Below are 243,793 nucleotides of genomic sequence, written 5' to 3'. Positions count from 1 at the left end.
GGACACAGAGAGCAGACAACTGGGGGTGGGGGAGGAGAGAAATTAAAAAAAAAAAAAAAAAAAAGAAGAGCCAGGATTCAACTCAGCTCCATCTGGTTACAAAGTCCTTGCTATTTCCAGCACAGTCCATTGCCTTCTGTGTGAGACTGTTTCAGAATTGTTTTTAAATGGTTAAGAAATATTACTGCCAAAGCAAAAATGGTTAATAAATCCAGAAACCTATGATTTCTTCTTTCATATCAGAACTATTTCAATTTTAAAGTGCATGCTTAGTAAAGGATGAGAAAAGAGAACACAGAATTTTCAAGGGCTTTAAAAATTATTTAACATACATAGTACATGAAAATAAGATAAATCCAAATACATACATAAAATTTGTTTAGAACATTTTATTAGCTAATACACCTCTTTGCCTTTTTGTTGAATTCTGCTCACTTCTTTGAAATATTTTCTACAAAAACATCTTCCAAAGCACATTGCTTTAATTTTTATGAATATTTGGTGTTATAACTTTTTGCTCCATACTTACACTAAAACAAATTATTTTAAACTGGTAAAATAAAATGTGACATTCTTTCTTAGCAGTTTTGTATCTGGTTTTGTATCTGGTATTAAAAAGAAAAGTGGAAAACAATATTACTGGTTTTCCTGTAATATAAACAATTTTATGGAAGAGCTGGATACAGCTCTTCTCTTTACTCCTTTAAAATATTTCCTATGAAAATGCCATCTAAAATGTGTTATTTTAAGTTTTATGAACGTGAGATGTTATATTTCTTTTCCCATACTTAAACTAAAACTAATTATTTGAAAATGATAATGTAAATTAAATATGGCAACTTTCTTAGCTGTTATGTATCCTGTAATAAAATATTTTATAACTATAAAAGTTAAAAAGTAATTGTATTAGCTTTCCTGTTTATAATCTTCTACCTATGAGAAGTGAGCTAATCTATGGAATTAAGTCATTTGTCACCTTAAATGTTCCAAGAATATAAGGAAATTATAAAATCCCTGAGATGATTAAAGTAACTGCACATTAAAATACTATAAATATGGCATATTTAATATTTATCAAGCAGAGAGTAAGAGTTAAGAGTTTATCTTGGCATTTGGCAACAATATCTTTTAGGTAATACCAGCTTATAGAGTATTATTGTTGGGTAGGTTTTATTGGGGAGAGGATTTATAAAGTATGGTGTCCCTCATCCAAAACCAAAAAAATAATTGAGGATTTAAAAGGATGTTATTACAAAAGATAGTGGCTGGAAAGAACATGTGCAATGGACTATAGGACTATCAAAATGAAAATGCCTTTGCTTCATTGGCGATCTAGAATCTTGAACACAGTCTCATTTGATGATTTCAACTGGATTTTCTGATTATTTTTAACTCCCTAAGTTGGTTGTGTACCTTAGTCATTTTTATTTCATTTGGGTATAAAAGGAAAACCACCAGATTGTAAAGACAGACTAATAACCTGTTGCATTTTGGTTTCAAACTAATCAGTGGGATATATTTATATGGTAGGGAAAATATATTTCAAGAGATTCAACGTATGAAATAAATTGTTGTGAAACATGCTTTAACTTGAAATAATAAAGTTATTATGCGCTATTAAAGATCTTTCTAGGGGGCTTGTAAAAGGAAAAGTAACCTTAGATGAAACGTGGTTAAAAGTATTAATTTTCTCACAGACGTAAAGAAGTTGCAATCTGTATCTTAAGAAGTGCCATTTCACCTATTTTAGGTGGTTTAAAGACTTTGAGCTAGTGCACACTGGTACTAGAGAAATCTGAAGCAATTTGCCTAGATAGATACAGAAGGATTTAACATCCTTGATATATCAAAATTTCATTGTTCTTTCACATGTGTTTAAAAGAAAAAAACTTTAAGATGAACATTTGTCTAAGCAGTATGAAATCATTTAATCATTTATATGACAAGCTTAATAAGGCTGACATTCAATGGAAAACAATGAAATAATTTACCTTTTAGAAATCAGAAAAAAACTTTAAATGATTTTTATTATCTTCTTGGTAAGCATCCCTTATTAAAGTTTGTGATTTTTATTGTAAATAAGCCAGAAAGTGATGTTTCTAACATATTTCTTGGCACCGCAGTGCAATAGGTAGTCTTATTTTCAGTTAACTTTCAATACACTGTACATAGTATTCTGAAATACTGTGGTAAAGTAAGGTCTTGGATCCTTAAGCAAGATGCTACATAAGGGAGGATTAGCTGCATTGGAAGGATCTTCCACATCCCAAATTTCAAGCATACTGCAACCAGGCCTTAAAAAAAATACACACACATATATATATATTAAAAATGCATGCAAATCTATAGGAAATATGTATATTATAAATTATTTCCTCAATTTTCAATTAATAAAATTAAGATTTTACAGTATCACTAACAAATTCAACATTTAGAAACAATAAAAATGAAATTAAGGATGCTGCATTTTCATGTCCCACTTAGCCAAATAATCAGACCTGTCCTACTAATAAAGGTTCAGTAAACATTCAGAAATACAATATTGAAAAAATCACGTTCAAAAGGAAATGTTTGTTTGATTTTCTAAGAGCCATCATCACCCAAACATAAGGCCCAATAGCAGTAGTAGATTGGATCAAATGAAAGGAAAGCTAAACTAAGCCCTGAATTTCATATTTTCAAGCACAAATTAAGTAGGATTAGCACAAAAACATGTAGTCCAAAACAGGAAAGAGAGGCTCTTATGTCCAGTTTGGTCACAGGCCCTTCCCTTTGGCATAGCTCTAAGAGTGATTCTGAAGGAGACAGTATTTCTCATTAGAGAATAACCTTGCATGAGAGCCACTGAAGGGAAGGTTTAGGCAAAATGGGTTTCTATTTTTTTTAACAGCTATGAGGTATAATAGCAGTTTACAATAAAAGTCATTCATTTTATGTCAAAAGTTGATTAAGTATGGCCAAATGTGTATGATTGTATAAGAACCAGCACAATCATAATACAAAACATTTTAATCAGCCCAGGAAGTTCCTGCAGACCCTTCTGCTGTCAATCCCGGCCCAGGCAACCACTGGTCTCCTTCCTGTCACTCAAGTTTTGACTTTCCAGACTTTCATATAGTCATACCACAAGGAGGCTTTTATTTTTGGCTTTTTTTACCTTAGCACGTTTGGGATGCGTACTTTATATGTTGTAGTTCCTACAGCTACTTTTGTACTACAGTAGTTTCTTAATTTTTATTGCTGAATTGTATTCCAGTATATGCAGATACAACAATGTGTTTATCCTTTCACAAGTTGAAGAACATTGGAGATATTTTCAGTTTAGGGCTATTATAAGCAATGCTTCTATTAATATCCATAGACAACACTTTATGGGACAAAAATTATTGTTTCTCTTAGGGAAATTCCTAGGAGTGGAATTGCTCAGTTGTATGATTAAGTGTATATTGAATTTTATAAGAAACTTCAAAACTTTTCCAAAGTGGTTGTACCATTTTCCATTCCCCATCAAAAATGTATGGGAGTTCAAATTGTTCTACATCCTCACAAATATGTGGTACTACTGGCCTTTTAATTTTAGTTATTCTGGTGTGGTTGGTGAAATTTCTATTCAAATACTTTGCCAAATTTTAATTGCGCTGCTTGTCTTACTATTGATTTTGGGAGGTTCTTTATATATTTTGGATAAAAGTCTTGGCCAGATTTTTAAGCAGATTTATTGGGACATAATTGCTCAATAACTGCTCAATAAACTGTGTATATTTAGAGGGTACAGTTTGATAAGTTTTGATATATGTATACAACCATGAAAACACTGCCACAATAAAAATGATGAACATATCCATCACTCCAAAGTTTACTAATTCCTTTTTTGTAATTCTACCCTCTTGCCCCTGCCAACTCCCTCCCTCCTCAGGCAACCATTGCTCTGTTTTCTGTCACTATACACTAATGTACATTTTCTATATTGTAGCCTTTCTTTTGTCTGGCTTCTTTTACTCAATATAATTATTTTGAAATTCATCCCCATTGTATCAATAGTTCATTTCTTTTTATTGCAGAGCAGTATTCAATTGTATAGATATCCAATAATATGTTCCAATAATATATATATATATCCATTCATACTACATAGATGGACATTTGGGTTGTTTCTAGTTCTAGGTTATTACAAAAATAAACTGCTCTGAACATTTATGTACAAGCATTGGTATGGACATATGCTTTCTTTTATTTTAAGTCAATACATAAGTAGGTATAGGTTACGATTTTATGAAACTGTCAAACTGCTTCATAAAGTGGTTTTATCATTACATTTTTGTAAGTCTTACACCTTTTTGACCCTCAATTCTTCCATTACAGCCTACTTTTGAATTTCACTGATTTTTCTGTAGCAATCCTTTTGGAACCCCTTCTCATTTCCTTCTGTGCATAGTTTCCAATATTTTCTTTGTGGTTCCCATGGGCCTAAGTTTAATATTCAAGTTCTAGAACAATCTTATTGCATCTGATACTAAATTCCAATAGCATATACAAACTCCATTCCTACATACCTCTTTCCCACCTTTATGCAGTTCTTGTCATAAGCTACATATTCATTCATTAGAAGTCCAAAACCATTGATTTATCATTACATTTTAGGTATATGGCTTTTAGAGCCTTTACCAGAGATCTTGATTTCTTCATGTGGCTTTGATCTATTGTCTAGCATTCTTTTATTTCAATGCAGCATTCCCTCTAGCATTTCTTGTAGGATCAGTCTGATGAACTCCTTCAGTTTTTGTTTATCTGGGTGTTTTAATTTCCTAGGCTGGGAATTTATTCACTCAGTTTTGAGGCCTGAAAAATATACAAATCAAGGTATTACTGAGGTGATGCTTTCTTGCCAAAAACTGTGGCATTCTGGGGCTGGCTGCTGGTGCTCTTCTGTCACATGCAAGGCACACGGTGGCGTCTCCTGGTCCTTCCCTTTTCTTCCAGGTTCTGTTGATGCCCTGCCTCTTTGCTTCCTGTGGCTTTTTCTCTGTTTCAATTTCATTCTTTTATAAAGGATTCCAGTAATAGGATTAAGACCCATCCTGATTGAAGTGGGAAAAATCTTATCAAAAGGTCCTATTTGCAATGGGTTCACATCCACAGGAATGAATTAAATTTAATAACTTGATTTTATGGGGTACATACAGCTTCAGACCACCACACTGGGTATGTCTTTATCTTTTCCTCATTTTTGAAAGATAGTTTTGCTGGATATAAAATTTTGCTTGCAATTTTTTGTTTCCAGCACTTAAATATCATCCCACTACCTTCTTCCCTCAATGGTTTCTAGTGAAAGAATGGCACTTAATCTAAGACTCCCTTACACATAACACTATTTCCCTCTTGTGGCTTGCCGAATTCTCTCTGGCATCTGAAAGTAGATTATATTATGTCGCTGTTTGGACCTACTTGAGTTTATCCTGTTTGGAGTTCATTGACCTTTTTGGATGTGTATATTCAAGTTTTTTCATTAACTTTGGGAAGTTTTTAGCCATTTTTCTTTGTATATTCTCTCTGCCACTTTCTCTCTTTCTTCTCCCTCTGGAAATCACATGATGTATGTATCAGTATGCTTGAGGGTATCCCATAGGTCTCTCAGGTTCTGTTCACTTTTCTTTATACTTTTTTTCTTTCTATTCCTCAGACTGGATCATTTTAATTGCCTTACCTTAAAGTTATCTGATTCTTCTGCTATCTCCAACCTGCTGTTGAACCTGTCTAAAGAATTTTAAAGTTCTGGTACTATGGTTTTCAGTTCTGTTTGGTTCCTTTTCATAATTTTAACCCTATATTGATACTCTGTGTTCATATGTTGTTTTCCTGATTTCCTTCAGTTCTTTGTCCATGTTTGCCTTCAGCTTTTTTAAGATTTTATTTATTTATTTTCCCTACCCTCTCATTGCCAGGGTTGCTGTCTGTTCATATTCCTGTTTTAGGAAGCACCAGGAACCATACCCAGGACCTCCCACAGGGGAGGGAGATGCCTAATTGCTTGAGCCACCTCCACGCCCTGCTTTGTCAAGTCTCTCATTATGTTTTCAGCCTTGTGTCTCTTGTTGCATCACCTTATTGGTGTTACCTTGTTGAGTCATCTTGTATCATCTCACCACACTAGCTCATCATGTCAGCTCATTGTCTTGCTTGTCTTCTTTAGGAGACACTGGGGACTGAACCTGGGACCTCCCATGTGGTAGGTAGGAGCTCAATCTCTTGAGCCATATTTACTTCCCTGCCTTTAGCTTTTGAGCAATATAAGATTTTTTTTTCCAAAAAGTCTTTGGATTCCCCAGGTCTGTTCCTCCTTGTTGATGGTTTCTGATGCTTTATCATGCTCCTTTGCATAGGCCACTGCTTCCTATTTCTTTGGACATTTTGAAATCTTACCTTAAAACCTGGATGTTTGGTTATTTTAATATTTTATCAATAGAATTTAGCCCCCAAGGCATCTGTTTCTTAGGTTGTATCCAGCTAGTGTTATGACATAGATTCCTTGACTATCAGAATCTGCCTCACAACCTTAACTTCCTTAGTCTCCCAAGGTTCTGAGCTCTATCTCTTCGACTTGGCAATCTGCTGGGTTCCACAGTGATTCCTCTCTGCCATGGTCTGGAAACTCTCTCAAGGCAGTAAGCTGGAGGAGTTGTACAGCTCACCTTGTTTGTTTCCTATACTTCAAGGATCACTGACCTTTATCACCTCATGCCCAGTGTTTTGAAAATTGATTTTTCATGAATTTTGTCTGCTTTGTTTCATGGTTGTTGTTGTTATTCCAGGAAGGCAGATAAATTTGATCCCCTGATACTCAAACTTGCCTAAAAGTAGAAGTCTTCAGATAAAAGATTTACAGTTATTTTCTCTCAGCCTGTGGCTTGAATATTATTTTCATTAATGGTGTCTTTCTACAGGAAAAATTTTTAATTTTTAAGATGCCCAAATGACCAATTATTTCTTTTATGATTCATTCATTTGCATCTGTCATGGAAATATTTGCCTAATCCAGGGTCACAAATATTTACTTCTATGTTTTCTTCCGGATATTTTATGGCTATAGCTTCTCTGTTTATGTCGATGATCCTCTTAAAAATATTTTTAAAGATGTGAGGTGAAGGTTATTTTGTGTGTGTGTGTGCATATGAAAGTCTGTGCTAAGCCAATTGGTTGAAAAAATTCTTCTCTTCCCTATAATTACCTTGATGTCTTTGCTGAAAATCAACTGAGTTTATAAATGTGAGCCTATTTCTGAAGTGTCTTTTATGTTTCATTTACCTATCTTTAGGACAATGTCACAGTGTCTTGATTTTTGTAGCTTTATCACAAGTCTTAAAATGCTCCATCATTGTTTTTTTAAAAATTTTTGCCTATTCTAGATCCTTTGTTGTTCCATATAAATTTTAGAATCAAATTATCATTTTCCACAAAAATCCTCTTGTAATACTGATCAGAATTGCATTGTATCCACAGATCAGTCTGGGGAGATTTGCCATATTTACAATATTGAGCCTTTCAATTCATGAATTAAATTTTTCTCTGCAATGTTCTGTAGCTTTTGTGCAGGTCTTGCTCAGCTTCCACTAAATATATTCCTAAAATTTTAAATGATATTATAAATATAATGGATTTTAATTACATTTCTATTTGTTCATTGCTGGTATATAGAAACAGAATTGGTTTTTGAATACTGATCTTATATCCTATGACATTAAGTTAGCTCTAAGCTGCATAAAGAAAAAAATCTATGGTAAAGACAACCATATGGATAATCATAAATGCCAGTGTAATTTTATGGTACTTTTGGTATGTAACTACACTTTTTACTTCTTACAGGTTCTAAAATGCAAATGCATTAAAAGTCATGATAAATCTATGGTTTTGGACATACAATGTGTAAAGATATAATTTGTAAAAAGTACAACAAAAAGGTGGGGAAATGAAGAGGTATGGGAATAGTGTTAGGTGTATGCTAGAAGTCAAGTTAGTGTTAAATCAAACATGTTTACCATAGATTTAGGTAACACCATGGTAACCACAAAGAAAATATCTGAAAAATATATACAGAAGGATTTGAGAAGGGAAGCAAAATGGTACACTACAAAAAAAAAAAACCCACAAATAAATATGAATATAGGCATTAATGAAAGAATTGAGGGGCAAAAGAAGGTATAACACAAAGACCAGCAGCAAGATAGCAGAAGAAACCTGTGTATTATGAGTAGTTACTTTACATGTAAATGGACTAAACTCTCCAGTCAAAGGGCAGAGATGGGCAGAATGGATTGAAAAATGCATGACCCAACTACGTGCTGTTGACAGAGTTGAAAAGAAAGGATAGAAAAACACACTATGCATATAGTAACCAAAAGAGTGTTAAAGTAGCTCTATTGATATCAGACAAAATAGGCTTTACAATATAAGCTACAAAGAAAGTCACAATAAATTTAAATCTTTAATATTTGATACAAGGGTAGAATCAACAAGAAGACATGACTATTATAAATATACATTCACCTAATGGCAGAGCCCCAAAATATATGAAACTAATATTGACAGATTTGAAGGTAGAAATAAATGGGTTTACATTAACAGTAGGAGACTTCAATATATCACTTTTAGTAATAGGGAATATATCTAGAAATAATATTAATAAGGAAAGCGAAGACTTGAATGAAATTCTAAACCAACTAGACCTAACAAATATAAATAGAACACTTCATCCAAAAGAAAAAATATATACATTATTCTCTATTGCACACGAACCATTCTCCAGGAAAACCATATGTTAGGTCACAAAAAAATGCTTCATTAAATTAAAATATATTGAAATCATACAATTTATCTTCTGCAACTACAATGGAATAAAGCTAGAAATCAATAAGAAGGGAGAACTAGAAAATGCACACATATATGAAAATTAAACAACATACTCTAACCTAACCTCACAACTGAAGGATTTAGAAAAAGAAGCACAAACTAAACGCAAAGCAGGGAAGTGGATGTAGCTCAAGCGATTGGGCTCCTGTCTACCATATGGGAAGCCCCAGGTTCAACTCACCTCCTGGTGAAGGCAAGCTGGGCAGTGCCATAAGGAGTAGACAGATTGTGCTGCAGAGAGCTGAACTGGCCCAGGAAGAAGACACAACAAAGGAGACACAGAGAAGAGACAGAGTCACAGCAGACCAGGGAGATGAGGTGGCTCAAACAATTGAGTGCCTCTTTCCCACACTGAAGGTCCCAGGATTCAGTTCCCTGTGTCTTCTAAAGAGAAAGATGAGAGGAAAAGACAAACAGAATGGAAAGAACACACAGCAAATGGATACAGAGAGCAGACAGTGAGCACAAACAACAAAAAGGGGGGAGGATAAATAAATAAATGCAAAGCAAACAGAAGGGAGAACATAACAAAGTTTAAAGTAGATACAAATGAAAGAGAAAATAAAAAATAAAGAATCAATGGAAACAAAAGTTGGTTCTGTGAAAAGATCAATGAAATTTACAAACTTTCAGCTAGACTAACAAAAAGAGAAATGATGCAAATAATTAAAATCAGATATGAAATGGGGGAAACATTACCATTGATTCGCAAAAATAAAAAAGATTATAAGAAGCTAGCTATGAACAACTGTGCATCAACAAATTAGACAACCTAGATGAAATGGACAAATCCCTAGAAATATACAAACTACCTATACTGACTTAAGATGAAATAGAAGTTCTCAATAGACCAAGAACAGGTAAAAAGAGTCAGTCATCAAAAACTTCTAATCAGTGAAAAGTCTAGGACCACATGGCTTGACAAATGAATTTTATCAAACATTCCAAGAAGATTTAATACCAATCCTGCTCAAACTCTTCCAAAAAATTGAAAAGAAGAAAACACTTCCTAACTCATTCTATGAAGCCAAAATCACCCTAATATGAAAGCCAGATAAAGACACCACAAGAAAAGAAAATTACAGTCCAATATCCCTTTTGAATATAGATGCAAAAATTCTGAACAAAATACTATCACACTAAATACAAGAACACATAAAAGAATTATAGTCATGATCAAATGGGATTTATTTTCAGGTTTGCAAGGGTGGTTCAACATAAGAAAACCAATTAATGTAATACACCACATTAACAGAATGAAGGGGAAAACCACATGATCATTTCAATTGATGCAGAAAAGGCATTGGACACAATACATCACCCTCCCTTGATAAAAACACTTAGAAAAACTAAGAATAGAAGGAAACTTCCTCAACAAGATAAAAGCATATATGAAAAACTCATAGCTAACATCCTACTCAATGGTGAAAGCCTGACAGTGTTTCTTCTAAGATCGGGAATAACACAAGAAAGGCTGCTGTCATCATTGTTATTCAACATTGTACTGGAAGTTCTAGCTAGAACTATTAGGCAAGTAAAATAAATAAAAAGCATCCAGATTGGAAAGAACTAAAACTTTCCCTATTTGCATCTAACATGATCTTATATATAGAAAACCCAGAAAAATCCATAAGAAAGCTACTAGAGCTAACAAATTAATTCAGCAAAGTGGTAGGGTACAAGATCAGCACACAAAAATGAGTAATGTTTCTATACACTAGAAATGAACAATTCAAATTAGAAATTAAAAATAAAATTCCACTCAGAATAGCAAATAAAAGAATCAAATATCTAGGAATAAATCTAACCAAGGATGTAAAGGACTTGTATATGGAAAACTACAAAACATTTTGCTAAAGGAAATTTAAAAAGGCCTAAATGGAAGGACACTGTGTTCATGGATTGGAAGACTATGTATCATCAGGACGTTCATTCTACCCACAGCAATTTACAAATTCAACACAATCCCAATTAAAATTCTAAAAGCCTTTTTTCAGAAATCATGAAGCCCGTCATTAATAATTTTGTGTGGAAGGGTAAGGGGCCTCAAATCGCCAAAGCCTCATCTTGAAAAATAAAAATGAAGTTGGAGGACTTACATTTTTTATTTTAAAAATTATTACAAAGCTACAGTAATCAGAACCTCATGGAACTGGCACAGGGACAGGCATACAAACCAATGGAATAGAACTGAGGATTCTCTCACATCTATTGCCAAATGATTTTTGACAAGGGTGCTGTGTCTGCTCAATGGGGAAAAAATAGTCTCCTCAACAAACAGTGCAGGGAACGCTGGATCTTCATAGGCAAAAGAATGAAGTAGACCCCTGTCTCACACCACGGATCAAAAATTAACACAAAATTGATTTCTAATAAAGTTAAGAATTTTCATATGAAAATCCTTCTTCTAGGTATATACCTCCAAAAGTTGAAAACAGGAACCCAAAAAGACATTTGCATGCCAATGTTTGTAGCATTATTCACAACTGTCAAAAGATGGATATAACCCAAGTATTCAACAATAGATGACTAGATAAACAAAATGTGATATATCTGTATAATGGAATATTATTGAGTCATGAAAAGTAACGAAGTTTGATACATGTGACAACATCGATGAACCTTGGAACATCCTGTTGAGTGAAACAAGCCAGACACAATAGAACAGATATTGTATGATCTCACTGATATTAAATTATTAGAATAGATTCAGAAAATAGAATACAGGTTACCAGAGGCTGGGTGGATATAAGGAATGGGGAATTAATGCTTAATTAGTACAGAGTTTCTGTTTAGGTGATGGAACAGTTTTGGTGGTGATGGTAGCACAACATTGCAAATGTCGTTAATAGCACTGACATATATTTTAATGTGGTTAAAAGAGGAAGTTTTAGGTTGTATATATGCTACTAGAATAGAAATTTTTAAAAACCAAACAAACCATAATATCATACAACATGGTGAGCCCTAACGTAAATTGTGGAATACAGTTAATAAAAATTATAGTAGTACTGTTTCATTAATTGTAATAAAGTGACTACATTAATGCAAATGTTAATAATAGGGGTGGTAAATAGGAACTCTATTTTCTGGATGATTTTTCTGTAAACCTACAATTTCTCTATTTAAAAATTACATTAAAAAATATATATATATATAACATATAGCATAGTGTTAATACTCACTTAGTTCTCACAACACACCATGCCTCTTCTAAAATGTAATAATTCACGTGTAACTCCAACAACTTATCTCTCACTTCTTTCATATCTTTCCGACTATATGCAGAATAAACTATTTTTGTCCGGGCCCTTGAAATTCAAACAATATGTTAAGAGATTTTAAAATAAATGATACCCAAATGGACCAAAGAAATTATGATAGCAAATTAAAATCCCAACACTCACTGGCTGTGATACATAGCACCAAAAACATTACAAAATATTCTAGGGATAGCAGTTTCCACATTCCTATTTATTTTTTATATAAGCTAAAACTCGCAGCACTTTGAATTTAGTGTATTCTGCTGGTTAATGTATAAACTGGTCTACAGTTGTACTGGGTGGCAAGATAATTCAGGTAACAAAATACGCTTCGCATAGTTCGCAAAATAATCTGCTTGTGGAATATACTCAGAGGCTGTAGGTTGTGAAAATATAGATTTCAGTAGATACTTTCATCTACAGAAGTTATTTTTTAAAAAGTGAGTTAAGGCTGAATGTAGTAAATAAAACATTTAAACAGTGGGTACCTATGGTATTAGAGCAGGTAGAAAATGCACCTTAACAGAAGCTTGAGAACCAGGGATATACACCATATATGGCACAACAGATCATATGTCACTAAATGGGAGTTCTCATGAAATCCTGGACACATTACCAATTAGGCATTAGATGCTGCTTAGGATTTTAAGTGTATGGGATAACCACTATTAACAACCAGACATAAAACTTGAAATAATTAAAAATTTTACTTTGAATAATAGAACAAAAACCCACTAAAAGGGAAAGATTACCGTGACAACTACCAGAATTCAGCATATTTTTGAAAAATACCAATCATTTAAGGGAAACAAAAAATTCCAGACCTCAATGGAAGCAAGAATACTCACAAAAGAATACCCTAAATTTTCATAAAAGAAGGTGGTATAGTAAATTTCATGTATGCTCTCTACCTATCAAAAAAGGGTAGTCATATGGCCACCAGTAAGATCCAGAATGGTGTGAGATCTTCAGATCCAGAATAATTTAAGACCTAGAATAGTGTAAAGTCTAGAATGGTGGCTTAAATCAGGTGGAGGGCTCGTGGAGTCTAAAACAGGCAACACTATTGCCTCAGGCTAAATCCGGCCCACCACCTATTACTACTACTATTGAGCACCTTTATTGGAACACACACACATACACATCAACACTAGTCATAAAGATGTGACACATTTTTCACTTTGAGAAAAATGGACTCTTGCTTTTAAGTTTTCAGAAAAAAAAGATACAAATTCTGGATAATCATCAATTTTCTTAACTTCCAGCATGGCAGATGAGGATGACAGCATATACGTTGTGTGTGTGTGCATACACATAAAAATTTTCCCAATTCCTAAGAATCAATAGTAAGTGAGGCTACTTGAAATATTCAATTGGTTGCCAACCTCAAGTCTGCATCCTCATAATGCGGGTGATTTACAATGGGATGAAGTGTAGACAGCTTGATACTTGCCATTGTAGGCATGGCACCTGCAAAAACAGCATCTGAAAAACAAGATCATATTACTTAACAAAATGGTTTTCTTTATTGACAAACTGCTGCAGACATTTTGACGTAAGTTTAAGCTACCTATTTAGGCAGACGTATACACGTAGCATTTAATCTTTGAAAACAAACTGGGAGGACGGTACAAATCCAATTATGACTTTAACCTATGTACAGAGTGGATTATTGATTCCTTTTTCATTCTGCTGCAGTGTCCCTTTTTATATCATGCTAATGTTGGGACATACTTGACTAACTTGGGAACAGTTCAATATTGACAACCGTCAACTTATGAAAATCATCAGCTTTTGGCTCCAATGTCCAAGTAAGCTTTTCATACAGTGCAGAACCTCATATGGGCACAATACTTTGCTTTGTCTTTTTAAATACTGTAATTTTAGTTATTGGTACTATTACTCAAAAATTGTTCTTGGCTATAAAGCTCTGCATTTAAATTCAGTTCAGGTGGCCAGTCCCTCTCTCCCTTATCCTTATGATGTAGATGAGGAAGCTGAGACATGGCAAAGTTAAGTGACTGTCCAAGACTGCACAGGGAGGAAGTGTCTGAGCCCACCTCTTACTCATTTCCCTACAGCTTCCTGCATGTCTAAGCACTATGCAAAGAGCCAGTACCACAGAGCCATACAGGACTAGAAAATACAGGAAGATTTCATGTTTTGTTCTAATAATTTAAAATATTAGAAAGTACAAGGTATTTTCCTATTAATACACTGAAGCCTTCACTTAGCCTACTGTATGCATTAGAAAAGCTATCCCCTCTGACTCCATTCAACCCCACTGGGACATGGCCAGGTAAATGGGCCATGGCTAGATTTCAGCTCCCACTTGTCCTCTCAGCTGGGCACCTCTGTGTGGTATTCAAATTATGCAAGCTTACCTGAGGACCTGAATATGAGCACTAGATCCACCTACACTACAGAACTTTAGGCATCTTTTAATATGTGGTAACCACGAGAAAGCTCTTATTCAGGGAGGTAAAGATCTATAAGAGATTGAAGAAGAGGTGGCTGAAAATAAGGTTGGGGTTTGAGGGGGTAGTTATCTCAGACGGATAAGTTGCCAAATGTAGGCTGTCTCTGCCACAAACCCCCAAACAATCACTAAAACAAAGAAAGGCACAAGAAAAGATTTAAGAACAAGTAGCTTTTAAAGCTTGGGAAAAATAGCTGTAACTGGGAAGGGACAAAGGAGAGGAAAGGGAGTGACCACCTTCTCTTAAAGGGCAAAAGTCAGCTGGAGGCTAATTAAAAAGTTCTAATTAAACTGGTAGCTCTAAGTGAGGAGTGTCACTCACACCCTTTGAAAGCTATAAACCAAATATGTGAGTTGAAGCTTATAAAGATTTACCTTAATTAATGAAGGCTATTAGTAAAATGTTAGCTATCAAATAAGAGATGAGAAAACTGACTTAAGAAGTCACAGGATGAATTTAAATAAACCATAATGAAGAATTTCTGTCAGAGAAAATTACTAAACAAAAATAGTCTTGGACTAGACTGCAGATTTATATATAAAAAATATTGTAGAATATCCTTACTTTCTACCTACTTGAGGTGTTTCAAATAAAGATAGGAAGAAAAGAAAGATTAAAAAAAGGTTTTGAAGTATTTAAAAGGATATATACTCACCTCTTTGAGATGAGTTAGGGAAGAAAGCAGAATGTCCAAGGTTTTAAGCTCTCTGCACATGACTGGCTTTTACATAGAGTTAGAGCACACGGTTACCATAGATTGAAGTGGTAGAGGGTCCCACTAAACTCCCCGCAACCCAAAGTAACTCCTCCAATGGGCTGTCACAAGGTCCGAAATTTTGTCATTAAAGATTTCTTTGATTTGTCATTTGTTATGTTAGAATACCATAAAGATCTATGAAAGTGAAAAATCACTAATTGCTTGGTGTTAATTATAAGTCTTTTTGAGAGTTATCTAGCAGGAATTTAAAGAGGGCACAATTGGCTTTTGAAAGGGTTTGATTGGATGAACACTGCAAGAAGCTCGAATCTATGAGGCTATGACTGTGTGTGTGTTTAAATTATATAAAATAACATAACTATATAACATATAAATGTGTGAGTATATATTTATGTGCATTTGTAAAACTACATGTAAAACTAAATAGCTATATACCTGGTCTGGTATTGTACTTGATCCACTGTATAAGTTCTTCCTGAGGCAAATTATTAAATTCTCCTATTATGCTCCATTGATTATGGAGATTTGCACAACCTTGAAGTGACATCACTGTCAGAATGCCAAAGATAACATTCTCAAAACGAACTCTGCAAAAAAGCCAGCCAAAGAGCTGAAATGAAAAAAACCATTTATTTATAATTCTTATGTGAAGATTGCTATAAGAATCAAAAATAAATTCTCACCTTGCTACTTAAATCAAGTAGATTACCATTTGATATTGTTACACATAACATATGGAATTACCATCCATATTAAAACTTAATATTGCTTAAAAACAATAAATATTTTGGAATTAAAGGATCCAATTAAAAATGGAGTTTTCTCCCTTCTCAAAAGAATTAAGGAATAACTGGATCTCTCTAGTATTGATTTACTCCCAGGGATTAAGATTAGTGAAGTACAATTTTGAAACACCCTAGAATTAAATGCTTTAATGTTTTGACTACCTTCTATGAACACCTTGTATAATCAGGGAAAACCCACTAGTATTGTCACGTATATCCCTCTCATCAAAATAGGTATCATGATATTCTAAGACAACTAACTCATAATAAAAATAAATAAGGTATTTTGAGGAATAACTTGGTCCCAAGATTCCAGCTACTTGGAAACTTAGTGTTAGATACACTAAATGAACCCAAGATTGACAATTTCTACAAGGTATTCTCTGAGCCAAACAGGACCATATTAGAATAATTATACTGCATCTACTCTAGTATTGGAAGAGGACATTAGGAGAATTTTGATGGGTTGGGAAATTCTTGCTTAACTCTAAAAGACCATGTTTATGGATAGGATAACAACAGTGGAGAAAGTGTGCCTCATCACCTGTCATAGAAATATCAGTTAAAATCAATTAAAATCAGTTAATTTCCAGAGCTACTTATAGTAGCTTTTCTTACTTTACATTGACTCATGAACTAACACTTTATATCACTTGTTATTTAAGTTAAAAACATTTAGTGGAGTGCTCAGAAAAGCCATGGTAACTCCTCTCTAGTGTAGTATGGACAAACAAATGCCTTACCCTGCGAGAGCATATCAAGGAAGCCATGATACACATGTGAGGTGTCAAAAACAGCTTCAGCCTCATAATTAAAACAGCAAGGGAAGTAAATGCTAACAACTGCAATGCATGAAAAACCAGCTATAAAAACACAAAACAAAAGGACATTTTCACTCTATATATTTTAGAATAAATATGAAATAAAGTAAAACCATTAGGACAAGAATCTTTTAACTTAGTACTAAGTATTTCATATTAATTCACTCATTCATGAAAAATTTAATGCTTATTATATGCCCAGTACTGTTTAGAGTGCTTCAGATAAACAGAGAACAGAACAACAGGGGACAATTTCTCCCTTGTGAGACTTACATTCTAGTATATGTAGAAAGGAGAGACAGATAATAAGTATAATAAAGAAGTCCACATATAATCTGTTAGAAAGTGAAATGCATGACAGCAAAGAACATGGAGCCAGGAAAGCAGCCAGGCATGCAAGGTGCGGTGTGGAATCAAAGTTGCAATTTTAAGGAGGGTCATCAGGGTGGGCCTCAGTGAAAAGGTGACCTGTGAATAATGGCCTGAAGGAAGTGAGAAAGTGAACCACAGAGATGTAAAAATAGCACCTGTACCTGAAACTAGTTGAAATGTATAAACTTTCATTCTCATATCACATCTGAAAAATAACACCATCTTACTTCCCCCAGGTTTCATGCCCTCTACATCCTATTATGCCTAAAGTGAAAATAGTTCCTGTCTTCCAAACCATGTAAGAAGAGAGATTTATCATTTGTGAGTCCAAGTGGGACTTGGGTAAATGGTCAGCCTCTAATTCGGCAGATTCAATACTTTACATTTGCACTACACTGAAATTTATCATTCCCTTCCATATATAAGAGCTACTGTTTTTAGAAATGTAAATCTCCAATCTGCCCATACACCAGGAGGTGAGCATATTCTCTTCAGTCTAAAGAGATTAAGAGACTTGATAGATCTGTCCCTGTTAATCTCCTTGACTTCTGCTCTACCTTTTAAAAAACTCTGTGCTTCACTGCCACCAGACCTGAAATAGCTAAACCTCAGATCTAACCATATCACCCCTTCTAAATAATAAGGTCCAGAATGAAGTCTAAATTCTTCGCATACATAGCTTTCACAGTGTGAACCCTGTCTATTTTTCCAGCCCGTGTTCTGCTATTTCTTTTTATTTATATATCAGCAAAACAGATTTGCCTTTAGTTCTACCTTTGCCTTTAGTTACTACCTTGGACCTTCTTTGCACCTCTGAACATGGAAAACTCCTATTCCTCCTTTTAAGGTCATTTAAAAAAATAATTTTCCTACTTCCTCACCCCCTCCATACAGACTTAGCCATTCTTCCTTCTAAGTACCTTTATGTTTTTGGTGCACTTTTACCATTGTGCAAATAATTATTCTTTTTTATTGTCACACCACCCCCACTATACTGTAAATTCTTTAAAGCAAGGGCTTGGTATGTGGTAGGTATATAATAAAGAACTGAATTGTTAGCTCTGTAGTATTATTTTTAAAAAAAGAAAATGGACAAAATAAGAATGGAAAAATGAATGACAATGAGAAAGTAGAAAAAATATGTGAGAAAGGCAGAAAATTAAGGAGTAGATTTCTTTAAAAAGTGGGTTTATTTTAGATAAATATATTAAAATATAGAGTATAAAATATTAAAATATAAAGTATATAATTTGGGTAATGCTGCAATTGTTACAATGTTACAATCATGGTTGATGTACATGGGAGTAGTTTACATTAAAAACTAGTTGAGTGAGGTAGCACTGCAAAATTGAGTGAATGGTTAAAAGCTTGGATTCTGCAGTTAGACTGCCTGAGATCAAATTCATCGGTTCCAAAGAACTAAAGTCACTTCAGCTTTGTGACCTTGGACAAGTTCCTTAGCCTCTCTGTGCAATAGTTTCTTCATCTTTAAAATTCAGATGATAATAATCATCACCAGTAAAACAGATAATAATACAGGTACCTCCTACCTCAAGGGTATTATGAGGATGAAAGTACTGATATATATATAAATCACTTAGGAAAAAAATGCCCTGCACATACAGTAAGCAATGAGTGCTGACCTTACCACTTTGAAAGCTATGAATTAACTGTGAGACCTCAGGCAAGTTACTATTTCCTCTACATCTCTATTTCTTGGCAAAGGCCCCTTTGTTCTTCTTTCTGGATACACAGCTAGACTTCATTATCTGGAAGTTAAGTGTAGGCTCCTTGGAAGTGGGGTGTGGCCGTGTGGCTGAGTTCTGGCTGTGGCAGGAAGTGGTGTACACCTGTCTTCTAGGACCAGCCCTTACTAACCTCCCAGGAATGATCCCCCAGGTTTTTTCTCCTTTCTGACATGATACAGATGGGCACATTCTTTCAGTTTCCTGGCTGCCAAAACAAATATCATACAATGGGTTGGCTTAAACAATGGAAGTTTATTGGCTCACAGTGCTGAGGCTAGGAGAAGTCCACACCATAGTGCCATCAAGGAAATGTTTTCCCCCAGATGTCAGAGGAATTCTGGGGCTGGCTGCCCTCGATCCTTGCTCCTTGGGTTTTCTGTCACATGACAAGGCACACGTGGCCACTCCTAGCTTCCTTCTCTCCCTGTTTCCCCTGACTTTCAGCTTCTGGCTTCTCCCTCCGACTTTTCCCTTTTAGGCCTTCCCTATAAGGCCTTCAGTAATAGGATTAAGACTCATCATATTCAGCTGGGCCACACCTTAACTGAAGTAACCTCATCAAAAGGTCCTATTTACTGGGTCCTCACATACTGAAAGGGATTAAGTTCAAGAGCATGTTTTTCTGGGGCACGGAGGTGAAGCCACCACACGTCAACCTTGGAAGTCACATGTTAGAGATGGCAGGGCCACACATGGAAGGAGTCTGGGTCCCTCGGGCACTGCATGTTGTAGAGCCAACTTCTAGTCAGGAACTCCTCGTTTGAACTTTATATGAGCCAAGAAATAAACTACTGTGTTAAGTCACTGAGATGTCGGTGTGTCTTTGTAACAGCTAGCATCACTTAATAAATGTAATTTCCTTATTTGCAAAATGGTAATATAATTATGATTATTCAATGACATAGGACATGGCACATAATAACTTCAAAAATCATTATTTATTATCATACTACTCCTATTATGCTCAAATACAGTTGTCCTCACTTATAAATTTTAACCTTTCCTTAAAGTTCTACTTATTATGAAATCATATTTCCAGTAGACACTGATCTTTCCCTTTCTTCTTGTATGCCCAAGTAATTCAGCACCACATTGAATGCTGTCTTATTTGTTTCATGTCTCCATCATAAAATTATATATACTTGAAGAGAGGAACAATGCTATACCATCTTTTGTATCCTATAATGAGCTGGAGACTGACAGTCAGTGAGTGTGGTGGCAGCAGCACACATGTCACAAGACCACAGTGCCATCGTGATGGGCTACAGCTGATTAGCTCAGTGGACTGGAACACTGTGACACCAAATGCCTGTCCTAGATAAGTACATGAATGAAGGCAATTTAATTTTTTGATATTCCACAGTTATATATCAGGTTTCTGCCTTTCAAATGCTTATACTGTTCTAAACTGAGAGCAGATTAAAGAGTGAAAAGAATTGGCAGAAATGTATTTCCAAGGCTCAAGTCAAACACTACTGATGGTACATTAGTAGCATGGTTATACCTTTGTGAATTATCCTTGAACTAGAATTTAATGCATAAATCTATCAGAGATTAAAATGAAAGCTTTACCTCACCATTTTCAAGGAGACGTTTTCTGTAATAAAATAAAAATATACTCTATTTATTGTCTATTAAAGTGTGATTATATTAAAGTAATTCCTTTATCATTCGTTCTTAGATTTTAAAAATTTGATTCTAAGCTACATAGAAACATAAATAAAAATTAAAAACAATGATATAATACTACTGAAAATTATAGCAAATTAAAAGGTATAATTTAAAGTCATCCTATTAAGATATGTTTAAAAAAAACAAAAAATATTTCGTTAAGATAAAACAGGTTTGCCAATGCCTGAAGATTGTAACTTTGGAAGAATAAAAGAATAGAAATAATTTCTATGAAATATTCCATCTATATATTCAATATATAATACTTTAGATAATAACTGTTGGACTTTTGAGTTGTTTCCATTTTCATAATTATAAATAGCATAACATTGTGGAACAAAAACTTGATAAGCATTTCTAAATATTTTCCTTAGGATAACTTCCTAGAAGATAAATTACTAGGTCAAACTATATTAATATTTTAATTCTCCAGAAAATCCCAATTTACTAAATATTTACAGCACACCCACTGTGTTCTAGGTATTGTCAGTGACTACAGCAGAGCATAGTGTAGACATAGGTCTTATCTTCATGGAACTTGTATTAGATTAATGCAAGAGGCATAAGACTGCCCATTTTACTATTCCCATTGACAAGCTTGGGTAGTTTTTTAAAAAGCTCTCATAGATGCAGTAGCCTTCTAACATGGATTTTGGAGCTGGAGAGTAAAGTAAGACAGTGTCCAGAGAAAGTTCAGGGACACACACACACCTGGGAATTTGAAAAAAAGAGAAGGTGGGGGGAGGCACCTCAGGACAAAAGTGAAATCTCAAAAGTGCTCTGTCTCCATGGTAGCTCCTCTCCTACTTCTGCAGCCAAGGGGAGGGGCAGGTGGGTTTCCACTTGTCCTGAAATCTGCCAGTCAGCGCTTTCCTACCCAAATTCCCACACAACCCTGTAGTAAGCTACTCATCCTGACATTGGCTAATTGAAAATAAGACTATACAATTGAATCACAAGACACAAATATCATGAATGGGAGACACCATGATGAGTGAGCAAATGAACTGATCTCTCAGGAAACAGTTGTTTCAAGAAAGAGAAGAAAATATTAAATAAAAATTCAAATTATCATCAAAGAAGTTTGAGAAAATATTACATCCATACTATTTGAACAGCTGAGATGAAAAAGGGCCTTTCAAAAACTCTGAGAAGAAACATATTTGCCTAATTTTAAACCTTAATAAAGGTTGAATAGAAGAACATACAGGGCTGACACTCTTACAGAGTAAGACCAAGTATGGAATTATCTTTGAAAATAGAGAAAAAAAGGTAATATGAGAGAAACAATAATAAAAGTTTAAAAGAAAGAGGCTAAAGAGAAAAAATAACAAAACAGCAATTCCTTGAGCTGAAGGAAGATTTGAGTGTTCAGAATAAAGTGTCCCAAGAATTAATATAAAATATGCACACACGCACTCACACCATCTCAAAACCCTCTAAATATCCAAGGAGAAAAACTATATAGAATTTTTCATTTGCACTGCTCAACGCTAGAAAACAATGAAGTAATGTCTACAAAAGTCCAAATAAAAACTAGAAATCTCTATTGAACAATAATCATTCAAATATGAGGGCAAAATAAAGGCCTTTTTTTCACACAGGAAAACACTCAGGAAGTATGCCATCTCTACGTCCTTTCTGAAAAACATTATTTGAGTGCGTACTCTATAGACATAAGAAGGGGAAAGCATGTGATGCAAGAAACAATGAGGAACAAAAAAAATTTAATGTCAAGTACAAAATTTGCTTGTGTTTAAAACCTAAATGTTCAGAGAGCCCTCTTAAAATAGAAGAGATATAACAATCTAGAACTAAAATTTCAGATTGTTTTCCATCATGTGGGAGGTGAAAGTATGGAGAAAGGGAGACATAACTGTGTTATAGTGGCAGTGGTGAAGCTCTGTTTCTAAAGCCAAAGTACCTGAGTCTGAATCCCAATTCCACTACACTCTAGCCATGTGCCTTTAGGAAAATAACTTACCTTTATCAGTTTCCTCATCTGTAAAGGAGGAAGATAATAATGGAACTATTCTCTCTCAGGATAGTGGTAAGGAATTATTTAAATTTATAAAGTTAGAAATTTAAAAATACTGCCAGGCACATAGTTAAGTGACCAATAAATGTTAGCTTTTATTATTGTCAGGGATAATACTTTTAGATGCTGATTAATATTTGACATCAATAAAAATATGCTGGTTAATAATTTAAAGGAAACCCATAATAAAACATAAATGATATGTAGAAAACAAACAATTTAGAAAATGTCGAGCCAAGAATTTCTTTTAAGCATGATGAGTAGAAGTTACACAATAAGATGACAGGAATAAGTCCAAATATAACAGCTATCATAATGAATATGAACATGGGTTAAATTCCTCAACAGAAAAATGAAGATTCTTAGAGAGAAGGGAAAGAATTAAATCCTGTAATGAGAAATGACCTAAACCAAAATGTTACAAAAATATTGAAAATTAAAGTATATATAAAGATATACCAGGAAAATAATATGAAACAGTACAAAAAGGAATTCAAAGCAAAAAACTTTAAAGAAGACATAGCAATACTTTATAATAAAGTACAACTCTGCAATAATTACGCAACAAACAATAGCATTGTCTATAAAAAAGTAAAAACTGTTAATTCAAGACAATTTTGAAAGAAAATACACATTCTAGCTGTGAGATTGAAGATGGCATTCTAAGAAAATAAATAATCAGAAAAATGAATTGGTATATGAGAGAATTTAGAACAGCACTATTTGTTATGTGAAGATTTACTGAACCTCAATAAACAGCAAATAAATAATACAAGCAAACTACAAAAAAAAGAAAAGAAAAGAAAAGAGAAATTAACTACTTGGAAATTTTAAGACATTCTTATAAACAATTTGTATTAAATAATCAAAACTCAAATTACAGACTAAATAGAAATGAATATCAATGGTAATTCTACTTATACCTATAGGATATGGTCTAAGTGGTATTAGGGGCAAAGTTGTACGTTTAAATGCATTTATTACAATAAGGATTGATAATAGAAGACCTGGAGAAAAAGAAACATACCAACATAAAAAGGTTTAAAAAAAAAGATAAAAAAGCAAAAGTCCACCAAAAGAGAGAAAAAAGAATGTAAAAACAGAAGCAGAAATTAATAAATTGGAGAACTCACATAGACATGATAAATAAAAGCAAAAGTTGAAAAAATCCACAAGAGAAAAGGCTTTAAAAAATGTGACCAATAAAAAAGATAGAAAAAGCAAATATACAGAGTTAAAATAGAGAAATATAACTACATACACAGATGAAAATGTTTTAAGAGTAGTCTTTGTACTATTTATGGATCTATATGAAATAGCTCCTTTTCTATAAAAGTATAATTTACCAAACATGATACAAGAAGAATGCTCATATAAATCGCCATACAAGAGGTGGAAAAACCAGTCAGTAAACTGATCTTCCATCCTTAAAAAAAAAGAAAAAGGCTGAGATATTTTTATGGGTGCGTTCTGTCAAATCTGCAAGGAACAGATAATCTTCATATTAATTAAACTATCTTCAGAGAACAGAGAAAGACAGAAAGCAAGTAATTCTATCGTACAACTATAACTTTGATTATAAAACCAAGTAGGGAAAGCCCACAAAACCTCTATACCAATCCCACTTATAAATAGATACACAAAAATCCTGAATAAAATATGAGCAAATAAAGTACAGCATATTATTAAAACAATAATGTACCAGGACCATGTAGGTTTCATTCTAGATGTACTGGAACAGTTCAACATTAAGAAACCTATTAGTATGTAGTTATCGATAAAGTAAATGAAAAAATATATATAATGATCACCAAAATATTTTAAAGCCATTTTCTAAAATTCAATATCCATTTTATAGCTTGAGATACTGAAATACAATTCATACACCACACACTTTCAATATTCGTTTTTAATTTAAAATTATTTTTATTTATATAGGCTAGAATGAAACTTCCTTATCTAAATAAGGCTATTTATTAAATATCAGTAGCCAACAGAACAATGAATCACTAAAGACATTCTTCTTAGAGTCAGAAATAAAACAAGAGCAAAGCAGAAAACATATTATCACTGCCATTATTCAGTTTTGCTCTGGAATTCCTAGTCAATAAAATAAGAGAAGAAAAAAATTTTCAATAAATATTGAAAATTGTTGCAGATTATATGATTACCTGCCTAGAAAGTCCAAAAAACTAACTGAGAATCAAAAAGAAAGTTTGGTAAGTGTGGTAAAAATAGACACAAAATTGATGTATAAAAATCAATAGTTTTCCTGTAAACTTGTAATGACAAATTAGCAAACATAATGTAAAAATTTACCATGCTCAATAGCAAAAATAAAAAAGGGAAAAACTTATAAAGTTCACAAGAAAAAAATCTAAAATTCATGGAGAAAAACTATAAAACTCTACTAAAGTATAATAATTATAAAAACAATAACAATAATAGCTAACACTAGAGTGTTTGTTCTGTCAACGTTTTTCTATATGTTACATATATGGACTCTTTTAATACATACAGCAACTCTGTAAGGTAGATATTTTCCCCATTTTATAGATGATGGAACCGGGGCACAGGTTTCAGTGACTTCCCCACAGTGAATAAACAGAGATAAACCATATTCCTGAATGGAATAATGTTACAAAGATTAATACCCTTTGAATTAATCTGAAACAATTCCAATAAAGTAACTATGGCAGGGGCCAGGGGCATGGAAGGATTCCAAACACATTTATTCTAAAATTTACATGGAAAAGTAAATATAAAAATATGTGCAAATAATAATAGTGAGTGAATTGAAATAGTGTGGTTCTGGCTCAGAGACAAATCAATATAAGAGAATCTAAGAATAGTCTTAAATACATATGAGAATTTATTAGTATGTGATAAAAGTTGACATTTCAAGTGACTGGGATAAAAGATAAATTGTACAATACTGTGTTGGAATAATATGTAATTTGGGGGGAAAAGATATACTCCTATACCTCTCCATACTAGAAAGTTAATTCAAGATTGATTAATGATCTATATTTAAAATGAAAAATTCTTAAAGAAAACAGGAAATATTTTAATAACTTTGATGTGGTGAAGTGTTTCTAAGCAAAAAAATTAACTCAAAAAGCAGAAAGTTGACTGATGTGAGTATATAGGGAACTTGAAATTCTATAAAGCAAAGATCACAAATAAATTTAAACTATGAATTGACATCCTGGAAGAAACTATGTCCCAAACATAATAGACGAAAGAATAATGTCTATAATATACAAAGACACCTACAAATCTATTTTTAAAGGCCAAGAAGAAATATCAATAGCCAAAAGACATAAAAATAGATGCGAGACTGTACTGATAGGAAAAGAATTATAAAATATAATGAGGTACTTTCTTTTACCAGTCAAATGGAAAATATTTAAAAGTTTGATAACAGGTGTCCATGGGGATGCAGGGAAATTAGCAGTCCTATCACTGAAATCTTTCAGTATGTATCAACTTGTAAAATATTTATAGCTGATGATCAGGAGTCCCATTTCAAGTATTCTATGCTATAAACTACAGGTGTCCAAAGATATATGTGCAAGGATGCTCATTACACAGTGTACTGGTTGTTATGACAAAAGTTAACTGTAATCTGAATATCAATGATACAAAAATGATTAAATACATGGTGGCCAATCTTGATGATAAATAATGGAATGTCAAGTCTACTACAAAGTATAAGGAAAATCTATACAGATGTCTGAGACACACTATTAAATAAAAATAGCACATTTCAGAAAAACAAGAATACTCTGATTTCAATTTTTATTTGAAAGATTGTGTTTGACAACAACCTTCCTGGCAGAAATATGAAAACTAATCATCATCTTATAAATGAAAGGGACTCCAAAAGGCCAAAGTCAACTTGAAACAGAAGTAAGTTAGAGGACTTACATTTCCCAATCTTAAAACTTATTCCAAAGCCACAGTAATCAAAATAATATATACAGGCCCAAGGACAGACACATAAACCAATGGAGTTGAACTAAGAACTGATTTTTGACAAGGGGTCAAAGATCACTCAGCTGGGAAAGAAGAATCCTTTCAATAAATGGTGCTGGGAAAACTGGATCTCCATTTGCAGAAGAATGAAGAGGGGCCCCTCTCTCACATCATAAACAAAAATCAATCCCAAAATGGATCAAAGACCAAAATATAAGAGGTGGAACAATCAAATTCCTAGAAGACAACATACAGGAGCATCTTCAGGACCTTGTAATAGGCAATGATTTCTTAGACTTTATACCCAGAGCACAAGCAACTAAAGAAAGAAAAAAGAGATAAATGGGACCTTATCAAAGTTTAAAACTTTGGTGCATCAAAGAACTTTATCATGAAAGTAAAATGGCAACTTACACAATGGGAGAAAATATTTGGAAACTACATATCTGATAAGGGTTTAGTATCCAGAATACATAAAGAAATTCTTTAATAACAAAAAGACATCCCAATTAAAAAATGGGTTAAAGACTTGAATAGACATCTCTCCAAAGAAGATATACAAATGGCCAGAAAGCACATGAAAGATGCTCAGCATCATTAGCCATCAGGGAAATGCAACTCAAAACCACAATGAAATACGATTCCATGCCCACTAGAATGGCTCCTAGTTAAAAAATGGAAAATTACAAGTGTTAGAGAGGATGTGGAGAAATAGGGGCACTCATTTGTTGCTGGTAGGAATGTAAAATTGTGCAGTTGCTGTGGAAGACAATTTGGCAGTTGCTTAGAAAGTTAACTATAGAATTACCATATGACCCACTAATCCCACTAACCAAAATAATTGAAAGCAAAGACTCAAACAGATAGTTTCTCACCAATGTTCATAGTAGCAATATTAAAAATTGCCACTAAAGATGGAAGCAATCCAAGTGTCCATTAACTGATGAATGGATAAATAAAATGTGGTATATACATATAACAGTATATTATACAGACATAAAAAGGAATGAAGTCCTGATACATCTGACAAATGGATGAACTTTTGAAGACATCATGCTGAGTGATAGAAGCCAGGCATAAAGGGACAAATATTGTATGATCTCACTGATATGAAATAATTAGAATAAGCAAACTCATAGAGTCAGAATCTAGAATATAGGTTACCATAGGACAGGGAGGGGATGAGGAATAGGAAGTCATGGCTTCACATGTACAGAGTTTCTCTTTGGGACAATAGGAAAGTTTTGGTAATGGATTCACAACATTATGGTAGCACAACATTATGGTGATGGTAGCACAACATTATGAACATAATTAACAGCACTAGAATTATATATTTTAATATTAGGAGGGGAAATGTTAGGTTATATATTTACTAGAATAAATTTTTTTAAAAGTCCACAGTCCATGAAATGGTACAACATAGTGAGCCCTAAATTAAGCCATAGGTAACAGTACAAATTACTAAAATGTACTTGCATCAGTTGTAACAAATGTACCGCACCAGTGTAAGGTGTTAATAACAGGGAAACCTTGTATTTTATGCAGGATTTTTCTGTAAACCCATATTTCTAATTACAAACATTTTACATGCAAAAAATTGCATTTATATATGAGTTTTCTAGGATGATACATGCAAAGCTGTTCACAATCAGTATCTCTGAGGAGATCCAAGGGAGGGGAACTTCCCCTCCATTTTACATACTTCTCTTGAGGGGAAATTTCTCTCTTTTACATGCTGTTTTGTCTGAACATATTACTGTAAACATGCATCATTTTGGGGGTTTAAAGCACCCTTTTGTCCAGATATACACACAAGGCTATCACTTTCAGGTTTGTTATCATTAAGAAAGTCTTTCTTTTGAGGTAAGTTTCTTCCACCCACTGGCCCTAAAGTCTGTCCTCTTCCACATTACAGCCTCTCAAATATTTGATGACAGCTGCAGTGTACCTCAGCCTTCTATTAACCAATTAAATAACCCAAGTCCTCCACGCATTCCTTATGTGAATGGTTTTCAGTGCTCTGAACACACTTCTTCCGAGTGTCAGGATGCATTCCCCTGGGCTCCATATGACCAGAACAAAGCAGAGTGGGTCTAAGGCTCAAACAAATGCTCCATTTAAAACTTACTCGCTCTTCTGGCAATAATACAATACTATCTATTAAAATTACAAGCCTGGGGTGCAGGGTTCACAGAAACTCTCTGTCATATCTTCATAATTTTTCTGGAAATCTAAGTGTTCTAATAAATAAAGGTTATTAAATAAAATAAAATGACATAGAAATTTGAGATTATTTTATAAATCCCAAAAAGATAAAGATTATATTTGCAAACTAATCTACTCCTCTGGGTATGATAACCCTTAGACTGTAATAAATTCAGTTGAGGGGACTTTGATTAGATTACTGTTAAGACTGCCTTAGGGCTTTGCATGGTGGGTTACTGAAGTTGAGTGCCTGGTCCCTTGCTGGGATTGATATAAATGGACTCACTCAGACAGACAGAAGAAAAAGGGATCTACCAAGTGAGAGAAATGACTCCAGTTTTGCCCACAGCTGAGCTGCAAGGACAGAAGCCCTAAAAGACAAGCCCTATGCTGGGACAGAGTTCTACAGAATCGCTTAAGCACGGAGTCACAAGAGGCTGGACACATGGAGCTCAAGAGGAAAGGGTGAGCTTGGAGGGGAAGGCTGAAACCTGAGCAGAGAACAGTGGCCATCTTGCTTCACCATGTGGCCCCACACCAAGATCAACAGCAGCTGATTTTGGTGAGAAAGGAAATCTGATCATACCTTGGATTGGACTTTTCATGGCCATAGAACTGTAAGCTTTTACCCCAAGTAAATACCCTTTTTAAAAGCCAACAGATTTCTGGTACTTTGCATCGACAGCCCTTTGGCAAACCAAGAGACATATCTATAAATATTAAATGTAAATTTATATAAGATTTCCATCAGAAAGAAATTTCTTTCACAATTTACTTCTCATTTCCTGTAGCAATGTGATATTGAGTTATGCTGGCATCTGTTTAGGCCTTTGTGCTAGTGACTTTACAAAAACCACAAAAAATGTGACACAACAAATGGTTTTAACAATTAATATAGAAAAAACTATTTCATGAATACTCAGAAAAATAAGGATGCTTTTTCTAAAAGTAAAAATACCAAAAAAACAAAACCAGCATGGCCAAAATAAATCCTTCCTTGCTTCTGTTTGCTGACTTTAAATCTAGTCATATGTTAAAATTAACCTGAATCAATTTACACATTAAATCAATTCAAAGACACAAATATTTCCTAAAAGGTTCACATACATAAACAAAATCCATAAAAATAATATATATTTTTCAGAAAACATCTAGGTTTGGTTCACATCTCTTTTCCTGATCATTATACTGGAGGTTAATGTACAGTCATTTGAAAAATTAATATTACATTAAGTTATTTAATAATTGAGTATAGTGTGCTTTAAAAATAACTATAATATAATTACCTTACATAAGTGTTCGAAGATACGACACATAAAACATCACAAAAGGTCTGTGAATAGAATCAAATCAGTGAAATTTTTCTAAGGAATTACACAACATTTTAAAATGCTCTGATTCATTAGTATAAAACACACTGAACTAGAAAGAAGTATGTTTTTAATGTTAAAGTGAGTTCTTGCAGGCACTTGAAACAGTCTAGTCCCAGTTCTGCCATAGATAACTTCTTTAAGGGATTACTCCCTCTTCTATAAAATAAATCCATTTTGGCTCTAAAATTGTAAGCTTTATATGTGGCTAATTCCTTACTAGTGTTGCAAGTTTATATTTTTACCAAACAGGGGTGGGAGGGGTTGGTTTCCATAAAGAAGGCAGCTTCCTCCATGTACTTTCAGAGACTATTTTATCTTAGTCTCCCAAGCAAAATAGGAACATCTATCTGTTCTATCTCTTTATCTCTCTATCTATCTTTCTACCTACCTACCTACCTATTACCATCTATCCATCTACAAACTGTACTCAAAATGTACTCCCACTTAGCTCAAAATCCCTGATTATTCTAAAATTAACTATGGGAATATCTGCTTCCCTGATTTCTACCTCAGCCTAAAGTTTCTGTTACAGAAGGCTCAAGAGCACTCATCTAAGTGTACCAGATGATGGTATGGAGTATAAGAGAGGGAGGAGTGGAAAGGAGAATGTGGAAGTTAAATTTGGCCAAAGACGCTTTAGCAGTAATCATATGCAACTCAAACAGTAAAATTTTTAAAAATGTAAAGGTAAATTAAAATGTTGTACTCCAAAGGATATGCTTTATAATTCAAAGATATTAAAAAGATATATAGTTGAATTTGGACTTTGCTAAAGTGTTTTAAATTCCATAAAAGCTGTTATATAAATTCAATGTTAATATCTTAAATTTTATGCATCAAGTGACATAACTGAGATTCCAGTTGCATATATAAGCAAGTGCCAATTGGAGAGTATTTTTAACTAAACATTTTCAATTATAGGAGTTTTAAGGTTCAATGCTATCCAGGAAAATCAAAGATCCTGCACAGGTCTACTCTAAATGAACCAGTATTTTTTGAACATCCTTTACATTTGAAAGACAGCAAAGTTATCCTTGTACTATTTTTTCATTGCACATATAACAACTTTAATTCTTTAGTCGGTCATGTGATTTTTTCCTTAATGTTTGTCCCTCTACGAGGCTGTACATTCTAAGACAGGAGTGGTCATCTGACCACTTTGTTTGCCCTAGTGAACTTACATTGTGAGTGTAGTACTTGGCATATAACAGGTATTTGATAAAAATCTTTTGAAAGAATAAAAATCCTTTTTCTAATGTTGTTTTTTAAAAACCCATATAATACTATAGAAAGAATAAAGAGGAGAAGGGTTTATTTTAAAAATGAGATGGAATTCTGAGCTATTAGCATTACTCTATTGTAATCATTATCTTAAACCTGAAAACAAGTGATAAAATTTTTTAAAATACCTTTTTAAAGATTGTATAAGTAATCACCATAACAACTGGAAGCAATAATGTCTTTATGTATCTCACTGGAGTCTGAAATACAGCAAATTATCCAAATAGTTATTCATTTAATTTAATTTTACTTTTTTTCCTATCTAGTTGCTTCTTTTTAGTGTGCCTCTCCACACTGCAAAGATCTGAGATGTCTTTTTTCCTTTTTTTACCAGGAGGTCCCAGGGATCGAACCCAGATCCTCCATATGGTAAACAGGAGCTCAACTGCTTGAGCCACAGCCATTTCCCATTCAATTGTACTTTAAATGAGTAAAATAGCTATGTTAAACTGAGTGCCACAATGCAATTTCTTAAAGGTAAAAATGTCTTTGTAATTAGCAGAATATAAATTTATCACCTCTAAGTTCTAATACAAGAATCATAAAATTATAAAGGCTTACATAAAATTATAAAAGAATTTAATGATAAAAACAATACTATGAAACCTAGAATTAGATCTATCTATTAATTTTTTCTCTTCTGGTTTTAACTCCCTGGACCCTACATTATTATTTCCTGTGTTCCATGTTCCATGTTTAATTGGAATTAACCAGGAAGAAAGCTAGCCTCAATAATTACTATAAGTATGAATAACTATAGAAATAACATCAGCAAAATAACTCTGATGAGATTTTATTGTGATAGGGAGTGGCTTACCATATAATTAAAGTATAAATTCTTAAGGGAAGGAAGTGGGTCATATTCCTCTTTGTAGCCCTATAGAAACTACCTCACAGATGACTGGTGATCACTAATAGTTTTCAAGTGAATAAATGACTAGTTAGATGGATAAGAGATAAAATATGAAAAATGGCATTATTATAGTTACCAATAATTCAGAATTCATAATTATTAAACCAGGGCTGAACCAGTGACAACCTTTTCAGAGCAGTGGATGGAAGTCAGTAGCCAAGTTCTAATCTTAACTCCACTGTCTACTTTTGGCAAATCATTTTTGTTTTCTTTGTTTGTAAATGAAAGACTTATACAACATGGTCTCTAAGGTCCCTTCTGCTCATGTGTTCCATGATCCTACAAAGAGAAAAACTTAATAATGTGAATTATTCTTTAAGGATAATACCATGTATATCCATTACAGAAAATGAATTTATATATTCATTAAAACTACACCTTTCTGGGCAACACCTTAGAAAGAGCTGTAATATTGGAGGCATTAAATGTAATACAACTGAATTTCTTAAAAACAGAAATGAAAACAAGAATTTGTTTTTCTATTCCTGAGTGGTCCCATACTCAAAACTGGCTTATATTATTAAAATTGAAAAGTAACAATAATAATTTACATACATACAGTATGTTAAGCACTCTATATGTATTATCTCATTTAATTGTCATCAATACCTCTTTCAATAGGGGGCTATTATTTATCGATTTTACAGATGAGAAAATTACCAGGTAAGAAAGCCATACAACTAGCAAAAGTTATAGCAAAAAAATGACAGAATAATTAGGTTGGGTGTTACTGAGTAAAATATTTTGAGTTTCAGATTAAAAGGAAAACTTAAGCATTAAAAAATCATCACACATATGGAGAAAGGAAAAATAGAAAAACATTCATACTGCTTTTTCCATGAAGTCAAATTCAGGAGCACAGGTGTACATCAAAGTATCAAAATCTGTATACCCTAAGATTCTGCCAGTTATTAGGTCACTCAGGCGAATCTGGAATAAAATAAAGTAGATTAAATTATATAAATAATTATAGTTAGTAATAACTGATTTTGAAGTAATAGTAATAAAGTCTACATAGCAAATAAATACAAGATACATGAAGGACCCTCAAATAAAACAACAAAAAAATTACAGTGACCCAAATATGCTGTGTGTTGAACTGTAAAGATAAATGAAAAACAAATATAAAGTTAAGAGAAATGAATAGTAGAAAGAAGTCAGAAACAAAAAAGCAGGGAAGATGATAATATAATTAGTGAGCTAAAATCAACATTTGCTGGGGAACTACAATGTAGTTTATCAGAAGATTTAATAATCAGATCATTTATCAAGTTAAAACAATTTCATTTAGCCCATTTCACCATGCATTATAAATTATGAACCCACTTTCTATGCACAGGCATTTTCACAAAGTTTCATATAATTATTAAAAATTTTGGTGCTTTCTGAAATTTTGAAGACAAATATTCAAGCCATTATGCTATACTGCATAAAAATCACAACAATTTTACATATTATTTTGACTCACTTAAATCTCAAAGGCCTTAAAAATCACCACCACCAACCAAACTAAACTTGCAGAATCTATGCTTTCTATTGATTACTACCTGCTGTTGGTGAGACAATTGTTTTTTCACTAAATTCTCAGAAATCCAGTAAAAGGAAAACTTTTTAAATGTAAAACCTTAATCTAAATTATTTTACAGGACCAGAAATCATTTTATACCAAGTTTGAAGATTAGTGGTTTTCATTTACTCATGGTTCTCCTTATCTACCAGTATAAAAGACAATTTAGAGTTGACTTTATTTTTTTAACTTAGAGTAGTCCAGGTGACTAAGAATAATTAACCAAACCACTATAATTTCAAGACTTTCTCATAGTTGTCACATCTAGAGGAAGTTAGAGTGTCAAGGCTGTGTGTGTATGTGTGTGTGTATTTTAAGATTTGTAAAGAGCTGACTGACAATATGGAAGGAGACAAGAATCAAAAGCAGAGGTCATTAATATATAAACTCAGAAGACGTACATATAGTTTATCATAAAATACATATACTCCACAGAATGAAAAGAACAATAAAATGAAAAAAGGGACTGTGCCAAGACAAACCAGGGAACAACAGCAACAAATAAACTTAGTACATCATCATGCAAATCCAGCACAAATGGCAAATAAATGCTTACATTTGAAATTATATTAAACATGAACATGTGTGTAAGCTTAATTTTATTGGATAGTGATAGCATAGGTCTTTTAGAGAATATGGACTATAAATACCCTGCTAAAGTTGAAATAATTATATCATTAGAAAGGGGATCTAAAACTGGATAGAATTACATAGGTAAATTTCATAGTATATTATTGTCTGACACACTCAAGTATTCTTACATCCAAACTCAATGTGATAATCACCAAAAGTTAGTAATTTCATGTTTTGTTTTCTATTTCTGAACCTATTCCAAGTTTTGACTGGAAGAGGGACATTGTTTAAGGCATCCTTAAAAGAAACAGAAATATAACACCTGAGAGATAAGTGGTCTACATATATTTTCTAGAAGATGAAAAGTTAGAAAACTTTTTTTTTTCTTTTGAAGTACCAGAGCCAGGCATTGAACGCAGGACCTCATATGTGGAAAGCCAGTATTCAACCACTGTGTCATATCGGTTCCCTAGGAAACTTTTAACAATCCTTTTTCATATAACAAGAAAGTATTTTAAATATCATAATATCTTTAGTCTACAATTATAAATAACTAAAACTAAAATACATTGAAATTTCAGGAGTTTTATATTTCAAAGCTGAATACGGGTTACTCATAGGCTAACATCTGCAACCAATGAATAATTTATTGAATAATCAATGAATAATTTATTTAAAAAATTATTTGTATTTTTAATGGGTTGTATAAACAAATTAGTACTTAACAAATTTTTTTTTCCTAGAAGACTAGGTCAGCATTTACTATTTCGTTGGTTCTGCCAATACCTAGAATGGGGACCTGGAAGGAGGCATTTAACCTCTGTAAATAAATATATCAGAATAAATAATTTCAAAGTTATTATCCAGCTATATACCTATTGAAACTTTTATTTGTTAAACAGAAAATACTCACGTGGTCAGAAACGCCCAAGACTTTAGATGACAGATATTTCAAAATGATTGTTCCAGACCACCAAGAACCACCTTGAATTAGCTAGAAAACAAATAAAATAGATGAGAAATCAGGTACTAATAATTACAAATTCCCCAGTTAGAATATTCAATTTATATCTCTCAATGATATAAAAAATTTTTAATTTTGAGAGGTATATTTGTTGTGAGGTCTAAAAAGGGGGACATTTCTTTAGGAAAGTTTGTTTGAGGACAAGAACTGGAAATAAATGATAACTACTATAAAATATATAGCAACATTGGAGTTCTACATATCCTAAAGCAAAAAGAATTTTCAAAAAGTGATTTCTTCTCAATTTCTGTTAAGATATGACAGAGACTATATGTTTGTTTATAAATGTTTTTTCTCAGCTTAAAATCCTTTTATAAAAGCACTATATTAATATTCTCATTCTACATAAGCCTCTTTTCAAGAAAGGGAAATTTAAAATTTGAAAACCTAAGACTTCCATTTAAAAAGAGGACTATGGTCTAAAACTTACAGGGTGATTTTTTAAAAAATTATTGGCTAGCCTAGATTAAAAGGGAAACAAATGTGGATTTCGGAGTAGCCTGAGCAAAATTACAGCAGGCTAAGTCTAAATCTTTCCATACATGCTACAAAAATCTATGCAGATCAACAAGCAGACCAATACATCCAGAAACAGAAAAGATAAATGTATAAATGTCACATTAGTTGTAAGTAGAAAAAGACTCACAAAATATAGCAGAGGTATATGAAAAGTTTGACTTAAACCTTGGCAGATAAAAACAGAAACTCATTAGAGTTATGTAGACGATAGAAGAGGACATGAAGGGGCCATAATTAAACTAAAATAACCACAGAGTGAAAGTCACCTTAAGTGGGAAAAGAGTCCTATAAGAAAGGGCAGAGGAAGAACTGAACATTTCATAAATACATGAAATTAAACAACATATTCTTAAAAAAAAAAAATGGGCTGAAGAAGAATTCATAAAGAAAATCAGAAAATATCTTGAACTGAACGAAAATGAAAACACAACCTATCAAACCTTATGAGATATAGCAAAGTCGGTGCTAAGAAATTTTTATTGCTAAATGCTTACATTAAAAAAGATCTCAAATGAGAAACCTAACCTCACAACTGGAGGTACTATAAAAAGAAGAGCAAACTAAATGTAAAGTGAGCAGAAGGAAGAAAATAACAAAGATTAAGGCAGAGATACATGAAATGGAGATTTTAAAAATACAGAAAATCAAAGAAACCAAAAGTTGGATCTTTAAAAAGATAAAATCGACAAACCTTTGGGTAGGCTGACAGAAAAAAAGAGAGGACACAAATAACTAAAATCTAAAATAAAAGAAGGGACATTATTACTGACCCCAAAGAAATAAAAAAGATCATAAGATACTATGAACAACTGTATGCTGACAAACTGGATAACTTAGATGAAATGGATAATTTCCAGGAAACACAAACAGCCTACACTGACTCAAGAAGAAATAGAAGACCTTAACAAATGAATCACAGATAAGGAGATTGAATCAATCTTCAAAAACCTTCCAACAAAGAAAAGCCCAGGACCAGATGGCTTAATAAGTGAATTTTACCAAACATTCCAAGAAGAATGAATACCAGTACTGCTTAAATTCTTCCAAAAACTGGGAAACAGACTTGGCCCAGAGGTTACGGCGTCTGTCTACCACATGGGAGGTCCGCGGTTCAAACCCCGGGCCTCCTTGACCCGTGTGCAGCTGGCCCATGCGCAGGGCTGATGCACGCAAGGAGTGCCCTGCCACGCAGGGGTGTCCCCCGCGTAGGGGAGCCCCACGCGCAAGGAGTGCGCCCCTAAGGAGAGCCGCCCAGTGCGAAAGAAAGTGCAGCCTGCCCAGGAATAGCGCCGCCCACACTTCCGCTGACGACAACAGAAGCGGACAGCAAATAGACACAGAGAACAGACAACCGGGGAGGGGGGGAATTAAATAAATAAATAAATCTATTAAAAAAAAAAAATTCTTCCAAAAACTGAAGAGGAAGGAATGCTACCTACCTCATTACATGAGCTAACATCGCCCTAATACCAAAGCCAAATAACAGATACAAGAAATGAAAATTACAGACTAATCTCCCTGATGAATACAGATACAAAGATCCTCAAAAAAATACTTGCAAATCAAATCCAACAGCACAAGAAAAGAATCATACACCATGATCAACTGAGTTTTATCCCAGGTATGCAAGAATGGCTCAGCACAAGAAAATCAATGTAATATACCACATTAGTAAATTGAAGGAGAAAAATCACATGATCATCTCAATTGATGCAGAAAAAGCATTTGACAAAATCTAGCATCCTTTCTTGATTTAAAAAAAAAACAAAAACAGAACTCCAAAAGACAGGAATAGAAAGAAATTTTCTCAACTTGATAAACGTATATAAGAAAAACCCACAACCAACAGTGGACTCAATGAGGAAAGGTTGAAAGCTTTCCTGCTGGGATCAAGGACAAGTCAAGAATGCCCACTGTCACCACTGCTATTCAATATTGTGCTAGAAGTTCTAGACAGAGCAACTAGGCAAGAAAAAGGAGTAAAAGGCATCCAAATCTGAAAGGAAGAAGTAAAACTTTCCCTATTTGCAGATGACTTGATCCTGTATATAGAAAGTCCCAAAAAATCTACAACAAAGCTACTAGAGCTAATAAACAACTTCAGCCAAGAGGAGGGATACAAGATTAACATGCAAAAATCAGTAGTGTTTCTATACATTAATAATGAGCAATCTGAGAAGGAAATCAGGGGGAAATTCCATTCACAATAGCAACTAATAGAATCAATATTTAGGAATAAACTTAATGAAGAATGTAAAGGATATGTGTTCATAAATCTACAAAACATTGCTAAAAGAAATCAAATGAGAACCAAATAATTGGAAGGACATTTTATATTCAAGATTGGAAGGCTAAATATTATTAAGATGTCAATTTTACCAAAACTGATTTATAGGCGGTGGACTTGGCCCAGTGGTTAGGGCATCCGTCTACCACATGGGAGGTCTGCAGTTCAAATCCCTGGCCTGCTTGACCCGTGTGGAGCTGGTCCATGTGCAGTGCTGATGCACTAAAGGAGTGCCGTAGGGGAGCCCCACGCACAAGGAGTGCACCCTGTAAGGAGAGCCGCCCAGCGTGAAAGAAAGTGCAGCCTATCCAAGAATGGTGCCGCACACACGGAGAGCTGACACAACAAGATGACACAACAAAAAGAAACACAGATTCCTGTGCCGCTGACAACAACAGAAGTGGACAAAGAAGACGCAGCAAATAGACACAGAGAACAGACAACTGGGGTTTGGAGGGGAAGGGGAGAGAAATAAATAAATAAATAAATAAATGAATAAATAAATAAAATTGATTTACAGGGTCAATGTTACCCAATCAAAATTCCAACAGCCTACTTGATAGAAATGGAAAAGCCAATGATCAAATTTATTTGGAAGGTAAAGGACCCCAAGTAGCCAAAAATATACAAAAAAAGAAGAAAGTTGGAGGACTCGCACTTCCTGACTTTGAAGCATATTACAAAGTTACAGAGTTTTGTAAAAACAGCACAGTACTGGCATACAGACAGACATATCAATCAATGGAATCGAATTCAGAGTTCAGAAATAGACCCTCACATCTATGGTCAATTGATAATTGACAAGGCAGTCGAGCCCACCCAGCTGGGACAGTATTGTCTCTTGTATCAAATGGTGCTGGGAGAACTGAATATCCATATCCAAAAGAAAGAGGACTCCTTTCTCACACCATATACAAAAATTAACTCACAATGCATCAAAGACCTAAATATAAAAGCTAGAAACATAAAACTCCTGTAAGAAAAAATAGGGAAACATCTTCAAGATCTTGTGGTAGGAGGTAGTTTTTTCAACCTTACACACAAAGCATATGCACTGAAAGAAAAAAATAAATGAGGCCTCCTCAAAATTAAATATTTTTGTGCTTCAAATTACTGTTTCAAAAGTTGAAAAGGATGCCTACTCACACAGGAGAAAATATTTGGAAACCACATATCTGATAAAGATTTAATTTCTAGGACATATAAAGAGATCATACAACTCAATTATAAAAAGAAAAGCAATCCAATTTAAAAATGGGCAAATGACTTGAATAGACATTTTTCCAAAGAGGAAAGACAAATGGTTAAAAAGCACATGAATAGCTCAGGAATTTGGCCCCTTACCAGTAGGCCCTAATCTGATATTTATGCTCCCCAATGTGTCTTAGTTAGACTCAGCAGTGGTTTCCCTATGCATGACTCTTCTTTCCTTATATTTGAACCTATAATTAGTACTACAGTTGGTAGGTGTATATCCAAGAGACTTAACTCTTTGGGCTATCCATGTGTCAGCTGAGCCCTGAATTTCAACGGAATTGCAACACCTACTCTACAGTTCATTGGAATCACCCAGGACAACTAGTGGGAAGGAGATAATGGACAAACATACCAAAGAATAGAGAGTGCCTACAACTGCAAGCAAGACAGTCCTATCAGTTGGATGTATGGGATTGAAGCCCCCCTCAAATAATGGTGGAGTGGGCATCACTATCTCAGAGTCCTCAGGATTGGGAAACAAACTATGGACTAAAATAAACTTCCTAGTATTCTACTATAGCCTTATTGTGATTCTAGCAATGGAAGAAATACCATTGTTGTGGAGGCAATGACCCATGGATGTTCTGGGGTTAGGGAGAGGGAAAAACAGGTGTAATTGGGGGCATTTTGGGGACTTGGGAATTGTCCTGAATGACATTACAATGACAGATACAGGTCTTTATATATATGGCCATAACTTACAGAGTCAAATGGGAGAGAGTATAAACTACAATGTAAATTATAATCCATGCTTAGTGGCAATGCTCGAAAACGTGTTTATCAATTGCAATGAATGTGCCACACGGAAGAAAGGTGTTGCTAATGCGGGAAAATGTGGAAAGTGTGGGGAGTGGGGCATATGGGAATCCCCTATATATTCTATGTAACATTTATGTAATCGAAGTATCTTTTAAAAAATAAAAAAAAAGTGAAAAAAAAAAAACCACATGAAAAGGTGTTCAACAACACCAGCTATTAGGGAAATATAGATCAAAACTACAATGAGATATCTTTTCACATCTATTAGAATAGCCATTATATATTTAAAAAACAAACAAACAGGAAACTACAAGTGTTTGAGAGGATGTTGAGAAATAAGAATGTTCCTTCACTGTTGGTGGGAATGTAGAATGGTACAGCTTCTGTAGAAAACAGTTTGGCAGTTCAGAAAGCTAAATATAAACTGTCATATTATCTGCCAATCTCATTACCAGGCATATATTCAGAAGAACTGAAAGCAGGAATGCGAACACGCATTTGCACACTCATGTTCATAGTGGCATTATTCACAATTTCCAAAATATGGAAACAACCCAAGTGTCCATCAACCAATGAAAAGATAAACAAAATGGGGTATATACATATGATGGAATACCATGTATACTTCATCTGTAAGAAGAAATGAATTTGGGATACATATGATGACACAGATGAACCTTGAAGCCCTTATGTTGAGTGACATAAGCCAGACACAAAAGGACAAATATTGCATGCTCTAATATGAACTAAATGCAATATGTAAACTCCTGGAGTTAAAACCTAGAGTACTGGCTGCTAGGAGATAGAATGAAGGTTGAGAAGGTAGTCAATGTGTAATATCTGTAGAATTTTTAATAAAACTAATTGTAAATGTTTGGAAATGGATAGAGATGATAGTAGCACATTATTTTGAGAATAATTAACAGCACCAATTTATAGGCATGATTGTGGCTGCAAGGGGAAGTCTAGAGTCGTCAATGCCAATAAAAGGAAAACTACAGGATAAATAAACGTGGGACTAACTCATATAGTGAACCTGGAGACCGATGTGGTTAATAGTACAAATACAAAGTGTTCTTCGACGAACTTGAACAAATGTATGTCACTATTACAAGGTGTTAATAATATGGTGATATACGGAGAAAATACAACTAATGTAAACTATGGACTATAGTTAACAGTAAGATTGTAATATTTCTTCATCAGTTGCAACAAAAGTACTATATCAATGCTAAGGGTCAACAGTAGAGGGATATAAAGGGGAATGGGATTTTTCTTTTGGTGATGAGTGTACAACTCTGTGATTATAGTGAGAACTGCTGAGTGTACACTTCAGATGAATTGTATGATGTGTGAAAAAGTAGTTAAAAAAAGTAGAGAATTAGGTCTGAAGGCAAGGGAATATTTACAAAAATGATCATATATTAGGTCACAGAGTAACATCCATAAGTTGCATAAAATAAAAATAATACAAAGAACACCCTCTAATCACAGTGTAATAAATAACAAAAATCAAAAAATCCAAAGGTCCTGGAAATTAACTAACCTTCTATTGATCAAGTCTTGAGTGAAAGGGAAATACAAAGGAGGATTTATTTTTTAAATAATGATAATGAAAACACTACACATTAGAAACTATGGGAAACATTTAAAGCAAGGGTCAGAAGAAATTTTATAGCCTTGTAACTCATATCAATACAAAATAAATGAATGAAAATAAACAAATTCCTGAATCAAAAAGCTAGAAAAAGGACAATAAAACAAACCAAAAGAAAGCACATGGAAGGAAACAATAATTACTAGTGAGAGGAAAAGTAATCTATTATATTTATCCCTCTTTTTACCCATTTTATTGTCCTTTATTTCTTCCTGATATTCTAAGATTACTTCTTCTATCATTTCTTTTCTGTTTTATATTTTTAATATACTATTTAAAAGATATTTAATTACATAAATGTTACATAAAAAATATGGGGGATCCCTATATGCACCGCTCTCAACCCCTTGCAGATTTTCCCACATTAACAACATCCTTCATTAGTGTGGTACATTTGTTAGAATTGATGAACACATTTTGGAGCATAGCCACTAAGCTTGCATTATAGTTTACACTGTAGTTCATACTCTTGCCCTTACAATTTTGTAAGTTATGACAAGATATATAAAGGCCTGTATCTGTCATTGCAATGTCATTCAGGACAATTCCCAAGTCCCAAAAATGCCCTTCTACTATACCTACTTTTCTCTCTTGCTCCTCTCAGAACCTCCAGTGGCCACTGACTCCACATCAATGATAACAGTTCTTCCATTGCTAGAATCACAGTAAGTCTATAGTAGAATAGCAGAATTCCTTTCTGTTTTAAGCCATTATTTTAAGGGTAGTCTGCCAGAACAAATTCTTTTAGTTTTCTATCACCTGAGAATATCTTTATTTCCCCTTTATGCCTAAAGGATGCTTTCACTGGATATATAGTTTGTGTTAGCTGTTCCTTTTTTTCAGAACTTGGTTAAAATTGTGCCACATCCTCTGGCCTCCACTGTTGCCACTGAGAATTCTGCTATAATTCAAATAAGTTTTGCTCTAAAGGTAATGTATTGTTTCTCTCAGCTGGTTTCAAGATTTCTTGTCTTTAGTTTTCATTAGTTTAATTATGATATGTCTTGGCATGGACTTTGTTGGGTTTATCCTATTTGAGATTCACTCAGTTTCTTGACTCTGTAGGTTTGGACCTTTTGTCAAATTTGGAAAGTTTTAAGCATTTTTCTTTGAATATTTTGTTAAGTCCCATTCTCTTTTTCTTCATTTAATAATTTTCAAAGTTTTGCACAATATTTCTGAAGTAAAAAAAAATCTTATTTGGAAGGGTCATGTCATCAACACCTTAGCACACACATCTTTCTATATTTTCTTTACAGGGAATGGAGAATGCCTACAGAAGAGTGAAACTGGCAGCCCATTCCATTTTGTTCTTTTGTATTCTGAGTAGAAAATCTACCTCATCATCTTATCTTAACTTTTTCCAATTTAACCCTCTCAATATATAATATGAACCCACATATTATATAAAATCTGCAGCATGGCAGATTTTTAAAATAGGAAAACATGAAAAAATTCAGAGAAAAATAATGACTCTCACCTGTCTGATATTAAGAGATTTAAGTATTTGTAGTGCCTACATAATAATAGTATTTGAAACAAAAAGAACAAGCAGCCATTTGGATAGTTGGGAAGAAGTCTGATAAAGATAAACTTGCAAATGAGTTTAAATAAGAAGGGTCTGGGAGATTGAAAGGAAAATATTATAAGGACAAAAATAATAGACTCCAAAGTTGGGGGAAAAAAGGAAAGAGACAGTGGACAGATGCAGAGGGAAAAAAACAAAGTTGAGAAAGAATTACAGAGCTATTTTGAAGAGAAGGTTAAGAAAGCTAAAGATAAAAACTCAAGTTGAGTAGAAAGAAATTAAAAAGCAAGGTAATATAGGTATGTGCAGAATGAAAAGTAATGGAAGGAAGGCCTGAGAGTAGTGTTGAAAAGAACTAATTTTTTGAAAATTGTTTTATAGTCTTTGCTAAGGTTTATTTCCTGTCTTAGACAAGTAGTTATTTATAAGATTTATTAAATATAAATAATTCTAATTTAAGCATATTATCTCTATTCAGTTTATAGAAATAAAGAGTGGAGTTTAAACAAATCGTGTTTAAAATGCAGAACCTTACCCAAAAGTTGAGTTCAGACACTCCCAATCTTAGGATTTTACTTCTCTTTAGAATTATAGCCTAAAATTCATATAATAGAAAATAAAACAATTAAATGAAATTAACACATATTTCATATGACTAGTACATTTCAAAAATTACATAGCCATCCCCTTCCATATTGGGTAACATCAACCATTTTCATCCTTAATTGTTGATTTTTCAAATTTTGTACATGGCAAATTACCTTGGGGTGAAACCTTTTTGTATCCAAATGTTGCCTCTTGAATCAAGTTAACTCCTCACTGACTTATTTTGGACATTTTCTGCAGGATGACTAAAGAGGTAGAATGTATGTGGTTGGTACAACTGTGCAAGTGTATGTTCAGGTTGTCCAGCAAAATAGTGGACTAAATTAACTTAAAAATCCTTCGTCTGCAACTTTCAAATAAAGCATTAAAAAATGTTTGTAAAGGGCATAACTTATAAGAAAGAAAAGAAACTTCCCAGGGGTTATAAACAAGGAAGTTAAGGAAAACAAAAATAAAACATTAATCGTGGAAGAAATCACCTGTGGCAGTGTTTAAGGAAGACTGTAGTACTAGATTAGAACTATAGAATAGTTCTATCAGAGGAGGGAAGCAGAGGAGGCTCTGGATCTATACAAAGTAAGAAGTTGAAACTGAGACTCACACATAAAACCAAGGTCCCCAAAAACTGTATCTTAAAAAAAAACCAACACAAAAAAACTACATCCTCCATGACTAGAAATATTTCACCTACCATCTCTAGAAGTTGATAAGGCATTTGTTTATTCCCATGTTTGAGGGAAAATTAAGTTTCCCATGAGAAATTGAATCTTGGTGCTTCATTCAGATTTGGAGTAGAGTTTTGCATAATCCAGTCACTGCAGGAATTCTCAAGGTGAACAAGGATTACTGAATCTCCAACAATGGGAACATACAAATGTACCAGAGTATTCATTGTACTACCATTTGTAAGTACAAAGTATTGGAAATAACTTAAATGTCCAGACTTAGGAAATTGGTTGAATTACTTAGAGTATATCCACAGTGGAAATCTATGAAGCTATAAAAAAGAATGAGGAATTTCTTTATGAATTGTGAGATACCTAGGATAGGTCATTAAGTGAAAAAAATCAAAGTGAAAAAAATCTCTCTATTGTATGTTACATTTTATGTAAGAAAGAGAGGAAATAAGAAAATACACATGTAACACTTACTTGTATAAAAAATACAAAAGGAGAAATCAGTAACCAGAGATAGCTTACCTATAAGGAGTAGACAGGAAAAGTGTAGAATGAAAGGAAGAAAGATTGAGACAGAAGGGATGAGGGGGTGTGACACTTCTCTGGGTATAAATTTTTGTACGTTTCTTACTCTTAGAAGAATGGTAAATGTTTCACAAACCCCAAAATAAATTATGTAACTAAAATCAACCAAGATCGAACTTCTGCTTCTGACCAAGCTGTAGAAACAGAAACCAGATTAATTCACCCACAACTAAAAATTAAGCAAAATACATGAAGAAAAAAATTTTCAAGTCATTGGATGTCAGGCAACAAAGGACACTGCACCCTGAGACAGAAAACAAATGAGGCAAGCTGTAAGATCACACCAGCTTACTGCCTTGAGGAGGGTCCAGGCTGCGACACAAGAAGGGACAGAGAGACCCAAGGACAGTCTCTCTATTTTGAAGAGATGAAGGTAGGATCCCAGGAAGATCAAAGAGACCAGCATTTTCAGGCCAGAGTACTTGAGAGGCAAGAGAAGCATAGCAACAGGGCTCCAGGGATCTGTACAGGGTTCCTTCAAGTCTCCAGTTGACTACTGACCAGCACATGCATATAAGAAAACCTCCTGAAGCCAGGGATATAACTGCCTGAAAACAAATAGAAAAATAATTCCAGAGTCTAGACAAACAAGGAATAATACCTGTTCCTGACCAAATGGAAAATCTTATAAATCCTGGCAAGGGTTTGTCTCTGTAGTGGAGTGACATTAGCCATAATCTAAACACCACTTTGTCTCACTTAACAGCAAGATCCAAAAGGGATCAAACTGTGTCCAAGTAACTTCCAAGCTCGGGAATATTTATAGGACTGAAAGTTATCCAGAACCCAACAAAGTAAAATTCACAAATACTGCCATCCAAGCAAACATCTACCAAGTATGAAAAGACACAGAAAATTATAACCCATAAGGAGAAGAAAAAACTGGCCCAGAAATGATACAGATGATGGAATTAGTAGTTGGAAACACTAAAGCAGTTATTTTAAATGTACTATACATGCTGAAGAGTGACTGTGGCAGGCATAAAAAAGGATGCTAATTGAACTTTTAGATATGAAAACTGTAATGTCTGAGATGAAAAATAAGGATGTCAGATTTTTCATCAAAAAAAAAAATTCAAACAAGCAAAACAGTAGACCAACATTTTTTTTTTTTTTTAAGAGGCACTGGGGATTGAACCCGGGACCTCGTACATTAGAAGCAGGCACTCAACTGTTGAGCTACTATACCTGCTTGCCGTCTTTTTTTAATATTGAAAGAAAAATACTGTCGATATAGAATTATATACCCAAAAACCATATATTTCAAAAGTAAAGGCAAAATAAAGACACTATGATCAGCAGATAGGCATTCCTTCAGACAGAAGGAAAAAAGATGTCACTTTGGATATATACATATGAAGGGCACTGGAAAAGGTAACAACAGGAAAAATACATAAGAATAGTTTGGTTATTATTTAAATCTTCTTAAAAGACACTTGATTGTTTAAACAAAAATAATAAGTTATTGAGGGATTTATTATCTGTATATAAATTAAAAGTATGGCAATAACACAAATAAATAAAAAGGAAGATATTCCCTATCAAAATATGTGGGATGCTGATAAAACAATACTTTCAGCACCAATAAATGATAAACCTCTAGCCAAACTGATCAGGAAGAAAGAAAACAAATTTCTGATATCAAGAATAAGAAAAGTGACATCACTACAGATTCTATAGATGATTAAATTATAAGTGAATATTGTGAAAAATTTTCTCACTAAATTAGGCATTTTAAATGAAATAAATTCCTTCAAAGGTACAAACTACCAAAGCTCACTCATGAAGAAATCAATAATCCCAGTAGCCTTATATCTATTAAATAAATTTAATTTGTAGATAAAAATCTTACCACGAAAAGCCCAGATAGGTTCACTGGTAAATTCTATCAAACATTTAATGGATCAATTATAGTAATTCTACAAAAAATAGTCCAAAAAATGAAAAACAGTGACGACTTCATAACTCATTCTCTAAGGCCAGTGTTATCCTAATACCAAAACAAGACAATGGTATCATGAGGAAAGAAAACTATGAGTCAATATTCCTCATTAACATTTATGTAAACATTATAAACAAAATTGTAGAAAATTGTGTCTAAGAAATAAATAGCATATAACTCATCATATTAACAAACTAGAAAGGAGAAGTCACATGATCATATCAAATCATCTCTAAAATTCATTTTTGGAAAACATTCTCAGAAACTAGGGATAGAAGGAAATTTACTCAACCAGGTGGATATCTCTGAATAACCTACAGTTAACATCATACTCAATGATGAAAGGCTGGATACCTTCTTCCTAAGATCATACACAAGACAAGTCACATCCAGTCTCACCACTTTTATTCAACACTCTACTGGATGATCTGGCCATTTCAATAAGGCAAGAGAAAAAAAGAAAAAGAAATAAAAGGAATTTAGATTAGAAAGACAGAAATCTTTATTTGCAGACAGCATGGTCATCTAGGTATAAAATTAGATGAAACCTATAAAAAAATCAAGTAGAGAATTCTCTCCCAGAAAAATATTTAGAGGACAGGCAGAAACTGCCTAGAAAACTGTTATAGGACTTAGGACACCAGAGAAAGGCTGGACACCACTCAGAAGAAAGAGGGGCAAAGAAAAGGAGACTCAATTGAAAAAATCTGTGAATAAAAGCTGCAGCTGCAGCTGCAGGCACTAATCCTCCTTTTCTGGGAGCAGATAGCATTGAGTTATCTGGCTCCTGGCCAGGAGCTAAGAACAGAAGGTATCACAGGGGTCCACATTCCCAGGAAAGGGGAGAGAGAGGGACACAGCCTATAGTAGATCCAGGTTTGGCCAACAAACCTGGTCTGCTGTGTCCCATGAGTCATGCCCTACCAAGCTGGGTGGGGTCCTGTCATGATTTTCCCTGGGGGCTGGTAGGGGGCTAAAGAGAGCCTACCTTCCTAAAACACCCTTCCTACTGATCTAGGCAGTTGCTGATGACACAGAGGGGAGGGGATTTATTTCCTCTGCAGGAAAAGGGAGGGGGTGGCCAGCCAAGAGAAGAGAACAGCTTCTGAGAAGCTTTGATTTGTGAGACTTGGCTCTGAACTGCCCGCCCTGAGGAGGGAATTCTGTGTCACGCTGTTTCCACAAAGCCTGCCAGGTTGGTTGGGGTCATGGTGAATACATTCCAACCAGCAGAGAGGTCTTCCAAAGAACAACATCTGTTGGGATGCTAAAAGTAAATAAATAAAAGAGAGTTTTTTCAGCCTCCCTCTCCAAAATCCTTGGAAACCGGTCTGCAACCCAGTACAGGGTCATTGCCCTGATTTGAGCAACTAAACAGAGATAATCCTTAAGACCTAGAACAAACTGAGTCATGAATCAAAGAAGAACAGTAACACCCAGCCACCCATCACTATATCCCTACACAAGAAAGAGAAACTGAGCATCAGAGTAAGTGCACCGTCATAATCATATGCCTAGACATCACCAAAAAATTAAAAACCATACTAAGAAAAAGGAAGATGGCTCAGGCAAAGGAAGAAATCAAAGCCCCAGATAAGACACAGAATTTGAAACTACTAATCAATGATTTACATACAAATCTCCCAAATCAAATCAAGGAGTTTAAGGACAATATGGCTAAAGAGGTAAAGGACATCCAGATGACACTGGACAAGCACAAAGAAGAATTTAAATACTTGAATAGAAAAATAACAGAGCTTATAAGAATGAAAGACACAGATGGTGAGATTAAAAATACATTAAAGGCACACAACAGCAAGATTTGAAATCATGAAAGAAAGAATCAGTGATGTAGAAGATAGAATAGTTTAAATTGAACAAAAAGAAGATCACAGAGAGAAAAGAATGTAAAAAATCGAGCATTCTCAGGGAGTTGAATGATAGAATGAAGCACAACGACATTTGTGCTATGGGAGTTCCAGGAGAAGATTAGGGAAAAGAGGAAGAAAGAGTATCTGAGGAAATAATACCCCAAAATTTCCCAACTCTCATGGAAGACATGAATTTACATGTCTAAGAAGTTCAGCATAAACCAATAAGAATAAATCTAAATAGACTTACTCCAAGACACACAGTACTCAGAATGTCAAATGCCAAAGATAAAGAAAAAATTCTAAAAGCAGCAAGGAAGAAGCAAACCATCACATGCAAGGGAGGCCTACTAAGACTTAGTACAGATTTATCAACAGAAACCATGGAGGCAAGAAGCTAGTGTTATGATACAATTAGGATACTGAAAGGGAAACACTGCCAGCCAAGAATTCTTTATCCAGCAAAACGGTCCTTCAAATATGAAGGTGAGTTTAAAATATTCACAAATAAACAGACACTAAGAGAGTTTGTAAATAAGAATCTAGCTCTGCAAGAAGCACTAAAGGGAGTTCTGCAGTCTGAAAGGAAAAAAAAAGGGGAGAGAGACTTAGAGGAGAGTATAGAAGTGAAGATTATCAGAAAGGATGACCAAAAGGGTAAAAGGACAGACAAAAATAAGATATGACCTATAAAAGTCAAAGGATAAAATAGTGGAAGTAAATATTGCATTTAGTGTAATAACATTGAATGTGAATGGATTAAATGCCCCAATCAAAAGATATAGGCTGACAGAATGGAAAGGAAAAAAAAAGCTATATGTTGCCTACAAAAGACTCACCTTTGAAGCAGGGATACAAATAGGCTGAAAGTGAAAGGTTGGAAAAAGATTTCACACAAACAGTAACCAAACCACATTAGGGGTAGCTATACTAATATCAGACAAAATAGACTTTAAATGTAAAAAAAGTAATAAGAGATAGAGATACAGAAGCCATTTTCAATTAATAAGAGGCACAATCCACCAGGAAGAAATAACAGTCATAAACATCTATACACCTAACCAGGGTGCTGCAAAATACATGAGGTAACTTTGGCAAAACTGAAATGAGAAATAAACATCTCTACAATAATAGTTGGAGGCTTCAACATATCACTCACATCAATAGAAAGAACAACGAGACAGAAGATCAACAAGGAGACAGAGACCTTGAACAATATGTTAAATGAGCTAGACCTAACAGACATATATAGAATGTTGTACTCCAAATCAACAGGCTATACATTTTTCTCAAGTTCTCATGGATCTTTCTCCAGGAAAGACCACATGTTGGGTCTCAAAGCAGGTGTCAATCAATATGAAAAGACTGAAATTAAATAAAGTACTTTTTCAAATCATAATGGAACAAAGCTGGAAATAAATAATAGGCAGGAAAGTGGAAATTCCACAAATGTGTGGAGGCTAAACAACACACTCCTAAACAATCAGTGGGTCAAAGAAGATACTGTAAGAGAAATTAGTAAATATCTTGAGATGAATGAAAATGAGAGCACAATTTATTAAAACTTATGGGATACAGTAAAGGCAGTGGTAAGAGGGAAATGTCTAGACCTAAACTCTTATATTAAAAAAGAAGAAAGAGCTAAAAGAGGTTCCTGAAGAGAGAAGATGCAAATAAATAAAATCAGAAATGAAAGGGGGACATTACAAATGAACCCATACAAATAAAAAAAATCATAAGAAGATATAATAAGAAGCTGTATGATAACCTAGATGAAATGGACAATTTCCTAAAAACTCACAACCTATGTTGATTCTACAAGAAATACAAAAACTCAGCAAACCAATCATTGATTTAAAGACATTGAATCAGTTTTCAAATATCTCCGAAAAAAGAAAAGCCCAGGACCAGATAGCCTCACAGCTGAATTCTACCAAGCATTTTGAGAAGAATTAATACCAATTCTGTTTAAACTCTTCCAAAACACTGAAGAGGAGAGAAAATTACCCAAAACATGTTATATAGCCAACATCACCCTAATACCAAATCCAATAAAGATACTACCAAAAAAGAAAACTACAGGCCAATTTCCCTAATGGACATAGACACAAAAATTCTCAACAAAATATTTGCAAATTGCAGTAGCATACCAAAGATTTATACACCACAACCAAGTGGTATTTATTTCTGTTATGCAAGGATGGTTTAACACAAGAAAGCCAATTAACATAATACAGCACATTAATAAACTGAAGGAAAAAAATCACATGATCATCTCAATCAATGCAGAAAAGGTATTTGGTAAAACATAGCATCCTTTCCTGATAAAAACACACCAAAAGATAGGAATAGAAGGAAACTTTCTCAGCATGGTACAGGCATATATGAAAAACCCATAGTCAACACTGTACCGTGAGGGAAAGTTGAAAGCTTTCCCACTGAGACAGAGACCAAGACAAGGATGCCCCTGTTAACACTGCTATTCAACATTATGCTAGAAGTTTTAGCTAGAGCTATTGGGAAAGAAAAAGAATAAAAGGCATCCAAATCATTGAGGAAGAAGTAAACCTTTCACTATTCACAGATGACATGATCCTATATCTAGAAAATAACTGTGACAAAGCGACTAAAGCTAATAAACAAGTCAGCAAGGTGGCAGGATACAAGATCAATAGGCAAAAGTCAGTAAGGTTCTATATATTAGTAATGAACAATCTGAGGAGGAAATCAGGAAAAAATTCCATTTACAATAATAATAAAAGACTCAAATACCTAGGAATTAATTTAATCAGAGACGTAAAGGACCTGTATTCAGAAAATTACAAAACATTGTAAAAGAAATTTTTTAAAAACCTGAACAAATACAAAGACATTGCATGTCAAGGCTATCCAAATGGATTTATAAACTCAATGCAATCTCAATCAAAATTCCAACAGTTTGGGAAGTGGATGTAGCTCAAGCGACTGGACTTTTGTCTACCATATAGGAAGTCCAGGGTTCAATTCCAGGGGCCTCCAGGTGAAGGCAAGCTGGCCCACACAGTGAGCTGGCCCGAGTCTAGTGCTGGCCCATGCAGGAGTGCTGGCCTGTGCAGAGACCTGGTGCAGCAAGATGATGCAACAAAAAGAGACACAGAGAAGAGATAATAAAAGATAGAGCAGACCAGGGAGCTGAGGTGGCACAAGAGATTGAGTGCCTCTCTCCCACTCCAGAAGGTCCTAGGATCAGTTCCCAGTGTCACCTAAAGAGAAAACAAGCAGACACAGAAAAATACACAATGGATTGACACAGAAAGCACACAGTGAGTGCAAAACTTTGAGGGGTGTAGGAGAAATAAATAAATAAATCTTTAAAAAAAATTTCAACAGCTTACTTTACAGAAATAGAAAAGTAAATTACCAAATTTATTTGGAAGGGAAGGTGCCCCAAATAGCCAGAAACATCCTGAAAAAGAAGAACAAAGTAGGAGGACTCACTTTCTAAACTTGAAACATAAAACAAAGAGACAGTGGTCAAAACAGCATGGTATTGGCATAATGACAGACACATTGATCAATGGAATAGAACTGAGAGTTCAGAAATAGACCCTCACCTCTATGGGAAACTGAGTTTTTATAGCCTACCAAGTCCACTTTTCTGGGACAGAACAGTATCTTTAACACACCTCTTATTCTTTCAGTTAAAATTCTTGGAAAAATACAAAGAAAACTATTTGGACAGTTAATATATAGTAATATATTAATAATCTATCAATGGTAAAAAAGTAAATATGCTAAATTAAAGAAATTAGACAAAATGCACTACATATTGTTTCACTCCATCTACACAAGCTATAAATACAAATAAATTAGAGAGATGGAAATAGAATAGCAGTTATATATGGCAGAGGAAGGATAGAGAGATCGAGTAACTAAGGGGTAGAATTTTTTCTCTGTTTTTTGTTTTGTTAATATCATTATTATTTTTGGAGTAATGAAAACTAATATTGATTGAAGTGATGAATGCACAATTCTGTGATTATGCTGTATGAATGCATTTCAATAAAATTGATTTTTAAAAAAGTAGTAGAACCTAATACATGAGTTTAAAAGTTTTCAGACTGCTCCCATGGACAGAGAACATGTGTAGTATTGTAGGAGTTTAGATCTATTAATTGCAGCTCAAAAGGAACTTGTGCATTGATTAGTATTAAGTGCTGTATCTATATCTCTCCTATTCTAGATATATGCCTGATTATGAAGATCATATGCAGAGGGATACTGAACATGTTAAAAGTCCTGGTAAACTTAATTCATTTTCTAAGTAGTTAATGAACATGCCAAAAAGATAAAGGAATGACTCTCTTAAGGACTGTCCTTATTTTGTTTGCCATAAGCTTGTCTTGTTGTTGCCTATACTGTCTTTGTGGGTTTATATCTAAAGCATTGCCTCTCTTCACACCTCTCATAGCTGTCCTAAGTATAATCACTGCTATGGGTACTGGGGTTGGCAGTTTATACCCAAACCCAGCAGGTCTACCACAAGCTCTCCCTAGAGTTAACCAACAGCATAAAAGAACTCAAGGAAGAATTCTGTTTCCCTTTAACTTTGGGAGGATGCAGCCTCTAAAGGCACCTGGCCTTTCTCACCCTTGTGGTCCAGTATGTCCTGGCTGGCCCCCTTTTGGGGCCTACTTACCACCATCCTCTTTATCATTTTAGTGGGGCCATGTATCTTCAAAATTCTAATTAAATTTATTTTTACAGAATCAATGCCTTGTTAGTCATGCAGGGATTTCATCCAGTTCTAACCAGTGTCAGATCTGTCTTTCCTTGACCCCAAAAGAATGGCCAGAGAACGTTTATACCCTATCAGACAGGGATTACTGCCCTAAGCAGCAGGAAATAACTACAGAAGAATCTGCCCTCAGCACCCACTGAAGAATAAGGGCATGAACTCTCTGAGGGAGGAGTTGAGGCAGGTTAGTACAGGGAAACGAGGAAAGATAAGCCACAACATGACCAACAGACAACATGGCTGTAAGACCCCGCTGAGACCTTAATCCTGACCTTGAGGTCCCAGTTAACTCTTTCTAGGACCTCCCCTTAGTCCTGGATATTCCAAACAATCCTTATCATTGGCGGGGTAGCCAATAACTGCTGAGACCCTTCCTTTAGCATTAGCAAGGGGAGGAGTAATTAAATTTAAAAGGTAACCACACAAGCCAGAGCTCTCTCTCTGCCTAGAGAAGCCTGCGTCAAATCTCGGTGCGTATTTCTGTCTTTATCATGTCTCAGCAAACTCTGTTCTTATCCCCCATTTCCCAACAAATTCTTCTTACTGGCTGTACCAGTTTGGCATTATTTATAAATTCCAAAAACAGTTATTGGATTATGTTTATAAACTAGTCTGTCAGAGGTATCACTTTTAATTGATTAATTAATGATTAGGACTTTGATTGGGCCACATCAGTAGGGCATTGAGTCCCCGCCCCTTGGTGGGTGGGGACAAAAGACATGGCAAAGGACAGAGTTGGGAGTTTTGAGCTGGAAACTGGGAAGTGAACACACAGGAGAAGAACACAGAGGAACAGAGACACCTCCTTAGACATGGCAGAAGCCCCAGGGAGGGAGAGAGAGAGAGAGAGAGAGAGAGAGAGAGAGAGAGAGAGAGAGAGAGAGAGAAAGAGAGCTGTTCACCTGATAGGCTACAGCTGGCTTTGTGGAGAGCACAGCAGCTGAGCCTGGAGAAAAATGAAGCCCTGGGAAGAGAGGAACTCAAGGACCTGAATCCCAGCAGACAAAGGCAGACATCTTGCCCCAACATGTGGCAATAGACTTTGGTAAGGGAAGTAACTTATGTTTTATGGCCTGGTAACTGTAAGCTTCTACCCCAAATAAATATCCTTTATAAAAGCCAACAGATTTCTGGTATTTTGCATCAGTACCCCTTTGGCTGACTAATACACTGGCCTAAAACAAAAAAAAAAGCTTTCAGAACACAAGATTAACATGCGAAAATCAATTATATTTCCATATACCATCAAATATTAACTGTGTGCTAATAATAAATTAAAATATGAATTCATTGGAATAAATCTGACAAAAGATGCAAAAGATCTATACAAAATATTGGTGACATAAACAAAAGGATATGTAAATAAATGGAGAGATACAATCTGCTCTTGGATTAAAAGACTCAAAGTTGTTAAGATGTCAATTTTCTCCCGGCTGATCTACATATATAAAGGAATCCCAACTAAATTCCAGAAGACTTTTAAAAATAGGTTATTGGAAAAATGATTTTAAAAATCCACCTTGGAAATTCAAATGATCAACAGCCAAAATAAGAAAAAGATGGATGAAACTACCTAATTTCAAGACTTAATTATATAGCCATAGTGATCAAGACATAGTAATCAAGGTACTGACCTCAAGAGAAATAGGCAGATCAAAGAAAGAGAATAGAGATTCCAGAAACAGAAGGCATAGATATGGACAATTGATTTTGGATAGAGATGCAAAGCCTATTCAGTAGAGAATCAATAGTCTTATCAACAAAAAGTACCAGAACAGGGCAATGGATGTGGCTCAAGTGGCTGAGTGCCTGCTTCTGACCTGGGAGGTCCTGGGTTCAGTCCCTGATGCCTCCTAAAAACAAAAAGAAACAAACAAGCAAACAAATGGAAAAAAACAAAAACAAAACTCAGGGGAGCTGATGTGGCTCAGTGGCTGAGTGTCAACTTCCTGCGTATGAGGCCCCAGGTTCAATCCCTGGCTCTGGTATCTCAAAAATAAATAAATAAATAAATAAATAAATAAATAAATAAATAAATAAATAAATAAATAAATAAAAGTACCAGAACAACTGGATAACTACATGACCAAAGAAATAAAAGAACTTTGATACATACCTCATACTAGGAACATAAATTAACTCAAAATAAAATGCAAACCTAAGGGTAAACCTAAAACTACAGCACAAAACGTAAGGGGAAATTTGTGGTTCTGTGTTAAGCAAAGATTTCTTAGCTACAACACTGAAAAGTAGATAAAATAATACAAGAATAAGCCACACATTGGAAAAATTATTTTCAAATCATGCATCCTATAAAGGAATTATATACAACAAACTCCCAAAATTCAAAAATAAGACAACCCAACTTAAAAAATTGGCAAAAAATTTTAAAAGATAGTTCACCAAAGAAGATAAGCAATGGCCAAAAAGCACAGGAAGTGGTACTTAACATCACTAGTCATTATGGAAATGAAAATTAAAACCTCGACAAGATACTACCACATACTAATTAGAATAGATAAAAATTTCTAAATGGGTTATATCAAGTGTTGGTGAGGACATGTAGGAGCTAGAAGTCTCATAACTGTTCTTGGGAATGTAAAATGGTACATTCACCTTGGAACACAGTTTCACAGTTCCTTAAAAAGTACACTTACACATGATCTAGCCATTCCACATCTAGATATTTTTCCTAGAAGAAAATATTTTTCTACACAAATATCTGTATATGAGAATTCACAGCATAATCAAGAACTGTAAATAATCCAAATGTTCATCAACATGTGAATGAATAAACAAATTGTGGTATATACAGGCAATGGAATAATACTCAGTAATGAAAAGGAATGAGCTATTTATATATCCAACAATATGGAAGACCTCAGTCTAATTTTGATGAAAGAAGCCAGACAAAAAGACTACAAACCACATGATTCTACTTATATAAAATTTTAGAAAATGCAAGCTAATTTCTAGGGACAATATGTCAAAGAGTAGTTGTTTAGATAGAGGGAAGTCAGGAAGGTATTATTAAGGGGCACAAAGAAACTTTGGGGGTTATTTATATTTTCACTATCTTGTTTGTGGTGAATGATTTCATGTGTATATATGTATGCCAAAATTTATCAAACTATATACTATAATATGTGTAATTTATTGTATGTCAATTATACCTCAATTAAAAAAACCAGAACCTGGTATTCCAGGATGAATGAAAAGATATTTTAAAATGATAAAAAATAAAAGTATGACATAAATCAAACTAAGGAAAACTCAAGAATGAGTTGGTAGAACTTATGAAGAATTCAAAATAAAAGAAAAATATGTTCTGATATGTAAATAAAAATAGAAGGAATATAAGAATAAATAAACACAATATTTACTGCCTTAGGAGAAATAAAAGGTAGAGATTATGAAACTTTTTAAAATTGAAAAAAGAAATAAGGGACAAAACACATTAAAGAGAAAGTAACAAATTTAAAAGATAAACAAAGCTGATCTAACCTACATTTATTGAGTCCCCGAAAAAGAAAACCAAGGCAAGGAAATTAAATACAAAAATCACACTAAAATTTACTACAAAATTTACAATTTAAGAAAGTTTTGTGAGGTGAAAACAAAAGTATTTCAAAATGCATATTGAAAGGGCACATTGTGTAAATGAGAAAATCAAGTGAAAATCACAATGATGCATTCTTATAAATTTGCTAAATTTTAAAGCATAGGAAAAAGCTTTTGAGATCCAATCAAAAAGACTAAGACTTTCATAAGACGTTTAACAGCAATGCTTTCAGACAAAAGAAAATGAAGTAACATTAATTACGCCACTCTTTAAAAAATATTAGCCAAGGATTTTATATATAGCCACACTTACTTTCTAGTATAAAGTCTACATGACAAACTATGATAAACATGCAAGAATTCAAGGAACAGAGTTCCCATGGAAAACAAGCATAGAAGTAGCAAAATAACTAAAAGACAGTGGCAGAAGGACTGGTGGTAAACAAAATATATTTATTTATACAAATAATATTAAATGAGAGTTATAAGGCAGAGAACCTAGTATGGAATGCCTATATGTCCTGACAATATAGATACAGGACAATTAGTGAAAAAGAGATGAAGAGAATGGAGAAAGCAAATGCAAAAAGATTCCTGAACTATTTTCAGTAATCCTGTTAGTGGTGGTAGTATATCAATTCTTATGTCTGCACTTTGAGATAAAGAAATGTATATGTGATACTCTAATTCTACCTGTCCCCTTGGTTCTTGAGAATAAAATGACACGAATATAGGACAGAAGGATTTAAGTAAACCCTATTGTCCTATAGAGATGAATTATATATGGAAATATCCTTCATAAGCTATTTTACCTCCAATATACATACATGCATTTATATATACCTAGGATACACATACATATATTCAGACATATACATATGTATATAAATACATATACATACACACACACAGACACACATATAACATTTCTTAAGTTTGTTCACCAAAAAGACCCAGAAACAATGACCATCCAGGAGCAATGAGCACACCTGGTGCCTAATTAAAGTCTTCAAATAAAATTTCCCCACTAAAGGAAAACAGGATAAAATTTAGATACTCATTACTCTTCTAGGGAAGTGCAAGGGAGTTATAAGTGGAATAGATCACATGGAGGAGCTTCTAGAGTGAACAGAAAACTTCTAATTTTGACTTGGTGGTAGTGTAAGGATGGTTGTCAAATAATTCATTAGTTGAGACATTTTTAAATGTAGTTCAACCTATCTGTGCTATATTTCAAAATAAAAATTCTTCCTAAAACGAGGTGGATGAGCACACTATTAGGAGTCCTCTACTTTGTAATGCAGGGTAATTCTGAGAAAATGTTGATAAAGAGCCTACATTTTTTTTTGGTGGGGGGTGGGGATTGGAGAGAGAGAAGATTAATGATTGTGAGCAAAATAGGCATGGTAAGCAAAAAAGTCAAAACGTAAGGGCAATTCCCAAAGATTTGATCAGTGCTTGATTCCTGGAAAAGTGTCATATTTTGTTGTTACTGTGGTTGGTATCAATTCTGGTCAATGTGGAACAGGCAGTGGGGAGAACACTCCAGGCTCTGGTGTATGAATATCAGAAGTGTGACTATAAAGTAATGAAACTGATTTACTGAATCTCCATTCCAAATATATATCCAAATCAGAGTCATTACATGAAAGTCATGTGGGGAGACTATACCTTTATTCTAATTACGTTGTCATTGCTCAAAACAATTTTGGAACTCTTCTTTCTAAACTGTCTTCAGAGATAATTTAGTTATAGGTGTAAGACAATCAGTCTTATTACTTTATTGTCACTCCACATTTTGAACAAGATCAAAATCAAAATCAAATCACCCACCTTATTCACAAGACTTGTCTCCAAATAACCTTTAGTTGTTTCCAAAACTCAAATCCACCCTTGAAAGATGAAGATTTGCCACCATTGAGGATATTCAAAAGAATGTGGGAGCGGATGTGGCTCAAGCAGTTGATTATCTGCTTCCCACATGGGAGGTCCCGGGTTTGATTCCCAGTGCCTCCTATAAAAAAACAAAAACAAACAACAAGCAAAACAAATGAAAAAAACAACTCAGGTGAGCTAATGTGGCTCAGCGGTTCAGTGCCAGCTTCCCAATTATGAGGTTCAATCCCCAGACCCCAGTACATTAAAAAAAAAAAAAAGGAATGTGCCATAGTCTGTGAAGGCAATTCCAAGGAGTTCCAAAAAAGCTTTGTGCAATGGTAGTGTCACTGCAATAAGTATTTAGACTACTGACATGACTTAGCTGGAAATGTCATTTTATCATAAATTAAGGTACTTTTTAAGTAAATCTTATTATCTTATGATCATTTTTTAAATATTTACTTGGGAAATGCCTTAATAAGGAAGATGTCATATTATTTTTCAAGGATTATGATTTGAATGATAATCAGTAAAGGGTTACAAACACTTACCCATGTCACTAACAAAGCTGAAGAATAATAAGAAGATAAGTACAATGGATTTCCAAACATCAAAATGAAACAAAGGAGAACTGAAATCTGCAAAATGAAGAAAATAAACACATTTTATATTTACTAGATATGTAGCAAAATGCATAATTTGGAGGCATGTAACCATTTCTAGTACAAACTTTATTGGCATAAAGAAGATTAATGGATCTTGGCCAAACTTGATAGGTTCTAAGTATTAAAATTCAGAACCATAAATTCCATCTGCTACTTGCTACAAGGAAAACAGATGAAATAATTTTTTTATCATTTCAATAATGGAGTAATATAACAAGGAAGGCTTAGTTATAAGAATTAGTTTTCTAATCTTATTTTTATGAGATAACTTGAAGTTTTCCATTCACTTTGTTGTTAATAAAGATGTGTATGGGAATTAAGATTTTAAAAAATGCAACAACGTAAAAATTTCAGTTGCAGAGGTCAGGCTCAAAAATGTGTTAATAATCTCAGGTCTGAGGGCGAAATAGCAATTTCAAAAGGATAATAAAAACAATAAGAAAAAATGTATAAAATAAAAGAATAACTTTTAGAGAGTAAACACATTTATATTTTATTTGAAACTATAATTTTCTGCTATAATATGGTATTTATAATGTGCATTTTTTGTCTTCATTCTGGATATCATCAGTATCATTTGCATTGAATACACCAAACAGGAGACACCCACAAAATATAATCAGTTCTGTTCTATAAATGTTCAGATTTTAGTATTTGACTCATAAATATTAAAAACATTACCATGTTAATATAAATGATCTTCTGAAATTTGCATGGTTCGATATACCCCACAACATACATAGGAAATAATGAAGCTACCTGAAATAAAAATATGAAAAAGTAGAAGTGAAAAAAATTGTACAAAACAAACACTTCACTATTCATAAGCAAAGTGTATATGAAAGGTAAGTTATATTTCCAGTAATGGTGGACAAAGTAATTTGAACCAACCTTCTCACTGATAACTAAAATAGGAAAAAATTTTAATCTGCATGAAAGTCACAGTTTTCTAACAAGGCAATAAAAATTATAAATCTAAGACAAAGGAAAAGGTGGAAATTCAAGTGATGAGCATGCCATTTTGGGTTACTTTCTCCCAGACATATCTGTTAATTCTAGTAGAGGCAGATGTTCGCCAGTTTTATTAGAGGCAGTTGAGGGACTCATAAATTGAACAGAGATTTCAACAGCCTCAACAGTCAAGGCATGTGAAGAAGGATATCTATGGTAAATTCCCAGGCTTTGGTTTCGTGTCTCAAAGGGCTACACTGTAGGAATAAGACAACCCAAAACTGAAGAGCCCTCAAAAGACTAAAGCCCTCCTTTGAATCATCTCAATCCTTGACTGGATGAAGGTGAATCCAAATTTTTCATGGCCTTAGTGGCCAGCCAGAAGCAAATTTAATCCTCCCTGGAGAGGTTTATTTAATTTAGGTCTCATATTTACTCCTGTTTTTCATATACAATGTCCAGAACCCCATCAAAAATAACCAAGAATAGGAGGAGGTAAGACATCATCCATCACCAAAAGAATAGAAACAGGTCCACAAGGAATCTAGACCAGAATTGGCAAACTTTTTCTGTAAAGGCCAGAATGTAAATATGTTAGACTTTGTGAGCCACATAGAATCTCCACTGCATATTCTTCCTCTTTTTTTTTTTTACAACTCTTTAAAAATACCAAAACATTCTTTTTTCAAAATTAAAATTTTATTTCAAATTCACAAAAATAAAATAACAGAAAAAGGCCACTCAACAAGTTATGGAAACATTACTCTTATAAAGTTCCTTTTCAGGCACTTTTATCTTGTCTAATTCCAACTGCTAACTCGGTTGTTCCTCTAGTGTTCAGAAAGATACACAGATGAACAGAGATTAGTTAAATGGCATAGTCAAGATCTCCTTATTAAAGAAAAAAAATTAAGAGAAAAATGCTTGTGTATTCAATCTCACAAAACCAAACCCATATTCTTTTTTCACCTTTAGAATTAACAATAGTATCAATTTTGCTTTTGTTACAAAAAGAATACAATGTTGTTGTTAAATATAGTCCATAAATTACATATTTTCCCCATGTATCACCATATTCTTAACACCCTGTAGAACATTCTTGTATTTATATTAATCACAATCCTCATCTACTTCTAAAGTCATTGTTATACATTTCTAATATTATTCTCCAACTGTCTGTCCTCCAACAACATTAATCTTCCTAGACTACTTGTCACAACTACTATCATATTCATAAATCAACAGTTTGTTACATTATGATGTGTTACCATCAAGTTTAACTATTACCAAATATTTACATTTGACTTTATTAAACATTCTACTTCTTCTCCCACTTCTCATCCCACATTCCATCTCCCATCAACCTACACTTCAAAGTTCAACTCCATAAATCAACTAATTGTATTTAGTTCATATCAGTGAGACCATACAATATTTGTCCTTTTGTGTCTGGCTTATTTCACTCAACATAATATTCTCGAGGATCCTCCAGGTTGTCATATACTTCCCCAACTGATTTCTTCTTACAGCTGAGTAATATTACATCGTGTGAATACACCACGTCTTGTTTATCCATTCATCAGTCAACTGACACTTAGGATGTTTCCATCTTTTAGCAATTGTGAACAATACTGTTATAAACATTGGTGTGCAAATATCTGTTTGCACCCTTGCTTTCACTTCTACTGAATATATTTTTAGCAGTGGGATTGCTGGATCCTACAGCAGTTCTATACTTAGTCTCCTGAGGAACTATCAGATGGTCTTCCACAGAGGTTGCACCACTTTATAGTCCCACTAACAGTGAAGGAGTGTTCCTATTTCTCCACATCCTCTCCAGTTTTCTGTTCTTTTAATAACGCCATTCTGTATGGTATGAGATATCTCACGGTAGTTTTGATCTGCATTTCCCTAATAACTAGTGATGTTGAACATCTTTTCATGTCTTTTGGCCATCTGTATTTCTAATTAGGAAAAATGTCAATCCTTTTGCCCATTTTTTAATGGAGTTGCTTGTCAGCTTGTCATTAAGTTGTGTGACCTCTTTATATAAGAGACCAATCCCTTATCAGATCTATGGATTCTCAAGATTTTTTCCCATTGAGTAGGCTGACTTTTTACCTTAACAAATTATTTTGAAGAATAAAAGTATTTAATTTTCAGGCAGTCCCATTTATCTATTTTTCTCTTGTTATTTGTAGATATATGGTCCAAGAAACCACCACAAATGTAACATCTTGAAGATGTTTCCCTACATTTTCTTCTAAGAGTTTTATGGTTCTAGCTTTTATATTTAGGCCCATTTTGAATTAATTTTCCTATAAAGTGTGAGATAGGGGTCTTCTTTCTTTCTTTTGGATATGGATATCCACTTCTCCCAGAATCATTTGTTGAATAGACTGTTTTGGCCTAACCAAGTATGGTTGATTGCCTTGTCAAAACACACTTGGCCATAGCTATGAAGGTCTATTTTGGAGTTCTCAATTAGGTTCCATTGGTCAATATGTCTATCTTTATGCCAGTACCATGCTGTTTTTACCACTACAGCAAGATAATATACTTTAAAATCTGTGAGTCTTCAAATGTCATTATTCTTTTATAAGATATTTTTGGCTATTTGAGGGCCCTTACCATTCCAAATAAATTTGATAATTGGCTTTTCCAATTCTACAAAGAAGGATATTTGAATTCTTATTGAGATTATGTTAAATCTGTAGGTATGTTTGGGTAAAACTGACATGTTCCAACTCATGAACATAGAATATCCTTCCATTTAGTTAGGTCATCATTGATTTCTTTTAGAAATGCTTTACAGTTTTCTGAATACAGGTCCTTTATGTTCATGGTTAAATGTATTCCTAAATATTTGATTCTTTTAGTTGCTTTTGTAAATGGAATTGTTTTTCTGAATTCCTCCTCAGATTGCTCATTAGTAGTATATAGAAATGGTACTGACTTTTGCATATTAATCTTGTATCCCACAACATTGCTGAAATTGACTATAAGATCTAATAGTTTCATTGTGGATTTTTCAGGATTTTCTAAGTATAAGGTTATATCAGCAAATAATGAAAGTTTTACCTCTTCCTTTCTAAAAACCCTTCTTTCATTCTTCCAGACCATATAAAAACAGATTACAAGACAGATTTGGCCCATGGGCTCTAGTTGGATGACCCCTAATGTAGATGATGGCATCATCATATCCTAATAATAGATAAAATTGAAAAAACCAAGGACAACTCTGGAAACCATAAAAAAGAACCAAATGGAATTTTTTTAGTGTTATAAATTCCATAATAAATATTAAGAAGTCAACAGTTAAGTTTAAAACAGTTTAAACACAGCCAAAATGAGAAGTCATGAATTGGAAGATAGGTGAGAACAACACATCTTGAAGGAAGCATAAAATGACAAAACATATAAGAAAGAACATAACAGATGTAGATGATAAAGTGAAAAGATCTAATATATTATTTTTACATCCCAGAAAAGGGAGAGAATTAGATAGAAGTAATATTTAAAGAGATTATAGCTGAGAATTTCCAAAAACTTACGGAAGAAATCAAGCAGTGATTCATGAGAGAATGAATTAAAACAAAACAAAATCTAACCACACTTACACATATCACTGTAAATATTTCCCAAAAGCAAAGGGAAAATTTAGCTAGAGTCTACACAACCTTAAGACTTGCTGTAAAGCCACAGTAATCAAAACAGCATCATACAAGAGAAATAACAGACAAATAGATCAATGGAAAAGAATTGGGAGCCCAGAAATAGGCCAACAAAAATATAGTCAACTGACCTTTGATAAAGCAGCTAAGGTAATTCAATGGAGAAGAGAGAGGCTTTTCAACAAATGGCAGAGAAACAACTGGACATCCACATCCAAAAAATGTGAATCTAGACACAGGCCTTATACCTTTCACAAAAATTAACTCAAAATGGGATCACTGACATCAATGTAAAATGCAAAGCAATAAAAGTACTAGAAGATAACACAGGATAAAATCTAGGTGACCTTGGGTTGGGCAATGACTTTTAGATATAACACCAAAAACATGATCCAAGAAAGAAAAAACTGATAACTTCATAAAACTAAAAAAGCTTCCCTTTGTAAAAGACACTGCTAACAGGGTGACATGTAAGACATCTGCTGGAAAAATCTCCCCTCAGAATCAGCTAATACATGGACAAATCCCACTTGCTTGGAACTCTGGAGGATGATAGAGACTGGAGAAGGACTCCACAAAAGCTGAAATGAAGAAAAAGAAAAATAATCTCCAAGATCAGGTAGGAAATTTCTATCCCAGACCTGCCCTGCCAGTCTAGACCCAGGGCAGCATGGGAGTCATGCAGAGGCAGCATGGCCTAGGTCCTTCTTGGCATTGATGTAGACCATATCTTTAAAAAAAAAAAAATTTTATATAGACTATAGAGCCACTCACTGCAGTGAGTTAGAACCCCACATATATCCAGGCACAAGGACCCAAGTCTACAGAGACCCAATGTAGTACACAAGGTGTTGAGTCATGCTGCATACAAAAGGTCCCCTCAGGGTTAATAAAAAAGAGACATCAGAAGAACTGTTGGTAAGAGATGCACACACTCAATCTAACTTCTGTTGGCTGAACTACCTAAATGTAAAATGGACTTTTCTGGAGTGACCCACCTTTCTGAATTGACTCCATCTAGTTCACCAGGGTGGGATACCATAATAGGAAAGAAACCGGAGACAGAAAATCCTCACAGTAAAAAAGGCTGGGGAGACTAAATTAAATAGAGACAGAGATAAGATGGGAACCAGAACTTAAAAGTGTAAGGATAAGGCAGCACTGAGTAAGGGATATAATTTTAAAAATCAATTTGGAGTTGTTCTAGGTGTTGCTGCAGGGATGGATGCTGGACGTTGTGTGTCCTATCATGGCCCACTGGTTGGACTGGGGGAGAGTGTGGACTACAATGTGGAACACTGTCCATGTGGTGCAGCAGTGCTCCAGAATGTATTTGCCAGGTCCAGTGGATGTGCCACAATGATGGAAGAGGTTGTTGATGTGGGAGGGGTGGAATGGGTGGGGTGAGGGTTTATGGGGAACTCATATTTTTTAAATGTAACATTTAAAAGAAAACAAAGAAGAAAAAAAAATCATATGAGCTGGGGAGAAAATTCTGTATAAAAACAAACAGAACAGCTCAAGATTCCCAGAGAAATAAGAGAGGGAATGAAGATTTCTCCTGGAGGTGAAACAATTGCACAAAAGTAAAATTTTAAAAATTGTACAAGTATATCCAGGGCAAGAATCAGAAGAAGAACTACTTTGAAAGTTCAGAATGAGTTAAGAGTTACCACAAAGCCAATCAAAAATAAAACCATAGACAAGAGAGAGAGACTGACCTTTGGAGTTAACTCATCAAGATAATCAGATGCCTAGACATCATCCCAAAAGAAACAGGAAGATATGCCTCAGTCAAGGGAACAAAATAAAACTTCAGAGGAAAACCAGAATTTGGAACAATTAATCAAAGAAGTTCAAACAAATCTAAACCAATTTAAGGAAATAAAGGAAAATATAGAGCTAAAGGATGTTAAGAAGACAATGTGGGTGGAAGCATAAAGAAGAATTTAAAAGTATATAAAGAGGGAAGCAGACTTGGCCCAATGGATAGGGTGTCTGCCTACCATATGGGAGGTCCGCGGTTCAAACCCCGGGCCTCCTTGACCCATGTGGACCTAGCCCATGCACACTGCCAATGCACACAAGGAGTGCCATGCCACGCAGGGGTGTCCCCCACACGCAGGAAGTGCGCCCTGTAAGGAGAGCCACCCAGTGCGAAAGAAAGTGCAGCCTGCCCAAGAATGGCACTGCACAAACAGAGAGCTGACACAACAAGATGAGGCAACAAAAAGAAACACAGATTCCCAGTGCCACTGATAAGGATAGAAGTGGTCACAGAAGAACACACAGCAAATGGACACAGAGAGTAGACAACTGGGGTGAGGGGGAAGGGAAGAGAAATAAATAAAAAGATAAATCTTTTTTAAAAAGTATATAAAGAAACATAAAAGAAATTATGGGGATAAGAGCACAATAATGGAGATTTTAAAAATTCTAAAGGTATACAGCAGCAGATTTGAACAGGAAGAAAGGATCAGTGAACTAGAAGACAGGACAATTTAAATCATATAGTCAGAAAAACAGATAGAGAAAAGAATAAAAAACTGGAGCAGTATCTTAGGGATTTCAGAAACAGCAAGCAGCATACAAATATATATGTTATGGATGACCCAGAAGGAGAAGGGAAAAGGGGTAGAATTTTTGAGGAAATAATGGCCAAAAACTTCCCAACTGCTAAGAGAGACATAAATATACATGTCCAAAGCTCAACATACTCCAAACACACTAAACCGTAATAGTCCTACTCCAAGACACACACTAATCAGAATGTCAAATGCCAAAGATGGAGAATTCTGAAAACAGCAAGAGAAAAGCAATTCATCATATATAAGGGAAACTTGGTAAGACTAAATGCCAATTTCTCATCAGAAACCATGGAGGTGAGAAGGCAGTTGTATTGTACATTGAAGGTATTGAAAGAGGAAAACAGCCAGCCAAAAAATTCTTTATCTGGCAAAAGTTTCCTTCAAAAATGAGGGAAAGTTTAAAATAGTCACAAATAAATAGAAACTGAGAGAGTATGTCAACAAAAGACCTGTCCTACAAGAATAAAAGGAGTTCTGCAGGTTGAAAGGAAAAGACAGGAGAAAGTGGCTTGAAGTAGAGTAAAAAATGAGTTTCTTTGGTAAGGGTAACTAAAAAGGTGAATGCAAAACACAATAGCACTGTACCCTCAATATACCACTCTACTCATTAGTTCCTTTAAAACTCAGAATATAAAGGAACAAGAAAAAGTTATGATTCCTAATAATGGAAATACAAATATAAAGAGGTAAAGTGGGGCAAAAACAACATAGGCATGTGAAGGATATAGGAGCAGATAACATGTATGCTATTGAAACTAAGTTGGTATCTTTTCAAGTTAGTATATTATAGATATAATATAACCCCAAAGGTAACCACAAAGAAAGTATTTTAAAAATATACAGAAACTGAAATGAGAAAGGGATCAGTCAGGTACATCACAAAACAGAAAAGGAGGTTGCAGTAAAGGAAGAGAGGACAAAAAAGATATGACATATAAAAACTCAAAGGATAAAATGGCTAAAGTAAGTAATCCCTTTACAGTAATAACACTAAATGTTAATGGATTAAATTTCCTAATCGAAAGATACAAATCATCAGAAAGGATTAAAATTACATGATCCAACAACACGTTGTTTACAAGAAACTCACCTGAGACCCAAAGACACAAAGGGGTAGAAAGAGACAGGATGGGAAAAGATAAGCCATGCAAACAGTAACCAAAAGAGCTGGAGGAGCAACTACAATAATATCAGACAAAATAGAATTTAAGTCAAAAGCTGTTATAGCAGCAGTTATAAGGGGTTATCAGAGACAAATAAGGACATTATATATTAATAAAAGGGGCAAGCCACAAGAAAAAAATAATCATAAACATTTTTGCACCTAACCATCATTTAGCATCCCAAAACACACGAGGCAAACTGTGGCAAACTGGAAGAGAGAAATGACACCTCTGGAATAATAGCTGGAGACTTCAACACTAACTACTGTTATACATAGTATATCTAGACAGAAGATCAATAAGGAAACAGATAACTTGAATAATATGATAAATGGACTAGACCTAACAAATATACACAGAACACTGCACCCCAAAAGAACAGGATATATATTCTTTTCAAGTTCTCATGGATCATTCTCCAGGATAGACCCCATGCTGGATCACAAAACAGGTCTCAATAAATTTAAAAAGACTGAATCTTCTCTGACCAAAATGGAATAAAGTTAGAAATCAGTAACAGGCAGAGAATGGGAATATTAACAAATACATAGAAGCTACATAAGGTTCTCTTAATCAGTGAGTCAAAGAAGAAATTGCAAAGGAAATCAGTAAATATCTTGAGATGAATGAAAACAGAATCACAATGTATTAAAACTTATGAGAGGGGAAGCAGATGTGGCTCAAGTGATTGGGTTTCTGCCTCCCATGGGAGGACCTGGGCTCGATCCCTGGGGCCTCCTGGTGAAAAAAAGAAAAGCATGCCTGCACAGCAAGCCAGTGCCTGTGTGGCAAGCTGAGTGCTTGCGCAAGTGCCCATGCAGTGAGCCACTGCCCATGCAGCAAGCTGAGTGCCTGCACGGTGAGCCCAGAGCCCACACAGCAAGCCAGTGCCCACACAAGTGAGTCACAGAGCAAGATAATGACACAATAAAAGAGAGACAAAGGGGAGAGTCAAGGCGAGGCTCAACAAAAGCCAGGAACTGAGGTGGCACAGCTGATGGGGAACCTCTCACCACATCAGATGTCCCCAGGATCGAATCCTGGTGAATACTAGAGGAGAAAAATGAGAAGGGAAGACAAAAAGAGAAATAGATACAGAAGATCACACAGCAAATGGACACAGACAGCAAAAAACAGCAGGGCGGGGGAGGGGAGGGGAAAAATAAATCTCTAAAAAAAGAAACCTTATGGGAAGATGGCAACCAACTAACAGGCAGAGCTGAATGCTCTGAATGAATAAAGAGTCAAAAGCTTTCGAAGGGATCTGCTTTGGGGGTCAGCAGACAAGGACAGTGCTACACAACACCAAGGATGGTGAGGGTCAGAGACACAAAGAAGCTGAAATGACTATGACTCCAAAATGACAAATATGAGTTCCCAAGCCCCCAAGGGTTCCACTTTCACCCCACAAGATATTAAGCAGGAGTGAAACCCCTGGCTCACTGCTGCTGACTGAGTGGGGAGCAGACTTTCTCCCAGTCAGGTGTTCCAAGGGAAAAGGGAGGGGATGTCAGGGTGCTTTTCTTCAGTGAAGTCGGCCAGCAGAGCTCACTTTGAATCTCCAATCTGGAGATTCAATGCAGGAACATGGGAAAGGTAAAACTGAAACACCTCCATGGAAAGGTGCACTCACTATTGCCATCTGCTGGCCAGTCTGGAGATTACATGGACAAAAAACTGCATTCTCAATATTAACGCCTGGGAGAAAATCTGAGCCCATTAATGAGTTCCTAGACCAATTTTGAAAATTTAAGCTGGGCAATTTTAAAGACTAAGAATAAGTTGAACCAAATATCAAAGAAGAGCTGAGGGGAGAAAACAGGCAAGAGAGAGAAATTGGCCATTAGAGTAATTCATCAACATATTCAGATGCCTAAACATCAGCAAAAAATCATAAGTCATACTAGGAAACAGGAACAGATGGCCCAGCCAAAAGAACCAAATATCCTGAAGATATACAGATTTAAGACAGTGAAAATCACACAACTCTCCTAAATCACATAAAAGAATTTAAAGAAAATATGACTAAAGAAATAAAGAATATTAAGAAGACACTGGAGAGCACAAAGAACAATTTGAAAGTCTGCAAAGAAAAGTAATAGGCCTTATGGGAATGAATGACATGATGGGTAGATTAAAAATACATTAGAGGCACATAATTACAGACTTGAATTGTCTGAAGACAGAATTAGTGATTTTGAAGACAGAACATCTGAACTGGAAAAGAAAGGATAACACAAAGAGAATGGAAAAAATGGAACAGAGTCTCAGGGAATTGAATGACAATGCAAAATACACAAACATTCACATTATTGGTGTACCAGAAGAAGAGAATGGAAAAGTGCAGAAAGAACATTTGAGAAAATAATGACTGAAAACTTCCTAACCCTTATGAAAGACATAAATATCAATACCCAAGAAGGACATCACACCCCAAACAGAACAAATCCAAATAGACCTACCCTGAGACACACTATTCAGAATAACAAATACCAGAGATAGAAGATTCCGAAAGCATCAAGAGAAAACCAAAGCATCACATACAAGGGAAATTCAGTAAGATTAAGTGTCAACCTCTCATCAGAAACCATGAGTGTAAAGTACAATGTAAACTATAATCATCATTTAGTGGCAATGCTCCAAGATGTGTTCAACAGTTGTGGCAAATGTACCACGCTAAAGAAGGATGTTGCTGATGTGGGAAAATGTGGGAGGTCTAGGGAGTGGGCCATATAGGAATTTCACTATGTTTTTGTGTAACATTTATATAATTTAAGTTCCTTTAAAAAAAAAGGGGGGGGGGGGAGAAACTGTGGAGGAGAGAAGAAAGTGGTATGATGTATTTAAGGTACTGAAAGAAAAACTCCTGGTCAAGAATTCTGTATCCAGAAAATCTCTTCTTCAAAAATGAGGGTGAGTTCAAAGTCTTCTCAGACAAACAAAAACTGATAGAATGTGTTACCACAAGATCAGATTTAAAAGAGATACTAAAGGGGGTGCTGCAGCCTGAAAGGAAAGAACAAGGGCAAGAGATTTGGAGATGAGTTTAGAAGAGAAGATTATTAGGAAGAGTAAACTAAAGATAAGAAGACAGTCAATAGAACAATAGGACAACAGGGAGCTGAAGGACAAAATGGATGAAGTAGGTAATGCCTTTACAGTAATAACACTGAATGTTAATAGAGTGAACTGCCCAATCGAAAAACATAGACAGATAGAATGGATTAAAAAAAACATAAGCTATCTATATGTTGTTTACAAGAGACCCACCTCAGATGTAAGGACACAGTGAAAGGTTGGAAAAGGGTATTCCATGCAAATAGTAACCAAAAAAGAGCTGGACTAGATCAGATATATGTAAAATAACAACATTATATTATATGAACAATAATTACTCAGTTCAACTAGAAAACTGTTCCTGTGCTCAGTATTCTATAGTTTTTTCATGCAAAATAAACACTTGAATTTAATTGAAAAAAAACTTCAAAGGAACCATATTAAGGAAGATGGAACTTAAAAGGAGAACCAAGTCAGTAAGATATGCATTAGGGAAGGATAGGCCTTTGAAGACCTTTCTGGGTCTTCAAAACAGAGACAACCCAGAAAGTAGACCCATAATTTGATTTGCAGTGGAAACTCATACAATTAAAAAGAAGCACACTCTAGCAGTAAGGACTATCTACAGAGTATGATATATTGTATGATTCCGTTTATAAAAATGTAAATATAAATCAATTTATAAAGATGAAATTAGCAGTTATGTAGGGCTGGGGAAGGAATGTTAAGGGGTGTCGAGTCTTTCTTTTTGGAGTAATGAAATTATTCTTAAAATTTTGAGATGATGAATATACATTATACTGAGAGCCATTGATGATCTACTTTGGATAGATGATATGGTATGTGAATTTATCTCAATAAAACTGCTTTAAAAAACTTAAGAGATTCAGTAAAGGCAGTTCTAAGAGAGGAATTTATAGTTCTACATGCTTACATTAAAGAATAAGGAAGAACTAAAATCAAAGGCTTAACTGTACACCTGGAGGAACCAGAAAAAGGACAGCAAACTAAACCCAAACAAAACAGAAAGAAACAACAAAAACCGAAACAGAAATAAATACAACTGAGTAAAAAATACAATAGAGAAAAAAATTTTTTAAGTTGGCTCTTTGAGATTTACAAAATTGACAAACCCTTAGCTAGACCGTCAAAGTAAAAACAAAGATGAAAATAAATAAAATCAGTAATGAGAGGGGGACATTACTACTAAACCCAAAGAAATAAAAAGGATTATAAGAGGATTCTAAGAACCACATGCCAAAAAAATTATACAACTAAGATTAAATGAACCAATTCCTAGAAACACACAAACTACCTATACTGACTCTAGAAGAACCAGAAGATCTCAATAGAACAATTACAAGTAAAGAGATTGAACCAGTCATCACAAACCTTTCAAAAAAGATAACCCAGCATCAGATGTCTTCCCAAGTGAAGTCTACCAATCATTCCAAGAAGAATTAATACCAATCCTGCTCAAACTCTTCCAAAAAATTGAAAGGGAGGGAACACTACCTAATTCATTCCATAAGGCCAACATCATTCTAATGCAAAAGCCAGATAAAGAAACCATGAGAAAAGAAAATTACAAGCCAAATTCTCTTATGAATACAGAGCAAAAATCCTCAAGGAAATACTAGCAAATTGAATCCAACAGCACAATAAAAGAATTATATACATAATCAGGTGAGATTTATCCCAGGTATGCAAGGGTGGTTCAACACAAGAAAATCAATTAATGTAATACTCAACATTAACAAAATGAAGGGGGAAAAATGAATGATCATCTTGAATAACAAAGAAAATACATTTGACAAAATCCAGCATCCTTTACTGAAAAAAGCATTTTTGAAAAATAGGACTAGAAGGAGACTTCCTCAACATGATAAAGGGCATATAAGAAAAACCTACAGCTAACATCATACTCATTGGTAAAAGACTGAAAGTTTTCCCTCTAAGATCTGGAACAAGATAAGGATGCCCACTGTCACCACTGTTATTCAACATTGGACAGCAAGTTTTAGCCAGAACAGTTAGGCAAGAAAAGGAAATAAAGGTATCCAGATTTGAAAGGAACAAGTAAAACTTTCACTTTGTGCAGATGACATGATCCTAAATGCAGAAGTCCTGAAAAATTTACAACAAAGCTACTAGTATCAATATACAAATTCAGCAAAGTGGCAGGATACAAGATCAGTACACGAAAATCAGTAGTGTTTCTATACACTAATAATGAGCAATCTGAAGAGGAAATCAAGAAAAAAATTCCATGTACAATAGCAACTAAAAAAATCAAATATCTAGGAATAAATTTAACCAAGGATATAAAGAACTTATACATGGAAAACTACAAAACTTTGCTATGAAGAAAACCAAAAAAAATGGAAAGACATTCCTTGTTCATGGATTGGAAGGCTAAATATCATTAAGATGTCAATTCTATCCAAATTGATTTACAAATTCAACATAATCCCAATCAAAATTCCAGCAGCCTTTTTTGCAGAAATGAAAAGACAAGTATCAAATTTATTTGGCCTGGAATAGCTAACTAAAACCATCTTGAGAAAGAAAAAAGAAGTTGGAGGACTGACACTTCCGGACTTTAAAGCATATTACAGGGAAGCAGATATGGCTCAAGTAAGTAGACTTCCATCTACCATATGAGAGTACCCGGATTCAATCTCCAGGGTCTCCTGGTGAAAGTGTGCCAGGCCTGTGCGGAGATGATGCAATAAAAGAGATGCAAGGGAGAGTCAAGGTGAGATGCAACAGAATCCAGGACCTGAGGTGGCACAAGTGACAGGGACTCTCTCTCACACTGTGGAGGTCCTCAGGATCAAATCCCAATGAAGCCTAGAGGAGGAAAAAAAAAAAGGGAAACACATGCAGAGGATCACACAGCCAATAGTGTGTGTGGGGGAGAGGGGGATAAATAAATCTTAAAGAAACAAAAGCATATTACAAAGGTACAGTGGTCAAAACATCATAGTACTGGCACAAGGATAGATATATAGATCAGTGGAATCGAATTGAGAGTTTAGAAATACACCCTCACATTTATAGCCAGTTGATTTCTGACAAGGCTGCCAAGTCCACTTAATTGGAAAAGAACAGTCTCCAACAAATGGTGTTGGGATAACAGGATATCCATATGTGAATGAATTAAAGAGGACCCCTTTCTCACACCATACACAAAATTTAATTCAAAATAGAACAAAGACCTAAATATAAGAGCTAGGACTACAAAACTCTTAGAAGAAATTGTAGGGAAGCATCTTCAAGATCCTGTGATAGGCAATAGTTTCTTAGACTTAACACCCAAAGCATGAGGAACAGAAAGAAAAAACGGATAAATAGGACCTCATCAACATTAAAAATATTTTTGCATCAAAGGACTTATCAGCAAAGTGAAAAGACAATCTAATCAATGAGGGAAATAACATAAACCATATATCCAATAAGGGTTTAATATCCAGAATATATAAAGAAATCCCACAATTCAATAATAAAATGACAAACAATCCAATTTAAAAATGGACAACAGACATTTCTCCCAAAAAGCATATACAAATGGTTAAAAAGCACATGAAATGATGCTCAACATCACATCACATCTAGTAGGGAAATGTTAATCAAAACCACAATGAGATACCATTTTACACCCACTAGAAATAGCTACTATTAAAAAGTCAGAAAATTACAAGTTTTGGAGTGGATATGGAGAAATAGGTACGTTCATTCCCATTACATTTACACACTGCACAAAGTAAAATGGTACAGTACCCGTGAAAGACATTTGGCAGTTCCTCAGGAAGCTAAGTATAGAATCACCATATGATCCAGCAATCCGGCTACTAGGTATATGTGTAGATGAACTGAAAGCAGGGTTTCAAACAGATACTTTCACACTGATGTTCACATTGACATTATTCACAATTGCCAAAAGATGGAAGCAACCCAAATGTACACCAACTGATGAATGGATAAACAAAATGCTGTGAATACATACAATGGAATATTTTTCAGCCATAAAAAGGAATGAAGTCCTGATACATGTGTCGACATTAATGAACCTTGAAGAAATCATGTTGAGTGAAATAAGCCAGACACAAAAGGACAAATATTATATGATCTCACTGATTCGAAATAATTAAAATAAGCAAACTCATAGCCAGCATATAAGAATATAAGACTATCAGAGTCTGAGTTGGGGGTAGAGAATTGGGAGTTAATACTTAATTTGTACAGAATTCAGGTTGATATTATAGTTTTGAAAATGAATGGTGGTGATGGTAGCACAGTATTGTGAGTATAATTAACATCACTGAATTATACAGGCAAATGTGGTGAAAAGGAGAAATTTTACATCTATTACTAGAATAAAAATTAAAAGAAAAATAGGGCTGTACAACACAGTGAATGCTATTACAAATAATGGGTATAGTTAACAATACAAATATTAAAATAGTTTCATGAATTATTAAAAATGTGCCACACTAATGCAAGGTGTTAATAATTCAGTGGTATATGGGGGAAAATGGACCTAATGTAAACTATGTACTACAGTTAATAGTACAATTTTAAAATTATTTTATTAACTGTAATAAAGGTACCACACTAATGCAAAGTATCACTAATAGGTGGGTATAAATGAATGCTGAATTTTTTACAAGATTTTTCAGTAAACCTACATCTTTTCCAATTAAAAATTTAAAAAATATACTAAAAAATAAAAACAAGACACTTAACAGAATGAAGAGGTAAGTGGCAGACAGAAGAAAATATTTGCAAAACATATAAGTGATAAAGGACTGTGTCCAAAATACATAAAGAACTCTTACAACTCAACAACAAAAAGATGACCCAATTAAAAATAGGGCAAAAGAGCAGTGGTAACACACAGCCTTCTGCCACTAAATCCCCACAAAAAAGAAAGATACTGAGCATCTGAGTAAACTACATCCTAATCAGATACCTAGATATAAGCAAAAAATTATGAGCCATTCTAAGAAAATAGAAGACATGGCCCAAGAAAAGAAATATATCAAAGTCCCAGAAGAGATGCAGAATTTGAGAGAACTAACCAGCAAGACACATACAAATTTCCAAAATCAAAGTAATGAGTTGAAAGACAATATGGTTTAAAGAGATTAATGACATCGATAAGACATTGAGCAAGCACAAAGAAGAATTTGAAATTCTGAACAGAAAAGTAACAGAGCTCATGGGAATGAAAGACCCAATAGGTGAGATCAAAAACACATTTGAGGCATACAAGAACAGACTCAAAATGATAGAAGAAAGAATAAGTGCTACCAAAGACAGAACAGCTAAAATTGAAAAAAGATAAGAACAGAGAGAGAAAAGGATGGAAAATAATTGAGCATGGGCTCAGGGAGTTGAATGACAACACAAAATGCAACAACATACATGTCATGGGAGTTTCAGAAGGAGAAGAGAAGGGAAAAGGGGCAGAAAGAGTATTTGAGGAAATAACAGCTAAAAATTTCCCAACTCTCACAAAAGAAATGAACTTACATGTCCAAGAAGCACATTGTACCCCAATCAGAATAAATCCGAATAGACCTACTTTAAGACACATACTACTCAGAATGTCAAATGTCAAAGATAAGGAGAAAATTCTCAGAGCAGCAAGGGAGAAGCAAACCATCATGTACAAGGGACATCCAATAAGACTTAGAGCAGGTTTCTCTCCAGAGACCATGGAGGCAAGAAGACAGTGGTAAGATACAATTAGGATACTGAAAGAGAAAAACTGCCAGTCGAGAATTCTTTATCCAGCAAAATTGTTCTTCAAATATGAAGGTGAGTATAAATATTCACAAACAGAAACTAAAAGAGTTTACAAAAAAGAATCCACCTTTGCAGGAAATATTAAAGGAAGCCTTAGAACCTGAAAGAAAAAGACAGGAGATACAGGTTTGGAGGAGAGTATAAAAGAAAGAATAGCAGAAAGGGTAAACAAAAGAGTAAAAAAACAGACAAAAATAAGATATGACAAATGAAAACCAAATGATAAAATGAAGGAAATAGTACATTTACAGCTATATCATTGAAAGTGAATGGCTTAAACTCCCCAATAAAAATATACAAGCTGACAAAATGGATAAAAAAACATGAGCCATCCATATGTTGCTTACAAGAAACTAACCTTAGACCCAGGGATACAAACTGAGTGAAAGTAAAAGGTTGAAAAATGATACTCAACGCAAATAGTAACCAGAAAAGAGCTGGGGTAGCTATACTAATATCAGACAAAACAGACTTTAAATGCAAAAAAGTTATGAGATACAGAAGGCCATTATATATTAATAAAAGGCACAATCCACCAGGAACATATAACAGTCATAAATATCTATGCACCTAACCAGGGTGCCTCAAAATACATGAGACAAACTCTGGGAAAACTGAAGGGAGAAATAGACATCTCTACAATAATCACTGGAGACTTCAACACCCCACTCACATCATTAGACAGAACTAGACAGAAGATCAACAAGGTAACAGAGAATGTGAACAATTTGATAAATGATTAGACCTAACAGACATACACAGAACACTGCATCCAAACTCAGTGGGTCATGAATTCTTCTCAAGTGCCCATGGATCTTCCTCTAGGATAGATCACATGTTAGGGCACAATGCAGCTTTCTATAAATATAAAGATTGAAATTGTACAAAGTACCTTCTCTGATCACAATGGAATGAAACTGGAAATCAATAATAGGAAAAAAGTAAATTTGCAAATGTACGAGAACACAATGTATCAAAACTTATGGGATACAGTGAAGGCAGTCTTTAGAGTGAAATTTATAGTCCTAAATGCCTTATTTAACTGAACAAGAGAAACTAGAAAAAAACAGCAAACCAATTCCAAAGCAAGCAGAAGGAAAGAAATAATAAAGATTAGAGTAGAAATAAATGAAATAGAGAACATGCGCAAGGAGTGTGCCCCATAAGGTGAGACGCCCCGTGCAAAAAAAGTGCAGCCACCCAGGAGCGGTGCTGCGCACACAGAGAGCTGATGCAGCAAGATGACACAACAAAAAAAGCGAGTTTCCCAGTATCCCATGACAAGAATACAAGAGGACACAGAAGAACACACAGTGAATGGACACAGAGAGCAGACAACAGGAGGGAAAGGGAGAGAAATAAATAAAATAAATCTTAAAAAAAAAAAAATAGAGAAAATCAACAAAACCAAAAGCTGGTCTTTGAAAAGATTAGTAAAATTGACAAATCCTTTGCTAGATTAACAAAGAAAAAAAAGAGAGAAGATGTAAATAAATACATTCAAAAACGAAAGGGGGGAAGCTACAACTGACCCCACAGAAAAAAAAGAATCATAATAGGATATTAAGAGAAACTGTATGCCAACAAACTAAACAACCTAGATGAAATGGACAAATTCCTAAAAATGCACAATCAACTTATACTGACTATACAAGAAATACAAGAACTTAACCAATCACATTTAAGGAGACTGAATCTGTCATTAAAAAATCTCCCAGCAAAGAAAAGCCCAGGACCAGAAGGCTTCACAGGTGAATTCCACCAAGCATTTTGTAAAGAATTAACAGCAATCCTGTTTAAACTCTTCCAAAATAATTGAAGAGGAGGGAAAATTACCCAACACATTTTATGAAGTCAGCATCACCCTAATACCAAAGCCAGATAAAGATACTACAAGAAAAGAAAGTTACACACCAATCTCTCTGAGAAACATAGATGCAAAAACTCTCAACAAAATACTTGAAAGTCAAATCCAACAGCATATCAAAAGACTTATACATCATGACCAAGTGGGATTTATTGCTGGTATGCAAGGCTAGTTCAACATAAGAAAATCAATCAACATAATACACCATATTAAAAAATTGAAGGGAAAAAAAATACATGATAATCTCAATCAATGCAGAAAAGGCATTCAACCAAAGTCAGCATCGGTTTTTGATAAAAGCACTTCAAAAGATAGGAATAGAAGGAAAATTCCTCAATATGATAAAAGATATGTATGAAAAACCCACAGCCAATATCACACTCAATGGGGAAAATTTGAAAGCTTTCCCACTAAGATTGGCAACAAGACAAGGATGTCCAATGTCACCACTGTTATTCAATATTGTACTAGAAGTTCTAGCTAGGGCAATTAGACACACACACACACAAAACTTAAAGACATCCAAACAGGAAAAGAAGTAAAACTCTCACTGTTTGTGGATGACATGAACCTGTAGTTAGAAAATCCTGAAGTATCCACAACAAAGCTACTTGAGATAATAAATGAGTTCAGAAAAGTGGTAGGATACAAGATCAACATGCAAAACTCAGTAATGTTTTTGTACACTAGTACTGAATAATCTGAGGAGGAAATCAGGGAAAATTCCAATTTCAATAGCAACAAAAAGACTCAATTCCTAGGAATTAATTTAATCAAAGAAGAATAGGACCCATACGCAGAAAACTACAAAACACTGCTAAAAGAAATTTTAAAAGACCTAAACAAATGAAAAGGCATTCCATATTCATGGACTGGAAGAATAAATATCATGAAGATGTAAATCTTACCCAAACTGATTTATAGATTCAATGCAATACCAATCAAAATCCTAATATCTTAGCTTAAAGAATTAGAAAAGGCAATTACCAAATTCACTTGGATGGGAAAGTACAGTCAAATAGCCAAAAGCATTCTAAAAAAGAAGAGCAACGTGGGAGGAATTTCACTGCCTGACCTTGAAACATATTACAAAGCCTCAGTGGTCAAAACAGCACGGTATTAGCTTAAAGAGAGAAACACTGATCAGTGGAGCAGAATTGAGAACCCAGAAATAAACCCTCACCTATACAGTCAACTGTTTTTTGACAAACCTACCAAGTCATGTTAATGAACAAACATTTATAGAACTTCTCAAGAGCTAATGGATCCTTCTCTAGGATAGACCATATGTTGAGTCACAAGAAAGGTTCCAATAAATTTTAAAAGACTGAAATTATACAAAGCACTTTCTCTGATCATAATGGAATAAAGGTAGAAATCAATAATAACTGTAAAAAGGGAAAATTCACAAGTATTTAGAGATTAAACAATCTACTCTTCATCAGTGGGTCAAAGAAGAAATTACAAAAGAAATCAGTACATATCTTAATAGAATTAAAACAAGAATACAACATATCAAAACCTACAGGATACAGCAAAGGCAGTGCTGAGAGGAAAATTTATAACCGTCAGTGCTTATATTAAAAAAGAAGAGTGAGCCAAAATTGAAGACCTAACTGCCTACCTGGAGGTACTAGAAAAAGAACAACAAATTCATCCCAAACCAAGCAGAAGGTAAGAAATAACAAAGATCAGAGCAGAAAAAAAAAAGATGAAATTGAGAAAAGAAAAAAAAAAAGAGACAATCAACAAAACCTACAAACCCTTAGCTAGACTATAAAGAAAAAGGAAAGAAAAGATGCAAATAAAATCAGAAATGGGAGGAGTATCACTGCTGACCTTGCAGATATAAGACAGATCATAAGAGGATACTGTGAACAACTGTACACCAACAAATGAGACAATATAGACAAAATGGACAAATTCCTAGAAACACATGAACAACCTACACTGACCATGGAAGAAAGAGAAGACCTCAACAAACCAATCACAAATAAAGAGATTGTAACAGTCATTAAAAACCTCCACAAAATGAAAAGTCCAAGACCAGAGAGCTTCACAGGTAAATTCTAAGAATCATTCAAAGGTGATCTAATATCAAACTTGCTCAAGCTCTTCCAAAAAATTGAACAGGAATGGGAAGCAGCTGTGGCTCAATCAGTTGGGCTCCCATCTACCACATGGGAGGACCTGGGTTCACATCCTGGGGTCTCCTTGTGAAGGCAGGCTCCCCCACATGCTGCGGAGTGCCACGCAGCCCACAAGCACCACGGAGCACCAACTCAGCACAGTGACGCAAAAAAAAAGGGAGACAAGTAAAAAAAAAAAACAGAAGAGCACACAGCGAATGGACACAGAGAACAAAACAACAAGCAAGCTGTGGGGGAGGATAAAAAAAAATTGAACAGGAAGGAATACTACCAAACTCATTCTATGAAGCCAACATCACCCTAATATCAAAAACATATGAAGGTACTATGAAAAAAGAAAACTACACACCAATTTTTCTAATGAATATTGACGCAAAAATCCTCAACAAAATATTTGCAAACCAAATCCAAAAGCACATTAAAAGAATTATTTACTACAATAAGTGGGTTTTATCCCAGGTATGCAAGAGTGATTCAATAAAGGAAAATCAATTAGTGTAATAAACCATATTAATAAATCGAAGAAGAAAGATCACATGATCATCTTGATTGATACAGAAGAGGCATTTGATAAAATATGACCTACTTCTTGATAAAAACACTCCAAAGGATAGGAATTGAAAGACACTTTCTCAACATCATAAAGGGCATATATGAAAAACCCACAGCTAACATTGTACTCAATGGTAAGAAATGTCTTTTAAAAAGAAGAATGAATTTGGAGTATTCTTATTTCATCACTTTAAAGCATATTACTTAGCTACAGTGGTAAACACAGATGGTATGGACATAAAGATGGACATACTGACCAATGGAATTGAATTGAGAATTTGGAAAAAGACACTTCATATATACAATCAAGTGATTTTGACAAAACTTGCAATTCCACCCCAGCTGAGTCAAAACAGTCTATTCAACAAATGATGCTGGAAGAACTGGATATCTATAGCCAAAAGAAAGAAAGAGGACCCCTATCTCATACCTCATACAAAATTTAACTCAAAATGGATCAAGTACCTAGATATAAAAGAATGATAAAACTCCTAGAAGAAAATGTAGGAAAACATCCTCGAGATATTGTGGAAGGTGGTAGCTTCTTAAACCTTATACCCAAAGCACAAGCAATGAAAGAAAAAATACATAAATGGGACCTCCCAAAAATTAAACACATTTGTGCTTCAAATGACTTCGTTAAGAAAGTGAAAAGGTAGCCTCTACAATGGGAGTAAATTTTCAGAAATATCTGATAAGGGTTTGATTTCCATATTATATAAAGAGATCGTACAACTCAATGATATAAAGACAAGCATCCCAATTAAAAATGGGCAAAAACTTGCACACACATTTTTTCCAAAGAGGGAATACCAATGGTCAAAAAGCACATGAAAAGATGCTCAACATCACTACATATTAGGGAAATGCAGATCAAAACTACAATGAGATATCATTTCACGCCTTATAGAATGGCCATTATTAAGAAAACAGAAAACTACAAGTGCTGTAGAGTATATGGAGAAATAGGAACACTCCTTCACTGTTGGTGAGAATGTAAAATGGTGCATTCTCTGTGGAAGATAGTTTGGCAGTTCCTCAGGAAGCTAAATATAGAATTACCATATGATCTAACAACCCCACTCCTAGAAATATATGCAGAAGAAGTGAAAGCAAGGACACAAACAGACATTTGCACACCAATGTTCATAATGGCATTACTTGCAATTGCCAAAAGATGGAAACAACCCAAGTGTCCATCAACCAATGAATAGATAAACAAAATGTGGTATATACATATATTGGAATATTATTCAGCTGTAAGAAGAAATGAAGTTGAGATACATATAACAATATAGATGAAACTTGAAGACATTAAATTGAGTGAAATAACCATACACAAAAGGACAAATATTGTATGGTCTCACTAATATGAACTAAATACTATGAGTAAATTCATGGAGTTAAACTCTAGAGTATAGGTTACTAGAAGATAGAATGTTGATTCAGAAGGGGAAGCAGAAGCTGAATGTATGTAGAATGTTTAATAAGGTAGATTGTAAATGTGAGGAAAAGAATAGAGGTGACGGTAACATGTTATAGTGAGAATAAGGCAGGAGTCTAGGGAGGTTAATGTCAGTTGAAGGAAAGCTGGAGGATCATCTAGGGACTGTATGTATAGTGATTTTGATGGTAGATGATGATTGTAGTTAACAGTACAAACACAAGAATGTTCCTCTATTACAAGGTATTAAGAATAGGTAGAAAAAGAAAAAAGAATAGGTAAATACATGGAAAAATAAAACTAATGTAATATATATAGTTAACAGTAGTATTATAATATTTTTACAGCAAAGACAAAGAATGTACTATATCAGTGCTAACAGTCAACAATGGGAGTGTTTAAGGGTATATAGGTTTTTTCCTTTTAGGGTAATGAAAACTTTCTGAAATGGACTGAGCTGATGACAGCACAACTATGAGGTGAAACTGAGAGCCAGTGAGGGTTCGCTTTGGGTGGATTGGACAAGGCAGGGAACCATATAACACAGTGAACCCCATGGTGATTGATGGACTATGGTAAACAGTATAAATATGAGAACCTTTTCTCCTGAACTATAATAAATATATATAAATACATGGTGTTAATAATTGGCTGGTTTGTAGAAAAATATACCAAATATAAGCTATGAACTATAGTAGAAATATTACAATGACATTCTTTCATCAATTGTAACACATTTTTCACAACAATGTAAAGAGTTGGTGGTAGGGTAATGTATGGGAAACCTGTACGGTATGCACAATTATTTTGTAAACTCACAACTTCTCAAATATAAAAAAAAAAAAAAAAAAATTGACCCCTTACTCCCACTTCCCAGGCTCAGTTTCTTGTTATTAGCTACCTAGTTGTTTTGAGAATCGGACGTGGCCTCAGTTTACTTAAGCAATATGATCATTAAAGCTCTGAGAAATACCCAACATGATTCTGCTCTTCAGACAAAATGGCCAGCCAATGGCTAGCCAGGTTGATGAAGAGGGCCCTTAGCTTGCTGTGTGATTACTAAGGAAAAAGGAAAATCAATAGATAGATGTACAGATATTATCTCAAATAGCAACAAGAATAAATTGAGTAAAAATTATAGAAAAAATATTTTACAAGTTAATCATTAACATACAGGTATAATTAACCAATACACTAATAGACTATGGAACTATACATTTTTTCAGTCAAAATTGATGTGAACTTTTTTTTTAAAGATTTATTTTTTATTTATTTCTCTCCCCTTCCCTCCACCCCAGTTGTCTGCTCTCTGTGTCCATTCACTGTGTGTTCTTCTGTGACCGCTTCTATCCTTATCAGTGGCACCAGGAATCTGTGTTTCTTTTTTGTTGTGTCATCTTTGCTGTGTCAGCGCGCCGTGTGTGTGGCACCATTCTAGGGCAGGCTGCACTTTCTTTCATGCTGGGCGGCTCTCCTTACAGGGCACACTCCTTGCACATGGGGCTCCCCTGCGCAGGGGACACCCCTGCATGGCACGGCACTCCTTGCGCACATCAGCACTGTGCATGGGCCAGCTCCACATGGGTCAAGGAGGCCTGGGGTTTGAACCGCAGACCTCCCATGTGGTAGGTGGATGCCCTATCCTTTGGGTCAAGTCCGCTTCCCTGAACTTTATAATTATTCCATATTTTGAAATTATTTAAGGGCACAAATGCAACTTATTTTTAAAAACTTCTATAGAAACAACAACATATATCTCACATTCTACTAAAATAAGCTTAAAATCATCTTACCTGTGTAAAAAGTATAAACTGAGCAAACTGCCAAGGAAGCATAAAAGCAACATTGGAAGCACAGAGTGCAATATAATGCTTTCTACAAAGGTTCGATGTCCTTAATAGAGAGAATTAGTAACAGTAAGTTTTACCATAAAATAGCTGATCACAGAACAGAAAAATGAAATGCAAATGCTAAAATTTAAATGATTGCCTTAACCTTAATATAACAAAGTATAGTTAAACTTTAAAAGATCATTAAAAAGAACTTAAAATACTTGGATTATAAAAGTGCCTCATGCATCTAGTTTAGCAGTAAATTAAATATTTTAAATAGAGATGTCTATTTTCCCCTAAGTACACTTGACATTAGAAATTGCATATTCCAGCAAGAAAGTCAGAAAATAAATTTCCATAAGCCTTTGCAGGTGGACACTTTAGAGAGTTGCATGTACTGAAGAGTGTATAAGCAACTGGTTCTAGGTGCAGGCACTGATAGAATATGAAGCTGACCCTGCCTTCCTCATATGATCAGTAGTAACTTTTATTTGTCAGCAATTTTATGTTTCAAAAAGCAATGGAGAAAAGTATACCGGTGAAGTAAATTAACACCTATGGAAAAAATTTAAGGAATTGTTTAAAAAAAACAAATTAAGGAATAATTGTGGAATAAAGTTGAATTGCATATTGAAATTTAAAATGTCCATTCCCCAGTCCTGAGATATATCAGTAACCAATACCTTTTATCCCAGAAGACTTTAGGATCTTTTAGAATTTGAAAAAAGAAATGCAAACATTTTGAGTAAATAATAAAACCGCAACTGTTCTTTTTATAAAGTCTGTATTGGATTTTGATCTGTATTGGATTTTGGTCTAATAGTACAAACATTTCAAAAAGAAAATTTTCATATATTATTTAGTAATATTATCACAAAATGAATTCATTAAGCACTCAGTTACCTTGTATTTTATCAAGCAAAAAATATTTTTGACTAAAGTACAGAGTATTATGCATGCCCTCAAAGAGACTACCCTAAGTGTTCTAATTAACACATTTCATTCCATGAAATTCCTGACTGGCCAGACTAATGGATAATTTTCCCCATCATAATCTTTGAGAGAGGTAATGTGCAGAGAAAAGATACAGAAATCTGGACACAGAGCACATTCTCAAATCCAAATTCAACCCAAAAATATATGGTAACAAGTCAGGGTAAGTCTGCTCATTTTTTGCTTTTGTAGCTACCCCGGTATGGTACTAATTACCTTCATTCAATCAGTAAACATATGCAGCCCTTAAATGAAAGCATGGCAGTATGCTAGGTACTCTGTGGTTAAAGACATAAAAATGACATGCTCTCTGTTTCCAATGGTACTTTTAAGTATATATAAGTGTATATGTAGACATGTATATGTATGTGAGTGATTAACAAATTTGCACTCAAGAAAGAAAGAAAATATATACACAATCATAATATAAGGAAGAAGCTGATATGCACTGGTAAGTGAAGCATGAGTTTCCCTGGAAGTCTGAAGGAGATAGCCATCATTATTTTATTCAATAAGAGATCACTCTAACATTTGCTGGAACTTATTTCTATGGTAAAGTTATTTAAAGTATTCTAATATGTGTGTGTATGTGTTCTAATATGTGTGTGTATGTGTATATAAATTTCTACAATGCTGACAAAAACTGAATACCAACAAAGAATGTGTCCAAGAAAAAAGCTGAGAAGTAATTCCGGTTCAATTGGTGGAAACATCAGAAATGTTTCAAAAACACACCATACTTACTTATCTATATAATCCAGCATTTCCTAAATTCATTTAAGCATAAACGCTTTTTTCATGGCACATGCATTAATGATCCATAAAAATAACAGGTTGATAAACAAAGAGTCAGAGTATACTTCTTGAGGAAAAAAATTAAGTTTCTCAAAAATGTGAATCTTTACAAAATATATATGAACATATAAATTCTGACTTATTAAAACACAATGCAGATACCTAAAACCTATAACCTAGACTCTTGAGTGGAAAGGAATTTTTACATAGTAAATTTTAATCATTTTTAAGATGACATCATTTTTCTTAACAAGGTACTCAATTTATTTTGAAAATAATTCAAAAACATAAAGGAAGCTAAATTTGGTGATTATAATTTAAGAAATTGAAACATATTTTAAGAAAATTAACTTAAAATTTATTTAACTTTGTTTTAGAAATCAAATTTACCTGAGAATATAAGTTAAAATGTACATCTGTAGAACGAGAAATGGATATGAAAAACTTTCCCGGAGAGGTGGCGTCCACATCACACGTGTAGCCTAAAACCAATAATATGCTTACATCACTGCATGTTACATTACAATAAACATTATTAATTTAAAAATAATGGGGGGGCAGGTTTCAATAATTTTAATACTAGGCTCATTATATCCTATTTCTGAATGCCCTGGAATAGCTTCTCAGCTTCTGGATATCTCTTAACGGGCAAACAACCATTAAGTAGAGAGCCATTAACTAGAAAGTCCAGGAACAAGTGAAAGCTCTATCAAAGCAAAAGGAAATCCAAGGGACAAACAAGATGATAGGTATAGGAGCCGTGACGATTTGGGGACTGAAAAACCAGATCTACATTTCCAGCCCTGCAGATCTAACCCTGGCACCCCAGGACTTTGGGACACATATATGCCCAGAAAAATACCTAAACAAATGTCACTTGTAACTTTTGCAGCAGGAGTATTTACACATAAGTTCAAAAGAGTACAGATGTACATTACAAGTAATTAAGTGTATCTCTTAATTTGTGAAATAACCTTTAAAAGAATTAACTAAATTTTTAAAAGAAGTATTGGAGAATCACTGAAATGATGCATGTAATGAAAATCCCAATTAAATTTCATACAGACTTTAAAATAATTGTTTCTAACAGTTATAAGCATTATAAAAATTTTATATCAAAAATTCTAAAATTCTAGAAAGAATCTGAACTCGTTACTTTGCAAGTATCTTAAAAGTTATTACTCCTAAGAAATTCTAAACCTTGCAAGACTAATTATTGTATGTATAAGAAAGCCAACTCACAGTACCAGTTGCCTGGTGTACTCAAAATAAAGACTTAGTCTTTACATCAACACATTGGTGAGTGTCTATGCATTGTTTGCTTTGAGTTAAAATAACATGTTTAAGATAGCTTATCTATCATTTTTATGATTCTCTTCTCTGATTTTTAAAATTTGACCAAGTATCTACCTCTCCCAATAGTAATGGATTAAAAAACCCTCTACCCAATATAACTTGTGCCAACATACTACATGTTTTGCTTTCAAGAGGCAACAGAGTCTCTCTCTCTTGTTGATGCCTTATGCCCAGCATTTAAAAGAGGATGGCCCATATAGTATACATTAATAATTTGGGGAGTGAATCCATTTTAATAAATTTCCATGAGCTCTTTTAGGGTGAACCATTGTCCCATTAGGCTTAATCGGTAAATTAATTTCTATTTTAATTCAGCATTTTGTGTTATTGAAAAGGCATGATGTATTGCAAAGAAGCAGGTTTTACAGCCAGAAAGATGTAGATGTGAAAACCAGCTTCACTGTGCAGTGAATGTAGAATCCTGAATAAGTAATGTCACTTCTCTAAATTTCAATTTCCTAATTAGTACAGTGAAGATAACAAAAATCCCCAAAAAATGTTTGGTAGGAGTAAATGAGATAATGCATGTGAAGTGCCTGAACTCAACAAATACAATATTTCCTTTTTCTATAGAATACATGCATGCATATATATTTACTAAAAAAAGGCAAGATATTTTGCTTTATAAACTCTCGTCATGACATAGGTCTAGATCAACATGATTAATATCAACTTACAACATAAAATGATTAAAAATATTGTATAGTCATAAGAAATATGCAATCATATATTGTTTTTATGACTATATTTCCTTATTCCTATGCTCTTTCCTATCACTTAATTATTTGCTAGAAAACACACCTCTCCATGGTTGAAAAAGAAGCACAGCACTGTAATTAGACCTCCTAGTTGAGTCCCACTGTGAAAAAAAATTGTATATAATCATAATTCACATAAAATATGGTGAGTTTTTCAAAAAATTATTTCTTAGAATTTAAAAACCATAGATTTCCATATTTAAAATGTCACTGTAGTAATAAGAAACCATAGAAAATACCAATAAAATTTTCAAAAAAACCCATGTACTCGTTTTAAGCTTGAACGTGAGAGCATAAAGGGTACATATAAAGTAATTTCTATATTTTTATTTAAAATATTGCCTAAATAAAATATATAAGGTATAAACATAAAATATATTTTTTTAAAAATAGGCCAGCTTTTCAAAGTCTACATATCTTTGAATATTCTCAATGGAAGTAAATTATTGTCTTTTGAAATTGGATTTAAAGATCTAAGAGATGTACAGTCTCAGTTTCATTTAGCAACAACTTAAAACTGTCTAAACTACTACAACTATTCTTCTGTTAAGTTCAAAAGAAACAACATAGAAGAAAAAAATGACTAAGGATGACTGGTAATCATCAAAGAGTAAAAAAACATTTCTTAAAGCTGCTTTTTCTGTGTGCTGTGTGAAATGTCTGTGTCTGTGAACACAGATGCTCAGACCCACATTTATACCATGTTTTAATGTATCCCTACACACCACCTTCCATGCCCCACTTCTCTAGTCTACTACATTGAAAGTAACATGGAAATAGGTTCTTTACCTGTCTTGATCCTCCTTGCATCCCCACCTTCCTACATGGAAGATAATACTTACTTAAAAAAAAACACACACAAAAAAAACCCACAAGCAGAGGCAAGGTTGATATAAAATAAGTAATTTACTATTTACAAACTTTCCTTAAAGGAAATTCAAAGGATGCACTTCAAAAAGGAAGAAATTGAAATATGGGAGGTGGGAGAAGCAACAAATGGTGAATAGAGAAACAGGGAACAAGTGGATAAATCTAAACAGGAACAATAATATTTATTAGTGGAGGGATAAAAGGAGTACTAAACTAAAATAGGTACCAACATATAAAATAAAGGGGATGTTTTGAATTAAAGTGTTATAAAATTCCTTGTACTGTTCAGAAGGAGGAGAAATTTTCTCAAGTTAGACATGCATGTTAACATTTTATGGGTAACCACTGAAAGAAGAGAAACAGAATATCTACCTTCGAAGTTAGTACCAGTGGGGAAGGGTGGCCAGGGTGCTTCTTTTGTTTCTCATATGCCATAGTTTCCATTACCCTCACAGTTTTGATGACACTTTTATAGCCAATATTGGTTATAACACCTATGCTCCTCCCAGCACAATTTAGCGCCATTTATTGGAAAGCCTATCCTTGCCCACCGACCTGTGAGATCTGCCATCATGCATCAAATGTCTTTAAATGTACGTATCTTCTTTTGACATTTAGTCAATTCCATTGATCCTTTTGTTTACCATGTGCCAATATCACAATCTCTTAATTACATTAGCTCTAGAGTACGGATATAACTGATAAAGCAAGTTCTCCTGCCTTCTGTCCACATTAGCCTTTTGCATTTCTGAATAATTTTTAAATCACTTTATCAAAGCCCACAAAAAAATATATTGGAATTTTGATTGGTATTACATTAAATCTATAAATCAATTTGGAGATAACTGTCATCTTTTAATATTGAGTCTTCCAATACATGAGTATGGTGTCTCTCTGCACTTACTTAAATTTTCCTAAATGTCTCTCCATAAAGTGTACAATTTTTCCATAGAAGTCATTTATATCTTTTATTAGATATATTCCAAGGAACTTCATTTTTTTAAATGCTATTATAATTAGTACCCTTTTAAGTTTCCATTTTCTGTTTGATGTTAAAAGATAGAAATAAAATTTACAATTTCTGTATACTGATTTTTATATCCAGAAACATTGTAAAGTTTCTTATTAATTCTAACATTTTATCTTTTTTTAAATTTTCTACATATACAAAATGAGTCCAGCTGTAGGAAACAGAAACCTGATAAAAGTGGCTTAAACCATATAATGTTTATTCTATCATTCAACAATAAAATGAAAGAAAAATGGCTGTTGGCATTGGTACAGCAGCACAATGACTTAGGGCAGACATATCTGCTATTTTTTATGGCAGTTCCAGACATCACATTCAATTCAAAGCAGGAAAAAGAGGGAAGAGCACTTAAATCTATCCTTTTATGAAAAAAAAACAAATGTTTTCCTACGTATAACCTTGCAGACCTCCCCCATGTTTTTCATTGGCTAAACCTAGCTGTCCATGTGGTGTAGCAGTGCTCTAAAATGTATTCACCAGGTGCAGCGAATGTGCCAGGATGATGGAAGAGGTTGTTGACGCGGGAGGAGTGGGGGGGGCGGGCATATGGGGACCTCATATTTCTTTAATGTAACATTTAAAAGAAAATAAAGAAGAAGAAGAAAACTAGCTTTTATCACTACCCAAGGTACAATGAAGATGCAGAAAGTAGAATACATGATTCTCATAATTAACCTGGACCTATTGCTTGAGACTGGACACACTGACCTTCCAAACAGAATCGTGGTACTGTTACCAAGAAAGATAGGCTGGACTCAATAAAGATGGGGACATTAGAGTCCAGGGTACCACTTCCCCACAGAATCTTTGAACAACTAGCAAAAACTAGCAGAGACATCTTCCTCAAAACTGCAAAAATCAGTTAAAGGGCTTCAGTAACTGGGCAAGTGCTGAATAAAGGAAACACTGCTTTAAAAATGATAGAAGCTTGTCCTAGTTGGACTCTTCTCCAAACAGTCCACAGAGTGGAGTGGAGTCAGTCTGTACTTCCACTCTGGGGTGCTGGCCCTATTCTGGAGGAAGCAGAGTAACTCCTACGTGCACACTGGCCTGACTGTATGGCAGTTCCAACCTACTGGGTGGCAGCTAAAAGACTGAACCAACTCCTCTCATGCTCATCCTCACAGAACTTGTCCTGCAGACAGAAACAGCCTGTGACAGCTAAAGCAGTGTAAGAAACAATTAAGTCAAAGGGGCCTGGAGCAAAAGAGTATCATCTTTAAATCATACAATAGGACAACTGGAGAGGGACAAAGTCTTTTTCATAGGGAGTAAAGTGGGCGTTTGAATTCCTATCATTGGGGGAATTCCTAAGGCTAAGAGCAAGCACAAGACCCAGGGCAAGACAAGGGCTCAGAAAAAAGAGAGAGGATCTTTCACTGCAAATTTGCCTCAGAAAGATCTTCTCAACAGGAAGGCTAAACTCTGAAGGAGGGCACAAGACAATGTGAAAATAGTGAAAGGTGCATTGTTTGTTTGTTTTGTTAGCTAAAGATAGTCAAGGAAATCTCGGTTTTATCACTAGCTGGACTCAAACTTAAGAGACACACAGCACAGGAAATAAATCCCAGAGTTAATACTTTAAAATATTAAAATGTACACTGTGCACCAAAAAATTAGAAAGTAAACAAAGAGGAAATTATGCCCCATATAAAGAAACTAGAAAAAAACAGAAACCATCAGTTAAGATCAGATTTGGACATACCAGACACAGACTTTTAAAAAATTATTCTCGATTTGCTCAAGGAAATAAATAAAAACATTGGGAGACAACCAGCAAGATGACAGCAGAGTAAAGAGCTCCTAGAGTCAGCTCCTGCTACAGGGCAGTTAGCAAACACCCAGAGTTCTCCAGAGCTGGATGAAGCACCTGTTTGGGGGCTCCAGGAGACCAGAAGAGCATCCTGCAATGTCTTTGAAGGAATGGGAGGAGGAGACTGCCCATCTGCAGAGAAGACTTGTAAGTAGAACGCTCCACACGGCGGAGGCTGGTGCACATCCTCCACTGGAGGTACAAGCCGCCTCGGGAGCTGTTCCATGGCTGGAATTGAAATCCCCACTTCCCCAAAACAGGAAAGGAAGAGATGGATGGGCATCAATTTCAGCTACTGATGAGTAAATTCAGTGGGCTACAGCATAAGCCTGAGAACAGCTAAAGTTTGAGCCTGTCCAAGTCAGAAAGAGACTGGGAGCCGCCATCTTAACTCCGCGCCTCGCACGAGGGAAGTGGGGCAGACTGAAAATTCCAGTGCTGGTGGGGACTGGCTTCTTTCCATCCAGGTAATATTGCAGCTCTAGCCTAGGCCCCAGTGCCACCTCCAGCAGGGAGGAAGCTGCGGTGACCTGCATCAGTCTCTCCATTACCGGCCAAGCCTCAGAGGCCCGTGACTATCCTACTCTCGCAGCACGAGCCATCCCAGGAGCTGTTCTGTGATGGGAATTGGAAGCTTCGTTTCCCAGAAACAGGGGAGGGGGAGACAGTTGGCTGCCGATTTTGGCTACTGATTGGTAGACTTGTCTGGCTAAGAGATAACCCTGGAAACACAGGGGTGTGAACTAGCCCAAGTCAGAAAGAGGCCAGTAGCCACCATTCTGACTCCACCCCCAGCCTGAGGGGAAGCCAGGCTGAATGAAATGCTCAGTGTCAGCAGGAACCAGTTTCCTTCACTCAGATCAGCCTGAAACCCGCCTAGGCTTCAGCCCCACCTCTGACACAGAGGAGAGTGAGGAGCCCTGCACCGTCCTATATAGGTAACTGCAGGTAACTTTGACTGCCATAGACTGAAAATCAGAAGTCTACCAGGGCAACTGTGGTCATCTTAGACCCACACTGCATAGATTGCTGCCCACACCTGCAGCTCCATCCCTGTCCCAGGCAGGGGAGAAAGGGATGTGAAGCTTCATCAGTCTCTCTGGGCAACTAGTCTAGGCCTGCACGTGGATTATTCCACATCGCTGTGACTCTGTCCCTACCCCTGGCAAAGGAGAAAGTTGGAAGAAGTTTCATTGGTCCCTGGTACAATGAGGGCAGCTTGAGCCTCCACAGCTTACAGCATCAACTACATGCTTGGCTCCTACTGCAAAACCAACAAGGGAGAAACAATAGGAAGCCCTAAACTAAAGAGAAAAACTGCACCCAGAATAAATACTCTAGTAAGCGAGATGTCAAGACACCAACAAAAAATAACAATCTACACCAAGAAATAGGAAGCTATGACCCAGGTAAAGGAACAAGATAAGCCTCCAGATGACATAAAGGAGTTGAGAGAACTAATCATTGATGTTCAAAAAAATCTCCTTAATAAATACAATGAGATGGCTAAAGAGATTAAGGATATTAAGAAGACATTGGATGAGCACAAAGAAGAATTTGAAAGTATACATAGAAAAATAGCAGATCTTATGGGAATGAAAGTTGCAATAAATGAAATTTTAAAAAAAATTGGAATCATATAATAGCAGATTTAAGGAGGCAGAAGAAAGGATTGGTGAGCTTGAAGAAATGGCCTATGAAAGTGAACATACAAAAGAACAGATGAAGAATGGAAAAAATTGAACAAGGTCTTAGGGAAATAAATGACAGCAAAAGACATGCAAACATACATGTCATGGGTGTCCCAGAAGGAGAAGGGAAAAGGGGTGGAAGGAATATTTAAAGAAATAATGGTAGAAAATTTCCCAACCCTATTGAAGGACATAGATATCCCTGTCCAAGAAGCACAATGTACTCCCATCCAAAAAAATCCAAATAGACAAACTCCAAGACACACACTCATCAGAATGTCAAAAGCCAAAGACAGAGAGAATTCTGAGAGCAGCAAGAGAAAAGCAATGCGTAACATATAAGAGGTATCCAATAAGATTAAGTGCTGATTTCTCACCAGAAACCATGTAGGCAAGAAGATAGTGGTCTGATATATTTAAGATACTACAAGAGAAAAACTTCCAGGCAAGAATCTTATATCCAGCAAGACTGTCTTTCAAAAATGAGGGTAAAATTAGAATATGAACAGATAAATAGAAACTGAGAGAATTTCTAACCAAGAGACCAGAATTTCAGGAAATACTAAAGGGTATGCTAGAGCCTGAAAAAGAAAAGATAGGAGAGAGAGGCCTGGAAGAGAGTCTACAAATGAAGATTATATCAATAAAAGTAACTAAAAGTGTCAAAAGAGTGGTGAAAATAAAATATGACAGATAAAACTCAAATAGTCAGGAATAAACTTAACCAATGATGTAAAGCACTTGTATTCAGAAAACTGCAACTCAATGTTAAAAAATATTTTAAAACTCTGACACCCTAAATAACTGGAAGAATGCAATCCCGATAAAAATAATATCAGCATTAAAGGAAAAATTGAAAACACGATCATTAAATTTATTTGGAAGGGTAAGGAGTCCTGAATAGCCAGAAACAACATAAAAAGGAAAAGTGAACCCTCATCTCCAGACTTTAAATCATAATACTTACCTATAGTGGTAAAAACAACATGGTACTGGCCTAAAGACAGACACAAAAGACCAATGGAACCAAATTTGGTTCAGAAACAGACCCTCACAGGTATGGTCACGTGATTGTTGACTAGCTTGTCAAACTCACACAGCTCAGGCAGAACAATCCATTCAACAAATGGTGCTGAAAAAATTGGACATCCATAGCTGAAAGAAGGAAAGAGGACCCCTATCTCACACCTTATCCAAAAATTAACTCAAAATGGATCAAAAAATTCAAAATAAAAGCAAGAACTATAAAACTTCTAGAAGAAATTATTGGAAAATATCTTCAAGACCTGGTCGTAGGTCGTGGATTCTTAAAAGAGATAAGAGAAGGACTGAGTGGACTACTGATGTTTAATGTATGTAGAAGTTTTAATTAGCTTTACTGTAAAATTGTGGAAATTTATAGAGTGGATTATAACACACAGTGAGTAGCAGCTAGTTTATAAATGGGGATGTGACTGAAAATGGTAGTCTAGTTATGTAAATGCCAACTGACAGAATGCTTCAGAATAATCTAGGAACTGGATAGCACAGTAAACCAAGAGGTGGCTGAGATGCACAGATTGATGGTACAGATGCAAGTGTCCTTTGTGAGCTAGAACAAATGTACATCACTACTGCAGGGTGATGGGAATATGGAGAAGCACGGGAAAAATACAGCTGGAGTGACCTATCGACTGTGGTTAGTAGTAATAATATAATATTCTTGCATCTATGCAAATAATGTACTGTGTTGACACTGAGGCAGTATGGAAAATGTGAGCTAAATGTTTACTATGGACACGGTAACAATCAGAAGATATTATTTTATCTGTAGTAAATGACACACCACGTTGTGGCATGTTGATGGAGGGATGTTGTTTGGGAATTTTGCACATGTGCATGATTGTTTTATAAGTTTACAACTTCTGTCATAAAAAAATATATTTAAAAAATAATAATAGGGTGGGTTAGGAGAAAAACACACCAAATGTAAGATAGGAACTTACACTGTGTCAGTGTTCTTTCACAGTTTGTAACAAATGTCTCATGACAATGCAAGGTGTTGGTGGAGGGTTGATGTATGGGACCACTGTATGATGTTATGCATGTTTGTAAGTTCACAACTTTTACTATACACTAATTGTTTATGTATGTTCATATATAAATGATATAAAGATAATAGGATTGGTTAGGGGAAAACTACTTTGTTTAGTAGTAATATTTTGACAATGCTCTTTAATCATTAGTTTAAAAAGTTTAAAAACAATGCACGTTATTGGTGGTAGAGTGAGATGTTATTTATGTTTGTTTTGTAAGTTCACAACTATTATACACTTATTGTTTACGTATGTTTATGTATGAGTGATATATTTCAATAAATTTAAAAAAACATTGGGAAAGAACTACAGGATATCAGGGGGAAAGTTATTAAACAATATTGATGTAGGCTATGGGTGGGGAGGTGGGCTGTTCATCTTTTCATACCTGAGCTGTATGTGTCCTGAGCTGTGTGTGTGGGACAGTGAGAATTGTAGCCCTGCCCTTGGTAACCAAGACAACAACTCCAGTCCCAGAAAAATAGTTTAGCAATGCAAACTCTATAAACATTAAGTATTCAGGGAACATGCAAACCAAATGTGCTAAAAGCTTATCTAGAATGTATGAAGCCCATGCTAAAAGCTTACCTAGGATGTGGAAAATATATGTTAATTCAAGCTTATTGAGCACTGAAACAAAGAACCATTTGGCCCTTCCCTGTATAAAAATAACTCAAAAATCTTTTTGGGGGCTCAGATTTTGATGAGAAGGTCCAAGCCCAGCCAGTCATAAATAAATCCTTTTTCCTTCCCAAAATTATTCCTGAGTCCTGGGCTTTCGATACACAAATAATTAAACCTCTAGACTTCTACAACAATATGAGGACCTCAATAAAGTGAAAGAAGTTTTACAAATGAACTAAGAAGAAATACTGAATCAGTGATCTCTAATATAAGACAATTAAAATGATTAATGCTGAGGAGCAGAAAGAAAAAATAAACATAACCAAACAGACCTGAAGGACACCATCAAGGATACCAACATATGCATTATGGGAATTCCAAAAAGAGAAGAACAAGAGAAAGAACAGAAGGAGTATTCATAGTCAATGAAATAATAGCAGAAAACATCCTAATTTAACAAAAGACATGAATATGCACATTCAAGAAACTGAACTAAAACTAACGGGATGAACTTGAAGACAACCATGCTCAGACATAGGGAAGTCAAACTGTTGAATGAAAAGGTGAAACAGAGAGTTCTGAAAGCTGCAAAAGAAAAAGCAACATGCTAGTACAATGAAGTCCTAAAAATATTAAGTGTCAATTTCTCATCAGAAGACAAGAAGGCAATGGGACAAAATATTTAAAGTGCTTGAAAAAAAACAAAACAAAAAAAACAATTGCAAAACAAGAATTTTATATCCAGTGAGCTGTCTCTCAAAAGGGGTGAGATTATGACATTCTCATAAAAGCAGAAGGTCAGGGAGTTCATTACCTGTAGACTGACCTATAAGCAATTCTAAAGGGAGCTCTTCAGACTGAAAGGAAAGGACATTAGACAGTGACTCAAAGTGACATACAGAAATAAAGACTACTGGTAAAGGAACCACTTAGGTAAGTATAAATGCTGGTATTATTGTATAGTATTATTTGAACTTTATTTCTTAAAAGTTCCAAACATCAAATGATAAAATGTGATGACAAATCTATGGTTTTGGACATAAAATATATAAAGATATAATTTGTAACAAGTCCAAAAAAAGGTGGGGGAATGGAAGGGTATAGGAATGGTGTATGTGTAAGCTATTAAAGTTAAGTTGGCATCAAATCAAATGTATTTGTTTTAAGATTTAAGATGTTAAATTTAAGTCCCATGGTAACTACAAATATGAATATATGAAAAATATATACAGAGAGAAATGAGAAGGGACTCAAATGGTACAAGAGAAAAAATCAAATAAATATGAAAGTAGGCATTGATGGAAGAATTGGACAAATTAGGTATAAAACTTACAAAAACCAATAGCAAAAAGTTCTGCAAGATCAAGACATATATTAAATACAAATGGATTAAACTCTCCAGTCAAAAGGCAGAGATTGGCCGAATGGATAAAAACATGACCCAACTATATGCTGTTTATAAGAGACTCACTCTAAATTTAAAAACACAAGTAGGTTGAAAGTATAAGGATAGAAAAAAATTCATCATGCAAATACTAACCAAAAGAGAGCTGGGTACCTGTCTAATATCCAATAGAATAGACTTCTGGTCACAAAATGTTATGAGGGACAAAGAAGGTCACTGTATACTGATAAAGGGGTTAATTCAACAAGAAGACCTAATTATGATAAATATACAAGAGAATAAGATGGTTTTATAGTAATGTAAGAAAATTTCAATACACCACTTTCAGTAATTAATAAAACAGCCAGACATAGGAGCAACAAGAAAAGAGAAACTTGAATGATATCAGAAACCAATGAGCCCTAGCAGACATATACAGAACACTTCACCTAATAGCAGAAGAATATGCATTTTAACATATATCACGGTCCAGGATAGAACACACTTTGGGTCACAAAACAAGTCTCAATTAATTAAAATATTAAAATAATATATCTTCTCTGATCACAATGAACTGAAGACAGAGCTGGAAAATTAATAAATGTGTGGAAATTAAACACCACACTTTTTTTTTAGAGAAGTTGTGGGATTACAAAACAATCATGCATAAAACACAGAATTCCTACATACCACCCTATCATTAACACTTTGCATTGGTGTGGTTCATTTGTTACAATTTATGAAAACACATTTCTATACTTGTACTATTAACTATAGGACATGGCTTTAATATAGGGTTCACTTTTTGTGTTATATAGTTCCATGGATTTTTAAATTTTTATCCTAGTACCATGCATACAACCTAAAATTTCTTTCAACCCCATTCAAATATATATTTCAGTGCTGTTACCTTCATAATGTTGTGCTACCATCACCACCATCCATTATGAAAATGCTTTCATTGTCCCAAATAGAAACTGTACATTTTAAGCTATAACTTCCTATAGCCTGTCCCCATTCATTCCCCTGGTAACCCATACTTTAGATTCTGTCTCTATTAGTTTGCTTATTCTAATTATTTCATATATGTTACATCATACAATATTTGCCCTGTCTGGCTTATTTCATTCAACATGAGGTGTTAATCCATATTGTCACATGTATCAGAACTTTATTCCTTTTTTTTTAATATTTTTATTTATATTCTCTCCCCTTCCCCCTACCCGGCCCTATTTGTCTGCTCTGTGTCCAATCACTGTGTGTTCTTCTGCATCTGCTTCTATTCTTGTCAGGGGCACCAGGAATCTGTGCCTCTTTTTATTGCGTCATCTTGCTGCATCAGCTCTCCATGTGTGCAGCGCCACTCCTGAGCAGGTTGAATTTTCTTTCATGCTGGGCGGCTCTCCTTATGGGGTGCACTCCTTGCGTGTGGAGCTCCCCTACATGGGGGACACCCCTGCGTGGCACGGCACTCCTTGTGCGCATCAGCATCACACATGGGCGAGCTCCACATGGGTAAAGGAGGCCCTGGGTTTGAACCGTGGACCTTCCATGTGGTAGGCGGATGCTCTAGTCGTTGAGCCAAGTCCATGTCCCTTCATTCCTTTTAAGAGTTGAATAACATCCTATTTTGTGTATATACCACATTTTGTTTATCCATTCATCAGTTGATGGACATTTGAGTTGCTTCCATCTTTTGGCAATTGTGAACTATACCAACAAGTTCCTACTTTCAATTCTTGTGGGTATATACCTAAAAGTAGAATTGCCATCTGTCCCATAGTGGCTGCATCTTCTTACATTACTACCAGCAATAAATGATTGTTCCTATTTACAGACATCCTCTCCAATAATTGTAATTTTGATTTTTTTTAAAAGTCATTCTAGTGGGTGTGAAATGTGAAAAATCATTGTGGTTTTGATTTGCATTTCACTAGTGGCTAACAATGTTGAGCATCTTTCTGTGCATTTTTTGGCCATTTTTAAAAATCTTCTTTGTAAGCAATGCACTCTTAAACAACCAATGCCAAAGAAGAAATCTGAAAGACAATTAGAAGATACCTAGAGATAAATAAAAATGAAATCACAACATTCCAAAATGTATGTGATATTGAGAGGGAACTGATAGATCTAAATGCTTATATTAAAAATGAAGAAAGAGCTCAAATCAGATACCTAACCTCAAAACTGGAGGATATAGAAAAGAATAGAAAACTAAACCACAGCAAGCAGAGGAAAGAAATAACAAAGACTAGAACAGAGATAAATGAAATAGGGTTTTAAAAAGAATTAGAAAATCAATGAAACCAAAAGCTAGTTCATCAAAAAGATCAATAAAACTGACAATTAGCTAGATTGAGGGAAAAAAAGAGAGTGGGGAAATAAAAAATGAAAGGTAGACTATACTACTGATCCCACAGGGATAAAAAGAATAAGAGGATACTATGAACAAAAGTACACGAGCAAATTAGATAACTTAGATTAAATGGATAAATTCATAGAAACACAAAAACTACCTTCACTGATTCGAAGAATGAGGATCTTAACAGACCAATAACGAGATTGAATCAGTCATCAATCACCTAGCAACAAAGAAAAACCCAGGATCAGATGGCTTCACTGGTAAATTTTACCACATTTCAAGAGAACTGACAGCAATCCTGCTCAAATTCTTCCAAAAAAACTGAAGAGAAGGAAAAACTCTCTTACTCATTCTATAAGGCCAACAATTATCCTAATACCAAAGAAAGAAAAAGACACATGAGAAAAGAATATTAGAGACCAATATATCTTATAGATGAAAAAGTCCTCAACAAAATACTAGCAAACCAAATCTAGCAGCACATTAAAAGAATTATATACCATAATCAAGTGGGATTTATCCCAGGTATACAAATGTGGTTCAACATAAGAAAATCAATTTATCTAATATACTACATTGCTAGAACAGAGGGAGAAAACCTACATGATGATCTCGATGTAGAAAAGGCATCTTGATAAAAAACACTTTTACATACAGGAATAAAAGGAAACTTCCTCAACATGATAAGGGACATATATAAAAACCCATAGCTAACAACACACTCACTGGTGAAAGACTGAAGTTTTCCTTTCTAAATTCAAGAACAAGACAAGGATGCCTAATGTCACCACCATTATTCAATATTATGCTGTAAGTTCTGACAAGAGCAATTTTGGAGGGGAGGGGAGAAGAGTGGAGAGGAGAAGCATCCAAATAGGAAATGAAGAAGTAAAACTCTCCCTATTTACAGATGACATGATCCTATACATAGAGAATCCTGAAAAATCTATAATAAAGCTATTAGAGATAATAAAGGAATTCAGCAAAGTGGAAGGTTACAAGATCAACACACAAAAATTAGTAGAGTTTCTACATACTAGCAATGAACAATACAAAAGAAAGTCAAGAAAGAAATTTCATTTACAATAGCAACTAAAAGAATCAAATTCCTAGGAATAAATTTTTAATTAAAAATTTATTTTTATATCATTGTTACAAGTTACTCAGTTAACACAAAATAATAACTACAATAACAATAAATCTGCCATATCAGTGGTTACACCCCATTCCTTTATTTTTATTCATTCCTCAATCTTGAGGGATTTGGAACAATGTCCACTGACTGCTTCAGGCTAAGGAGGGATGTGGATATCATAGGGCAGAGGAAAGGAATTGTTTGCTTGCAGTCTAAGTCATTCCTTTCTTTTGGGATGGGGCTGGTCTACCTTGTTTTGCTAGTTGTTCAAGGTATGCCCAAAAACTTGACAGTAGGAGTTGGCCACATATCTGCTGGGTTTCAGGGCTCAACTAGCAGAAGAACAACCCAAAGGCTTTGAGTTTCTGAGAAATATACTTAACAAGTATATTGAAAATTACAGTTTCAAATAAAAGAAGTAGAAGAATCATGATTAGGGGATTCATAAAAGAATTATACACCATAGGAATATATTTTTATTGATAATAATTTTTACTGATAATAAAAAAACTATGTTATATTGGATAAATAGTTTTTCATATATTCCCAGATAGAGCTCACTAAGGGAGTGTTCATTTCACATGGTCATGTTGCTTACACTATGGTATCCAGATGTTCCTAGGTCCCCCAGGAGCACTTTTGCTTGAGGCTTGTTTTTCTTTGGCAGTTTGTGAAATCTGCATAAACATAACCTCTGGAATGACCTTCCAACTCACTTTGAAATCTCTTAAACATAAAAATTATGTTTTGTATTGTATTTCCCCCCTTTGATCAAGATCTTTCTCCAAATACATTGCTTATGAACACTTGGTAATAATCCCTCAGTGCCAGGGAGGTTCATCCCTGGGAATCATGTCCCACATCAGGGGGGAAGATTATTTGCAGTGTTTGGCTTAGAGAGATGCTACGCTTGAGTATCATGGAGGTTTTCAAGAGGTAACTCTTAATTAGTAACTATAATTAGGCTTAGTTTCATTATTACAGGAAAAAGGTTTATATGTGCAAGCATTAAGATCAAGGGCTTGGCTGATTAGTCTGTTCTCCTTTATTAGGCAAGGCTTACATATTCCAGAGCTTTTGGTCATCTTATTTGAAAAAGTAGCAGGACATCCCCAGGAGGGAAGTTTAATATTCTGTAGCTATTGTGAGGATCTCTATCAATCCAGAAAACATATCTATGGCAACAAGGACACCTTTATATCCCATAGAAGTATGTAGCTATATAATGTTCAAGACGTTTGAAAGGCCCTGTCTGTCGAGACAGCTGTGTCCCACCTCTACCTTCTTACCAGGGTTATGTTAATTGACAAGTAGAACATGATTTATATACTTGCCTTGGTTCTCATGTAAAGTTCTTGTTTTTTTTTTCTGAAGATGAAGCTTTGACCTGAAGCTGGCTGCAAGTACTTTCAGAAAAGCCTCAGAGTAAAACAATATAACTTACAAGGATGTTTAGTTGTTTCTGTTTTTCTAAGAATAAAAAATGCAACATCCTCATAGCCCCCCTACTGTTGACACTTAACACTGATGTGGTACATTTTTACAACTGACGCAAGAATGTTAAAATGTTACTGTTAACTAAAGTCCATATTTTGCTTTAGGTGCACTTTTCCCCATATACCACCCTGTTATTAACACCTTCTACTAGTGACATACTTTTGTTTTACATCCTTAAAGAATATTCTTATATTTGTATTATTAACCACAGTCCTTGTCCACCACTAGGTTCACTGAGTTATACATTCCCACACTTTATCCACTAGCTTTCCTTCTAGTAACATATACGACCCAAAACTTCCCCTTTCAACCATGTTCATGCATATACTTCAGCACTGTTAATTACACTCACAATATTGTGCTACCATCACTTCTACTCATTTCCAAACCACTGCAATCAACCTAATTATAAATTCCACACAGTTCCCATTCTCTATCCCCTTTCTAAATTTATTCTAGGAGATAAGAATTTAACCAAGGATATAAAGAACTTTTATTCAGAAAACCATAAAGCATTGCTAAAAAATCAAAGAAGATTAAGGAAAGGGAAGGAATTCCATGTTCATGGATTGGAAAACTAAATATTGTTAAGATGTCAATTCTAGCCAAAGTTATATATATATTCAACATAATTCCAATTAAAATTCCAAAAGACTTCTTCACAGAAATGGAAAATTCAATCAGAAAATTCATTTGGAAGGGTAAGCAGTCCTGAATAGTCAAAACTATTTTGAAAAATAGTTTATCAAAGTTGGATGACTCACACTTCCTTATTTTAAAAATCACAAAGTACAGTAATCAAGAACAGTGTGGTTCTAGCACAAGAACAGACATGTAGACCAAAGAAATTGTATTGAGAGTTCAGAAATAAACCCTCACATTTAAGGCCAATTGATTTCTGACAAGGACGTCAAGTCCACTCAATGGGGAAAAAATAGTCCCTTCAACAAATGGTGCTGGGAAAACTGGATTTCCATTTGCAAAAGAATAAAGGTGGAACACACCTTACACAAATAATGACTCAAAAAGGATCAAATACCTAAATAAAAGAGTCAAAACTATAAAGCTCCAAGAAGAAAAACAGGGATGCATCTTCAGTACCACAGGTTTCAACTTCACATCGAAGAGCAACAACAACGAAAAAAAAGAGAATGGGACTTCATCAAAATTAAAAACTTTCATATATCAAAGGACTTCATGAAAGTAAAAAGACCACCTATAGAATAAAGATTTAGAAACTACATATCTAATAAGGATTTTATATCAAGAAAATATAAAGAAATCATATAATTCAACCAAAAAAGACAACAACCCAGTTTTAAAAATGGTCAAAAGCCATTTTTGGCAAATAGGCATTTCTCCAAAAAAGATATACAAATGGCCAATGAGCGCCTGCAATGATGCTCAACATCATCAGCCATTAGGGAAATGCAAATCAAAACCACAATGAGATACCATTTCACACTCACTAGAATGGCGACTATTAAAAAATCGGAAAGTAACAAGAGTTGGAGAAGCTGTGGAGAAATAGGGACACTCGCTCCTTGTTGGTGGTAAAAATGTCTTACTGCTAAATGCTGCAGCTGCTGTGGAAAATGATTTGGCTGTTCCTCATAAAACTAATTACAGAATTATCATATGATCTGGTAATCCAACTTGTAGGTATATGCCCCAAAGAATTGAAAGCAGAAATTAGAACAGATATTTGCACACCAATGTTCATAGCAGCATTATTCATAATTGCCAAAAGATGGGACCAACCCAAATGTCCATCAACTGAAAAATGGATTAACAAAATGTAGTATATACATACAATGGAATATTTTCCATCTGTAAAAAGGAATGATGGCTTGATACATGCAATAACATAGATGAACTTTGAAGACATCAGGTGAATGAATAAAGCCAAACACAAAAGGATAAAAACTATGATCTCATGGATATGAAATAATTAGAATATGCAAATTTATAGCATCAGAAATTAGAATACAGGTTACTAGGGCATGGGGTGAGGATAGGGAATGGAGAATTAATGCTTCATTGGTACAGAGTTTCTGTTAGGGGTGATGAAAAAGTTTTGGTAATAGATGGTGTTGATGGTAACACAATATTGTGAATAATTAACACCACTGAATGTATATTTGAACGTGGTTAAAGGGGAACTTTTAGGTTATTTATACATTACTAGAATAAAATTGCTTATAAAAACATAAAAAAGAAAGGCTGGAAAATACAAGAAGTCTATCACAACTGATATACATTTTCTTTTACTATTTTGTTAATTAATTTCACATTTACAGAGACTAAAATTAGAAATAATCTTCTACTAATGCCAAGCAAAGGTCTCCTCTAATGTCTCTATAATTTTACATATGAACCAGAGATAATTGCATTAAAATGTTGTTAAGGAATCTTAATGAGTTTAAAAAAACAAAAACAGGGAAACGGACTTTGGCCCAGTGGTTAGGGCGTCCGTCTACCACATGGGAGGTCCGCGGTTCAAGCCCCAGGCCTCCTTGACCCGTGTGGAGCTGGCCCATGCGCAGTGCTGATGTCTGCAAGGAGTGCCATGGCACGCAGGGGTGTCCCCCGCGTAGGGGAGCCCCACACGTAAGGAGAGCCGCCCAGCGTGAAGGAGGGAGCTGCCTGCCAAGGAATGGTGCCGCCCACACTTCCCATGCCGCTGACGACAACAGAAGCGGACAAAGAAACAAGACGCAGCAAAAAGACACAGAAAACAGACAACCGGGGGAGGGAGGGGAATTAAATAAATAAAAATAAATCTTTAAAAAAAAAAAAAAACAGTCTCACAAGGATAAAAGGTAGGCCTTCAAGATACTATTTTAGGGACATCTCCAGACTCTGGTCACATAATGTTGGTTAAACGTCTGAAAAATCAAATACATCTATAAACTCTATGACTATAAATCAACTAATCTCATTAGTTGTCATTTTCATCTAACAGCAAATGTGAGCCAGGCCTTAGAAGCCCACCAAAGATCTTTTAATACAGTAGTCTTACCTCAGGTATGCACCATATAGGTAGAACAATCCCATCATTAGTCCATTTAAAACAAAAATAACACCAACATAAAAGCAAGCAGGGTCTCCCAATCCTTAGAAAAGATAGAGATTATTTGGTAATTAGTGAATAAATAACCATAAAGCATTTAGGTGAAATTATCTCAGTGCTTCATAATCAAAAGCCCATGAATTTCCTGAAAGCATTTGCTTTTCAGATTGCTGCTCTATGTAATATTTCCACCCATATAGATATTTATATTGCAATGATTTTGGGGGGCTTCACATTTATTTAGTATCTGGAACTGTCTGTTAAATTTATGACTTAACAAGAAAAAAATCCAATTCATTATTTTTATCTTTTGCTAGGCTCTAGGATGAGTAAAATATGATGCCTGACCTCAAGGAGCAGCATTAGTCTGTATGAGATGATCTAGTTATTTGACTATTATTATGTTTAGCTAGAACTTTAATATATCACATATATAAGATAGTGTATGTGTGTGTGTATATGAGTATGTACATGTAGCACTTCCTAGATGATTTTCAATCATCTGCTCACATAATTCTCAGAACAAATCTTTGAGATTACATGGCATAAAAATATTTTTTATTAATGGCTGAAAAACCTGAACACAGAAAGGTTAAGTAGCTTGCCAAAAGTTATCTAGCTATAACTGATAGAGCCATGATCTGTAGCCTGTCCTGAAGTCTGTCCACTTCTGACCATTCCTTTTCAGTCTGTTCCAGTAACTTTTCTTCCTTTATGTACCCCTTCATTTTGGAGTGCCTTAGACTGTCACATGCCCTCTTCTTTTCTCTCTGCACATACTCCTTAACCAATGCTACCTCTTCCATGGCTCTAGTTATTATTCATATACATATCATTCCAGTCAAACTTCAGAGCAAATCTTTCTTCTGATCTTTCCAGGTATCCACTTGACATCTCCATATTGAGGACTCATAGGCAACTCAAAGAAAATCAAACAGCAATTTGAACCTGCTGTTCTTCATATGTTTCTTACCACTGAAAGGTACACAATTATTGAAGCCAGAAACTTCACTCTCCCTCACCTCTCCTATCAATTCTACTTTGCTCAAATCCATGTACTTCCCTGTTACCCTTCCTGTAATGGCTACTGAGTGTACAACAGCCTTCCACTGGGCTGCCCCGATGCATTTTTATGCTCTACCAATATTTTCCCTACACAATTGCCAAAATAATGTTTATAAAATGTAAATCTATTAAAATTCCTCTAGGAATAAACAATCTTTAACCAGTGTATGGCCCTATGTGATCACCCTTGCTTACATTTCCAGCATCATTACATGCCATTTTTCTCTATTTCTCTGTTTCAGGAATTCTAGCCTTCTTTCAGTTCCCTTTTACCTTAGGACCTTTGAATATGCTAGTCCCTAGTCTCAAAACATTTATCCTCCCTTACCCCTACCTTCGGCAACCTGTATCTTATTTATCTTATCCATCATAGTCCTAACTGTCAATACCCCTCTGAGAGCATAAACTCTATGAGGGTAAGGCCCTGGCTACGAAGTTCAAGTCTGTTCCCCAAGGGCCAAACACTAACCTGTCACTTAGTAGGAACTTAAAACATACCACATATGCCCCTATATTAGGCTATTTTATCCCTCAGAAGAGGTTTCTCTTCTGTATAATTGCCTCTCAAACAACCTCTGTCAATATTATTTCACGTGTTATAGAGATTATGAGATTATCTGAGGTAATCAGTAAAAAATGAAATACAAAATCATTATATATTCCAAGAATTGAATGTCATTGTAAAAAGTCTGTAAAAATACATTTGTGAAAAAAATAGTAAGTAACAATGTTGTGGAAAACATGAAGAGATAAAGAAACAATGATCATGAAAATGTTATACAAATACACATTTGTGCTTGGCGTAAGAGTTTCAAGGGATCAATCACATCATACCTGAATTCAAAAAGTACTGAACTGCAAGTATCTTAAATAAAAGTAACTATTACATATCCTGGAAAACTGTTAAATGATTCCAAAATTGATCCTTCAACAAAGATATCAATGTAGAATATGGCATATAGAGTTTAATTAAAACTGTTCATAGACTGAGGGTATAAAAATTCAATATTTTTAAATCAATCTATTTTATATCTGAATTTTAAAATATGATTACATTGCCAAATTAATACAATAAATATTGAAAATAGATATTTGATTGTTTAATCTACATCTGAAAATTTATATATTCAAGCTAGCTCCAGAACTTTTTTTATCTTATCATTCTGACAATGAAAGAATGAATGACATATATATATAGGGTTGCCTCACACTGAGGTATTAATATATTTGAGTATTAATATGCTCAAATTAAATTCCAAATCATTACCCAAATATTTAAGTATGGAGCCTTCTCAGAAAACCATCTTAAATGGTTCAATATTTGTTTAGGTGAATAAGTTCTAGGATGTTTCAAAGAAAAAAATTATAGTAGTTTACAGATAATTCTAAAATTGAGACTAAACATTATAAAATGTTTATGAAAACATTAATGAAAATACAGCAGCATTTTTGGAAGAAACATGCCTTCACAGCTTTGAATTTCATTAAGTGGTTCTATTCTGGTGACGTTCCAGCAGGTCTTAGTTTCTAAACCAAATAAATTCATTATTCCCGTGTACATGCGATACCAGAAGGATATGAATACCTATAAAAGATAAAAAGAAAAAGATAATGAAGTAAAACCCAGTCTCTTCATAATAATTTTTCCAGAATAACATTTTATTAGGACTGCTTTCACATAACTTCTGACAAATTTATTTAAATCATTTTGCTTAGGATATAGTCATTTTAAAATACCATTTATAGAGTTGCAACACTTACTCTCCAGTTCATTGGACTTACCCAGGGCAACTAACGAGGAGATGATGAGGGACAATGCCCATCCCAAAGAACAGAGAGTGTCTGCATCTGCAAGCAAGATAGTTCCATCCATCTGCCCCATGAGATCTGAGACCCCTCTCAATTAGAGGTGGAGTGGGCATCACCATCCCAGAATCCTCAGGACTGGGGAATGAATGATGGACTAGAGTAGACTTATTGGTATTCTACTAAAGATTTATTGTTACTCTAGCAATGGAAGAATTTTTATCATTCATGTGGAGGCAGTGGCCACCAGAGGTTCTGAGGGGAGGGTGAGGGAAGAGCAGATGTTTAATATGGGGGCATTTTTGGGACACTGGAATTGTCCTGAATGATGTTGCGATGATGGATACAGGCCATTATATATTTTGTCATAACTTACAAAATTGTGCAGGGACAGAGTGTAAACTATAATGTAACAATAATCTATACTTAGTGGCAATGCTCCAATATGTGTTCATCAATTTTAACAAATGTACCAAACTAATCAAGGATGTTAATGTGGGAAAGTATGGGAGGGTTAGGGAGTGGGGCATATGGGAATCCCCTATATTTTTTATGTAACATTTATGTAATGTAAAGTATTTTTTAAAAGTATTAAAAAATAATGATTGAAGTGATGAACACACAACTGTGATTATACCAAATATCATTGATTGTACACTTTGGATCAATTGTATGTTTTATTAACATGTATCAATAAAATTGATTTGTAAAAAACTGCCATTATACATATACATTATAAACTGAAGCAGGGTATTGAGTAATTCACATCTACAAAAATAGATGTTGGGAAACGGACTTTGGCCCAGTGGTTAGGGCGTCCGTCTACCATATGGGAGGTCCGCGGTTCAAACCCCAGGGCCTCCTTGACCCGTGTGGAGCTGGCCATGCGCAGTGCTGATGCGCGCAAGGAGTGCCGTGCCATGCAAGGGTGTCCCCCACGTGGGGGAGCCCCACGCGCAAGGAGTGCGCCTGTGAGGAAAGCCACCCAGCGTGAAAAGAAAGAGCAGCCTGCCCAGGAATGGCGCCGCCCACACTTCCCGTGCCGCTGACGACAACAGAAGCGGACAAAGAAACAAAAAAGCAGACAAAGAAACAAGACGCAGCAAATAGACACCAAGAACAGACAACCAGGGGAGGGGGGGGAAATTAAATAAATAAATAAATCTTAAAAAAAAAAAAAATAGATGTTGTGATCAACCTCTGTATATAGTCTTGTAATCAACTTTGCAATATAACAGTAGCCATAAAATCAGCTAAAAAAGTATATAATTAAAATATGATGATGAATAGCAAAATACAAAGATTTACAGAATTATTTCATGACTACTCAGTTTCTTGAATTTTTAAGTCTGAAAAATATTTTTTAAAATTGCATATGAAATAGCACTTGTGCCCATTAAACGATGACCAAGCAGAATATTTAACTAACCATTTCTTCCCATTCCACAATCCACTTTTCAAATCTTTAAGAGAAAACTAACAGAAAATTATAAATAAAAAAACTCATACCTACAAGATTAAAAAAAAAAACGGTATAGCTTTTGTAAAAACAATTCAAGATCAAACAGTCAAAAATAGAGTTCAAATGAGAAAGTCAGAATCACCTAGAGCAAACCACATTGGTGATCATCCTTCTGGTCCTTTCCCTAGGCATATAAAAAAGCATGTAGATAGAGTTACTCACTATTACAGAGCAAAACCATTTTAGAGATGTAGTATTATATCACTAAACAACATTATAAATATCTTTCCATGTCCAGTAAGTATGGATTTATTTACCACTTTATCACTTTATTTTTAAAGAAACTGACATCCTGCTGAAATTTATAATTCCAAATCTTGAGTATTTATCACACATATACAAAAATCACTGCACTTAAGTTACATGGTAAATCTAGGACTAGATTCCTTTCTGGAATTCAGCTTGATATGGTAAGGAAAGCACAGATTTGCAGTGAGAATTAATCTCAAATTCTGAGTCTGCCAAGTTATGGTTTTTATAGCCTTAAGTAATCACTTACATCTGAACCTCAATCAGCCCATCTGTAAAGGAGGTTTATAACCATATTGCAAGAGTATGACGAAACTAGAGCATATTTATAAAGTGCTGGCATACAGTAAGCCTTAAAAGCTTTTGCCTTCTCAAGACATATTATTCCAAACTTATATTTTTAGCTTTGGATAAGGAATCAGTCTCCTCATGAATATAAAGCATGTATGGACATTCACTTCAGCATAGGGTTGTAGGTGAACCTAGATCTTCCCTATATTATATATATGTGCCTTAATTTGCCAAAGGGCAGCCAATGCAAAGTAACAGAAATGGGTTGACTTTTATAATGGAAATTTTATTTGGGGTAACAGCTTACAGTTCTGAGGCCAAGGAATGTCCAAATAAAGGCATCATTAGAGATGCTTCCTCACCAAATACAGCTACTAGTTATCCTGGCGTCCTGCCACATAATGATCAGGCATATGGCAAGGTTTGTCTCCTCAGCCTTGAGCTGCTCATTGGGCCCAACCTCTGGGGAGCCTCTTTCCATGCCTCTGTGCTCTGCTGATTCCAGGCTCTGGGACCTCTCTCAGCCTCTCAGGGCTTCTCTGTCTTTCTGCAGCTGTAAGCAAACTGGGGTCCTCTCTCTCACATGGCCAGGTCAAAATGACAGAGCCTCCTTTTCCTATGTGTCTTTTCCTCTGTGTCTCTATTTATACTAAGCCCAGAAAGAGGGCAGAAACCCAACCTGTGTCATGCCTTGCTGACAAAGTCCAATTAAAAGGGCTCCACATCCACAGGAATGGATTAGTTCAAAAACATAATCTTTTTCTTTTGGGAATTCACAAAAGAATTTCAAACTGTCACAATATACAATATGAAAATAAGACTGAGATCAAATCCTTGTTGAATTTTATAGTTTTTAAAAACAAATGAATTACCAGAATTACTTTTCCATAAGTTATGGAAACTGAAGGTTGTACCTATTAATAACTCAATAAATATTGTTGAAAAAGTAAAAAGAAAAATAAATGAGGCTAAAGTCTTCAAGACCAAACTGTTAGAAATTAATGGAATCAGGAAAAGAGATTCTACAATATAATTTAATGTTTCAAAAGTAACAAAAAGAACTAAAAATTATAATAATCAATCACTGGTAGAAACGAGGGTAGTGTAATAAGCTAAATCCTAATCTTATATACAAAGAATAACTCAACTCCAGTTTTGTTCCTTTGTGTTTTGCATTTATACCAGGGTTATGGAAATAACCATAAGAAGAAATAAGAACAGAAACAGAAGACTGCTACTGTGGTATAAACTGGGTTATAGGGAAAATTAGTACAGAAAACTGCTTCTTCATTGGAGTCAATTTGTTACTTTCATACAATTGTTACTATTATAAATTGCATTTTAAAAACATGCAGAAATCAAAAACAGCAACACATCTTGGAAAGCTCCCAATACTTGGAAATAGCACAATTTTAAATAACCAATGGGTCAAAGAAAAAAAATCACATAGGAAATTAGAAAATAACCTGAATTGGATGAAAATGAAAAAAATAATATATAAATATTAAAGAAATATAAGCTTCTCCTACTTGGAATATGGAATAGATCTACTTTTCCTTATTCCTTCTGCTAAGTACAACAACTAAAAACCTCGGACATTATGTATATATCAAACAAAAGAAGACTCAAAAGTGAAGAGAAGAAGCCTGACTACCTAGGGTTCCTTGGGACCAATGGAACAACAGGGTAGTGAGTATGCTGGGTTTTCATTTTGCCTTCTACATCTCAGAATTGGAACTAAATATACTGGCAACTCAGAAATGCCAGGGGGTACAGGCACAAAAAGTACTGATAAAAACCTGCTCTCTCTAGCCAAAAGACTAGGAAGGGGCAACCTAGCAGCAATAAAACTTAGTCAATAATCACATTACTCCAAACAAGCACCATAGAAAAAAATGGTGGCCTCAAACCTTCCCATGCAAACAAAGGTCAGAAGGATTGCCTAAACTTTCACCCTTCCCAGGCTTTAATGGGATACCCCAGAACCCCAGACGACACAGCTGAATGTGTCACAGAAGACCAAGTAGGAAGCTACTACCTCCCACAGTATCACTGGAGACCATGTAGGGAACTTGGACTTCCAGTCCCACTCAGCAATAAGAAGAGACCCCTTTATTTCCCCACTGGGATGATGACAAAGGAGGCCTACTGGAAAGTCAAAACTTTCACTGGTGCCCAGTGGTAAGGAGGTCATTGGCACCACAGTGTCAGCGGAGACTACAGAGTTCATTGTAATTCCCATCCCGCCAGCAATAATGAAGAACCCCCTTGTTTATCAAAGGCGGCTGAGGAGGAACCTGTGCTTCCACCCCACCTGGCAGTTACAAGATTGGGCCACTCCTCTTCCTTTGCTGGTGTGGTATCAAAGGAAGCCAATAATATAAAAGACTTAAATAAGATCCAGAGTCTTTTATAACACAATATTCTAAATGTCCGGTTTCATTTAAAAATCACTCATGATACCAATAATCAGAAAGATCTCAAACTGAGTAAGAAAAAAAAAAAGATTCCAATGCTGAGATGCCATAAACATTAGAATTACCTTACAAAGATTTAAAAGCAACAAGCATGAAAATACTTCAATAAGCATTTATGGAACATATTTGAAACAAATGAAAAGCAGAAAATCTGAGAAAAGAAATTAAAGTCTCAGCAAAGAAGTAGAAGATATAAAGAAGACCCAAATGGAAATTTCAGAGCTGAAAAAGTCAATAACTCAAAAAAACACAATACAATATTTTTAAAACTCAAGGGAATGGGTTCAAAAGCAGAAGCAGAATGGAAGGGACAGAGGAAAGATTCAGTGAACAGGAAGATAAAAAACAGAAATTACCACTTTTAAGAGAAAGAAACAGACTGATAAAAAATGAACAGAGCCTCAGGGCTGTGAGACTATAACAAAAGACCTAACATTCATGTCATTTGACTTCTGGAAGGAAAAAAGAAAGAGAGCAGGCTAAAAAATTATTCAAGAAATAATGGCTGACATTTTCAAAGATACACACCTACAGATTCAACATGCTGCATGAAACACAAACAAGATAAATCCAAAGAAATCCATACCAACACACATCATAGGCAAAGTATAAAAGAAAAAATATTGAAAACAGCATGCCAAAAACAACTCAACTGACAGTTAAGGCCAGGATGACATTTGTCAATTGTTGAAAGAAAAGAACTGTCAACTTCCTTTGTTTGCCTTATTGCATTTACTAGAACCTTCAGCACTAGGTTTAACAGGAGTGGTAAATCTGGGAAGCGGATGTGGCTCAAGTGATAGAGCTTCTGCCTATCCCTGGGACCTCCTGGTGACAAAGAAGAAAAAGTATGCCTCTGTGGTGAGCCAGTGCCCATGGCAAGCTGAGTGCCCTCTCGGCAAGCCAAGTACCCATGTGGTAGCTGAGGGCCTGTGCAGTAAGCCAAGTGCCTCCGTGAGTGCCCACACAGTGAGCCGGTGCCCATGCGAGTGCCCACGTGGAGAGCCAGTGCCCACGTGGTGAGCCAATGCCTGTGCAAGTGAGTCATGCAGCAAGATGATGACACAACAAAAAAAAAGAGAGACAAAGGGGAGAATCAAGGTGAAGCACAGCAGAAACCAGGAACTGAGGTGGCACAGCTGACGGGGAACCTCTCTCCACACCAGAGGTCCCTAGGATTGAATCCTGGTGAATTCTAGAGGAGAAAGATGAGAAGAGAAGACAAAAAGAAAAACAGATAGAGAAGATCACACAGCGAATGAACACAGACAGCAAAAACAGCAGGGTGGGGAAAGGGGGAGGGGAAGGGGGTAAATAATTTTTTTTAAGTGTGGTAAATCTCTCATTACCATAGATACTAAAAATTCCTTAACAAAATAATAGCAAACCAAAACCAGTAACATAGAGAAAGTATTACACAGCGTGGCCTAGGAACACTATGCTAGCTTAATATATAAAAACCAATTAATGTAATATGACTACCAATTGAATAATGACAGAAACCACATGATTATTTCAAAAAAATGCTGAAAGTCATTTTTAAAAATCAGATACCCATTCACGGTTTTTAAAACTCCAACAATTTAATAGAAGGAACTTCTAGAACCAAATGTAGAACATCACTGAAATACCCAAAGCCAACATCATAATTTGTGATAAAAGACTGAAGGCCTTCTTGCTAAGGTTGGGGAAAAGACCAGGACATCTGCTCTTATCACTTCTATTCAACTTTGGTCTGGAGGTTCTAGAGAATTACAGGTTAAAAAGAAAAAAATAAATAAAATTGTCTTTATAGGCAGATAGCATGATCTTTTAAATAGACAATTAAGATCAATACACAGAAGTCAATTTGTTTCTATATACTAGCAAAAGATTATCCAAAATACCTTCATTTAGAGATCACCAGGTGATGGGGACAGGAATGGGGGGTGACCGCTAATAGATATGGGTTTTTTTGGGGGGGTTATGAAAATGTTCTAGAATTAGTGGTGGTAGTTGTACAATCTTATGAATATACTAAAAACTACTAAATAAATATACTTTTTAAAAGGGAATTTTATGGTATATGGATTATACTCAATAAAAATAATTTTAAAATATTTAACATTTAGAAATAAATACAATCACAGATTTTTTAAAATTCAGAGATACATACAATAAAATTTTCAACTACCCACTTAATTACCAATACTCCACCATCCTACCATCCCATGTCTCCACAGTAATGCACTAATACCAATTTGATGTGTATCCTTCCAGTCTTTAAATTCTATGTACATAAGTACTCTTTTCAGTATAACAGATTTATATTTGTCTGCAACTTTATGTCAATAAACATGAATCCATTTCATTCTTTTCAATGACTTCCTTGTATGAATGTGTCATAATTTAACACCCAATGCAATTAAAACCTTTTTACATTCTTGTACATATGTCTTTGTAAGATAGATTCCTATAGCTGAATTTCCTGTGTGAAACTGTGAGGGAGTGGACTGTAGTAATCCAGAGCACATACTCTGAAGCCACATTATCTAGTTTCAAAATTCTAGTTCTATCATACCCGACCTATGTGACTTGAGCAAACTATTTAACCTCTTTGTATTCCAATATTCTCATGTGTACAATGCAAATAATAATAGTACCTACATCATAGAACTGTTTTGAAAATTAAATGTAAAGTAAAAAACATACTCTAAAGTTGTAACAATTTAGTATCATTGAATGAGTAGAAAAATAGATTAATGAAATAGAATTTGAGAGTCCAAAATGAGACATACATACATGATAGTGTTTTTTTATGATAAAGGTAGCATAGTACAACTCAACTTAGAAAGGATGGATTATTCAAATAAGTGGAGGATAAGCACCTGTTTGGAAACATATTAGTTTTCCTACTTCACACAATATACTGAAATATATTCTAGGCAGATCAATGAGTTAAACAAAAATATTTTAAAAGGTAGAATAATTTTATAATCTTGAGGTGGGGAAAGCTTTCTAAGCAAGACAAAAAACGCCAATTCTATAAAGAAAATGACTAGCAAATGTGATTAGTAAAAATGTATAAATTTCCAGACAATGAGCAAAAATGAGAAAAAAACAGTGAGCAGACAACAAGCAAAACAAATGAGCAGGAGCAGATGCAGCTCAAAGAGTTAAGTGCCCACCTCTAGAAGTCCCACGTTTGGTTCCCGGTGTCTCTTAGAGAAAACAAAACAAAACAGACAACAAGTAGACAACAAACAAAAACAACAAGCTAACAGATGAGGGAGCCATCTCAAGGGGGGAAATGTATAAATTTCCATATGGCTACAAATTACAGTTAAGTGAATAACTTAAAGAAAACTGAAAGATCGTAATATTTTGTAACACATTTTATATGTAGACTATATTAAAACCCTCAAAACTATAAAATATGAATTTGTACAAAAAGACAATAAATATTTAATTCAGTAGTAAATCAGGAAAAAGCTAATTAAGCCTTCAATGTGATCTATTTTACTAGGTAGATTGTGTTGGAACATAGTCCTCAATGGATCTCATCTGTCCACACGTTTTGAGAATGAGAACTGACCACCCTTTATTCTGGACCATCATTCTGAAGATGTTTTAGAGTGAGCAGCTTTGGAAGAAAGAATGCTGCCCCACAGCAAAGTATAGTTTTGCTTACAGCCTTAGAAAATAGAGACAGTGTTTCATTTGGAGCAAAGGGCATTGTACTCACTGGCCATTAAAAAAGATCTAGAGTCCTTTCCTACAACGCAATCAAATATGTATGCAGGTGTAGCAGTTTGGTATTATTTATGAATTCCAAAAATAGATATTTGATTGTGTTTGTAAACTGGTACCTCTGGGCCTATTAGATTGTATGAAAATCAGAGGTTTCACTTTTACTTGATTAAATTATAATTAGAGCTTTGATTGAGCCACATCAGTAGGACTCACAGAGAAAACAACCTGGCAGAGGAGAAAGTTGGGTTTTTGAAGCTGGAGCCCTGGGAGGTGAATACAGAAGAGAAGAACACAGAGGAATAGAGACAGCTCCATAGACACGGCAGAGGCCCTGGAAAGAGAGAGAGCCTGAGAACCTACAACTGCAGCTGAGCCTGGAGAGGAGCAAACCCTGGGAGAGCAACAAGACTTATCCCAGCCTACAGCCAAGATAGAAAGAAGCTGGACTGCAGATCCAGGAAGAGGAAGCCTGAACTCCTGCAGAGACTGGCAGCCATCTTGTTCCAACACGTGCCAACAGACTTTGGTGAGGGAAGTAATTTACTCTTTATGGCCTTGTGACTGCAAGCTTCTACCCCAAATAAATACCCTTTTTGTAAAAACACCCCCTTTCTGGTATTTTGTATCAGCACCCTTTTGGCTGACTACTACAGCAAGGTATTATTAGTTCCTCTTCACAACACCCTGTTGAAATTAGGACTCAGAGAACTGGCATAAAAAATCTAATACTCCGGGTTCTGATAATGCTGTGAATAATAAACTTTATTTTCTGACCCAGAATCTTAATTCTTCCACCATTATCCACAAAACTATGGCAAGCTAATTTGTCCGATATCTCATAGATCTTTAAAATTTGCTGAAATGTAAATAAATTGAGAAGTGTTAGAGAAGCTATAGAGAAAGTGTTTTCATTTGCTAATGTAAGTTTTTTAAAAATCCTGTTTTACTCAATATTAAGTTTTTAAGATTCACCCATGTTGCTGTTGATAACTGGAAAATGTGCTTGCTGAAATTTCTTCAGTTAAGCAGCTTTGAAAATTCTAAAACTAATTGAGCTCATTTTCTATCAATTTTAGAAATTTACTCTTTGCACATAGTTCCGAGGGATATTAACCAGACCTTCTCAGTTTTGCTTACAGCAATAAGATAATGTCTCAAAGCAAAATCAGAGGAAGGAACCACGAAAGGCTTGCACCTCCATAAATATATCTAAACTGTGGTTTATTAGCCACTGAAATCAAGGACAAGTTGAATATACGTGAGACAACACAGGACTGAGAAATTGCATGTACCCTCCCCACACATTAGTTTTTGTTGTTTTAACTTGTTTTCCTTCTCATCTACACAGTCTCTTTTTTTTTCCCCCTTTAAAAACCCTTTTTCCCGTTTTCATTTTCAACTGGTTTTGGGAAGATTCCCCCAGTTCCTTGCTTGAGTACTCGCAATAAATCACCTTCTCACTAAAAGACTTGTTTGTCCTTTGTAGGGTGGGAACAGGCAGGCCTGTCTATTGGAAATAGCCATCCTTATGTTAACACCGTGTATAATTGTAATTCATTCATATTTGCTGCTGAATAATATTCCATTGTAAAATATATGCTTCAGTCTCCTTTGAATGAATGCTAGAATGTTGCCCAGTAGTGTAAAATAAACTTATTTTTAACTCTATGCTTATCTCCAGGGACAGCTAGAGTCTGGTTCTGATCCTTGGCCAAGATAAGGTTAAGATGGGTTGGTTGTGAGTTACAGTGTGCTAATTAAAGTTTGAAACTCACCTGGAGCACCCAGGGCCACCAGTTTACATTGTATAGAGACATGCAGATTGATGGTTTATACCTGGCTTAACCATCTACATGGCCTGCCCTGGAAATATCTGTCTGAGCTCCCCTGACCAAGATTCTTCTCACTTATCTTAGGGGTTAGGACAGTTTGGGATTGTTTATGATTTGCAAAAAGAAATACAGATGATATCTGTAAACTGGGCGGTTGCTCTGGCATGATAATCCTTTGATTGTTATTAGATTCAGCTGAGATGTCAGGTTAAATTATGTAAAGACAATCCTCCCAGGGCCCACTGGATGGAATGTGGGAGAGTATGGGCCATGATGTGGACCATTGACCATGAGGTGCAGAGATGCCCAGAGATGTACTTGCCGGGTACAATGGATGTGTCATGATGAGGGGAGTGAGTGTTGCTGGGGGGAGTGGTGGGGTGGGGGTGGTGGGGCTGAATGGGACCTCATATATATATATATATTTTTTTTTAATGTAACATTTTTACAAAATCAATTAAAAAAATAATAATAAAAAGACTAGGCTCTGATCCAACCACATCATTAGAGTGCAAGTCCCAGCCCCTTTGGGATGATACAACAGACTCTCACACAGAAGTAGACACACAGAAGCAGATACGCAGGGAAAGTGCTCCATAAACACAGTCCTGGGAAGAGAGATGAGCCTGATAGTCTATAGCTGACCTGTGGAGAGACCACAGCAGCTGAGCCAGAAAGAAATGAGCCCTGGTGAGAGTGACAAGCCTTATGCCAGCCTACAACTGAGACTGGAAGAACCTGGGACCACAGAGCCTTAAGAAGGAGGAAGGCTGAACCCTCGCAGGGACTCACAATCATCTTACCCCAACATGGGGCAACAGACTTTAGCGAGGGAAGTAACTTATGCTTTATGACCTTATGACCGTAAGCTTCTACCCCAAATAAATATCCTTCATAAATGCCAACAAATTTCTAGTACTTTGCAGTAGCACTCCTTTAGCTGACTAATACAGGCATGATATGTGAATGATGTTGATGTGTAGAGTTCTGCTTTTGCACTGTTTTTAATCAGATTTAGGTATTGTGGAAGGCAGCCTACAAGATGGCCTCCAGTGGTACCACCCACTGCTATTCACATCATCATGTAAAACCTTCCCCCCTTCAGTGTAGGTTGGGCTCACTTCTAACAAACAGAATACAGCAGAAGTGATTATACAACCAAGTTAGGTTTAGTCTTGGGTGCTCTCTCTTGTGAGCTCTTTCCCTCTCTTGTCCTCACTCTGGGGGATACTAGCAGCTAAGTTGTACGGCAGCCCTGAGGTGACCTTGGAAGCAGATCACCCTCTACTTGAGACTTGAACTGATTACAGCATTAGGAGAGAACCTGAGCCAGAACTATGCAGTTAAGCCATGCCCAGATATCTGGCCCTGGGAGATAATGTTTGTTGTTATTAGCTGCTAAATTTTAGAGTTACTTGTTGTGCAGCTATAAATACCCAATATAGGTATCAATATTATACTTGCTTTACAAAAAGAATTAGGATGTTTTCCTTCATTTCTCAGTGCTCTGAAACAATTTAAGTGTGGTAGAATTCCCCCTCTGAAACTGCCTGAGCCTGGTGCTTAATAACTTTCTTTGTATTTTCTGAGGAAAATTTTTAAGCTTTCCAACTGAAATGAGCTCAGTTTCTGTAATCTGTATATCCTCAGAAATGATCAAGTTTTATTTGCGTAGAGATCTTCAATATAGTCTCATGATGTTTCTAAATGGTTTCAAAGTTTATTTCCCTTTTGTCATTCTTTATTGTGTATATTTGTACTTTCTCCCTTTTGTCTTGACCAAGTTAGCTATTTGTCTATTTTTCACGAAAAGGGATTTTATTAATTAGTCTGTTTTCTCTATTCACCAGCTCATCAATTCTACTTTTATCTTCCTGATTTTTCATTGGGCTTTCCCATGGTCAACTTTCTTTTTTTAAATTTTCTCAGCTGTGGTTTTAAATTATTGATTTTTATCCTTTCACTGTTACTGATACAAGTGTTATGAATTTTCCTCTGGTTCCATAAATTCTGTTATGCAATGTTTTCAGTGTCATTGCTTTTTTTAATTAAGTAATTTTGGTTTGTATTTCCCCTTTCACACAAGTTGTTTGATAATTAGAAGGTTTTTTGTTTTTTTAAAATTTCCATAGGGGAATGACCTTTCTGTTTTGCTGTTATTATTTGCAATTTCTAGGGTTTTTGCAATGTTATCAGAAAGTGTTATTTGTAATATTTCTATTTTATGTAAATAATGTTTCCTTTGTGCTCTAACATATCAATTTTTGTGACTGTGTGGTGGGCACTTGAGAAGATGCACATCCTTTACGTTCAGGGTGGATGTGCCATATATATCCATCAGATCCACAAAGTGATTGCAGTCCATTTTGCCGTATATTTATATCCTCGCATTGCAATCTCCTGAGCAGACTCAGTGTATATGAAAGGGACATAAAAAGAAAGAAGTAGCTGGATAGAGCTGGAAGGCTGAGTGGTCAATACCTGTTTATACATATGATGAGGTGAGATGGAATAAAACTGTCAATGGAAAATTTCCAAATTTATGGTAATAAAGATACATTACAGGAGAAATTTTTAAATAATGAGAATGAATTATAATGAAAACTAAATATATCTAAATGTGTGGGATACAAAAAAGCAGTGCCTAGTGGGGCACTTATAATATGAAATTCCTTAAAAAGAAAAAAGGTTTTTAAACAAGGATATAAACATCCACCTTAAAAAGCAAGAGAAGAGCAAAGTAAACTCGAAGTAAGTTGAAGGAAGGAAATAAAAGAGGAGAAATCAATAGAATAAACAGAGAAAGATCAATGAAGCCAAAAGCTAGATTTCTGTAAATAGCAATAAAATGAATATCAAATTGCATGCTTCATATATGACCAGTTATGTATGTCAATTATACCTCAAACTGTTGTAAAAACTTTTTATAAAGGCATAAGTATTGGAAGATAAAAAGTAAAACTGCCTGTATTCAAACATCAGCATGTGCTTGGAAATTCCAAAGGAATCTACAGAAAAGCTACAAGAACCATTAAGTAAATTCATCAAGATGGAAGTACAAGGTCAGTTTTCAAAATCAAGTGTAATTCTCTACAACCAGCAACAGCAACAACAAAAAAAGGGAAAATTAACATTTTAAGTAATACCACTTACAATAGCAAAAAGAATGAAATAGTTAGGGAAGAAGTGTATACTGAAATACAGAAAACATTGGTGAGACAAATTTTTTAAATGATTAACAAATAGTAGACCTATATCATGATCAAGGAACTATATAATTTGTAGAGTAATGTTTAGTAATATGTGTTGAACATATCTTCTCTTACTCTGGCTTCTTCCTCTTTACTGAATAAGCTTTGTAGAGATGTAACCACCATGTAACAAAATGCACCTATTTTAAGCATATATTTCTTTGAGTTTTGACCAACGTATAACCTGTATAACCACCAACACAATCTAATTATAAAATATTTCATAGTGCCAAGGAGTTATCACCTGCTCCTTTGCATTAATACCCTTTCCCCATTAAATTGTCTTGGCACATTTGTTGAAAATTGGCTGATCATATCATGTGTAGATCTATTTCTGGACTCTACTGTTTTGTTCATCCATATGTCTGTACTTAACAACAATACCACACTGTCTTGATTACTGTAGCTTTGCAGAATCTCTTGAAATAAGTAGTCCTCCAACTTTGCTTTTCCTTTTCAAAATTACATTTCCCAATTAATGTTAGCATCAGCTTGTCAACATCTCCAAAAAATCTTACTGAAATTTTTCTTGGGATTGCATTGGATTTATAAATATATTTGGGAAAAACTGACAACAGTGAAAATATTGAGTCTTCCAATCCATGATCAACAGCCTGGGAAGCAGAATAAAGATGACTTCTACCATATTTAAAATCTTTTAATTGTTTTAAAATATCTGTAGTGAAAATTACAGAAGGGAAATAAATACTTATTCTAGGAGGTTGATCATACGTATCTGCATATTATTCTCCAACAATGTATTTTTTAACATTTCAAAATCAAAATGATACTAATTTTTAATAGCTATGGAGAAATAACTAAAAACAATTTTTAACTAACCATAGATTATAAGATACCTTTAATCGCAAAAGTAGAGCTGATAATGTCAAATCTAGCATTTAGCTTAGGTACTCACGAATTGATTTTATTGTTTTTTCAATTTCTAGAATTTGCAGACTACCATAAAATCTACCCTTTGGGCTGCACATTGGAAGGTGTCACAGATTTTTCGCTATGTGGCTAAATCAATCTTATTTTATTCATGTGACTCTAGTATCCTGCTCATCGCTCTCAGCCCCTTCCTGTGGTCATCTGTCCAACTCCTTTGGTCTCCAAAGTCAACAGGCCTTCCCCTTACAAAACCTTCCTTGGTTCCCACCACTCTCCTTTCCATGTGGGCTGTCTCCTGCCCTGCTCGTTACTTCCATAATAAGGTTCTATTCTTTGAGTTCATGTGTTCAGTTTCTGGAGTCCATAAAGTTTAGGAGAGGAAATTCTGATACTCTGTTCAATTCTAAGGACACATACAACTAATAAATCTAAAAGTCCTCTCCCATCATTAGGCTCATTTAATATTTTTCTCTAATGATAAAAAGGATCACTGTACACATAGAATTTCTCTCAAAATATTACTCACCTCTGGATAAAGATGGAAGCGCTTCACTGTATTAATTACAAGGGGATATTCAGTAAGCCTGTCATTCATAATCATCCACAGCCCTTCCAAAAATGAAGGTGCTTCGATAATGGTCTTGAAGTAGGAATAATAAAGTCCCTAAAAAAGGGCACATGTTGATGTAAGTAAAACTTGAAAATATTTTTTTTTAACTCTTCTTAGAACAATTTCTTCAGAAGAAAAAGGAAAAGTCAGCATAAGACTTCCTAATTACTCCTTGCATTCTTGGATTCAAAAAAGCAAGTACTTTCAGGTTTTTGCTGCACTATTCCTTCAACTTTTCTGTAGGTTTGAGAAGTTTCAGACTAAAGAGTTAGAGGAGAGGTCAAATATTTTAAGGAGCTTTTTCAATCTTGCTTTAAAATATACATATACAATATATTCTTAATTCTACCAATCCTGATTTTACTCCCACACTATGAGATGCTTGAAGATTGAAATCTGATGAATTCTATTACCAACAAATGCTTTCATGTCCCTGTACAGTTTTGCATATAGAAAAATAATTTTTCCCACATTCTTGAGAAATTTTATATAATGATCATTAGCCTATGAGATGGAGTGTGCAACCTACTTCATAGCTCCATCTAATGCCTCTCCACAAAGGGAAAGCTAAATAAATGTCAACTGACTACTGTTGCGCACAAATGCTGAGTACTGAAAAGGGGAAATTTTAACATATTATTCCATATGAAATAATGGCTTTATTGGCTAGTAAAAGTTAAAGGGATTAACAAAATCACGTTGTTTTTAGATTAATTACTTCCCTTATTGAGTTCCTGCTTTTCCTCCCGAAATTCATAGGCAATAAAGGGCCACATTGTCTGTAATACACTCCCCCCAAAAAAACAATCAAAAAATCATCAACTCTACACTCATTCCTGCCTCATCCACCTGCTTAATTTTTGACAGATTCGGTGTCAACAGGGGCTACTAAATTGAACTTTGTTTTAGCATATGTGAAAGGCCAATGCCCGACAGTTTTGATTGATAAAAGAGTTAATATAAGGATTTTCTTTTCTGCTTAGGAGGGCTAAACAAGCCAGTACTACACAGGATCGCTAACATGCGTAGGTCTATGTTGAGAGAGAGAATAAATTTATTAAGTGTGTTTAGTAATAATGGCTATGGTTTTTGAGTCAGGTACTGTGCTGTATGCTTCCATTCATTATCTCACTGCATTCTCACAAAAACCCTTAAGGTTGGCATTATTTCTAACTAAGAGCTGAGGTTACCTGAGACTCAGAGGCTAACCAGCCATCACACAGCTATGTCCAGAACTGCTTTGTGAATCCAGTGATCTGTCACCAAAGCCCAGACTCAGCTACATCTTTCTTTAATAATATTTTATGTCCTCTCTTTGGAAATATTTTAAAATATTTAAATGCCAAAGAAATGTTAACAAATCTAACTCCTCAAAGCATTAAGAAAGCTCTAGGAGTGCAGTTTAAAAGGCAGTGTCTGGAGAGCCAGGAGATCCAGCTGCCATTCTTCGCTTGACCCCTCACTAGCTAGGAGCAGACCTGGAGGACTTCCATGGTCACCCCTCAATGTAAACTGCAATTCTGACATGTGTCACCTCATTTAATCTTCACAATAAGTAGGACAGCTCTGTATGGTGGATAACATTATCTCCTTTTCATAGATAAACAATCAAAAGACCTGGGATAGTCTTAAAGACATTATATTAAAAATTCTCTCTTAAAAGAGATTATCTTGAAATCAAAAGAAAGCTAAAAAAATATTAAAGGGCCAGATGAAACATGGAATCTCTATCATCTGACTCTCACCCAAAAGAAAGTAATTTCTGATAACATTTGACACCCCTATATCACTTCTTAAATATCATCTTTCTTTGCTCTCCTTCTCCCTCAGCTATTATAATTGATCTTTATTAAAGAGAAGTCTGCATTAGAAAAGAGAGAGATGAGATAAGCAAAAGGAACCCCAAACACTTTTCTATTTAAATAATAAACCTGGGTTATTGAGAAACACTGCAATTCATCAAAAGATCATTTTTCAGTTCCTAATAAATTTCCACTTTATCCTACTAGTCTTATATTACAAATTAATTCATTAGAAGAAAGGACCTAACCATTTCAGTGCGAAAGGTCATCTCCCGTTCCAAAGATGAGAGGTGAGAAAAATGACGATCATTTTCAAAAAGTGTTACTAAATGTATCCTAGAAAAAAAAAAAAAATGAAGCACCATATTATAAGAAAAATAACAGGTTTCAAAACCAGTATTAAATAATTAAGTTACAGATAAGCAATGTAAAGAAGCTATAAAAAGGAAAAATACAGTTTTATAACAAATATTGGGATAATTTTATAACTTGCTTACTAACTACATTTTTAGGCACCCAGTGAAACACACACATGAAATTCTTTAACTCATTGGTTCTTAATCTTAACTGTATCCCTAAAAGTCCCATGGCTCTCTCCAGCCCTCCGTAGACCCTAGGCCTCTAAATCAGAACAGAAGCTGGGTTTTTCGTTGGTTTGTTTTTTGTTTTTAATTTCACAAGTGATTCTAATGTCCCAAGTTTGGGAAATACCACTGTAACTGGTTAAAAGTACCCAGAATATAATTTTAAATAAAATTACTCCTGATAAAGGCAATTTCAAAATATGTATAATACCATATAAAGGATCAACTTTCAGGTGTAAAAGAACACAAGACTGTCTAAAATAATTTATTAGTGCAAGTCAAGAAAATAGCTGTAGGCAGTTTAAAATGTAATAAGCAAAGTTATAGTTGTCAGAGTACCGACAGTTTTAAGAAATGCTTCCAATCATTATAGCCTTGATTGTAACATCAAATCTCCCAACCAGAGAAACACTGTCACCACAGAACATGGGGCAGATCCCATTCCTTGCCACAAGCAGAGATCCTAGAGCTCAGTTAGATATGAATACATGGCAGAGAGAAAATATTACTAACATGTTATTTATACAGAAGATTCTTGTGTAAAATTAGGTGTATATGTATGCACACTGAAAGACTTCAAGTCATTAACTCTATGTTACCATCTCAGGGTCCTCATCTTTATTTCTACAAGACTTCCAATTGATAGGTGGTACTAAAACTTTATCTCTAAATATATGTCACTAACAACACACAATCTAAAATAAGAGAGGTTTTTTGATGAAAATAAACATGCAAAATACACTTGTCTAAAGTTGGATATTTAAATAAATACAGTGGTGAATTCTTAGTAAAGCAGAAATATTTTAATGCATAAATTATTATTCTCTTAATGTATGTATTTTGTAAATGCCACTTCACATGAGGTTTATGAAAATTGTATGCTTGTTAAATTGGTGGACAAGTAGTCATTGCTTTATTGTATGCAAAGAGTGATGGCAAAGTTTAATGCAAATCTTATTTATTTCAAACTGAAACTAAATCTTACCAATGCAAAATTCCCACAAAGGCAGCTGCAAAGAGAAAGAAAGAAGAAAGTCACTACAAACTGCTTTATTACAAAATACCTTTAAAACAAGCATTCCAAATACATTACTCAACTTGGCTAACAAAATAAATACAAACTGATTCAATAAAGAAATTAATTAAAAACAAATCACTGCAATGACCTGAAAATTCCCAGTCATGCTTCTCCCTCTTTTCCCATATTCCTAACACCCTCCTATACTTCTCAGAAGATTTACTTGTTTTATACTATTATGAGAAATTTACAGTTTTTGTACTGGCCACAAGCAAAGAATGGTTTTCACATTTTAAAAGGGTTGTAAAAATCAGGAAGATGAAGCAACAGAAACCACCTTCAAAAGTGGTATTTACTATGTGGCTCTTTACGACAAACATTGATGATCTTTGTTTTATAATATAGTCACTACATATACTAACTCTTTCTAATATAAACTGAAACACCTTAAAATTCAAACTTATATTCTTCTCTCTCAAATTAAGCAGATGCCCCTCTGATGATACTTCATGGATTTTGAGAGATACAGAGACTGCCCTTTCCAACTATATTTGTATGCTCTTTCTTACTCTCCTGACAATTACTGCCATTCTATCCAAAAGTCATACTTATTATATATGCTGGCAGAAACCCTTCAAAATAATATTTAAGGAAAATGAGGAGATCATACATCCTCTTCAAATCCATCTGGCTTTTCAAAGATATTCAAAATCCTCTTGTCTCTACCACGTCCCTCCCCTGGCCCTACATTCCGTTCTTACCCACTTCCACCAAAAAAAAGTGACACCATGGCATAAGGCTGTCAATATTCTAAATGCATAAAATGCTCATCACTACACCTTTTTTTGTGAGAAAAACTATGTCTCTTGAATCCCTTCATCCTATCTCTACCAAACTCAAGTCTGAAGAGGACCCAGCCTTACTCTTTATTGAAATGAGGACTATTTGACGCAAGGACTATCTGACGCAAGCACTCCCATCTTCTCTTATCTCCACTTCAACATTTCTCTAAATCCTCGCTTTCCTATTCTCTACCATCTGAGAAGTATCTCTCCTCTGTTATACAGTTAGCATTTCATCTCTATTCTTTTAATTCCATCCCTCCCAGATATAAGACTTTGCCTCATCAGTTATTCCCTCTGTTAAAACCTCTCCTTCAACCTTTAAACTTTAATTTTCCCAGGCCTTAAAACACTGCTCTTGATCTAATACCTCTTCAGACTGTGAGACATTCTTCCTTGAGCTCCCTCCTTCTCTCCTCCCACTCCTACCCTCTCTCTTTCTCACTGTCGCTTTCCATTTACTATAAAATTATTGGCCAATCTTTTTCTCCTAATTCCCTATTACTCTTTTAAACGACCTGTTAGTCTTCTAATTCAATGGTCTCTGTCAATCCTCATGTTTTTCCACCTCTCTATAGCATATGATTAGGTTTCTTAGGTTTCTTCCTCTCATCTTTCATCACACAGAACTCTCCCAGTTCTATTTCTCTGACAACTCCATTTTTATATGCTTAATTGGTTTCTCCTTTTCATCTATTAAACTTAAGTTTAAAAGTTTTCTCCAAGTGCCTTTCCTTTACCCACTTTTCTCTCTCCACATTGGTATCCTTGGCAACCTCACTTAATCTTAGTTTCAACTATCGCATCTACATGGGTAATTCCCATGGATAGCTCTGAACCTACTCTTCTTCCTTCTCTTTTTCTGTGTCTCTCTCTTTCTTCAAACGGTGGTCACACACATCTACGAGACTACTGGAAATCTTTACCTCTGTGTCTCAGAGATGCCTCAAAATCATACATCCAAAAATAATTCTTAGCCTTCCTCTAAAAACATACTTATTGTTCTGTACACCACCATGACTTCTTCCCATGACTACGGTTGGAGGTTTTGGCTCTTCTGTCTCTCCTGCTTCCCTTCTACCCCACTACCCACCCAGTTCTGTCAATCTCTCCATCAACTCTTATCAGTCCTTTCCATCACCACCACCACCACCACTACTACTTCCAAGATCATTGTTACTATTGCCTGGATTCTTATAATAGTTTTCTAACTATTCTTTCTGCTTCCTTTCTCACTCCATTTCAGTCCATCTTACAAAATGCTGCCATGTTAATCTTTCCGAAGCACACATCTGATCACATCACTCTTCATTTAAAATCATCCAGAGCCTTCCCATCACCTACAGATGTTCCATTGCCTTAAACCTAGCCTTGAGTCAGACTCTCCATGACTGATCCCAACCGACCTTTTCAATTCACTTCCTACTTCCTTTTCTTTTTGTACTCTTCATTTTAGCCTAACTTTGCTACCATATTTTCTTACTTCCATGACTTTGATGATGCTGTTCTAACAATCTCTAAAATGTGTTCTTCACAGCTCCATACATCCAAATCATAGCATTTTAGTCACAATTCAAATCCCACCTTTTCCTAAAGTTTTTCCTGGTTTCCCACTTCCTAAAGAATAAGTTTCTTCTTCCAAACTACCAAAACACTTAGTATAGTCATTCACTATTTTATACAACATTCATTGAGCACCTTCATACATGCCTTCTAATACATGCCAGACATGCATGTATTAGAGCATGTGTTTGGGATGGCAAAGCAGGTTGCTTTCCAAAGCCTTACTGATTCTAGATGTGGAGTGTAACTGTTAGCATAATTAGACATGGGATAATATCAAGTATTCTATTTTTTTTCATTTTTTATAATTAGAGCTTTCAGGCATTTTATTTTTTAAAAGTTGGTAATCCTATACATAAACTTATTGAACTTAAAATTCATCATACATTTACTTCCTTTTTCAGGTTGACCTAGTAAATCTTTAGCGTCATTGATTTTGACTGCTAAATAAGGAAATCGTCCCTTGTCTGGGTGATTTGAGAGCATAATTCGTCTATGAGCATCTCTTATTTTTATTTTATAGGCAGTAGGACTTACGCTCAGTATTACTGTTGCTTCCGATTTTGCCATCTTGGGCTCAAACCCACCTCTGTAATAGCCACCGCTGAAGGCAGTTTTTTTGAAGACTTTGAACAACTTGTTTTACTTAAGACTCCATATGCGTCATGGCTTGCAAAACGTTACGAACAGCAAATCCTGCAGCAACAATAGTCGGTACTGGCCAGCGCTCGGGCTCGGCGGCCCTGCTGTGAGCGTGAGCGCAGCTCATTCCAGCCCAGAGGCCGCGGCCAACACCCCCCACGCCCACCTCCCCACCTCCCCACCCCGCTCCACTCCCGCCTCTACCCGAAAGAGGCGCCAACACCTTCCAAGTATTGACATCAACGGTTAGGTTACGGTGGAAAAGAAATTGCAATCACTTAGGTTGGGAGGCATGTTAATTTATGCCAGAGGACTAGACCCAAATTGATTTTACTGAAACAGCAACAAAGTTTAAGGTACTTCTCCGGTTACAGAAAATAAGGTACGTAAATGGAGGAAGAAAAATCTTTCAAGTGCTTAAAGGAGGAAGAAAATTCCCCAATTTTAGGCACTGAAGCTGCAGAGCAAGATGGAAGTAAATGGATACCTACATGGGCAACACATTATCTATTTTTACCTCATTTTCACTATCAATGATCTCAACTAACTGAAAACAAACAAAAAACTTTCCTTTATCTAAGGTTCAGAGGAACTCGTCTCCCCTCACCAAGAGCTAGCCTATCATTTTCACAAACTGTAATAATTGGCTGACCTGATTAAGATGACCTTTTATTGATGCCCAAATAACTACCTTGCCCAAAACCCTGGCCAAAACGTTGAAAATAAGGACTAAGGGGCTGGGGATTCTTGCCAGCGATTCTCAGGAGCTCGGACCTTCTCATTATTGCTGCCAGGTGGCCACAAACGCTTGCTCGTTGCCCTCATCTCCTTCCAGACACACTTCGCGCAGTGAGGCTTAGAGGGAAGGGCCTACGGCGCCCCCACCCCCGGCCGGGTGCCCAGCACTGCGCGGCTCGCACGAGGGCGTCCCCTCTGCTCTGCTCACCGATGCCGAGGTGGGTCCTGCCCGAGAACTGGTATGTCTTCAATGTCGAGAACTGGTATGTCTTCAATGTGGCCATCTTTTCGCGGAGTTGCTCCATGACACAGTGGAGGAATTGTAAACGCCCGAGAAGAAGGTGCTTTGCGACCACTTTCAGTGGCGGGGACCTTTTGGGGCTCAGGTTTCGGTTCCTCCGCGACGTACATTCCCGGGCGCCCCGTGGCAGGTTCCTGCCGCCTAGGTACGAAGCCTGCAGAAACAGCTCCTCCTTTTCCACCTGCTCCTGCGGCTCCGCCTCCATCTCCGGCTCCCCTGCGCCCGTAGCCCGGCGTCGCCGCTTAGGCGGCATGGCGCGGGAAGACTGCGTTGGCCTTGGAGATGCTTCTCTGTGCTTATTCCTCGTTTGCCCCACCATTTTCTCATAGTCCCTCTTCGGTTCGGATGGAGCTGGGTCACTCTCCGGCGCAGGCCCAGCCGAGTCAGGGCGAGGTCCCAAGGGACCTGGCTCCGCTCGCAGCCTCAACGACTCATCCTAGCCGCCGTTGCGGACCCCGCGTCGTCAAGGCGACCGCGAAACGCAGGGCGGGAGCGAGAAGCCCAGGCTGCCGGGCGCGCGGCGCCCCTCACTGCCCACCCCGCCGCGCGCGGCGCCCCTCACTGCCCCGCCCCCCCCGCGCACCGCCCCTCACTGCCCCGCCCCCCCCGCGCACCGCCCCTCACTGCCCCGCCCCCCGCGCGTGCCGCCCCTGCCCCGCCCCCCGCGCACACGGACCCCGGCGCGCCCCTCCTCCTTGCTCCGCCCCCTGCGCGCAGCCCCCACCCCGCGTGCCCAGCGCACTGCTCCTCACTGCACCGCTCGGCGCGCACCGCGTTCTTTCCACGAGCTAGCCCTAGCGCGTCGCTTTGGCTGTGCTGGTACTGGTGACCCGGTTAGGTGAAGTCTCCATAATTTACTCCTTTCTTAGAGATCAAACTTAACTTTGGCGTTTTTACCAAAAAGTGCATGTTTTGAGGTAATTAAATGGGGAGGACATCTTCGTGAAATGAAGTAACCATAGAAAGAGAGCCAGGGAGGCCAGCAAACCCTACTGGAAGCCTGTGCAGCGTCTACGCACATGGCGGACATCTCTCCTCACCTCCTACAAGCACGATGAATTGAGCATTCAGTGACCCATTTTATAGGCTCAGCTCCATGAAGGAATGGCCTGAGGCCACGCGGGAATAGGTGACAAGGTCCAAGTGGAGCCCGGTGGGTCTGACCCCAGAGGCTCAGGTTGATGCTCGTGAGATGATATCGTGATTTCCGCTTGGAAGATAGCGCCTGCCAATCTATTCTTGAAATGAAACTAACTTCCAACAAGGTTCCTCAGAATTCCTCAGCCCTAGAAGCATGGTGTTCCGGGCTCTCATCTTCCTAAACCAAACAGACCCCCCAGCAGCTGCAGGGGGGGAGTTCTTAGCCTCAGTCACTACAAGCCCATACATATAGCGGCAGCAGCTGACACGCAGGTCCAGGGGCCATTAACATTTTCCATGTCTTCTGTCACAGGTCATGCCTCTGGAGTTCACACCAATTCACCTCACATCTGTTTTATTATGGATGAGATCGAACTCCTGAGGATCCCCGTGGCCCCCATCTGATCTATAGCTTATTTTGGGCAGATTCATCTCCCCAGTAGGACACTGCTCAGAAATATTCTTGGCTCTCCCATAGCCCACAGATAAAATGTAATCTCCTTGGCTGCAAATCAATGCCTTCAATAATCTACCCCAATCTTCCCTTTCAATTTAAATTTCTCACTTCGCAGGACACAAACACTCCATTCAGATCTTTCCAAGGGAAAGTCCACAGCATGAAACCCTATAACTGTCCCTTACTCATCATGAAAGGTCTTCATATGGAGAGCCTCCTTTTCTCCCTGCCCATCAGAATTCTCTCACCTTCCAAACTCCAGTCCATCTCTCCAATACACATTAATTCCCCTCTTCTCTGAAAGTCTAAAGCACTTACTGACAGTACTTGTCACTTACTTAAATTCAGTATGCTGGTAATACTAATTGGGTTTTTTGTAATCTTTTTGCAAGGAACTCTTACCACCTTGAGCATTGCATCTTGGTGCTCAAAATGTTTTCCCATGTAATTCACACAATAATTATTAGGAATCCAAAGATCACAGGGATAGTAACTTGCCAAAGTTTTAAACAGCCAATGAATTCTGTCTATTCAATACTGAGTTTAAAATACACTAAGAAAACCAAGCTATGTATAGGTTGACAAAAGAAAAATATTCTAGAATGAATATGCAAACTCAAAACACATTCTTACCCTTGAAAGTACAATCTGATCAGTTTTGCCATTTATTTTTATTTTTTTCTAAGATTTTATTTATTTATTTAATCCCACCCCCCTCCCCCGGTTGTCTGTTCTCTGTGTCTATTTGCTGCGTCTTGTTTCTTTGTCCACTTCTGCTGTTGTCAGCGGCCCGGGAAGTGTGGGCGGCGCCACTCCTGGGCAGGCTGCACTTTCTTTTGTGCTGGGCGGCTCTCCTTACGGGCGAACTCCTTGTGCGTGGGGCTCCCCTACGCGGGGGACACTCCTGCGTGGCAGGGCACTCGTGCGCATCAGCACTGCGCATGGGCCAGCTCCACATGGGTCAAGGAGGCCCGGGGTTTGAACCGCGGACCTCCCATGTGGTAGACGGATGCCCTAACCATTGGGCCAAGTCCGTTTTCCCAGTTTTGCCTTTTAAAAATTAATCTTTTCATAAGGATAGCCACTATTCTATTTTTCATATCAGTGAAAATTTAGGAATAACCCCACTGCCAAACAAAGTATGGAACACTCATAATATGGAGCATTGTGGACACTAAAGTTATATTTTTAATAAATATTTTAAGATAGGGGTAAATTCTCATGATATAGTGTTAAGGAAAAATTAAGATATATTGTATGATTCAGAAATATAGTAAATGCAAAGGAATAACTATGTGCAGGGGACATTCTAAACCCTTACATAGAGGACTCACCTAGGAAGATTGCCAGTGCAATGACCCTAAGCCAGTTATTTGGCTACTCTAGAAAAAAATTTTTTATCCAAAAGATAAGGGAAGTTATATCTACCTTATAGCCATAATTAAATGAGATAATGTTTGTAAAGCACCTAAAACATAGTAGGTGCTCAATAAATAAGTGTTCCTTTATCTTGTTCTAGATATATCTTTTTTTCAGGGTTAACTGGTATTACTTCCAATTATATTTTTGCTCACCTGAATTCTTTGTCATCAAGTTATATTTCTGTTATTTATTAGTAATACGAATTCTAGATTCATTAGGTAACTGAGAAAACTGAGAGATTGTTACCTAAATAAATATGCATTCCATTACTAAGGAGAGAAATAGCTTTGCATATGAGAGGATACATGGTATTTAGTTTTAATCACAGTTGAATAGACTTATGGTATGTTTCCATTTTTAAACTATAACTTCTCCAGCAAGGATTATTTATTTTGATCAGTCATTTGGGTCACATTTTGGTTATATGCTTATTGATGACAGTAGCTTGAACCAGTAAACCAAATACTTCTTCTATGATGAATTGACAATTGAAATAGCACCTTATAATTCAATATACTCCCCAGTTATCTCATCCTGTTTGAAATGGAAAGACCTCATGATTGAAAAATTATTCTTCTTGTGTAAAAATGCTAATCTAATCCTGTACAGAACAGTTAAGACTCTGCTTATGTTCTGTTTTAGTAAAGCAATCAAAATTTTTTTTGCAAAAAATGCAATAAACTACATAACCAGCAGATGGCAATAATGACCCATAAATCAGAACTTTAAAAAGTTTTGGCTACAGTATTTTTAAATTTACTTTTAAAGAGAAAAAAATCACTGATCTTATAATAAATCAGTTTACTTTAATAAATATGACATGTCGGAATATTCCAAATGTAACCCCACATGGAAATAATTACATTGTATATAATTTCATATGTCAAAATAAGCAAAATCATCATAGTCAGGGTTTGGTTTTCCAAGTAATAATGACTTTAATTGAATTGATTCAGATAATTTCCTACCAAACTTAAATGTTTTAACTTTCAGTAATAGATACATAGATGTTTAAGTGAATAGCTAAGTTATATCTATATCTATCTTGGTTCAGTGGGACAGTATAAATAGAATTAGTTTAGTAAATACCACTTTGAAAATGTTATATAATCATTTAAACTACTAATTACACTTTAATTGATAATCCTCAGCATAAAAATGTGTTTTTATTTCGGCAGTTTCACAGTTTTTTATGCAATTAAGGTACTTCTTTCCCATTTATGGTGTAAGGAGTTGGAACTGGCATTAATTATTAGTTATTCCCAAAGAGTGATGGTAAAACTCTTGGAATTTCACAATTGTTATAATTTGATCACATTTCCAGGATTCTTTTAGAGCAATTTATTTAGTGGTTTTTTTTCTCATTTTGATTAAGAAGTTTTAAAGAGACAAGCTAAATGAATGAGATTCCATTTTCATACCTCTAAGACTTTTCCTAGAGTCACAAAGATGAAAATAATTTTATTTAATCACATGTCCCTATTTTTGTCTCCAAAAATAGGATAACCATAGGTATGTTCTTCCTGGAGGCTATTTATGTTGTAGGTAATTTTAAACTGGTCTGTTTTTATAAGTTAAAGGAAACATTAAATATCTGCTTCAGTAAATTCCCTCCCATGAAAAATAAGTGCCTTTGTCCATGTTTATTTTATAAAACAGTCGCTTCAGTCTAAAGCCATTACATATCTTGGATTGATTCTTTTTTAAATAGGAAATTTGCTTCTATTGAATTACTTGAGGCTTTTTTAAAAATTCGAGTTCAATGCCAAATGCATCTTCAAATGAAAATATGGAAATTCACTAAGTGGCAGTGAAGCATACAGCAAGCTTGAGCATAAATGCATCTGCATGTGAGGCTTTGTACAATGCTGCCTTTTGTAACACTGGAGCACTTTATCAATGATAATGAGTTGGGATTTCTAGGAGTTCTAGTCTACTTTCTGAGTCCGTGAGAGAGCTAGTCTTCTTTAAAAACAAACAATACAATACAAAACTGGAGTTCTGTAAGCCATCTATGGTCTGGTAAGAATTGTTCCACTGGCCTATATAAAATTAAATGAAGGCTTCCTTGAACAGCCTTAGGAAGGTGTGCTTCATTCAAAGGGAGGGAGTTCATCCATTGGGCAGATTCCTTCATCCCCAAAGTGGAGAGACTGCTTGCATAGAGTACTCAGTAATCTTTGTTAAATGACTAAACTAATATATACACAACCACATGCATACATAGACACTCCCCAAAATCAAGTTTTCCTTGATCCCAATGATGATAGTCCCAAGTACAAACTTCATCATATTGAAATTATTTTATTTCCCACTGGAGTAACTGATATAAGAATTACTTCATTCAATACAAATTAGCAAAAGTCTTCTAAAATATTAAAGAGTGTATTATAGAATTTATATATGTGTAGGTTAAATGCAAAACACAGCAAAGATACATAATGTATCTATGTGCTATTTATATAACATAATTTTTAAAATTTAATATTTAACTTTAAATATGACATAATGGTCTAGAAACATCATTAGACTGAGCCTACATGTACTTCTACTAAATTGAACACCATCTGCTTTGGGTAATTTACTTCTCTAGATTTGGTTTCCCCGCCCATGACATAAAGATTTTGGATTACATGGCCTTACTAAGATCTCTTAAACTTATTTGATTCTAGGAAGTATCCCACACGTTTGGGTAGCAAGGAAGATTATGAGCCGTGTCTCATATGGACCAAACTCCCTCCTTACCGGTGCTTCCCTGCGCTCCTTCTCTGGCTCCAGCTCTTTGCTGTGACTCTACCCTGAGGGTCTGACTCTCTGCAGTCCATCCCATGGCTTGCATCTGGTCCTGCCCCCTAGGTGCCAAACCTTTCACTGCCAACGCAGTTGAGTAAGCCTCTCTCTCACCTGTTGAGCTCAGCTCCAACCTGACCTGCTCCTTCTCCCTGCTCTCTGCTTCTCTGGTTCCTTCCTGTGTCCACTTGCTGTCCAGTCTCTAAGTACAGTTCATTGTTCCTATTTTCTAATTATTTCTATCCTCTAGGAACCTAACTGGCAACTAAAGTAGGAGGGAGGAGGAGGGGAAGTCCTGAAAGAAATACGAAGTGTTTACGTCAAAATCACCAGACACTTGCTTTGGATAACAGAGTCCTGCTTCCACAGAGACACTGACACATTCCCAAAAGAAGAATGGGGAACTTTAAGATGTTCTGATCTTTGCTACGTGCTGTTGAAGCCTTTCTTTACCAGCAACCAGCAACGATTTATGATGGACCAGGAGAAAAATTGTCATTATGCTGCTTTTATATTTCCTCATTAAAGCTGTCAGGCTTAAGAAAAGGTAAGGTAGAGTTTTAAAAAAATAATTTTTAAAATACAAAAATATTTGAGGAGTTAGTACAGTGTAGTAGGTAAGAGTACAGACTGGATTTGAATCCTGACTCTATTTCTTAGATATGTCTTTGAGCACTTTATCTCTCTAAGCCTTGGTTTTCTCAAACTTAAAATTAAGAAATAACTGTGACACCTGCCTCATAGAGTTGTTGCAAAGTTAAATAAGATAATGTATGTTAAGTGCATAGACCCAATAAATATTTAATAAAAGGGAGATATTATCATTACTTTTTTCTAGGCTAAGGATGGAGAAGGGGTTATTTACATTATATTTTTCTTTTCCAGAGAATCTAAAGGATCAGCTATGATTTTTCCTGTTTAAAAAAAAAAAGAGGAAGAGGATAAAACTAATATAAATTAAGGTCCTAATGTCCACACAATGCTATGAAATAGGCAATATTGTCTTCTTTTTACAAAAAAAGAAATTGAGGCAGGGAGATCTTAGGAAGCCCACACTTAACTCTAACTATTCAAGATTTAACCCCCTGGAAGTCTTCAGATTTGACAAATTGGGTCTACAGAATGGAAATAAAAGACTTGCTGGATAGTTTTTCCAGTATCTAGATGACAGAAAAAGTTCTTATGGCATGGAGGCTGAGATACAAAAGGAAGAAGAAGGGATATCTGTAGTAAAATTATATGGATTCAGAAAAAAATTAACAATTTTTTTAAAAAACAAGAAAAAATAAATACAATTGTTTAAAAAAATGAAAGAAAAAAGAAGCCAAAAATATTATATGGATTCATATAAAATTGTATTCCCAATATTTGCTAGATGGCTAAACAATAACAGAGGAATCTAAATTCCTGTATCTTATTATTAATAATTTAGATAACACTCAGGAATTCTTGTTTATTATGTTTATATGTGACAACAAAATGGGAAGTATGGAAAATTTTTGGATAAGTGAATTAGGATTCAAAAAGCTTTTGATAGGCTCTATAGATAGACTCTAACAAAATGTGGTTTAACAAAAATTAATGTAAACTTGGATTCAAATAATTTCCTCCACAATTATAAGACATTTCAAATAAGCCTTAAAAACAGCAAAAAGAAAGCTGAATAGATGCCATGGTATGACACAATGTCCAAATTAAAAACTAATGTGTTAAGAAGACTTTAGTGAGGGTTGTGCAAAGATGGCAAAGGAAGAAGCTCCAGGAAGTAGTCCCTCCACCAAAACAACTAAACAGGTGAGAAATGTCTGAATCAACTATTGTAAAATACTGTCATCCAGTAGAACACTATACAGCTACCAGGGAAGAGTAGGAGGGAGGGGCTGGTAACTTTTGGTAAATACCACTAAACTGCTCTTTCGGTGCCCTGGTTACTGGCACCCATCCCCCATTCTTGCAGCAGGCAGCAGTGGGGTCTGACCCCTGAAGTAGCTTGCTGGTGCAAGAAGGGGCCATAAAAACCCACTTCCTCAAGATCTGGGGTGGGCATGAGCCTATTGCTGATCATGTCTTTTGATTAGCAGCTGCAGCTCTCTTGGAGACTGGCTCTGAAGGGCAGCCATTTTTCCAACTGCCCTGTACAAAGGCAGCAGAGGAGACATAAAGAGAGCACACTTCCTCTGGTTGCAGAAGACAGGTGAAGAGCTGCATGTCCTTGGCAGGCCAAGAACGCACAGCTTTGGGGAGCCATGGAAAAGTGCCTAGCACCCTTCCTGATGCTCCCTTCATCCCCTCTTCAGATAGTTTGGAGCCTTGTTCTGGCTAGGACTGACCTGGGAAATTCCTCTCTGGATAATTAGAATAAGCAAATTCAAGAGTTAGAAACTAGAATAAAGATTACCAGGGGCCAGGGTGGGGGAAGGGAATAGGGAGTTAATTTTGATTGGTACAGTTCCTGTTTGAGGTGATGGAAAAATTTTGATAATGGGTCATGGTGATGGTAGTACAACATTGTGAATATAATTACCACCACTGAATTAAATATTTCAATATGGTTAAAAGGGAAAATTTTAGGTTACATATATGCTAATAGAGTAAAATTTTAAAAAATAACCATAGGACTGTACAATACTAACAATGAACCATAAAGTAAACTATGCACTATAGCTATAGTATACTTATATAAATATTGTTTCATTAATTGTATAAGGTATCACACTAATATAAAATGTTAACAGTCAGGAAAACTATGTGTATGGTTGAGGGTATATGGGAACACTGTATTATCTGCATGATTTTCTGTAAACCTACACTTCTCTAAATAAGTACAAAATAATAAGTACGAAAGAAAAAGGACACAGGAGACTTCTGGTTTTCAGTCAGGCCTGTAAAGAGCTTTGAAGTTGTCACTCCTGTCTTCACACAAGAAAAAAACCCAGCCATAGGGAGACCTTCACCCTTTCATGAGTTTTACCTCCAAGAACCCACCACGCTCCCACCTATGAAGGTCAAAGGAAAATCTCTTCTCGTTTATGATAGGGGTAGGGAAAAAGTACTCATTTTGAAACATGACCAGAAGATTCCATTCTACTTAACAAATACCTCCTCTTAAGAAAAACTATCTTACCCTCACCTAACCAACATGTTTTATGACGGCTTAACCTAAGAGGTGAAGAAGCTCAGAAGCACTTGTGAAGGTCAGAGCCCAGTGAACCTGGCTTCCTAAAACACTGAGACCTAAAGATAGGATTATAAAATGTTTCCCTTCCTTTCCCCCACATCTTACCACCAAAACAATAGAGTTCCTGTATAATAACATGAGATTATAGCTGAAAAGAATTTCAAGGGACAGACCCCTATTTAAGAAGGTACCTCTAGAGAAACACCAAGACAACAAAGAAGACAATACCAAGGACACCAGAGGAAATTTTCACCTCTGACACATACAGCTACAGCAAACTATAAACATAGCTAACTCCTAGCAATATAAACATAAAATCTTAAAGTCCTATTTATCTTAGTTCCTTTTACCCTCAGTTCCTTTTCCATCATGTCTGGCTTTCAACAAAAAAATTGCAAGGCATGCTAAAAGTGAGAAAACACAATCAGAAGAGAAAGGGAAAGCTTCAGAATTAGACTCATATATCAGAGATTTTGGAAAAATCAGACTGGCAATTTAAAATAACTATGTTTAATATACTAAGGATTCTAGAGGGAAAAGTTGAAAACATGCAAGAATCAATGAGTAACATAAGCAGAGAGATGGAAACACTGAAAAAGAATAAAAAACAAATGTTAGAAATAAAATGTACTGTAAAAGAAATGAATATTGCTTTTGATGGGCTCATTAGTAAACTGGACACAGCTGAGGAAAGAATCAGTGCTACTGAAGATATGGCAATAGAAACTTCCACAACTGAAATGCACCAAGGAAAAAAACGAATAAAAATTATGGAACAGAATATCCAAGAACAGTGGGACAATAACAAAGGTGCAAAATACATATATAGTGTGAATACCAGGGAAATAAAGAAAGAAGAAGAAGAAATATTTGAGATAATAAGAGCTAAAATTTTTCCAAAATTAATGATAGATACAAACCACAGGTCTGGCAAGCTCAGAGTACAACAAGCAGTATAAACACCAAAACATCTATACTTAGTCACATCATATTCATATTACAGAAAATTAAAAAGAAAGAAAATCTTAAAAGAAGTCAGAGGGGGAAAACACTATCTATGGAGGAACAAGGATAAGAATTACATAGGAATTCTGTTCAGAAATAATGCAAACAAGAAGAGAGAACAATTAAGTATATTAAAGTGTTGAAAGGGGGGGGGAAGCCCACTAACCTAGAATTCTGTATCCAATTAAATCATTCTTCAAAAGGAAAAAGAAATAATGGCTTTCTCAGACAAATAAAAATTGAGGGAATTTGATACTAATTGCAAGAAATGTAAAAAGAAGTTCTAAAGAGAGAAGGAGGGAAACGGACTTTGGCCCAGTGGTTAGGGCGTCCGTCTACCATATGGGAGGTCCGCGGTTCAAACCCCGGGCCTCCTTGACCCGTGTGGAGCTGGCCATGCGCAGCGCTGATGCGCGCAAGGAGTGCTGTGCCACGCAGGGGTGTCCCCCGCGTGGGGGAGTCCCACGCACAAGGAGTGCGCCCGTGAGGAAAGCCGCCCAGCGTGAAAAGAAAGAGCAGCCTGCCCAGGAGTGGCGCCGCCCACACTTCCCGTGCCGCTGACGGCAACAGAAGCGGACAAAGAAACAAAACGCAGCAAATAGACACCAAGAACAGACAACCAGGGGAGGGGGGGGGGAATTAAATAAATAAATAAATCTTTAAAAAAAAAAAAGAGAGCTTTCAGAGTGGGTCACGTGCTACCAGGCATGTTTAACAAGGCAAGAAAAACACTGTCCCTCGTACCAAGGACCTGAAGGTCATTTTAGGACAAGGTCAGACAATCTTTAGGAAATGTTTATCTCATCCCTGCTATGTGCCACAAACTGTGTTATGAGCTCAAAAGAAAGAGCAGCCTGCCCAGGAGTGGCGCCGCCCACACTTCCCGTGCCGCTAACGACAACAGAAGCGGACAAAGAAACAAGACGCAGCAAATAGACACCAAGAACAGACAACCAGAGGAGGGGGGGAAATTAAATAAATAAATAAAATCTTAAAAAAAAAAAAAAAAGAGAGAAGGAAAATGATATAGGACAGAAACCTAGATTTACATAAATAAAGGCAGAACATTCAAGAAGGTAAAATAAAATCTTATTTTTTTATTACTAACTTATCTGACAAATAATAGTTTGTTCAAAATAATAGCAATACTATATTGGATATTATAGCTTATGAATAAATGAATAAATGAATGACAGCAATGTTACAATGAAAAATGGGAGAAATTGGGAATACTCTGCTAAAAGGTACATGAATTATCTGTGAAATGGTATAATGTTATTTGAAAGTGGACTTAGATTAGTTGAAATGTATGCTGCAATCTATAGGGAAGTCACTAAAATAATTTTTTAAAAATTATAATTGATTTGCTAAGAGAACAGAAAATGGAATCATAAAATACAGTTAAAACCAAAAAAAGGCATAAAAAAGAGTGGAAGACCAAAACAAAAACAAAAACAAACAAAGAACAAGGGCAACAAATGGAAAAAACTAAAAAGTTACAAATATGGTAGATATTACTCCAACTCTATCAATAATCGCTTTAAGTGTGAGTGGTATAAATACATCTTAAGAAAACAGAGACTATCAGAGTGAATAAGAAAACAAGACCCAACTGTATGTTGTCTACAAAAATCCCACTTTAAATATAAAGACACAGAATGATTAGAAGTAAAGAGGTAGAAAAAGATATATAATACTAACAGTAATGAAAGAAAGCTGGATTAGTTTTGTTAATTTCAAACAAAGTAGATTTCAGAGCAAGGAAAATTATTAGGGATAAAGAGAGGAATTATATAATGATAAGATAAGGGGTTAATTCTCCAAGAAGATAAAACATGTGTATATGCCTAAGAACAGAGCATCAAAATACATGAGACAAAAACTGATAGAACTGCAACATGAAGTACACAAATCCACAATTGCAGTTAAAGACTTTAACACCCCTCTTTCAACAATTGACTGATCCAACAGGCAAGAAATCAGTAAGGATATAGGTGAATTGAATCAACTGGATCTAATTGACATTTATAGAATACTTCATCCAGCAACAGAAGAATATACTTTTTTCTCCTCACATGGAACATGTACCAAGACAGACCACATCCAAGGCTATAAAGCACACCTTAACAAATTTTAAAGAATATGAATTTTGTAAAATCTACTCTCAGACCACAATGGAATTGAACTAGAAATCAATAACAGAAAAATAGAAAATCCCCAACTTTCTGGAGCTTAAACAACACAGTTCCAAATAATTCTTTAGACAAAGAAGTCTCAAGAGAAATTTTAAAAATATTTTCAACTAAATGAAAATGAAAATACAATTTATCAATATTTGTTGGGTGCAGCAAAAGCACTTCTTAAAGGGAAATTTATAGTATTGAATACAAATATCCACAAAGAAGAAAGATCTGAAGTCAATCTAAGCTACCATCTTAGGAAACCAGAAAAAGAAAAAATTAAATCCTCAGCAGAAAAGAAGAAATAATAATAATTGAATGGAGGGAAGTGGGTGTAGCTCAAGCAATTGGGCTTCTGTCTACCATATGGGAGGACCCAGTTTTGATCCCCAGGGCTTTCTAGTAAAGGCATGCCCACATAGTGAGCCAGGCCTGTGCAGTGAGCCAGCCCCACACAGCAAGCGATGCAGCAAGAAGATGACACAACGAAAGAGAGACACAGGGGTGAGGCAAGGCGAGAAGCAGCAGAAACCAGGAACTGAGGTGGCACAAGCGACAGGGAACCTTTCTCCCACATCAGAGGTCCCTGGGATCAAATCCTGGTGAAGCCTAGAGGAGAAAAAAGAGAGAACACAAAAGAAACAGACACAGAAGATCATGCAGTGAATGGACACAGACCACAGACAGCAAAAGCAGTGGGGTGAGGGTGGGGGGGAAATAATATTTAAAAATTTTGAATGGAAATCAATGAAATTTAAAACAGGACACTAATAGAGAAATCAATGAAACCAAAAGCTGGTTAATTTTTTTTTTTTTCCGGGTGAATTAGGCCAGTAATTTATTCAGGCAGGGAGGGACAAGAAATGGGAAAAGATAACAGATCAGGGGGCCCAGGTAGAGAAGAAGGGGTTTAAAAGTGATAAAGCAGGCTGATTTACAAACTATAATTTCTCCCGATAGATTATAAATGCCCAGGTTTACTTGTGTACTGATCCAAATGGGGGAGAAGGGGGAAACGGACTTGGCCCAGTGGTTAGGGCGTCCGTCTACCACATGGGAGGTCCGCAGTTCAAACCCCAGGCCTCCTTGACCTGTGTGGAGCTGGCCCACGCGCAGTGCTGATGCGCGCAGGGTGAGCCGTGCCACACAGGGGTGTCCCCTGCGTGGGGGAGCCCCACGCGCAAGGAGTGCACCCCGTAAGGAGAGCCGCCCAGCGCGAGAGAAAGTGCAGCCTGCCCAGGAATGGCGCCGCCCACACTTCCTGTGCCTCTGACGACAACAGAAGGGGACAAAGAAACAAGACACAGCAAATAGACACCAAGAACAGACACGGGGGGGCGGAGGAATTAAATAAATAAATAAATCTTTAAAAAAAAAAAAAAAACAAATCGGGGAGAAGGCAGCCAGAGTCGGGGTCCAGAGGTGAGAGAAAGCAACAGTGCTCTTTCAGGCCTCCTGCCTGGCTTTTTGAACTATTATTCCATCTGTTTGCTAATGGCAGGAGAGGAGTTCCAGCTGCGTGCTATTTTGATTAATTACCCCACCCATCAGTTTCCCATGAGGGCCCAATGATAAAAGTCCTTGGGGAATATCTGAAGCTTCTCCTGGCTTCCAGAGGAAGTTTTTGTTGTGGATGGCAGGATCTTGTATTGGGAGTCTTCCAGCAGTCACCTTGGGGTTACTGATGTCACGTGGACTTTCTGCCAGGTTCTAGATCCATCTATTGATTCCCTATCTTACTAGTCTGCTTCAGAAGGAAGAAAGGAGGGTTAATTTTCTTATCTTATATGATGGAGATAAAAGATATTATCTATGATTAATTGCAATAGGACAGATTTGAATATGGATTAGATTATTAGATATATCATTCATTTTCTTAAATGTAAAAATACTATTACAGTTTGCAAAAAAGTCTCTGTTTTAAGAAAAACATATAAATATATAAAGGTGAAATATAATGATATATAAAAGTTAAAATAATACAGTAAAAATAAATACATAATTTAACATGTATTATATTTGATAAAGCTGCATGATAGATAAATAGCTGGGTGGACATTATGCTCTGGTTTTTTTATTTTTTATTTTGAAATGTTTTTTTTTTCCAAATTCTACTCAATTTATTCATTTTTTAAAAGATATTACATTCAAAAAATATGAGGTCCCCATACACCCCCACCGCCCCCACCCCACCACTCCCCCCACTGTAACACTCTCCCCCATCATCATGACACATCCATTGTGTCTGGTAAGTACATCTCCGGGCATCGCTGCACCCCATGCCCCATGTTCCACACCATAGCCCCCACTCTCCCATGTTCCATCCAGTGGGCCATGGGGGGACATACAACGTCCAGCAATTGTCCCTGGAGCACCACCCAGGACAACTCCAAGTCCCGAGAATGCCTCCACATCTCATCTCTTCCTCCCATTCCCCACACCCAGCAGCCACCATGGCCACTTTTTCCACACCAGTGCCACATTTCTTGATTATTAACCACAATAGTTCATGAATAGGATATCATTAAGTCCACTCTAATCCTTACTGTATTCCTCCTTCCTGTGGACCTTGGCTTGGTTGTGTCCATTCCACATCTATGTCAAGAGGGGGTTTAGATTCCACATGGATATTGGATGCAATCCTCCTGCTTTCAGTTGTAGGTACTCTAGGCTCCATGGTGTGGTGGTTGACATTCTTCAACTCCATGTTAGTTGAGTGGGGTAAGTCCAATAAATCAGAGTGTAGGAGCTGAAGTCTGTTGAGGCTCAGGGCCTGGCTATCATATTGTCAGTCCAGAGATTCAAATCCCCTAGATATATCTTAAGCCCCAGCACCAACTACAATTTCAGTAAAGTAGCATGAAAGGCTTGTGAAAAGAGATCCCATCTGAGTCCAGCTCCATCACACAGAAACACCAGCTCCAAAGAAGGGCCAACTGGCATGGCAGTGAACCCCATCTGCCATGACCATAGAACCTGTGGGTCTCTTTAGCCCTCAAAAGGACCAATACCTGGGGTTGTATCTACTTTATCTGTCTCTGAGACTCTTCTCAGGTGTGCATAAGGGCAATCCTTCTGACAACCTCCAGACTCTTTTTTAGAGACTCATAGCCATATGAACTCATTTGTCTTTTCCATTTTCCCCTTACTTTAGGTCAAACAGCATTTTTAACTCCTGTATGTAGACAGGGATATTCTGCTGGTCCACGTTGAACCTTTAAGTCAAGGTCATTTTCTAGTTACGTCATCAGCTGGTACTTGGTAGTGATCCCTCGGTGCCAGGGAGGCTCATCCCCGGATGTCATGTCCCACACTGGGGGGAAGGCATTGCATTTACATGCTGAGTTTAGCTTCAAGACTGGCCACATTTGAGTAACACGGAGGCTGTCAGGAGGGAACTCTTAGGCACAGTGCTGCTCTAGGCCTTGTTCTTATTTCAGGTGTATAGGCTCACAAGCATAGTCATTAGTATCAGGGGCACACTTTTGGACCCTCTTTCCTTCCTGGTCCTTACCGTTGCACCTGGGTGACTGCTGCTGCTCCCCTAGGGACCACAACAGAGCCCCCCCCTCCCCGGCCAGGAACCCAGTACCCCCCCAGCTGTTGTTTTTAATTGTTTCCACTATGAGTATATCCAAACATTTCCATGCACCCTGGACACATGCCCTGTATAACTCCCTGTCAACCATATATCGCCTGTCAATAACATCCCATACCAGTATTCCTCTGCTGCCACTGTTGAACCACTCTGTGATCCGAAACTTCCTGAAAAGTGAAGCCCAATATAATGTCAGGTTCCCTTACTAGTAAAATGGAATATAGCGATGAGTATAAAGGTTAGATATAGAATACATATTGATTTGGAAAAATTCTATCCTATCGTTTTCTTTTCTTTTTTCCTAATTATTGAGCTTCTCTTCACAGGAGCCTTAGATCACAGTGATTCATTTATACAATATACAGTACTCCCACATATCCATTATAAAACCTTTTCCCTTCCACAGCGATAATCTTTTTTTTTTTTTTTTTTTAAAGATTTATTTATTTATTTTAATTTCCCCCCCTCCCCTGGTTGTCTGTTCTTGGTGTCCATTTGCTGCGTCTTGTTTCTTGTCTGCTTCTGTTGTCGTCAGCGGCACGGGAAGTGTGGGCGGCGCCATTCCTGGGCAGGCTGCACTTTCTTTTCACGCTGGGCGGCTTTCCTCACGGGCGCACTCCTTGCGCGTGGGGCTCCCCCACGCGGGGGACACCCCTGCGTGGCACGGCACTCCCTGCGCGCATCAGCACTGTGCATGGCCAGCTCCACACGGGTCGAGGAGGCCCGGGGTCCGAACCGCGGACCTCCCATATGGTAGACGGACGCCCTAACCACTGGGCCAAAGTCCGTTTCCCTACAGCGATAATCTTTTAACTTATTCATATCATATTTACTGAAACTGATGTACAGATATTGAGACAATAGCTTTCAAACGACGTGACATTTGTGTTTACATTATGGTTTATACTTTAGGCTATACAGTTTTCTAAATTTTTTAGTTATCCTATGTTTTACATTTTTTTTTTTAAAGATTTATTTATTTTTATTTATTTAATTCCCCTCCCCTCCCCCGGTTGTCTGTTTTCTGTGTCTTTTTGCTGCGTCTTGTTTCTTGTTTCTTTGTCCGCTTCTGTTGTCGTCAGCCGCACTGGAAGTGTGGGCGGCACCATTCCTCGGCAGGCTGCTCCCTCCTTCGCGCTGGGCGGCTCTCCTTATGGGTGCACTCCTTGCGCATGGGGCTCCCCTACGCGGGGGACACCCTGCATGGCGCGGCACTCCTTGCGCGCATCAGCACTGCGCATGGGCCAGCTCCACACGGGTCAAGGAGGCCCGGGGCTTGAACCACGGGCCTCCCATGTGGTAGACGGACGCCCTAACCACTGGGCCAAAGTCCGTTTCCCTGTTTTACATTATTGTTTACATTATTAGTCTGTCGTCCCCTATATGTTTTTGGTGTAATATTACATGTTTTATATCCATCTTTGTGTACTCTTGTGAAACACTTCTTTTGCCCTCACATTTACTTTGGTTCCATCTATTCAATATCTATTTCCCCCTCCCCTTGGGGCCCACAGTGACAGTCAATCTTCATTTCTTGAGGAGCCATATTCAGAGAAACCTGCAACAGTGTTGAGGGCTTGACTTGCTCAATTGCCCTAATGTCCTGGGAGCCACCCTTTCTCTTGAGAGATACAGTTCCCTCTATTTGATGGCATTAGTCCTCCCCAGGATGTGGGTCTACCTTCACTCTCATTATATGGGTCTCTACCCAATGGTATAACCCACTCTGGCAAAATGAGCATTCAGATATTCCCTAGGAGTCTGTCCTGTGTCAGATTATCCCCTTTGAGTATCTTAAACAGGTAACTTTTCTAATTATATTTTGAAAAGGTTTTCTCAGCATTTTACTTTCAACCAACACCTGAGAATCTCCCATGTTCGTATGTTGCCCCTCTCTCCCCCCAATTTTTTGGGCAATATTACCCATCCGCCCATCCCTAGCCCCTCTCAAACCCACAAAGCCCCACCCAAAGGTAACCCTATGCCCCCATTTTATCTCTTCCTTGTGCACATACTTACCGCCAGCTTATCATAGATTTCACCCACGTAGATGTCAGCTTACATCCTTCCTCTACCCCCCAATTTCCTGTAAGCCTATCTTCCAGTCTCTAGCTCTCTGAGGCGCTTGCTTATTTCATATCATTGAGGTCATGTAGTATTTGTCCTTCAATGCCTGGGTTGCTTCACTCAACATAAGGTTCTCAAGATTCATCCATGTTATCACGTGTGTTTGTAGTGTATTTGTTCTTAAAGCCGAGTAGTGTTCCATTGTGTGTATATACCACATTTTACTGATCCACTCATCTGTTGATGGGCATTTGGGTTGATTCCAACTTTTGGCGATAGTGAACAATGCTGCTATGAACATTGGTGTGCATATATCAGTTTGTGTCCTTGTTTTCAGTTCTGCTGGCTATATACCCAGCAGTGGTATTGCTGGGTCATATGGCAAATCTATGGTTAGTTTTTTGAGAAACCGCCAAACTGTCCTCCAGAATGGTTGGATCCTTCTGCATTCCCACCAGCAGTGGATGAGTGTTCCCATTTCTTCACATCCTCTCCAGCATTTGTATTTTTTCTGTTTTTTTCATAGCCACCAATCTTATGGGAGTAAGATGGTATCTCATTGTAGTTTTGATTTGCATTTTCCTGATAGCTAAAGATTTGGAGGATTTTTTCATGTGCTTCTTAGCCATTTGTATTTCTTCTTTGGAGAAGTGTCTGTTTAAATCTTTTTCCCATTTTTTATTTTTTATTTTATTTTAAAGATATATTTATTTATTTAATTCCCCCCCTCCCCCGGTTGTCTGTTCTCTGTGTCTGTTTGCTGCGTCTTGTTTCTTTGTCCGCTTCTGTTGTCGTCAGCGGCACAGGAAGTGTGGGCGGCGCCATTCCCGGGCAGGCTCCACTTTCTTTCGCGCTGGGCGGCTCTCCTTACAGGGCGCACTCCTTGCACGTGGGGCTCCCTTACGCGGGGGACAACCCTGCATGGCTCGGCACTCCTTGTGTGCATCAGCACTGCGCATGGGCCAGCTCCACACGGGTCAAGGAGGCCCGGGGTTTGAACCGCGGACCTCCCATGTGGTAGACGGACGCCCTAACCACTGGGCCAAGTCCGTTTCTCTTTTTCCCATTTTTTAAATGGGTTGTTTATCTTTTTATTTTCAAGATATAGGAGTTCTTTATTAATGCAAGTTATAAGTCTCTTATCGGATATATGGTTGCCAAATATTTTCTCCCATTGTGTAGGTTCCCTTTTTACTTTCTTGACAAAGTCCTTTGAGGTGCAGAAGGCTTTAATTTTGAGGAAGTCCCATTTATCTATTTGTTCTTTTGCTGCTCGTGCAAAAGCTGGTTCTTGAAAAGATCAATAAAATTGACAAACCTCTAGCATGTCTAACTAAAAAAAAGCAGAGAGAAAATAAAAATTCCTAATATCATAAATGAAAGAGGGGCCATCACAACTGATCACATGAGTGGTAAAAGTATAACAAAGAAATATTATGAACAACTCTATGCCCATAAATTTGATAACTTAGATGAAATGGATCAAATTCCTTGAAAAACACAATCTAACAAAACTTGCACAGGGGGAAATAAATAATATGAATAGGCCTAAAACTATTAAAGAAATTGAATCAACAATTAAAAACCTTCCAACGCAGAAAGCACCAGGCCCGAATAGCTGCAGTGGTGAATTCTGCCAAACTTTTAATGATAAAATTATACCAATTGCCTAAAATATTTTGCAGAAAATCTAAGTTGAGCAAGCCCTTCCAAACTCATCTTATGAGGTGAACATTAGCCTAATAGTGAACCCAGAAAAGACATTACTAGGGAGGAAAATTAGAGACCAATAGCTCTCATTAACATAGATCGAAAAATCCTCAACAAAATATTAGCAAATTGAATCCAACAATGTATACAAAGAATTACACACCACCACCAAATGGTACTTATTCCAGTTATACAATGCTTGTTCAACATTTGAAATCAATTAACAAAATCCATCACATCACAGGCTAAAGAAAAAAAATCGTATGTTCAGATCAAGAAGTACAGGAAAAACATTTGACAAAATCTAACACTCCATCATGACAAAAAAAATCTCTCGGCAAACTGAGAATAGAGAACTTTCTCAACTAGATAAAGAATATCTGCAAAAACCCTACTACTAACATCATACTAAATGGTGAGAAAGTAGATGCTTTCTCCAAGACAAGGATGTCCTCTCTCACTACTCCTATTCAACATTGTACTAGAAATCCTTCTTAATGTAATAAAACAAGAAAAGGAAATTAAAAGATATAAAGACTGGTAAGGAAAACATAGAACTGTCTTTGTTGACAGATGCTGATTGTCTAGGTAGAAAATCCCAAACAATTAACAACAGCAAACAAACAAGGATACAGAGCTAATATGCAAAAGCCAATTGCTTTCCTATATACCAGCAATGAACTTGGAATTGGAACTTGACATTAAAACACACCACCATTTACAGTGGCAACAAAAAATAAAACAAAACAAAACAAAAACAAAAGTAATCCTTAGGTATAAATCTAACAAAATATATACAAGATCTATAGGAAGAAAATTACCAACTGATGAAAGAAATAAGAAAGTCTAAATAATTGGAGAGATATTCAATGTTCATGGATAGGAAGACTTAATATTATTAAGAAACCAACTTAATATGACCTTATCCATGTAAAATAGCTATTTATTGAATTTCCTTTTAAAAGCTGGATTTACTTGTTTTCCTGTTTAAGCATCTTAAAAGAGAATTTGTTACTGTTTATTAAAACTGCATTTTGGGAGCATAACAATAACCAATTTGCAATAATATGAAGAAACAATTATGCCTTTATTATCAAGTGTTAAGCACAATTCTTATAACAAACCATGATGAATTCTTTCTGCTTTCTTTTCCTTTTGCCACAATATTTTCATATGAATAAGCCAAAAATCCATGATGACCAATTGCTGTGTTAGCTGATGTATCATTTATGTACAGAGAAGTTGAAGAAGACAGTGGATTCATTTAGAAGTGTAACTGGTGCTGTGATTATAGCAATGTTTTACTTTTATTAGTCATACTTCACCTTGTTCATGCTAGCTTTTTAAACGTTTGATTTTCCTCTTGTCATGGTCAACTGCTGAATTTATTTGAAAGATGTAGAGTACTGTTTAAAAATTACTACAGTTGGGAAGCGGATGTGACTCAACTGATAGAGCATCTGCCTACCATATAGGAGGTCCAGGGTTTGAACCCAGGGCCTCCTGGCCTGTATGGTGAGCTTACCCATGCGCAGTGCTGCCACGCACAAGGAGTGCTATGCCATACAGGGTTGTGCCCCACATAGGGGAGCCCCACACGCAAGGAGTGTGCACCACAAGGACAGCTGCCCCGTGTGAAAAAAGTGCAGCCTACCCAGGAGTGGCACCGCACACACGGAGCACTGATGCAGCAAGATGATGCAACAAAAAAGAGACACAGTTACTCAGTGCCACCAAGAATGCAAACAGACACAAGAGAGCAGAAAACGGGGGTGGGTGGTAGGGGGTGGGGAAGGGGAGAGAATAAAAATCTTAAAAAAATAAAAATAAAAAAATACTAAAGTGTGTATAATTAGGTCAAAGAATTGTGCAATTGTTTCCTTTTTACTTTTTAAAATTAAGGGGCATATATACCTGAGAACATCAGATGTAATAGAGCATAGTAATACTATTTAATTTAATCACAGTCTCTAATGAATATTTCAATTTTGAGTTTTGAAAATAAACTAATGAATAAACCTGACTACAAAGGAAAAAAAAGAAAACATCTTCCCAAATTGATCTATAGGTTTAACACAATACCAATCAAATTCCCAGCAAGATATTTTGTTGATATTAACAAACTCATTCAAAAGGTTATAAGGAAAGACAGAAGACCCAGAACGGCCAACATAAGACTGAAGAACAACATTAGAGAACCTGACACTACCTGACTTCAAGACTTACTATAAATTTACAATGATCAAGACAGTGTGATATTCATAAAGGAATGGACAAATAGATCAAGGGAACATCAGTGAGAGCCCATAAATTGACCAACACAAATACAGTTAACTGATCTGTGATAAAGGGGCAAAGGAAATTCAATGGAGAAAGGATAGTGTTTTCAATCAATGGTGCTGAACAAATGGACGTCCATATGCAAAAAAAAGTAAAATTAGAAATTCTCCATGCTTTCTGTACAATTTTTCTGCAAATCAAAGACTGCTAAATAGTCTTTTTTTTTTTTTTTTTTTAAAAAAAAGGACACCTGAGCTGTCTTAACAAGGGTCCCCCAGTGACCAAATCTGGGACAATTTTAAGTATAAATCACTGAAAACTGGGAATCCTTTTGTCCTGAAAGTTAAAGAAAGGCTGAGCAATTGTACCAGATTAAAGGAAACTAAAGAAACATGATAGCTAAATGCAGGATGATTGTGAACTGAATCTGTACTGAAAGAAAAACAATGCTACAAAGAACATTACTCAGTCAGTAGACAAAATTAGAATACAAATGATTGATCACAGTATTGTATCATTGCTAAACCTTTCTAAAATTCCTGACTACTGCAACATTTAATAGAATCTTCACGTTTTTAGTAAATACACTTTGAAGCTATTTAGGGTTAATGAGACATGAAATATGCAACATACTCTCAAATGGTTTAGAAAAAAATTTTTTATGTATTATGTAGGTATGTGTAAATATATATGTGTATATACACATGCACCACACAGTGTGAATGCAGATAATAAAGCAAATGGGGCAAAAAAATTAACGATTGGTAAATCTGGGCAAAGAGTATAAAAGGTTTCTTTATATTATCCTTAAACTTTCCTGTACTCTTGGAATTATTCTAAATAAAAGGTTTTAAAGGTTCCCCCCTAAAATTTAAAATTATGGGTGTCTGGCATACACAAAAAATTAAGGGTAATAAAGAAGACTTTGGAAAGCAGTAGGTATGATAAATTTAAATATTTTGAAGGACTGTCATGGAAGAAGGATGAAGACTTTGAATGTGGCCAATCTTATTCTATGTCGGAATACTTTGTGTAATATCATAACAGTGCATTCAAGTGCTCATGACTTTATTGAGAGGAGTTTTTTAAGCTCTATGGAGTCTTCAATATCTTTCAATACAGACAGGTGCAAAGAAAGTCATGTGATTCTAAGGATATGCAGGTAGAGTAAAAGTTCAAAGCAAACAGTGTAACATAACGAAAGATGTAAATGTGTGTGCATATCTATATAAAAACACACCATTTTTAATGAAAGAAATTCATATCCACACATCTGTACTTCTGTACAATTTTGGGTAATATATAATTTTAAGCTGTTTACAAATAACGCATAATGCTTCAAATATTACACAGTATTGATAATACATTTCTAGCAGAAATAAATATATTGCACTTAAAAAGAAACTTCATTGGATGTTACTTCATAGGACTAGGATTATAACTTCTTTTTTCATAAAACATTTCCCAGGCCCTCCCCACCCCAAGCCCTAAACACACACACACTCATTACAGTGACTGTTCTCACACAGTTTGTTAAACAAATGAACACAGCAAACAATGGAACTGTGGTAAAGTCTACTAAAGAGGCTATGTCCAATTTTTCCCTTAGGAATAAAAGAATTTTTTAAATTTCTGAAAATAAGATAGAAACAACTAAATACAATATTTAAATGTACCAAAAGTAAAATACAACAAATTGTATTTTTTGTCCAGATGAATTAGAGGTATATTATTCCAAAATGTTTTTATTTTCTTATTATCAGGACACTGTTAAAAAGAGAGCAGATTGAAATTATTTGGGGGAGGGACAGAGAAAGAAGGACCAGAAAATACTTAAGGATTATTTGCCTATCAAAAATTTATACATGAACCATTGTATGTTTAAAGTCTGCTGAAGAAAGACTATTGGGAGATTTTATAATTAGCATGGAATAGCAGTGATAGAAGGATTCTTCTTGTAGTTTTCTAAAAATTTAAGAGATTGTAACTGTCCCTTTGATCATTTACAAAAAAATCTTTACATTCTAAAATAACACATAAAAGTGTATCCTCCACCTAGGCCAGGCTCTCCAATGCAGAAAGTATAAAATCTTTTCGATCCAATTTTCTTTCTAGATTTAGGATATAGTATTGCTTTGTTTTTAATAATGTTTATTTCTTACATGTCAAATAGTGAAGTTTTCCTTGTTTAGTCAATGGAAGATTGAGTAAAAATGTTTTTCTTGCAATATGTGACCCTACACTTTATATAACTGAATTTTTTTAACTTCAGTTACTGAGTCATGGCTAAGCTTGACTGCATATTTAATGGGTCCATCCACTTTATTTGAAGCCAATTTTTGTGCATATAATTCAGCTTAAATATAAGCAGTTCAGTCTGAAAAGCTAATGTGGAAATGACAAATTCATAGGCAGTATGGGATAAGTATGCTTTACTTCTGGGAATGTTTATTTCTTGGCTTTTGGTGGGTTCTCTCTCTCTCTCTGTCATTGTGGATGGAGATGTACAGTGGCAGGGATAAGGATGAGGGGAAGGGGAGGTTTTGGAATACCCCAGAAGTCAATGTAACTTCTATAATACAGCCCCACACAGAGCTTTTGCTGGATCATAAATTAATGCCAGGAAGCTTCTTAATACCTCCTACTTGATGCACACCTACTAGAAACAGTGGTAGGCCTTTTAGACAAAATACCTTTGTTATAAACTCAGAAGGACCAGTAATGCGATCCTAAATTCATTAATCTAGACCTTGTTACCTAATAATTTGTGATATAGTAGACACAAACTGGATACAATTTACCTTTGTCCTGTTAAGAGTGGACAGAGGAGGGGAGAAGATTTAAGTAAGAGAAATGATTCAATGTAGAATTATTGATAAATACGCAGAACCCACTAAATTATGAATTGCTTCCTTAGGGTTTGACAAAGCAGGTCTGGCAGGCCCTCTTTTTAGCAGTACTGCACATCAGCCATTACTTTTTGATTCCCTAATATCCTCAGGAGGAAACCCTGAATTTATTCCAAATATACTATAACTGATGCTTTTTATTATTTAATTGCCTTTACCATTAACTAGTTAGCTCTTGCAGTTACTTTCTATAAAAAAGTCTTTGCAGTTTTCAATCTCAAATTCCCAGGGGGTTCAGTAAGAATTAACAAACAGAATAGTGCAGAAAGGTGGAATTAGGTAAATTTCTGTGGCTAGAGTAACTCTGATCAGGCTAAGATCCATTCCATTTGTGCTTCTTCTCTCTAATTTGAATACCAAATACTTAAAAAATATATCCAGTTTAGAATTTTAGGTATGTTTTCTCTAATCACTGTACTTATTTTTAGTCTTCTATTGCTTAATTACAAAACAAAGTTTTCAAGTCAGAAAATGCTGATGCAAAACTGTATTAACAAGAACACACAAACCTACTTTGAGGCACACAGATTGGGAGAAATGCCAAAAGAGTACTAGGATAATTCTTTCATCCTCTTTGAAAAGGTAATTCAGACACAGATTCACTTCAGGAAGTCAGTAATTGATCAGGGTATTGAGCAGCATAATGTAAAGGAGCATCTTTCTTTTTTTTTAAGCGGCACTTTAAGCGGCAGTGCTCTGTTGTAAAAGGAGCCCTGGCAACAGCCCAACTACTAAATATCTAACTTATATCCTAGTCTATGGGTATTTACTTTACACTTCACTTATAACTGCTTCATTGTTGTTGTTAAGAAATGCACATCTGTGCTTTGTTTGAAAACAAACTACCAGAGGATACTAAAGCATAATAAGCAAGGTGTTAGAAATTAGGCTATAGTGTCTGCCACAAGGCTTCGACAGGCTTTGTTAACACAGTCCATGCTTCTCCATAAGTAAACCTTGAGATACAATAGAGAAAGGCAAGTGCAAAATGCAACAGTGGCATCACACAGACAGGCCCTGGCACTGTGCCTTGTTTCTTAGACTGGAAATGTTCAAGAAAGGTGTTTGATACAGAAAAGCCTAACATTAAAAGAAACCACAGAAAATCCTGCTAGGGTCTAATGTGATAGTATACTGCATTTATCACCAGGTACACTTTGACTGTCAACAGCAGTATTTCCCCATCTCTTTTAACAGATTTAGTACTTTTTCGGTCAGAATAGAGTAAAATGAATATTACATACAAAAATTTAAATTAAATTAAAGAGAGTTTTAGGGATCCTTGCTAAGAAGTCAAGTTACATCCTGTAGCTGGAATGCATTATATCTAAAGTTGAAAGATTAGTGACTTCATTGAGTAGTAGTATGGAAACAAACTGTTGCAAAATGCCAAATGTATTACCCTGACTGTAAATGCTTAGATACATGTTGCTCAAAAAGAATATACCGATAATATATACCTAAAATATAATTAAGTACTATTACAAGCATTAAAGGAAGGTTTAGGAAAACAGCAAGAGTTGAAAATAAAGTAGATGAATGTTTAGGTTTGCTTAAAAGGACTGTCAATGTTTCAGACAGGGAATTAACATGCAATTACACGTTATAGACCTAAAAAAATGTTACGGGAGTCACTGAATGGAACATAGTAAGGAGGAAAAAAGGACAAATCAGATATATGGACACATGAGCATAGATTCAATTGTGGCTATATGGGTCATCTAGAATTGTCATTCAAAAATAGTTGTCAATCAATGGCAACTGTTAACCTAACAACAAAGCAGGTTTACCAAGAAAGAGAATTTAGCCCAGTGCATGGTATAATCCATAAGCTCTCCCAAAGGTAAAGTGGAAAGTAAGAGGATTTTCACACATTTGCAGAGAAATATCTTCCAGAACACGGCAACAATCTTTTTTGTTTTTCAGCTGTAAGTGAAAGAAAGTTTTACATAACATCATGCATTATAGGCTTTAGAGTATTCTTCAAACACTCTATATACATTTAGAGTGTATTTAGAATGCCAGCCTGGAAAAATAAAACTTCAGTTTTGCAATGTAATACATATAGGCTCTTCCTTCAAGATTGTATATGGAAAGTTTTTCCTTCATAAATGTTAAGTACTTATAAGAAAGAGAATTAGGAAGAAGAAAGACAGAACTTTGAGAACTGAGCTTGTCTGGTACTGACAATTTTACAAAAGAATTTTGTGACATAATTACAACCGAATCACATCCACAAAACAGGATGCATTGGCATTATCTCAGCTCTCGTCCCAACAAACTATTAATAACACAAAGGAAAACTGACATGCTTAAGCTACAGCACTACAAATATTTCTCTATTGACTCCCATTATCTACAGGGAGAAATTGATGTAAGTTAGTCAGATAGTCAGTATTGCCTCTTTGAAAATTCTCTTAACCTGTGCAAAACTGAAAGAAACCCTATACACATTGATTTTATACATTACTGCATCAACACAGCATTTTTTTTAACCACCAGGAATAATGCACTGTAAGATTCTGTATTATTAAACTTTCTGGGTAGGCTGACATACTATTAAGTTGCAGGAATTAGATTGGCCAAGGAGTTGACACTGACTCTCCTGAAAGAATGAACTCCACAGCTGTCCTCCGACTGTGGATGGAGTCTGGTCCATGGTGCGTTCCATAAGTGGTAAGTTTTATTGCGAGTCCAGCTCTCCTGTTTAACAGGTCCCATGTTGCCTGGAGAGACCCTGCTCCAAATCCCCACACATCCCAACTCCCCAACCCTGTCCTTTATTTCCATACCCAAATGGCACATTTTGGATCTGGATTCGCCGATATTTAGAGTCATACAAATGGAGTCATCACAGCCGAGGAATGGCGCAGTCCTTGGATAGCGGCGTAGGGCCCCTGCTGAAAGTAGTGATGGTATCGGGGCATGTGGAAAGAAGGGAACGTGGGGCCGCTCCCTTGCATGGAGCTGGCAATGGCCGATGGGGTCAGAGGCATCCCCAGCCGGCTGTATGGCGGCAGGGAGCCCTGTATGGGGTGAGGAATGGGTGTTGCTATGGAGGCTGTGCTGGTGCCAAGAGCTGTCAGGGACTGTGGGTGCTGAAATCCAGGAAAACTGGAAGAAGACGACACCCAGGAGCTGAGAGACAAATTATCAGATGTTGTAAAGGCTGACCCTGTAAGGAAAAACACCTCATTAGACTGGAAACTCAAGCTCAACGCACAAAGCAAGAAGTAAATTATCTGTAAAGGCAGATTTTTTTTTTTTAAAGATTTATTTATTTATTTAATTCCCCCCCCCCCCGGTTGTCTGTTCTCTGTGTCTATTTGCTGCGTCTTGTTTCTTTGTCCGCTTCTGTTGTCGTCAGCGGCACGGGAAGTGTGGGCGGCGCCATTCCTGGGCAGGCTGCTCTTTCTTTTCACGCTGGGCGGCTCTCCCTATGGGTGCACTCCTTGCGCGTGGGGCTACCCCATGCGGGGGACACCCTTGCGTGGCACGGCACTCCTTGCGCGCATCAGCACTGCACATGGCCAGCTCCACACGGGTCAAGGAGGCCCGGGGTTTGAACCGCGGACCTCCCATGTGGTAGACGGAGGCCCTAACCACTGGGCCAAGTCCGTTTCCCAAGGCAGATTTATTTTCAGAAGTATTTACTAGATCTGCAATTTCAAAAGACAAACTTGCCAACACAAATCTATGTGTCTGATGAGAAGGTATCATTGACATCCTGGGTGGAAGAATTTACTGGATGGAAAAAGATGTTACTCATTAGATGACCTGCCTACTCCCAGAGAGAGACAAACGCTGCAATGCCCTCTGCCCGCCAGCGATGATCGAACTCCCTTGAAAGGAGCTCAAAAGGTCCGCATCCGTCCTGACCTCTGCAGCATCTCCACAGGAAGGCTGGACCCTGGAGCCTCAACAAGGCCACCTGGTTTCCAAAGCCAGTACCAGAACCCACAAGAATACGTTTTTCTTGCCTTGCGGCAGCTGCAAGTTTAGGCAAGCATTGACATTGACGCTGAATTTTCCAATTGCATAATTGCTAGTGATGATTTAGTCAGGAAGTAACTGATTAGGTTATTTCATGTAACGGGCATTAAAAGTGACAAAGGGTTCTCTCCCCCTACAAACATCCCTGTTCCCAGGGTGAGGTGCCCGTCTGGCCTCTTCTCTCTGGACTCTCTTCCCAGGCACCGAGGCCCCCTCCCTGAGCCTTTCTGACACAGCGACTTGTAGCACCCCCTGCTCTCACCATGGGGGCCCTCCGTTCCTTTGTAACGCCCTTCACTAGGAAAATCCTCTTTTAAAAAGTGTTTTCCATTTTAGTCTTTGATCCTAATAAGATACTCCTGGCGTAGAAGGAATAGGTATATTCCCTGATTTCCAAATTACAAAATTAAGATATAGAAAGACTAAGAGACCACCCCCAAATCCAAGAGCTCTTTTACAGTAAATTGCGGACAAGAAACTGCTGACCTGTGGCTCAAAGGCTCAATCTCCTTTTCCAAGAAAATTATCCCACAGGTAACCCTCAGGCAGCAGAATTACTTAAGATTCATAGGTAAAATAAAAAATCTGTGAAAATTAGCACCAGAGGCTGTTGCTTCTTGGAAAGGCTCCTGAAACGCTTTCTGGGCCGTGGCAGTGTGTCTATGTGGTCAGAAGACTCATCGACGACCTGCCTTTATTCTCCTTTAGGTGCCGCTGCCCCCAGCAGTCCCCCAACCTCGGGGCTGTCTTACCTCGATTCTGTGTTGTCTGACTCTCATCCCCCAGGACATCCTCTTCTCCTCCGTAGGTGCGGATGGGTGAGCGGGCATAGGAATGCTTTTGAATCAGGCTCTCCACACTTTCCCTAGGTTAGAGAGTAAACTGAAACTTAAGAACTCAGGGATGGGCAAGGGTTTATTAAAGAGGATTTGCTAGTCAATAAAAACATTTTCTCAGACACGAGGCAACCACTTCAGGGAAAGATGACATGCAAAACAACTGCATTTATCCTATTGTAGACGCCTCAAACACATGACCTCAGGGCCAAACACAAGCAAACAAGTGGAGAGGATAGGACAGAACAAGCTCCTGAAATCCCACATAAATGTCACAGGGCAAGGTGAACAAGGAGCGGTGAAATCCGACCTCAGGAACCTGTATTTCATGATGTGAAAGCATAACGAGCAAATGCATTTACTACTAGGAGCTGCAATAAATCTTCTCACTGACTTCATTAGCCAATAAATTCAAAACAAACATTCAACTGATATAAACTGTCCAATTCAACATCTGATTATATGCTGCAAATTGTTCAAAATATTATTAGTCATAAAGAGACTGAACGTTCACTAACAAACCTAGCAAATACATGGAGAATATAACGATATGGATAGTTTGGATGATGTACAATTTGATGCTTTAAGACTGAAAATTTCCTAGAAAACCTGTGAAGGAACCATAAATGGTCATTAAGGAATACAGGCCTCTAAATAAATTGGTACCTTGTCTTTGTACATGGTCTTCCCCTTGCAACACTGTCTATAAACCAAAACCTGAGGTTAACTTTACGGGGAAAAAAGTCATCACTTCACACACACACGCACACACACAAAGATTTACCAAAATAATTTCTTTGCCAAAAGTGCAAGCTTGTAACAGATTCCTATATAGTACACATCTCCTTAAGAGTTATGGACTAAAGAACATCAAATTAACTAGTAAAGGACAAAAAGGATTTTAAAAACTGTTGAATAAGGAAGAACAAATTAAACATCAAATTTCATATTGGGGTGGCAAGAAAAGCAACTAGAATATCATAAGAACTTCTCAAAAAATAAAAAAATTCTGAATATTTCACATAGATATACTCAGTTTACCTGTTTAAACCCCCCCCACACACACACAACTATCTAACTCATACTGAACATGGTGTTCTAGAAAGCTTGTATGTCCACATAGATGAAAGCATTTAATCATATTATGTAGCAGGAGGATGAGGACTTAAGGGCATGCCTGAAAAAACATTTTAGCATTTATTCTCTTTACATGTTTGCTCCTAAGAGGTTTTAAAATAAGCCTATAGTACCACCTTATATAATCAAAACAACAGGCTTTGGCAGAATCCAGATTCAACATTAGTGTGTAGAGTGAAGGTATTGCATATTTATTGATATGGAATGATCTCCAAGTTATAGTAAGTGAAAAACTGAAGTACAGAAGAGTATACAAAGTATGCTACCATTTGTGAATTCAAAGAAAGAATATGTTTCTTCATGTATAACTGTATATGTATAATATTTCCAGAATGATACCCAAGAAACTGCTTAGAATGGGTTGCCTCCCGGAGTGAAACCAGGGACCTGAGAGAGTGGAGCAGTGGTTCTCAAACTCATCAGTTTCTTGAACCACATGGGAATCATTAAAAAAAAAAAAAAAAAAAAAAACACGAAAAACTATATTGAGGTATAATTAACATAAATTACATATTGCATATTTAAAACATGCAATTTGATAAGTATGAAACATATATACCCCAGAGAAACCATCTCTACAAGAGTAAGATACTAAACATATTTTATCTGGCTCCTTTCACTTGACATAATTATTTTGACATTCATCCATGGTGTAGCATGTATCAACACTTGATCCTTTTTATTTTGAGAAGCAGTCCCCTGTATGGATATACAACAGTTTGTTTATCCTGTCACCTGTTGATGGATATTTGGGTTGTTTCCAGTTTCTTGGCTGTTAAAATTGAAGCCCACTACAAATATTCATAAATACATTTCTTTTTTTTTTAATGGAAATATGCTTTCATTTCTCTTGGGCAAAACCTATGAGCTGAATGATTGGATTGGATTGGATTGGACTATACATTTTTGCTTAATTTTTTAAGAAACTGCCAATCTATTTTCCAAAGTGGTTGTGCCCTGTTGCATTCCCACCAGCAGTGTATGAGAGGTTCAGTTCTACACACTCTTGACAATAGTTGATATGATCAATCTCTTTAATTTCAGCTATTCTAAAATATGTGTAGTGGCATCTCATGTAGGGTTTTTATTTATTTACTCACTTTTTTTTTTAGGAGGTATCAGGGATTGAACCCAGAACCTCGTGCAGGTGCTCACCCACTCAGTTACACCCTCTTCCCTCATTGTATTTTAATTTGCATTTCCCAGCTGAATAAGACCTAGGCATCTTTTTATGTGCTTAAATCTGCATATATACTTGGGCAAAGTGTTCTAATCTGCTCATAACATTCTTACTACTGTTTTAAAATTTTGTTTTCTAATTATTGTTTTGAAATTTCTTTATATTTTCTGGTCACATAGGACTTATGAGTTGCAAATATTTTCTACCATTCTGCCTTTTCATTTTCTTGGTGTCTGTCAAAGAGCAGAAGTTTTATATTTTGATGAAGCACAATTGATAAATTTGTAATTTTATGGATCATGATTTTGTTATCATCCCTAAAAATATTTATCCAATTCAAAGCCACAAAGTTTTTCTCCCATGTTTTCTACCAGAAGTCTTATAGTTTAGGTTTCACATTCAGATCTATGATTCATCTTGAGTTAACTTTTGTATATGATTTGAGGTATTGATTGATGGTCATTTTTGCTTATTGTTCCAGTACCATTTGTTAAAAAGACTACCCTTTCTCCACCTTTGCATCTTTGTCAATGTCAGTTGTCCACTGGGCCTATTTCTCGGCTCTGTATTCTGTTCCATTGGTCTATTTGTTGATCTTAACACCAATACCATACTGTCTTGCTTACTGCAGCTATATAAAAGTCTTGAAATTAGGTAGTATTGGTACTTCCATCTTATTTCTTCTTTTTCAAGGTTGTTTTGGCTATTCTAGGTTCTCTGTCTTTTCAAATGAAATTTAGCCTTAGTTTATCAATTTCTACAAAATGAGCCTGTTGGAATTTTGAATGAGATTGTGGTGAATTTTCAGACCAATCTGGGGGAAATTTGGCATCTTTACAATAGTGGGTCTTTCGACCCATGAACCCAATATATCCCTCCTTTCACTTGGGTCTTCTTTAATTTCTCCCAGCAATGTTTTATAGTTTTAAGTATACAGGTCTTTCACATCTTTTGCTAGATTTTATCCCTAATCATTTCATGCTAGGGTAAATATTGTGTTTTAATTTAAATTTCTGATTTTATATTGAAACCCAATTTATTATTTTTAGAATATAATATGTATATATTAGGATTTAGAAAAGCAATTTATTATAGAATATAATAAACCTTGCTAACTACATTTATTTGTTCCAGTAAGGGTTTTGTGTGTGTGTGTGTGTGGTAAATATGTATTTTCTACATAGATGGTACAGTGAGTAGAAATAATTTTACTTCTTTCTTTCCAGGTAGCATGATTTTTTATTTCTTTTTCATCCCTACTGCAATGGTTAGAACTAGCAGTACAATGTTGAATAGCAATGGTAAGAATAATCACCCCTGAGTTATTCTCAATCTTAGAGAAAGCATGCGATATTTCACAATTAATTGTAATATTGACTGTACATTTTTTGTATATGCTCTTTGTCAGACTGAAGAAGTTCCTTTCTATTCCTAGTTCGCTGAGACTTTTTTCAGAAATGGATGTTTGATTTTGTTAAATGCTTTTGGTGCATCTATTGAGCTAATGTACAGTTTTTCTTTTTTCAGTTTGTTAAATTTGGTGAATTATATTGATTTAAATCCAAATGTTAGAACAACCTTACATTAACATGCTACACCCCATCTAGTCAGGATATATTATCCTTTTTCATGATTAAATATCCTAAAATTTTGCTTAGAATTTTTGTATCTATTTTCATGAGGGATGAGAGTTTGTTGTTTACTCTTCAGAAAATGTCTTTGTCTAGTTTTAGTATCTGAGTAATTCTGGTCTCATAGAATTAATTGTGAAGTATTTACTCCTCTTCAATTTTCTAGAAGAGTTTGGGTAGAATTGTTTTTATTTATTCCTTAAATGTTTGGTAGAATACACCAGTGAAGTCATCTGGGCCTGGAATTTTCTTTGTGGAAAGGTTTTTAACTACAAATTCAAAGCTATTCAGATTTCTATTTCTTTTTGAATGAGCTGTAGTAGTTTATGTTTCATGGAATTTGTCCATTTTCTCTAAATTGCTGAATTAATTAACATACAGTTTATAATACTCCTTTATTATCCTTTCAATGTCTTTAAAATCTATAATGAAGTTACTCCTCTCATTTCTGAAATTGACAATTTGATTTTCTCTCCTTTTTCTTCAAATATATTCCCTTCCCCAGCCCCAACCTCCTTTCAGAGACTCCAGTTACACATTTTTAGGTTGCTTAAAGTTTTCCCAAGCTCACTGATCTGCTCATTTTTAAAAAACCTCTTTTCTCTGTGTTTCATTTTGAATAGTGTCTATCAATATGTCTTCAAATTCACTATTTTTTTTCATCTGCAATGTCTAATCTATCATTAATCCCTGTCAGTATATTTTCATCTCGTACACTGTAGTTTTCACTTCTAGAAGTTTGATTTATATCTTTTGTATATCTTCCATGACTCTACTTAAATTTTTGAACATATGGTATACAGTCATAATAACTGTTTAAATGTATTTTTCTGCTAATTCTAACATCTGTGTCAGTCAATTCTGGGCTATATTCATTGATTGATTTATCTCCATATTATGGGTCATGTTTTTCTGCTTCTTTGTATAACTGGTAATCTGTAATTGCATGCCAGACATGAATTTTATCTTGTTTGATGATGGATAATTTTGTATGCCTATAAATATTCTTGAACTTTGCTCTGGGATACAATTAAGATACTTGAAAATAAGTAGATCCTTTTGGGTCTTGCTTTTAAGACTGACAGGCAGTGTTCAGACTAGGGCTAAATTTTTCACACTTTTGAGGCAAAACTCTTGAGTACTCTCTCAAATGCCCTGTAAATCATGAGGCTTTCCAGTCTGGCTGGTTGGAACAGATACTAATTCCTATTGAGCATAAAGCACTGTTTCTTTTAATCTTTTCAGATATTTCTCCCCCCACAGGCTCCAGAGGATTCCTCGGATGCAGAGGCTAATCAATACTCAACCGAATACTCCACGGGATCATCTAGATCTCCAGAGTTCTTTCTCTGCGTAGGTCCCTCCTCTGCTGGAATCTGGCCTATGAACTCTTCCCCCTGTGGTCTCCCCACACTTTCAGCTCTGCCTCATCAACCGTCTGTCAAACTCTGCCTGGATTCCTGTCTCCTGTACTACCGCCTAGACACCCTCTCAAAGCAATAAGCTGAGGCCACGCAGGGCTCACCTTATTCATCTCCTGTCCGTCAGGTGTTATTGCCCTTTGTCTGTTTCCTAGTTGTTTCACACATGATGGTATATTTGGTCTCTATTGCTTTACCTTTACCAGAAGCAGAGGGCCCTCTGGGGATCTTTAAATTATTCAAAGCCCAGACTACACAGGCCACAGCAATTAAATGACAGTCTGTAGGCGTAGGGCACAAGCCCCAATAATTGTTACAGCTCCCAGCTAATTCTGATGGGCAGGGACATTTAAGAACCACTGGACTGAAACACAGGTGTTGAGGAGGACTAACTTTTCACCATATTCTCCCCTGTATTTTTAAAATTTTGGATGTATTATAAAATTATAATTTTATATAAATTTATATAAATTTATAATTTATAAAATTATAATTAATTATAAAATTATGAAATATTATGAGATTATAATAACCTACCAATAGGGAAAAAAAAAGAATTGCTGATATAACCCTGGCAGTTTGGCAACCTATTATAATGAAGATAAAAGTTGAAAATATCATGTCCATTTTTATATCAAAAAAGTATATACATGGAAATAATGTCATGAGCTTGAAAGTTACTCATTAAATGGATGACTAGATGATACCTAGAGACATTTTCATGTCCTGGCTCTGTTACTTTCTTAACCTCTCTTTATCTGTAAATTGGGGAATACAGTATTACCTCACAGGAACATTCATTCATTCAAAAAAATATTTATTGAGTATATACTATGAACCAATCACATTCTGGGAATTGTGAAGATAGCAATAAACACACCATATAAAAGTTCCTGCCTAATGAGGGAGGGAGGTGAAGGGAAAAAAAGAGAAAGAGACAATAAGAAAAACATACAGTACATTAAAAGATGATGGATAAATGCCATGGAAAAATAAAAATAAAGCAGAAAATAGTGATAAGAAATGTTTCTATGAGGATTAAATGAGATTATGTATATCAATTGCCTAAAATAGTATCTGGCACATAGGAGAAACTCAGTAAATATTAATGTCCTATAATGAAATATCCAAAGTAGGTAAAATTGTTTGTTCTTTTAGATTATAACTTTCTCCAATTCTATCCATCTGAATTATCCCAATTCAAAATAATGCAGTCCAAATATAAGGACTTTCCTCAGTGACTGAAGCTAAAATCAGTAGAGAACTTGACAAGAATGGAATTGCAGGTCTATTATAAAAGTATATCCACCAAAAAGGATAAAATGTTAAGCTTTGGTGAGTCCTTATCACTTGTTTAAATGTATAAACCATTTGAAAAAAATTCCTTGAGCAGACTTGTTGAATCTCTTGAGTTAGACTTGTTGAAATGAAAACACTTTATCATTCACTCACAGATAACACTGAATATGTTAAATGTGAAAATTAATGTGAAAAGATAATTTGGCTTGACATGGACCCTAATTAATCAATTTGCCAACTGTTCTATATTCTAATCTTTATACACTCACCGTCTGGTAATGCTGAACCCTAGCAGCTGATGTCAAGGTCTTTATTCACTATAATATTAGACACTGACTTTGTCTATTTTTGGGTAATCTAGGTTATTAAGAAGAAAGTTAAATGAACTAAGAAACCCCTAATAAAATGTCTATTATAATATACATTTAAACTGATGTCCTTTAAGTACTTTAAGTCTGAACCATGGGTCATATTGTTAAGATATAAAATGAGCTGAGAAAAGAATCAGATAGTTGTTTTCACAGGAGTTCCAAATTTGGATAGTGGATTTCTAAAGGATCTCGCTCTTCCCATACTTACAGAAATAAGCTGCTAAATTCAAGCACTTAGGTTCGAAAGGAGAGTGTAGTATTTGCATATCTAAAAGTGCCCCTACGTAAGATCATTTAAATATCTTCCACATATATGCACAAGAAAAACAATTTCCAAGTAGCACAATGAATCACTGCTTTGGGAAACATTTTGCTTTTCTATAAGAAGTCCATAATACTCATTTTGTCCTTGGTAGATTGCTGGTGTCATTGCTTATGCTAGTCTCTAGAAGTGGGGGGAAAATGGGATTTTATTGAAGTGATTTACTTGTGTCAAGCCTAGAAAGGAACTGAAAGCAATGGCAGTTCTTACATAAAGGATGGCATAATTGAATTATTGCCTTTTAAGTGATTGAAAACAGTGCATATCAGGGCCATCTCCTCAAGATGTTACAAAGAGTAGACAGCCCATGTTGTTTACTTTATGTCTAATCGCTATTTCCAGCAGAATAAAAAGTGCAAAGAATTTGTTTAGCCTGGAAGTCTGTTGGTGAGGATTTCTGAAATACCGTAGCCTGAAAAATGATGGATAACTCAATGGGTTAAGTATTTAGATATTTCAAGCTATGACAGTACCTTGTAATGTTTCATGCTGTTATATCCCAAAGCAAGAGACTGCAGTTACAGTGGACTTACCTTTGGAGTTAGGAGATCATTAAAATGGATACTATCGTTGAAGTTTGGCCTTTCTAACATCTAACACAGATTTATATAAATATTAAAAATATAGAAGTCATTTGGACTATCTGTTCACACTTAAGACAAGCAAAACCAAAACACTCTACCTGTATTTAGAACTGGCTACCCTTCCTCTATCCTGGAAACAAAAGTGCCATTTTCTCACTGCTCAAAAACCAAAACCCTTCCTCTTTCCTCACATTCTCCTTTGCACCACCACTGTACCCAATACATTTCTCTTTTACTGCACATCCTAGATTGATGGGAATTACGTTTCATGACTCTAATGCGAGACTGTGGGCTCTTGAACAGCACAAAAACAAATCTTTCTTTGGGCAGTGGTTCTCAGACTTTAGCACACATCTGGATCACCTGGAGGGCTTGTCAAAACACAGATTGTTGGGCCCCACCCCAGAGTTTCTGACTCAGTCTTCTGGGGTGTGGCCTGAGACTGTGATTTCCATTGTGTTCCCAGGTGCTGTGCGTGCCTGGAGATCACACTTGAGAGCCACTGTCCTAGTGCAGTAGGTTGGAACTTGGGGGCCTGGAGCCTGTCCACTTGAGCTTGAATCCTGGCTCTGCCATTTGCCAGCCGCCTGTTCTCTGGCAAATTACTTCACTTCTCCATGTTTCCATTTTCTCATCTCTAAAATGGGGGTAATAATACAATCTAGCTCTTGCGGCTATTATTAAGATTAAACGAATCAATATATATAAAGCTATTAGATTAGTGCCTGGCAAATAATAAGTGTTCAATAAATGCTAACAGAAATAATAAAATTAAATTATCATTTTTATTACTGAGGGTCAAGTGTTAATAACAAAGGCTAGTTACATAATTATAATTTAGATGAAATTGAAACTTCTAGTCACTACAATTTTCGAAGCTTCATTTAAATGTTCCTACAATATATACATCAGACAGAAAATTAAGTAAATATTAAACACTGTTTCAATTTACATTCTAACATTCTCTCCTGAACATAGACCTGGCATAAACTGTGTTCAGGAAGAAAATACAATCCATTAAAGCCAAATCTAATTTATAAGAAACACAATATTTAAGGTTGTTCTTGCTCCTCAATTTGTTCATGTTTACATCATATCCTACTGGGGCTCTGTAAATAACTCCTTGTCACAATATTTTTCTAAAGATTTATTCAGATAATGTTATAAATTACTGGAAGGCAATAAATCGATAGTTGTAGCATCCACAAAATACTTAATAAATGAAAACTTTAGATAATATAATTTGATATGTATTATAAATCATTAATTTTAATTTGAGAATGGGACTGTATTGTGCAATCCACTTTGAAAAAAACAAAATAACTCTAAATTAATCTTTTAAAAAGCTTTAGGCTTTAGTTTAACTTTATTTATATGACTTAATCTTACTGATTTTTCTTTTTTTAGTAGTAATGTATATTTCTGGTTTTATATTATCATTTGCAACTTAAATAAATAAACTGTCTCATTGGGGGGGGGGGAACCAAAACCATTATGTTTAGTTACCTAAGTCTTATGGCTGTGACAACCAGAAGAAAGGTCTCATGCCAAGGACAAGTTTCCCAGCCTCTAAGTGAATTTGAGCAGGGAACAAATGTCCTTCATACTGCAGATAGAAAGATACAAGCAAAAGATGAAGATAATTTACAACTTTAACTCAGTTGTGGATAACTTTCTACTCTAGCACACTCACTATTTTTTCACATTTCCCCTTAATAATACTGTTTTGCAAAATAAAGGCTTCATCTTTTAAATTGTGGATAAATGTGTAACATATTAAATGCATAAACACAGTTTGCTAGTTAAAGGAATTGGGATTCCTATAATCTGAAAATAACCTTTAGTTGTGTCAAAAGCTATCTTTTCCTTTTTGTTGTTGTAAAACAGATTTTTTTTTAAACTTTGGAGTCTATTAAAAATCAGATTTTAATCTGGTTAAAAAACAAAATTACTTTCATTTTATGCCTGCAGGGTTTTAAATTAAGCAGTACTTCTTTGAAGATAAACATATGTGTTTAAATATATACAGAGAAATATATATGTATATGGTTTCTTTCCCAAGAAGTTGTGCTATCAGGTTCTTTATCAGTAAATATCTGGGCCTCACTTTCTTCTATAAAATGAGAGTGTCATGGGGGTGGATTAGATGATCTCCAAGGTAATGGCTCTAACAGTTTATGAAGCTATAAATACATAAATGAAAGTAAAATTTTAAAAGCCCATTTGGAAAGCCCATTTTGAAAAAGCCCATAACTAGCTACAAGGAACCGAGTTCTAGGCCCAAATCTTCTGCTAACTAACTGTGTGACCCTGGGTAAATTAATTGAGTGCTCTGGGCCCTAGCGGGATGAAAGGAATAAACTTAGTCACTCCTAAATTTCATTCCAGTCTCAAAATAAATATTTCCTAGAGAACTAGGTTTAAATTTCTTCTGGGCATTTAAAAGCAGAATGCCAGGGCACACTGTAGCATGCATAATATAACTGTATTTTTCTTACTTTTTAATGTGCCTTTGAGAAAGAATAAATTACATACCCCTAATTAGAAATGAAGTTAGTTTCATTTCAACATTGGAATATTATAATATGTTGCTCAGTACTCCTAGATATAAAATCCAATTTAAAACACCTTGAGTTGTAACTTTTTGTTCTAATAGTCAAGCAAAATTGCACTTCTGGGTCCTGTCCCTCCAAGCAAAGGTGATGCCGATGTCCTCTGTCCTCCCCTATCTCAGAAGTCTTGGCCTGCTTTGTGCTTCCCGCTACAGAACATAAGGCTCAGGGGAATCGTGTGGGTCAGTGGGAGCAAGAGGCAAATCCAAGGGCCAGAGACAATTATGATTACCTTTGCCATTTTCTGTCCAGTAATTTTATTTTCAAGTAACTTGCTTCCTATGTCCTGGTTGCTTTGTTAAGGCATGTCCAGGCTTTTTTTTTTTTCAGACATCACTGAAATTATCTTTCACTACTACTTTATTGCCGGTAGCCCAAAATCTACTAGTAAGAGACTCCATAATACTCAAACATAGTTGTATTTATGAAAGATTTAAGGGAATTAGTATCACGAGCTGTAACGATTTTGCCATTCACTAGGTTGAAGTTTAATCTATTTATTTTCTCAGCCAGTAAAGTGTCCCCCAGCAAAAATTATAATACAAACAACCTTCTCCTTCTCCCAGATATATTCTACTGGTTTTCTTCCAAAGATATAAGAATGACATGAGAATTTATGTTGTTGGCTATTCTGGTAACAACTGTTAGGTTGGACTGATCAGTTCACACCATGCATGACTTCTTCAGAAGTCCTGAAGGTCAGAGACTGCTTAAGCTAGAATGCTTGGATGAAAGCCCAGGTAAGAGCAGACATCCTGAGCTTGGAAAGGTGAAGACAGATTGGATAGATGAACTGAGTGCACAAAAATACACCGTAGATTGAAAGTCTCATTCTGGACCAACCCTTTAAAAAATGACTAATATGTCCAAAATTCAAAGATAAAGGAGGATCTTAAAAGAAACGCCTCTACTGTAAGACAGACAGAGGCAGTGCAGAGCATGGTATTCATTCAGCTCTCTCACTCAGTCCACACAAATGGTGCCATGAGAACTGTCCAGAACCACAATGTGGGAAAGTAGAAGCCACAGAATTCTCCAATTTCATTTCACTCATCAATTTCCTTCTCCTTGCCTCTAAAGTTATCAGCAGAGCTCTTATCAATTTGATTATCAAGATGCCAGAAATTACTGTCAGGAGTGTTGGATTATACTGAAAGCAATCTTCGTTATGAGGTGTAAGAGGAGTGAAGCAGGACTGTTTCTGAGAATTGGTTCCACTTTCTTTCCATCCCTTCATAGTGCCCATGAGCAAAAGAAACAGGGGCCAACAAGTCCATATGATGCTCCTTTGGAAAATTTACTCTTTGATCAGGGATAATAGGGGCAAATAAAAACAAAGAAATATTTTGGGCATCCCAGCAAAAAGACTGAGTCACTCTTAAGGAAAAGAATATTGGACTATCATCAGACTTTGAGAGCGACACTTTATTCCAGGAGACAATGAAGATATGGAAGGAAAGAAAAGCTGAGTCAAGGCTTGTATTAATATATCGAGGTAAGCTGACTTTCAAGAACAGGGCCACAGACAAACTGTCATGAATGTGCAAAAAGTCAAGGAACTTTTTTCCCAAGAGACTTTCCTAAGGAATCTACTAGAGCTTCGGACAACGGAAGTGACTGGACAGACATTGATGTGTGATGTGTGGAGTGCACTGAACATGTATTTACTTGTAGAACTGAGTTTAAACCATGGATAAAAAAAAGAATACAGTGTGTAAAAGGACTACATACCCTGAGGAGGCTGATGAAGTACAAGGCTCAGAAACAAGGGGAGAGGGAAGCAGATGTGCTCACACAATTGAGCTCCTGCCTAGCACATGGGAGGTCCCTGGTTTGGTTCCCAATGCCCCCTTTTAAAGAAGACAGCAAGCTGGCGTGGCAGGCAAGCTGAAACAAGATGATGCAACAAGAGACACAAGAAGAAAAACACAATGAGAGACAGAACAAAGCAGGGAACAGAGGTGGCGCAAGTGATCAGGTGCCTCCCTCCCATATTGGAGGTCCTGGGTTTGGTTCCCGGTGCCTCCTAAAGAAACAAGGAAGATGAACAGACATTGCAAGTGCAAACAACAAGGGGGCTGGAGAGAAACAAATAAAATAAATCTTTTTTAAAAAATAAGGGGAGAACTGGGAAAGAAAATGATACGTAGAATAATACTGGTGATTGCCTATATATATTACCTGGGAATAAAGGGCTATTACCTCAAATCAGATATTTGAAAGAGAAAAGAAAAAAGAAGTTACTAGTTTAATATTGATCATAGAAGGAAACCAACAAAAAAATTTTTTTTAGGGGGATAAGACTTTTTAAAAGATATTAGTATAAAGGTAAACCAGAAGAAAAGGAACCTTTCTAATTACAAAAAAAAAGGTAGAAAATAAAAAGGATACCCATAAAATAGACTAAGTAGTAAAAGATCATTTATATAAAATACTTGCATATCTATTTAAATATAACAAAAGAAATTATAATAGAAATGAGGCCAAATTTATTCATGTCTACAATATGCATATATTATATACTCATATTACACATGTACATACACATAATAGAATATTAATGTACAAGGTGAAAAACATGTAGAGTATGCTAAATTTTATCTAAGAAAAAAGGGAAAAAGAATATATACACATGTATCTGCTTCTATTTTAAAAACAATGAAAGAATACAAAAATAATTCTTTTTTTTTCTTTTTTTTTTTTTTTTTGAGGTACCAGGGGCCAGGGATTGAATGTGGGACTTCAAATATGGGAAGCCAAAGCTCAACCACTGAGCCACATCAGCTTCCCTGAGTTGGGGTTTAAACAAAACAAACAGTTTTGCTTGTTTGGTTTTGTCTGTTTTTTTGTTTTGTTTTGTTTTTTTATGAGGCACCAGGAACCGAACCCAGGATGTCCCATGTGGGAAGCAGGCTCCCAACCACTTCCACATCTGCTCCCCAACAATGCTTTTTAAAACATGGTTACTTATAGGGGAGCGAGGAAATAGGGTGAGGGGGAGAATCTTGACATTTTGAATAAGCTATATTTCATAGATTTGTCTAAAAACCATGTATACTTTTATAAATTATATAAGAAAGTTAAAAAAAAAGAAAACAAAACCAATATGAGTGATGTCATCAACACGGTGACATAAGACATCCCCTGGAAGAGTCTCCCCTCAGAATTAACTAATAAAATGACAAATCCCACGTGCCTGGAACTCTGGATTCTGATAGAGACTGGAGAAGGACCCCACAGCATGGCCAATAAAAAGAAACACCAAAATCAGGTAGGAGATTTACCCCCGACACATGCAGCTTAAGAGTGACGCAGAGGCAGCAGCCCTGGTCCCTCCAGCCACAGATGAAGACTACAGAGCCACTCACAGCAGCGAGTTAAAAGCCCACAAATATGCATGCCCAGGGACCCAAGTTGGAACACAAGAGGCTGAGGAGCCACGCACAAAAGTGCCTCCAGGGAAAAGGAGACCACGGCAGGACTACTGGCAAGAGGGGCACCCACGCAATCCAGTCTGTGTGCTGGACCACCAACACGCAAAACAGACCTTTCTGGATTGACCCCTTCTTGCTCCCCAGAGCAGGATACTCTAATGGGGAAGAAACCAGAAGCAGAAAATCTTCACCAAGAGGAAAAATAAAAGGGGAGGGGGGGAGTGAGGGAATTTAAACCAATCATAGGAACTGAGGAGAAAATTCTGCATGAAAACAAACAGAACAACACATCAAGATTCCTGGGGAAAGAACAGAAGAAAGGAAGCTTTCTCCTGGAGGTGAAATAACTGCACACCAAAAGGCAATCTTAAAAATTTTACTGCATATCCAAGGCAAGAGTCAGGTGCAGAAGAGCTGAGAAAACCTGAACAAATAGATAAACACAGGAGCGGAAAAAACAAACAGACAAACAAAAAAATATAAAGAGGGGAAATGGAGGGATATGGGAGCAGAGAATATGAATGCTATTGAAGCTAAGTTGGTATCTTTTCAAATTAGTAGGTTATAGACATAGGTTGCATAATACAAACCCCAGAGTAATCACAAAAATATATTTTAAAAATATAGAGAAACAGATATGAGAAAGAGATCAGTCTGGTACATCACAAAAGATCAACTATAGAGAAAATGAGTCTGTGATAAAGGGAGAGACCCAAAAAAGATATGACATACAAAACCAAAGGACAAAATGGCTAAAGTAAATATGGTTATAAAACTGAATGTTAATGTGTTAAACTCTCCAGTCAAAAGACAGAGATTGGCAGAATGAACAAAAATCACAATCTAACCATATGTTGTTTACAAGAGACTTACCTTAGACCCAAAGTCACAAACAGGTTGAAAGTGAAAGAATGGAAAAAGATAATCCATGCAAACAGTAACCAAAAAAGAGCTGGGGGTAGCTATACTAATATCAGACAAAACAGACTTTATTAAACCGATAAGAACAGATACTAGAGAGTGGGTATTACCATCCCCAAATCCTCAAGACTGAGGAATGAGCAATGTAGACTTATTATTTTTCCATTATAGACTTATTATTATTCTGGCAATGGAAGAACTTTTATCACTGATATAAAGTCTATAAAGGTGAGGGGAGGGAGAGGGAAGAATAGGTATAACACAGGGGCATTTTCAGGACATTGGAATTGTCCTCCATGTTTTTGCAATGATGTATACAGACCATTATACATTTTTGTCATACCCTATAAAATTGTGCAGGGCAGAGTCTAAATTATAATGTAAACTATAGTCAACATGTGGTCATCACATCACGAAAGATATAGTTAGTGTGGGAAAGTATGACAGGGGCAGGGGGTGGGACATATCAGAATCCCCTATATTTTTATATAACATTTATGTAATCATGTATTCTAAAACTTCTTTAAAAATTAAAAATTAAAAAATTGAAACAATTGAAAAAATATACTTCTGTTACAAGAGACAAAGAAGGACCCTATATAGTAATGAAAGAGTCAAGCCACAAGAAGAAATAACAATTATAAGTATTTTTGCACCTAACCATGGTGCTCCAAAATACATGAGACAAAAACTAGCAAAACTGAAGGGAAAAACAGACATTTCTACAATAATTGTTGGAGACTTCAGTACACCACTCTTATCAATACATGGGACATCTAGAGACAAGATTAACAGGGAAACATTGCACCCCAGGACAGCAGGATATACATTCTTCTCAAGTGCACACGGACAATATGCTGAGTCACAAAATAAGTTTCAGTAAAATTTAAAAGATTGAAATTATACAAAGCATATTCTCTGAACATAATGGAATGAAGTAGGAAAATAATAACAGGCAGAGAACTGGAAAATACACAAATATATAGAAGTTAAATAACATGCTCTGAAACAATCAATGGGTCAAAGAAGAAACTACAAGGGGCATGAGTGAATATCTAGAAATGAATGAAAACAAGAAGACAATATGTCAAAACTTATGAGATGCAATGAAGGCAGTGCTGAGAGGGAAATTTATAGTTGTAAATGCTTACTTTAAAAAAGAAGAAAGAACTAAATCAAAGATCTAGCTGCACACATGCAGTGACTAGAAAAAGAACATCAAACTAACCTCAAAGCAAACAGAAAGAAAATAATAAATATTAGAGAAGAAATAAATAAAAGTGTGAATAAAATAGCAATAAAAAACCAAAACTTAGTTCTTTGAAATGATCAATAAAATTGACAAACCTTTAGCTAAACTGACAAAGAAAAAAGAGAGAAAAAAATGCAAGTGATAAAATCTGCAATGAGAGGGGAACATTACTACTGACCCTGCAGAAGTAGAAATGATCACATGAGGATATTAGGAACAATTGTACACCAAAAAATTACACAACCAGATGAAACAGATAAATTCCTAGAAATACAAGAACAACCTACACTGATTCTAGAAGAAATAAAAGATCTCAACAGACCAAGTATAAGTAAAGAGATTGAATCAATCATCAAAAACTTCTTAATAAATACAAGCTCAGGACCAGGTGGTTTCACAGGAGAATCCTACCAGACAGTGCAAGAATTAATAACAATCTTGCTCAAACTCTTCCAAAAATTGAAGAGGAGGCAACACTACCTAACTCATTTGATAAGGCCAACATCACCCTAATAGAAAAGCCAGCTAAAGAAACTACAAGAAAATTAATTTACAGACTGAATTCTCTTATGAATATAGAGCAAAATCCTCGAGAAAATACTAGCAAATCAAATCCAACAGCACATTAAAAGAATTAAGCACCATAATCAGGTGAAATTTATCCTGGGTATGCAAGTGTGGTTCAACATAAGAAAACCAATTAATCTAAATTTAACAAAAAGAAGGGGAGAAAAACTACATGATCATCTCAATTGATGTAAAAAATGCATTTGATAGAACCTAGCATCCTTTCTTGATAAAAAAACACTTTGAAAAATAGGAATAGAAGGAAACTTCCTCAACATAATAAAGGCCATATTTGATAAACCCACAACTAACATCATACTCAACTGTGAAAGACTAAAAGCTTTCCCTCTGAGATCTAGAACAAGACAAGGATACCCACTATCACCACTCTTATTCAACACTGTACTGGAAGTTCTAGACAGAGCAATTAGACAAGAAAAAGAAATAAAAGGCATCCAAATTGGAAAGAAAGAAATAAAACTTTCACTGTTTGCAGATGGCATGATCCTGTGTGTGTGTGTATATTTTTTTCCTGAAAAACTTATTACAAAACTAGAGTGAATAAAAAAAATTCAGAAAAGTGACAGGGTACAAGATCAACATGCAAAAATCAGTAGTGGTTCTATACACTAGTAATGAGCAATTTGAGGAGGAAATCAAGAAAAAAAATTCCATTTATAATAGCAACTGAAAGTGTCAAATATCTAATGAATAAATTTACCCAAGGGTGTAAAGGACTTAAACATGGAAAACTACAAATTTTGCTAAAAATAATCAAAGAAGATCTAAATAAGTGGAAAGGCACTCCATGCTCATGGATGAAAGACTAAATATTTTTAGGATGTCAATTCTACCCAAAATGATTTACACATTCAATATAAATTCCAACAGCCTACTTTGGAGAAATAGAAGAGCCAATCACCAAGTTTATCTGGAAGGGTAACAGGCTCTAAATAGCCAAAAACATCTTGAAAAAGAAGAATGAAACTGTAGGATTCATATTTCCTGACTTTAAAATATATAACAAAGCTACAATGGGCAAAACACCCTGGTGCCATCACAAGGAAAGATATATAGGCTAATGGAATTTAATTGTGAGTACAGAAACCCAGACCCTCACATCCATGACCAATTTATTTTTTGACAAGGCTACCAAGTTCACTCAATTGGGAAAGAATAATCTCTTCAACAAGTGGGAGAACTGGATATCCATATGCAAAAAAATGGAGGACACTTATCTCATGCACTAAACAAAAATTAACTCAAAATGGATCAAAGAACTAAATATAAGAATCAGGACCATAAAACTCCTAGAAGAAAATGTAGGGAAGAATCTTGAGGCTCTTGTTTTAAGCAACAGTTTCTTAGATTTTACACCCAAAGCACAAACAACAAAAGAAAAATAGATAAATGGGACCTCATTAAATATAAAAACTTTTGTGCACCAAAGGACATTATCATGAAAGTGAAAAAATAACCTACTCAGTCAGAGAAAATATTTGGAAACCATATATTTAATAAGGTTTAATATTCAGAATACATTTTTTAAAATCCTTTATCTCAACAATAAGAAAACAATCAGGCTCTGGGCTGTGGGACCCTGGTTGGCTAGCTATGTCTGCAAATTGCCACAGCCACCCTAGACTTCAGCAACCATCACCCTGATCAATCAGCAGCCATCAACATCGAGGCAAGATTTTCCAGCAGCAAAAAGATCACGTCTCAGTGAAGGCTCCGATGATGGTCAGCATCTTCAGCAATAAAGTATTCTTAAATTAAGGTTGAGGTGAAAAGTTTGGCTTTGAAATCTTCATCAGGGACTACATCCTTTTAATCCTGAATCTAGTGTAATGTTTTCACTGACTTATGAATGTATTAAAAATGCTTTAAGTAGCAAAAAAAAAAAAAAAGGGGGGGTGAAAAACCTGAATAGACATTTCTCCAAAGAGGATATACAAAAGGCTAACAAGCACATGAAAAGATGCTCAACATCACTAGCTACTAGGGAAATGCAAATCAAAACCATAATGAGATATCATGTCATACCCACTAGAATGTTTACTATTAAAAAGAGATATTACAAGTGTTGTGGATGTAGAGAAATAGGAACGCTCATTCATTCTTTGTGGGAATGTAAAATGGTGCAGTCCCTGTGGAAGACGTTTGGCAGAAAGCTAAGTATAGAATTACCATAAGACCTAGCAATACCACTACTAAGTATATACCAAAAAAAACTGAAAGAAGGGACTTAAACAGATATTTGCACACTGATGTTCACAGTAGCATTATTCACAGTTGCCAAAAGATGGAAGCAACTCAAGTGTTCATCAACCAATGAATGAATAAAGAAATAAGGCATATACATACAATGGAATATTACTTAGCTATAAAAAGGAATGAAGTCCAGACTCATGAAACAATATGGTTGAGCCTTGAATACATCATGCTGAGTGAAATCAACATGTTCAGTGAAGTCAGACACAAAAGAACCAATATTATATCATATTCACTGATATGAATAATTAGAATAAGCAATCTTATAGAGTCAGAATCGACAATACAGGTTATCAGGGGCTCAGTTGGAAGTAGGGAATGGGGAGATAATGCTTAAATTGTACAAAATTTCTTACAGATTGTAAAGTTTTGGAAAGGGACAGCAGTGATATTAGTAAAACATTGTGAATGTATTAACACCACTGAATTATATATATGAAAGTGGTTAAAAGGGGAAATTTTAGGTGATACATGTTTCTAGAATAAAAATTAAAAGGGGGAACCGATGTGGCTCTAATAGTTGGGTGCCCACCTCCCACATGGGAGGTCCTGGGTTCAGTTCCTGGTGCCTCCTAAAGAAGATGAGCAGACATCGAGCAGATAATGAGCAGAGACAGTGAGCAGACAATGAGCAGACAGATGACAGAGCCATCTTGGGGTGGGGAGGGAATTAAAAGAAAAAACATAGGACTGTAGAAAACAGTGAGTCCTATTGTAAACTATGGACTATAGTTAAAAGTATAATTATAAAAATAAAATGTTCTTTCATGAATCATAACCAATATACCTCTTTAAAGCAAGATGCTAATAATAAAATGGAAAGTGGAAAAAATACACTCTAATGTAAATGATAGACTAGAGTTAACAATACAATTATATTCTTTTATCAAGTATAACAAAGGTACCACACTAATGCAAAGTGTTAATAATGGGGGGGGAGTATATGAGAATTTTGTATTTTCTGCATACTTATCACTTTCCTAATAAAAAAATAAAACAAAAGCATAAAAACAAAACAAATGAACTTGAAGGTGAGTCACTGAGTTAGAGATACACCTACATAGGAAGGAAAGCTTACAAGTGACTTTAAAACAGAATAATTTACTTAATTATATACCTTAGTGTGGTTAAAGGGAGAGATTGTATGTTGTATATGTTACTAAAATAAAAATTAAAAAAATAAATGACAGTAATGGATTATAATCCCTTAAGTAAAATAAGCACCCATGAATCTATAGATAGAAATGAATAAGTGAATGAGGAAGAGAAAGTTCTTTCTAATAGAAAAACAATTAATAGCTTCAGAAGGAACAAAGATGTTAGAAAATCAATCTGCTAAACATCATATTAATAATTCAGGCAAGAAACATCACAACCAGTTGGTGAAAGGTTGCTGAGGAAAGGGATATTTACACAGTCTCAAAGTATTGCCGCACAAAAAATGTGTGACCCTGGATCTCATGCTTTGCCACCAAGAGTGTTACTGGAAGGCGCAGTTAGCAAAACTTTAACAGGATCTCTAGATGAAGGAGATGCAGGACTTCTGTGTACTGTTCTTGCACTAGTATTTGGGTTTGAAACTGTTTCCAAACACAATAAAAAAAAAAAAACAGGTAATTTATATATCCCTAGTAGGACATACTGTCACGACAAAAAGAACCGTAAAATACTTTAATACTTTTAGCTATTTTTAGTTACCATATTGTTGGGGGTCTGTTGATTTGCATATGCTGAGTTTATTGTGTGTATACAGCAAATGAGTGATGATGGGATATTCTAGTTCTGTCATTCCCAGCTTTACTGAAAACCATATTCTCCACGAGAGAGGCAAGAGACACAGATGTAAGGTCCAAAAGGTTAAGTAAAAATCCTATAGTCTTGAATTGAAATAGAGAGCATCAGTATGAACTCAAGTTGGATTTTATCTTTAGCTTACACATGTCCTTCAAACAAAACAGTCACTGCCTCTGGAGGGGGGATGTTAAAGGATGGAGATTCACATTTTATTTATTTGAAATTTGAATATTCTTATATATGTTAAATATATTAGTTTGCACTTTTAAAATGCAAACCTGGGAAAAAGAAATATATGTAAGTACTTAGAATTATTTTCTAATTTCTTAACAATAAGCTGTTAATCATTTTAATGCTTCTTTCCCCCAAATTCTATTTACATTATTGTCTAAAGGCATAGCAAATTTCTAGCAGTCTCATGGAGAAAAAAAATCACAGCCTATTTTCGATTATTCATAATAAATGAGCACAAGATTAAAGAAATGGACAAAAATAGCACAGATAATTGAAATCTATAAGGAACCCTTAAAAAGTATGCACCTGCAGGTTGTCACCTTTCCCTGTCATTGTTCTTCTGGCTTGAATGACTCTGGCTCAAATTTTATTGGGCTACAAGTGCAAAATGACCCTCAGAGCATGCTTCAACCCCCCATTGTCAAGATAGTAAAAATAAAATGTTGACAGAGATCAGATCTCCTCAGCTTTGTCAACCAGCATCACCAACACTGAAGTCCAGAGTTTTATTTTAACTCAGAAAGGGGGAAAAATCATCCTAAGGAGATAATATTTCTGGGTAGGCAATTTCCTTGAAGTTAATATTTCTGCAGATGCAGGTTGTAGTTGCCAACCCCGGCTCCAAACTACTTAACAAATTAGAGGAGGGCACCAATGACCCTACAAAACTCTAAATGAACACGTTACTGCTTCAGAAACTCTCCACACCAGCCTAGAGCTGAGTTACAACGAAACATTACTTTCTTTCCAGCACCATAAATCATTATGAAAGACCTAGAAATTATCCACAAACTGTGAACCGCTTTGGCAAATCTACGAAAATGCCCACTGCTTCATTGCTAGAGGTAGACAACCCTTCTTCAAATTGCCAGGATATTAGATTTGCAACTTGCTTTTCCTGAAGTCTCCTTCCTCATCTAAACTAATAGAGTGTGCCTTTGATCTCTGAGCAGAAAAGCTTGGATCCTACTGGGCTTGTATCCAAATTTCAGGAGTCTGAAGGTTTTCTTCAGTGCAAGGGAGTTTCAAACCACTTTTGGTATGAATTCCAAACCAATATGGTGATATAAGCCTATGTATGTAATTCCTGCCCAACTGACATGACCAAGAGAAAAGGAAAACTCAGGAAATCAGGGAGGCTGCCAACTACATACAAGATATTTCAACCACAAACAGGACAAGAGAGAGAGAAGCACCAGGAAGGAAAACTACCTGATGAAGAGGTAAACAAAGAGGCCTCTGTCAGAGCTTCACCTAAACCCCAACTTGGAGTAGAGGGGCTAAAGATGAAGGCAGACCTTTGAGCAGCTGATGGGAAGCCTACTGTCACACTGCGGAAGTCTGGGAGAAGTGACGCCCACCGCAGCACTCCCAGCTAGCACACGGGGTTTTTGGTAGACTGAAGTGGGGAGCGGGGCAGGCAGTGAGGCTGGTTTGTCAGGGGCAGAGAGAAAGGTCATTGCCTCGAGGAATTTTTCTAGTTGCCAAGGCAGAGGAAGGAGCGTAATAAACACAAAGTTAAAACTCCTTTTACAAAGGTTTTCTCCATTCACCTGCAACAACTCGATAACCCAACCAAAATAATTTACTCTCCATGCTAGCAAAATTATAATAAATAGAAATTATTTGCCCTTCTTCAGTATGTACCTGAAAGTAACACTAGACAAAAAGACATGCATTCTGCAGACAAACTTGAGAAAACTAATTGGGCATTACAAAAAAATCAGCGATTCAAAAGAAGAAAACTAATTAAACAGAACAAATGATCTTTTTGAAACAGGTTTTTCTAAGAAGCAAGAAGAAAGATTTTTAATTCTCTAATTTTTGTATTTTTAACTTTTCATAAGACGTTTAAAAATCTCTGTATTAATCAAATAGGAGCTACTAGCCATGAAAAAAAATCTGAAAATATGAAAATGTTTCTGGAAATGACAACATTTTCAAATAACTCAATAGAGACAGTAAGCAGTATTGGGTGCTACAGAAAATGTAATCAACAAGTTAGAAAACCCATGTAAGCAATTTTTCCAAAATTTACCCACAGAGTAAAAAGTTAAAGAGATGAAAATTATCAAACAATAGATAAGAGACATAGGAGACAGATTCAGGAGATGCTACATATGTATAATAGGAGTTTAAGAAGGGCTGAATACAGCAGACCAATTAGAAACGAAAAATAAATAAATAAATAAGTAGGGAAAGGAAAGGGGAGGGGGGAGAGGGAGAAGGAATAAGCAGTAAACAAAGAAGTAAGTGCAACTGGAGTTAAATTTAAGTGATTGCAGTTAATGTGTCTGTGATCCTTACATTAACATTAGGAAACAATTTTGAAAAAAAGATAAACATGAATAATCATCTGGATTTTAAATTCCAGATTATTTCAAGCAAAATTATGGAGTGAAGAAGGAACAGGGGAAGGATCATAGATGAAAAATTTCACATTTTACAGGTCAAGAAAATGTGTAATTTTTCATTCCTGACAGTAACATAAAAATACCAATTTTACTATGAGATTATTTTAGCATTTAAAGAAAATAATTATTTTAAAAAATACAACAGTGCTGCAACAGGGATGAAACTTGAATTCATCATGTTGAGTGAAAAAAGCCAGAAACAAAAAGACAAATACTGTATGATCTCGCTTACACGAAATACCTAGAATAAGTCAATGAGGAATAGGGGTGAGGGCAGAGGAAGAGTTACTGCTTCATGGGTGCAGAGTTTCTGTTGGAGGTGATTTTAAAAAAGTTGGAGTAATGAATGCTGGTGATGGTAGCAAAATATTACAAACATAATCAATACCGCTGAAAGGTACACTTGAATATGGTTAAAATAGGAAAATTTTGAGTCATACAGATGTTACTACAATACAAAGTTTTTTTAAAAATACAAGGACATTAGAGAAAGGATGTTGGTTTCAAGCAAACTAAACTGGGTTTTGAGGCTCAGCTCTGTCACAAAATGTGAATATGGAATAAGGATGAATCTCTTTAAGCTTCAGTTATGTCATCTATAAAATTGGGGTGGCAGTAATTTCTTTATCACAGGACTGTTTGGAAGAGTAGCTGATATAAAGTGCGTAAAGCGCATAGCACACAGCTTGACACACAGTAGAAGTGGAGTGTTAGCCACAATTATCATTAATAAAAGGGAAAAAACTTGAATACCATGACAAAAGACAGGGAAAAAAAGGTAAAGCAAGTAGCTGTAACAAACAGAAAGCAGAAACACAACCAGAGGTATCAGTTATTACACTTGGCTTACTATGTCCAGGCACTGTTCTAGGTCCTGGGGATATAAGAGAAAGAAAAAGCAAATGACAAATGCTTGGAACATGCAGTTATCCAGGGCAACACATTCCAGGCAGAAGGCAAGTCACTAAAAAGTTACAGGATGGACTTGGCTTGTTCAAGGAGAAACAAGGAGGCCAGTGAGGCTGAAGCAGGGAGCAAAAGGGAAAACAGAAGAGGAGTTCAGAGAAATAATGGGGGTCGCAGGTGTGTGGTGGCAGTGGTGGAATCAGGTCCTACAGATCCTTTCACACCTTGTCAGGACTTTGAATTTTCCTCTGAATGAGATGAGTCATTGGAAAGTTCTAAGCAAGAGTGATGTGATCTGACTTCCTTTTTTGACAAGATAATTCTGGTTGCTGTATTGAAAATGGGATTAAGGGCAAATAAGAGGTAGAGAGGGCAATTAGGAAATTAATGTGGTCATCTAGGAAAGATATGATAATGGCCTAGTTCCCGGTGATGGCAGTGGAGATGCTAAGAAGACTTCCTGGATGTATTTTGAAGGCCGTTAACAGGATTTGTTGGCTCTTTGGAGGTGGAAAGTGAGAGAAAAAAGAGTCAAGGATGACTCCAGGATTTTTGGCCAGAGCACTGGGAAAGAGCCTTTGTCAGCAGCTGAGATGGGAACACCAAGGGATAAGCAGTTGTGGAAGAATGTGGGTAGGTGGTCAGTTTTATATACATTAAATCTGGGATGTTCTCAAGGGGAATGGAAAAAGTAAAAGTAATAGCCAGGAGGCCATTTGAATCTGGAGAGGCCAGGCCCAGGGATGTGGATTTCCTAGTAATAAGGATACATAATGGTTCTAACAGGCATGAAACTGGGTCAGCTCATCCAGGAAACAGATGCAGACTGAGAAGAGAAGAGGTCCAAGGACAAAGGCCGGGAACCCATCCCTGTTCACAGATGGAGGAAATGAGGAGGGGCCAACCAGGGAGACAGAGAAAGGATGGCCAATGAAGTATAAGAAAACCCAGAAGAGTGAGAGAGCTTGGAACCAAGTAAGGAAAGAGGGAGGGAAAGCGCAGCTTTGTCAAATGCTGTTGATGGGTCAAGCTAGATGAGGACTGAGATTGACCATGGGGCTTAGCAATGAGGAGGACACTGGGCAAAAGGGCAGTTTGATAGAGTTGGAGAGAGAGACAAGAGACCAATAGGATCAAGAGAGAGCTGGTTTTTTTATAATGAAAGAAATATCAGGAGATGTCTATGATGATGCAAGCGGGAGTACAGAATATTGCTGGAGTAACAAAGATTTTTTTGTTTTTTTAATTTGAAGGGTAAAGAAAAGAGGGAAGCGGACTTGGCCCAATGGATAGGGCATCCGCCTACCACATGGGAGGTCTGCGGTTCAAACTCCAGGTCTCCTCGACCTGTATGGAGCTGGCCCATGCGCAGTGCTGATGCAAGCAAGGAGTGCCGTGCCACACAGGGGTGTCCCCCACGTAGGGGAGCCCCATGCGCAAGGAGTGTGCCCCGTAAGGAGAGCCGCCCAGCACGAAAGAAAGTCCAGTCTGCCCAGGAGTGGAGCCGCACACACGAAGAGCTGATGCAGCAAGATGACGCAACAAAAGAAGAAACACAGATTTCTGGGCCGCTGACAAGAATAGAAGCGGACACAGAAGAACACACGGCAAATGGACACAGAGAGCAAAACAACTGGGGGAGGGAAGAGAAATAAATAAATAAATAAATCTTTAAAAAATGTATATAGATGAGTAGATAAATCCAGCATATTATAAGAAAAACAGATGGCACCCAGGCAGAATTCATCCCAGGATTACAAGAATTATTCAACAGAGACAATAAGACTGCAATTACTCATATCGCTAGTTAAAAGTGGAAAGCAATTTAAATTTCCTCAATAGGTGTTAAAAAGCATTTACAACAAACCCAAAAGTCATTCATGATTTTAAAAATCTTAATCTAGGCCTAACAGGATATTACTTTAATATGATAAAGAATATCTATCTGAAACCAACAGTCAACAAAAATCTTACATAATGATAAAACACTAGAGGCATTCCTAGTTAAGCCAAAAACAAGAGAAAAAGTCTATCATCACTATTTTTCAATAGTGTCCTAGAAAGTTTAGTCAGTGTAACAAAACAAGAAAAAGACATTTTAAAAAATATAACTATTAGCAAGAAAGAAACAAAATATTCATTTTTGCAAATGATATACCATCTAACAGGAAAACTGAAAATACAAAATGAAAAATTACTAGAACTCATTTTTTTTAAGTTCAGTAAAACGACAGGATGCCAAAAACAGAATTAAAATCATAGTCTTTTACAAACTCAACTAGGCAGATGTGAATTTAAACTATTTACAAAAGCAAACCCCCAAACCCTCCAACACTGTTCTGACCAATAGAAAGGTAATGGGAACCATACATGTCCCTTCAAAGTCTATAAGCCACATACAAAAATAAAAGAAACACATGAAATTAATTTTTTGTATATTTTATTTAACCCAATATGTCCAAAATATTACTTCAACCTATAATCTGGTTTTTAAACTACTGATGAGATCTTTTACATTGTTTTTATACTAAGTCTTAAAAATCCAGTGAGATGGATTTTTTGTTTTGTTTTGTTTTTGTTTTTGTTTTTCCATTTATAGCACCTCTCAATTTGGAAGAGCTACATTTCAAGTCTTTGCTCCTGTGGCCAGTGGCTATTGTTCTGGCGAGTAGGTCTAGGTATATGCCTACTAAGACATACATAGGATTTACAACCTTGAGAACCCTAAAACTTCTAAGTAAGTCAAAGGAGATTTCAGTGGAAAGACGAACATGATATATTCTTAGAAGGGGAGTCTCACCATTTTAGAGATACGGATTTTCTTTCCCAAATTACTGTATAAATTCAATAAATTCAATACATGTCCAAAGAAAATGCCAATGCTGTTTTTTTTTTCAGAGAACTTGACAAAATTTCTCCAAAGTCTTCAAGTATAAATGACAAAGTTTATCGAACAACGACAAATAAAAAGAGTTGGGTTTTGCCATTAAATATTTACGTATGTTATCAATTTACAAAAATTATAATGCAGTACTGGCATATAATGAAGAGACTGTAAGAATTAGCATACCTAAGAATTTAGTATCTGACAAAGATAGTGTTATAAATCAACGGAAAAGGAATATATTATAAAAAATATATAATTGGGACCACTATTAAAAAATATAGATACTTATCTATTTTAAAGGTATACCAAAATAAGTACCACTTGAGTTAAAGATTTAAATGCAATATTAGAAAGCAGCAAAGTGAAAGGAAATCATAGTTGAATATTTATATAATTTTGGAGGGGGAGAAAGTGTTTCTAAAATAGAAATCATAAAGAGAACAATAGATTAGGTGATAACTTCTATTTGTCAAAAACTACATAAATTAAAAGCTTATTTTCAAATTGGTAAAATGATTTTTCCAACATCTGTGAACAATAAGACACTAATTATCTTAATATATAAATTGCATCTATAAATCAATCAGAAAAAGAGATGAACAATCCAAAAGGAAAGAAATATGGACTAAGGACAAACAGTTCAATTCATAAAAGAATATGTAAGTTTTAACCTATCAAATTGGCAAAAATGAAAAGATGATGATCATGCTGACAAGGATACAGAAAAAGGGCCATGATGTGGACAATCCCTCTTGAGGGAAATTTGGCAATATGTATGAAAACGTCTTAAAAATATGTATATCCTTTGACCCCACATTTTCATGTGTAGAAATAATTAAGACTACGTGTGAAGAGATGGCTACAAATCTTTTCCTCCTGGTACCGTATGTAATAGCAAAAAGTAGAAGACCTAAATGACTAATATGTAGGATTGGCCGAATAAATTTATGCTACATAAAGGAAAATGCAGCCGTTAAAAAGTGTACTATAATCAAATGTGCTCTGTATTTTGGGAACTCTATATTTTCTGCATAATACTTTGGTAAACTTACAACTTCTCTAATAGAAAAAATATACTGTGGAATATCTACTGACATTAAAGAAAATTTATTTAAAATAGTATTGTGATACGATAAACTTAAAAGGAAGAAAATGTCCACGCATGCACAGAGAAGTATCTGGGAGAATATTTAACAAGGTTTTGCCAGTGGTTATCTCTGACTGAATGAGATTTCATTTCATTTTTGTGCTCTTTTTCTTGCTAGTCAGTATTTTCCGATTTTTCTGCAATAAGCATGAACTATTTTTTGTAAAGATAAAAAAATTAATTTAAAAAAACCTTAATTTTGAAGAAAACACAGAAAATCCCTCCTAGTTATTTTCCCTTTCTCGGAAGAAATGCTGCTGTTGTGGGCCAGAATGTACAAAATGAAAAATAAGGCCAACTGACAGACTGTCTGTAGCTTATTTATTACATGGAACTAGCAGATAATTCTTTCCCTGATCTAAATAACTACAAATTAGATTCTCTTAAGAAATCCCTTTGGGCTTTTGGTTTATTCTTAGCTGTCCAGACTAGGCATGTGTGCCAAGCATCTAACAAAAATACTTTCTACTTTTTCTAATGAGATGGGTTTCCCTTTACAAATGAGGGAGATGTTACCTCTGAAGAGTAATCTATACACAAAGTATGTGAGACATTCAAGTATCAGAACAAAGCCTAGTAAAATTAGAGCAGAAAAACCATAATATATTTTATAGTATTCCAAAAACTTGTGCAATTACAGCAGGAATGTTTAGGGGCATAAGGCTAACAGAGCCAATCCCAAAGGCAGTTTTTGTTTGGGGGTCCCACACAGTAGTTGTAAATCTGAAACAGGAAACTAGAAATCATTAAGGTCACATATTTATAACATCATATTCAATTAGGTTACAAAAGTGCAATTTCTGTCATCATGTCATAAAAAGATGTGTTTTTCTCTCAGATCTCTCATAAAGAAAAGCTCCCTGTATTGTTACAGATTGGGGCTGTTTTCAATCAGTCACAGGGAGCAATTCAATTACTAAATGGTTTAGTGCAGTAACTGACTCCAGACTAATTTAATTTCTTTAGGTCTCTAAAGATCAATTGATCTGATTTGTTCCATCCCCAAAGGCTGTTTAGGAAAAATTCAGACTTAAATACCTGGAAATGAAATCTGAAACCTGGGCCAATTTCACACTACTTAAGTCGTCTGGCAAACTTTTAGCTAGTCACATAAGAGTGTTCTCGTGGCCCTCAGACCATTGAAAGCTACTTAGCTTCTTGTGCATGTGAGTTTCCCCTCACCAGGCTGCTTATTCAGTAAGTGGAAAAAGTGGCTGCGTGCATTATCAAATCTGTCGTTCTAAAGGGCAGTCAGAACCTACTTGGAGCTCATGAGCACACGTGCACATGTGTAACTGAAGCGTTATTTTTACTCTAGAGCTGGTTCATTAAGAGTAGACTTAGAGGACATTAAAAAAGCTGTAAGATCAAATGGTCATCTAATGAGATGAGGAACTTATGATTTTACACTTTTAGATGTATAAAGAGTTCTCATAAAACTCATCTTACTCAGGTCTCATAATAAACCTCTGAAGTGAACAAGGTTATTTTCTCCATCTTCTAGAAGAGGAAACAGGCTCAGAGGTTAGGGGACTTCTCCAGGGTCACTTGGCCTGGTAGGTTGAATCATGTGTCCCAAACAAATGCATGTTCTTCATCTTAATCTGCCCCCAGTTGGTGAGAACCCAATGTAAATAGGACCTTGGGCAGATGAAATTTTTTATTATTGTGTCTCAGCTGAATGAGGGTGGGTCTTAACCTGGATTCAAGAGGACCCAGAATGCACAGAAGCAAGAGGGGAGGACATCACTATGTGACTGGAAAGCAGAGGGGCCCCAAGGATTGCCAGAGGTCAACACCAGAACCCCACAGTCTTTGGGGACAAAGCAAGCCTTATTGATACCTTAATTTTGGACTTCTTGCCTCAAAACCATGAATCAATAAATTACTGTTATTTAAACCAACTCATTGTGTGGCATTTGTCAGAACAGCCTGGCCAGCAAAGACACGGCTAATTAAAGGCCAAGCTGGAACTCTAGCTCATGACTTCTGTCTCCCACTATATCATCCTCATCTTCCAAAATGAGAGGGAAGCTGTGACATGCACTATAAAACACATCCCTACTGTCCCCACTGAGTCACTGTCTTCATTCTTATTTGACATCTGACTAAAACTGAGGAAAAGTTCACTTACAATCCTAACTGCATACACCCAGTCTGAGTCAGTGCCTCTGGTGCTCCATAAATAGGAAATGAAAAAGGTCACTCATCAATGAGAGCAGGCTTTTGCAAATGGACTCATTTGTTACCCACATTCTCACCTAATCGTGTCTGTTTACCCTACCACATTCCACCTAAGGGGAAAGTTAGCCACTTGCCTTCTCTCTGCATTTTGCGAGAGATTTCTAACCACAAGCTAAAGTTTTCGTTCCCTGATCTCAACACCCTCAACCACTGGTCTAGCTCTCTAATGATCTTTCTTTTCCTCTCAAATCCCACTGTTCAGTCCAGCACTCGGCCTCTGTTCCTGCTTCTCTACCAGGCCCCTATCTTCTGTGGTTTGGGTTAGGGAACGATCAGACATGTTGCTAACATAAGTAATTACTCCTGAATTTGAGTTGTCAGAAGAGGTTGGGCAGAGGTGCTGCAGTCAGGACATGGGACCGTGTGGTCAGTAACAAAAGAGTGTAGAAGAACTGTGTGGCAGTTGATAGGGAAATCATACAAAGAGGTGAAGATAAAATAAAACAGAGAGCTGGTGGCTAAGGATTCCCAACCTGTCAGTAAGGATGGAAAGTTACCCAGCATGTTTCAGAAGTACAAACCAGTCAGTTTGGTTGAAAGATCCTCTCTTTGAAAAACACCTTTTTTGACATTTATACTGGGCAAACTGTGGATCTCAATATAGTTATTAACCGTCACATAGATGGTCCCACATTGTGTGAACCACTCTGAGTAAAAAGGTGAGAGTTATAGGAAGCTGAATGTCACCTGTCTCCTTAAAAGCCCTGAGACCTGATGTCTCTTCTATTGAAAACAAGAAGCTTACCCTATGGACAAAATTACATGCTCTTGAATTAAATTATATTTCCTTGTTTCAAAATTCCAAACTACCCTTGTATTCTTCATGTTAGCAAATATGTCCACTTCAGAAGACATGAGGCTATCAAGAGGTCATTTCTCTGCAGGTTAACACTCTTCCAGAGATGAAGCTTAATATCATCAAGAGGATTAAGATTTGATAACGAGGAAGCCCTATTTTTTATGACTGAATAAATGTCTTGAGCAAAGAAACTCTTTCTCGAACCACCTCAGAACTCGAGCACGTAATAGATGGGATTGCAGCAGCTGTCAGGCCTTAGGGAGGGTGGAGGCAGACAATCAAGAGAGGATGCAGTAAAGCTAGGGTTCTTCGGAGTGGAGTGGAGAGCAGAGGGTCCTTACAAACTCTCTCTTTATCTTATCTGGACAAAGAAGTAAACAGAAAATTCTCTTTACCTCTCAATGTCAGTGAGCCTGGAGGAGTCCCGGAATCCTTTGGCAAAAGGGTTGCTATCTATTTTCAGCTTGGTTATCTGGAAAGCAAAGAATGGGAACAAAACCATATTATTTCTGAGGTCAAGGAAGTAAAATCAGAAATAGAGGTTTGGTTTTTTTTTTTTCATTTTCCAAAGTACCCCAAGACTATCTGAAGATCTCTCAGTGAGCTGAGAAGCTTCCGGGGTCCTAGAGGAGTTGGTAGGAGGGATGGATCGCTGTTGGGGGATGGTGAGTTGTGGGGGGTGGGGGTAGTCAGGAAAGAGCTCAGAGAGAAGGAGGCCTTTGAGGACAGGCTGGAGGTCAGTGGAGAGAAACAAATCAGGACCCGGCCTTTCAGACAAGGGTAGACAGAGCCATTTGGCTGGGGTGCGGCAAACATTGAAGAGAGTAATGAAAGGTTAGGGCTAGGCTGGGGGGAGAGTAGGGGGCCCAGCCTAGATGGGATCTCCACCTAGAATTCCAGAGATTGGTGGGCCACGGGAATGAAAACAAGAATGCTGCCTCCTCCTGCCTCGGCTAATACTGTGGGACATACACATACCACAGTAGATAAAGTTAAAATGGCTGATAATGGCTGCAGTCAGTAACTCAGTATTGTAATAGGCATGCTATCAAGGCATGATAGAGTGTTCAGTATATTAATGTACCCCTGTTCCCATTTCCATTCAGCTAAATTAGAATGGAATTATTCCATCTTTTACTATCCTTCCATACAACGATAGTTCTAGAACACTATGCTTATATGGAAAAATACTTTCTAATAAGAACTGAATCACAACCGTATTAAATGCCTATGCTCTCATATTAATAATTTATAGTGTATTAACATTAAGGTGGAAAGACCCATCAAAAGCTATGCATTGTGCCTCCAAAGAAAAATGCATTTGGTTACAAAGCAAAAAATAAAAATAAAACAGGAAACACTGATTCAAACATACTTGACCATAAAATCCCTGAATGTTAGCACTGAACTGAAATTTAGAAACCATCTGAGCCACATAAATAGCTTCTTTGGAGCTTGTACATGCTAAGAAAACTTGAAAAAAGAAAAATCTGACTTTATTTTGTAATAAAAAGGCAGTTAACTGGGTATTAAATTAAACTGTGGATGCCCTCTGGTCAGAGGAAAAGTTGCTTTTTGACAAAATAATATTTCAAACACCTGATTCTGGACTCACAACCTCCAGAACTGTAAGAAAATAAAGCCATGTTCTTTTTAGCCACCTAGACTGTGACACTTGGTTATAGCAGTCCTAGGAAACCAATAGTTAAAGATTTTAAGGGTGAATCAAATCCAGAGGAAAATTCAAACTGAGAATGTGCGGTAGAGTTATAAAATCCAGGCTTACTTCCTATAGCACAATTGAAAAATGGATGGGATTTGCCAATGGATAACATTTTTCTAGTGACAAATGGCAGATAATTTATCTGAGGGAAAAAAAAGTCTTGAAAGAAATTCTTTTGCAGCCATTCCTTTAAAATGTGAACAATATCAAGTTTTGTTTGAGTCATTACCAAAAAAAGGGGTGGATGGGAGGGATAGAGAAAGTGTTATCTATTTGTTGTAATAGCTAAAGAAGGACTTCTGATCCACTTTATCCCTGAAAAGGATTTTGAAATTTTTGTTAGTCCTCATATTTCCAAACACAAAGACTATATGGGCTTGGAAATGTGATGGCTATAGTGTCATCTTAAATCCTACAGTGCCCTGATACCACGTAGAGAAGATGTACTCTCAAAACACAAATAGATGTGTTGCTACATCTAATTTTACTGCTTAGAAGAAGAATGCTAATTACATTCCATGTGAGTTTTCAGATTTCTTTGGAACTTTCTTTTATTATTAGAACGGTCTTATTCCAATATCATTTTAGTCCAACATAATTCCCAGGAGTTTTCATTTTGATATTGCCAGTCTACAGAACAGTCACTAGAATAGCCCAAGGGGCTGTCCTATACCCAGATTCACCAATGGGTTACAGCAAGGCTCTAATTTCAGGGCACTCATTAGAAAAAGAGCTCAAGAAAATAACCAGGTAATTACTTTATCTATGGACCCTTTTACCTAATCCCAGGGGATTAGCAAAAGAATAAGAATAATTGCTTTTGGAAGTTAGCATTTAAATCTGAGTAGATTTATTATCACTAACCCTGTATTGAGCTCTGAACAGGTTTTGTGGAATATTAAAGAGAAGCACAGAAACCACGGGTTAAACTTCTTAGGGAGCCCACAACGCTACTGTCCTATCACTAGCCTCTAGTTTTTTTTCACAGTAAGCACTCCAACATTTACCGAGCTTTAATTTAAGAATAAGCAGTCAGAAATATTATTTGACCTTTTTTTTACAGAAAAAGTATTTTATCTTGTTTTCTAAATTTAAGGTGATATAATTTTTAAAAAGCAAAATTTTAACATTCCAGATAAATAAATATTTTAAAACGTCAGTCATGGATTTATTGCATGAATACTTAAAGAAAAACCAGTAGTAATGTGGAGAGCAACTCGTATCTGAAGACAGTTTTGCATCCCTTTAAGAAATTTGGGGGAAGTAGCTGAGTTATAGACAAGTGATTCCAGTTGGACACTCATTTCATTTATTCCCTAATATAGGACGCCTGCAGCTTCTAACATTGCTTGAACAATATCGCCTGTGTCAAAAGTAATCCTAAAGATCTTGAAAAATAGTCAACTACCAAATATCGCATGTAGAGAAACCCATTTGAAACCAGAGGATTGGCTTCCTTATAGTTCAAAAGCAAATTTCAAAAGCAACAATGTTTTGTTAACTTCCTGAAGTGAAAGCTTTAACAGGTCAGAATAGCAGAATATGCTTAGGATATCCTGAGGTTTAGTGTGCATCAACATTTAGGCTAAAATGCATCTCTGTTTTTTTCATAAATTATCTCATTTATATAGGACATAATGTATTTCCTAACTGGAAAATTACTCACTCTTTCAACATTTCCATTATCTATAAATAAATGTATGCATAACTGAAGGTAGATTTTGACACTGCCAGCTGTGCCAAAGAAAAGGGGACCTTTTCCAGGGACCATCACTCATTGTGATATCGCTGGACTCTGAAGCTTTCTGGGTTCCCAGCCACAAGGTGAAATTGGCCCTCAGAGACCATTTCTCCAATTATCAGAAAAAGAGCTGTCCAAAGTCATTTAAAAATGAAACCTGACCTACACTTCAACTCTACGGCAATGGTTTGCCTGTTCAAAAACAACGCATGACCTTTAAATCTTAAATTATGAAATAGTTTGTTGAAAGTGTAATGTATTTAGCTTTTATCTAATAACATAAAGAAATGCAATCATTCCCTCACAAAAAAGCAGAGAAATAGCAGAAGAGGTTCCATTTTCATTACTCATATATAAAATTCACAGCCACAATAAATGAGAGGCTTTTCCAGAAATTCTACTGGAAACTTTAATGTGACTCATAATAGACATAAAAATAACAGTTCTACCCTAAATTTAAGAGACATGAAAGTGGTGCTGAAAGAGAGCCCTTATATCTTTCTCTCTTCTCTCTTCCCTCTTTATTTTATTATATGAAAAAAACCTCTAATATTTATATTATATTTAGTATGTATTTAATTTATTTACTACATATATTTATTTTATTATACACTTACTATAGGATACTTAGTGCACAAACATGGTGTAGTGGTGAAGAAAGAGTAGATATGGGAGGCTTAGAAATAATCAGGGGCAGTTTTGGAAAATGGTACAGGACTAATGAAAATGCCAACCCCCAAATTGATTTATTCATTCAATATATGTTTATTGAGCACCTGCTAAATGAATTTTGATTAGTCTTATGAGGTTTATAAACCATTTATAAAATGGGTCTATTAGTATACCAAATCAAATCTTTGGCCATTAATTGAATTTCCAATATATATGGCATTTGCTAGGGACTGTGGTTTTAAAGGTGGATGTATAGAAATAAAGTAGGATCTATTCAGAAAATTAATTCTGAGTTTAGTTGCTTCCATTGTGGATAATTTAGCAATGAAATGACATATTAATCCTTTTACTTAATGATTCAGCAAAGGACGAATGAACACTGAGGGCAGGGTTCTGAGACCATTTCTATTCTCAGTTAGAAATAAACAGTTGCAGGATTAGCAACTGGTGTTGAAATATATGTTTATTAGTGTATTATCCTATTCTAGTTTAGCAATGTTTTCAAATTCAGTTCTCAAACCTTTTGATAATTGTCAGTGGTCACTCCCTTGGCCTTGCAATCTATCCTGGTGCCACCAAAAAGGTGGAATTAAGAGCCAGAAGATCAGAAGATCAGAATATCATAATGGGTCTGTCACTATGTAGATTTGTGACCTTGGTTGATTGTCTTAACCACTCTGAGCTTCAGTTTCGTCATCTACAAACATAGCTCATGGGGCCTTCCTCAGAGGATTAATGTCAGAATTAAATATATTTATATTGATGGGGTAAAAGTAGAGGAATTTTTAAAATCTAAAACAGTTTAAAAGAATGAACTTTAATTGGATCCTAGTTCAAAGAGGAAAAAATTATAAAAGACATTGTTGTCCCAAACTAGAAAATTTCAGTCTAATCTGAATATTAGATAATTTTAGGGAATAATTGGTACTGATTTTCTTTGCTGTGATAATGGTATTATGGTTACAAAAAATAATGTCATTATTCTTAGGATATACTTGCGTAAGTATTTTGAGGCAAAGTTTCATGATGCATGCAGGTTAGTTGCAAATGTTTCAGAGGAACAGTCTGTTTACACAGGGAGAAAGAAACAGGCCAAGCAGATATGGCATAATATTAACTTGAATCTGGGCGGAGGGTGCATGGGGGTTTGTTTTACTATTTGTTTCATTTTTTTAATATTCTTGGAATTTTTCTAAATAAAAAGCTGAGTGGTGAAAAAAATAATTACGAGATAATATCATTAGAGTGTGCGGTTCCTATTAGACGCGGGTGGCTTGGTATACTCTGACCTCCATATCTTAGGATGATTGTCATGGTGCTACACTCACTGCTGTGCAGTGTGAACAGTGCCCTGTGCATAGCGGGGAAGCAATGAGTAGTTGCTGGGCGAAGAAAAAAGATTATGAAGAATTGGAGCTCTCTAAGAAGAATGTCATGGAGTCCACCAGGGTCAAAGGCTGAGAGGACGTGATGCTCTGCTTTCCTGGGGACAGCAGGCAGCACAGCAGAGAGGTTAAGAACACTGACTCTGAGTGCAATCACCTGGGCTCAGGTCTATGATGGAAGCTGCAAGGTCACCTTGGATGAGTTATTTATCGCCATGTCTCAGTCTTCCCAATGGTAAAATGCAGAATAACCATGCTGCTGTTCCTACCACAGAACATCACTGTGAAGATTAAATACGATAATGCACTTCAAATGGGCATTGGTAAGCACCCAAATGGTAACCATTATTATTATGTAAGTAATAACCTCCTATTCCAGTATACTGTGTGTGATATGAGAACACTGACAACACTTATTTAGAATTACTCTTCCACTCATGAAACCAAAACCAAATCGAAGGCTTTATACTTAGAAACTTCCTGTAATTTTGTTCTATGTAAATTTTCACTAAAAACAAATTTTTGACCTGTTCTTGCCTTTGGTTCTCTTTATAGAAAATTCTGGTAAAAGCAATGAAGCTTCCCTATGACGAGTTTTTATTTCATCTCCAAACATCAACAGGGTATCTTGAATTAGTATAAATCTAATGTTTTATAGTATAAAAGCTCTAAATTCAATTAGTATAAAATAAACTGAATTTTATCATAGGCTTTTCTGAGCCTATGATATCTGCATTCCATGTGCCCTCAAATAAATTAAAAATGGGATTTTTGGTTTTAGTGGTTCCGGCATCCCAGAGAAACAGCATTAGTATTTTAGGACTTTGTGGGATGCAATCTAGACACAAAGGTTTAGACTGGGCATTCTCTCAGGGTTTCTACTCTTGAGTTGTTATCCTGAAGATAATTCAAAAGTCATAACACTCTGCTTTTTCCTCTAAGACTTCTAGCAATTATGCATTCATTTATTTCATTTTAAAAACATCCCTAAAAGTTGAACGTCCAAATGGTTACAAGTCCTCCTTTGTCATTCCCAAGACAGCACAAAGTGACCACACGCCCTTCTGACTGAGCACCTCACAGGTGACAAAGGTGTCATTGCACACATGACCTCGCTGGATTCCCTAACGTGGTCTAGCCAGTTATTAGCCCCCATTTACAAGTGAGAGATATCCTGCCACTGTGGTGAAATGAAAACTGCTCTGAAGTCACAGGCCCCTAAGCCTTATGGACAGCATCTGCTCCGGCCATCGCCCGCACTCCTTCTCTGCGCTTCCTCCGCCTCATCTGCATAGGGCACCTGGGCTTCCAAGTTCACCTGCCTGCTTTGCCTGAGAGACTTTGCACCTCATCTCCTCTGGCTGACCAGCCCACTCTCAACTCTGAGCTGTCTATCAGACAGCACCTAGTAGTCACTCACTCAGAACCCGAAACATAGCCACATCGAGAGCACCAGGGTCCCGGAGACCCATAAGCAACAAAGCAAAAGCAAGACACAAAGACCTCGAGAGGCTACGAACTACTGAATTTTTCCAAAAAAGCTGAGAACATGAGTCCCTCTTTACTGAAGTATATTTAGAAAAGAGAGAGAGAGAATTCTAGTTCTGGTCCTTGTATGACTGTGGGAAAGTTACTTACCCTGCCTTGGCCTCAGCTTTCTCACCTATACAGTGTGAACAACATAACCCAGTCTTCAGGGTTACGTTGACCGTGAAAGAAGAACAAGTATGAGAGAGTGTCCAACAGCACCTGTATTTCTTGAGTTGGACTAAATATTTATTGAGTTGGACTAACCCTTACAGATGAAGAAATATATACGTTTTAAAGGTGATACACAACAGAGAGCAGAAAATATGTAACTCAATATTATAAAATTGCATAGTTGATGTTAAATATCCAACTACTTACATACTATAGTTTATTTTCCTAAAGAGAGAGTAACATTACTTAAAATCACTTTACTAGAATAATCTCACCCTTCGTAACAGCTGAAAAAGCCTCACAAAACAAACTATCAGTCTGGGCAGTTGGCTAGAACACATGAATGTTTAATTTAGCAAGAAAAATCAAACTTCTTAATTTTATGACGTTACCAGTCTACAGTTATATATGTTACAAGGCTCCACCAGGAGGAGGAAAAGAAGGCAGCTAATTTTCTGGAGAAGACAACTGAGAAGGTAGTTTGGGGCAGGGTGGGGTGGGGTAGTGGGCAGTGACCAACTCGCTGGGAGTACAAAGATTCCAGAAAAGCTGGTGTAATAGACCTTCATAAGTCACATTCACGCAACATCCTCTTAGAAGTCTGGGGCTGCTACTGGAGAGGGTTCTACAAAGTGAACCTCTGTTTTGAGTGTCGGAACCTCTCTTCTCTTTAAGAAAATAAAAGAACCTCCTACACTCTTACCTTCTGCAGAAACTAAATTGTGATCTGTACACTCACCAGCTGATTCTGGTAGGCAGTGACAGCTGTAAAAACAGTCTCTGGGAAGATGAATGTTCTGAATTCTTCAGACTTGAGATTGAGCAGTGAGGCAGTGTGGTCTTTCTTCTTAATGATATGTACTCGTGGCTGGTACTTATGCATCGAGTTCAAAATTATCTACAACGAAGAGATGGGAAGTATTGAACTTTAAAAAATATATATATATATATATAACTTTATATACATATATATAATTGCTGAAAAAGCCAAAAAACCAGAAAGACTGTAGTTTCAAATTCCTAAGGCAAATAATTTTCACAAGATACTGCAGTCATTACTGTGAATCACATTTTACCAAAACAACTGCAAATAATACAGGTTGTTTCAACAATCCATTTTTAAATGATAAGGCACACAAAAAATTATCTGGAGGATACACTTTCTTTTTTAATCAAGTCTTGAAAAGATTTGTTTGTCTGGGATGCATGCCTAAATATTCTGAAATAAGAAATTATATTTTGAGGAGGCCAGAATGTTAGATTGTTTTTGTGGGGGAAAAAATAACCTATTTTCAAAGGGTCTGGTTTAGAATCCTGAAATTTCCCCTTTTGAGTATTTTCACGTTGGGCCAAAGGATCTCACCTTGTCCAACCTCCAGTTTTCTCAAATGCAAAACTTCTGAGGGCTGCAATGAAGATTAGATGATGCAACCTTTGTAGAGCACATAGCAAATAGTAAGTGAACCTTATTATTTCTAATATTATTTCTGATAGCTTCATTGATTTCCTAACCTCCAACTGTAAAACTAAACCTGAAAACTAGCGATGGCCATTTTCCATGGCATTGCTAATGAAAGTTGCCAAATACTTAGAAATCATACCTGGTTTACAAGGTAGCCAAGAATGAGTGTTTTTTCTGTATTGTTTAAATAAAGTAGAGTTTGTCATTATGAAATCTGAGCAACAAAATTCACTTCCAGATGGAAAAGACTTTCTACGTCTTCCACCCTGGCACCCAGACAGCTATGTAAATCTGCAGAATTAGGTACCATCTTTCCTGACATTACAGGGCTCCTACTTTATGTCCTTCGCCCTCTGAGGAACGAGCAGAAGCCCTCGGAGGGGACATTCAATAAACACGTGGCAGGAATGACTGCACTGAGTGTTTGCTTGCTGCTACTAACATTACAACTGAACTCTCCCTTGCTTGTCGGCTAACATGGGTGTTCGTGAGTGTTCCTGTTGACTGACAATAGCGCAGTTAAATACTCGGTACTGTGGAATAATTGATGTATCTTCAGCCTCTCTCTGTGCTGCGATGTGAGCCAACTTAAAGTGATAGGGCAGTAACTGGGATTAAATTTTAAACAAGCCTCCTTTTTATGACCCGAAAATGAATAGGAATAACTGAAATAAATGAGAGATTCATATGATTCAAAATAAACCTAAAAAAAAACCCCATCTCTTTGTATAACGTCTTTATTCCAAGGAATTCAGGACAGCCGTGCTTCATCATAGATCTGGAATAAACCTGACGTGGCAAAAGCAAACATTTGTCTCCTAACACCAATATAAGAAAAAATGTGATTGATTGTTCATTAGACTTTCTACAGAGGAAAGAGATTTTCAAATCACCCGCCACGCAAAAACGGGAAAACCTCAAAGCTTTAAATAAGCTCCTCCCCCTCCCCCAAGGTCAGTTTGCTGTGGGAAAGGGCACTGGGCAGACCAGGACCCCCAGAATGAGTTTCGAACCCCAGGGCTCACCAGCGCTCTGCTAGAGTCTCACGGGGCTACAGAACACTATTAGAACGTGGACTCTGCTTCACAAAGAAATTAATTGCTGGAAATAAGAAACTTTCCTGTCACAAAACTAAAAATGCACCCATAAGAGGGGCTTCTTCAGGACTGATTCAAAGAAACTAGCTAAGCAACATAAGATTTTAAAGATCTTTCCTCATAGTTTTCAGAAAACTAATTCTGGTGGCAAAGGGTTATAATAAATCATAAAACTTTTAAGGCCAAAAGGGATCTTAGTGACTAGACTAGTCTAGTCTTGGCACAGTCAGTCTAGAAACAGGGTCCCCAGAACCCAGGCTAGTGCAAGTCCTACCTGTGAAGCTGACTCTAGAAGGAAAACATTTCAATTCAGGGCAATTGATCTTAAAATTAACTCTCAGGTCTTTCTGGAAAGTCGCAAACAATTCTTTCAAAAGCTTCACATATGTTAAACACCAGAATCACAAAAGAATTTCATTTTCCCTGCAAAGATTTCACTGGAGCCCAAGAAATTTTAGTATGAAAGGCATTAAGAATGACCACTGACTTACAGAAAATATTGCTCAGATACTACATTAAAACAAATATCTCAATGGGGACAGCTTTAAAAACAACAACAGCAATTATGACAATACCCTTAGAGATAAAGGTCAATTATTTTTCCCAAGACATAAAATAACAGAAGCCTGTTAACCTACTACCAAGGTCCCAACACTGTCACCAGCAGAGTCATGAGTTATAACCTGATTACCCAGTCCTGGGCATGATAAATAAGGTCTCCTGTGGGCAAGTGGATGGTAGCAACGCCTAAAGTGATTCATTTATTCCAGGTCCAATTCAACCATTTGAAATTATATCTAGAGCTCTCTAATTTATTTTATTTTATTTTTTTAAAGATTTATTTTTTTATTTATTTAATTCCCCTACCCTCCCCCGGTTGTCTGTTTTTTGTGTCTTTTTGCTGCGTCTTGTTTCTTTGTCCGCTTCTGTTGTCGTCAGCGGCACGGGAAGTGTGGGCGGCGCCATTCCTCGGCAGGCTGCTCCCTCCTTCGCGCTGGGCGGCTCTCCTTATGGGTGCACTCCTTGCGCGTGGGGCTCCCCTACGCGGGGGACACCCCTGCGTGGCACGGCACTCCTTGCGCTCATCAGCACTGCGCATGGGCCAGCTCCACACGGGTCAAGGAGGCCCGGGGGCTTGAACCGCGGGCCTCCCATGTGGTAGATGGACGCCCTAACCACTGGGCCAAAGTCCGTTTCCCTCTCTAATTTATTATCTACTTATTCCCATCCTCTTTGAGAAAGGTTTCAAAACACTTCCTATGAATTGCACAGATCCAATAAAAACTAAGACCTAAGTAACACGAGACTTAATAAAGAGGGTAAGAAAGAATAATTATATCAGAATATCTAAGCCAAGGAAAGCAACTATGAAAATGGCCACGTGCTTTTTGGCAATAGAGGCAAAGAAGCAAGCCTTTCTCTTCTCAAAGAGAAGTATGCATGTTTGTCTGGAGAGGCTAAAGTTTTCTTAGCATGAACAGAACATTTAAACACAGAATTCTTAGATGAATCTTTGTTTAAAGACATGGAATAACATCACAGGCAGAGCCTTACAAAGAAATCTTAAATATAGAAAGGTCTGTGTCAGTGGCTATGTTCTATTAACTATTGATAAGACCTCTGAGTTCTAATTTCTCTTTCTCCACAATTTAAGGAGCTCCTTACTGACACAAAATCATATTGTTTCGTTTTTAATTTCAGGATTTCTTGAGACTCTCCACAAAGAAGTTAGAAAACGAGTAAACAGAACTTTCCCAAATGTATTTGGACATAAAAAACCTCTGATCTTTTGGGTCTGGTATGAACGTGTTCTCTAGAGCACGCTTCGGGAACACCGGTCTAGAGGTGTGAGCCCCATTCCCTTCCTGCTGTGTTAACTGATACTCCACTGCCAGAGATGGGATGTTTAACCCAAGAACAGGCCGCAGTAGCCTCCAAAGTGCGTGTTCCCTTTGTTCAGCTGGTGCAGGTGTGAGGCCGTGGCCAAACTCAGGAAACCCACCGCAATGAAGTCCCCTAACCCTCTGACAGCGTGATGGCCCAGGCACCCCTGTAAGTCACCTCCTGGCAACAGTCAAGACCCGCTCGGGAACCTATGCAAGTGTTCTCATAGGATGACACAGGAACGGAGGGGGGAGGGGGAGAGGGAGGGGGAGAGGGGGAGGAGAGGAATCTCTAGGAGGAAGTTCTGCACCACCTGTCCCTTCCGTCCAGGGGAACCTGCACAGTCAAAGGCTCTGTACTTACATGGCCATGTTGATCCAGCTCATTGTTGGTGAGTTTCACTTTTTCAAAAGACACCATCTGCTTGAGTAACTGCTCACCAGTGAAAGGAGAATCGGGGTGCACATATAGCCTAAGAAAATTATTGAGACACATTTTTTTAAAAAATCTCTTCTCTGTGGGTTATCGAATGTTCTGATTCTACCGCATATAAATGGTGAATTTTATTTGCCCCATATATCTCAAATTTATTAACACTGTAATGTCAAAAGAGCTCTAAAACATCTAACAGTATTTATTCATGTGCCAATGATCTAAAAGGGTAATATTGACTAAGTTTTCTATCATATGTTGAGCAAGCCATTTTTAAAGTTTTCCCCCCACCTATCTAGTAAGCTGTTGTTTCATTTCTGTCAAATATAAATCTTATTGTTGCAGGTATTTCCAAAAGAAAGACTAGGTTATAATAACTACCCAATAAGTCCCTAATAATAAGTCTTACTAAAAAGCAATGAAGACACAACAAATTTAAAATAAGAAACAATTTTAGAGAATCCATTTATTTAAACTTAAAGGTGTCTCAGTTTAATGTCTGTTTTCCTTATAATACCAGACAGAGTAATTGAAATAGAGTGACAGGGAATTTTTAACAGATGAGAAATCAGATAAGCTCTTCTTGCTACCTTAACCACACCTGCTTTCATCACCACCTTCTTATTAAGTGCTCACTAAATGAAAGTGAAAACAAGCAGGACAAGCTTCAAATTAATTTATTTATTTGTAAAAAAATTAACAAAAATTTTATAAAAGCTTTAGTGGGAAAAGTATCTATTCATTTATAGAGCAGCAAGGCAATCTTTCACTCACAGTGTTCCCTGCAGGCCATTTATTTCACCTGCAGCCATCACACTAAGGACACCTCTTTCTGAATCTCAATCCTGGTATCCCTTCTACCAAAACCTTTCTGAACTCAGAGAAAGATTACAGACTAAGTGAAGTGGGAGATGAAATCCTTGATTTAATTGGACGAATTCCTTTGTAATTGGTTATTCATATTTAAATTCTGTATAGGAGCCTCAGAACTACAATTAAACATAAAGCATTTTGGTTAGGGTTGCAAGGAACAGGGAACGCGAGGGAGGGGAGTCTCAAAAACGTCCTTGCTAACAGTCATGTAAAGGACAAGAAATCTGTCTGTGCTGTGGTTTGCCACACAGAAGACGATGTGGTAGTACAAATGCTGAGCCTCACAAAGCCCACCAGAAGCAAAGCACAAGTCAGGCTGACAGCCCCAAGGATTCTCACCAGACCTGAAGAAAAAAAACGTAAACGCTGGAGGTGTTTGTTTAATTGTTTTAGGAGGAATGCTCCGAATTTTATTATTTGATAACACAACTACACCTTTTCAAGTGTCTTCCCTCAAGGTTGCAACTGTTAGGGTACAGCTGTATGGCTGCAGCTGTTTTACTGATTAGCACCCCCAACCCCCAAAAAACAGTCCAAACATTTCAAGTCCTAGAAATTCGTGAAATGTTCCCCATGTAAGCCTCACAGTCATCACAGGTAATCACATTAGAGGTTAACTTATTTAAATTATCAATTACTTTAAAGAAAAGCAAATATTTCATGTAAATAAGGAGCATTATGTTAAATAATGTATAATGTCTGACCTATTTTTATGATCAAATGATACCATCAAGCATTATTTCTTCTGAACTGTACCGACTGACCAATGAATTTTATTTTGAAATAAGATGCTTCAAACACCTAAAATCCCAAGGATTTTCTACCATCAGCACAAAAATTCTCACCTCCTATATTCACCTTTCTTTCAAGGAACTATAAAACATAGCAAATTATTTCTTTTAATAAGAAGAATAAAAGAAAATGTGCTTAAATTATCTAGACTATATCCATCCCACAATACCCTAAACATTTTAATCTAATATCCATATAAATATGCTGACATAGGAGGGATGAAAAAACATACAGGAAGCCCTCTTCTCTCAAGTCCCCAGAGACTTAAAATTCCAGCAATAGCTTAAATGTGCTTCATTTGAGATAGTGTATTGGTGTGTCATTTCTTCCCCCAACCAGAACAGATTAGTAATATAAACAGGACATGTCATATTTTCAAAGTCCTGCTGGTTTATACCAGCTCTCCATACCTTCAGATAGGAAGAAAATGTATGTTAAATAAGTGAGAGTGATTAACTTCTCAGAGGAAAGGGGAAAAAGAAAAGAACTTGCTTGTAAAAACAGTAAGAACCTACTAGAAATACTTTCTCTCTTTTTCTATTCCTATTTCTAGTTTACAAAAATATTGCAAATACCCACTTAGCCAAGGAAGCTCAAGAGTAAGAGTAAATTACCTACTTAGTAGTCAATAGTAGAGAAGACGAATTCTTTTCATTTTAATACCCATTATAATTGGGTGACTCTTACTTAAATTTTTAAAATTGACTAATACTGTTTTTCTGTTTTGTTTTTTTTGTTTTTTTATTTCTTAGCCCTGACTTTATTTAACGTACTCACTTGGAAGAATCACTAAGATGCTCTTCCTAGTCTCTTGTAAGAATGGAAAACGCTGAGAGTCTGCTTTTAATCTCTTCTTCACAATTAGCATACTGTAAGCTCCATAATATGATCAGCTACTAATTAAGCTTAATATTCCCTCTGAACTATATTTGTAAATGTCTAATTTGATTCTGTGCCTTGACAAGATTCCAAGCTAGACACAAAGAACCAGCCATAACTTCAAAGTTCCTAAATCTGTATACTTAAGTAAGTTCTCAGCTCTGATATGAATTCACTTCCACAATCAATTCCAAAAATGTAGTCATCGAACAACTTAAATGCTGGGAGACTTGGTTTTAGAACCCTAAATATAAAGTCAGTTAATAGTCTTTGTTTGGTACTAAAGAATGCATGTTAGATTTCTGTAACCGACAGCTATTACTTTCACATAAGGAAATACATGCTCTTCCCCCTCATCCCAAGAATGTTCACTTAGGGAAAGCACAGACAATAAAGGAATTGCATATGGTATTTCTAAAGTGTCCTTCTGGAAAAACATTATTAGGAATGATATGATAATGATGAAACATATATGATCCCTGATATAGTAAAGAGTGATGTTTCACAAAAAAGAAATATGTTGTACTATTGATATTACAGTATTGGATATAATACTGAATGTAACATTGAATTACATTCATCCTCTCAGTTTCGTATAGAGGGGGAAAAAGAATTTGCTTTCATTACTTAAAAATCTCAGAACCCTTTACTGGTCAAAAACAACCAAATTTTACCCAAAATAATGTTTCTTATGTATAGAAATAGCCATATTTTAAACAACTATTTACGATAAGCAACCACTTTACTATATAATCACCCTTCCAAAAAGAATTTGAAGGCAACCACTTCCTCAGTAGGTTTACTCAGTCCCATTTTAAATGGACGATTAGAAACGATGGGTGCCATTAAAAATAGGTCCAGATTTCCAACGAATATTTCAATAAAATTTAAAGCAAACAGAAATAAATTACGATGAAAGTTAAGAATAAAGACAGTGTTTTATCTATGCATAAACTCTGTGTTTCTCAGAGACTAACCCATATTTTGTATTAACCCTGCGATGTCCAGCTCGGAATGCTCTCTTACCAGAATTAAGAACAGACCTGCTAAGAATTCAAACCGCGGGGGCCAGAGACAGTCAGCCTGCATGATTAACACACAGTTTGCTCCTGAGAAAACTGGAAGCCACCCACCTGGCAGGCAGCGGCGGGTCGGCCTTGCCGGCCACCAGCCAGGAGGACCGGTGGTAGGCATAGCGGTACCTCTTGTTGTCCACGGGGACGATGTCCATCAGGACTATGTACTTGGCCTCTGGATCCACACCCGAAAACGACACCCGGATGGTTGGAAACATCCTCCTGACACAGGGAGACAAAGAGATTTGACCAAAGCTCCCTCTGCCTAAAGAGCTGACAAGGCCAATTAGGCAGGGAGGAAAAGGGTCCCAATCCCCTCGCGACCCGGGCACCCCAGCCCCCTTTTATTTCTTGTAAAGCCGTAAAGCAGTGAATGTGGAGAGGTCCCACCTTCTCCCAAGGGTCACCTTGACCGAGTCCTCACTGCTAGGTGATAAGTGATTTTTAAACACGAGGTCTGTGATGCGGGAAAAGCCTACGGTTTTACTGATCCAGCTCATTAGGCTCCAAGAGCAGAAGTCTCCGGGGTCCCGAAACCCACCGGCATCCCCGAGACTCCGCTCCCGCCAAAGGAACAGAGGCAAAGTGGGTCTCGGCGGGCCCCCGAGCCCCCGAGCCTTGGGAGAGGCCGGTGCAGCCGCCGGCCCCCACGCGGCTCGCTGCGCCCCGCCGGGGCCGCCTGCCCAAGTCCTGGGAAAGGTTTGTCGTTTCAAATTTCATTCTCCCGCCCAGTCCTCATTTTGCATTTTAGCAGGAGCTAGCGGCTTCTGCAAATTGAGGCGCAGGAACCCGGAAGCTGCAATCCCTGGAGGCCAGGGGCCGGGGCTGGCTCCTTCTAAGGCAAATGCCCTGCGGCGGGGGCGCAGCCTGGCGCCTCGCCTCCCCTGCCCCAACCCTTCTCCGGGCCAGGGTGGGACGGACTCCCCACCAGTGAGGTCCCGAGAACGCAAGCCCGTGGACGCTACCCAGCAGCTCTTTCCAGAGGCAAGTGGACTGGAAAGAAGCCGTTCTGGGAGCGAAGCTTCCTCCCCGGGCTCCAGGATTCCAGCCGGCCTCCCCGCGCCCGATCTGCCCGCAGAGGCCCAGCTACCTGCCCGACTTGGTGATGATCATCTCCGTGCCCAGCTCGTGGAATTTGTCCCAGAGCTCCTTAGTCTCCAGGCTGCAGGCGATTTTGGCCATTTCCTCGCTTGGGATGATGGGGGTGGTGGGGATCAGCGGCTCGGTGCAGAGCGAGGAGGACGGGCCGCCGCCGCCGCCGCCGCCGAACTCGGCGTGAGCGTCCAGGCCGGCCAGCTCGCCCAGGGGCTGCGCGCAGGACGACTTCTCCACGAATTGCTCTGAAGGCAAAGGGAGCGGAGATTGACAGCTGACACCGGCACGCCAGGAAGGAGTCGGGGAGAGAGAACCACACAACTAAAACAAGCACCTGGACTGGACTTTGGAAAAGTTAGCTCAGAAACTCCACAACAGCAGCGATGACTCGTTGCTTGACAGAACATGCGTGCAGTTCCCATGTAGTGACATGCCCAGCGCTTGCTTGCTGAACCAACCCGGTGAGTTCCAGAACCAGGGCTTTTTACCATTACTGAAACCCACTCTGGGGAATAAAAATGTGAGGGACAGAGGAAGGGAAAGGTGGTGATCATGAAGGATAAAAATGCAATCTTTTCCCTTCTAAATTCTAGACTTTGCAGATCGTGGTGTCTACCGCAAGTCCTCCTCCTTTGATAACTGGACTAGACTCCAACCCTCCCTCCCCCCCAGGCACCAAGGGAATGGAGAGATTACTACCTTTCTCACATTGAGAGAAACTTTCCCTTCCCTCCTGGAATTCACTCTCCATAAAAGAAAATGGAAGGTGTACACGGGAACGGGAGAAAAGTGTGGATGTGGTAAATAATATAAAATAAGTCCTTTCATATCTCTGGCGGCCACTCAAAAGTTTCCTAGACTTTAAGATGGGAGACAATTTTTACAGTACCCCTCCCAGCCCGAGATCTTAGGAAAGAAAAAATGTCACCACCCAGCTTGCTAAATCATGGGAACAGGCTCTCTGAGGTCATTTTTTTCATACAGGCTTGGAACAATTGCTTGAGGAGTGATGTGTGTATTTTTTCCCAGGAAAGATCCTGGAAGCAAGGAAAAACACCCCAAACCCAGGCTAGCAGGGTATTAAAATAGGAAGATCGCTTTACCATCCACCAGCAAGTTGGAATACCAGTCACTGCCTCTGAACTAAACATTCTCCTTCACAGCTGATAAGGGCCTCAGACTACACCAGTCACTTTGATGGAATACAGGGAGACTTTTGTAATTGTCCCAATTACCTTCCACCCCTTAAAAAAGAAAAAACTTGAATCTGCAATGTGAAACTGATCTCCAAATGTTTCTAAATGCCTTCAAGGAATCAATTCACGTTCCAAATGTATGGATATATATACATATGATGTGTACAGACACATATGACAGGTATACATCATATAAAATGTTTTTTCCCATGCTTCTCCCTGACATAGGAGAGGCAAGCAGGAAATAAAGAAACCAACAAACCTACTGAACAGTTACCTTTCCTTCTCTTACAATAATAATGTAAGATAAGAATAATAACTCATGGAAATTTTTTAAATTAAGAAAAAAATCAATCTAATTTTAATTATTTTTAATTATTTTTAATTCAAAGGGTGCCAGGCCATGACAACCTGTTATTTTCTACTAATATTTTCAGAAACAACTTGCATTATGTCTTTATAGGAAATAACAAATGGCTGAGAAAGTTTCTTATTTTCTGACAATTGAAAAAGGCAAGCTCCCTAACTAAGCCCACAACAGATCAGTGTGTCAGGGATGGGAAGTTGAGGGTAAAGAAAACCATATAGAAATGCCCCAATGGTCTGAAGCATCTCTTTGAAACAGAATTAATACATTTAAACAGGCACTCTTGGGGCATGGTCGACCCACATCCTACAGTTTGCATCAACATCGTACCAAGTGTTTCAAGATACTACAGTCTCTTAACGTTTCTCTCACTGGTGTCTTTGGCTTCCAGTTACTAACTGTGCTCTGTTGATCTGGCCAGTGTAAGGGAAAAGAATGCCTGCCAATTCTTTCAGAGCCCCTCTCAAAAGCCCAGGGGAGAGCTTTTACAGACTGTGTGCAGGGGAGTGTGCTGGGAGCTGAGAACAGCTTTATGGTTTAGAATTTAGATAGAAAGTGTGGTTTTTTTTCCCCCAGGAAAATAAATAGAGATGGAAGCGATGTGGAAATGACAGTGGAGCTAGCATGTATCCCAGTTTGCTTGTATGTACTTCCGCTTGGAACTTTCAAAAACCCTGGGCCCTCATTCTCTGCTAGTTCCCAAATTAAGATGGGGGTGTTTGTAAAGAATTCAGGAGTCCCCGGAAAAGGAATAGGTAACGTTGGGAAGTCCCGCAAACAGAGTTTTGAAACTGGTAGTAAACTTGTTTCTAAACAATTGCGGTTTTGTTTGACCGCTTCAATGCCCTTGTTAGGTTTAGATTTACACGGGGGAAGATGAGATGAACCAGGAAAAGGGAGTGAAAACTTGGCAAAGTTGGGGGAGAGACTTTTTGGCATTATGCTTTCTGTAGATATTCTGGTTTCCTTTCCTTGATTCTAAATTGCTTCAGGGATTTTAGTTCTCACTTCTGCCCAGACCCCTTATTTTCTTCTCTCCTTCTCTTTCCTTCTCTTCTTCCTGTTTTGTATGTGAGATGTTAAAGTGTTGGTAAGAATGGAAGAAAGAAGGGAAAAAATCAAGGGTTTAAAAAGAAAAATTACCTTGAATTTACTATCTGCTCTTTTTCACTATTCTAGGTCCACCAGCTGATCAGATGTATAATAATTATTTCCTGGGCACTCAGAAGTGATGATAAAAAACCCTTCTTTCTATACGATATTTCTTTCTCCTTCGATTGTAAAGAGATTCTAAACACTTATCTTGGGCAGTTCCTTTCCCACACAATTCCCTTGTAGTGAGGGGAGCATAATCTCTGCTCTCCCTTTACTCTGAGCCTGGTATATTCTATAAATGGTAATGGTTGTTAAATAAACAGTGTAACTAAAAGTTGGAGAATTTGCGAAATAGTTACAGGTTAATGTTTTTTGCCAGCCTCAACTAAAAATAATGGCAGTTATAAATTGATGTCTTACTGACAACCCTGGAGCTTCTGTGAGGAAAATGGTTCATGGGGGTGAGGGAAATGGCTTTTTCTACATCAGTTTGCAGTGGTTTGAAGGGACTGACAATAATTAAATTAAATAAGAATTAAACTGTGTTCTTATGAAGTTATGAGGATCTCCTAGTTTCAAATGCACAAGCGGCTGTTACACGCAGAGTAAATTCTGTTGTCGTCAAAGGAGTTTTATTATTTATTCCTGGATTAAATAAATAACTTCTCAGGCAAAGTTACACACCCACTGAGAAACAAAGCCCAATATCCGACTTGAGACCGGGATTGTGGGCAAATAAGTAGGGACAGCCCCAAATATGAGTTTCGATACCGCTAGTATTTAACAAACTGAGAAACCAGAAGCCCCCGAAGACAACGAGTGCAAAAAGAGAAAAATCTCCTATCGCCCCGACGAGTGACCTTCCGCCCAAGGGTCGGCGGCTGCCAGGAAAGTTGGCCACCCGAGCCATCACCTTCTGTAGCCCCCCTTAGCCAGGGGACAGAGGGACAGACGGACCCGCGGCATACCCGGCTTCCGCTCGCGAGACAGCGGGGCACGCTGCGTCTAACTCGCGGACAGCTAGACGGACCGACTTACCCAGGGGTTTGATGGTGTTCTCCGCGGCCTCCTTCTCCTTGGAGCCGCCGCTGGACATGAGCGCGGCGATCGAGAAGGCGTTGGCCCGGGAGGAGAGCTGGGGCTTGGGCGACGACGTGAACTCCATGGTCCCCAGCGAGCGGTCCTGGCCAGGGACGGGGCCTGCCGAGCTGCCGTCCAGCTTATCCAAGGGAGATAAAGACACGAAACGCAGAGCAAAGTTTCCGCGTGCCGTCACAGAGGAGCCGGGGACTCCGGACGAGTCGGCCCCAGCAACCCCCCCCTGCCCGCGCCCCAAGCCCTCTACACCGGCCTATTCGCTCCCCGACCGCACAGCCCCCAGAGCCGCAGGGACTTCCAACTAGGCGGACTGGCAGGAAGAAAACCAACCGCGGGCTCGAGGGGGTGCACCAGCGCAGGGCGCGCTCGGCAGGACCAGAGGCTGCGCCGCCCACAGCCGCAGCATCAGCCGCGCCCGGCCCGGGGCTCTCGGGGCGCCCCCTGCCCGCGTCCGTCCTCCCTCCACCCGCTGGGGGTGGCAGAAGGGGCCCGGGCTGCAGGGAGGCAGCGTCCGGCCGAGAGCCGCTGCCGGAGGGAAGCGGCCGGCGCGAGCACCCGGCGAGCGGAGCACCGCGCGGGGCCAAGGACACTGCGCCCGGCGCTCGCAGCTCGGCGCCTTAATTTGCTGGCGGCGGCGGTCCCCGCGGCCCGCAGCCAGTCAGCGACGCCGCACGTCACCGCTTCCTGATTCCGCTCCCGGGGGCGGGGCCGGCGGCGGGCAGGACGCCCCCCGGACGCGGAGCCCGCGTGGCTTCGCGCGGGGGCAGTCCGCGGGTCCCCCCACCCCTTTGGCGACGAAGGTGCCGCTCTCCAGGGAGGCGCGGCCGCTGCGGGCGCCCCCGCCCAGCCTCGCAGTTTGGCCTCGGGAGGGCGGTGCGCGCTGTCGAGCGAGGGCACCTTGGGGGCGGCCTCAGACTCGGGACCCCGAGCGTGGGCCCAGTGCGGGAACCTCAAGCAGAGGAAGCCGCAGGGAGCTCTTGCCGCCTCCATTCTTTTCTCTCCCGGCGCACAAAGTACCGCAAGAAAGTTGGGGAGCGCCAAGCAGAGCGGAAACCCGCGCGGCGGAGCCGGCGCCGGCGTGGCAGAGGCTAAACTGCCGCCTTCGCCCCATCCTCCGGGCGGCCCCCAGGAATCGGTCCCCGCACTCGTGGGGCCCCAAAGGCTGTCTGCCTTTATAACCAAGAGACGCAGCCCTGCAAAAGCTGAGCTAGGAGAGAGGCGCGAGCCTTTGCCAAAGGTGCCCTATCCCCCGCACCACGGGGGTGCTGCCCACCCTTGCGCCTCTTGTCTAGGGTTCCTATTCCCGAGAGGGTTCTGGAAGATGAGGCCGCCGCCAGAGGGAAGGCGAGGTCGGGGCGCGTTGCCGGGAGCGCGGCACCCTGCGGCGACCACGCCACGTGCAGGGGGCGAGTGAGCGACTCGCCGCGCCCGGGCTCCTCGGACGCGCCGTCCTCTGCCTTAGCAAACTGGGCTGCGAGCAGGTCTTCCCACGGCCTTGCTGAGCCTGAATAACTCAAATTCTCCGAATTCGCAGGGTAATCCGCTTCTCTTGGAGCCGTGTAAACTCAAGTTAACACACACTCAAGTTGTACATGTAAATATTTGCACTCCTTTCCAGCCAGTCGGTCTGGCGATTAGGAGTCTCTCGGTGGGTCTTAAAAAAAAAAAAGGGGGGGGGGGAGAAGGAAAAAAAAACAGCCCTCATTTCCCACTGGTCTTTCTCTTTCCCTTACTTTCCCCCACCCTCCAGCTCCTGAAATAAACGTATGGGAAAGAAAAGTCAAAATAGCTTCTGAGAAGGTTTGTGTAAGCAAAATGACATCTGGGAAAGCCGTGAGTTGTCTTGTCAATAGGTGTTGCATGAACATAACTAAGAGATGTATTCTGCTATCAGTCTGAGGTACAAAGTATATATGTGCAAATGTTTTGTGAAATTCGTAAAGCCGTAGATTTTTGGTGCTCGGAGTTTACGCCGCCGTTTAGTCCAACTCCATTTGCTTTATAAAGAGAGAAAACCAAGTTCAGCGTGGCTGAGCGGCACATCCTGCCCTCTCAGGCGTCTCCACCGGCTAGAGGCAGAGAGCACAGTGGGACCCGCACCCCAGGCCATGTCCGTGGTCAGACCTTGGCCCTGCAGCTGTGATCAGGCTGTTCACGTGAGGTCAGTAGTAGAGCTAACGCCGGCTGCGAGCAGAAGGCTTTCAGACTAAACCTGGGAAACACAGAGGCTTCAGCCACCGGATGTTTTTGAGGATCAGTTTCCAATCTCGAATCCTCGGTCCTTTGCTGTTTTTTGGACAACGCAGACAATTCGGTTATTAATACCCTCTACCCCAACACACATACACACATAAACACACCTTCTCAATGTAACTGACATTTCCTTCTTTCCTGTGTCAAATCCTTAGGGTTTGTTCAGGAAGGAAGATTTCCACCATGAGTTTTTTGTTTTTTGTTTATTTGCTTTTGTGGTGGGGGGGTGGGGGTGGTACTCATCGTTTGTCTCGACCTTGATTTCTGCTTCAGCAAAGTGTCACTGGTCTTGTTCTCCCAATTTAGTTTTCAAAACTTGCCATGGAATTATACCTCAAATATAAAATAAAACTCGCCGTGGCATTTCCACACTGAGGAAACGACATGGCTTTTCTTAATTATCTTAATGGTTTAGACTGGAATACGAATAATAGGGACATTTTCAGAAAGAGTGAAGGGGCAAGAGGAAACTTGAATTGCTCCAAATGAAAATCCGTTTCCTCCCTCTTTCCCAAGTGCGGATGCGGCCTTAGCCCAGTTTGGGGACTTCTGTGCGCAGGCAGACAGCCTTTTCAGCCTATTACGGGTAAAACGAAAGGCAGGAAAAGCAGAGCGAGCGCGCAGACAGGCGGCGGTCCAGAGGTCTTGAAAAGGCCCTTTAAACAGATCCGGGCGCAGAGGTGAGCCGGTCCGGGATCCCTAGCAAGCTATGCATCTTGTTGGTGTTGAAACCGCGGCAGTAAAACGTATGCTACAACATAATTATCAGGTACACCGTCTTTCCTTTTAGATTTATTGCCTTTGCAAATCAATAAGGTGCTATAAAAACGGGGAACTGGTGCATCGCAGAGAGGTACTGTCAAGGGGCGATTCACAGTTGTCCTGTAGCGGAGAAAGTCAATTTCTGAGGCCCCTTCAAACCCCAAGGTTAGGGCGGGTTAACAGGTAAAGTGCCCGGGAGGGCTGGAACAAGCAACGTTAACTCGTCTTCAGAGGCCCTTCTCTGGTTGACGACTGGCGGGCGGGGGCAGCTTTCGGGTACTGGGAAGTGCACTGGACTTGGGAGAAGGGTTTGAATCCTGACTTTAGCACGCATTAGCCGTGAGACTCTCTGTAGGTTAATTAAACCTCTCGAAGCCTCAGTTTCGTCCTGTACTAAAATGAAGCCAATATTAATTCCGTCTTGGACGACGGCGTAGTTGATTAATGGATAATATGTGTGTAAAATGCCTGACACATAGCTATTACCCCAATATTAATACAGAAATTCATTATATTTCATCCTGCACTGCAATTTCGAGATTGCAGAGACGTATCTCAGGCACTCCTGTAGAGCAGTGTAGATAGTTTTGGAAGGTATGCAGAGGATCATTATTTACACCCTGTTAAAATTTGGAGCTTGGTTCTACATCCGAGTTTGATTTCCACGGAGGATTGGAAGATGTCTCTTTATACAACCACCCTTCCAAATTTCCATTTGTAGTTCCTAAGGCAGAAAAGTTAGTGGACCCGGGAAATGGCCAGGAAGTAATCGGTTTCCCCCTGTAGGCCAAAGGTCCCTCGACTAACGCCTCAAGAACGCTAACTCAAAACCCTTGCCTGGAGGCGCGGACTTGGTTCCCCACCCGCCTCGCCAAACGGCCGCAGGCGCCGGGTGGAAGAACTGCGCCGGGGTCCTCCGGGCCGGGGTGTCAGGCCCAAGGCGCCGGGTGTCTAGCCCCCTACCCCCGCCAGGGGAGAAAAGGAGAAAGGAGACCCGCTTTTCGGGACACCCACCCGGAGCTGCCCACACTTCCTGCGCCTACTCTCGAACGTGGCCCGAAATCCCCATCCTCTCTGCCGCTCTTTGAAAGCACAGCAGCAGGCCTCGGTGCCTTTGGATTCCTAAATTCGATTTCCGGCGCAAGAAACGGGCCCCAAGCAACGTGGAGAGCGCGGCCTCAGCGCTCTCGGGGCCCGAGCGGTGCGGCCCCAGGCGCGCCCAGAGCAGCGCGCGGCCCCGCGCCGTGTCGGGAGCGCGCGGCGCGGCCTCGCCTCTCATCGAGCGGCGAGAAGGCGGGTCCTAGCCTCTGCTCCCAGGGATTCCCTGGCGGGGTTAGGTTTTCTCGAACCCAGGTGGTCCCGGAGAAAAGACCCCTCCCCTCCCAGGCGTCGAGAACGGGCCCGGGATGGGTAGACCCCGCGCCGACCCCCGAGGCCCCCGGGCCGGGCTGCTGGCGGCGCCCTCGCCGGGTTCCCGCTCTTGGGCAAAGCGAAGGTCCCGCGTCTTGAGGGGCGCGGCCCGCGCTTTTCACCTGAAGGTCCCGGGCGGCTGCGGGGTTTGCGTTCGGCCCGGGATTTCGCACTCGCGCCTAGCTGCGGGACAGGGGAGCGGGATGCCGCGTGGGCTCAGGGCAGGCCGCGCTCCTCTCCCGGCAGCGTGCGCTCGGGAGGTGAAGGGCACCCGCCGGGCCGCGCGCAGGCCTCTCCCGGGCCTCTTCGCGCGACCTCGGGACCGCAGGGACCGGCTCTCGGCGCCCGGGGGAAACCCGTGCGCCAGAGTTTGGTGACAAACTCACAGCTCGATCCTGAGAAACACAAAGATTTCTTCTGCCGCTGTGGGCATGGAACCCGGACCTACTCTTCCCTCCGTCTCCGTCCTCTTTCTCCTCCTCCACGCGTGCTCCCGCCTTCCTGGAGCGCCAACCCTTCTCCTGGGCCGCCGCTGCCTTTCCCACCGTCCTGTCCCAACCGCCCACCGCTGTCAGAGCCCGGCTTTATTTAGAATGTAGGTATTTGGTACATCACAGATTTTTTGCATGCACTTTTTTTTTTATATTGCTGCACTATTATTTCTTGATTATTGGTTTTTTTTTGGCACTTCCTTTAATTTGGGGCTCTCTCCCTAGTGCCATTTCTGTCAGGAAGGATAAAGTATTTGCTTGAAATCACGCTGATAATAAACTGCGGAGTGGGGATTTCAATGCAAGTCTCTGGTTTCGAAAGCATCCCTTCTGCCATCAAGAAGCAGAAACCCCACCAAGGGGAGGAAAGCGGGCAGAGGACGCGTCCCCTGCTTCGCGATGAAGGTCTTGCAGGCCGGGCGTCCTGGACTGCCCCGGCAGAGGCGTGGAGGCTGCGTGGATTGTGCACGCCGCTCCCAGAAACCCCGCCGGGTGAGCTGCCGGAGTTGTGGCTTCTTAGGTGTTTAAAACAAACACAAAACTAATTAGACGATTTCTGTAGTAGAGCAACCACAGCTGTCTTGCTACCGTCCTTTCTTTCACAATGTAGTGTCAGTTTTGGAGATGCCACCCAATTAACTGAATAGTAATTTCCGCATTTTGAAAGATGATCCAGGCTCTCACCAACCAACTATGCACTGTTCTCTCTGCTGATTGTTGGAGCGTCTCCATACATCCTGCAGTCACTCCCCACCTTTGCTCTTGGAGACCCGGAGCCAGCAGTTCTTGTTGACAGTCTATCCACGTCCTTGTCAGGGGGTTTGGCAGATAGGTGGAAGTGACCCAAGCAGGAAGCGCCCTCCAGGTCTCTGACACCAGCTCTCATTGCAAGTCACCCCGGAAGGTGTTGACTGAAGCTCATATTAGTCCCAGCCTTAGGCAAAATACACCCTCCTAAGGGCTTGGGTCCTGTTTCCAAATGCAAGGGGGTTCGGGACGGCTTGAAGCATTATGTAAGCCAACAAAAATGTATGCATCTCAGAAAAGATAATGCCGAATATTTGTTTATTCATTCACTATTACCAAATGCCTACTCTGGACTGGGTGAGTACTGTGCTACTTCAGGAATACAACAGTGATCAGGACCCTAAAATTCCTGCAGCATGCAACTCACAGTCTGGTGGGGGACACAGATAATAAACACACAAACACACATACACAAGCAGAAATTGTGATAGAGACTTGAGGAAACAAGATGCACAGCCAGAGAACTCAACTATGGAGGAGTTCAATCGAGCCAGGCAAGGCTTGTGTGGGGAGGGTGAGGTGGACTATTTGCTTATGGTCCCTGCCCTTCAAGAATTCAAAACCCACCTGGGGAGATATAGTAAAAACATTCATATGGAAAACACACATTTGTCATGCATGTTACATACCCTTCAATATTTGGCTAGAATAATTCCTAGAATGTAAGGACTTGGTGGGTTAATGTTACTACAAATAAGACAGAGTAAGCAACTTTAATAAAGAAAGTGTTGGTACCTGACTCCAACACCTGTTTGGGGCCCGGCTGTGTTGCCTCAGTTTCCTCATCTGTGATTATTAATTATAATACCTTTATCAACGCGATCGTAGAGACGATTAAATAAAGCAATGTCTCCGTGAAGGCAAAAGACTTCATATGAACTTGGCCAATTCTGGTACTTGGAAAAAAGGCTCCTTTTCGATTTAGGGATGCTATAAATTAGATCTGACCAAGGAGGTGTGTCCAAGACTCCCAATTCCAACCCTACTCTCAAGAAGTTTGCAAAACAGCCTTCCCTTTGAGGTGTGTGAGGGGTTCTGGGTCCCGCTGCAGGGTGCTGTAGTTTGATAGAAACCTAAGTGTCGGCCAAGTGGAACAGGGCGGCTCCCTGTGATCCCTCACTAGAATGGCTATAGGCCCTGAATCTATTTCATCGCTGATTTTCTTCCATTAACTCACATATTTTGGGGGTATTTGCGTATACTGCAAATCCCGATTGCTAACTTTTCAAGGTATTACAGATAGCATCTGTTGTGCACTTAATATGTGCCAGACGCTGTATTAGGGGCTTTCCGTAAAATATTTAATGTTGATAACAATAAAAGATAGGTGGCATTGTGATACGCATTCTAAGGTTGCAAACAATGAGGCTCAGGAGGCTAAATGACTCACTTACTCATGGGCACACGGATGGTTTCAGAACAGAGCAAGATGAAACCCTCGCCGTGTGACCCAAATTTGTTGGCGCTGCACTTTTTTAACTTCCACCCCACGTCGATTTCGGTTCCTAACGTAATCGGTTTACTGCTCGGGAAGAAGAGGCGGTTCAGGAGAAAGCGCTGAATTTTCCCAGTCGGTTTGCCAATAGCGGTCCCAGAGCCTGGAAACACGTGTGTGCCTTTGCTGTCTGCCCACAGCGACCGCAGGTTTTGTTCTGCCGAGCGTGGGCAGATGTGACTTTCACGTACAGCGCCCCGGCGCGCAGAGCCACTACCCTAAGAGCGGCAGCGCCGAAGCCTGGCCAAATAAAGACCTTTTGCTGCTGCACGTGGACGGCGGGCCCAGGCGGCCTTTGTAATTGTTTTCTTTTCTGGGGTAATTACCGAGTAATCTGCAGGCTCCGCGGGGCTCAGGGTTTCAGCCGCAGGGGAGGCGTGGCGGGGGGTGGGGTTGGTAGGAGGAGGACCCGGGCAGGCCGCCGGGATCGCCCAACGCCGGGCTGGGGTCTAAGTGAGCACAGCGCCCACCGTGTGCGCTTTCTCGTTTCGTTGCCTGAGTGCAGGCCGGGGCGCCCCTCTCCACAGCACCCACAATCTCAGCGTACCCCTAAGATTCGGAGGAGACTGTCAGAGTTCGAGGCCACCTTTGTCCTTCCCTGGCCGGGTGATCCTGGGCTCTCTGGACCGCTCTTGGCCTTAGTCTCCCTAACTGCGAAGGCAGGGGTTCGGCGGGGTGCGGAAAGGCGGTGTGGATTGTGTGGAAATAATGCAGAAGGCGTCTCTGCAGTGGCTGAGCGCTCAAGGGGTGGCGACCCCGGTCAGAGCGCCGCGATCGCGGGAGGCGGCTGCGCAGAGACGCGGATGCACAGAGCCCAGGGATGGGCCGGCGCGCGCTCGCTCCTGGGGTCTGGATCCCACTAGTTCTCTTCCCGCTTTCCTCGCCTTCCCCTCCCTATCGCCAGCGGCTGCCTCGGTCCCAGGCCTCCACCTGCGAGACCCGCCCAGAGCTGCTGCGGACCGCGCTTCCCGCCCTGCTCCACTCAGTCCCGCCACCCAGTGACCCTAGAGGTGGTCTCTGCCTGCGAAAGATCTCTCCCACCGAAGCTGACGGGGTCCCTGGCGAGTGACTGAATGGTGGAGGGCCAGCCTCAACCCGCTTCTTTGCTGGCGGCGCTCGAGCCTCCCCCGGACGCGTGTGGCCTCTCACCCAGAAATGGAGGCCCGGGGACGGTGACCCCGGCACAGGCCGCCGCCGCCCAGGGACTGGGACGCAGACGCGAGAGTTAGCGCACCCGCCTCTGCGGGTCCCCGCTTGGTCGGCGCGGGCACCGCGGCGCTGGCGGCGGCGGGAGCCTGCGCTCGGCTTCCCGGCCATTTAATCAGGGCTATTATCAGACTCGTCTTGCAGGATGGCGCCGGACGAGCTTTACCCCCATTAGCGCAGGGCAGGGCTGGGGGCTGGGCCGGAGACCGCCGCCTTTCCCCGCGTCAGCTGCTGCGCTGCTGGGGACGCTTTGAGAAAGGCCGACGAGCGGGATCTGGCGGCGGCGTGGGCTGCCTCCACCCTTCTCAGGCTGACATTTTATTTGACCTTTATTTCCTCTCCCTCGACTTTTACTAGCTCTGTGGCATTGGGCAAATCACAGAACATCTCTGAGCCTCAGTCCCTCATCTGTAAAATGGGTCTGGATCAATACCTAACTCAGGGTTGTCTTAAAGATTCGAGTGTGCGGAGAGCCTGGCGTAAACGATGTGTTACTATTATTATCACATTGCAATTATATCTTTTTAAAAACACCCCTCCCTTTTTTTAATTAAAAAGAAAAGGGGCAAGAGGATTAGCTCAGTCGTTGAGTGTCTGCTTCCCATTTATGAGGTCCTGGGTTCAATCCCAAGTAACTCCTGGGGAAAAAAAAAAAAGGAGGGGTGGGGGGTGGAGAGCAATCCGATGGCGAATATTTTAGGGAAGTCCATTGTTTAAGGACAGCTAGTAATTTGCTGGTTTTATTTCTGACAGGCTGGATTCAAGTCATAACTGTAAATAGGGTGGTATACTGGTACCTCCATCATCGGACTATTGTGCACATTAAATAAGATGGCATATGCAGAATTTGAAGCACAGAATAGGCTCTCCTTGAGCGTAGATTATTTGTTATTAGCAAAATGCTTTTACAAACCACAGACTTTAGACATTTTTAAGCTCCCTACAAACAGGCAGCTATCCCCTGATCCAAACGGATGGCTGGGGGTTCAGGATTTGGGGTAGCTTGTCAGACCTGGAGCTACTAGGAAGAGGATGTGAAGCACCCAAGAGTGTCTTCTGGCATCCACAGTTTCCTTTTGCATGCTCTACTGAGGTTCCATTTAAAAGATAAAAGTCCGTCATTGAAATCAGTCACTTCTCTTTTTCACAAGGCAGCTAAAAAATTACCACCTACAGCAGCCTTAGCATTGCCAGCATAGGTTCTAATCATTAGCTAATCATTCAGCATAGGTTCTAATCATTTGCTAATCATTAGCAAAGTGGGACCAGTTATTAACATGACCTTCTCAGTAGAAAGTCTGTGAATGGCATTTTTAGAAGGCTGTGCTGGGCACAGAGACAGACCCTTATGGATTGCCTGGGGGGGTCTTTTTTCTGTGCTCAGCTTCAGGTAGGACGGATCCCAGCTCTCCAGCTTCTCTAAGAGCCTAGGGAGTCCTGATTTTGGGCTGACTCTGTCCCTCTGGCATGTAAAGCAAATGACTCATAAATAATAGTTAAATGTATATCAAGTGCTTATGCTGTGCCAGGCAATATGCTAAGCACCTTACCTGCATCATCTCATTTAATCACCCCCCAAAATTTTACACATGATGAAACTAAGGCACAGAAAGGTAATGTAACTTGTTAGAAATCACGGGGTTACTAGGTGGTGGAGCATGGATTTGTAGCCATGTCTGCCTGTCTCCAAGGTCCCATGCTTCCAGGCCCCAGCTACTTTTAACCCCTGCTCTTCTACATCTCTGGAAACACTGATACCTTGACAACTCAGTCAGGAATGAAGACAAACGAATTTCAGAAAGTTCCTCTGCTTCCAGGGAAGCTCCTAGGGTTTGTCGCTATAATAACGGGCAGGGTCTGGAAAGCCTTTACCAGTCAGGATGACTTTTTGTCAGTCATTTCACTTTTGCACCTCAGTTTACTCTTTGGTAAAATGATTGTGAATTTCTTGTATCATCTAACTCTTAGATATACTGTATAACTAATATTTATTGAGACCGGATATATGCCAGTTTCCATGGTAAGTGCTTTTGCACACATCATTTCATTTTTTTAAAAATTTCATTTTACTATTTAATAATAAATACTGTCTACTTCACAGGGTTTTGATGATCCAATGAGTCAAACTAGAAGCATTAAGAAAGCAATATTTTACTAGAAAAAAGAAATAACTTTTTTTTAATGGCACCAGGGCCAGGGAATGAGCTCAGGACCTTGTATGAGGGAAGCCGGAGCTCATTACTGAGTCACAATGGCTCCCCTGACTTGGTTTTTTCATGTGTTTGCTTGTTGTCTTTGTTTCTAGGAGGCACTGGGGGCTGAACCCCGGACCACCCATGTGGGAAGCAGGCGCTCAACCACTTGAGCCACATCTGCTCCCCAGAAATAGCTTTATAATTGTTTAAAGTTTTAAAATTCAAATTTTGAAAAACTACATTTCTTAGAATGATGATTTTCAATATTTGGTTCAAGGGCGCCTGAATCCAAAGCACCTCAAACATTTTGGGTATCTCTTGGTGCCACTCAGGGCCCTGGGCAGCTGGCTGGGGGAAGGGGAAGAACCCAGGGCAGGACGGGGAATCTGCCTTTGAACCAAGCACCTCAAGCACTTTTGAATTTGAGAAGCACTCAAGTGCCTCCAGAACTCCTAATGCTTCTCCTGGTACTGTAATCTTCCCTCTGAGTCCCATTTAGCTTTGGATTTGACCAGAGAGAAAGAGAAATAAGAACTTTCCTCCTCTTCTGAGGAGCCTTCTATGATGAACAGAGGAGTGTCACATTGAATCCTGTTACTCTCATAACTGACCCACATCCTTAACCCAAAAGGGTACCTTCTGACTCTGATATGTCCATAGTTTCTCTCCAGGGCGAATACTGAACAAGCACGGCTGATTATGTGCACGTGCAGGGCACTGTGGGTGGTGAGCGTCCTTGGCTTGGATCACTACAGAGCAGGGACCAAGACATTTCAGAATGTTTGAGCGGACCAGAAGGGTGACTAGCGTCCCTCCACCCCATCTCATGGATGGGGAACCTGAAGCCTGAGTTAGGAAGTGACGTGCCAAAAGTCACACTGCTAGTCAGGTCTTTGAAGCATTTGTCTGACTCCATATTAATGCTTGACCCTTTCAGTGCGAGATCTCCTCGGGAGTAGTAAGAAGCCTTCTCATATCTCATTATCTCAATATGTTTCATAATTTGTGCACTAAATTTTCAAGATGGTCCACACTCATTGGGCTTCTAAGTGATGATCATGAAATACACACAAATGCTCTAAGGATCGAAATTATATCTGTGCCAGGGTCTCTTTTGGTCTTGAGCAGGGAAGAAGGCTGGAGTCTTACCCTTGTCTTCAAGGATTCTTTCACTTTCAAAAGAGCTCCATGCCCTCTGGGCTGTACAACATTCATCTTTGAATTTTAAGGTTGATGGACCTGCAGGATTGATTAGCTTTTTTTATGGGTGGGGGCACAGGACACAAATTTGTGTATGACCAGAAAAAATTACAAGTGTTTGGAAAACAACAGTAAGGGAGACAATGTGTGCATCAGTTAGGATTTTATGTTGTAAATAATGAGAAATTCTATTCTATCTGGTTAAATGATAAAAGGAATTTGTTGACTCACCCATTTAAATAGTTCAGGGATAGCTTCAGGAAGAGTAAGCCAAGGCTCAAGAGAAATCCATTTCTCCTGGCTGCCTCCCTCGGGTGCTATTCTTAGGCAGGCTTCTTGTGGTCACGAGATGACTGTCTGCAGGTCTCCTGGCCACATTCCTCCTTGCTTGGACTCATTCATTAGGAAATAGTTTCTTTCCTTAAGTAGCACCTTCAGAGAAAGGAGCTCAGGAAATGTCTCTTTATGTCTCATTGACTTTGCTTTCAGATCATGTGCCTTGAACCAAGCACCAGGACTACAGGATTGGGGTACGCTGATTGGCTTCATCAAATCAGGGCCCATCCCAGGGATTTAAGGGTAGAGGAAGTCCCCTTCCCCAAACCCTGTTGGAGGACAGTAGACAAGGGGTGAATGTAGTTAAGTTCTAGATTTTGAAGAGGCTGGAGTAGCAGAGTCAATGCTTATTTTTTCAAAAATTTCTGTAGGACCATAGGTGGCAGGCAGAGTAGATTTGTCACCAGCAGATCCTCTCCTCCAAATCTTATTTCCTCCTGGAACAATTTAAATGGCCTTGTGCTAGTGGGAAAGGAATTGAGGAGCCAGAGAATGAAAATTCAGGTTTGGGAGGTGTAGGAATAGAAAATGAGAAGATTCTTTCTTTTCTTTTTGGGAAAACTGGACTGTGTTTTCCAAATGAAGCTTTGCAGAATACAGGTCACTTCAGATGCTGCCTGTTTTTGCACATCCTAAAAGCTAAGAATAGTTTTTTTTTTTTCTTTCAACAATTTTATGTACACATCATACAATCCATCCAAAGTGTATAATCAGTGACTCTCAGTATAATCACAGACTTGTGCATCCATCACTACAATCAATTTTAGAAAATTTTCGTTATTCTCTAAAGAAAAATTCCATATCCTTTATATCCCCCCCTATTATTGACCCTTAGCTAAGACTAGTTTTTATAGTTCAAATGTTCAGGAAAAAATCAAAAGCAGATTATTTTGTGACTCATGAAAATATGAAATTCAAATTTCAAGGTCCATAAACAAGGTTTTATTGCAGGGTCAGCAAACATTTTCTGTAAAGGGCCAGATAGTGGACATTTAGGCTTTGATGGTCTCTGTCACAACTACTCAACTCCGCAGTGTGAATTCGGCCAAAGACAATAAATGAATGTAGATGAATAAGCATGATTATGTTCTAGTTAGATTTTATTTGTGGATGCTTTAATTTGAATTTCACATTGCTTTCAAATATCACAGAATATTATTCTTCTTTAGAAATCCCCCACCCCCAGCCATTAAAAAGTATAAAACTACTCTCAGCTAGGGTGAGAGAGGTATTTTTAGGGTATAAAACACAAAAGTTGGTCAGATTTGACCCACGGGCCATAGTTTGTCAACTCTGTACTCTAACGGCAGAGTTGAACAGCTGTGAAACCTAAAACAGTTTCTAGTTGGCCTTTCAGAACAAGTTTGCGGACCCTTGCTCTAGAAAAGTACTTCTCAAACTTTAATTTGGCTGCATATCACCTCGGGATCTTGTTAAAATGCAGATTCTGATTCTGTGAGTCTGGGGTGGAGAAAAAGATTCTGCATTTCAGTAATTTCCCCATGATCTGGTGTTGTTGGCTGGTGAACCACATTTGGAGGGTTTTCAGAGTCATTGTTCTAACATCCTGTACAGAGCCTTAGAGGATCCTCTCCTGCCCCGCCTCCTCCACCCCCACAACCTTGCTGAATTAGACTTATTTTTGGAGAGGGCTGGGGACCTGTACATTGAACAAGTTGTCCTGTGATTAGTTTTGAGTGCCATCCAACTAGCTGCTTTAACAAAGATTCAACAACAAATTCATTAAGGGCCATGTCTTAGCAAGACAGTTGACTTTGGTCCTGATGGAATTTTTGGTGGCTCTGTCTCCATTTTGTTCAACAAAGAACTGATAACGTATTTTTAAACCTTCTAATCTTCTAATTATTATAGTGGAAAGCTTAATTATTTGTTGGCCCTCTAGGGAGTGAATGCTGCTTATAATGAAGGCATATTGATTGTAAGCAAACTGGCACCCTTTCTATCTTTATGACTTGCCAGATCTATTAATGTATAGATAGCTTTAAAGGGCCAAATTGGGTTTGTTTTTTTTTTCCTGTGGTAGCAAATCCCCATTAAACCCTTTCATTCTTTTATTTTTCTTTCCTTCCTCCCTCTAGTCTTTCCTTTCCTTGATGTTCATCCATCTTTGAATTTCTGATTTTTATTCCCAGTGTTAGTAAACTTTTAAAGAATTACTCTTCCAAAAACATGCAACTTTTATATTAGAGCTAAGAAAGAAGCAAGGAATAGGGTGCCTTTCTTAGACATGGGATTTGATTATAGAATGTGAATCAAAACTCTGATTCTGATTACAGCAAAGACCAGGCAACCTGAGAGCCCAAAGGATGGGGATTTAGCAGCCATGGAAATAGAACACTCTTGCCTTTCATCGAATAGAATCTGAATTGGGACACATCAGGCACATTGTTCAAACAGCACTCACAACCCTGTGTACCATATGAAGGGAAAGCACTACTTTTTTCTTCTTTTTTATACTTGCTGGTGGCTCGAAGCAGGCTTAAAAGTTCCACCTATGCACTTGGTCATATAAGACAGGACTGTCTCCTTATTGGGACAGGGATGGAGCACCGGGGAATGAAGAGGTGGCTGGAGGCAAACATTGCATTTAAAAGCTATATAGAAATCTAGGGCATCTTAAAGAACTATTAATGCTCAGTCTCAGTTCTAGTTGTTTCAACTTGGACAGCTGATGGGTATTTTAAATTTTCATATAGATGGGCAGAATTTATTTACAAGAGTAAAGATGATGTAGCTGAAAGGTAATAATAGCAGTTTTTGTTTTGAAAGGGAGGGCTATCTTGGATGTTCTCATCTTATTTTACCAAGCCTTGATGATAGAGGAAAGCAATACTCTCCTCAAAGAAAAACACGGAAGTCGCTGTGGTTGGGGGTGAGTGGATTCTTGACTTGATGCTTAGCATAATGCAGAATGATTAGCCTCCTAGCTTAAAAGGCTGCCCAGTCAAAGAAACCTGAAAATGAAAATCCCCTTAGACCTCTTAGAATAAATTACATGGATTTGCTAAGTACACAGACTGGCCCTCTTAAAAGGGAGGTAACCACTTTAACTATTGCTATGGAAAGAAAATCTGTGAGGCCAATTACAGGTCTTATTTTACATTAGTGATTTTACACCAGTAAAAATAACCACCTGGGTCCTTCACAGGGTGTGGTTTTAAAACAAACATCAAATGAATTTGGAATCTGTTTACATTTCAAAGATAAAGCAGCCAAGCCTCTTAAAGAGACTGCCTGACTAGGAGTTCAAGAAGTAGCACTCACCTGCTGGTAAATTCTAGGTGACCTTAGCCTGTGGGCCTCAGCTTTTACATCCGTGAAAGGGAGAGAACAATGTCTTCCCAGCCTTCTTCAAGGTATTGTTTGTGAACCACAAGGAGATAATGAATATAAACTTCCCCCGTTAAAAACTGTAAATCCCAACAAAGGATATTTTGGAAGGTTGCAATGGGCATATCAAGGTTTTAACAACATGCAAATGGTATTTTCTTCTTTTAGCCTCGGTTTACTTGAGGTTAAAGTTATATACCCGTACTTTCAGAAAAGGTAGGAGGCTTATGTTTCTTGAGAACAGCTTTGGGGGCCTAGGCCCCCTGTGATGACTCCAGTGACCCTGTCTCCTGGCATTTGTGGCCTTACGAAATCACTTCCCACACTGTACCAAGGCCGGCCTGAATGACCAGTAGAACACAGCAGAAGTGATGGTGTGTCACTTCCGAGATGAAGTTATAGATTTCTGCTGCTTCCCCCGACCCCCACCCCCTCTTTTGCATCGCTTGCTCTGAGGGAAGCCAGTGCCCATGTTTGAGCTATGGCTAGGAACTGCAGCCTCCCACCTGCGGTCATGTGATGAGCTTAGAGGCAGATGCTTCTGCCCCAATTAAACCTCTGGATAACTGCAACATTGTCCAACAGCTTGACTGCAACTTTATGAGAGATCCTGAGTCAAAACCACCCAGAAAGCTGCTCCTGACCCTTGGAAACGATATGAAATAATAAATGTTTGTTATTTTAAGCTGCCAAGTTTCAGGGCAATAGAGAGCTTATACAGGTGTTAACACAGAGAAAATGTGGCAGAGTTGTAGATGATGAATTCTTCCAACTAGAGAGAACCTAAGAAAGGCCATGGGATAGACACGTTTTTACTCATGAGTTTAGCTTTGGTGAGAATTTATGACACACAGTGTCAATATATAGTAATTTAATCTAGGGAAGTTGGGAAGCAGGCTTGGCCCAATGGATAGGGCATCCATCTACCACATGGGAGGTCCGCGGTTCAAACCCTGAGCCTCCTTGACCCATGTGGACCTGGCCCATGCGCAGTGCTGATGTGCGCAAGGAGTGCCCTGCCATGCAGGGGTGTCTCCTGCGTAGGGGAGCCCCACGTGCAAGGAGTGCACCCCATATGGAGAGCCGCCCAGCATGAAAGAAAGTGCAGCCTGTCCAAGAATGGTGCCGCACACCCGGAGAGCTGACACAACAAGATGATGCAACAAAAAGAAACGCAGATTCCCGGTGCTGCTGATAGGGATAGAAGCAGTCACAGAAGAACACACAGCGAATGAACACAGAGAGCAGACAACTGGGGGTGGGAGGGGGAGAGAAATAAATAAAAATAAATCTCAAATAAATAAATTAATTAATTTTTTAAAAATCCAGGGAAGTTGCATGTTTTGATGTCTCCCTTTCACAAATCATAACACACAGTTGAAGCTGCTTTGCAGCATGAGGACAAGAGGAATTCACTGAGAAGGCACATGATTTAGTCATGCTCCAGTTGAAAACAGAGCCCATGCCAGATAGCTCAACAGAGGGAATTTAATATGGAAAGCCGGTCAAAGAAATTGAAAAATTTTAAAAGTCAACACGAAATGTGGAGGCAACTCCGATTAATAATAACAAGAAACTCCCATTACCCCATGACTGGAGAAACCAGTTGCTGAGCCAGGTAGCAGGAATTGGAATCACAGTGAAAACTACTTGGCTGGAGCTAGGGCCACAGGGAGGAAGCAGCCATTGCTGTAGCTGCTGCCCTAAGTTGAGAGAATTGGAAACACTGTGGCTCTGTCCCCTCCACCAGTCCCAACATTAGCTGACTTCACCAGAATCCAGTTCAAAAAAAAAGCCTTGGAATTATAATTTGCCAGAGCTCTCTTCCTGTCAAACAGAGCAGGGGAAGGTTGGGGAATGGATTTGAAAGAAAACAAGTCAAAGGGCTTGCATGTTCAGGTCTTTTTCAGTGTCTGTTCTCATATTCCCACCATATTTATTTCCCAAACAACATCAGCTTCATACTTCTACCATTCATAGAAATGAAGACTCTACCCTCTCATGAAGGGGAGTCACAAAGTTCCACCAATCACTTCAAAGTGATTCCAAATTTTTTTTCTGCCCATTTCAAAGTCCAGGGTCTCTGGGTGATGCAGTTCTCTGTTTAGGATCAAATGCAGCTCCTTATGGCCTGGTAACCTAGAAATAAAAGCACCATCAAAATTCCCTACACAAAATAATAGAAGAAGGGAGGGGGGGAAGAGGAAGAAAGAAAATCATTGAGTGTCTGTGTGTGTGTGTGTGTGTGTACACATAACATAAAAAATATATTATATACTATATAAAAATATAATGTATTATATATAAAATAACAAAGTACACATATATACTATGATCCTTGTTTCTATGAATGGTTATCAGGCTATCTTAATATTTATCATTTCCTTCTTCTACTACCCCTTTCATGTCCATATTGCCCTCAGCTTGGACCTCAGCTGGTTAGGGATTTTTTTGGTGGGATGATCCTAACTCCTGAAGTTTTGGAATTCTTAGGGGTTTTATCTTTATTGAGTATTTACTTTTTCCAATGCTTTTCATTCTTTCCTGAAGTTCCATGCCTCCATCTGGGATCACTTTCCTTTAGTCTGAAGAACTACCATTTTTGTAGCTCAGTCTGCTGACAGTAAATTTTCTCAGTTTTTGTTTATATGAAAATGTCTTTATTTCAAATTTATTTTGTTATTAATGAACTTTACTTTTTAGAACAGTTTTAGATTTTCAGAAACATTGGGAAAATAGTACAGAATTCCCAAATATGCTACACCCAGTTTCCTCTATCAGTAATATCTTACATTAATATGGTACATTTGTTATAATGAATGAATATTGATGCATCATAACTATTATTAATACATTATTATTAATCAAAGTCCATACTTGGTTCAAACTTTCTTAGTTTTTACATAATGTCTTTTCTCTGTTCCAGGACCTCATCCAGGATACCACGTTACATTCAGTCATCATTCTCTTTAGGCCTTACTTGACTGTGGTAGTTTCGTCATTATTTTTGAAGGCTATTTTCACTGGGTATAGAATGCTAGGTTGGCACTTTTTCACTTTTTGTTTTCATTCAATACTTTGATATCATTCCATTGTCTTCTGACTTCTATAGTCACAAGCACCTTATGGAAAAGCACCTTATGGAAAAGATTCTTGCTGAGGAGGATGCAATGTTGTTCAGATTCCAGGAGCAGCCAACTTTCTGGTCATATTAGGCAACAGAGCCATTCCTTAAGTGTGTGTGGGAGTGGGCTCTGGGTCAGCCTGAGAGTTCTTTGTGCCTCTTCATATGAGGGCAGTGGAACCTATAAAATATTTCTAGCCAACCATGTATCTTAACATGCCACTCTTTTTCACTCATTTAAAATGAGATGTAATGGTCCTCTGTATTAGTCAGTCAAAGGGGTGCTGATGCAAAACACCAGAACTCAGTTGGTTTTTATAAAGGGCATTTATTTGGGGTAGAAGCCCACAGTTACCAAACCATAAGGCATAAGTTACTTCTCTAACCAAAGTCTGTTGCCACGTGTAGGAGCAAGACGGCTGCCGACATCTGTGAGGGTTCAGGCTTCCTGGGTTCCTCCCTTCCTGGGACTTTCTTCTCTCTGGGCTCAGCTCCTCTGCTAGCTCTACAAGGCCAGCTGTAGACTATCAGGTGAATGGCTTGTTTCTCTTCCCCAGGCCTTTTTTCTTTCCTTACAACCAAACTTCTCTGTGCGCTTAACTTCCCAGGGCCTCAGCCTAAAACTCCAACCCCCCTTCTCTGCAGTGAGTCCTTGCCCCTAGTGACACAGCCCAATTAAAGCCTTAATCATCAAGTAAAAGTAAAATATCTGAATCCAATATATTCTAAGACACCCAGAAGAAAAGATTTCTTTTTGGAATTCATCAATAATATCAAACTGCTACACCCTTTCATGTAGGTTTGAACAGCAATATTAAAAAGTGCTTGTCATAGCCATCCCTGGGGAATGGGTTCCTGATGAGGATTCAACTGCTAGCTTGCCAGCTCCTAGGATGGAGACTAAAGTTAGCTGGCCCCCACATATACATCACACACAGACGTATTTTTAAAGTAAACGATGATACAGAGGGGCAGTGCTAAAGAGCAGCCAGGCTATTTGATGATAACAGCTTCTCAGCACTTGGGTAACTAAACCTCTTTGGGCAGATCCATGCAGCCTACCTTTACTAAATATTGGGCAGTGCCCTGGAAAAGGTTCAGGGCACATGATTTCCATTCCTTTGTAGCAATAATTAGATCACATATATGTGTAGCAGGATTTTCTTTTTTTCCTTCTATACATGTATTGTGAGTTCCTTGTACGTGTCCCAAGATGCATGGCTGGTAGAATGGAAGCTCTGCCTTCCAGAGATCACAAGTGAGTTGGGCATGGAAGTAAATGATCACAGCAAGGTAATGTGTAGTAGTGGTATGTATGTAAGAGGGCTGGGGAAACAGTGCCTGGGAACATCAGGGAAGACTTCCCAGACAAGCTCTTGAAGGGTTGTAGCACACAGTCACAATGCCAGCGACAGTTTCTTCCTACGATGTCCTGTCCAACTGGGAAAGAGAGTTGGGAAAATGTGAAGGGAGGCCAGAGGAAGGTGTGCTTATACTCCAGTGCCTCTCATTCTCCATGCTACTAGATGCTCCTTATGCATTTTTGTTTAGCAATTTAAATAAGAAAATAAAATCACACTTGAGCGCTTATGGCTATAATAAAGAGAGTCGTCTTCACCTACAATCACCTTAATAGCCGTGTGGCCCCACTTGTGCTTGGGCCAAGAGCTACCCTGCAGAGAGCAATTTGGCTTACCTAAAAGGCTGACGCTTAAAATGAAAAAATGCAGGCAGTGACAAGATAGAGTACCCATTAAGGGCTTGTCTTCATAGAGGGTCTGCATGACCCCTTAAAAGTAGGAGAATCATTTCTGCCACACCTGGAGTTGCCCCAGGAAGGTGCTAGGCGGGTGTCTTCTCTAATCTTCTCTGGTGACAGGCCCGGTGACCTTCAGTGGCACTCACACATTTTAAGGGAAAAAATTATAAAGGGCAGATGCCTAAACAATCCAGTTTCCAAGATTAACAGACCATGTCCAGCCTTCGTCTTGAATCCTTCATCTTGCTCAGTTTCCCATTAACATGAGACAAGGTATTAAAAAGGTCGGGTTTTTGCAAAAGAGACAGTGGGTTTGGTTTTCTTCATAGGTTCATTTTGAGGCATAATTAATTTGTCTCACTTCACAAATTCATTTGCAGCTCAAGAGGCTAAAAAGAAATCTAAAAGTCATTTTTGGAGGAACATTTTGTTGCCCAGAGAAGGGCTTTCACAGTATGAATGTGAAACTACCTGTTCCCGATGCCCTTTCAATAGCATGTCAAGGAGCAAAACCTCCCATATAAGATCTGACAAGCGTTTGTTCTTGAGGAAGCGGAGGGGAAGCTCTCAGTTCATATGACTAATTAGACAGACTTCATGCTGGGTTGCTCTTTTTTGATGCAGGTCCTGGTCCTAATTGACAGTTTGCTCCTCAGGAAAGTAAGGTTGAGTTCAAATGCTTATGTGCCGGGCTTTCTCTTAGCATTCCTGATGTGAAACTGATGCGGGGTGACAGGGAGCAGGCGGGAAAGAGACTCACTGCACTCAGAGTAAACCCTTTCAAGTTCCCCACTAGGAAGACGGGAATACTGGGGGCAGCTTCCAAAGGTGGTGTTTATCACTTACATCGCCGGCCCCAGCGGGGAGTTCTGCCCAGGAGATTGCCAGCACGTGTGATGGGCAGCTAAGCCCTAGTGAGGAGAGCAGAGATGCCTATTGACCAAGTATGCTTGGGCAGTCCTGGGAAGGCTAAGGCAGTTAGTTATTAGCCAGAGAAATGGTAGACGTGTTTGGGGATAACGCTGGGAAATGGGGTGTGAGAAATCGAGTGCAAGAATGGGTGCAATCCTTCATCCCTCCCTATAGACTTGCCCTTCGCAATGTGGCTTTGGAGCACTTCCTATCAAGAGGTTGGGTCTATTTCCCCACCCTTACATCTGAGCTGGCCTTTTAACTTGCTTTGACTAATTGAATGCAGTGGAAGTGATTTTAATGTCAGATCCAAGCCCAGATCTCTAAAGGCCTATGTACTTATATCCTACATCTTGAGAGAATGCCATGTGAACAAACTGGGAAATAAGTGAGCACATGAAGCAAGGCTGAAGCCTCTCAGGTGAGGCCATCCTAGACCATGCGGTTCTCAGCTGACCCACCAACTGACCAACTGATGTCAACGCATGAGCAAGCCTGGCTGAAATCAAACCTAGCCTGACTTGGACCAGAAGTACTTCCCAGTCAACCTGTAGATTTACGAGCCAAGCTAAATGCTGATTGTTTTAAGCAATTAACTTTGGAGTGTGTGTCAGGTCAGGTTCCCTAAGAAGCAGATGCCAAGATGGAATTGGATGAGCAGGAGACTTACTGGAGGAAATGCCTGTGAAGGATAAAAGGGAGGAAGAAACAGAAGGTGGCAAGAGCCTTCAGATTGAGATGCAGGTCTGACCTCTGTGAAGGAAAGAGGGAAGGAAGGATTGAACAGGAAGAGATCGTGTTAAGGGAGCTTGCGTGAACATCCCCACTGTTCTCAGTCACTGGCTGGGAGCAGCCTGTGGACGTGCAGACTCCCTGTGGGCTTGGGGATGGATCCAGAAGCACAGCAGCTTTGGCTGTCAGTCAATTTGTCCTCCCCAAAGCAGGAGATGTGAGTGGCACAGAGTGTTTCTTACACAGCATTATTGGGGCAATAGATAACTCATGCGTGGGGTAAATAGGTTTCTCTGCCTCCAGAGATTTTGTTGTGGCCTGAACTTGACCTCTTTTGACCCTAAACATGTCTCTTTGACTAAAACTAGAGCAGTATCTTTTTATTGAAAAACATCAAAGGTTTTTAATGTTCTTTGCTGACTTCAGCACCTAGTCTAGAATGTCCTGACAGAAATGCAACCTACCCAGCAATCCACCTGCTTCCCAGAGGGAAAAGTATAATCTGTCCACTATTTTATCTGAGAAGGTGCCACATGGTGTCCCCCATAGCATGCCAGAAGGAAACAGAATCCTTGGCTAAGAGGTTTTCAATTACCTAGATTTAAAGTTGGCTTCAAATTGTGAGAGAAAATTTACGGAATATTGTTGTTGATGGCAAATCCTTTATATATCTACACGAACAGAATTAGCTCACCTCATTATGATTTTTTAAAAGGAATTTAATTACTACACATTTGCAATTGCTATTATTAATTAGCTTTTTATAGGTATCTAGGAAGAAGATTCAACCTCAGATTCAATTAACTTTTATGGAACTCCTTTTATATGCTAGGCATTTTGCCAGGGAGATATTTTATTGAATTCTCACCAAAACCACGGGAGGCGCTTATAATCTCCACTTTGTCTCAGATCGAACTACTGATAAGTGGTAAAACAAAAACTTGTTCTACCAAACAAGTCAGAAGACCTAACTCTACAATTCATGTACATATTGAACATCTAGAATATTCCAGGAGCTGTGTTATCTAATAGTGAACTCAGCACAATTTCTGTCATCATATTGTTCATAGATATATAGGGGAGACACATTCATATATACATAATCAGTGAGATGCCTGCTTTGATTGAGAGTATCACAGGACACTGTAGACACTGGGAAATGGTTACGAATCAGACTGGGCAGGGACGGTGGAGAAAGCTGTCACAAAAGCATCTAAAGCAGAGAGCCACCATGATATAGTAGAGAGAACACAGGTATGTAAAGAGGAAACACAGCTATTAGTCCTTACCCTGCCTGACTAGCTGTCTTTGAATAACCTTCACAAGTTACTTTCTCTCTTGGGCCTCAGTTTTCTCATCTATGAACTGAGGGGATTGACTTGACGAATGATTCACAAAATATGTATTATAGAACAGTAATTACTTAAGATACTTTGCAAAAAAACTTTGTATATTATACTCCGTCTTGGAGATTCATAACACAGCACATTTTAGGTTTTGATACATTCTTCAGGCAAAAAGTCCTGTTATATATAGAATCCATGTGGCTCATTTGGCCATGAAACTCTGTTTCCATAGCACAACAACAGAAATCGCATTGGATTGACTTATTTGGTAGTTAACCAGTTTCACATTTATTATTGATTCAAATACTCATTAAAATTTTGGCCGTAATATTCAGATACACGTTAGTAATGGAGTATTAATTTTTGTTCATCTAAGCAATGTTTCTCAGGCATGGTGATAATCAGGCTTTGAGGAGCCTCATAAAAACACACATGGAAAATCCACTAACAAGATTAGCTTCTTAATTTCTGCTAACAATCATATCAATAACCATGGAGCTGGGCTGTATAAAAGCAGGGATACTGAGGCAATGGCAAAACATGTGCATGGGTTGTCCATTCCCAGAAATTCTTGGACAGCTTCACTGCTAAATGAGGATCACAACTCAATAGGTCATAGAATACTGGGGCTAAAAGGGACCCCGATTTTCTGTTGCTAGCTCAGCAAGCATTAGCACCAGCATTTCCTTACATTTTTGGACATCAGTGAAATCAATGAAGACAAAACCACATCATGAAGTTGAAGAATAGTCTCAGACAATAGCAGAGTGGTAATACACCTTCTCCCACGTGCAGACCATATCTGTGAATGCCAGCCAGTGATATTTTCCTATTTGGGAATCATAGATTGACAGAGCTGGGTGTGAACTTAGAGATCTTAGTTCTCCTATCTTGTTCTATATAATGAACCTGAGTGTCAACGTGGTTAAATAATGTGCTTCTTCACTATGGCAGAGACAGCTTAGGTAAGCATCTGCCTCACTTCTTTGTTTTGCGTTCCCAAGAAGACTGCATTTCCCAAATTTGTGGTTAGATTAGAGTTCTGTCAATGCCCATGGTATGTGGGCAGAAGTGATGTGTGCCAATTCTTACTCATTAGCTGACAATGCAGGAGCTCCTGTGAAGGACTCTGAGAAAGTTTTCAAAGATGGTGGTGCCATAAGAGGAAAAGAATGGACATCCCTGAAATATCACATGAAAGGGTATGCAAGTGACTGGGCTGTGACACAAATGAGAAATATTCCTCAATAGTGGTAGCCCAGCAAGATTTGGGGGTGGGGGTGGGATGGTGTTTGTTTTAGCAGCTTGCAAAATTGCCCTAATACTGATGGTCATGTAATTTGGTGGTGAAAAAATTGACGTGAGGACTTCTAATATCCTGTCTTTGCTCTCAATTACATATCACCCTTAGGCAGGAATTCTCTCCATAGAAACCAAGGAATGTTTTTCTTAATGAAACCTTCCAGAAAAGGAAAAGTTTAACTTTTGCAAAGCTGATGTGACAAGCTGTAGACATGGTCTTACTTAGGCGTTCTCAATTTCTGTATACGGTAGCATGAATTTTTATTTTTCCAGATATAGTTGGTGAGTAGTTGGGCAATTAGCCAATGTGAGATGAATTGTATATTTTTGATTGCTTAGAAGACATGGAGGAATAAAACTATGTTTAGGCACCTCTGGAAACTTCTCAGGAGTCAAGGGAAATGACTCAGTCTGCTAGGGGAAGATGGTCTCATCTGCTTTTAGTAATTCCTTTTTTTTATTATCATTCACTTGGAAAGTGATTAGGAAGGCCATAGGTGGGGAATATTCCACTTGACTGCCTAGCCTGTAGATGGAAGTTTGAGCTGATATTAAGCTGTGGAGAGTCTTATTCCATAAATTCACGAAAGAACTGAAAAATCATCTCACTTGCATGTACTTGAAGAGGTGGAGAGAACATTTGCTCCTTCTAGCCATTGTGGTAGACTCATTGATATAAACCATTGTGCCAGAAAGGGTGAAAGTTACGCTGCAGTTTCTAAGGAAGCCAATTACAACTCATTCATCTGGGACCTGAGCAACTGAACACCACAATTGTCATGTCAATTGTTTCAACTCAAGTTAGTTCATCAAGATTTTTCTTTTCTTCAAAGAGGTTTATTTTTCTAAGAAGATAGTGTAAAATAACTAACATCAGAAGACTAAAAATGTAAATTATCCTATCAGTTGGAAAAAAATTTTAAACCAAAAGTATAAATCAGAAAAAAATCACAAATTCCTCCCCCCCCCCGCCCCCGCTTACCCACAGGAAACACCAAAAAAAAGCTAAATAGTTGCAGAGATCATTCTCCACATGATTTCAATCATTTGAAATTCGATGAGATTTCTTTATGACCTTATATAGGTTTTTTGTTGCTTTTTTTTTAAGGTTCCATGTGTCCTTGAAAAGCATGTGTACTTGGCAGTTGGGTAAAAAAAGTATACTGTCATGTTGTTAATGTTTTCCATAGTTTTACTGATTTTTTTTGTCTGTTAGTAAGGATACAGAAGATTTAAAAAACCTGATAAAAACCTGTCTATCTCTTCTTTTAGCTCTGTCCAAATTTCTCTCTATATTTTCAGTCCATATTTTCAGGTGTATGCACATTGGTGAAATAACTCTTTTATCACTATATAGTGTAACTTAAATCTCTGATAATGTGTTTTGCATTAAAGTCTTCCATGTTTAATACTAATATAGCCACACCATCTTCCTTTGGTTATTGTTTTCATATAATATAGTATGTTCTATACATATATATATATATATACTTACTTTCTAACTTTCTTGTTCTTTATGTCTTAGGTGTGTATTTTATAAATCACATTTTAAAAAATCCAATCTGACAATATTTGTCTATTAATTGAAGCATTTCTCCATTTATATGGTGAGAGTTACTGTAATAGAGTAATAGGACTAAATGTGTAAATTTTCTTTGGACCCAACTTAGCAGCTTGGCTTTGGGGTTATAGGTAGTAAGATGTGTCTGCAGTAACTGGCTGGAAAAGCCCTTGCTGTGTTTTCAAATGGCATTGCAACAAGTCATAAGACAGACAGGGTCCACCAAGGCGTTCCTTTTAGTTTCTAAGACTCGTTCTATCTGACAGAGATGGGAGGACAGGGGACATACCTGGCCAGCCACATCAGCCCTGTCCACAGGACAAACGCCAGGTCCCCATGGCCCTGACATCCAGAATGCCCTGCGGGGCGTTCCGTTCCTCCGTGGTTCCCGGTGCCTGGAGCGAGGTGGCCATGTGCAAACTGTCAACCTTCTGTGCACGGGTGAGACTGTGATGTGAAAGAGGAGTGCTTCTTCTCTGGGGGTTTATCTAAGGAGCATTTATCTCTGAAGGATGACAACATTTTTATTTCCTGTATCCCGGGATTGGAAAATCTGATGGCATAATAGCAGTGCTTCGTTCTGAAGCCTGCTGATGCTCAGGGCCCTTATCGTTGCCTGTGTTGTCCTGACTCCACTGCTCCTATCAGACTGTAGCTGGTAGAGTCTCTGTCTCCTTCACGTGGCCCGTAAGCCCCAGGACTGAGACTGCCTCCCTTGAATTCTGGCACAGAGGAGGCATTCAACGAAATTACGGCAAAATGAAAATTGAATAAATAATAGGCAGGTTAACTGTTTTCTTGATGAGTTGCGGAAGAGTCAGGGAAATTCAGTGACATGTGAGAAAAGGTTCTTTCATACTTATTTACAAGCCTCTCCTTGCTTAGGGGATATATTGCTATTGAGAGTTAAGACATGTTGAATTATTATTTATAACTTTAAGTTCAAAGTGATGTCTTTTTTGTCCCTAGTTTGTAAGGCAAATACTTCTTTTCCTTAAATTCTCCCCATAAATTCTTGGTGTTTTTATTTCTTTTGAGAGGAGTTGGGGATGATAATTACTCAATATGGCAGCTGCCTGGTTTGTATCTGTTTGAATCTTACTCTCTCCATGATTTTCAGGCTTCAGCTAAAGAATGTGTTATCAAGGACCCTGAGCTCCTGGGCTTAATTCTTTCGGCCAGGATAAATGCCTTTTAAAATTTAAGCTACTTTGCAGATCAAAACTACAATGTGCAATGAGATATCATTTCACACCTTATAGAATGACCATTATTAAAAAAACAGGAAACTACAAGTGCTGGAGGGATGTGGAGAATTGAGAATACTCCTTCACTGTTGGTGAGAATGTAAAATGGTGCAGCCTTTGTGGAAGACAGTTTGGCAGTTCTAAATACAGAACTGCATGATCTGGCAATCATGCTACTACAAATATCTTCAGAAGAACTGAAAGCAGGGGCATGAACAGACATTTGCACACTGATATTCGTAGCAGCATTACTCACAATTGCTAAAAAGTGGAAACAACCGAAGTGTCCACTGACCAATGAATGGCTAAACAAAATGTGGTGTGTGTGTGTATGGGGGGGGGGTGTATGAATGATGGAATATTATTCAGCTGTAAGAAATTAAGTCGGGATGCATATGATAATATGGATGAGCCTTGAGGACATTATGTTGAGCGAAATAAGCCAGACACAAAAGGACAAATATTGTATGGGCTCAGTAACATGAGCTAAATATGATGAGTAAAATCATGGAGTTCAACTCTAGAGTATAGGTTATGAGGAGATAGAATGAGGATTGGGAAAGGGGAGCTTATCCTTAATGTATGTAGAATATTTAATGAGGTTGATTGTAAGTGTGTGGAAATGGATAGAATTGATGATAACATAATGAGTATAACCAACACTGCTGATTTACAAATATAATTTTGGCCGAAAGGGTAGTTTAGGGATGTAAATGCCAATTGACAGAAAGCTAGAGAATCATCTAGGAACTGAATAACATAATGAACTCAGTGGCAGATGAAGATTGTGGTTAATAGCACAAATGCAAGAATGTTCTAATGAACTAGAACAAATGTACATCACTGTTACAAGATGTTAAGAATATGGTGATACATGAGAAAAATACACCTAATGCAACTTATGGACTATAGATAACAGCAATATTTTAATATTTTTGCATCAATGGCAAAGAAGGTACTATATCGATGCTAAGAGTCAACAATAGAGGGGTATGAGGGGTTACAGGATTTTTCTTTTTGGAGTAATGAAAACATTCTAAAATTGACTGAGGTGATGACAGCACAACTCTATGATGAAACTGAGAGCCACTGAGGGTATACTTTGGATGGATTATACAAGGCATGGAACTGTATAACACAGTAAACCCTGTGGTGGATGATGGACTGCAGTTAACAGTACAAATATGAGAACGTTCTCATATGAGCTATAACAAATATACAATACTAATACCTGGTATTTATCATAGGGTGGTTTTTGGGAAAAATACACCAAATTTGAGTTATGGATTATAGTTAGCAGTAATATTTTGATGATGTTCTTCCGTCATTTATAACCAATGTTACACAACAATGCAAGGTGTTGGTGGTGGGGTGATACGTGGACTCCTTTATGTTATGCATGGTTGTTTTGTAAACTTGCAGTTTCTCTGATAAATAATAATTTGAAAATTAAGGTACTTTTTTAGAGTATAACTGCAAGCTATCTGACAATTGGCAGAAATTGCTTTGTACATGAAAGAAAATCAACAGCCTTCTACCATTTATTTTCTAAAATGGGATTTGTGCCTCCTTAACCAAAACAATTATAAAATCCTTGAAGACTCTGCCCTGACGAAGACAGCTGCTTGGCAAAAGGGAAAGGACTACCAAGAACAGCATGGGCATTGGGCAACTGTTTCTAATTAATGGTCTATGAGAGCATGTGAGATTATTAAGGATCATTTGGGTGTGCTCTGGGTGTTGGGTATATAAAGTGACTCATTCCAAGTTTTTTTTTAAGATTTATTTTTATTTATTTTGCCCCCTTCCCCTCCTCCTGCCATGCTGTTTTTGCTGTCTGTGTTGTCTTCTTTTCTCATTTTCTCTCCTATAGGATTCACTGGTTTTGATCCTAGAGACCTCTGGTAGGGAGAGAGGTTCCCTGTCAATTGCGCCTCCTCAGTTCCTGGTTTCTGCTGCGCTTCACCTTGACTACCCCCTTGTCTCTCTTTTGATGCATCACCACCTTGCTGCGTGACTCACCCACACGGGGCACTGGCTCACCATGCAGACACTTCTGTGGGCACTGGCTCACAATGCAGGCAAGCTTTCTCTTCTTTTTCACCAGGAGGCCCCAGGGATTGAACCCAGGTCCTCCCATATGGTAGGCAGAAGCTCCATCAGTTGAGCCACATCTGCTTCCCTCATTCCAAGTTTTGAGTTAATGGGTTGCTGATGCCACATCCTTAAATCTTAAGCAAAAATAAACTGGTACAAGTCCCATGGGTATGTCAGATAGAGAACAGGAGGCAAGACAAATCTGTGAAATATTCAGGAAAATGCAAAGAAGACCAGGTTGGGAATGCTTTCAAGGGTTTCTTCCCTGGTCCAGATGGGAGGATATTGGAGCCATAGTTCCTATTAATCTTCTTCTTGCACTTAGGGGCAGCAAATTCATTCCTGGGTTGGAGGAGAAAGGGGAATTGACTTGGAGCACTGAGATATTAGGAGAGGATTGCAAAGAAGTAGCAGGTAGAAATAAAGGGCAATATAAATAACAGTAGTAGTGCCCATGGATGTACAATGGGAAAATGGTTGCAAGAAATCAGCATGATGTGGTAGAGGGAGGATTACTAATGTCAGTGTTTTTTCATGGGCATCCTGTTGACATCTTTAGGAGGACAACCCTTCCTTGTGTGGGGCATCCTGAAC

The 243,793-nt window shown here is 37.4% G+C and overlaps 2 protein-coding genes across 2 annotated transcripts; both read right to left on the bottom strand.

The window, feature by feature from the left end:
• Window positions 1–300: 300 nt before the first annotated feature.
• On the bottom strand, window positions 301–132,617 carry DPY19L2 (dpy-19 like 2). Its single transcript, XM_058296781.1, has 22 exons — window positions 131,958–132,617; window positions 127,932–127,956; window positions 126,611–126,698; window positions 124,477–124,614; window positions 109,364–109,484; window positions 106,784–106,877; window positions 89,324–89,381; window positions 87,557–87,648; window positions 85,340–85,439; window positions 60,968–61,045; window positions 60,173–60,259; window positions 44,260–44,319; window positions 35,607–35,687; window positions 33,382–33,483; window positions 31,769–31,840; window positions 30,273–30,319; window positions 20,664–20,688; window positions 16,894–17,013; window positions 15,801–15,975; window positions 13,553–13,652; window positions 12,090–12,215; window positions 301–2,294 (listed from the first exon to the last, which is right to left on the bottom strand). The coding sequence occupies exons 1-22, from the start codon at window positions 132,367–132,369 to the stop codon at window positions 2,144–2,146; spliced, it is 2,352 nt and encodes a 783-aa protein (XP_058152764.1). The 5' UTR covers window positions 132,370–132,617; the 3' UTR covers window positions 301–2,143.
• A 22,311-nt stretch (window positions 132,618–154,928) lies between these two features.
• TBX20 (T-box transcription factor 20) lies at window positions 154,929–214,108 on the bottom strand. The gene is made up of 8 exons (XM_004457120.4): window positions 213,554–214,108; window positions 209,853–210,102; window positions 208,820–208,984; window positions 205,074–205,182; window positions 201,007–201,165; window positions 193,441–193,517; window positions 161,532–161,644; window positions 154,929–159,961 (listed from the first exon to the last, which is right to left on the bottom strand). The coding sequence occupies exons 1-8, from the start codon at window positions 213,678–213,680 to the stop codon at window positions 159,621–159,623; spliced, it is 1,341 nt and encodes a 446-aa protein (XP_004457177.1). The 5' UTR covers window positions 213,681–214,108; the 3' UTR covers window positions 154,929–159,620.
• Between the last annotated feature and the right edge of the window lie 29,685 nt (window positions 214,109–243,793).

Source organism: Dasypus novemcinctus, chromosome 5, assembly GCF_030445035.2.
Source record: "Dasypus novemcinctus isolate mDasNov1 chromosome 5, mDasNov1.1.hap2, whole genome shotgun sequence".
Classification (NCBI taxonomy): domain Eukaryota; kingdom Metazoa; phylum Chordata; class Mammalia; order Cingulata; family Dasypodidae; genus Dasypus; species Dasypus novemcinctus.
The sequence above is the reverse complement of the archived record's forward strand: the minus strand, read 5'-3'. Positions and strand labels throughout refer to the sequence as shown.

Coding starts and splice junctions, on each gene's coding strand:
- TBX20 (XM_004457120.4), bottom strand. CDS start 213,680: ATGGAGTTCACGTCGTCGCCCAAGCCCCAGCTCTCCTCCCGGGCCAAC. Junction 210,103..213,553: donor GAACACCATCAAACCCCTGG/GTAAGTCGGTCC, acceptor CTTTGCCTTCAG/AGCAATTCGTGGAGAAGTCG. Junction 161,645..193,440: donor AGGCTCACTGACATTGAGAG/GTAAAGAGAATT, acceptor TCTCTAACCTAG/GGAAAGTGTGGAGAGCCTGA.
- DPY19L2 (XM_058296781.1), bottom strand. CDS start 132,369: ATGGTGGGGCAAACGAGGAATAAGCACAGAGAAGCATCTCCAAGGCCA. Junction 61,046..85,339: donor AGTTTATACTTTTTACACAG/GTAAGATGATTT, acceptor TTTTTATTTCAG/GTAGCTTCATTATTTCCTAT. Junction 31,841..33,381: donor TTGACTTCATGGAAAAAGCA/GTATGAATGTTT, acceptor GCTGTATTTCAG/ACTCCAGTGAGATACATAAA.